Here is a 288358-nt window from a genome sequence, read left to right as displayed (position 1 = left end):
GGAAGGTGATTCCAGTACATTCATGCCAATGCTTGGAGAGCGTGAGCCTAGAACACTCAGGAGACGTATAATTTTGGAGAAACTTGATAAAGTGTAATGATGGTTCTGCATTGAGATTAGATATTCCAAATGAAAGCTCGCATTAACGCTTGTATAATATTTTAGGTTGCCAGAAATGGTGCGTACCTTGGCTGGAGGCGAGTTTGCTGTTGATGGATGTATCAGCACTAACGGGTGTGGAAAAACGGTGAAAGCTCTTGTAAACACCTTTTCGTTATCGGCTAGCAATGTTATCCCTAAGCCTGCGGAATGGAACCTTCTTGGCCTTATTTTTATAAGACTGTGAGTAGCAGATGAACTATTGAGTAATCGTATTTATCATTTCATAAGTTAAATTTGTTAGAAGACAGTGCATTTGTCTTTAAATTTATCGCAGGTTGAGCACCTCCGAGCCCAGGTTGAGGTTTCTACTGGGTACAGACCGAGCGTCAAAGTATATAACTATGATTCTAATGTCTTATAATTTGGAGCCTAGTGACTTGGACACGCTGGTAGCGGTGGCAACAGACATCCAGTTAGTTAGCAATAAGAATTTTCCAAAAAAATAACGATAATTCGATTTCTCCTGACGCTGACAGATCTTCAGAGATATAAAATGTATGATTCTGGTTTCTGTGATACCACGCAAGCGTGCATGCGAAATAAAATAATAAAAGTGAATTTTTGTCACGTGTTTCACAATACGTAAACCGTATTTCACGGAAATTCGCAACACCTTAAGTAAAAAGAGAAGAGAATGCTGTGAATGTGAGGACAAGGAGAAGCTAGTTTGGTGATGGAGATGACTGTGAAAGAGATAATGAAACCTCGTTCGATGCAGGACATCCCTTCCAGCTGTAACGTTTTGACTTTACCAAAGAATGGCTACAAGCTTCTATAGTACCCATGGTATAACTCTATGACCCATGGAGAGCGTAATCATAAATGTAAAGTCTCTCCAGCTGTTTAGCAACAGTTATTCCACTCAGTTTACATATACGGAGTTTTTTTTTTTTTTTTAGAGAGAGAGAGAGCACCATCTAATGCAGACTTGTTCCTGGTTGGTTAATGAGATTAGTCGCTACCAGTCGGTACAAAGAAGAGTTTGAGAGAAGCGAGAGAGCTCAGAGTCCTTACATCCAATGTAAAAGCCTCTTCCGATGATGCCCCTGATACGAGATAGGTTCTTGTTTGCAACTGATTTTCGATTGAAATCGAGTGTCTGCAATCGATCAATACTTACCCTATATACTGACAGTCGATAACACCACTGATGCATCAAGAAAGCTGTGGATGATACAGAACACCTTTATAGAGTTCAGTATAGAGATCGATAGTCGGAAGGGTCGGAACTGAACGAATTATCATAAAAATTCATTACCTCGCTGGTGAAGCCGTGATACTGTGAGTTTTTCGTCCTGATTGTGAGTGTGAAACAAAATTCGACGATTCAAATGAATTAAAAGCACATTTCAAGGGAACCCCTCTGTTAATTGGTTAGAAATGGTTTATGTAGTGCCTAACCAAATAACCCTGGTGAATGATCCAAAGCTTGGATCACGGACTCGGGTAGGTTCCTTTACCGTTGCCGTATTTTTACCAGGGCACATTATGCCGTGGCTGTCCATCAGACTCGGGATCCTCAAACATCGGTGGTTGGACACGGTTTGCTCAATGCCGTACACCAAATTATTTAATATGCAGTATATCTCGAGAAAATTGTAAAACACGTAAATCAAAATTGTACACCGTACTTCACGTACAAATACGCGAATGGATTAAGCTGGCTCTTTAAATAAGCTACGGTAATCTGTCTAATTGATAGAGTGCAAAGGTTACTGTAACTCAGTGCTTTTGAAGTATTCTAAGTTTTCGATTAAGTGCGATTTCTGCCTAACTTGCCTCATGCGATATGACGCTGAATTATCGAACTTTTTTTTATTTCTAGGTACAACCCTAAATCCTCAGCGGGAAAGATGTAAGCAACATAACGGATTTCGAGTGGGTTTTTTTCTCGTTTTTTTTTCCACAATAACAGCCATTGGCCGCCCGACCCTTGTGTATATAAAAGAGAGCCGCTTGAGCAGGTTTCAGATAAAATTGGCTGCGTCAATCGCACTCCTGGCCGATATTACATTAGACTCTGTGTATTGAAGGTACGCCTAGTCCCGCGGTAGTTTTACTTCTCTAGTTTTCTTGGAAATTGGGTAGTACGAAATTGAAATATGTTAGCGGGAGCGTTCGATAATTTTTCTTCTCAAAGTGCCGGTACGCGACAAGGAGGGCGGATGTATGTGACTGCGGGTGCATACGGACGCGTGGCTGGCTGTAAGCTATAACAAGTCGCAATTCTCTGCAAGAAAAGTTGGTAAATCTAAACTTCTGCAACTGTAGACAAGTCCAATAACCAATGCGTCTCTGTGTATAGGGATACCGTATACGGTATAATGTGTCACGGAGAAGGTCCAATCTGTTACCCTAAATTGAAACTTTTTCGAGTTTCTGATTCAAGAAAACCATGAATCTTAGTTTTCTGTATTTCAAATCTGGAATCCCAACCTCTCTGGTCTTGTTATTTGCTCCAAATTCATGCACAATAACTTATTAAATAATCAATCAGTTATACCGGATATTTCGTAAATGGCGAGTTGAAAGATCTATTTCACGATAGTCGAGTAGAATACACAGAATTCATCAACACCTAGTTCTACTGTAACTCAATACGGACTATTTTTGGAATCGTATTAATTTTGTAATCACTGAAAAAGATAACGATGTCGTTACGCGTAATATCACAGATCTTGTTAAGCCAGCCATTTTATTTCCGACGGTCATAATATTCACTGATTAAAACATAGGAAATACGGACTCTTAAGGTTTGTAATAGATTTTCACCCCTCATTTATGATTGTCGCAAGTAGAAGTTTTGGGTGCCGTGGACATGAAATGCTTCGTTATTTTTTCATCTATTCTGTTGCGTCTGTGATGCCAGAGATTGAAAATTTCTTCCCCAATTCCTCTGATGGTGTATAATTGAAATAAAAAATAAACTCTAGTGGCGAAGGGCCAAGGAGATAATGGTAATTCCTTAAATCTTTTAATTAAAGTTGTGTCATTTTCTCTCTTCGCGCAAAGAAGGTGAGTTTTTTCTCGAAATTTTAATCAGCAACCGAAGCTTATCGCGTGCGCATTTGCACTCTTCACGGATTAGAATACCTCGTAATTTCAATAAGTTGAGTATAATTCATCGATGCTATTCGAAAGGCATTTGGCATGAAATTCCAGAGCAGCAATCTTGCGAATCCAACCTGAAATATAGACTTGATTTTAAAGTACACGGATCATGTACGAAAAGGTTTGAAGAGATCGTAATTTCCAAATCACAGCAGTCTTCGTCTGTCGATGCCTTCCGTAAAGATTACTGCAATTTTACCAATTGAAAAGATACATTTTTACGATAGCTCGAAATAGTCGAAAAGTTTATGAATCGTTCGTAATTTCCGATAATGGGTTGGTATATATCCAAGATATATCGTTGAACTACGTGAAGGGATTTTCGAACAGTCACTTGTAAAAAGAAGAAAAAGCGTTTCGCAGGATACCTACGTACATGCGTTGAATTACACAATACGCATCGCGTGACGTGAAGAAACTTGGCGATTTTCATTACTCATCGTTAGCATACCTTTCCTCCGGAAGCAGAACGAGATGGAGCTGGTTTTGGCAGCTGACAAGAGGGTTTTAACCCTTACGGAGTCGCCAACCTTACACCGATTCGGCTTTTATCACGGCTTCCGCGAGTCGCGCTAAGTCCCGTGACACTTATCGTTAGCGTCGAACGTGCGAGAATGATAAACTGCCTATCCTTGAGCAATAATACGAACGTATATTTCGGTATTGGAAATTTCTACGTAATACTCGATCACACTGCTCAATCACTGGCGTAAAATTTGCACAGATGCCGTGATTCCCAGGGATAAGACTCGAAACGTACGTTTTGTTGCCAATTTTCAAACTTATGCACATTCATATCTATTTATTGCAATATTTATTACGGACGCTCTTCAATGATTTCCTATAGAATTTTCCGGAAATTATAGATTCTTAGAGTGGAGTACGCCCTACATATGAGTATTCCACACATCTGCAGTTTAGTATTACGATATAAAATATCGTCAAAACGTTCGTTTCATGCATTGTTATCATTCTCACCCCGATAACTAATTGTTTCAATAATATACCGCAACACGTCTGTTCTAAACTCGGTGCAGTGTGGTGGATGTAAAATTGATGACAATTATTCTTTCCACCTCCGAAGGCGCACATTCACGTGTACATATTAAGCTAGCTCGTGAAAACAATCGTGAATCAGTGACCTCGACGTTGAGGATTTTTTTTAATCTGGCGAGCCTGGCGGTGCCCTCGCGTCTGTGAACTCGAGAAACGATATTTCTGGAAATCTGGCCAGAGTAGTCGATTCAAACCACAAATTCAATATTGTTGCAAAAGGTTCGTGGAAGTCAAGCTTGTAATACATACAAAATGGGGAGGACTTAAATTTTTTTTTATTCTTAAGGCCGGTTTTTCGAACTGTTTGTGGAAATAGTAATTCAAAAAAATTTTGAAATCGGCTATTGATATACAGTATAGATATTGATAAAATTGTGTGTTTTATTTTCGTATAACCCTTCACTGAGATATCAATGCCACAACGGAGGGGAAATTTTTTTGATAGTCGTTAAGTCAAGGCCCATATCTCTGTAAATTTAAAACATTTTTCAATAAAAATTTATGCAAAACAAGTTTAACATACACTTAATAAACTTTCAATAATCCGATCGCTTGATAAATCAGTTATCCGCGTGAAAAAAATTCTTAAAAATCGGTTAGTTTTTCGACCTTAATACGGACGGGTTCGGATTTATGGAACGGCAATTGTATCGTGCATTCAGCTATCCGAAATTACTACAGTTCGAAAGTAAATGCTGCAATCGAGCACACAGCTGACGAAGAGTAGAGAAAAATTCAACCGTCCAATATTTGAAAAACTATGCTTCGCCAGTCAAAACGGCGCTGCTGCACTTTCCGTGAGGCCCGGAAGGCCGAAACTCACTTCGGTTCGGACTTTGCTCTAGAACACACGCAGCGTGAATACGTACGTCCCTGATGGTCGTGAACAGCCAGTCAGTGATCAACGGCGCGCAACACCGGGCTGCAATTCGAGTGGAAACTGACGAAGCAGTCAGCTGACAAGCATCCAGCAGAAATACCCAGTAATTATCATCGTTTCGCGTCTACCTATGTACATGTACACATATATGGGCATACCCATGTGTAAACCTGAAACTAACTGCCCTCGACGGTCGTCAAGGCGGAAGCGCTGCGGGGAGCAGAGCTATAGTTTGGTTTAGCATCCCTGAATTCAATGCTCGACATGTTGTGCCGAGGTCGGTCTGAGCGTGCGACGAATCGGTCCTTGCCTTGACCCTTTGATTCGCGCCATCTCTTCTTTGCAGCTTTTTTATTTATAAAATCACTTTTTTTTTTAGCAACAGCTGCCGAGTTCTTTGATTCCAGGTGGTCCCTGAGGCATTTCCAAGTCTAGAGAGAATATGAAATTTATTTATTAATTGAAAAATAGCACGCGCAAAGAAATGGTCGAAATTTGTACTTTTCAACGATCAAAAGCACTTTCTGTCAATCTACCATGATAATCCGAATGCCAATTTTTCACACAAACTTCATGTACGTCACAATAAACTTTCTTCTTGTTGTTTTTGTTTGTCCCCCATACTGGATCCGCCATTTTGAATATTCGATACTCATTTCTGTATAATTATTGTTATGCTCAAATTGTTATGAATATGAATGTCAAGCACAAGAGAAAAGGAAAAAAAATAAGAGATAAAGATAAAAAGGATTGAGAAGGGTGACCGCATTTACAAAAATGTTTGCGAACAAAAGTACGTAACTTTTCACGTTTTCACGTCAAGCATATTCGGTACGTGTAAATATATCCGAACCAATCGTCGAGTTTTCCTTCCAAATTTCATTGCAAACTGTCCGTCTAGTAGAATATGATGCGAATCTTTGAGAGTAGCAAGCGAAGTAGTAAGCTTGCATTCGGATAACGAATCTTTTCTCCTAATTATTGTTTAATATTATTCGATCAAAGTTTGATCCAGTAAGTCGTCAGTGCGCAAGGGTTCTTATTGTTCGTACATGAAGCTCAAGATTTAAATATGATTGTGTTTTATTTTGTAAATAATTAAGCTAGGGTACATCAACTCTAGTGTAATATGTAGATTAAAAAATATTCTTTTCCAAAAACTCTAATTTACACATTGCGTAACTGATGTTCAACAACATGGGTTTAACCGCCTTGTGCAATGTAACAGTCGATTATTTCACCAGTATAAAGTACAAGTGCTCTCTCGGCTGAGGGCAATAAAAACTTTGATTAAACTCTTCCAGCGATCGCAACTGCATGACGCGGTAAAACTGCATTGGGCAATACCGAATAGATGACGAGAAGAACCAAATGACATCAGTAATTTAGGATTTCTCGTGGTGTTTTCCACTCGCTACTATCTGTATCTCGCCTCCCTCCATCAGCCGGGTGTCCTAATTAATTATCAAAACCCAAACACCTTACTCATGCCATTATACAGTGGTTTAGATGTTATAAATACGTTGAATACACCATTTCCTTCTCGTCCCAATAAAGTTCACGTCAAAGGCAGTCGGGTTTCTAATCTTTGAACGCTGTGTCTATTAGTGATTGAAAAATTCATTGACGGTGTGTTCGAGTCACTACAACAATCCATATTTTATGTTTAATACCAAAAATGACCCGCGATAAATTTTTTGAAAATACGAAGATACAAGTAAGTATCAAATGCTAGCAGCGATGTTTGCGGGTTACTTTCGATTTCTTATTTAGAGAGTCGAAATAGTTCATTGATACAAAATTTTGTTTTTAGAATGGTGCGGGATTCAGAATTGAAAACAACATATTGAAAGGTGACGAGGTCCACTTTAACGTTAATTACAACAATGTTGGGAGGCTTGTACTGGATAAATTGGAAAGTAATCCAGATGCGCCGAGTCAGGTAAATGTGTGGGCTTGCAAAATGTGCAATGAAAAGTCTAAGTTGTGGCTGGTTTGATTGTTTAGAGTTACATTTAGTTCGAGCGTAGTAAAGATAGCGATTGTATACCCTGATTCAGATTGATACCGCCACCGGTAAAGTATACGCATGTAAAGAGGTCAGAGAACGAAGCGTTAGGTGCGCTCTGTGGATGAGGTCACAGGGCTTGCTTCCACGGGACGTCGTCGCGATCTGTAGCGAACATCATTTGGACGCTGCGTTGCCCTACTTTGCGTCATTGTACCTCGGAGCTACCTTTAGTCTTTCGAGTACTTCGCTGGAAATAGGTGATTGATTTACACATGATTATTATAATGGTGTTGATGGTTTATCATTAGATCGATTCCTTCAACCCTTTGTCGTAGTGGCAAGTATTCTTTTCACCTATTTTGTATACATTTTTTTTGAACTTAGAGAACCTTTCAACATATTTCTTGGCGATTTTTTGCTATTTCTGATAGTATACTAGTAGCTTTTCAATATTCGAGAGTAATTATTGCGATATAATTTAAATTGTAATTGTTAGAAACAAATTGATTGAAAAAAAAATTTCTAATTCAAAGAGTAATTCACATCCGAGACAATTATCCCTTTAAACGTACACATGTTTTACATCAATTTTAAGTTATTGGGCTCACTGATTACGAATCTGAAAGCGGATTGAAAAAAATCAAGGTCTCGGATCCAATCAGCGACCTCGAAGACCTCTGCATACATTTTTTTTGACCATTTTCGATCGAATTTGAAATTTTTGTCCACCATATTGGATTCACAATCTTGAACATTGAAAATTGGCTTTCAAATTTATAATTAGCGACCCTGAAACCCCCTGCATAGAGTTTCATGACCGGATTCGATCAAGTTTCAAATTTTCGTCAGTGATATTGAATGCGCCATCTTGAATTTAAAAAATCTAACATCAGGTTCGTAATCAACGATTCCAAAAACCATAATGAATATGCTGCGAGTTTTCGTGGAGCCGGGTGGGCTGATACGCATGCGCCAACACACACATGTGTTACGCAGTCAGTCTGGCTGCCTGGTTGTGTGACGTTGGTTGACAATAATTGTATTGTCAGCCTGGCTGATTGCGTGAAATATGTGAGTGTTTGGTGGTCTACCCGGCCCCACGAAAACTCAGGGTATAATTTCTATTCAAGAGATGGAACTATTATTGCAGCGGACTTTCACCACCGGTTTACCATCCTCGGACCGAAAATGATATTTGTCAGTGAGAATGCAGTCGCAGCTGTTACCGCGGCCGTTAAAGCAGCAAAAATTGATCCAAAAATAATTGTTTTTGGCCAATCTTCTGGTTTCCTCGACTTCGAGAGCGCAATTGCAGAACCAAGTGCCGACCAAGTCAGAAATTTTGAGTGTACCCCGATCGAGTCCTCGAGAGAAACTGCTTCGATAATGTTTTCCGCCGGTACAACTGGTTTGTCAAAAGCTGCCGAGATAAGCCACGCATCTCTCCTGATGCAAGCGTGCGCAACATCAGAACAGTTCGGTATGGCCGGGAAAATTTGCCTGCACTTTGGAATATTTGATTGGATCACTGCGATGCACTTTACATTCATGAGTCTATGCTTGGGAATTCCTAGACTGATAGTAAAGGCCTTCGAAGAGCAGTCAGCATGCGCCTTGATGGAAAAGTACAAAGTAAATCATGAACCTTGGTAGTTTAAGTATTTTTTGCATCTCCGACGGCGGAGTCAGCGGCATAACAACTTTTTCCAACATACGCTTGGAAAGTTAGATTTGCGAAGCCTGTCGAGTATGCGTAAAGTGCCTCGTTTCTGAACAGCAGCGCGACAGGCGAGGCTCGCGCATGAGCTCTAGGATTTTCAATTTCACACACTAGCGCTTTAAATAATGCGTGTCGCCCTCTTTACGCGCTTGGAACATAGCATATTATTATTTCCAGGTAAACTGGGTTTTCATGTCTCCGAGTATGATCAACAAATTAGTGAAATCCAACGCGTTGGAAACACACGATCTTTCATCCCTGAATCGATTCATGTATGCCGGGGCACCGTTATCCGCAACGTCCTACGAAGCCCTAGTCAAGCACTTGCCTAAGGCCCAGATCACCGGAGCTTACGGAATGACGGAGCTCGGTGGTTACTTGGCAATTCAGCCGACTAACTCAAGGCCTGACCAGGGCTCATGCGGGAAAATTCTTGAGAATGCCCAGGTGAAGGTGATCGATCCGGATTCAGGGCGCATATTAGGGACCGGAGAAAAGGGTGAATTGTTGCTGAGGACTGCCTTCATGATAAATTCTTATTACAAAAATCCTGAAGCTACAGCTAAGATCATTGACAAGGAAGGTTGGTCGGACTGCAAACCTCTTTCGCAATATTATACTTTGTACAGTCGTTTAATGTCGAAATATTGGTCTTATTCTGTAATCCAGGATGGATCCACTCCGGGGATCTCGGTTACTACGACGAAAATGGGAATATTTTTGTCATCGACAGAATGAAGGAGTTGATCAAGTATCATGATCATCACATATATCCATCCGAAATCGAGAGCTTACTGCTTACTCATCCCAGAGTCAAGGAAGTCGCCGTCGTCGGCCAGCCTCGTCCTGGTGCCGACGATCGTCTTATGGCTTTTGTGGTCACGACAGTGAACTCCTACAATATCAGCGACGAGGTGAGTGATTGTGTACCTAATTCTGAGGATTCTCGAATACACGTATCGCCGCCGTAGCTTGAACCTACCGATCGATCTATAACCGTGCATCAGGTCGAATAATTACAATTTAATTGACATATTTCAGGTCATTAAAGCGGAATTAGTTGACCTCGTGGCCGCCGAACTTTCAGATTACAAACAACTTCGTGGAGGTGTCTCGTTCCTTGAACACATGCCGAAATCGCCGGCTGGGAAGATCCGACGTGAAAAACTGCGACAATTGGCAAGATATATGCTAAGAGCTGAAGCCGCGGCTTGAAATGTGACCGCAGCTGTCGAAAATTGACTGATTATAACCATCTGAACTCACTTAAAGCTAGTGTATTACGTACCAAGGGCGGGAAATGACCCCTCGCTTTTGGTATACACCATTTTTGTGTAACACATGAACAGATTTTGCCTTTTTTCCCTTATTGAAAGTCCGTGATCAATTCGCATTGCTCAATGAAGTGATATATGTATTTTTTAATACACTTGTCTGAATAGTGGGGCTTTGCGTATAAACAATTCACCGAAACGAAAGAAATGTTTGAAAATAAAAAATAAAATTTATGGAAATAATCGTTTATTAAACGCAGTAGTATATTTCGAAATCTTAAGACCGATGTTGCAAAAAAATAATACGAGATTATACAATTCATTACGAAATAATACGAGTAGATAATGTTTCGAAAAATAATAATAGATTAGCAGGTTAAAATGAATTTACCTCGAAATACTAAAAATCGTGACATGTAAAAAGGGTATAACTAATAGTGATTTCAATCGCTGACAATAATATTACAATTAGAAAAAGTGTAATTTCTACCATTAATAACAATATGATGAAGATTACTTATTTTCTGTTCAGCTTCGGTACCTTTTCTACTTTTTTGCTGTTTTCCTCTCTTCGGCTTATAAAATTGACTCCATTTGATATAAATTGACACAACGCATGAACTATATTAATTTTCCCCTTTTTAAAGCGTGTCTACTTGTACAAAGTGCTTTCATAGCTTCTGACAATTATACAACGAAGGAGAGTAAATACGTACTAACATACCACAAGTAACAACAAGCAGTAGGTAGGTGACTTCAAATATCATCGAACTAATTTACTTCACCCAACTAACAAACGTTTTACCCAAAGACCTATGGTTAGATTTCTCCATAAAAAGAAATAACCTCCACCCCTGCCGTATTTTCGAATGATAATCGAGAAACATGTTACGGGATGGTTAACGTCATTTTTATTGATGGCCCTAGGACTTGATGGCAAGTCAATTATATTGGGTAAGACAGATCATGGAATTGGCTTACCTGGCACATCCGAGTTGGCAATTTAATGAGGCAAATTGCTTTCGAGGCGAGACAACTAACAGAGCGGGAGAAACCATCCGAAAGCCGGCCATAATGGGGATTTCCCGGGAACGGGGAATTCCGGTTCTGCGGACATGTATCTCACGAGGAATGTAGGGCTCAACGGCTTTCAGCCACTATCAAATTGTCTTTACACAGTGGGTTAATGCGGCCGGTAAAAGGAGTCACTGTTAGCTGCGGAAATGGGGATTAAAAAATAATCCATTCGGAGGTGGGACAGATCGAAATTGGAGAAAGCCCTGTTAAAATTAATCGATTATCGAATAAAACTTTGTCCAAAAGTCCATGTATACCTATTAATACGTGTTTTTCGATATTCGTAATCAAGCTTTTTCGATTGCAGCACGATTATCTGTATTTGTCGTCTGCTGTGCAGGTCAAATGGATGGCAGCAGACGACACCAGTGGCCTTGAGTCGGTCAAACTTTATCTTGGGGGATGGTCGGCAAATTATTATTCACGCGCGTGCTAATAATATTATTCCAAGCAATTGAAAAATCCGTCTCGACATTTAGTTTCTTTCTTGTTTTTGTCTGCGGTAATCAAGGGAGTGAAATGCAAAGTTAAGCCGACGAATTAAATTTGTCTGTTTACCATCCCCGTAAAATTCTTTTGCAACATTGTCTACCGCGTATCTCGGTAGGTTGGTAAAGCATTCGGAAAAAAATATCTATTGCTCTGTAATCAATTACCATTAAAAATAAAATTCACAAAAAACTTCATCGCTGCGAAAAGTGCAGGTGTGTACGTAAAACTCGTATTTAGTGTATTATCGAGCAGCAAGAAATAACAACTGGGTGAATCCTTTTAAAAAAGTAATCAAGTTATGTAACGACGAGAAATCTATCTTTACCTCGTGTCATTTATTCGACTGCGAGATAAGCATTTATCCCTTTCTCGAGATTATGTCTTATTCGAAAACATATTTCAACCGCGCCCTTTTCTACGGTATGTTGTGCCGACGTAGTGATGTTTGCAAATTTCCTACAATCATGCACCTGGTATTTTTATTTTGTATCGGCACTCGTAAAATGATTGATTAAACAGAATTTTCCAGAGAGAGAGAGAGAGAGACTGTCTTCGAGAAGACAGGTTGAATTGGGCGAAGATATTATACCTCGTGATTGACCTTATGAGTCAAATTACGTTTAGTCATTGTTTTGATTTCAAACGGGTGTAGTTGAATCGTTACAAGTATAAACAATGCAGCTACCTGTGGCGCAGCAATGGCGTGACTTCTTCGTATAAATTGTTGATCACGAGTAGGAATGTTCAGTCTTATGTTACACGCTACAATAACGAGTTGATATTTAGTGTTGAAATATATCTTCGGTAACGTAGAAGGTGAGTGGTATTAGAAAATGTCCTCACGATGTCAGAACCTGGTTGTCGGCGCTGTTTTATCGCCTCATAACCTAAGTTTTTCATTTTAATGGAGGAAATCGTAATTCTTGGGGCTGCAAATTACTTGTGTCACGTAAGTTAATGAAAAGTAATCAATAATATACCTGTTCTACCATCCGCACGCGAAAAATTACCGTCAACGGTCAGCTGTCAGCCTGCAATGGTTGCATTATTTTGATTTTTTTCCACCACATCACTCATTGCAAAGTGACAGTCCCAATACCTAATAATTTGCTGCGAAATTGTTTTTCGTCTCCTAGCAGCACTCATGATGACTGAAACTTCGCAGTTACAGATTTTTTGGAACATTATACCGAAAAAAAAAGTTTAACCCGTGTTATTTGCACAAGGAACTTCCACTATCTTAGAAGATGAGGTAAAAATCTGAAAAAATTAGGCAATTGTTTTTTAATTATTTGACGTTGATTTGGGGGATGAGGCGGAAAAAATTCATCAACACCCTAAATAAGGACCACCCTAATGTGTATACATATAGGTATATTTACCGTCATTGTTATACGTATCGCCACGATTCACTCCAAGGTCTGAATTTTTTAGCCACGTTCTTTGTTTACTCCGAACGGCGAGGAAAACCTATATAAATCATCGAGTGGGTGTTGAATAAGTGAAAAAGTATCGCTTTTGTCAGGCAAGAATGTACGGTCGTCGATCGGATTCAGCCCGACCAAATTGTTACTGAATGGCTCGTGTATTACACATTGTGTAGCCACATTATCGGTTATTCGATGGCGAAACCGCACGATTCGCATTCAGGCGAAAACGAAAGCGAGTAAGGAAAATTAAATAAAAAAAGGCATCTTGCGATTGTGTAATTCACAATTACAATCCGACATACGTACTGCACAACTTTTTCTCCTTCACAATTTGGAGAACGTCTCGTCTCACAATATTATTTTTATTCAACGAAAAAACAAATTTTTCCGATGATGATTAGGTACTTTACTTAAACCGGTTGTATCCACGCCGCATAAAACAATCATCAGAACATTGTAATACTTTAATCCCTGCCCGGGTTCTTCGGTAGGCTCTATCTTGCAGGTGCCTACGCTTACCTCGGGCAGAGCATAAATTAATTTATCAAAATTTAATAATCTTACCTTGTATCTGTACATACCGGGGATCGGGGAACCTTGCAAACGACTTTATTCTGTGCCTACGTACACCTTCATCGAAGGTTTATTCGAGATATTTTATCCTTGACTACCTAACCGTGATCAACGGTCTTAGACTTGCGGCGAAGCGAGCGATTGAACGACTCGTGTATTACACATTTTACAGCTGTATACATACTATTGGTTATTCTATGGCGATTCCTTCTGATTGTTATACTATAGGCTGAAAAGAAAGGAAAGGAAAAAAAAATTACGTGCAAATGTATAATTTACAATTAGAATCGGAAATACTGCGCACCTTTTTTTCCCCCCCACTGAATTGGCGAACATTTCGCCTCGTAGTATTATCTTCATTTAACGAGAAAATAAATTTCTTGGATATCGATTACTTTATTCAAGCCGGTTGTCCTCGCAGAATATAATGGGCGAAACATCGTAATACTTCAATTTCGGCCCGGCTTCTGTGCTAGGCTGTATCTTGTACGCGCGTGGGGCATAAATTAATCTAAGGAAATTGAATATTTTACGTTGTATCCACACGTACCGGGGATACGGGAACGTTGCAAACAACGCACAAGGTGAAAATTTCGTATTGTTGGATTACGGTTTCGACGGTTATAGGTTATATCGCATTCGTAAATATTGGGCATGTTTCACGGGTCGCCCGCGGTGGCGCTGCGGGTTGATGCTCCATTGCCAACGTAACCGCGTTGTCCGTGTCGCCAACGTAGGGGTTTTACCCGTAAATTTATTGGGAAAACAATTACGGCGGGATCTTTCTTAGGGGGGAAAAATGTTTGGAGATTTTTTTGTAAGGGATTAAAAAATTTTTCTCGGAGGGTGAAAAAAAATTATTTCTTAGTTTCACAAAATTTTTTCCCATGAATATGGACATTAGATTTGCTATTGTAATTTTTTTAATATCTTATGATAGGTATTCAGCAAACGGCCAAGTTTTCCTACAGATTGTAGGCTAATCTACAACGAATACCCAGGCATGCGGTAAATGTCTACAATTTGATTGCTGTCCGTAGAAACGCGTCGGTACGAGTCTTAAAATTTGGCTAGACTTTAGTCAAACGGATTCTACGAAAGCGTCATCAGCTGCCGTTGTAAACCATGTAAGTACAGATTCCCTATCCTCCAACTTCCTACTGAAGCGGTTTAACGGTTACGGTTTACGGTCACGGACATTGTAAACCGTCCTATAGTTCGCCGTTGTGGTTATCGGTGATAGATGGAGATTGATACGTTTTTCGCGCCGTTAGGATATCAATATTCTATCACGATGTAGGCGTATAAAATTCCTCCCGAATTCCTCAACTATTAATTCAGCTGGTATCAATACGGAGATAGCTAAGAGTCTCAGGATCTTATTGTTTGTTCGAAATTTTTCACAGATATTTCTTATCAAATTCCGAAATTACAGTTAGGGTTTTGATGAAATTTTTGGTCCTTGTGAAAAACATTTTTTATCGCAGAAAATCGGAGTTTTTACTAAATAAGGTGTATTTAAAAGTAACGGTCCTCCATATTTTTGTTTATAACGTATAGAAAAATGAGCTTAAAATAATTATAAAATGAGGAAAAACTTTTTTTGTCTTGTCATTTTTTCGCTATACATTTGTTAAAAATTAAAAAAACATGCTATATAAGATGAAGAAAAACAATGAGGCAGTCCAAACGACAATTTCATACAAAGTTATTAAGATATAATATTGCATAAATCATTCCCTCATACAATCGTTACCATGTTGACATATTAGGAGTGTTGCCAGGTTTTAAAAATTTAAGGTTGCGTTCAAAAATGTCATTCGATGCGATCATAAATCGAATACTCGTAACTCGTATATTAGCAATATTTGATCCATAAGAATGTTGTTACATTTACGATGAAAAACTTTTTTCCATTATTCTTCTCGGACTGAGGGACAAGGTGAGAGACTGATGTTTAGAGCATTAAATTCACCAAGTTTTTTTCTCCTCGACTGCATCTAGGTTTTTGCTTTTATCAATCTTAGCGTCAATGGCTTGGACGTAAATAAAAATGTTACATCGATAACAAATGCACGCGACTCAGCACTGCAATAACTCGGTAGTTAAATTTCGGAATTTGATGAGAAATCGCCTCGTAGTCGCGGTGGTATAGGTATGCACGAGTGTACAAGGGGGTAGTACAACTATCGCGCCGTTCGGGGAACGCATGCGTCCCCCGTGGAGAATCAAGTTCAACCTGGAGGATTGAACCACGGTGGCTCAGTTAGCGCCGCGACGCGACGCGACGCAACGTCCTCGACAGGCGTACTCCGTCGTCTTGATCCCCGTTCACGATAAGGCGAATTTGTAAAAAGCAGGAGGGTCGTTGGTCGACCTCTAACGATAAATATAAATTAAATCGCATCGCGCTATGACGAGCTTTTCAGCCCTCGCTGTTGCAAATAACGAAAAACAGCTTGCCTCCACCAGACTAGAGAAACTTTCGGCATTTCTGTACGACGGCAAGAAAGCGGAATCCAGCTGGCGCTCCTGAGACTATAATATTGCTCGTTAAATTTTAGAGCCTCTGTTGTATAAAGCTTATTGCGGTTAAAACTGGAGGAGAGGTAACCGACCAACTCGGATAAAGGCTCGCCTAGATTTTTTTTTTACCTTTTTACCCTTTCGTCAACGAATATTCGCGCTTCGTTGCATCAATTGTGAAATTTCCACGCGCCGTCCCAGTCGTACTATAAAATAGCCAGATTCGCGGTAACGAATATTCAACCGTCTCGCTCAACCCCATTTTACAAGTCAACTCTTGCACACCGTGTCCAAACTTTTTTCCTCTCACATACGAGAGCGCCGATATCTAATGGAATCGTGTGAGCCGTTCTAAAAAGTGTGAATTTTAAATCGAGACTAGCTTTCGCCGTTCGCGCTCACGATTTGAATTATTAAATCGCTGGAATCACTTGAAGAATAATTGCGGAGGGTTTTCCTGCGGAGATAAGGTAACGATAGTCAACAAATTCGATTATTATACTGCTCTTGTGTGTTTTCATAAAAATTCTTTACACTTTTTACGGAGCTCGTTACAATTGTCGAGTATCTCGTGTCGTGTAATACTGACAATCAGATACAGTTGTCGTATGCATATATACATATGATAATTAGGAACGTATAATTTCTGCTGAGGAAGGTTTACCGCAAGGGTGATTTAATTTTGTGCAAATAATGTACCGTGGCGGGGCAAGAAGAAGGCCTAACGACTTTGTATTTTTATTTTCGAAAGTACTATCGAGAACAAGGTTTTGCGTATGTTATACGTTTGCGTACAGTAAGGAATTTATCCCGTGATCCGTCAGCTTTTACAACCAATCTCATATCGGTCGATTGCAGATTCAAACTTTCGAACGGAAGTGATTTATACGTAAAAACAGTTCGAAACTTAATTATAGTTTCGCACCCTGTATTTTAGGCCTGAAACTTACCGAACTTTGCGAAAAATCAATAGTCTAATCAATTTACCTGCAGTCTACGATGATAGCTTTCTTGCAATTGCTAACCAATTGCAAGCTCTGTTCAATATCAACAAGACGATCGATTCGAAACTGGGAAAATTTCATGCATTCATTCGCACGAGATGGTACGAGGAATAAAAATGTGTACGATGTATCCGTGTAAGTATGACCTGGATGAAGGATAATCCTACACCGGGAGCAGCGAGTGTTATAAATATGTGTCAGCGTGGCTGTAGGTTTCCACGTGCGTATCATTTGGGCCAATTGTGAAACTGGAAACAGCTGGACTTCCCGGAGGAAATCAAGTTGATATGGGTGTAATTATACGCGTTATTACACACCGTTCGATGAGTTCGATCATGAATCGTTTCAATTCCATCTCAATTGCTAATTCCAAGACTAATTGTTATTGGGCTCTTATTCTAATTTTGCATATTACAATCGTAATCGCGATGGCACTTGATCAATCTCAGACTCGTGAAGTTAATTTTAACCGTGATTTGGATGTTAATTTTGCTACTCGACAGAACAGCGTGTAATCTGTACGCGTAACTGTTAGACGACTTCAGGGAGTCTCGCAGCTTGGGTATTCTAAGTAGGTATTGCAATCGCTATATTTAGGTATATGGTACAAGGAAAGTAAGGTAACACTTTGTCCTCAATATTTGCTAAATTGGAACAGTGAAAAAATTCAATTATCGATTATTATCCGTTTAGGGGGGTACAGTGTAAAATCATACCTATTTGTAGGTGCTATTTTTAAAGAAAATGAAAACACTTGGAGCAATTTGATTTCAGGACTTTATTATTCATAGTTTCAAGAACATTTCAGAATTTATTCATTGAAGTTAAGAAGAAAATGGCGGCATGGCGCATATAAGTAGCAAATTACCACGTTTTCAATCCGTTGGCGCGGATTCCTCGGTCAATTTTTATCCAATCGAATTGAAATTTTAACACAATCAGTAAAATTTGTTTATCGATTCGACCTTGGGGCTAGATTTTTGAATTTGAATCCCAAAATTTTTTTTATACATTTTTTTTTCACCAATTGTATGGTAGGAAAATAATTTTTTTTGTCCATAATCGTATGTATTTGGAACAAAACTTTACGAACAAACGGGCCACGAACTCGAACCCAAAAAGGTGTTTTCAACTAAAAAATTTTTTCCATCTGTTACAAGTTGGACAGTAATGTCAGGAGATGCATCACGGAAAACACCCTCGAGTTCGAGGTCGTTTGTTACTTTTACGCGCCACGTCGTCATTTTGTTATTAATTTAACTGAAAAAATTCTAAAACATTCTTGAAACCATAAATAATAATGCCCTGAAACTGAACTTGCTCCAAGTATCTTCATTTTGTTTAAATAAAAGAAATGCTAAAAATAGGTACGATTTTCGACCGTCCTAGCTGTACCCCCACTCCCTTGAAAGAAGAACGTGGCCATAAACTAACGCCATAGAGCAACGACGACTGCGGGCAACTAAATGAAAGTAAAATTTTAATTTCCGCTGACAATTCAAGGTTTGTGGAAATTTGGCGTGTACGATTTCTGGAAGAATAACAAAACGGATATCTTGGAGTGTAGATTTGTAATTCGAAGGAAAATTGAGCGCCGAGTTTGTGTTTTCGTAAATTTTATAACTATGTATAAGGGTCGTCATCAGATATACGTTTCACGGATCTGAAGGCAATGCCCAGGATATAAATTCTGCCTCGTTATCGCTTCCTGGTTGTAATATTTATGGAAGCCTGATTTTCCTTTTCCTTTTCTCTCCGACTTGCTTTTTCCATTTTTCCTTATTTGCCTATACTGCTTCTTCCCCCCAGCCACTTTCCACTGCAACAACTTTTCTCTCCGCTGTACAAGCTAGAGAAAGGCGACTGTCTCGTTTCACCTCATATTTATGTTGATTTATGCTTAAATCCTGGATCAGGGAAAACTCGCTAGCGATATCGCAAAATCCTGCATCGTACCGACGATGTACCCGGCACTAATAAATTATTAGAAAGGTGGAAGGATATGACGATTTATAAATCTTCCACGTCGTCTCTCGCTTGCGAGGAGAAAATGAAAATCGAATAAGTTAGAAATAGAAAAAATTCGACAATTTTTCTACGCACCGATTTTCCATCCCGTTCGTGAAAATAAAATTGCCTCGACGCATGGGCCATTTTCGGCCGAGCTTTTAGGCTGTAACATGGACCACCAGTATACCTACTCTGCAACGACGACAGGCCGGAGTATTTCTTTCTCATACGAATACTCCTAAAGGGACGTGTCATGTTTCCAGTGTCGGCTGGTTCAAAATAAAACAACTTTTCACATACTTCGGACGTCTGAAACGGAAAGCACACCCAACTTTTGACCTGTAATATATATGCGCCGACACGGCGCACGGTCGTGAAAAATCTTTCCTTTAACGATAATCAACTTTTTACGTGTAATTCAACCAAGTCAATTTGAAGAATTTGACCAATTGCAATGATTGTTTTTTTTCTTGAAAAATTCTACTCTCGCAGAAGCAACGAGACGTTGTTTCAATCGTCAAAATTGCCATTTTCAAGATATCAAATAGAATGTTGAAAATTGGTCAATTCGATTGAAATTTTTACTTGTTCATATCACTCGAATAAACAGTATAAGCAATCGAAAACGATAATCAATTCGGTAATTTCCATTTTGCTTTTCAATTTTAATAGTCCGCAATTTATGAAAAGCAAACAAAAAACACTCGCCTGTAAAATGATTCGTCTGTTACGATTTTTCGAAGACTGTAGTTATACCAATTCGCAGGCAGTAACCTTTTTCACTCCAACGGCACTGCCGCATCACGAGGATTAAAATTTGGGTGTGCCCGGCACCATTATGGGGCGAAACGAATCACCCCGCAAGTAGTCCGTATCCGCGTTGCGTCAGCCACCGTAACGGGCGGCGAAACTCGCGCCTAGAGCAACGAGTTAGTGCTTGACCCGATTGGGTGGCCCGTAGTATCAGAGCTGGATTACCGCGTCGTGCATATCTCGGTTCTTTTAAGGTAACACGGACCACAGTTCACGGGGCAGTCATTTCGGAAATGTTTCATTCACGTCGATATGAATTTCATAATTTTTTTGGCTAATTTTAAACGATGCTCTAACGTTTGAAAATTATTTACCGTTTAGTTACTGAATTTTTTCATTTCAAAGTTGACCTATTTTATATTGTGTAGATACGGAGTGGGACAAAAATTGTTAGTTTCGAGTTGGTTGTTTTAATATTGAAATGAATAAACGTATGGAACGGAATAGAAATATTGAATAAAATAGATATTTCGGAATAATGTATCGAATTTTTGTGAATGATGTCCGTCATTTTATAATTAAAGACATAATCAAAAAAAAAACAAATCTGATTTTAATTTTGGTTAGGTTGTACATTTGGCAACGTCGCAAATATGGCCCATTACGCGTGATACATAAATTATCTATTTTCTGCTGCTTAAATATGGTACTGCTAAAACACTTTACTTGTATTAAAATTTTTTTGCGAATCTCCCCTTAAATCGTAACTGATCCGTCATTTTGATTCACGAAAATAAAGGTTTTAGCGAGGTAAACACCGAAGGCTCACGCAGACTACAACGCAACATTATCACATTATCAACACTGTGTTTATTTATAGCGCTCACTATATTCGCGGAATGGCTCATAGAACGTCAATCGATACATATTAGAAATCCAATTATATAAAAAAAAATGACGTCTAAAAAAATTGAATGTAAATTTGATTAACCGATTCAACAAAGATGTCTTATAATAGATGCAAAGAATCAATCGCACTCACACTCGCTAATTGTAAGAATACTGGGTTATACTTGTAACACGCGTGCGATCCCAGTCACGGTCGAGCACCTCCTCCTCATCCAATCGCCGACCGATAACACGTATCTATAACGTCTAGCTTCAACTATTGTCTATTATTTTGGCTCTATACCCGTGGGCACGGCTGATTGGACCACTTGTTGTTTCAATACCCCAATCATATAGATATACGAGACTTTTATTAAATGCCTGGAATGCTTCGGATCAGAATTGTAGAGTCATCGTCGTGCAGTATAAATGGAGTTTATTTAGCAACACTTCAGGGGGTCGAGGGGTATACCTTGGACGGTCTCAAATAATATCTATTTTTAGGAGTTTTTCTTTTTTTTCAAAGAAAATGCAAACACTTGGAGCAATTCGTTATTAATAGTTTCAAGAACGTTTTGGAATTTTTTCATTAAAATTGATAAGAAAATGATGGTGGGAAAATGGAAGATTTGATAGCCCCACCTAAGTAAAATCTCCTCCGCTGTACCTGCACTGCACATTCGTGCAGGCATACAATATAATATATCGAGACGGCTGCGAGTAGAATTACTTGCCGAAGGGGTGACAGGTTCCAATGGCACGTGTTATACTTGACATTGTTATAGCTACACGTGACAGATTGATGATAGCGACTGCATGACCATGTCAGCGTTCCAGCTTCAAAGTGGGTCGCATACCTCGCCCCGTTATTCTAGTTCTCAGCGGTCATGCAGCTCATACAATTTCGGTTGAGCGTAAACTTTGTTGCTTATTGTTCTAAAATGTTATCGTACCGCATTCAAGGCTGCGCTCGATTTTTTCAACGCCTAAAGGCCAGTCAGCCATGGTCATTCTCCTCTCCGGTATCGCGTGTGGAAATGAGAATCGTTTCCCGCTCAAACTCTACGGTAAAGACCGCGGAGATTGGTCCCTCTACTTCCAGCGGGAAAAACAGCTCACTCTTCATGATATTCAGTGGTTCGGTGAAATTCTGACGGAATAAATTCGGGAATGATATATTCCATGCTTTTGTACATCGCTGCAAGGAAAAAGAGAACGCAAGAACAAGGCACAAAGAAAATAGAAAGGGGTGATAGGGGGATGTACATCCATAATTTTTTGAGTTTAACCATTCATGTCTGAGAACATGATATCCGAGATTATTTATTTATTGTATTGCGGCACTCGCCCGCAAGGCTGACGTCTGCCGAATAGCAAAACGGTATTGTATCTCTGTTGTCGAATAAATTGCGAAATTATTATCATTTCTTAAAGGAATTTTCCTAACATGAACGGAATACTTTTATTGTTACTGGTCAGTTGAAAATTTCTTTCATTTGCCGTGTCAGTTTAATTAGTGTAGACGGAGAGAACTGTTCCAGTCAAGGCATACGGACGGAAGGGGAACGGTTCAAAAGAGTAGACCGAAATGGGTCCCGGACAAAGTACATATTAAGCTTCACGATTTAGGTAAAGTGGAATCAAAGTGCGTCGTTATACAATGTTGATCAATCCGGTTCCGTTCTCATTGTTCTTCGTTTTTACATCGGCAGTAATTTTGTTGGCGAAAGCAATTTTCCATTCCCATATCCGAATCCCACCGGCTATACCCTGATATAACGCGGTTGTTTTTACACTGCTTTGTAGGGTGTATCGTTAGTGAAATACGTCGCAGTCAAGTCTAGAGAATCAAGGCTCGAAATTCTCGAAATTCGTACATTGCTATGATTTGTTGTGTCAATCCGTTGCGCTTGTCGTTCACATGCATTTAAAAATGATTGCGGACACAGCGAAAATGTGGAGGGTTCGAGATGGAGGAATAATCTTCTTATAAGTAGGCAGGTTTTATTTTGGATTTTAAAACATCGTCGATTCCTGACTCAATAAATCAATCCTCGAAAATGGCTGGCAGGAGGAAACACCACCGTGTGTATGCACGTTGGGTGACAGATTTCAACGTTGAGGTATAAACCGCGTAAAATTACCATCTGGTCACGTTCGATATTATACGTGCAAAAAAAGTGGGAAGGCAAGGTAAAAACTTGTCAAGGTAAAAACTCTTCTGTTCTCTTCAATTATAGCTACATATACATAGATATGTATTCTATTTCGCGTACTTCGCATATGAATATATTGGCATGGGTGTAGTTCGCCCTGTTTTTCGGCACTTTCATCCCAGCCGTGTACATTAATTGGAGATTGAAGTATTTTGGATATTTTCAACAAATAACCGCCGTGAGAACGATTAATCTTCAGCTTCGCTTCCGAGGCTCAAATGTATGAGAGCAGGATTCTTAGGACACCTGGAGATAATAAAGCAGCATCACTGAATACCAGAGAGACTCCGCGTGCTGGAAAATTGTACGGCATGCAACGCTCTTTCCGCTGTAAGGCTGCTGGCAGGATAGAGAGTAATATCACCAGATGACGAATGCACGTACGCCATACGTGATCGGGATGTATTTCTCTCTCCGTACACCTACGTACGTAATATTATATGTAGTTCATATAGCTATGGAATATTACGGGTGGTCGTCTCTACAGTTGTAAACATGTGAGAATACGCGAACGTTCCAGTGCCGGTGTCTCTATGCCTCTGGTATGTTATACTCACCTATACGCGGGAAAACTTGGCGAATGACAAACTTTACCGTATAAAGGTATAATTATACAACGTAGGAGATCAGGGCGGGGATCGCGATGGGAATATCTTTCAACCGCGTCTCCCGTCAATTACCGGGTGTCGGCCCGTCCGTGCAATTAGTAGAGTAGGAAAGCCGGTTCTGGCCACAGATTCCTATCCCGAGATCTTACCGACACTTAGCCAAGACAGAAACCCTTTTATACATTGTTCGGCGGGGGGTATCTATTTTAGTGATGAAACATCCTATTCTACTGCAATTCAATTCTTTTTCTTATCATCGGTCGAACAAGCAAGACTTATAGCTACCCGATGAATTGCATTGTGGCGGTCTGCTTGTGCTGTCCTGTATAATATATTTGCTTTCTTTCGAGATAAAATACCGGTGACAAATAGTTGCGTACGCGACCTGGATCCAGCGTGTTCCACCCGGTGACTCGTCCCGGTCACAGGAAGTCGAGCTGGTGCGTCGGGATGTTGCGCGGGAACTGGGATCGAACTAGATGGTATAAGTATTCGGTAAATAGGTCACGCGCTAGCCGAGCACACTGAGAAATGTCCGATACGTAACAAACGGAAGTGTGTCGAAGGAAAGGAGAAGCCAGGTCCAGTAAGATCGTAGTGTATTGATGGAAGTGCATAAAGAGCGCAGGCAATAGGGGGATGAACCGATGGATGAAAGAGGCTAAGATCGCAAAGCAGGAAAAATATGGATAGGGACGACAAGCGATGGATAGAAGAAACTTTTTGCGGAGGATGGTATGCTCATGACCTGGTCGGATTGATCGTATTCCGGTGTATAGGTATACCTACGGCTTACCTATGCAGGATGAACTTTGATTGCATAGAATCATGAATTTCGTTGGTGCCCTCACGGTTTACATAACCTGCACGCTTGAGGAAATCTGCTTGCAGAGGTATATGGACTTACACTTTGGATATAGCCATTCTACCCACGTGTCGACACTGGAAACGAGGAGGAGATAGACGCGGATGGACAGAGAGGGTCGTCGAGAGCGGTATCCATAGATGGATAGAGAGATCGAGGTAAGGGAGAGAGAGAGAGAGAGAGATAGAGCGGTCCGTTGGCGGCATTAGCATCGCGCTATATTCCCAGACTCCGTATCTGGCTGGTAAGGTTTCTCCGCGGATCTAGTGTAAATTGAGATATTCAATGGTCACATGATATTTCAAGTCTCTCTAGAAAGTGGAGGGAAATTGTAAAATGCGAATAAACGGAAGATTCGACGTGATGTGGTCGATTGGAACCCTATAGGTACTTAAACTCCTCCATCATACGTCAATCTGATGTGCCTCTTCGCTGATAACCCTAAAAGGGTTTTACCTCGCAGGCATACTTATCGGTGGCTTCTAATTTTTTGTTGATACATCCATTAATCTGTATTATATAAACCAGCCGAGTCACGGGCGCTCACCCAACAAAGCATCCCAGATTTTTAGGTTCAATTTGTCATCGCCGAAGTGGAACCATAACACACGTTTAAATACTGAATTAATCGAGTTTATTCTGTAAATGCACATTGTAGCAATCTTTGAACGGCAAGGAAGGCACCGAATGCGTGAGCTTGATTGATTACTCGAAGGATCTCGATGGAAAACGTCACTCATTCTTTTCAGATGCATCCCATCGTTTTATTAAGGATTGAATTCCCGTCGAAGCTCGCGGATCGGTCTCATAATCAATATTTGGCAAGTTTTTTTTTTTTTTTTCACAAAGTTAGTGGTTCGGTGTGCTCGATGCTTACATATAAATTACACACATGCCCACGCAATACGCGCAACATACGTTTGCCACCTACACCGTGCTTTCTTCCCGTATCAGAAGTTTATTTTCTACCGTATTTGCCTTGCTTTTGTTGATATTCAGCATCCGAGAATTGAATGCGTATATATTACCCAGGTTTCATTATCGTATATAATATACGCCTATATACTACTTTACAAATATATATATAATATATATTGTGCATGTTCGGGAAGTACAGGGGTTTCGTTTAATAAACGGTAATTGAAGCTTGGATTTTGTATAATATGAGCGAAGCAGTTCAAGTATTTGAAAAACACGAGAGCTGAAACCGATCGGTACATATACTTGAACTTGGAGGGAGGGGTCGAAGTGTCGACAACGTGAGCTGATCGTATTTCAAGGTCTTTTTTTTCTCTAGAGTAACAAAATCCTCATTTGTTGTATAAATTTTTTGAACCCTTCACAATTATCTTACATGAAAGCAGCATAGCAAAAGCATTATCGTTTTTCGTAATTTGAAACGTTTTCATCACTCTGGTAAGAAAAAAGTATGAAATACTGGGATCAGTTCTCTTCATCGGCACTCTGACAACGCCTCCACAATGAAAGAAAACTCTAGTGTTGGTAAACATTCGGTAGTAATTTCGAATATATCTGAAGTTGAGGACATACATTTCGAAATAAATTTGATGCATAAGGAAATTGTAAATCAATTTCAACCTGATTGAAGCAACTGATTGCGATCTCTCGCGCTTCGAGATCCTTGCCGTGGGAATTTTTGGTTTTTTTTTTAGCATAAAAACGTACCTGGTACATAAGCCTGTATCTCTGCTGATTCAAATGAATGTTCAAAACTTCGGGCATATAATTTCCAACTCGAAAGTATTGGAAGTTGAGTTTCAATTAGTGAATTGTGTGCTGCATTATTAATAACAAAGAGGGCTTTCTTGCTTCAGGTAATCCAGACGGGACTCAGGAGGCACAACGCCGAGGTGTAAACACTTGCAGCTGAGAAAACAAAACTTCATTTGATAAAGAAATTAATCCATATCGGGTGACATTTACAGTTGTGTATGGCTGTGTATCGATTACATAAATTGAGTGACGAACTTTGGAGAAACGATATTACGAAAGGATCGTAGAAACGATTAAAGGATACCGTGCAGTCCGAGGCAAATAGTTTCAAACGATATTCACTAAATTTCTTTCTAAAAATGTTGCAAACGTAATCTCAACAAAATGACCGATGACGTCAACGCGACTGAATCGGTTACACGGTTGTGCTCACTGGCGGCGAACGGATCGATGCAAGAAGATCCACGAACCGCATCCCTGAGGCGCATCAGTTATGGTATCATCCTACCAGCAATTTGCTGTTTGGGGATCATCGGGAATATCCTCAACTTGGTGGTTCTCACGAGGAGAAACATGCGAGGAACTGCCTACATCTACATGAGGGGTAAGCATTCTCGTTTTGAGTTTAATATTCACCCTTGACCCCCTTGAGGGGTGCACTTTCTATCAAACAAATTTATAAAACCATCGGCGATCCATAAGTTTTCGGAGTCGCTGATTACGATTCTAAAATGAGAATTACGAAATTCAAAATTGCGGGAATTTTCTGAAATTACCATTGTTGTTTTCAACCAACGTACGGAAAATTTTGAAACAAGATATAATATAATTCTGTGCGCGGAGAATACGTAAAAATTATTTCAGACTCTCAGCTGTCTCCGTTACGAAAAAAAACGTTCACGCTCATTGTTTGTAGCGAACATATAAATAAGGAAATTGTTGTAATTTTACATGAAATTTTATTGAATTAAGCACCCAAGAGTCTGAAAAGTGTTCACGCGAATATGAAGAGTGCAAAAATATATTGGAAATGTGAAAAAAAAACTGAGACCCTCAAAGGCTTAAACGATTGTATAATTGTGACTGTAGGTGATGCGGCATTTGAAAGGAATGCAAATGAACATCGTTTTCATTCCTGATTATTCTTTCATTGCCGTTCGAATGTTTTACGCATAAACCATTGCGATGAAAATTTTTGCTCGATTGAAAAGAAACCATCGTCGTGCCTGTTGCAAATTTAACGACATAATCGAAGATGATACACGGAGAATTAACGGTACGGCGAACTTGAGCGTAATACATCTTGATCGCGTTGCACACGGTATGCCGAGCCCCCAACATATCGTCCGCTGCCTGGGGTATACGTGTCGAAAACCGATTGCTGCTGTACTACCACGTGAAACTTTTACGAGGGAAGTTTTCCCTGCGGGGCATCATGCTTTACCAGCTTTGGTAATTGCAGAAAGCCGGAGGAGCAAGTGACTCGCTATACATACACGCATACATGTATACACGTGTAATATACACACACGTACACACACCACGATAGCGGATAGATCGTCTTGGGTGCCTAGGAATTACCACGGATAATGATAGAGACGTGCAGAGAGAGAGAGAAAGAAGAAGAAAAAAAAAAGAAATAAATAAATGGTCACAGTAACGAGATTTCGTAATAGCGGCAGTAAAATCCCCTAGGAAATGCAATCTGAAATCCCACCTAATTGGTAGCCGTTTGCGCAACGACTCCATCGGTACGCGTTTCAAGTCGGAGAATAGCGAATATCAGAGGAGACTCGAGTAGCGTTGGTGGTGGAAGCTTATAATTGTCACTACGAAGTTGTATATGGCCAACAGGTGGACTTGGATCGTGGAGGTTGCCGCCCCCGCGAGTCCTCGCCGAAAGGTCCTTGCGCGAAAGAGCTGCGGGAGAAAAACGGCAATAAAGTGGAAGCCGCGAGAGATAACCAGAATATCTTTCATCCTCTTTGCTTTCATTCGCGTAGGTACCTACGCACATCTCATTATACTTTGGCTTACGCTCACCCTTATTCTTATACCCGCAACCCGTCACCCGAGGGATCGAGGTCGGATATATGTGTAGAAATTTTGGAATCTTGTTTCGTACAAATAGTTACGTGAACAGTGTAACAAGGTGTTACCTTTTCGTCTCGCAACTATTTTTCCCCAGGCAACGGAATAGGATGGAAAAATTCAATTTTCGCGATTTGAATAAATTCGAGGGAAGAGCGCCGTTATGCATTTCACGTTAGCTATCCACCCAGCATATGAGGCTGCCTCCTAGCTCCGAACTTGATAAGGGAGCAGGTGCAAAGTTAAGACGAGATCATGCTGTGACTACGGCCTTCATTCCTCCACTATTGATAGAGGGCTGATCGCGAGTATGTAGTTGATGGATGTTCAAGGTTTCGACCAGTGGACGGTAGTCTCGATGTCCTACCGAGGATCTCGAGACGAAATGAATCGAAAATGACACAGGTCTGCAACCAAAAAACTGCACATTTTCACTGACTGAAACCGGGAAAAATACTCAAAGAAGTCCGTCGTAAGTGTATGTTTTTGTAGTTCTTTGAACGCCCAGTAAGTGGATTCCACGCCAGTGTCGAGAACCAACAGAGGCCTGCATTAGAAGGAAATGGCTCGTTGACTCGATTCTGTCTTCGCGTTCACTTCGGACTAATATAATCTAACCCTGTCACGTCTGCCTTTTTGCTGACGTAAGTAAACGGAATCCGTATATTCGAGTCTACCATTCGACAATTTCAAAGAGACGCGTCCATGCCGGGTAATTTCTAATACCGTAACCGTGTGTCCACCAACAGCAGATAAATGACTACTTTGGCCGATAAATCAGCAGCTGACACTGGTATTTGCAGCGGAATCGGAAGACCCAAATTTCATAAAACTCTAATATGCGGATGCTGAGATTGTGAAACAATTACCGTATTAATGTAGAAACGGTCAATTTGTACAAACAAACTTGTAGAGCAGTCGGAGATATAGAGACGAATCCGTAAATTAAGTTGTGGAATTTTTCACTCGTAGAACCGATGCCCCCTCAAGGGAACGGGTGCAATTTAGTCCAGGGTCCCAGCTATTGTCCCTGCTCGGGAGGTTATTTGATGTTAAGCGAGGTTGAACCGTGCTTGTCCCCAGCGTAGCTTAAGTTCCAGCCCTAGGCGTTTCCGGATGAAGTTTAAACGGTCGCGTATCCGGCATACGTTATTGCGGACCGGCGATAAATACCGGCAACCCCAAATTGCAATCACCTGTGATTTAAATTCGATGTGAAACTACTTTGAAACAGGATTAAGCAAGCAATGTCAACTCTATTTTATTCTGCTCCGCGATACTGTTTGAAACAAATTGTAAACAGAGTTTTCGCTCAAAATTGACGTAACAGGATTACAGAAAATTCATCTGGCCTGTTTTTCGCTAAATTTATATGCTTTCGTGCCATTGAGCCCTGCATATGCGACAGTGAAGATCCAATGCTGGCATATTGGTAATATCTGCGGTGCAGCGCAGCACAATTTTCCAGACGAAAAGACAGATAAATAATAAGTTAAACTTCAGTCGAGGACTGTTTTGGTCGTTTTGCGATTGATTACCACCAATACGCCAGTTCGCCTTGCCATAGATGGTACGAGTGAGCCTCAACTCACATTACGTGCATTGTATGTACTACGTTAGGGTGGTCTATTGAATATTTTTCTATTTTTTAAATTAAAAGCGGATGATCGTTACCTAAATGTCTCTTTGATGACTTCGTTAGAACCTAGAATTCTTCACATTATATTTCCAGATATCCTGAATACGTAATAAACGTGAGATACGACTGATATCTTGCATTCATTCCATCATTTTCAATTAAAACAAAGATAAATATTCAAACAAGCAGTGTAAAAATGTCTTAGAATGGTGAAAATATATTTTTTTTTTCCTTTTAAAAGTACTATAGATCCCCGTCAATTCCATTTATCGTGAATTTTCTTTCGTCAAAGATTAGATGTTTCAGTAAAATAACAACATCAGAAGATAAAAATCACGTGTATTTTAAATGGAAAACTTCACGTCATTACAGCGGATGGTAAAAATCAAGTTAGGACATTAATGTTGTGCTCAAAATTTTTGTTTTTTTATTTAAAGACAAATGAGGGGGTCGCGCAGCTGAAATTCGAACATCGGACTAATAAGAACCACCCTAATATACGCGTCGTCGGGTTTTTCAATAACAAGTGTGCAAGTATAGGTAAAATAATATACAGAATCAGTATATTGCTGAGATTTTAGAGTGACATATTTTTAAGATGCTAATTGGGAACAAACGATACGAAACTCGACACACGACCAATATTTCCAAAATATTTTTCCTTCAACATTTAGTGCCTATTTTCATTATTATATCGCTCTTAACGCGAGAATTATCGAATAAGTCAGTTATTATATCGCATTGATCCTAGGTTCGTTGATTCCTTACAGAATTGAATAAATATATTATAGTTTGACATTGAAAAATCTTACTAAAAAGTATATAATCATGAATAATCCGGTAGCCCGGGGCCGTTTGTACGGTCGTATAATGGACACACCGGATATTGTACAGACAAAGTAATTCCATCGAAAGACAGGAAACTCTCACACCATATTTGAATCCCAAGTTTCCTGGTAGTATAGATTGGTATAATTTTTTATCCAAGGGAATTCCGACAGGGTTTGGTTCTTTCGGGCTTATTTATAAAATTATGTACAATCCTGCTAGAACTCGTTAACAATCTTCCATGATAATTTTGCTCATGGCTTACATCACAGTAGGTTAAATTACTCTAAGTTGAGAAACAATCATCATACAGGTTCACACGAAATAAATAAGTCGCATGACACGATGAGCCTTTGCAACAAATTAGAAATAATGAGTTTTTGATCCAGACGTATAATTCTCAATTAAAATTAGGGCCACGTTCTTAAATCCTGTGGCTAAAAGTCATTCTCGTTGGGTCCAGACTTCCAGCAATCCAAGTGATAGAACAACGTGCAAAATCGAAAATGCAAAATTTTTTCTCTGCAGAGCTTGATAAATACCGAGAAACAATTGTATCGTATTTTTTGGGTAATGTGGACTTCAGAAGGCATAGGACATATTATTAGCTTTATATATATATATATATTGATTGCGAGTGTATTTTTCTTCTTGTAAACGGAGAACTAGAAACTTTTCCTTGAGTTTATCGATCACTACCAACGACCAAAGAAATCACGACAATACCGCGGATCTGTCTTCACCGAAACCTTGTGTTGTTTGCGACTTTAGTAACCTGGAGTTTTTTCGCTCATAGAACTTTTTTCAAGTTGGGGAAGTGAGCTGACAGAACTTGGGGAAAAACTATCGACGAATTGGTAGAAAAAAATGTAAAATTTATCACCGTCAGCAAGCAGCTGTACACATATAAATATATATAAGAGGGTGGCTTACGCGAAAATTTTTTTTTATAGTTCAGTGCTGTTTCCTCGTAAAACTGCTGCTTATGACGAAAGACAAATCCCCTGCTTTGAGCTCTATCGGATAAGATTCAGAGGTCCCGCTTTCGAGTTTTCGTTTTTACATTGAAATAACACCTCAAAAAAATGCTCACCTTAACTTACCGTCGATTTCACGTGAAAACATAGCCGAAAATAAAAATTACAAAAACTTATAATTTTTCTGAATTTAATAAAATCATTTCTGATTTTCCAATTTTTGCAGTTTCGAGTCCCCGGTCCGACAAACTTTTGCAGTAATGTCGGTGTTCACTTTTTCTGCACGAGAAGAAAATTAACTGAAACACCGGGGAATCTTCTGAGATTCCTTTAAATGCCCCCTGAATCAGGCTCTAGGGTTAACGATTACAATTATCGTCCCGCGAGTGTCGGGTATTTAGGCTCTTTTCAAGGTGAATCGAATCGAACAAACTTTAAGATCGTCAGACGTAATAAAATCAATCTCAGCTTATCAAGAATCGGCACATATATATATATATATATATAATACATGCAGTAGAGATGTGCTGATATCGATTGCGGACCTCGTTTTCTCAAACTTCGTTACTTTCTAACTACATATACGTAATACTTTTGATTTGGATTTCTTCGACTCTACCCATAGATACCAGAGCACGCGAGATAATAACGGTTAGTCAATCATCATTTGTGACACTTGAAAATTAAAGATAGGCGCTGAATAGGGACAGCAATTCGAAACTCATACCTGTTCAAATACCTACAGATTAGCGAATGAATTCCAAGAATGCTGATGTATTGAATTTCCCGCGCGATAAAGGATTAAGGCGCAGGAAATTTCCTCTGATATTCGAGACTGCAAGACGACTTGAGTCGTTTCAAAGATAAAAGATCAGTTTTGTGCCAGGGTTATATTCCGCTTGTTCATTAGGTTTGTAATGATTTTCCACGATGTTTGTTTTTCGCAACTTTTCCGTCGCTTTGCTTCTGACACTCTGTGCAAGATCGATATACTTTGATCTGTAACTTGCACCGCTGGTGCAGATTCTTTGATCTCGCTTATCGGTTTACGTTCCATAAGTTTACTGATTTCGGACAGTGCGCCATTCTTCGTTACAGTCTGCATTACATCTCGGACCCACGTATATCAAATATCATCCCTGATTTTGACCATCACTCGGATACAACTTTCAAGAGACCATCTCCACATTTGACGTTCGATGGTTTTAGCTTTGTGGATATTTACCTACCGAGTGAGACTCGGAGCTCTTCAAAGCCTTGATGCAAGAATCTCTTCACTTGTTGCTAGCCTTCAGTGCTCTACGTTCGGAATCGCTATTCGGATGATTCTTGGTTAATTATAATTAAAAAATATTATAATTGTGCAGCTGTAACAGTTAGGAGTTATAATTGCTATCACTATCCTAAACTGAACCAGCTCAAGCATTCACGGTAGTTTATGCAGTGTATCCGATCGTCTTTATACTTAGGTTAAAGGCTTTATTACTTTTAGTTTCAAGAACATTTTAGAATTCTTTCATTGGTTTTCACGACAAAACGGCGTCATGGCGCATATAAGTAGCGAACGAATGTGGTGGTTGAATTTTACATGGAAGATACCGCGTAATGATGTATGTACGTGAAACTTGAAGGTGCCGCCAATGGCGGTTCTGGGAAGAAGAAAAAGCGAATTTCAGTAGAGAGCCTTATTACGTCTCGAGTATTTGTTCGGACATTTGATACAAGGCACTGAAGTGTGTCTTGTTTTCGTACGGGTTCCATATTGCCTATTCTTACCTCGCTTTTCTATTTTCATCGCTTGACAACAAGAAGAAATTCAATTCACAAACCGTAGCTCATGTGAAATTGAGCTGAAATATATTCGAGAATCCTCGTGGCTGCACAAACATCATGTATTTTGGTGCTCAATGTTATTTTACCGACTTCTTAATGCGAACAAACAAGAATGGTGAAATAAATTATTATTAGCTACCCTAATTACTGGCTAATTTATCGTCTGAATAGACAGTTAAATGTTCATGGATATGTAAACGTAAAAAATGTTTATTGTAAAAGTTTATAATCTGTTGCGGCATTTATTTTTTAGCCACGTGGAAACCATTAATTTTACTGCTTCCTTTTGTCATTCAATCTTTCGTGCTGTTCACGCTTGATGAAAACTTTTCACCGACCAGATCTGAGTTTGAAGAAAAGTTTTCATAATCGAGGAAGCAAACAATTTACTTTCAACGATTGCAATTTCGTCGATAAGCGTATAATCGTACGTACAAAGTTTCTCGAAATGCGTTCATAACACTCAGCGTAATCCATGGAAGGTCTACCGGTTGCAATTTGAGATAAACCCTCCCGGATTACACATGTCACGGAATCTTATAGGTATAAATTATATACTGTACGTTGGCGAATCTCATTTTTAGTCTCTGCTATTTCCCTTTATCTTCCGCGTGCAGCTCGCAGACGGAATTCAGCACGACCGTTCTTTCCTCCTAACGGTAGCAAAAAATAGCGTAGAAGAAGATTACCTCCGAAAGCCAGTCTTTTTAGAAATTTTTCATGCCCTTGCAATTAAGCGACGTATAATAAACGTAAGTTGGGAGGTATATCCAATAATATAGTAAATTTTTATTATTTTATCGTTCTCTCCCCCATGATATTTTGTTCAAAATTTCACGACCAAAATTTGTGCGAGAGACAAAATGTACTTTGTTTTAATAATCCGATTGACGAGTAGCCTCGTATTACATGCCATTGTTCTCAGCAGGATTAATCGCATTTCGTTACGAAAACAAATAAAATAAATAAAAACAACACTCCTTTCGTTACTGGCCAGCCGAATAATCCCTAACTGTTTCTAATTTGTTATAAGTTGTTGCGTGGAAAGAGGAAAAATCCTGTAGTAACAAAAAATAAATAAATGTGAAACGAAAAAGAAAAAACAACTATACATCAAACTCACACATGATATTACAGATATACCTGTATCCAGACAACGGTTTGTATGTATCAATGGAAAAGAATTAGCGCTAAAAGTTAGTCGGGCGAAAGTCTGGCCCTCGGGCAGTTGAAAAAACTCAACAGGGTAACAGCTGTTGTCGAATTTCTGTTCCGAACGAGGTCGTAGGTTATAGGTTGGTACACTGCCGTGCTTGAGTAAAAAGCAGTAAAGTGTAAAAATTGAAAACAGAGAAAACTGGAATCCAAGTTTTTCACATTTTTAAACCGAATTAATAATATTATTTTTTCGTGATAATTATCGAGCGAGTAACAATATGTCACATGACTTCATGAAAAGTCATTTAGGTGTAACTTTAGATTACAATTAGTCGAAGTGCCTGAAACAAGTGACGTACTGCCTTTTATTTTTGTAAATCGAAAACCAGTAACATTCGATTCACCGCCTTTCTACTCTGTGAAACAGAATTACCGCTCTTTTCAAATTCGAAGTAATTCATTTCAATTACTCGAGCAAACATACACTCACCTCTGATATAATTTTCTGGACGAACGTGAAAAAAATGCACCACGGTCACGACAACCGTTTTAATATGATATATCAACGATCCAAAATGAGAAAGAGGTGAATTACCACTGGTGCTTTTTTCCTCTCGTCAATGCAGATAAAAATATAATCGTAACGAATAATGGTAATGAATATTAAAAAAGCAGTACAGTTTGAAAGCTGCTGCTTTTTTGATTTGGAAAATGAATTTTCTGCTTTTATATTTAGGAAATGTAACCGATTTGAAATATTTGACAAATTTAAAAAATTATTATCTTGTTGAAATAAAATTCTTGATGTTTAAATTTATAATTCATCTGTTGAATATCATCGGAAAAATCTATTAGCATCAAAATTAATACAAGGCAGTAAGTGAAGGTTATTGCGTATTACCTTTTCGCTAGAATCAATCGCTGGTGGTATTTTTCACCTTGTTATTTTTCACCTGATTTCTATTCCTTGTCGTGTGTGCATGAGTAGGAAATGCGATACCGTATTTGGATTCTGATGATACGATCCCTGATAAGATCGATAGCGAACTATAAGCGTCGTTTTTTCCGACGGATCCGACGAAAGGATGAGTAGAGCTGAGACGGATTGATCGTAGCTGTATTTTTAACCTCGAGTTTCTCTGGTTTCACAATCAGGGGAAAAAGGAAGTCTTCGCAATCACCCCGAAAATAAAAAGTTGAGTTTTCACTAGACTTCGACGTTTCAATGTCTCGAGAATCACCCCCAACCATTTTTGGACGGACATCTGTGTGTATGTGTGTACGAATGAGGTAATTATTTAAATAACAAAATACCAAAAGTTCACATAAAAATTTTGATATCTGGAGTATGGATGAATTGATTCCAATGAAAATTGGCACCGTGAGGTTTTGTCGGTTCGCTTATCACGAACCTAAGTTCCGATTTGCGAAATTTAAATTTGGCGTATTCACTAAGCTGAAGAAAAAAAAACTAAAAACATTTGAATTTTGATGGAATTGGTACTCGTCGATTTTTCGGGTGGCTGATCACCAATCTGAAGTCAGATCGCGAAATCCAAAATGGCGATCCAATACGTACCGATTTTGGTATAAATTGGTAGGCGGAGGTTTTTCGGTTTATCGGCAACGAACCCAAGGTTCGACTTCCAAAATTTGTAATGGTGTATTCATTACAGTGGTTCAAAATAAAAATAAAATCGTCATATTTTGCATGCAATACGGTATCCAAGAGCTTTCAAATCGCTAATCACAAATCTGAATTTGTGATTAACGATGTAGAACTTACCGTTTTCCCTTGAATTTCGGGTATCAAATATGAGCGAAATGCAGAAAACAATGGTCTAATTTCCTCGGTATCGTGTGGTAATTAGCGCAATTAATGTCGAGGCGCTAATGTAAATAAACTTATCACTTTATAAACTCCTTTTGTCGGTCCTATATCATGGAATCACTATCGTAGGGTCTGAAAACGCAGACTTATAGTAGGTATGAGTAATCGCCATAGGCTCGTCTGGAACGGACGTCGCTTAACAAGATTTCCTCGAAACTCCCTCAAATAATATTACTATATTATCACCATTATATTATGGTAGAAAGGTAGATTGAAAGTACAATTAGTATCGCGTCAGTCGGATATTGAAAGGTTTGGGTGTCGGAAGTGGAAGCTGAATGAAAAGCAGCAATCCAATTAGTGTGAAAACTTCTAATAATGGAAGGCGCAAATGTTTGCCTTCGACGTCTAAGCTATAGTCGGAGGAAATAACAAATCGGTACATGTACTGTTAATGCGCGTTTCCTTATTTTATGATTCCGTATGGGATGTTTTTGGCAAATATCACGTTTTCAAGTACGCTGAATCCAAAAATGACTTTCATTTCCCTCCATGACGCAGAGTGATTTTGAAAAATACAAGGTGTTTGCATAAAAAACGGATAACAATATTGATAAACACCACCATTTCATTACAATGAACTAAAAAATATATCTTATAAAGTTGAGCAAACAATTTCTTCATAAAATGCACTCAACATTCCATGCTCGTTCCTTTCGCTTATGAAACCTTATCTTCTTCTCTTTGATACGCCTCCGAAGAAGCTTTCACTTTCCATTCTCCGTTTCCCTGTTTGTATTTATTCTCGCGTCTCGCTCTAATAAGTATTAAATGTAAGTAAGAGATCACTTGTGCATAGGATTCTTAGTATCAAGAATAGGATACCAGATTTTGAATTAATCGGGAGTTTAACTCTCAACGAAACTACAAAACACGAGTTGAAGAAAAAATCCGACGTGATGGAACATTTTGAGTATTTTTCCGGGCTTCAGGGAGTGAAAATCTGTAAACAAGAGTATAAAAAACCTGTGCGGTTTTTGTGCTGCAGACCTGAGTTGTTCAATTCACCAATTGCAGCTAATCGTAAGGTCAATTAAAATGACACGATTATGGCCTCGGTATAGGTAACGAAGAGTTTCTCTGACATATATATTTTTGGCCAAGTGTATCGGTACTTGTTGTGACCTGTTCTCAGACCACGAGTGCTCCTCGAAACTTTTGAATTTATCGAGGTCTATTTGAATCTCGTTTCTGGCGTGCCTGAAACTTCGGAAAACGGGGATTTTAGTCGGATCGTGACGAGTATAACACGTAATATAATAATGGTATCGCATATTCATTGTGGTGCACCTTTCCTGGCCTTACACGATGGTGTTGGTAGAGCTGCTGAATAATTCGTGGCACAACTTGACGCCGTAAAGCGGTGTTACACACGTGACTTGGTTTTCTAGCGATTTGCAAGCAATTTGCACTCACTTTGTCGTCCGATGGTATATGCCTGAATAAATCCAGAGCTACGGATAGGCAGGGTGTAGTAGGTGTAGGTAGTAGGTAGAGTGTAAGAAAAGATTTCGGGACGAGCCGACGTTGGATTATATAAGCCGCAGAAGGATTGTCGAGATGTTTCATTAACGAGTACATTAGAACCTCGATAATCCGAACGTCGGCTCAAAAAATACATTTTTTGTGCGAAATATACATCGTTGCCCGATGAAAAATGTCGTGTACGAAGCCAAAGTAATAAAATAATCGTTCGGTGTTTGAAAGATGTTCAATGTTTATTTGGACGTTTAATACCGACTGTTTGCAGACTTAAATTTGTGTAATTTTGACTATCCGAACTGGACTCGGTACCAATTAGTTCGGATAATATTGAGGCTCTGCTGTACACAGTTGCGATATCGATGCGACGTTACTTACAATGATGACGCTAATGATATTAGCGTCGGGGAGTGAAACCCATGACTCGTAAACCTTTCGAAGCAAAAACTGGCAGATCCGGACTCGAAACTTGGTATACAGCGAGAGTCTGACGACCTTTTGATTCTTCGAACTCGTTTGTCGACCCTCCCCAGGGATCACGATTTTTTTCCATTCCTTTCATTCGCTGTATAACTTTATTTTTCATTTCCATGAAATCTTGCTTGCTTTTCTTCTTTGCCCTACTAATTTCATTCTTTCCTCCGCCTCTCTCCTCAAGCCTATGGGGCATTCCATACCAGTCCGATCTGGTCTGACCCTTCACCTCTCGGATTGGACCGGCGATTTTTTACATGATTGTTCTCGCTTGGAAAGACACTCTTTTTTTCAGATTTATTTTTGACTCGATTTGAATTTTCTACAATTTTTTAAAACGATCTCATTGATCGACATCATTTAAAAATCTGAAAAAATTCTAAAAAAATCGTGCGTCAGATATAAAAATTATTAAGCTCAGAGCCAGAGTGGGGAGATTTTTCCTTCTTACTGTTTTCAGGCTTTTTCCAAAAAAAAAAAAAAAAAACGTATAAAAAATTAGACGCGGGAACATTTTCATATGTCGCATCGAATTTTTGCAACTTTTTCCAGATTTTTAAACCGTGTCGATCAATAGAATCGTTTTAAAAAATTGAAGAAATTTCGAATCGAGTCAAAAAAATTTGTAACAAAACCCGAGCGCCTTTCAAAGTGAGAGCAATCATATAAAAAATCGCGGGCCCGATCCGAGAGGTCAAGGGTCAGACCCCGGTCGAAATGGTATGGAATGACCCCTATGTATGTCGCGTAGGCGAGCCCTCGAAGCTCGTCTTGCGACACTTTGAACTTACCGCTTAGTCTTCCGCTTTTTAGCAAAAGTCGGACGGCTCTGCATTATTTCCGGTGATGCAGACAATTGTTCGAATTAAGAGTGTGCCCACCGTTAGAGGCTGACGATGAAATGCATCGCTTTGAACTACCAAGTCATAGCTTGTCGCGACTGTTTGGTCTGTTTCTTCGTCACTTCCATCCTACATTCTTCATTAGTCCTTCCTCTCAAATATCTATGTACAAGTTACCTACAGATTAAAGACGATTTGATTTTTTGTAACGACGCTCACGCGAATGAAAACTTGTGTCAAATTGTTTTCTTCGATAACAGTCAACTTTCCGCGGTTTATCGTTACCGATTTGACCGTGCATGAAGTTAGGTGAAAGATCAACCGCGTTCACTTTGTGAAATATTGGAAAATATTTCTCCTGTTTTGACGTGAAAAACATAAAAGCGATAGCCATATCTGAGTAAAAAGAGAACAATTTGGCGATATTTCCTCACAATTTATCGCTGTATCATTTTTTACAGAAACTTTGCAATGCCTTATTCACAGACTAGCTCAAGTCGAGACTCATCCCTCTTCAAGGGAATCATATTACAACGATGCTTATCGTCGTCTGAATATCTACACCGAAAATCACTATACACACAATACATGTACACTCTAGGTTGAGGAAATTCAGTTATAAGTGAAAATGACTTGAACGTGTCTGATAAGAGCTGTTCGAGCGGAATATTCCAAGGATATATGTGCCCGTGACCGATTAGCTTGGAAATGAAAGCTTCACGTTGAGAGGCGGGGAGTGTCGGTGTTTGTATTTTCTTGAAAAAAAAAAAAAAAAACACCTACAAATAGGTACGATTTTAGACCGGCCAAACCGTTCACCCCTCCCTTAATCAAAGACAGCCTAACGAATGGCGGAGGTGACACGAGTCATCTTAAAAGCCACAAATCATGCTACATCTGCAGCGTGCTAGAGAGATTCATTGAAACCGGAGGGCCGATTTTTTAAGGAGGTCGAACTTCGCGCTGCTGACGCGGCGATGGACTTTTGGGTAAAGTTGTTCTATTGTAAAACTTTAGAATTGTTTGAAATTCAGTAAACCATAACAAAGGGCGATACACCCACTGACACTTTATTTTCGACAAAGGATATTTTCATTCAACCATTTTTTCCTGCCATTTTTTTCTTCTCAGTTCAATATGTGACGGCGAATGGAGCGAAATCAGTATCGCCCAAAAGACTAGATCAATGCTAATTTATTTCATCGCTGATTGTGAATCTCAATCACGGCTGCAGAGCAAAATAAGTCTTCCCGTACGTTTTAACGGTAAGGAAGGATGCAGCTGCGTCGGTAAGGCTATAAACCGGCATGAAATCCCAGAAAACGATGCAGAGCACTGATTGGAAAGTTAATGGAAACATTTCCGAGTTAATGAAACTTTATCGCAAACTTTGTACAATCTACGGAAAAGATTGCGGCCATCGTTCAGTTGCCTCAAACCGTCGAGCGCCTTTACTATGTATGGGGGGTGCTCTCGATACGGCCAAACACCACCTATCCAAAAGTTTAGTAGGTACAGGAGGATGTTAAGAGTGTGCAACTACGCGTTGAGAAACTCGAATTACTCCGAATGCCTTCCACGACTACCAATCACAGCCGATGGAAGTAACTTTTATCCTGACAAAACCCAATTGGCCCCGGCTATCGTATAGTCGGCGTGTCAAAGCATTGGGTTCGTTATACTGTCAATAGGTCCAAGGTACCGATGAAACTTTCAAAAGAGTTCCAACTTTATAATGCATCACCACTTCCAACCAACTTTTACATTCGCCAATCGCCCGTAAAACTGTCAATGAGTAGTCATTTCAGTAGGTATCAGGTACGAATCTATGAAATCATTATTTAAAAAATTCTATCACGTATTTTGAGAATTTTTTTTCTGTTTACTTAGTACTACTAGAGTTAACTTCCGATTTTTGAATCAAATGTATGTACTAACGGCAATGTTGATATTTAAATATTCATCTACCCTCACTAGTTGTTGTTTGAAGGATTGAACATCAGTTTTGAAGAAAGTAGAAGAAGATGTGACAATTCTTTTTGATTTAAAACCTAATGCTGTTCATTTTATATCCAAACATTCAGTTTTATATTCATTATATATTTTTTGTTTTCACAATATTTGTTCAAAAATCTGTAAATATGCGTAAATCTGTAAACTAGCGCTATATTTCAATTCAACATACCTGAATACGTAAAAAAAAAGTATTACCATAAGTTAAGGGGGAAATTAAAAGTTATATTTCGCAGGGGCTGTGTAATAATTGAGAGAACTTCTGCACGCGGCATTTGTAGAGAGAAAAAAAGTGACGGAATTAGGTTGCTATTGTGGCACGTCGCTTGGCGTGCGATCATGAGCAGAGGATTCAGGGGTTGCCGTGGTAATTAGTTATTTAGCTCGTATAATTACATAGAAGATGGGTGGTAACTAGGACGACACGATCGTGCTTGGAAGAAAGGCTGGCTTACGGTTAGGTTCGAGGCTGCGGATGATCAGTTTTGCTGACGGTTCACCGAGCGGACGTATGGAACCACATCCGCGGTCAATAAAAATGCTAATGCATTGACTTTCGCTTCTTATGTACACATGAATCGTAAATTCGCCTCCCCCGCTACCACCATCTCGTAAATTAAATCTGGTAAGATCGTCGATACCTACAATTGACGAGATGGCTACGGCTGAATTTAGGTATGACCATGGAATCTGCTTGTGGTAAAATTTTCTCATCTTGCCTATATTTTATCACGACATATTTCGTGTGAAAAGTACGTGAGAAATTTACGAGAGTACGATCTACCTACATTAGGGCAATCCGTAACAACTGTTGACTAGAATAAATTTTTTTTTTTTTTCGAGCTCGTTTTATTAACGGTATTTTATTGATTTTTCAGTTTAGAAAGAGGCAAAAGAGAGCCCACACTTCACTTAACCCTTTCGGCCACAGAATCCACTATAGCGGCACTCTTTTTCTTTGTCATTTCTTTTATATATTCCACGCAAAATCCCGACTTTTTTCCATTGCTCAGGTAAAAAAAATATTTGAACTCTGAAATGATTAGGATTTTCTGTGAATCCGTAATTGTTTCTAATTGTCATAAGTGAACAAATGCAAAAAAAAAGGTATTTTCGTGAATGTAATTCGTTAGCGAAGAAATTTGATGATAACGTATACTAGAAACGCTTGAAATTCATTGGTTTACAAACAGAGATCTCAGAACGGCCGTAAGATTTATAAAATTCAATGCATAGGGGTAGTTTTCACCCGCTTTAGGTGCGTGTAGATAGTATTGGGGGTGGCATATATTCTCGACCTAAAATCGCGCTGTCTCGAAATAAATATTCATATAAATCTCATTCAAGAACACTGTCTAAAACAGTATTGATTATTCACCCCGTTCTTACCACATTTTAGAGGTAGTTTTCAGTTTGAATACATTTTTTGCATCAGATTCGCATTCAGCGTCGAAAAATATCTAGAAATCGTATAATTTCACTTCCGTGTCGAAAAAAAAAAAACTGAATTGCGTGACTAAAAGGATTAAATTTGTTTATCAATACGGTATCGTCTCGTCAATGCACAAGACAGACCTGGAAAGTTAAGTTGACACATTTTTATACCTACACCTGACACTTTAGTCGCATGAAGTTGAAGATTACATCACGTGCAATAAATAGGAAAAGTATAAATTAAATCATTTAAAGATATTGGCACATAAGCCGGTGATGTAGAGCTAAGCGTAGCTATTGCAAAAAAATGTACAGATCTACTACCCGAATCTAGAAATCAAAAATCTCGATTTCGAAAATCAGCAAACAAGAAGTACGGCTACCTACAAGTGGTCAACTACGAAAAGGAGAATTGAAATACCGCAAAACACGAAACGAATCGTCTGTTCACCGAGGAATTAACTGAATCGACAACTTTTCCACTCTGGTCACCTGCTCGAAATTTCTCGACATGATCTAGATCCATAAGCCGGTAGCTTCTAGTAAACCGTCGAATTTTGAATTTCCTTTTTTGTTTATTTCCATAAATTCAATTTACAACAGTTTGACGCTTGTGGTAAATGGACACGATATTCTTCTACTTTTGCTACTTGAAGCCGATGGTAATAATCAAAATTTCAGCAATAAGGTCATAGAAGTTCCGGCGCCACCGTCAAATACGGAGATATTAAGTTGATCGGTAAATGGGGGAAATTCTGGTCACGTTTAACCAACCCTTTGAAATTTCATTCGATGGCGATGTGTTCTCATATACATTCGCCTCGGATGGCGAATTTCTTTATTCCTTAGAGATTAATGTAGTCGTTTTACGGCTAGTTGGTGAGAATTTGCCACCTATTACCTTTGCTGAATTTACTCATACACCTTACCAGGTAGCTTACTCAATGTTTTTTCCAAACTCGTTGTTCTTCTACTGACAGGGCTTGAGCATCAAGATTAATTAGAATGAATCTACCGAAATGTGACTGAGGATTGCTGACTTTATAAACGGGGCGGTTTCTTATGTGGAATGCGGTAGAATTACACGCGTTCGGTATATTAGATATTCAAAATAGGCGACATGGGATGAGTGAGGGAAGCGTGACTCGTTGCGTAAACGTACCCTACCTTTCCTCGTCCCCAAATTGGAGACTCACGCGACTTGATCGAAAATATTCTGGTGGTACATCAAGTTCAATTATCTCCAAAGGGTAGTGATTTATTTTTCATTTCACACGATTTGGTTGAGGTTGCAGCGTGACACGCGATCTAGTCACGGAACGACTGGCCCTCTTTTTGACGTTCGTAAATTCCTTACTGACCTGGAATTCAGAGAGAAGGTCCCTCCCCCCTAAAGATTTTCCGAGTCATAGGAAGAAAAAGCTGCGGTGAGAGGACTTGGAATTCATGTCAGGATGTAAACGAATTTCACATCTGTGAGGTAACACCATTTATCTTGGGAACGAATCTTTCACATTCCTCAATCGTGAATCACTCGCTTCAAAACGCGCCATTTCGTGGACCGGAGTCTTTGCATAAATTTTTACGGGTACTCTGGTAATCGAATAATTTGACAATTCACTAATTCGCCGTCTCTTTCATTTATATCTTATGTACCTGGTTTCCAAACAAGTGGAAAAGCGTTTCGGTCGTAAGCGTTAAATGTATACAACGCACCACGGTCGTTAACGAATGTGACGAAAGCGGACTTACGATTAATCACGATAAGAGGCCCTAAGAAGGAGGAAATAAACGGTACAATTACTTCGGACTTGAAACATTGAATACTTCAAATATTGTATCAAGGAATTCTAGAATTTTGCATCTTTTACTTAGACTTAATTGGTGAATTGTAGTTTACTAAAAATAGATTCAATTAAGACCGATAAAAAATTGCATTTTCTTATATTCACTGCAACTAACAATACTTCGGTCAATTTTTTTCCTTCATATACCTCCAGCAGTGTACGCCTGAGGAAAGTAGAACCCGATCCGTCCCATTTAAGTGGGTCAGAAATAAGGTTGGCACCGTCTGCTTTTCACCCATGCCATTGGGCGTGTGTTATTCAATGGGCGTACTGCATTAGGCGCCAGCGCTGCCAACCTTGTTTTAGACCCGGGAAATCTAGGGTTGTCGGATTTGACAGGTCAGTTTACTTTTGATAATTTTCACGCGTAACTCACATTAACGGCAATTTGGAAAGAATCCAAGTAAGCCGAAGATGCACACGCAACAGTTTTGAAACAGCGGCTATATACTTGTGAGTGGTGATGGAATCTCATTTCAGAGATGAAAACCAGAGATCATATTGTTGTCCTTCCTCCACCATTGCGCAGTTCTCAAAATTTCAAATAACAGCTGCTTTCGCCAGTATCGGATTCGAGTTGTTGTGCTCGTTGTTCCCTCTTCAACCCCCTCCTCCCACCTCTCGTTGGGGCTAGTAGGAGTAGGTGTATGGCTTCTTCCGGGTGTTCATCTCCTCGATCAAAACCAGAGATCATGTTCTTCAGTCGCCAAAATATCAAATAACAGCTACTTCTGGCTGTATCGGATTCGAGTTGTTTGACCCCGACCTCATTTTCCGTACGTATTCCTGTATCTGATCGTTATACTTGAGTTAATTTTTAAATTTCAGTTGCTCTATTCTTCAGTACGATTCTTAATACCTTTGGCCTTAACGTCCTGGTATCATAAAAAATTGTTTTATTCTATTCTATCCAGTGGGCACCGCAACGAAAATTATGAAACTTGTCACAGGATACGTATGTTACATACCTACATACCTACTACACGCCTACAAAAAAGACCAAAAAATAAAAGAATACAGGTTAGTTATATTTCAAAGTGACGTTCGCACCCCGTCTCCGGAAAACATAAAGCAAACACCTTGGAATAGGTTGGCGCCTACGCGTTGTCGCTGCTTTATTACCTTTCATTTGTACAATTAATGTAGCTTTTAACAGTTCCCGACGGTAGGTACTTGAAACGCAAGAAGAAGTACGACGTAATAATTGGGTACGAATTTACCAGTCAGACGATGAGTTTCGTCTCTTTCCATCACTTTTTTACAATAATGCATTAGGATTGAACGCGAATTTTCATGCCGTGAACGTTCTCGCTCATATACTTCTACTGATTGCGTGATCGCTCCATTGACCTCGACTGTTCAATTGCAGTTATCGGGAATGGAAAAACGAACAAGGAGAATACTGCCTACGTCTATTTACGCACCAGCGATAAAACTTTCACCGCTTACAATAGGCAAGCGACAATCTATTATTCGGTCTTTACCGTTGTTCGGCACCAAGAGAAAATTGCTATTGGATTTACAAAAGTTACAGTTACGAAAATCGTATTATCATCGACACCAAAAGTTTGGCGAATCTAAGTCTAGTATATAAAACCGTTACAAAGTCTTCTGCTCAGTTTCTTCAAGACTAACTCATTTCTTAAACCTCACACGTTTTCGCTTTCCTTCGTTTCTTTCACGTTTTTCACCTGCACGGGGTCCTCGCCTACTAGTCGAAGAACCGGGTACTTTTTTCTGTAGAAGTTCGCATTACGAACCTAATTTTTTTTCTCCAACTCCTCGACTACACCCTGCGACGGTTTGATTCCGACATAAGCTTGCCTTAAGGCTGCTTGAAATTGTTTTTATCATTCAAGTCTGGCGTAGGGGAAGACGGAAAAATCCACATTAGCGAGGGTGAATGGACGCTTCGATACCCCGGCATTAGAAGCTACCAACATGTTCGCCGCACGTACCGTAATCCACACGGAGACGACCAAGTGGAAAGCATTGGTAATCTCCTGGTGAGACGAGATCTTAACGAGCTGTATCATCTTGCGAATCGATAGTTCGTCGAGTGTTGGGGTATAGTAGAGCACGACTAGTGCCTAATGTGGAAGATGCGATTGAGAAGTTACATGGGTTTGGAACTTTCGGAAAATTCACTCTTATAAATTTTTTTCAACCCTCGCAACGCAATGTCACCTCTCAATGCCTTCCTATCAATTTTCGCTCGAAACTTAAAACGATATTCTGTTAGTGAAAGAATTTTATACCTACATAGGTACACGGTGAGCTTTCGTTTTGTCTGACTGTCAACCTGCCGTCAAAACCATATCGGGTCTGGTATGAAGGAATGGCATAAAGTTTATTAGTATTAAAGGAGTAGTAGAGGTAGCTGCAACGATCTCTCGGCCAAGGCATTCGGTTTTCGCTGATTTTAACGACCGACATGGCAATCGTATAAGTTTCGTAATCACCAGCTGTATCAGCTCTTGGATATTGATCTTGAATATAGATGATATGGGGTCACTTCTGACTTACCCACGTGATACAGCTATACTTCATAATTCACTGTTGTCAATTTTTATTTGCGCATTACCGGTGTCGCCATTTTTCGGACATTAGACATGGTCTTCCATCACAGTAGACCGGATCGACAGAAGTTAACTCAGCAACTCAATTGGCGGATATGATTAACAACGGCGCCACAAAGTTCCTGGGTTTACTCATCTGCACCACAGAATGCCTGTAATACGAGTAAAAAACTGCACACATGATTCGAAAATGATTATTTTTTGCCCATACATAATTTGAACATTAACACCTTGTTTTATAACCGTCGGCAATGTATTATTCTGTCATGCAATTAGGTTATTACACTGTTCCTAGATTTTCAGGTTCGTAATATTTCAAATTGCGCGCTCCAAAGCTGAGAATACTATTCCAAAACATGGTGGCTATACTTTTTCAAGGTCTGACAAAATGGCGGTAAAGAGACGGAAGAAACTGACTCGATCCTCCTCTCTAGTTTAGGTACGCAGTGTCTGTAGGCATGCTGTGATTTAATCAAATTTCGCACCTCTCGGAACGATATGGATTCATTACATTTGAAATTATGTGGTCTAGCAATTTCCGTGAATCGCCGGTAGCGCCTTGACAAATGTAGAGGAGACACTCGGAGGAATAAGATACGACAGGGGTGACAGCGGATTGCGCTGAATCTAGAGCGAAAATTAGACGTGGAGAGCCACGCCCACAGATTCATTGCGTGGCTCAGGACGACCAGATTCTATCTCAAAATATCGGTTGATCAGATCCTTCGCAACACACATACTTGAAGCTCGATAGATCGCCACTCCTTTCTTGGAATTCTCCGAAAGTTCCTGGAACATACAAGAAGTTGACAAATAGCTGTAGGAATTGGTTCCGCTTTCGTTACGACGACGTCTGCAAATGCGGGACCAGAATTGAAAATATACGGTAGAAAGTTATCAATGTTCTACTGTCCGCATAAAAGGCGATGTAAATTTCGCATCTAGGGGGAAGAGGCAGAGCGTTTATAGAATTCTACGATTTTCGTAAGTATCCAGCTGCACGTTTATTCCGGGATTTCAGACAAGGTAAACCTTTATAGACATTCAGATGAGAATTTTTGAGTTAAAAGAAATTCCGCGTCCCGCTTATTGCTGCCACTTACTATCGTCTACCTGCTTATTGAAATTTGATCGAATTTCAGATACATATAATGTATAATTTTAATGCCCGATGCATTCACACGAAATTCAGCATAAATCCGGTATTTATAGGTAGCTACGCCAAAACTGTTCCATCCCAAAGAGGAATAGTCTCACTTTGACTCTACTACCCACGGTTAAGATTTAAAGCTTGAAATATGTACTATTCAATTTATGTGTCATAATGAGCAATTCAATGTCTACACATGATTTAGCAGAACGATATTTTTTTATTTTCATTAGATAATGGTTGACGACTCATCATTGCGTTGCAGCTTTGGTGTGATCTGCAACAAAGCTTGGGACAGTAACAATATATTCATGAAAGTCGACTACTGTCGATTATATTTTCCGGGTTACGTGGAAAGATGCGTTTTTAGTAGTCACGTTTTCCTCCCGGTTCATGTGAAGGTACAATTATCTGTTGATTGCGAAAGCATACGACGTCTTCGGTGGAACTGATGAGAAGAATTTTATGTCAATCTTAAGGGGGTGCTCTGGTCGGTTTCGAGGTTAACGTATACGTGTATATCTCCAAGCTTCGAAGCCCGCGTATCTCAAATGCGATAAAGGGCTTAACAATCGCATTCTATCGCAAGTTACTATTGCGATGTCGCAGAATCCGTGCCTTTTCTTAATTTCTGCGTCAAGTGAAAATGTGTTTTAGTGTTTTTGTTCATAATTGTGTATAGAATGGGTCTGTTAAGCCCTTTATCACGTTTGAAGTACGTGGAATTTGATATTTCGAGATATATACGACAACGTCGAAATTGACTAGGGCACCCCCTTAAAATTTCGTCAAGGGATGGGTGCCTTTGACACGAGGCCGTAAAAATTTTTATTTCCATTTCAAAGCGGTAAACATCAAAGAAGCTGTAGCGAATCAACCAAAACTCGTGTTTCTGTTTCTATAATACAGGGGTATTCACAAGCCTAGTTGTAAAATTGAGTCTGCGTCGGCATACAGTTTCGAATTAATCTCCTCTCTGACCACATTCATCTTCAAGTATAAATTAACAATGATTCATTTCTCATTGTCTTGTTTTTCTACACTAGATCAAACAAGCAAAACTCCGGCGACTACCATTCAAAGATAGGTACTATCTACTCATTCGAAGGAGAAACGGTGATGTCGATACTAACTGTTCTCAATCAGAGCCACAACCTCCCGGTACAATGATAATACAGTTTGAGGAAGCTATCCATTAGTTTTGTATGCATTCGCTCATTTTTACATTACGTTGGATGCAGCCGTGATATCACAGCTACTACAAATCAAATTTATGGTGACTACAATCCAGTTACAGAATTTGAAGCGTATTACAAGCACAAGTAATGTAGTTTTCCTATTACGTACCGATTTAATCAACTAGTCAGTATACCCACCAGCGGTTAGATGACAGAGATTCGCCTAGGAAGCATACCTATATCTAGGTTCATAATGTAGGATACTCTCTACCGTGACGCTTGTTTCGTTCTATCTACGCTCGTATACCATACCATACCTACGATGGTTGCTCCCGGCTCGAATCTCTTGGGCAAAACTTAAGATCTAGGCTCTTGAATTATTTATACACGGCAGTCACCTGGTTGCACCTCATCCAAATACAAATACAACCGCAAACTCAAACGTGATACGATACGATTCAAGACTCCACGCGTAGCTTATGTCGCCTGTGGGGGTGCATAACTAATCGATTTCTCCACCACACCCTTAGCGAATTTCTTTCAAGTTCTAATAATGCAGGGGCGTGAAATATCATTGAGTGAAGCTTTAGTTATTTGAGTGTATAAGGACATCCCAGGTAGTACACTTATCCAGAGGCCGATTATTATTCGACTACGAAAAATGTGACGCCGTTGTCAAATTAAAAAAACCTTGGTTATTTTTGAATGGCTATAGATCGTGAAAAAAACTGGACGTAAAGTTGACATGCGGTATAATTTATGTTTACGAATGTCCTCTGAAATGCCAAGTATGAGGTGATTCGAATAGAAAACTCGTTGTCACCTTATTCCACTTACCACTGAAAAGTCAAGTGAAAGTTTTTGATGTTTTTCAGACAAATAATTGTTTGTGTGAGCGCATTCATGTGCCGAATGAACGTCAACGTCTGGCGGCAGTTAGACTGACTAATCGCTATCTCATACTTGACGCCAGCCGACTATTAGTCCACGTAATTAACCAACTTGCAAATCATCGCCTTTCTAGCTTGACTGTTCACAATCAACTGAAAACCTAGTAATAGTTGACGTCGGGTGCTGCCTTTACCACGACATTTCAAAGGACATTCGCGCACTTTTAGTCAGTGTACGGTCAACGATAGGCTCATAATATGCCTATTCCCAGTTGAGTTGAAATAGTTGACTGAGAATTTCTGTCGCTATTAAGTCAACTAACAGCCAACAGTGTGCTATCTGGGCTTGCGTTATTTTACACTCTTTCTTCGTTTTCTTATCGAGCGTCGACCAATCATCGTTACGTAACCCATCCAATTCTCTTCAGTTGATTGCATTTCGAAATGTATCTATTGCAAAAATTTTAGAGCTTTTCCCAATTTACGAAATCGATAAATATTATCGAATACGAAAACCGTTAAGTGTCACGAGACCGTTTGGATTAAATTCAGTCCTTGAGAATTCTCATTTTGTTTGGGTGTGGTGTTGTTTTTCGGTCAGTTCTTTCCATCAATGAGACAGATAAGAGCTTCAGCTCCCTGTGCTTGAGCGCTAATGTATATTTTGACCATAAATACACACATATACGCGTATACGTATACATAGGGACGGAAAGTTGACGATATTTTTACGACTTTCCTGAAGCCATTTCCCCGATGTTTCTAATAACGACGTCCTCCTACGCTTCCGATGTCGCGCAACCACCGTTTTTGGCGTTCTTATGGTTTGTCTTACCTATAACGCTATTCGTGTTTTACGATCCGGGTGTGAAAATATAGATTGCCTATTCAAAACAAGGATAGCAAATTTTTTTTCTAGGTGACGACTTGTACCGAATAATTACGATCAATAAAATGTCGGTAAAGGCGCAATAATACAAGGTCTACAAAATCTTAGCGGCGCAATCGTGACAATTGGAAGTCCGTAAAATTTGACGAAGCTGACACGATGTGCCTGTGTAACACGGCGTCTAATATAAAATTCACACGCGGTGGTTATTCCCATTTTCCGTTCGACTGAATAAATATCGTGCGAGTTAATATGCGTCTCTTCGATTATCGAATATAACGATTATAATTGTATTTGAATTGGGCAAATATTGTGCTTTCGTCTGGAACGTGGACAGCCATATGTATAACTGACCGTGAGCTGATAAACCTTGAGATTAAAACAGAGAGGCAGCAATCGGCAGCCATGATATCAGCTAGAGTAAATATTATCACTTTCGCATAAAAACCCGTAGAAATGAAAAAACAATTGAGAAATAAAGAAAGTTCGATGTCTCTGGACTTGTATGCAGCCGGAAATGAATTTGACGCTACGCTGCGTCGGACTGGCTTTAATTGGACCGGGATAACTTTTAGCTCGTTAATCTTGAGGGAAAATTTGCAGTTGTCCAAGTCGGATTAATTCTAAGGCTTGTTAACAAGCTTCTTAATTAACGATTATATTATACCTGGGCACACACGCGAGATGCCGTACTACCGAGTTAACACGTGAATGAAATAACAAGAAAACTGTTACGGAATTATCTCACTTTGTCGACGGGAGAAGGAAAGATAAATTAATGAGATTATACGTAGCCTGTGAAGGGAGAAAAATAGGGTTGTTTCATTTGGACTTTACATAAGGCGACTGCTGAGACAAAAAATATTCTAGTTTTTTCTTGAATTACAAACGTGATGTATGTTAGGTGCCAACAACCGTTCCCGTGCCCGTGGGAAATGTGTATGACATCTCACATCCAATTTGCTGGAACACGTGCGACAAAGATTAATAAAGGCCATAAAGGCCCATCAACTGCGAGTTTCACTTGTTTCATACATGTCCTCCGTGGATTTGCCTACAGTATTTTTAAAATCCCGTTCCAGCATTCGGCGTATAATGGATTTGATTTAAATTTGTTTTCTGATCCTGTCACGTGACGCGGAATGAACATTTTTTTGAGTGGCTTTAACCCATTCAGTCAGAATAATTGAAAGCTTTGCGTACATTCGACCTTAATGCGTGATGTTAACGGCCGAGGCCCGTTTTTCTAAGACTTGTCCAGCGGTTTGCCAAACGACGGTAGGATTTAAATAAATTGTGGTATCAAGGGCGGTAAGTGGAAGCGAGGGTGGTAATCACAGATGTAATCACTTTCCGCCCGTCATGAACATAATTTTTTTGCTCCTAGTTCATTTCGAAGTTTGCCTTACGCGAAGGCTTGAAAAGTGGTTCTTTTAAGGGGGGTCGGTAAAGAATTGTTTAGTCTCTACTGTCAAGCGCTATTTACTCTGAAAACCTTTACTCGGTCGGACTTTCTTCATACTTGATTTTGTCAAGTTCGAAAGCTCTCTACGGTGGTAACGCAGCTTGCAACGTATATTTTCCGCTTATCTTCAGCGTCTAAGCTTCTCACGTTACCGACCCTGAAGCGAAGTTTCGACCCCTTGCCGAGAATGTAGCGACACACTCTGATTATCGACGTATGGTAAATATTTTCGTTCTTATCCATTGCTGACGAGGCACTCCGGATTTCGTGTTTAGCATATGAATCAACAGTTTTATTGAACGGAACCCGCGTCACAGTTAGGATAGACTAACCGAACCCAACAACCCATCCAATGGAATTCATTCAAACCTCGACCATTGCGTATTCAAATTTATCCGAGTTCCAATAGTTACGTTGACTAGGACTAGGTTACTTACGTAAAATAAATAGTGGCAAATGTGGAACTGGTCTATCCTGAGTGCGAAACTTACGCGAAAATTCAATTTCATTAAATTTTATACTGCAGCTGAAATAACGATAAGACTTCCTAGCTCCCATTAGGTGTTAATATTCATAGACTTTGGCTAAATCCGTAGACTTTTTCGAACAAGTTTGTTTCATAGATTTGTAGCGACGCGACGGATCAGTGGTAGAACGTTATTTGATGAATTTTTTTTTATCGTAGTCGATGAATTTAATGTTAAGTTTGCCGAGTTTGCAGATTTGTGGATGATTCCGTCCGAGATTTCGCCCCGATGTTTTTGAATACGGAATTCGGATGGATATAATATATAGGTAATCCGGTGGAATGTATCTTCGCTCCGGAGACTATAAATCTTACCGTCCACCGTGCCGCAAACCTCTTGCGTTAGAGAAGAGACAAATGACCACGATACCTCGGAAAATTGACACACATTTACCGGTAGCTCCGTATACACCCATGGACATCCATCTCGAACAAATTGAAATTGTAGACAGTAGCTTTAATATGCTTACCCGGCAAGTCGGCGCAGTCGTATGTCTCTACGATAACACAAGCCTGCCAAATGTAAACTTGTAATTTCCCCCTTAACTAATAATGCTTTTTTTTAGGTATTTAGATATGTTGAATTGAAATATAGCGCTAGTTTTTTTATAGCACATTGAGATTTATTTTTATGCAAGATACGCATATTTACAGATTTTTTAACAAATATTGTGGAAAAAAATAAACATATACTCAATATAAAACTGAATGTTCGGGTATAAAATCAACAGCATTAGTTTTGAACAAGGCTCAAGAGACTAGATAAATCGAACAGACTTATGAGATCGTTTTCTACTTTCTTCAAAACTGGCGTTCAATTATTTTCTCTTGTACTTACGTAGCACCAAATATGCTTAAAATCGCCATAAACAACAACTAGCGAGGGTAGATGAATATTTGAATATCAACACTGCCATTAATATATACTTATATTTAACAAAGAAATTGGAAGTTAACTCCAGTAGTACTGAGAAAACAGAAAAAAATGTCTCAGAAAATTTACGCGATAGAATTTTTTAATATTTTTTTCATAGATTCTTACCCAACACCTACCGAAATTACTATTCAGTCTTGTATGGGGGAAACCATCGCAAGCCTGTGTAACGAATGTACGGTGGTGAGGTACTATACCACATCGGTGGGCACACCGATGGTGTGAAATCAGCGAGTGTATAAATCAACCCTTGACACGGTTTTTTTCATTCGCCTTTCAGGATATTCCGCCGCTGCTCTGCTGGCCATAGTATTCTGCATCCCGTTCGCTCTGAGGGTTCTGATCCACAAGGAAAACGGTCGATGGAGTAACTGGCATCAAGCGTTCTACCACGTTCATCTCGAACTGTTCTTGGGAAACGCATGCCTCGGTCAGTATTCTTTGAAAACTGTATAACAATGGTTACCCACCACCGCGTTCGCCCGGCGGTAATGCTCATTTATTATTTAATTACACCACCACGTCCCTTTACAGGGGTTGGAGTTATGATGCTGTTGGCGTTGACGGTCGAAAGATACGTGAGCGTTTGTCATCCCGGGCAGCACACAAGGCCCCTCTGCGGTCCGCCTCATCTGACGGTTGTTTTAATACCGCTAGTCACATTCGTCGTATACCTGCCGAGTGTCTTCCGCGGGGAAATATTAAAGTGTCAGGTGGCACCTGCTGGTCCGCTGATTTACCAAAAACGAGACAATTTGCTCTTCCTCAATCCCGTTTTTTATCAGGTGAGATATCGACGCCGGATTTTTACCACCCCGATACCACTGCTCGGTAGGTATCCTCAAATTGATCCCCCTATGTCCTAGATTTACAAGGTGGTTCTTGAGGTGGTATTCAAAGTCGCCCCGACAATTCTACTCGCTGGGCTCAATCTCCGGATCATGATAGTATACAGAAAATCGTGCGAGCGGCGTAGACGAATGACGTTGTCCAGAACCGTCAGCAGCGACGAAGACCCGAGAACTTTCGCCGAGGAGAGACGGCTCGTCTTACTTTTGGGAAGCACAAGTATACTTTTCCTCGTATGCGTCACTCCCATGGTTATACTAAACGTAACGCTGAGTGAGAGCAACTTGATCCTCTACCCTTACCAGGTGAGTACAACGTCTGGAAAAGATTACAAGTACCTACACCCGTCCTGTCATGGGTTATACCCATTCGTTAACAGCAATTAGTGCTGGAGGTGACGATGAGACGAGAAACAATTTCTGTCAAATATGATTTACCGCAGTTCCCATCCAAGTCCGTATCCAAGGCGCATGATCAATCATATATTTTGATATATGTTGTCTCAGGTTTTTCGAGCACTGGCCAATCTCCTCGAGGTGATAAATTATTCCATCACCTTTTACATCTACTGCCTGTTTTCCGAGGACTTTCGAAACACACTGATACGAACTCTGCAATGGCCTTGGGGCCCTGCGGGAAGACACGCACGGGGTGTCCCGATGAAGCATTCCCCCCTGCCAAGGCCCACGACCACAACGACGCCACCGACGACAGCGGTCGCAACCCCGGGTCACGTGGCACGGGCCAGTGTCTAAAGTTCTGAAACCTGAACACGTAAGATTTATCCTTTCACCGTATTTCATTTCTTTGGGCATTATGCAGTGGTCGTCGGAATTTTTTTTCCCCTACCGGAGCAGAGGTACGTATTCAGGTCTTTGGGCTGCCTGAATATAAATTCTTCGGCTGACGTGTACTGAGGAAAATTTTTTAAAAAATTTCACTTGAACTACACGCAATAGACGTTAGACTGATTAAAAGTCGTGACCGAGTAATGGCTAATTGACGGGAAATCGGAGTCGCAATTTAAATCTACTCAAAATGCCACTCGAAGTAGAGTTTGAATCGAACAAATATATACCTAAATTATGAGAGTGTTTAAATGAAAATTACGTGCAGCAAAGTACAGATTTTATCGCAAGTTATTACATTACGCTGATTACGGCAAAGAAATTCCATTGCCTCGGATATCAGACTGACTGACATGAACAATATGTAAGTATTCGTCTAAGTAAAGCTTTTATGGCAATGCATGACGAAGGAAAATGAAGCCACGTGGAAAGAAAAAAAAAAAAGAAAATAAAACTAGAGAAATGCTTATTTTGAAAGGTATCTGTGATCATATGTACGATGTAGATTTTTTATTGAAATTTTACCTATATTTATGAACGATACTTACAATTAATGATTTTAGGTGAAAAACGTTAATTTTCTATTCACGCCGTATACAATAATATACATATATATATAATGTATATATGCCAATCAAATACATCTGTATTGTAAACATGATACAGCGTACAGTCGTACGTATCTTTAACACGTTTTTCCGTGCGCGAAACTCCGACAAGCATCTGTATACGTGATACATGTACCAAAAGTGTGCGAGGATGTTAACAAAATTTTAAATAAAAGAATGCTAAATAACAATTAACCCCACCTACTTCATGCTTCGGAAAAAAAAGAACGAATGAAAATAAAAAGACGAATAAAACGGTATCAAATTAACGATCGCGTGAAGTTTCGTCGTACGCGAATTACTAATTATTCAATGGTTTCAAATCTCCGTATTGAATTATTACTGCCACATGTTTTCAATTACGATAAGCTATCCGTAAATTGTGACCTTTGTATTTTAATCTGGATTAATCGTACAATTACCTGGAGTACCTAACTATAAAACAATACATTGCTGTATGAGGCAAACAATTTTGTGACTTTCACACACAGCTGGAAAGCACAAATAAACCGCGTTTGTCCTCCATATACCAATTACCGAAATCACCCGAAGTTTGTTAGAACGTCGTTTGAACATGTAAATGTGGCAACTGATAATCCGTGATGATTAATTATACTCTTAATTATACTCCAAGCTCCACCCACAAACAACAAATGACTCTGTATGTATAATGTAATTAGTTGTAGTAAGACGATGCTTCTCCAAACTCAAAAATATGCTCGTATTAATATGGATATTTATTATATGTAACATATTCTTCGGCTGACAATGAGTTCTTACTAAGTGTCGAAAAACATCGTTGGAAACAGTGACTTGATTTATATAAGCCTATCGTTATCAGTACGTGTATCTATACTGCTTTGTTACCGTTGGTACGTACCATTGAGGCTACGGCATTATCATTATTTTCCGACTCCACCGCTGTTACTCATCCCATGCGACACACGCTATTTTTTGCGACACCTGTGAAGGAAAGTTTAATTTGAGAAGTAACGAAGGTGCCACTGATTACGCGTAAAATTGGGGTCAAGTAACTTACGCTCAACGACACAGTCCGTAAAATTTAGTTACATATTCAAAAGTGCGCTTAATTGAAAGAAAACCCGCCAGTGTGTGAAATATAGGATTTCAATTGTGCGCATACGCCAACGTTATTTTACCGCACTGTTCAGAAATGGGATAATTTACACACCCTTCACAGACTTTGGAAATCGAACTTTCAAATCGAGGTGTTGTAAAAAAAAAAAAAATTTTCTCAAATGCAATACGTATTCTCGATTAAATTGCAATTCCACTGTAATTAATTGTTTCTTGTTAAACGGTATATTTTTGTTTGTAAATGTATCTAAATTATAACTACACTATACCTATAACTATATTTGATTGAAACGCATTGAATAAATTATATTGACGGTCCTTCGGTAAGTGGTACCTATACGTATAACGGATAATGTGTTTACCTATACTCCATCGGCGTTAAGCGAGGCAAAATGATTGTACTCTCGCACATTAATTGTCGAGTGGATGGATGGACATGAGCCTCGCTGTAATACCAAATCGGAACATGGGTGCAGGTTAAATGCAAATTTTAATTACAGGCATGCCTGCATCACCGTTGTGCGGTCTTCGTCAAGTTGCAAATTTGCAACTAGTTCACGTGGTTACGATTCGGCTGAATCAATATACATTTGATCAGAGAGCAAGGTAGTACGACATCTGGAGGAGCTGTATCGGGTGTCATAATAATAAATACTGCTTAATCTTTCAATGCACGAGCAATTACCGGTACGTAAGACGCGTGTAGTGCCGAATTCCCGAACTGCGGAGAGTATCGATTAACTTATTTTAAAATATTCCACAGATAAGGGTTGCGTGCGGAAGGAGCCGTATACGTAATATGTATAGGTATAATGTATACGGTAAGTGGTTCAGCATACGCGAAACCAATCCACGCGTAGAGCCGTTCGCGACAGTTCGAATATCCTCATCAGGTCAACCCAAGAGTTAAGCAGACCAACGTCGTTTTCCGTACCCAGAATGCGAGCAAAATCACCCATCAATGGGTAAGTTTATGGTATCGAGTATCCAAGTAGTTAGTTTGCTATTTCCTGGAACGCGCGCACGAGCCGAGGCATGATAACGCAATCCAAACGAGCATTCGATAAAGTTTCAGAGCAATCAGATATGGAATGCTTTCGCTGAGCGAGAGTGCAACAGCTGAGCGTGTCCGCGAACGAGTGCAACTGTACCTGAGCTGTTTGAATATAATGTGAGAGTAATGATCAAATTGGCCTGCAACGATCACCCTACGTACTTGCGGTATGCCTATTTGTACAATACGTATAATAGAGAGCGGTTGGTGGTGATGGAATGAAAAAGGATCGGCACCTTCGGAGAGTGGATTAAACACTCGGCCACGCTTCCAGCGTTCATCAGTTTGATCTCAAGTGTGTATTAAGCTGAGCGATGATATTCTTACAATTAGATGAAGATGAAGTTCCTGGTTGGCTCCCCTCGGGCTTTGCCACCCTGATCACCGCACGGCGGTATATAGTGGCCGCAGCGAAGGGTTCGGGGTGGGTCGATACAGGGTAGCTTTGGCGTTGGCGTTGGCGTTGGCGTTGGCGTTTGCGTTCAAGGGTAGGACAGCCTGTCTGGGACTTTCCCCAATTACACCGAAGCGCAAGGCGGTCGAGTGCAACAAACAGATCGATGCCTACGCCCTCGGTGTGTCAACCGAGCATTTCCCTCATTCTGAGAGAACCTCGTTCCTCCCTCGCTCTATCTATTCTACGTCTACTCTGGTGTTAATTAAAAATAACAAGATGGGGTAACGTAACGTGGGCGAACGCCAACGAGAAATCGCTTTAGTTTACAAACGGAAGAAGCCTTTGAGAGAAAATTCGAAATATACATTTTCGGGCAACGATTCTCCTTGCCTAGGTAGGTGCAAGGTCGTCTAGTTAATTGATATAGTATTTCAGGGCCGTATCGATCAAGTTATATCCGAACGATAATTTCGTTCCAGCGTATCCTTTATACGTGATTAGGTTTTCCGGATACGAATGTCATCTGAGTTTTGACGGCTGTTTGTGATATACTACACACCATCTCTAAACTGGTTGAATGACAGAAAAACAAAACAAAAATCACTCGGACAGCCGAATGTTTTTTCAGTACAGCAAAAATATCTTCCTCCGGAAGCTGATTCGCCACTTTCCCGTAAGACCATCGAACTTTTTTAATAATCGTAAGGATCAGACTTCCCGCGTCAGGTTTCAGAAACGGTCCGGGAGCTGCAAGTCTATGCGTTAACACCCATGTCGAGCGGTAGCGTGTACCTACTCCTCATGTGGTTACCTGAATGAAGGACCGCCGGAAATGGGATTCTTTATCGTTTGCAGAGCGTCGTAAAGTGCCTCGTTGTTCCAAGTTCAATTTAAATTGCTGGAAAAAATCCAGACGCCCCAATGTTTACAGTTCTTCGTGGAGAAATTTGAAGGGTTCGTAACTTCGTACCTTGATGCTTCTTTCCCGCCCGTCCTCTCGCCGCCTCTTTCACTTTTCTCTCTCGTCGTCTCACTCTATCACGCCGAAGCAACAGCCCAAGTACCCTGTATAGGTACGTACTGTGCCTTCAATACCTACCTATACTATGCGCGTTTAAAAGAGTAGGTACATCAAGTTTCCCGTCGCGTATAACTTGGTCAGCGATAAAAGCTGCTGGTTATAAACTCAGAAACGTTTTAAGAAAAGTGATCATCAATCGTCGAGGCTCTACAGCTTCGGCATGCGTTGTAAAAAGACGAAGCGCCTTATACTTTTGAGTAATTTATAATTTAGCGCAGGTATCCGCACGGCGCGTAAACTCGGGTAACTTTTTTAACTGTAGCCACCGCCGTTCGAACAAGTATAACAAGTATAATGAAAATTTGGAGGATGGTAATCACGTGCTACTTTTTTTTACGTCAGATAGCATGTTGCTATACCTACATTTGACTATTCGACATTCAGGATCAGATTAGTTGTTTCTATTGCAGTTCCGAACCGGGTTGTGGGGATTTACTTGCGGACTATCTATAAACGGGATGAAATCAGGAAAAGAAATGAAATTTCTATTCCAGTACGCTACGCCTGCGCGTAGGCACGCCTACGCTTCTCATATCACGTTGTTTTTCTCGGGGAAAAAAACTTTCATTTCGGCTGGCGGGATTTGTATGAGGATGAAATTGGGAAATTCTATGTATTCTTATACATACGTATTCATCAAAACAGACAGATTTCAAGCTGCACAGGGCGAACGAGATATGGAAACGCGGATCCCCCATAATAATTAATCACTACTGCAAACGGAGCGGCAATAATATATCGCAATTCTTAATAACATTCCTTAGCTCGCATAATACTCTTCTGGTTCGTGATCGGGTTTCGTGGGAGGAAGTGGCAGACTTGCAGAGATAATACGTATCAGAGAAATTTATCAAGACTAATAAGTACCTACAAGTTCCACGGCTCTCCCGGATTCGCTAAGATTCTTTACCCCTTTGTTGTTCGATCTGCGGGTTGCCGGATGACAAATGTTCGGCATGGGCGAACAGGCAGCCGTATAACACTTCTATCGCATTATGTAAGGAAAGATGAATAGACGAATATAACTTAGAGATTGGCCTATATTTTACGGCAGAAAAAGTATCGCCCACCGTGAGAGCAGAATTTTTTTCCAACACCTGCACGGAAACCTTACAGGTTTCTGACGCATGTTAAGCGTGCGTAAAGTGATCAATTTTTGAGCCTTGCGGATACGTACATTTTCCGCACTGTCGCGTATGCGCACTTGCGAGCACCTCAATTTTAGCCATTTTTCGCAGGATTTACAGAAAAGATCGATATTGCGAGCACTCGACACCAAATTTACTATTATAACGCGTCAAAAATACAATGCCGACCTATGTAGTACATAAAAACGTTCGATAAGTGCATATCCTTACGGAATATGGGTATACTAATGCACACGCGTGATGAGGCTTTTCATAAATTATCAGAGCGCAAAATATACGCTCGTATATATGAAAATTTAATTACGAAAGCTTGTAGCTGTTTATTACTCTTGAAACTTCTTGGTACAATTGTGTACACGGGGAGAATTAAAGAGCAGATTTTACTCAAAACTGTAGGGAAAGTGAGATACATCGGGTTTTTTTTTTCGTAAAATGTACTTCGTAGAATGCGGAAATTTACTCCAGAAATAGTGAGAAAACCACTGTGTGCAAAGGAAAATCTGCAATGGAGGTATAAATTTGATAAACTGGTGAATTCGAAAAATTAACGACGGAGCCAGGAATCGAACCTGATATCTAGAGATGCTTGACCGGAGCCTTGCTCCACTAGACCACCTAGCCGCCCTGACTCTATTGTCGTTAATTCCTCTCATCACCGGTGAGTTCAAATTTGTTTTCTTGTGCCTGGTATGTGTGAAAGAAAGGAAAGTTTTCGTCTCTTGAGCACCCGATGTAAGAATGTATGTAGATGAATGTTTACATGTTGGAATCTTACGCTTCTGATGGGAAGCCACGCAAGACGGTCAAATCCGTCTAATAAGTGATATGCGGATGTGCATTATCATCAGTTACGAGAAAATCTGCAATATTTGTAGTAAAGAAATATAGCTGAGCAGGGTATTTAAAAAAAAAAAAACCTCGTAGTGTCCCTCTTTTCGTGCAGTTTTCAGTAAAATCTGCTATTTTTCTTCTCTCCGTGCGGTGATAAAAGATTTTAACGCAGACATAACATAAACAAATTGTAAAAATGGTTGCAAAACTTATGATTTGCACATGTGGCAGATTCTAAAACGGTACTGAAAAAACGAAGCTGAAAATTACCAAACCCAGCCGATGTAATAATATAACTTTGGACTAGAAATGAGATACGCCAGGAAGATAATATAAAGTTGCCTACGGAGGTACAGAGGAAGGAGGGGGATGGACGGATGCCGGGGAAAAACGATCGCAGAGATATAAAGGGTAGGTCTAAAAATAAATGGACCGGATTGGCGTCGCGACGCTGATTTTGTTTTCGCGAACGAGGCTGCACGGACTAGTTCCGCGAATATAGGGGAGGCTGAGAACCCCCGCCCCCAAGTCAACCCTCCTCCGAAAGAATAACTCACCAATGGCGCCGAGGGGTTCGGGAAGTGGCTAAGTCGTTCGTCCAAGGTCAACGGAATTTCCAAAATTCTCGCTCGTTTTATGTAAAAACTGCTCGCCGAGACTGTAAGGCTCGTCATGTATTCGATCCTGTGGAGTGGCGATGGCCACTAAGTTAAAAATAATCGATGCAGCGATTGATCGGGTATAAAAAAATAATCGAACATGACTCGATTAAATCGGTAAAAATTAATCGATTCATTCGGGAAAAAATGTTCGATTGTTTTCGGTCATTCTTACTGTAAAGGCGGTCGTATGTATTGCCAGGTTTAAAAAAGGTATATTGGTCGCAAATTTGTTTCCCAGTGTTACGCAGGTCTGCAACCAAAAAACTGCATAGATTTTTTATACTGTTTCTTTACTCACTGAAATCGGGAAAAATACTCAAAGAATTCCACAACATCAAGATTTCTTCGACTCGTATTTGTAGTTTCATTAAGAGTGAAACTCCCGTTCAATTCGAAATCTGGTATTTCACTCGTGATTTCAAAAATCTTATGCAAAAGTGATTTCTTACTTCCATTTAATATGTATTAGAGTGAGACTCAAGAATGAATAAAAACAGGAAAACAGAAAATGGAAAGCGGAAGCGGCTTCGGAGAAATATAAAACAGAACAAGAAGAAGTTTCGTAGGCAAAAAGAATGAACGCGTAATGTTCATTCCGTGAAGATATTGTTTATTTAATTTTACAAGAAATACCGTGTAGTTCATTGTGATAAAATGGTGGTTTTTTCATTATTGTAACGTTTTTTTTTTTTCATGTAAACACCTTGTATTTTTCAAGGATACCGTACGTGATTGAGAGAAATGAAAGTCATTTTTGGATTCAGTTCACTCGAAAACGTAATATTTACAAAAAACATCCCATGCGGTTGAGATAAAATATTTTTTTGCAGAACTGTGTTATTGTTCAGTACGCGTTGTAGAATACCAAGCTTTCTCCACATTTGCGGCCTCATCTCGTTCTGGCATGCTTCCGCACGAATGCGTGGTCGTCTGATTTCCTGCATCTTCGGAGGGTTGCGACTTCCTGCCATTAATCGAGCGAACGGCCGCCGAGTTAATTGGCGATCCCGGGAACGATCCCGGGTCGAATATTCGGGGAAGCAATATAATCTGCATCGTTTAGCCTCGCATGACAGCTTATACCACCCTCGGTATTCGCGAATCTCTTACTTCACGGCCGTTTGCCAGGTCTCGGGCATATTAAGGAGAGTGTTTTTCGGCTGGGCTGAAGCCTACTATCGGTTGATTCCTGCTCGCCAATAGTTCTGATACCGAGTCAATTATCGGCAATTCACTCTCGATTGGTGGATGGGAGAGCCGTCCGCTTCGAACAATGGTCATATCACTCGCATATAAGCGAGAGAAGGACACAAGCGCGAAACAACGACCCTTCGCGCCATCGTCCTCTACAGGGGAAAAAAAAGTACGAGTCAGGCTGCTGTAGATTTTGTCTAAGCTCGCAATATTTATGCGAACGAAGAAAATGCGAACCTTAAGCTTGACGCGTGTTTTCCAACTATATGTTGAAACTGGTAAAATTAAATCGAGATTCAGATATAAAATACGCACACCCAAGCCAGCTTATGTTATATACTCGCGGTGAAATTTTTCAACGCGTTATTCTTAAAACATGAGTCAGATAGTCTAGTTTTTCTGGAATATTGCCGAATCAAGATAATTTCAGCGATGCTGCGGCCGAAGAAATCAAATGTTGGACAAATCAATACAGGTAAGTACGCAAGGGGCAAAAGATAGTAGTAGAACCGTTCTACAAGTATTTGCGTTTAGCGAGAGTCAATACTTGGGATTCGGGCAGCGGGCCTTTACAAAGCAAGTTCTTCAATGAGCCTCAGTTAGAAATTGAGCCTTTCAATTTTCAAGCTATAAATGTCCGACGCGACTTCAACTCCGGCAACACGTCGAAGAAATCGAACACGGACGATGGAAGCCAATCCTAAATGGCAAAAAAAGTTTCTAGTACTAATATAATCGTGGTAAGTGTAGCAGTGAAAAAGAATGTTGTATTGTACAATTGTGTTACCGGCAGCAACAACATTGACATGACGTGAGATGCGAATTCTCAAAGATTTCAGATATCGCAGGACCAATGCGTCGAATTTCGGCCTCGCCTGTCTTCCGACTAAACCGACGATGCAAAAACCGTTAAAACAGCGACCCTCCCATCCAGCCATTGATTAGGGTCGAAGCAGGTCCTGCCGATGGCAGTCATCGGTCTCTTCGAAGGAGATCCGAGACTCTGTAATACGTAAAATATGTGTACACATAACGCGTACATATTTACCTAAATCCCTATGAGGTACACCACGGTTAGCCACCGAGGATAGTCGCGCATGCGCGGGGTTGAAAAAGGGGTTGAACGGCGCTTCAACGCTCCAACAATGTTAGCCACAAAGCAGTCAGACGTCGAGCGTGGCGACGCGTTGACGTTAATTGTTCGCGTTTACGTGCAGTTTGTGTCGTAACGACGAACGGCAAAGTGCCTGACTGCTCTCAGAACCGATTAATTTATTTGCAATGAAATTCAGCCGAATAATTTTGTGATAGAAGTGTGATTCATTTCTTACGAATTTCAGCCACTCGTCCGGTTCCATTGCTTATCTTGTTTCGAGCTAATACCTGTTAAGTTTCATACGTCAATCTCATCGTCATAAGTACACTACGAAATACGTTTGAGGAAAAGTCTTCACGCAGCAGTTTGTATCAATTCCATTTCGTAAAGCAGTCTGAGACGATCTAAGATGATCTGAGTAATTCTAAGAAGATAATTTAATTTCCCCGAGCATACTCTAGTGATGTAAAGTTTTTTAAACGAAAGCGCAGGACGATTGAATACCAAGCTACAATCAATTCTTTTACAACAGTCTAACGGTCACGAAGAGAATCAATTTAATCTCTCCGAGTTGACATTTCTGACCGTTCACTTGATTGAAAATTTATGAGACTAAACTCCACTTCGGACAAATGCAACTCATTCTCGGTCAAGTAGATTTTGTGCGATATTGTGTATCTAGAAAAAGAAAAAGAAAAACTGCTCTGTCGCTAAAGCCCCTCGTGACATCTTAGACGGGCACTAACGTTTGTGCTTCTGACCCTACGTCATGCCAAAGGGGTAGGCAGCGTGTCAGTAAAGAATGTCAGGTAGCTTACGATTAGATCCAGCTTTAAAACAGTAAATAGCCTGTCGGGGCGATAAACCATACCTTACGTTAGGCTAAGGCTTCAAACCTTTTCATTTTATCGACTGGCAGAAGAGTATAATATCCACTCATCTATCTATCTATCTGTGTATCTATCCATCTATCTGTATATCTAGTTACCTGTCTGTCCATCTATTCGTCAGGGTAATTTTTTGCCGTACAACCAATGTGATTAACGAAGAGCTTGCCGGTGAGCACTCTAAAATTGTTCGTACGAACGTTTACCAGTACGAATAATATCTTGCAATGCAAAATTATTAAGCGTTGTGATTAATAATCATTTGTTCATTCATCTCTTGCCAATTCTTATAGTGCTTTGTCACAATATCTTGAATCTGGTCGGGTCAACTCATCTCATTGAAATACAAGTACCTTACAGTTACAAATTTTATTGGATATTTCCAAATTTCTTACTTCATATCTTTAACAACTTACTTGCATTTTAATAGTGCGTAATTTTATTTCCCTCCATTTTGTCTACAATTGCTTCAGCCTCGTCAAATTTACCATACGGAATTTTTAATCTGACGCCTTTTGCAGCCGTGTCAAGTTAGCGGAAACGAAAGAAATATGTATCGTATCATAAAATGAGATCCTTTTTAGACTCTGACATACCTCACCTGGATAGCTCCGTTCTCTCGACAGAATGCAGCGGCAAATAGATCAATAAACGTATACAATAGATGCGTAAAGTGACAGGGGAAAAAGTCTCGCGAGTCAGAAAGTGTAAGCAGAGGAGGATAAATAAATAAGTTATTATTTACAGAATTGACAGTACAGACTACGGTAGGGATAAAATTCTGACGTCAAACTCGAAATATTTCCCCTCTAACTGTGGTCAGTGAATATATACGTTCGTACAACCGAAGAGAATTGGAGTTGTGGAAGAACGCACTTTGATAAATTACTAGAAAAACGTACGAAGCTGAAACCGAGGAGAGAAGAATTGTATTAAAACCGTAAACAACGAAGAAACAAGGAGAGAAAAATGGGGAAGAAGAATAGTAAGCTGAAACAGGACACCATCGACCGGCTGACAACGGACACATATTGTGAGTCAATGTAACTAAATTCTTGCAAACTAATCTTGACTCGGTCTTCGTGCCATAAAAATATTTTACTCTGAAAAGAAAATCTCAACTTGACGTAATCTTACCATTGTTCCTTCTTTTCTTTCGATGTACGAGTATGCACCCACGATACTACGCACATGTACACCACCATGCGATTACCGTCACTGGCCGTGTTAACCATTTGGGAAATCTATCTGCGATGCAAGTTTTACTGAACCGTTGTCATTTCAATCGATTTATGGCTACTTGTCATCGCAGTCACATGTTGTCGCAATAAGAAAGTAGAACGTTAAGAGAGTGGTCGGTGAGCTGATTTTGACGAGTACATGGCATAGGGGTTGAGAAACTGTTTCAACATTGAGAACTGCGGGCAGGCTGAGGTGGTGAGGTTGTTATCTAGGAAAACAATAGAGTCACACATAACACGGAGGCAAGGAGAAAACGATTCACACTTACGGAAGATACCGTGTTCAAGTTAGTAACGTTAACGTAACGAAACATCATGGAATGAATCGTTGTTGTACAATTTTAGAGCGATCATCAACGAGTTGGCTTTTCAATATGTGCACATTTTTCCGTTCTCATGATTAACTAGCTGAATTTCAGACAATCCTGAGGCTGCGAAGTAGCGATTTCCCTAAACGTGCATCGTTAAAGTAACGTCACCAACTTCAACATCGTAGGAAGGTGGAGTTGCGGATACTGTGCGACACGCGGACTCACGCCGTCTAAAGTCTACCCTTATACTTCTCAGTCTATAATGCCAGCCTAGGGGTGCCGTTAGAACGATTCGTTCCTTATAAATATATCGAGCCGTCGATGTAGGTATCGTATTCACGAGCGACTACCGTGTGGCGCCGTGTCTCTAGCCAGTAGGTGATTGCCATTCCGCGATATCCGGAAGGATATAACTATTAAAGTGTCAGTTTCTGGTGATGTATTGGTAGGCGTGTCGCCTCGATTGCTCGTCCGTAGAACAACTAGGAGAAGAAAAGTTCAGAGGTGATACATTATGTGTCAAGGGATGGCTTGCATTTTACAAGGATGGGGCTTGATTGCGATGTTGGGTTGAACAGTTTTTTTTTTCATCGAGCTAACCATACTCGCTCATTTAGTGTAGCCTGCAAAGCAGTAGCTGGTAGTGAGCCTAAGAGGGAAGATCTGGTAATGTTTTATCGCTTTTCGTTTTCCCCCCATCTTTTTCTTATTTTCTCACAATTGGTTTATTTGGTTTTTCGATTTTCTTTTCCTTCATCAATCCCACATAGTTGTCTTCACAGAAAAAACGAAATCCCACCAAATTTTCAGGATACGTGGTGTTCCTTGGCCTATATGAAATAGAAAGAAGAAACACGGAGTAGCCGAAGAACGAAAAAGTAGCGTCTTGGTAGTAATTCAATGGCTGAATAACATCGTCAAGTACGTTTGTAGTCAGCGTTATAAGAGAAAAAGCTCATCCTGGTCGATGAACGCTGAAGAGATAGTAGGTATTGAGTAGCAGGATAGCAAGGAGAGTTTTGCGTACAGACCCCGATACTGACATTTTACCGACATCTTAGCCGCTTCAAAGCTCAGACACAAACCCTTTTTTCGGGGGGTGGGGGGGTTTAGCTTAATTAAGCAACCAAGATCTTGAAAGCCTCCCAACCCTACTTGGCATCGGCTTGGCTATACCTGAATGCTCGCAAGTTTCTGCCAGAAGGTGTTCCGAGGTTCGGAAGGGCCTACTCGTTTCTCAATCGGCGATTTGCACAAAGTACTGTGCACCGACAGCAAATGGATTATATATTTCTGTAAAACTGTGTAAAGTTGAAACTGTATTGGGTGTGAACGCGTAATGGCAATTAGAAACAAAAAAGTCTAGTAGAAGTTAGCACCGTGTGAGAAGTAAGAGCATACGTCGCGATGTGTTACTTCCTTAGCGTAATACGATATTTCAGTTTGCCACAGCAGATATTGCCATTTGAAAGTTTAATGAAACATACTGGGAGGTCGTGATGATAAATGCGCAAACTTTTCATTCCGGCAGACAGGTATAGAGAAAGTTTAATCAGCCTGAGACCGATGTAACGCGATGTTCTCAAGTCGACAATTGGTCTACAAGTTGAAACACAGAACTCGACCAATTCTGGGACGTATTTCCACCGTATGAACATCTTCACGGAGGTTCTTCTGTTATTTTTCTGTTACACAATATTCCCGAATGCAAAAGTGCTTTGTAAAACAAGTTAATTTATCGTACGCGGATTTCGTGACGATCTTCTCATTTATTTTAGTACCAATCTCAACTCTCAACGGTAACGTTTGATTAGCAAATCTGCACGTGTAGAGGTCAAAGGTACTTTGAACACCAGAAGTTTTCACATTCAGGGTTGAAACAGTTATAAATATTGTACACATCATAAGGGCAGGATCGAGTTACCTACGCTTATACAAGAGTCACATGCTTTGTCATTATAACCACTTTTCTGCATTTCTTCCGTAACAATATTATAATATTACCGTAACCTCTGAATCCTTACGAGTATCGCGATCAGTTTTCATTCGCAACCTGATCGCGAGCGGGGTGTCACAGATTCTGTCGAAAGTTCATTCACAAGTATGCCGTATCACAATCCAGATTACCGGCAAATTACGATTTGTCGCGTGTGATAGACTTCCCTCCGTTCCGATGACCCAGCTACACGTAGGCAGGCACGAATACTCGTCATGGGAATAATATGATTGCGCGGTATAAGATAAGCACGTAATCAATCGTTGATTCGCAAATATCATCGAAAAATATCGAGCAGAGGTAAAGACGGACGTGTTATACAATTTGAACGTTTATTACGATTTAGATCGGATGCGGAAAAAATACATTTATTTATTTTTCTTTTATTCCTGAAAAGCATCGAAAATAGAAATTACTTTACAATCGTTTAGTTGATCCGAACGATCAAGGGTACACAAGTCCTGTGTAATTTGTACCAGTGCATTACACGTACGTACGCATCGTTATTCTCAGTTGTAAAAGATATCCTCAAGTACGGAAAATTGTAGGCTGACATGCGCGTATCAGAGAACTGAGACACAAAAAAGTGATAAATTATGCAGAAAGTGTATACGTAGGCCATCGTTGAATATTCTGGAAACTTGATTCCTGTCGGTAAACGACACGTATTGTTTCTTTGTTCCCCTTGTGCTATTCACGACATAAGGAAAACCAAGACCGGAGTAGCACAGGGTGACTCATTTTTTAACTTTTTTAAAACCTGGAGAAGGTAGAAAATTATTCAGAAGTCGCCACCTGTTGTTGTAATATTTTTTATTTATATTTATGTGTAAACTTTACGCTCTTGTTAGAAAGAGTACAGTTTCGAAAATTTTCAGGTGAGTTGAAAAATTAACGACTAATTTACGCTCTTATGTATACACATTATTTTATTTTTTTCGTATCGTGGTCCAATTAATCATTGTTCATAAAGATCAGTTACTGAAAACGAAATAGGGACATCAAGGTGGTGCGATACTCCTCTTCCGGTAGCAAAAACTGTTAACCAAATTTGTGCGAGACGATTAATCCATCGGATAAAAGACGAGAACAGCCAACTACCGACTAGTTAGGCGCAGTTTTCTGTTCATTGATGAACGATTAATTGGACCACGATAGAAAAGAAATAAACTAACATGTAAATATGTATATATATATATATATATGCATATATATATGTATAAGTCCGTAAAGTGTACACATAAATGAAAAATATTACAATAATTGGTAGCGACCTCTAAATATTTTCCTACTTCCTCCAGGTTTTACGAAAATTTCTTTCAGTACGTCGCGTAATTTTTCAAAGTGGCAATTTAGAAAAAAAGACGAAGTTAAAAAATGAGCCACCCTCGAGTAGCCGTAGGGTAAAACTAAGCGCCAGGGTAATATAAAATACGGGTAAAATCGTAAAGTTTGTCGTGAGCAGAGCTTATAGCCCACAGAGTGAAGGGAGTTGTAGGGAGGTGGGACTAGGACTCTGCGGTTTTCGACGGTATCGCGACGGCCGAGAGGATTTTTGGGGGTTGGCAGAGGTTGCAGGGGCGCGGCGTCAGGCGCCGTGAGGTCGGGCGTCCAAAAACTTTCAGGTTCACCTCGGCTAGAGCTGTTATTACTTCGATGCTTGAACCTCTGGCTGCAGAGCCTAGCTCAAGTCCTAAGCTCCTCTCGCGCGAATCTCAACACCGCTGACCTCACGGTCGTCTCGGTTCATTTCCCTGGCTACATCATCCCAGTTTCGTCCGTAATACCCACGCTTCGCACGGAATCCAATCCAAGATTGATAATCGATATCCCCCCCCTCCCTCCGATCCCTCTCAACGCTGCCTACCCTAAGCGACACCAATTTTCTGTTCAATAATACGCTTTCAAGCATTTTCGTTGAAGGGTCCCGTTATGTAGAGGCGATGGATCCCACCTTCGGTGTGCAGATCACTTGCCTGTGCCTAAGTTATTCTAGGTCGGCCGCTCACGACCAAGATTTTTGACTCGTAGCATCCCGGCCAAAGTCGTAGCATCCCGTATAAAATCGATGGATTATACGACCCTGAACTCAAAATACGAATTTCAGATATTTTGCGCGCAGCGTATGACCTGAGAGCATTCTCAAAATGTCAACAAATTTAGCCAACCTGTTCCATAGCATCTCTTCTGAAAACGGTTGGTCATGATGAAATAAGTTGCTCAGATGTAGTAAACATTGATATCAGACATATTTGAGTCCAGCACGTGATTTTATTGGAGTGTATAGGCGGTATTGAAAATGTCCGAAGGCAGTATTTTCGTAATGTTGGCAGCTGTTACCAACTAATTAAAGTAAATTCTTATTTAAGACAGTAAAAAAAAAGTATGTTCACGTTAACGTTAATACAGGGGAAGAAATGTTTGGTTATAAAAAAATAGTTCCGTTGCGGTACCTGTAGATAGAGATTTGAGTTGAATTACGTGGGAGATGTGTAAAAGTAACGGACCCTTTATTGTCAAGTCGAAAGTTTCTTGGATTAGCCGCAGGAATCGGGCGCCACAATCGGGCAGAAATAAGGCGAGCTGGGGTAGCGCGCTGGTTTTCAGGATTTTCAGTCGAGCTCTAGACACGGTGACGACCAGAAATGCTCGAGACAGTTAAGTAGATATCGGTTTACAAGCAACAGCGGTACGAGGTGGGAGTCCGTCAATTTGAAGTTGAATACGAGTATGTGCTGGCGGCGGCGTGGACTTAAAAATGTCCATGCGACCGCGTTGGGACTCCAGCGTGAGGCGCAGTACGCATGTACATGCGCTACATTTCGTATTTTTGGCTCCTTGATCAAGAATCAAAGCATTGCGATGCATTTCGGTGTATTATGACGATTGTGCGTTACACGTGACGTACGCTGGATTGTAAATAATTACAAACTTCCGAATAAAAGAGTATTTGGATAAGATTGAAAGGTATCTGTGAATGTAACCACGGTTCTCTGTACTACGAACCCTGAGTTGGTTCGTAGTCATTGGCCGTCGTGTCCCGGTAGTGTCCGGGACAGCAGCCATAGAAATGATTAAAAAAAAAACTCAACCGGGACGCTATGGAACAGGTCGGCTAAATTTTTCGGCATTTTTGAAGATTCGTCCAGGCCAAACGCTGCGCGTAAAATGTCTGACGAAAAAAAATTTTAGTCAATAATAAAATAATAAAATCTATTCAAATTTTGTACATCGGACGAGATGACGTTATACATCCCGTCTACCTATTTTTTTTTTTTTTTTATTTCAACATAGCAGAAGTGGACCCCCCGCGAAGCTGCTGTGTTTCCGACCGTTACTAACCGCCTAGTCGGGTCAAGGGTCGTCTAATCTTTCGATTTTATACCGTTTTAGCCGGGATGCTACGGATCATGGTTTTGGTCGTGGGATCCCCTACGATTCGGTTCAATCATGTTCTTTCATAGCTGTGGAACCTACTATTTTCCAGCTCGCGATCAACGTTATAGAGATTTTAACTCGCTGAACCGATATATGAGTATGCTGTACGCACAAAATGCATTTACCGTAGAATTTCGTTTTTTTTGTTCATTGGAAAATGAAGAAATCACACCGAGCGCGCTCCAATTGCAGCCAGCTTATAACGGTATTAAATTCTGTAAGAGGATTCAGCTCAGTCGATTGATACGAGCCATCGGCGACGGACGAACTTGGGACTTGAACGGAACTTCCAAACTTGGCTCGTAAGCAATCGGAAATTGAGTAAGCGTGTAGATTTGAAGGTGCAGCGTTAATCGCTACCTGTCTGCAATTTAGTTTACGTTAGTTAAATGAACTTGTGTCGCCGTAAATTTCAATATAACAGACATAACTTTATCGTTATTTAAACATTATACCTATCTACGGAACGTAGATTTGAGGAGACATAAATTAATTCGGGAGTTGCGTAGAAAAAAAAAAAAAAAAAAAGCAGCAGTCAACACGCCGATAAGCGTTTCCAATTTAAAACTTACTCAAGAACGTTAATATTTCGCTAACGTTTCATCTCGACAAATAAATTTAAAAGGCAAAGAGGCTTGTGTTACACGGAAATTGGACGTAGGTAATTATTGCTGTTGACAAGAGGAGAACGTACGCAGATTGAAAAAAGATGAGATCCAGCCGTGGTGAAAAGATGCGCGTCGAATTTTTCCGTTCCATCTCCGAGGGTTATGTCATGGACATGTAAAGTCGAAACCAGAATCAATTTTTCGGTATATCAGTTCCCTTGGCCATCGATCGAAACGATCGTTTCACTACTGATCAGCTGACATCTTTCACGCCCCCAAAACGTTTTGAGATATTGACGTTTTTAAACCACCGGTGAGACGAAACTGAATTTTATTTTACTAACCCGGTCAGCAAGGATACAAAATTCTCGTCACACATCAAAAGATGAATAAACAGCTGTAATAAGACTCCTCATGAGCGAAATCTTTCCCTAACACACCCGTTCGTCAAAGATGCTTACATTTTCCTTTGAGGTGTAATCACACGGATTTTCAGTGGTTTGTAGTTGCAGTTCCAGCCGTAGGCAAACAAAGGGAAGTAGATACCGCAGTGAGGGACAGAATAATAACTCATTAGATAATTTGTGCAAACCTCTGGGGCTATCGTACTGAGCATACATGTACGTTAATGTACGTTTCAACGTTCATTTCATATAAAAATATAAATCGTGACGCTTAATTCTTTCAGTCACGCATTTCAATTTTTGTAGGCACGCAGCGCAATTATACGTTTCCTATGTATTTTTCGACACTGAATGCGAAACTGATGTGAAAAATTTAATAAAACTAAAAGCAACCCCTAAAATGGGGTGAAAACAGGATGAATTATCAAGCCTGTTTTAGACAGTGTTCTTGAATGAGATTTACATGAATATTTATTTTGAGACAGTACAATTTCAGGCCGAGAATACGTGCAATCCCCATTACTATCTGTGCGCACCCCTAAGGAGTGTGAAAACTACCCCTATGCATTGAATTTTGTAAATCTCGTGGTCATTCTGAGATCTCTGTTTGTCAACGAATGAATTCCAAGTGTTTTTAGTGTAAATTTATCATCAAATTTCTGCGCTAACGACTTATATTCACGTAAACACGTTTTATCTTTTTTGCATTCGTTTACTTATAACAATTATAAAAAATTATGGATTCACAGAAAATCCTAATCATTCCAGAGTTGAAGTATTTCATTACCTGTATAATGCAAAAAAGTCAGGATTTTTCATGGATTATAAAAGAAATGACAAAGAAAAGAAAAAGAAAAAGAAAAAGGATGCGACTATAGTGGGTTCTGTGGCTAAAAGGGTTAAGACGTGTCCCTCGCATATTTCAGCACCAAGCATAATATCCATTCAGGATTTTCACCCTTCTAGATTGGCTAGATTGGGATACTGCTAATCAGAATATCGAGAACGTGGGAAAAACTAACGCTGGGAGCTTATGGTAGGTTTCCTCGACAATTGAACTTTCATTTCATTTCATTTCTTTCTCTTCGGTACGCTTTTCTACAGATGCGTTTTCTTAACGAACAAAAAAGAAAAAGACGAGAGAAAAAGATTTCCGTGAACGAAGTAACGCAAAGCTGATTATAAATGATAAAGATTGTGAAAGTTATGGTAGGTCCATTTCACAAGGCAGGGGGAATAATTTCCACTTTACAGCGAACGGGAGAAGAAATCGTGGAATTTATCCGACTTCTTCCTCTCTCGGCTAAACGAGACAATGGTACGGAATGTTGAGGCGATGGATAAAATCTAGTCGTGCACCCACCTAACGAAATTCTAACCAAGTAGGCGGATAAGTACAGATTTTCTCGTCTTTGATTAACTTTTATTTCGAACGAGTCAGGAAATAGAGACAAAACGGGACAAGGTGGCCAACTTCAGTCCTAGGGTGCGAATTGTCTCGGGGCGTGACATTTGCTTGTACACGTATATACGTTGTTTGTAAATGCGGCCTGTTTTATACCGCGGCGAGCTGAGATTGAAGGTGAGGAGTTCCATTCTCTGGCTAGCTATACTTTCGTTTTCTATCAGATTTTGCTGTCGGTAGATATACAATATATACATACAAGTATATAAGTACCCTGTACGTTGTCGCCCGCCTGCGATCGCATGTCCTCGGCCTACTTTACTTACAGTTCCACTTGCCGCAGCCGTAAAAAGGTTATACCTATGTGTATGCAAATTCGTGACTTGCTTCCGTCGAATCGGATGGTAAAACTGCTTGGAAAACGAACAGCTTTTGCCACGCCTCGATACTCGAGCCTTCGACGTGTTACACGTGTAGCCGTGAAGCGTTTGCAGGCTCTTTCGCTCCGGTAGAAGCGATTATGTACTTGATTACTAGGGTGTTTCGTCAACTGTGAGAAAAAGGTGATCTACCCACTCCGCCGCCTTGTCTTACAAGAGCGCAAGAGCTTTCCGCGAGACTTGGGGTTATAACCAATCGGGCGGCCGAAAACAAACGATTTTTCAAGGATTTTTCATAAAGAGACATTTCAGTGTTAACATAAAAATTTATACGCATATTGCTGCAGCATTGAACTTCGTTCTCATATTTTTTAGTTGCAGAAATAATGATTTTTAAAGCTGTTGAGGCCGATCTCCGGGTGCACCTCTAAAAAAACGACGTCTTGCGGTGAGGGATATATCTCTGGACTGGATCAGCCGGAATGAAAAAACAAAAAAGATTTAGTTAATGTAAGATATTATCTGGTTTACGATGGAAGGAATAAGCAAAATATTAATTTTTAACAAAACGGAGGCTGCAGAAAACAGTATTGCGATTTTCCATAAAAAATTTCGCCTTAATTTGATTACAAAATGGAAAATATTTACCGGCGAGAAAAAACCTTCGATCAAGGACTGAACAATATATTCATAAAGCTCGTGTAAAAATTTGAGACTTATCGGCTCAGCCGTTTCCGAGAAATCTTCCCCGCCGACTTTGTAAACACAGTTTTGAGAAAAATACGTTCAAAGTTTCACAAGCACTTTCAAACGATCCGGGGCATCTTCGCAAACGTGCGCGTAACTTCGGCAACATTTGTCGAATCGACATGAAATCTTCTGTGCTTATACTTGAATGTACGTACGTTACGAAAATAAAATGATTTAAAGGAAAATCGATCTTTGAAAAATCCCGACTAGGTATACCCCATTAAGAAATTTGCGAGGACGTGCGGAGAATGTGACCGGGTCACGGACGACGACGCTGCGATAACATGAGAAGCTGGTATACGTTGCACGATCCGGCACGCAGATAAACCTACGTGGAACGGCTCGCAATGTAAGATTTTAGCGCGAACTACGATATAAACCGTGCAGGGATGGATCGCGCGATGCCCTTGGCGCAATTCCCTCTCATGGTTCTCCTCGAATCCCGAAACGAAGATTCGCTTTACTCCGGAAATGAGATAAATTGTGTCACCTCGTTTTCACCCGTCTCAATATCACCGACACCGGGCCCCGTAATTCACGCCGTGCCATGGCGTGACCCCGGCCCCGTATTCGGCGTTATTATTATACGCAGCCTCAAGTTATAGATCCGGACTGCGTCACGATGAGGTCGAATCGAGCTACCGACAATGAGAGATAATTTCGTTCGACACTTTCGCCCAATTCTTCCTCGGAATCGAGTGAATCGAGTTTCCATCTCGCTTTCATCTCGTTTTCATCCGACTTCGCCGCTGCAAGGCATCGTATACATATACCCATAAACTGAGGTACGCGATTCTCCGAGGGAATTACCATACGAATATAATACACAAGGAGGGTATAACGTTACAGCTCTATTTACGTACAGGCATCGAGGAATGTAGCTGGGGAAAAACACGATTGTCCGTCTCGCGAAAGGTTTTGCTGGATATTGGAAAATATATTTGATTCTGCTTGCGTTTGCCGCGGAATATTATGTAGAAAAAAACAACTAAAAAGGAAGATAAACGACGAAAATATCAGTACAGGCGATGCGAGAGAACTGCAGAGTGGGAGATAAATATTACAGGCAAAGAGGCAGGAATGATCTTCGAGTGCGAAGTGAACGCTGGATGAAACGACGAAGGCTGTCGGCGTATTTTTGACAAGAACAAACTGTTTCTTCTGCCGGAACGGATGGTGTAATTATATTTTCCACCCCGTTGTAGCTATTAATTATGCAGCCGATAATTTGCGCGAGTAATTATGGACTTTGTATTTAAGTAACCGCAAGCTCACGGTTCGTAATAATTCAAATTGAGAAGTGGTGCAGGTAATTTCTTTGCATAAAACTCCCTGCAAAGGTTGCTAATTGTGGAAATAAGTTAAATTAATTTAGGAAATAAGATCGGGACATCTCGAATTGATGTACAAGTCGTGCTAGCTTTTACGTACAGATGGGGCATTCCGTCACATCCCGATCAAGATTATACGTCGATGTCTCGTTGTTAGATTGGCTCTATAATTTTTCGTACGAAAGTACATGACGAAAAACGCAATCGAAATTTTTTTGAGAACTTTTGGACCCAGCTTATCTGAAGTATGATTTGGAAACTCGACAAAGACACTCACTTTTCTAAAATCTGAATAAATTCAGGAAAATCTTCTAGAATGTAATAAAATTTTTGATACCTATTAGAACATCGATATTTCATAACTTCAAGCGAACCTCAAAAATTGCTCGGGCTGTGAAATAACTTTTTCAAGTCACCCTCCGCAGCTGCGGTAGCAATCGGAGAACGTCGACACTTTTCCACTCCGTAAGCTTCTTTTGTTAATGCCTGAGATTTTCTTCCCGAGCCCAAAAGCGTTCCTGCTCTATACGGCATAAAATTTTTGGCGTTCATGAGCTCAATTTTGAGATCTTTTTACGTTGGACTTACGCCATAGTGTTTGTAAAAGTTTGTAGAAACAGAATATCTAAGAAATGAAAAATCGGATTTCTTGAAATTTCGATTCTTTCTGGTCCAGACATGGCCATGCTTACCTTCCCTGGCCGTATCCATACGGTGGATTCTTTGCTCTGCTTATTGCATTACAAGTTCCCATGATTGATGATGATTGTGATAATACCAAGCGCGATACATTGTTTTTATTAACTACAGGTTAAATAAAGTATCTGTAGTGAACAAAATTGTATGAGAATCGATGCGAATTGAAACAAATAATTTTTATTATTCTCCCGATCGGTTTACTTCTTCGTACACAAACTACGTTTTTTGGGTATTCAACTGTTTATTTTACTGTTTGTTATTTTTGTCTGTTTTAGTTACGGAAAAGGAGATCAGGCAGTGGTAAGTACACAAAATTAATTACAGCACAAGTTCGTTTCGCACGAGTTTCAATGAGTTGTGGAGATTTGTGCAATTCCACTCGTCTGCAAGCGGTGATCGCAAACTCGTAACTCTTATGAAATTGACATCATCATTCTCCCGTTTACCTTTCAGGCACAAAGGATTCCTCAAAGATTGCCCAAACGGTCTCCTTACAGAGCAGGTGAATACAGATTCCAAGTTTAATGTATTGTACAGGTTGTTTAAATATCGTTCAAGTTCAAGGCTATAGCATTGTCTGAGCAATCGTTCGAATACACAGGTCTTCGGAAAAAAAAATTTCAGCCGCATCGGATGTTTTTAGTAAACTTTATGTTTTTTACTGTGCTGAATCCAGAAATGACTTCCATTTCTCTCCATCATGTACAGTATTCTTGCAAAATACAAGGTGTTTGCATAAAAAAAATCAAACAATAATGAAAAACACCACGATTTCATTACAATGTACTGAACAATATTTCTTAGAAAATTAAACAAACTATTTCTTCATGAAATATACTTAATTTCTTGTTAATTTTTTTTTTTTTTTTTTTGCCTACGAAACATTTTTTTCCTTTTTTGATACTTCTCCGAAGACGCTTCAGCTTTCCATTTTCTGTTTTCCTGTTTTTATTTATTCTTGAGTCTCGCTGTAATGCTTATTAAATGGAAGTAAGAAATCAATTTTGCAAGGGATTTTTATAATCAAGATTAGGATACCAGATTTCGAATTAAACGGGAGTTTCGCTCTAAATTAAACTACAAACACGAGTTGAAGAAAAAATCCGACGTGATGGAACTTTTTAAGTATTTTTCCAGTTTCAATGAATAAAAATCTATTAGTAACACCTGGGAAGTCCTTTGATTGCAGACCTGTGATACGAATGTGTGCACCTTCTGCTATGACGCTACACAATCAGTCAGTCAGTCATATCACTCTACTTGAAAAAAAAAAAAAAAACAAAAACGATGCGTCAGAAACACGTTGAAGTACCAACGTGTTAAACGGTGCAAGCTAAAAAAAACAATCCATCGTTTAACACATCTTTATTCGACATTCCAGGGTTTCATCAAAATCTACAAACAATTTTTTCCGCAAGGCGATCCGTCCAAATTTGCTTCTCTCGTCTTCAGAGTCTTCGACGAAAACAGTGTAAGTACATCCGCATCAGATCAAATCATTATTCTGATAAGGCGCCACGCTGACCTCTGTGAATATCGTGATAATAGGTACATCTCCAATATTTTCAGTAAACTTTTTCTTGTCAGTGTCGAAGGGAAAATCGCACCGAATTTGATAAATTCTAATAGAGACTCGACTACCCGACAGAATTTCACCGTTAAAAAAGGGCCGAGTTACCAATATTATTTCAACCTATAGAAAGAGAGAGATGGATTAAAATGGAAGAAGTTTACAAATGGGTGTTCAGCTCGTATCCGTTACAGATCGTTGTTTCGATCTGCGATCAGTGATGAATAATTAGCTTCTCGGTGATCGTTGTTCAAAACACGTAAATAGAAATTCTCTGCTCGCGGTAATCTTATCTCGATTGGGTCACGTCAGTATTATTTACACCATGCTATGTTATAATTCTGGATATTGAAATGAACCAAATCCGTCTTGATGCGTGAATCGGTGATACAAAAAGCTGTTACATCTGACGGGGTGGAGGTAAAAAACTAAAAATGTCGATTAATAGAAGGACCAGAATATCGAATTTTTATATATGCGTAAAATCTGATTAATGAAATTTGAAAATGTGGCAAGTCCGAGTATAGAAGATTGTAAATAGAGAAAATCGAAATACATGATGAAAAAATATTGAAGGATCAAAACGTAGAACGGCAAAATCGAGAATTTGTATGCGATTCTATATTACCAAGAAGAATTCTGAAGATTCAACAGTTCGGCATTCTACGTTCTGACCTTTCTATTATTTTACTTCTCCATACATCTACTTTCGATACTTGTATTTTCTACGAATAAAGTATTCGCTTCTTTAAAAATTCGATATTGTGGTCCCGCAATTTTTCCATCCCTCCACATCTTTACGCCCGCCATCAAGACGTAATGAGACTCGCAACGTGCCTGACGGCTACGCTCCACTCACTACTGGCTATTCCGACACTAATTTTAAGTAGTAATCCAGCCAAGTTGCGGAGACTAGACGCGACGATCCGTGAAGTGAGATATACGTGTAGATGGTCGGACGAACGCGGCTTTCCCTTCCTAACATTGCTATTGTAGTTGAAGTTAGTTGGGCGGTGATTTCGAGAATTTTTAATTCACATTGTGATTCACATGTGTTTGGATTATATAATTTTTTGAGTGATTTCAAACAATCCTGTCAAGTTTGAAAATGATTTACCGTTTAGTTACCGAGTTTTTGGATTTGAAAAGCGGAGCTATTTTGTATTGTGTAGACAGAGACTGGGATAAAAACCGTTGCTTTCGAATTGGTCGTTTAAATATTGAAGAAGAATGATATGTATCGGATGGAAGAAAATATTGACTAAGGCGAAACGTATATTTATATCGGAATATTGTATCAAATTTTTGTCAATTTTGTCCGTCATTTAATAATGTATAACATGATCTAAAAAAAAAAAATCCGACTTTAATTTTGGTTGGGTTGTACGTCTGGCAACGTCGCAAGTATGCACATTACGCGCGATATTCGAATTGTTTGTTTTCTGCCGTTTAGATATGGCATTGTTAAAACGCTTTATTTTTATTTTTTGCGATTTTCCCCTTAAATCGTAACTGATCTGACGTTTTTATTCAAAAAAATAAAGGTTATAGCGAGGTAAAGACCGAAGGTTCGAGCAGGCTGCAACGCAAGCATATCGCGCGGCGTTGCCAGATTCATTTTCCGATTATTTGAGAAATACAGTGCTCACGATTGTCCGTCGGATGGCGCTATTGTCGCTACCGAACTACCTTGAATTTGAATCGTTTGGTAGTTCGAAACATCGCCTCCAACGTTTCTCTGTTACAGGATGGCACCATCGAGTTCGAAGAGTTTATAAGAGCGCTTTCCGTGACGTCTAGAGGAAATCTTGATGAAAAATTACACTGTGAGTTGAAACCTTTACACCTGTAAAGTCATACTACATATTTTATACCCAATCATTTCCCATCGTCCGTGTACAGTTCTTCTACAACCTTATTTCACTTGCTGTCGTGCACTATTTTCTTGTTTCAACTAGCAAGCAAAAATATTAAAAATTCTAGGGGCATTCCGTCTGTACGACGTCGACAACGACGGGTTCATCACGAGGGACGAAATGTACAACATTGTCGATGCGATATATCAGATGGTGGTAAGTAGACTCACAATTAGTCGCAACACGCTATTCAATACATAGAATACCTATAACTATTTAATTCGACGAGCCAGAAGCGAGTAATCGAACGTTATACTTGAAACAGAAATAGTTTATCTACGAATATGTTATACGTATACCGCGTTGCATAATATACGAAAACATCGTTACGCCATTCGACGATCGGCGATGGAAATCATTAACATTTATTTGAAATCGTACGTGATACTCTTGATTGCATTTAAAGTAGAAAGGCTCGTAGAGCGAAACGTGACGGATGTATTAGCGGCATCTATATTTATATGCCGTGTCCCAGACAAAAGTAGATGCGGTTATACAGCGAGCCGTGCCGAATACTATGCTTGAAACACAGGCAGGTTCGATTTTCAATATCCGTCTGGGAATGATAAAATTAGGCATTCTTTAAAGTAGAGTATAATCACTCACCGAGTTTCATAGAGAGATTCCGTCAGATTTCTCGACGCATCGTACATAACGATGATTGATAGCTATGCGTATAAGTGTTTGTTATGGCATGAACGTGTGGCAGAAATTACGTTTCTCTGCATCACCTTTGTGTTCTGGCGGTGTGATTTAAAAATGACTGTGAATTTAACAAGGTCCGTAATTTTATTGAATTCGAAGACAATACAGTATATTAAGGAGGCAAGGTTTGAGTTACCGTGGTTTGATTATAATTATAGAAATGACGATCGTCCAGCCATCTTCCATTTCAAACTCTTCAATTTGAAAACTGCTGTAATTCGCAAGCGACAATTTTCCCATGAGAAATAAAAAACGTTTCAGTCACAGACTTTCACGAAGAATGCATTACAGCTTGTCGATGGCATACTCGAGGGAAACTCATGACAGACATAACAAAATGCACGATATGCATAAATGATATGCATACGCAGGTCAAAAGAGTTCAATGGTCTCGGTATCGACTAACAATAAGTTTAAACAACTCCGACCGCGTTTATAAAATAGAGCGTGCAAGTATTAAATTATTGAACAACACCGTTTTGCACTTCCCACAGTCTGTGGCTTGAAAATTTAACTACACACGGTACCTATGAATCACTCAACACCTGACACGGGGACGTGGCTTGGTGCCATAATATGCCATAGTACGTCGATTGCTGTAGTTAAGGGACCATGCCAGTGTAACGGGTCGAAAAATAGCTGGTTTGCGCTATTTTTTTTTCGATGATTCAAATACGCTAATCAGTCTGATTTTTTTATATCAAATCAAAGTCAATTTTTGAACACTTATTTTTATTTTTTTACAGTTTTTTTTTTCAACGGTTTTCTGGAAACTCGATCTTTCAAAACAGTACACACTCTCAAAGGAGGAGCTTTCAAGCTATCTATCCATTCTTCATCTTACTACGGAACTTTAATTTTTTAATTTATTCGCCGAAATCTTCATATATTTTTCAACGAAAAACTAGGCTAAATTCGATACCTTTTTTTTAAGCCGCTGCCAAAACTTTACAGCAAGATAGCGGCCTTCACACTGATTGATAATCTTTTTACAAATATTGTTTTAGGTAATATTTACAGCCACAATCGCGTGTACACCGTGAGGATTCCTTTTTTTCGAAGTCATTTTCACCTTATAAGATAAATGTTGAAAAATGTATTGTCTATTCTTCGCGAGTGGTTTAATTTGACGTATAAAAAATCGCGAAAATCAGTAGTTACTTCTCGACCCGTTACACTGGCATAGCCCCTTAAGGCGAGGTGTACATTAGTAGACTTTTTACCACCTTGTAGAGGGAAAAGCGAAGGCTGAAATATTTATCTGGCAGTTACCGTAATTGTCAAGTAAATTGTCGGAATAACGAGTAGCGTTTGAGGGTGAGACTGAATCCGTATCCCATAATATCCCTGTGCCGTTATCGTACGCAATTTAAATTGCATCAACTTCATTTGCGTCGAAGTTCCGTCGATGAGTGAAGTTCGAATTTTGTTTATTTCAGGGGCAACAACCTCAGGCCGAGGATGAAAATACACCTCAGAAAAGAGTGGACAAGATTTTCGATCAAATGGATAAAAATCACGACGACAAACTGACACTCGAAGAATTCCGAGAAGGAAGCAAAGCCGACCCAAGAATCGTCCAGGCCTTGTCCTTGGGCGGCGAATCCCTAGGCCCTTAGAGGAAGGTGTTCAAGATTTCACAAGCCTGCCGAATCTTCCGAACCTCTACACTTCGGTATTCTCAGGTATTCGTTATCAATCGATGGCCCGAGTCAAATAGAAATATTCAACGAGACGATTCCCGTATCTTTGATAACATTTGGCCGTCGTCACTCAGCCCCTCGCGTACACCCAACGAAGTTACAAGTTGGAGAAAAAAGAAAAGACAAGAAGAAGAGTAAGAACAAAATTGGACAGTTATTCGCATCGACGAGATTCGGAGAGTGGACGAATAATTACCGGAGGATTATACCAGCCACCTTGCAACTCTTATAAGGCCAGAGAAGCGAATCGAAGGGATATCGTTCTCTTCGAGTCCTCGTAGATAATTTTTTGTTTATCCTCTCGATCGACGTTCATATTATCGCGATCGTGCATAAATTGATTAACAGTCACGAGTGGCCAACTAACTCCTCGAAACTGCTTGACATCAAAAAACGAAATCCGTTGAAAGACCGCTGGCTTAAGCACCAGATGAATCAACCTCGAACCCAACGTTCAGGATATCACTGTGACCTTTAAGGGATCGATGAACCTCGTGAGGATCGTTGAAGAGGCAGAGAATTTTTCAACACCCACTCCGAAGGTTCGCCTCAGGCTCCACCCAGACTAGAAATCCCATTTTACAAATTAGGCGCAGAGTTTCCAAACCTGTAAACAGGACTGTGTCTGCGATTGAGAGCGGTGACAGCCACAGTCATGACAACGGTCAAACCTTCAACCGCGCCCGTTAACACACGACAAGCGATGTAAGCCCTGTCAGAAACGTCGATGGCAACCAACGTGACGCGATTTTCACGGATTAGTAATAAGCGATGGAAAACTTGTCCTCCGGAGTGTTGGGCAGACGGAGAGAGGATATTGGCCATTAGCTTTTTCGCGATGTCGGAAATCGCAGATGAAGATATAAACGCTGCGACATAGGTGCATAGGGCATGGAGTGATAAATTTTCGTCGGGTAATTGAAAAATCGTTTTTCGATGCGTTTGAGTAGATTTATTTTCATCGCGAGAGGTTCGCCGGTGAAGGGATGATATCGATATCGTATTATGCTGCGTCCATGACTTGGATCACACGCCCACGTACCAGGGAGCTCCCCTTTCGATTGTAGGTAACCTCGGGCAGATAAATTTCGAGGGGTTTCTCCGCCCCGGTTTTTCCGTCTTTGACTCTTTGAGCTGACACGGAGCCACGGTTGGCAGTACAGTATCGTTGGGGCGTGGGCTTTTTTCACTCCTAAGTGCACGTTCGTACCCGCTAATGCTCAAGTGCGTTGTGCTTACGCATTTCAGCGTGGTTGGGAGCGTGAATAACGATAAATTGGAAGGAGATCCCGAGTATCGATAAGCCTGCAGTGAGAAAATATTTCATCCGGCAACCTCGATTTGAATGCGGAAACTTTTACCTTTCACTCCTTAGTCAATTATATTGCAAAAACTGGTGTTACTTCATTATTTATTTCGGTTAAATCGATATCAAATAACCCATGTATTCATTCACCTACGCGCACGATTCGAAGCTTTCGGAACGGAGTTACGGCCATCAAATACGAAGGTCACAAGCGGGCAGGTTAGGAACTCCTCTTCGTAGAGATCGGTCTTCAAGTATCCTTCTTTCCCGCTTTGTCGACGAACAATGAGGAACTAACCGGTACATCGACAATGAGAAAAGTACGAATTTCTGCAGCAAAGAGCAAACTGGGGGGAGAACAAAGGCAGGTCGGAGCAGGAGAAGAGATGGGACTCCGGAGTATAACCGTCGTTTCGCATATTACACAGGCTATAAAAGATACTTAAAAATGATATAACCTTTTTTCTACCTACGCACGTTGTTCCTAAATTACGGCTTACCTGGCTATTTGAAGAAAGTACAGTATAATTAATGCCGGGAATGCCGGTCGCAAACAATGTTTAACTGAATGAAACCATTGAGTCTTCAAGTATTCGTCAGAAAAATTGTTTCGCCACGACCTCAAGTTATACCTGTGCCTAATACGTATTGAGTGGGAGACGCGGAGCAAAATTGTTATTTTGAATAAAATTTTCCACTTCCTTTTCGCGTGTGATGAAATTCTTCCACCCAAATTCTTCATTCTTTTTTAATCTCCAGTTCAGAACGAACAAAATGTGGATAAATTCTTGCTATTGAAATACTCTTGAAAATTAAGAAGAAATCAAAAAGAAGAGCCCTCGTATGTACTATCATCCAACCTTGCGCCAACTAATGGTCTACAGTAGCCTTACGATAAGCCATGCCTGAGCTAACATCGGCAAAGTCGACGGCGGTATAAAGTATGCTCGGAAGAATAGTTTCCCAAATGGTGAAAGTAATTCGAGGGAGAAGCCGGTAACATTCACCTCACCCCTGAACCAGAGTGGCACATCGCAGCCGTGGCACTGCTACGCCATCCAAGTTCCCCTCGGGACTGGAAGTTAAGGCCGAGTTGCCAGTGTTACTCGAATTACGCGAATCAACGGAGTTTGAAGGGGGCGCAGCGCTGTTTAACTTCAACTACGCAGGAAAAGACTTTCGCAGTCTGTACATATCGGTATTCGCTGTCGGATTATGTTCACCTAACCGTCGCTCTGATTGTCACTGGTCAACAGTGGTTTTCTTGCCCTTGATATTTTTTAGTGGTCTGTGAAAGAATTGATGTCGACGACCCTAGAAGTATGCGTACTTTTTAGATATTGCCTCTAGTTTTTCATTTTATCAACAATTTCGTACATGACTATTGAGGGCATTTTTTTTTTTTTTACCTTTCAATACCTAAAGTTTATCAAAAAATACCATTAATAGCTTTAGTTATACTTACTTTGTTCGGACAACAGTGAAAAAAATATAGAAAACATGATACTTTGTTGTTACCCCGATGAAAAAGAGGGAGAGGGTACCACGGGTTTAGCCAACAGGGGAGTTATTAGGGTGTTGAATTTTTTTTTCACACGCGCATCAAAATTTCGGTACAGCATCACAAACAGAATATCTCAGTCAAATATGATTTCTTGATTTAGATTTTTTCCATTTTCGATTTAAATAACTCGCAAAAAAAAAAATTAAAAAACTTTCCAATATTTTTCTCTCGTAAACGGTTTGACTTATAAACTATCTGAATACAGATTCTGATGGAAAATTTCACGCTCCATAAAAAAGTACCGAGATAGAATTTCTCCAACTTTAACCGACGAGTGTCTGAATTTTAACCTCTGAAGCAAGTCTCTAAACGTGTTTTATCGGTATTTGTATATCTCCGCAGGTTTGGGATTCCTTGTAGTATGAGACAGAAGACCCGTGAGTGGAAATGTAAGCAAGCACGGTTAGAAAAAACATGTTCTAGCAAGTCGACTAAAATTCTTGGGTTGACTTGACCATTTTTTAGTGTATGGCTAAATGAAGAAAAAATTAAAAATTACAGCTTGAACGTTGATACGATAGTTTAAACGTAAAATTTACAAAAATGTGTATTGTATTCATTAACAGAAATGTGAAAAATTACACAAATATAAAGTAGACCTGCTGGGACATTACGTCTAATTAAATTTTTCCAACAGTGTATACACATTAAATACATGCAATATGCAAATTGTTATTTGTTAGAAATATCACCCCGCAGAAATTGGACGAGACAGATTTTCGAATGAATTCCCTCTTGTTCGTATAATAATTTTACCAACTGCTGAGGCGAAAAACGACATTTGGCAAAGAACTCTGACAATTATTGCAATATACCATAGGTAAAATATTCCGTTAGTTTATTGTCGGTAGCAATGGGGCTATGAATTTTTGAGGATTGTTGCCGCAAGGAATCCGGCTGGTCAATTCATCGGTCCATCAGGTCAACATAGCGTACGGCCTAATCCTGTCGCTTAAAAAAAAACTTTCGAAGACATTAAAAATTGGCCTACCGAGCATCGCGACGTTACCGGGTTAAAGCCTTCAGCGCACCTTTCCCGATGTGCGTGATTTTTCTATATCAAGTCCTGGTTGTTACGATATTTTACCTATTTGAAATATAACTTTTAACCTAACAATAATAACAATAATAACAACAACAACAACAACAATAATAATAATAATAATAATAATAATGTCGGTAGCAATAATTGAATTAAAATTGATAAGCTAAGAATAAGAAACAATCTAACGCCACACGCAAGAATCAAGCTGGCACTGCAACTTAATTAAGTATTTGCAAAGTCTACGTAATAATATGCTATTGGTACAATTGTTGAATAGTTGCATGTCTAAGACTTACGATGTGTGATTTCATAAATGATAAAATGATCCGGAGTAAAAGTAAAGTGAATGAAAAAAAAGTCTAGTAGTATATAGTGAGTAAGTTTTCACTTTTTAATAGGTACGTAAGATGTTTCGGACAAACCGTCGTGATCAAACCCCCGCCTGCAACACCTTTTTGACGTTAGTTAACATTAGGAGTGGAAAAATTGTTATTCAAGTAGAGAATTGAGCGTAAAATTTATCTGAAAGTAGATTAGTTAGGCTAACGTTGAGCGTAGATTGTTGGTCGGAAGCTGAATTCGATACGAAGTAGTATGTCTCGTTCCTTAGATTGAAATAGAAGTCGTCGGTCAGATCCAGTGGACCTGGATCAATATAACACGTCATTGAGGATTGATATTCAAGATGCAGACTCTACGCGGAACGGTAATTTCTAAACTGGCTTGCCAAATAATTCTAGACAACAATTATTATTTTCCATATTAAGGTATTATTGGATGTATATTACCAACCAAAACTGAGTCTCGGTGAGAATATTGAACACTTTGCGGTGAGATGGAAATCTGGAAAAAATCAACAACCAAGTTGATAAGACAATTCGCTTAGAATAATGATAATTTCAAAAAGTTGTTGATGAATTGCTGCAATAAAAATTTGTCTCGCAAATCTCTAGTGAAATTTTTTATATTTTACATAAAATGATTTCATTGATTTTTCTGAATACCTATGAATTTTTTTGAAATTTTCGAGGATTTCGAATAATTCAACTTGCAACTTATCAACTCGATTATGATCGATTTTGTTGAGATTTTTATCTTATCGCAAAGTAATCAATATTCTCACCGAGACTCACTTTTGTTTGAGAATATCCGCCCAATGATACCTTAAAGCTACGACGTGGTTAAAATTGAAAATCTACATTTCGCTGTAAGAACGAGGTTGATACTGACAAAGGTTTTGAAGTTGTTTAAATTCACCATATTTTTCTGGACAATTCTCATCAGTCCAATCAATCTATAAATTCATGGCTGGTTAAATTATTGTTCAAACTGCATCTACACTTGTGACTTATAGGCGATTGATTGACCCTTTTTGATCAGAAAAGAGCTATGAGATGAGAAATCCCCTAGAAATAGCGCACGATATATTCTCTGTGGCAAAAACTTTGGCTGTATTATCGGCGAGTGAATTAAGAGGCATACGAGTACATACAACGGTGACACGTAATTATTACTCCTTACGTAAATATTGTATTACTACTCGTAGCTACCTATATTTATTGTAGATATGATACTAGCTTATACCTCCTATGAAGAGCTAGTACGATAAGTTGAAACAGGCGGGAAGGAATGACATAACTTGGACTATTTTCTATAAAACTAACTAATATACCGCGTAACAAGATTTATAGCTGCTTAATTAATTCTTGTGGCATAGTGTGGCCGGCTGGTTCTTCGCGGTTAATAAATTAGGGGGAGTTTAATTCGATAGTACTTACTGAATAATTATTGGAAAAAAAAAAAAAATGCCTCTATGCATAATATAGTGTTAAGAACTTTCGTAGAAATTAATTCAATTTTATCGAGTTTTACATTAAGATTATCATGAAGCACTTCTAAATCTTCTAACGTTTATCACACGCGCGGTATTCACTTATATAACAATCACTGATTGTCAGTCTGGCTGTAAAATTTTTGACGGCAAGAAAATTTTTGTTTTTTGTATGCAATTGTCTTCGCATACCATACAAAATGAGCATGTTACGACAGGCCTTTTCTTGAATAGCTCCACCTACATTAATTTACACATATCTCCAAAAACTGCCGCCTCCAAATCCGTGCAAGCCTCCGAGATCTACCGTGTACGTAAAAATAGTCGACGCGTTTTTCAACTTTCTCCAACGGTCGAATATTTCCCGAATTTAAAATTCAGAAGGTTTAATTACCCTGCGAGATTCTAATCGTAGTCCGATTAGTCTCGCACGAATCGATCGCAACTCGCAATCTCAATGGTTAATTTTACGTTTCGGGTAGCAGCAGCAGCAACGGCATCTGTGGTAAGCAGTAGTGATTCATTCCTCGGTGATTCTCTGGTAATCAGCTTTTACGTGAGGTCTGACTGTAATTTACGAGACAATTTTGGGAAATATAACGCCGCTGTTTCATTGTACTTACGCCGCGTCGCCTATTGGGTATATTTTCACGGAGCGCTATATACGCAGTAGGGGAATGTAATTCATGTCTATTAAACGTAGAAAACAGTTATAAATACTATACTTGTACACCTACTATAGTGATAATAATAATGATAATGATAACGATATAACAACAACAACAACAGCAACAACAACAACGACAATGATTGTTTTGCAAATGAAATTAATTCTTAATCACCGTATTTAATAGCAATAATAAGAATAAACACGTTGATACCGTCAGCACCTCACCGCAGAATGTTAAACGATGTCGAAAAACCGCGTCTGTGACAATAATCCTAATTTTAATAAGACGTATTCAAATACATGTATTTGATGATCACAGTGTTATATTATTGATGATAATGATAACGATAATGATAATTATAATGATAATTATAATGAATAACGATTGACGATTACGCAATAATATAGGAAGTAAATAATTGAGGACATATAGTATATTATGTTGTATGCGTATAACTGATATAAAATATTATAATTACAATTAGTATAAGATGCAATTCATACGATAGTACGACGTATTCGATAACGAACGAAATTTGACGTGAACGTCTGTGCTTTGCTCGATCCGTTGCTCCTTTTTCAATCGTGGCTTTATGCAAACGCACCTCAGAATCAGACACAATTCCACCCTCGTGATCTTAGAGCGGCTTCTTTCGACGCGTCGTCCCTCGATTCATTGTGTTTATCGAACGGAATAAAGGAATGAATAAACGATTCCGACTAGCATGTCGATAAAGTAAAGCTCGGCCAACCTTTCCGTACATATCCATACGTATGTACGGCGCCGATCTCGCTTATCTTATAGTTTTCCTGTTTTTCTCTTACTTCTCTCCTCTCCTTCCGTCATCGAGTAAGATCCTTCCAGTTTTTTTCACCTCCTTCCTCGCGTCCACGACACGTGTACTGTCTTTTACGTATATACCTATTTTATCACATGTAAACGAGTGAGCGATGGTATCGGACTCGCAGGAACGGCGAAATGGCGGCGCTTCCTAAGAAAAATTCGAGGAACAGCCGCGTGACAGCTTCGGGTGCTTTCAAATGCAAATAAAATGTTACGTAGTTCCTATCAAGAATTTTACGATCCCTTTTTTTCTCATCGTTTTTATCACCGCTCTCCTACTCACTTTCCGCTTCTCCAGACCCCCGTGCTTTCGACCTATGCTATATATATACCTATCCGCTTTAAAAGGCGATCCAGTGACGCTCTCAAGGAGAAATTTGAGAACTCTCTACTTTCCTGCCGTTACTTGAGTAACGTTTCATGACTAAATTACATTTCGTTGCCGATATTCGTTGGCACGGACATCATTTTTTTTTTCACGCTTGCACACGCACCACGGAACATTTTACAGGGAAGAATCGATCGATCCGTGTAGATATTTTTCGCAATCCCAATTTATGATTCTAAACAATTGTCCGCTATTCAGGAAAGTAGAAGTTGTCGGGAGTTTTCGAAACTCATTTTTTCTCTTGCAAGGACGACTTCGTTTACTCAACGAGAAATCAATGCAGGCGTGGCGGGTTCTCGATTCGCTACGTGATGTAAATGGAAAGTAGAGTTTCTCCGATGAATTACTCGCCGAAAATGAAATCACTTCGAAAATAAATCGGTTTCCATTTTTCCAATAATCGATATTTATAGCTTAAAGGTCTGCCAAATTTCACCTATACACCGTACCATCGGGATCGGAGTCGTAAAAATATCACAGAATAATCGCTTGCGTGAGATGTTGAACAAAACCGATATTATATCCTTACCCCGCTGAATCTTTATACGTATAAGTATATACATTAATGCAGCGCGCCTACATATATACCGTACTCGTCGGATTTTCAAGACTTGGAAAACTGTCTTGCGAGCCTGATGCCTTATTGTCATACGGAAGCAGCAACGGGTATTATTATTATATCGTCGAAAACTCGGCAGCATTCAAAATATTTACCACTCGGTTGCATTTCGGATACATTTATCTGTCATCGGTATTGTTGATAATACAAATCCTTACTTATTCAGAAAACTGTCGCCGCCATCACCCTCCGCCACGCCGCGCCCCAATACCGCGGGAATTTAATTGCCTCTAACACGTCGCGCAAACCGCAAACCGCAAAGTGGATTTGGCGGGGCTCGACGGCGATGGTTAAGCAACTAAAATACTTAAGCGGGGTTTCCAGTTGGCTATGTTAACTCGTTAATAGCTAAGAATGGGATGAGTAAGGTTTCGCAGTTATGCCCAAAAATACAAGCGTAATCGCATATGCTTTTGAAAGTGTTATTATACGTAATTCTTACTGTTCGTTGCTGAGCCGTAAGCGGTGTTCGAAATTGTAATGCCCAGTGCTGGTAACACTTGAGAGTGTCACCGAGTTCTCCCGACACACTTCTAGGCTGCGGTTCAAAGCAGAATCAGAGTCGACAAGGACTCGAGTACTTGACATTTTCAATTTTGGGTATGATCCTCACGCGTACTTCCACCTTACACATGCTTACGAGATAGGTGGAGCACATTCATAATTATACACTATGCGTACATGACGGTTATAATAATTAACGGTCCAGCGTGAAATAGTTTGATTTATCGTACTGTGTATTTTTATCTGTATCGAAAGATCGTTGTTGTTGTCGTTGTTGTTTTTATTATTATTCCTAAGTATAACATTAATTTTTCTTTTATCATCATCCACGTCGTTTTATTAACAACGTTTTGTTTCATGAACTTTCTGTGATAATTATTAACAATCAATATTACAAGAAAAATGAGTGAAACGCAATAAGAAATCATGAAGTAAATTAAATAATAATAATATAATTGGAAAATATAATATAAAAAGAACTTAAGAAAAAAAAAAAAAAAACGGAAACTAAAATATGAAAAGAAAGAAGAGAAAAATTTTGCCGTGTCTTGCTAGAATTAATAATAATTATTATAGTTTGTATCGTAATAAAAGCTGATCTGTTGAATGTTACGCCTTATAATGTATACCTATGTTGACGTTGTCCGTTCTCAAAGAAATTAATAAACGCATAATATATTGTTATTTTGTATGATCGGTAATCTGTTTTTTAAAGGATACGATATCGAGATTATATGCCCAATTGAACATTAAATAAATGAAAAAGAACCTTTCTCAAACGTGTCGAGGCTGTTTAAACCTTTTTCAACCTTTCCAGGCTTACACACGGCCGGCACAAACCAATTTATCATGGGATACCATAAAGGTAAGCGCTCAGGTTTGTCTACATCCTTAATTATAATTAGCAATAGTAAGTGCAATGTACGTGGAAAATGACTATCCGTTTCAAAAGATTGAGCAAAAAATATTGTCGTCGGCTGATAGAAATGTATGGATACACAAAACTTGGTACATTGCTCCCAAACAGATACCGAAGGTCTAAATGTCATTCTACGCAGTTGAGAATAATTGACAATGCAATTTTCATTATTTTCACTCGGGGTCAGAAAAATGCATACGTGTATCGCCGTTGGTGTCTTGCAATGAAGAAACTGCTCTCTACTGATGCTGATGCTGTTTGTACCTGACGCCGTTGCAGTTACTTTTACAAAGATGTCTGGAACACTTCCGATCCCCTAAGTCGCTGCCGTTAGAAGCCGGATCCTGTGACGTGGTGGCACCCAGGGCGGCGAGTCGGGCTACGTGTTCCACCTCTGACCGAGTCTGAAAATAGATCAACACTTGCAAACGTGCTCTTAACTTCTGAATAATAGCGGGTATAGATAATTTTCGAATCATTCAAACAAGTAGGCGAGTCGAGAACCAGCCGTTGACATTGTCATTGGTTAAACTAGAGTACATCCTGGTTGTGTTTCTCTTATCAGTTTTTATCTACGATTCCGCGAGTCACTCGAACAAAGTAAGTAAACTCAACCACCGGACTATCGCGATTCATTCTGAATCGACAAATTTCAATGTCAATTGTTCCAATCATTTCGGACGGTAAAGTACGTACAGCTTATGCAATCACAGAGTAACCGGAGAGTCAAAGATTTCATCTTGCGTCGGCCAATCATTGTCACCGCTATTCCGCGGCTATGGCTAATCTATCACATCGTCGGGATGTTACCTGGCCATTGACCTATATCGTTGCCTGAATTAGAATTGATCAGACACTGAGCAGTTTAAATATTCGAGCGTTCGTTAAGCGAGAAATTATTAATACCCCAGACAAGACTCGATTAAGAATGGAAATAATATTATAGGTATTTCTGGGGCAACTTATACGTAACCGCACACCCGTAATGGCCTGGAAAAAACGGACCGATATGAGTTTTCAACAGAATGTCGAATCTGAAGAAATTTCACAAATATTCGAACAGTTTTCCCACACGATCATCCTCGTATACGTGAACATATAACATACTCACTTTTTCGGCATTCATCTGAGCCAGGCGTAATTCGTCAAGTTCTCTACCACGGAGCCTTTCCTCGATCAGAGCTTGGATTCGTAGTTTAGTTTCGTGAACCGTCATCTCGGCTATTTTCACCTTCAACGCCTTCTCCTCCATCTTTTTCCCAAACACAATACGTTTCATAACGATAAATATTTTTGTTTCGTGAAAATAACAACTCCTTCGAGATGATGATTTAATCATACCTCCAACTCTTGTAGTTTCAGCTGATGATCCAATTCCAATTTTGCACACTGCAGCTTCGCTTTCACCAGATAACTGATGGAATTTACGACTCGACTGTCCTCGGCGTTGTTGGCTTGAAGTTGAAGAAATAGGTAAAATGACCAAAATTTCATACGTGCGATATTCAATCCGTTTGATTATACCTATAATTTGAAATTAAATGCTTTTATGGCTACCGTTAAGTAAACTGGAAGTGACGGGTGGTGTTTCCTGTTCCTCCTCCGATGATTCCACTTTAATCTCACGTTGGACTTCATTATCATCGACAGCTCCGAGCGTCATGGACGACACCCTTCTAACTCTCAAATTGCCCGCTATGTTTGGGGCGTCCAATTTTCTTCCCCGATCGCCATCGTTGTTTTGGTCCTTGTCCGTGTTGCGCTTATCAATTGTACCATTCGCGGTAGAAAGAAGGGGCTGGAACTTTCGCAGCATGTCGAGATACCACCTACTTCCAGGTTGACCAACATTGCGAAGTAGCCTCAGATACAGTTTCAATCGTAAGAAATCCCGCGCCGCTAGATCCTTACAATTCGGCATATTCTTCGTCTCGTCCGGTTCGCTTTTTTCACTAATGAACGGGATTAAAGCCTCGCGTGAATCTCCTCCGGAATGAACACTTCCCTCTAATCCGAACGACTCCGTCATCTCTGTAACATCGTCGAGAATCTCCGTACGCTTGAAGCTCCGGACGTCGGCAAGCTGTTTCAGTATTTCGTTCAACTCCGAGTAATCAATGTCTTCCGTGTCGTTGTTAATGTTTCTAACAGCTTGTCTGCCTGGTGATTTTTTAACACCACTTCCAGACGACACAGTATCGGCATTTCCGGCCATTTGAACCATCCTCGTTTCATTTCCTCCATTTATCGCAGAAGGCGTACAAAATTTATCCACTGAACGACAACCCTTTGAAAGATCACCCTTCGCGGTTCGCGTATCGTCAACGATCTCGCAATCGGTCGGCAAATTTCTAACAAAATCATATTTACTTTCTCCATTCGTTGTCGCCTCTATTGTATTTGTGAGCATTTGTTTTTCACCCGCTATTTGACAAGATACGGCCGCGTATCGATCTAACGGTTCACCCGCTGCCGGTGGCTGATCGTATCCTCCGCACCTCCTTTCGAAATAATCCGACCTGTTCACCGCCAAGCGTTCAGGTTTACTTGCTTCAAACATTCCAATGATACCGTGTCGATGCCCCTCGTTAACAACAACGGAATCGTTTCCATTACTCGGTCGTGTAGGCCTACCGACATGACGAAAGTCCTCGGGTGAATTTCTACCCTCTGTTACGCGTTCCTTTTCATTGGCGTAAATCGATCCGAAATTCGAGCCGTCGTTATCCAGAGGTATGTTCCTTTTTCTAAAAATCGATCGAATTTGCGATGGAATTTCCGGACATATTACCGAGACCGTAACACTGCTACCCTGGTCCTGACCGTCGGTCGTCGAGACAATCAAATCGCTGTCAGAAATTTCATTTTTATCCTTAACGCAAACACCTTCGCTTCTGGACATTACCGTTGGTTCATGTGTGGACGGAAATGCTGGAACAATTGCAGAGAAATTTACACACGTGATATAATGATGCCAGGCGTCGGGTGTAGTGTGAAAGTGCAATCGTGCTCACGTTCAGCAGCGAATGACTTGAAATGTCTCTGAGGTGGAACATTAGGTTTTCTGACAATCGGCGAATAGTCTTCTTCTCGCCGTTCGGATACCCCTGTATTTAAGCCGCTATAAAACAGCGGCGAAGAATAGTTTGCCAATGGAGGAGACGGCTTTGGTGAGTCAGCTGGTTGTTTTCTCGATGCCACGTTAATTTTAACGTCGTATTGTGCCCACTCTTCAGGGTTCACCTTTGCCAACATTTTAACCATTTGCCGAGTCGTCGGACTCATAGTCTTTGGGATTTCCTATCGTTTGCAAGAAACAATAAACTCGTGAGGACATTCTGATAATGATAAAACATCTAGAGGACCGTACGTGTCTAAGATACTCGGATAACAATCTGTGCTATATATGTGTGATTTGAAGATCTAGATTCGCTCCGTAAATTTTCCATCCCCGAGTTCAAGAATATAATAATCGGAGTGAAATGTGAAAATAAGCCTCGATAAAGTTGTAATAAAAAGTTTCAGCAAAGTGCTTGACTGACCAAAATTACCGCTAACGAAGATATAAAAACTTTGATACTCGACATGCGTAAATGGTCCTTTAGAAATGAAATATTTTTCAATAAAATAAAATCACACCGCTACCACGCTAGCACGAACGTTTTTAAAAGGATCGATCAGATAAAGACTATGAGGTAGGTATGTACTTAATATTTCAATTATTACTGCGTTTCTGGAAACATTCAAATTGAGTTATCTCCCTTTTAATCCCTGTCATCGCGACGAAATTGATTGTAAGCAAACGTGGATTGTGCAGTAAGAGTTACATGTACAGATTATCTAGATTACCTTATGAATAATCTTGGCACGTTTGCTGTGGTATTTGTAATTCTGCCAATACTTCTTGAGCTGTGCCGAAGTACGACCAGAATGGCCATTCTCATTGAACTTGTTCTCAATGATCTCCCAAATCTCTTTACGGCTGAGGATTGATATATTTTTATCGTCAAGCAGAGGTCCGTATTCCCCCATAATGGCCAAAAGCCGTGTTCGCTCGTCTTTGGTAAATTGATTTCGCAATCTTTTCTTATCATTTTCCATCGCGTTCGACGGTGGCATTTTCAAACCTGTTCGATTCTTGAAAGCCGTTTAACTTCCAGTTAGCAGCCCTGAAATACCATGTAATTTTCATTGTCTAATATTATACGTCAGAAGCTCGATTTGTTCGCCTTCTTTTACCGCGCAGCAAAATCAAACTCCCATTATTTGAATGAAATCGATAAAAAAAACGATAGCATGATAATACATTTGGATAAAAATGACTCCACATTGAACCGCAAGAACACACTGGGATTTCTTTCGTCGCGACATTCAGAAATGTTGCTTGAACAGTTCCATCGAGGACATGAAGATTAAGGCCTTACATGCCGACATAGTTATATGCACATCGAAGTAAAGAGACAAATATTCTTAAAACTATAAATAATAAAGCCCTCGATCTCAAATTGCTCCGAGTGTTGTCATTTTCTTGAAAAAAAAAAAAATCAATAGGTCTGTGTGATTTTAGACCGTCCAAACGATCTTGACAAAACTCTCAATGCACACACACATACCTACAATGCATACAACCTATAGCTTTCATTTCGCTAATATACAGATTGAATTCCTACGGATTGTACGTTCCGTTGTCTGCTGAAATTTAATGCGCACGCGCTATAATCGGAGCGTGGCGGGCGACCAAGCGTCATAAATTTAAACGCTAGTTGGTCGCAATGTGTGTAACCCCAAATTTTTGACAGTTGTCAGTGACAATTACTCACAGTTCACAACGGTAAAAATTTGTGAGGTTACATACATCGTGGCAACCAGTCATCTATGACGGTTGTTCGCCCTGACAAACAGTCGTGTCGCTCTCGCATTGTAGCGCGCGTGCATTAAATCTTATAATTAGCAGACGACAGAACGTGCAATGTAGTCGTTGGGAATTCACTCTGTATATTTGTCTTTATAATACTGTTACTTATTTTAAAATTCTATGCTATTGTATTGTCGCATATTTACCAGTGCGCTTGTAATAGGATAATGATCGTAAATTAAGCACGCGGTTGTATAATGGGATCGGGATTAGATAAGATCCTTACGATTAGCAAACAGTTGTGAATTCGGATGCATTTGGGTTTAGAACTCGCTTAAGATAACCACCGTCCAATAATATTCGAGATTAATGTAATTAATACAGCCACACGTATAACGATTATCTATTTGTCAACTATGTAATTGCAAAGCATACACTCGGTGAAGTTTATATTATCTTCCTGAGTATACCACGAGGGGGAAATAACTCGAGATTTGAGTGATGCGATAATTTTTCGAGTTGAATTCATTACAATTAATTCATGCAATTCAACTTAATTTTTTTACTGCAAAATAATTTTTCTTAACTCAGACAGATTTCTTCGATTCGACTTACTTCATTTTAATTCATGAATTAAAATTTTTTTCTCGATTACTTACTCGAATTCTCACTCGAAAAAAATATCAATGAATTTTTTTGTATCTCCTGTTAGTTGAAACGATTTTTATTTAATTAAACTTGACTTCTTATTTCACTTTGATTTTTTTTCTCCGTAAACAGATAATTCTGGCACGAATCCAAACTGATTCAAAAAATTGAATTAATTTTCCATAATTCAGTTACATCTCAGTTAATTTTCAATATTTCAATTCATTTTTAGTAATTCTCATTAATTCAGTTACTTTTCATTATTTCAGTTGATTGTAATTAATTCATAAGCCTACTGACGCGTCTATTCGGTGAGTTATTTCCCCCTTTGTATACTATCATATGTATGCGTACATACAATGCACGTATACGTAGAGTCGTGAAACTGATAGTAATTCAATTTTTAACAGTATTTCCGAGGAAATGTTCGATATTAACAGATAATCGAATCGATCTGTCGGGAGGAAGATAGCAGCGATTGACATACGTTACCTAAAATGTCGGTACTCAAACCCAAAACCGTGAAAACCTTTCTGTTGTCGAACCTACTTGATGAAAGAGCACTGCAAGCTTTCCTGCGTAATTTATTCGATCTTGAAGACCTGGATCACAGCGGGATGCTATCTAGTCTAACGAATAAATGATCGTTCGGAGTTCGATGAGTTCGGTGATGAATTATTCGCGTAATAAGATTATTACTCTTTAGAGGAGCTGTGGTATTAGTGACGCGCTACAAAAGATAGATGACTGACTGGCTTTACTGTTTGCAAACAAAAATGAAACAAATGACGATCTAGGGATGAGATTGTCTTCGGACAATTGACAGTCTCGATGACTTTCTTCGTCTTCTTCTCTGGGATGAAAGATTACAAGTGGGCGATTCTGGTACCGACGAATATTTTTTCTCTTTCCTTAGCAGTGTTAGTCAAATGTTTGAAAAGAAAACTTAGGCTTATAAGGTGACAAATAAACAATACTTTTCATTAATTCTATCGCCTGTCACAGACCGTAAACTGAAGACTGTTGTAGACGGTTACACTAATGGGGTTTTGGATTGCTTATGGGATTGCGTGTTAAACCGCTCCCACCGATAAAGAAGCTACCGGTCGGTAAGGCGTCTTCTTACGACCTCGACCCACCCAGCCCCCCCCCACTTACGCTCAGAGTTCTGGAGGTCGATTATGTAATTTCACTTTTCACATTTCCCACCATCCAAGCATTCTAATTGGTTGACTGAACTTTGCAAGCCAATCAGAATGCTGGGATGGTGGGAAATGTGAAAAGTAAAAAACTGTAATGAGTCCCCTGTCGCAGAAGTTTGCCCAGGGGTAACCTACTTTAAATTCATCCGTCAACGCGCAGTCGTACATACACCGAGAACTCATCGAATTATCATATTTGTAAGCTACGAAGATCTCTTGAAATACACAAAAATAAAAAATGCTGGAATTGTGAACGAAATCTTACAATTAGATATCGATGCTTCGTTTCAAATCTCTGTAAAATTATTAAAATATGGTAAATTTGTTCGATTTCAATCTACAACGGCTCCCTCTATGCCGAAGAATATTTTATACAAAGTTACTGAAACTGATTTTGTTTCATTCGGTAGTCGATTAATGAACGCCCATTTATTAATCGTCGTTAATTTCGGTGCAACGTTATGACGTTGAGTATTTAACCATTCCAACACAATACAAGAATTTTTTTAGTGGAATTTTAGAAAATGGCTATCTGAATAAAACGAATAATTGAAATTGAATGAATCTGATAGACTTCTAACAATTTTGAAGCAATCTAAAATAAAGCATCGACATCTAAGCATCTGTCGATAATTCCAGTATCGTCTATGTTCGTATTTATAAGGAGATTCTCGTAGCTTACGAATATAACAATTCAATGAATGCAATATGTACAAGTATTCTGTAATAAAATTATTGAAAATTTTTATTTTTGGCCAACCAACTTCCTTATCTACCATTTGTTTGTTGACTAACGGATTAGTCAAAAATACGAGATTTTTATTTGTCCGTCAGAAGGACATTGGTTCACAGAACTGCTAGGTGACTTACTTGCAGGTCATTTATTCTACTTGTAATGACAATACAGGTGTAAAATTGTAAATCACAAATGCCATTTAATTTGCAAATACTCTTACACATACGCGTATTTATTCACATTAGATAAAGTGATGTTCGAAAAGTAAGATAGACACAGAGTGCACAATATGCCATGTACAAAGTTCAGTAGGTACTACAGGATTTCTGGCTTCTGGTGAATATAAAAAACCCTGTTGCAATTGGAAATTCCAAATGAAAGTATGTATGCTCGAGACGTTGACATTGCAGAAGTGGCAGTAGTGACCTGCTAACTGTCTTCCATCAAGTTTATACGCCGTGTCCACGTGCCTTGGCAGCCTTGAACATCGCCACGAGTGAGTCCAGAGTTTCTTCCCCAGTGGGAATAATTTGCGCGGCGGGCAAAAGGAATCCCCATTGGCCAAGATCCCTCAATTCGTAAATGTAGGTAATGGGCGTATTGTACGTGGCCTTAACCCAGTCTACGGATGCTCCGGTGGCAACATCTGTTTGGATCAAGTTGAACGTAAAAATTTACTTACACATTTTCCGTAGATTGACTGTTTGCAAATTAAGTGACTTTGTCATTACATTGTGCAGTACATACGAATTTTCGAAAATTCTATATTTAAACTGATTTTCGTACTTACAGATAGTTTCGGCAATATTTCCGACCGTGTACGTTGTTCCGTATCTCTGTTGGAGAGCCTCAGCAGTTATGATTCCAATTTCGTACTGCACGAAACAAATAAATACCCGCCTTACATTCCTCGCCTGGTTCTAAATTGTCATATTGATAAGCACGGTATGCATGTATACTTGCCAATTCGTCATAGTTGTCTAGATGATCCGTGGTGTGTCCGTACGGTATGAGTAACAACTGGGTATAGCTGTGAAATGATATGTACGCGTAGAATTTATCGCTGATAGAGTCTATGTACTCCGATGCGGATTTGGTTTCAATTTCGGAAAAAGGTCCCGAACCGGCGTACGTGTCCACGCAGGGTAAGCTGCTCGCGCCACCGGCTGAAAATTTCAGGATATATCGGGAAGCCTTTGTTCTTTTACTCGAATTCACGATTTCCGTCATTAGTTTCAATTTAAAATGTCTTACTGTTCCACTGGAATCCCCAGTTTCTGTTTGGATCAGCTCCACGGCACAAGGCGCTCACTCGGGACCGCGTCTTTCGCCACAAACGGCTCTGTCAAATGAAAAGTAGAGTGCAATCAGTTCGAGGATTTAATCGAGGCATTCGTCAATACTTTGTTGTTTTTTTTCCGAACAAACGGGCAAACAAAAAGAAAACTTGGAGCAATACTATGCTGAAGGTAATCATTCGGAAAAACAAACTTCCTTCAAGTTCTCGTTGATGTAATACGCGACTGTGACATAATGCCGCACAACTGCACATTATAGAAAGGACTGAGACTTACGCTGGAATGTGTGTGCGCGTAACCGTCCGGATTGAAAACGGGAAAAATGTACCAGTCGTGTCTATCGGCCAATTCTCTAACGTCGGGATCCGTGCTGGTCAAAAGTTCGTTGGTGATGTAAGTCACGGTTGCTGGTGAAATCCATTCCCGAGCGTGGATACCACCTTCGATGAAGATCCCAGGATTGTCGGACCCGAATGAAATTTTAATGCCCTTTATTTCACGATCTTCGTAGGTCGAGCCAGCTACCACCACTTCGACGTTTTCCGGATACTTAACGGCCAAAGATTCCAGCCATTCGTAGATTTCATTCAAAGTGTGATAGCTCGTCCACCCGAAGCTACCGTCCCGTGATTGGAGCGGGCCATTCTCAGCGTCTATCAATTTCTGCACATCTTCGATGTAGGTAGTGTAATGCGCGCCCACTACGTTCATGTATTCTTCGAACTCATAAAGCCGATGCGGTGGCACCATAATGTGAACCGGCGCGTCGAGGCGAGCTGGATTGTTCCATAGATCAAACTGCGTGTCAAGTAAATAACATCGTTGCACATGTTAGTGCTGCGTAAAAATTGGTTTTCGCCTACACGCGTTTCTTCTCGAAGCGAGCCAATCTTACAAGTTATTTCAGTATAAAGGTAGTGGAGGGGTGACTTACGCCGTTTTCAGTTTCACCGAGTTCCCTGAGTAAATTCAAATGAGCCGTAGTGTTGGGAGTTACGGCGAATACCTTGTAGTTGTCGAATCTGTCTACTCCGGCGAATACGGCTGTGGCCGCACAGGCTGCGATTATCCAAAGACGCAGCATAGCGGTCCTGTAAAGATACGGAAACAAACAAAATTGTGGATACTGCGAGACTTGAGAGTGGTTAGATTTTATAGAGCGTTCATCGTTGAACTTACGTCGGTTTACTTGGCGACCGTGAAAATGCTCAATCTCATCTTCTTCGTATTCCATATTTATAGCCGAGATTTGCCAATACACGCGTCATCACAATAAAAACACGTATTGATAAGTAAAGACGACAGTCAGATTTTTTGATTAGGAAATGAAAATTTGTATCAATCTAGTCTGGTAATCTTTGCGATTACATACATGATGGACATTATCGTTGAAGATTTTTATCTGCCGCGTGCAAGCCATCAAATCAATGTTACTGATTGTACTGGATTTATACCATTTGAGGTCGTCATGTGACAGCTGAACAATATTGTTTTAAAATTCTCTTCAAGGAACCCTATTTAGAGCGAGCCACACAACCTTACCTTTGTGTGGTCCGCTTGCAGTATAATCCCTTTCATTCCTGTGTTTATACTGCAAACAGTTGTTGACCACATTATGAAACACCATGCTTGCCGCACTTCGGAAGATATAACAGATATTACAGCTGATCTGATTATTGCTTATAAAGTGACCAATACGTATGCCTACAAATTTGAAAACTCACTTTTCCATTGACAGTTCCGATTACGATCAGCTCATCGTCGGCTATGGCATTGGTACAACTGTCGCATTTTCCTACACAGTTAATTCTGAAGAACAAACTGCCCGCTGTACCCAAATACGGAAAACTTTTGTACCTTTTTACGTGTGCAGACGTAACCATCGGTATTATAGACGGTGAAGATGCACCAGTCTCCGCTGCTTGTCTGGTATTTACATCGTTGTTGGCGATCAGTTGGATCTGAAAACGATCAGTGACCACTGCCAGGGAGCTCCGTCGCGTGCGTGAATTCCTCTTGCCGGAAACACTTTCGGATTTTTCAATCCGAAGGACGGTCTCACCCGGTGGATAGTTCAACCCCAGTCAGTTTCATCTCCAACCAGCGGAGAAATCAGCTTTAAATACTCACTACTCATAGTGCTTATTTATCTATCAATTGACCTGAAAAAAGTTTATATGTATGACATATATCTAATAACAGTTTTTTTTTTTCATAAGAAACTAATAAGGTACCAACTTCGATTTGAAGTGTGGATTTAAGAGTATCAGAGTGTGGATTCTCTTGATCTATAACACTCTGCAAGTCATTCATCAACTCGTGGACATCCCTGTGCTGTTCATTCACGAGTCCCTGAAACTCGGCGAGCTTCCTCGAGGAAACCACCACACTCGCATGATTATCGACAGTCTCCACTTTACTCCAGAAACTAAAATCTTCCTCTTTTTCCATTCTCATAAAAATGTGACGGTGTTCCGCTCTTATTAGGCGGTTGCGATACAGATGTTGATTATCATAGCCGACTTGTTCGTTATTAGACTGTAAGCTACGATCAACCATGACCGTACAAAGAGTTGCATTAATAATATCATATAACGTGGCTTAGTCAAATAAATTATTGCAAAACGTGATGGCAGCCGAATCTTGATGCTTTTAATTGTCTGTCAATGTGTTCGGTGAACGAAGGAATTTGCAAAATCAAGTAAAATATATCACGATTATATGAAACAAAGTCTAAGCCACTTAAGTAAACGGCTTGACCAAGGCTATTTAAACGGTGAGGGATTATGAAGGGTGATTAGTTTCAAGTGCCTACGTCGTCTTCGTTGCAGGAAGTTGCAAACCTTTTATCTAGACCGGACTGTCACGTCGTTAAAACGAACACGTTCGCCCCTCCGCTATATTGATACGTACGTAACTGGAATCTCTTACTTTACTGACACGAGCAAACTAACCATATAATGTTTATTTTCACGGGGGTGCTGTTGCCAAGTTATTACTTGATTCAATTGTGTTGCACTAACTCCAAAGTGAATATATTGTAATTGAATACGTACTGTTGAAGTTATCATCTTCATGTCACCCATCCCTCCGTAGGATTATCAGTTGGAACATTATTCCGAGTTCGTCATGCAGATACGGAAACGCTCAATTAATAGAATACGAGCGTCGATTGTGCAGACAAAATTGCCTGCAATTTATTGAGCTAAAACAAAAGCGTTTAAGGTAAGTGTACCAGTTATTGACACGTTTAGACCCAATTATTGACCCTTTCATTCGCCAAAATTATAAATTTACGGAACAAGTTGTGAATTTTTCGATGACTAAATCCAATTGCTAGAGGGTTGGACACTAAAAATAAATTTTTTGGTAATTTCAGAACTGAGGATCAAACAGGTAGAACCAAAAAAGGTCTATAATCGGGACTCGATTTTTCAAATGTCTACACAAACTGCTGTTATATCAGCTATCGCAATCCTCGACGTGTAAAATTGAAATTCTAACGAATACCGTAGCGAAACCTTATCCACATCTAAACCACTAAATGTTAAAGTCGGTAATGACGGAATGTCCCTAGACACACGATCGACCGAAGCAAACTTGTCGACAGAAACGGTATTTAAGTTGGCTTTGTCGTTCTTTTACCAACAACATAATTAATCGTACCTTATCAATCAATGATAAGGGATAAGACGGTCGAATTGGCATGGGGATAGGTGTATTCTATTCGGGCGAAAGGCCTAGAAAAAATACCATGCCTGAGCATCGGATCATGCTACTTTTATTATTTTGCATTGACGGGTCCGTGATGAATGCTACGCAATAACAGATCGCAAGAACCATTCACTTTTCCTTATAATAGACCTTGTCCTTGCATATAGCCATGGAATGATAATAATTGCCAACCGAAACGCTTCACACTTGAATGGCAGTGGCGAGACTATCGGATTATAGATAGACTCTTAGCATTCAACGCAACCGCAAGACGTTTTAGAATGTTCATGCGCGTGTTTTCTTCTGCTAATAAATTATACGCGCTGTGTCTGTAGGTAATGCGTCTCCATTTTCGTCCAACAACTATATACGCCACGGCATTCGTTCAGCATGCTTATATTTGACACACCAACGCTAATACTTGTTCTAGGCTGGCAATGAAGGTGAGAATGACCAATCCAGAATTGGTAAAAAAAAAAAGATAGAAAATTGGCAAGCAAATGTTATTGTTCGGGAAAATTCTCTGTAGAGTAGTACAGAAGATGGAACAAAACGTGGTTTACAGACGATTAATGCGTAATAGAATAAAATAGGCTCAGCCCAAAATTGAATTAACGCACCCGATATACCTTATACCGTATCCTCACGAATACGATACTGGCAGAGATGTGTGACAGAACTTGGTGTTCCACACCGCAGCTTTACCTGTACAATTTCTGAATAATGTCACAACTGTTCGTTATGCAATTAAGCGTCTCCAAACTTGCAGTTTTTAATTCGTCTCATTTTCCCAGGTTTATCGGCTGCAACATTTCGTTATTTTCACAATTTTACTATGCTTTCGTAATCTCGCAAGGCAAGCGGTATGAAGGACGTGAGAATTGCGCGTACCAAGTTCCGCTATGAATATTATACCTTCGCTGTTTGTCCTACAACTAACCGGATAATTCACTTCCCAATACAACTCCATCCGGTAGGCACATGAACCAGGGGTCAGAAACAACAACCAATTCTGACGGCCACCATTTCCTCAGTCAACTGCGTTCGCTTGTCGGTGCATCACCTCCGACAAGTATATCATGAGAAGATCGGTATCAGTATTCGGCAGCAGCAAAAATTACTCGTACTTTCTTTCTTGTCTTCTTAAAAGAGTTGTCCGGCGATTTTTGCTAAGAATATGGGTATAACTGCACCGGCGAATAAACAGCCTGCATCGATAAATGAACAAACCAGAGAAAAGTTTACACGTATATATAGTGAATTATTCACCATGGTTGTTCGTTCGCTGGGTGAATTTCTCGAAGCGTTTATTCACTGGTGCATTTACTTCACTCAACCGGAACTGGCAAATATGATATTCTCCGTAATGATCCGCTGCATTATTCTACACAGATACATCCCGCCTAGGGGTAGTTCATTTTTGAACTTTTTTTTCTTTAAGTGCCACTCGAAAAATTTTTGTGACAAGTGTACGGAAAAAAAAAATGCCGTACATCCTCCAGGTTTAACGAGGGTTTCTTTTTTCATCATTTGTCACAAATCGTTCGACCGGCACTTTAGAAAAAAAAATTACTTTAACAAACGAACCACCCTAATATATGTATACGTACAGCAGGTGAATTACATATCGTGTCATTCGACGCAATCGAACTGACAACGAGGCGAGGTCGTGCGTAGTCGATGACGATCGAGTAAGCGTCGCAGCTCGTATGGCCATCGGCTCTACGGCCTCTTGACACCGTCGCGGCGTCGTCGCTCCGCTCGAGGTACGAACGGCGTTTGAGTCCCAGTTCCTTCCGTTGCACCGGCGGCCTGGTCCCACCGCGAAAAGGAAAGCACGTGTATCGATCGCGGTACCGCCGGCTATAGCAGTGCCCCTGCCCCTCATCGCCCAGATCCCCGACGACCTGCGCCCTGGAGAACTAACTGCCAGCCGAAAGACAAGTGCGGGTTGCGCACCAGCATTTCGTTAACCAACGTTCGAGGAGGAAGTCAGTACTCCAACCGCCTCTGTCACGTATCGACACGGTCGATTTCTCTTCGGTACATGCGTGACTTCTACTGACACAAGTGTTCCGAGGGTCCGTGTCAGTTGCAGATCCTACCCTCGCTGGTCCAACGAGAGTACAGGGGTGTCAGGGTGAACGACTAAACATTCAAAAAATAAGTATGGCTGACAGAATTTACCATCCGAACGCGGCGGTTGCTGCGAATTCGCACTGCAGCAGCTTCAAACAGTATCAAGAATTTTACGAACAGTGAGTTTGAACTAATACAGCCTGCGTCAATTTACACACGTATGTAATAAGATTATACAGGCATAGGTTGTTGTCCCATACAGTCATATGAAAATTAACCAAATCGCATTCGGCATTGCTATACGTAATTCATGCATCTTTACTAGCTCCGCCAAATTTACTGACCGTGTTTCTCTTGATCGATATTCACGATGACGTATTAGGACCGTCAATCGATTCAATTGGTAGTCCGAAAACGACGAAAAACTATACATTTCGAGGGTGTTGTAAATACGCGAATATGTACAAACTTACATATTATATATGTATATGCATATGAGCAAGGAATCATGTTCCCGGATTGCAATCTGACCTACACAGAGATCGACAACCTTGGCGTAGATTCATCTCGTACCCGTCATCCTGCTGGAACATGCAACGTCAAAAATGACGGTGTGTTTTTTATTTCCAAGCCAAACTCGGATATTTTCTGGAAAAGTAAGCCCGTAATAAAGCGACCCCAAAACATCGTCGAATAGCTTGAATTGCCTTCTCTTTTCACTATATAAAATTAATGTTTGTAATAATTTCATTCAATCCAACTTAAACAAGAAAACAACTGACGATACAATCACACTTTATATTACTCATCCCAAACGAAACTATGGACAGACGAGTTTCACATGTCCGTAAAATGAGTACCATTTAGTGCATGTGCATGAAATTCGTATTCAGCCGACGTAATTAAATAGCTGCACGTGACCGCGATTAACCGCATGTACGTGCTGCACTTGTATGGTTATTAAAATAGGTGGTAAAACCTACGCGTGTGTAATACGTATGAATCGCGCGGTGTGCATTTTTAATTTTCTTATCATGTTTTATTTGATAAATGAATTCAAACTTGAGATGCTAGTTTACTTCGTAAATGTTATTGGAAACAATCGTTCGATGATGATGGTGAATGGCATTAATCCGCGTATCGAATTCCTTGCACTGCATCGCCACTTTATTAATCAATTCGCGTTAATCAGCTGCAAAGATAATATGTAGTTTTGTATGTAACAATAAAGATAACCTCTGAACCCTTGCGGCGCTCCTGCACCCATATCGCTACGAAGTGCTATTTACCATTTATTATACATTGCCTCGCTTAACCGCAATGTGTCACTCTGCCTAGCTTCGCAAAATTTATAGGAATGCACCTATCCAATACGTAAACAAGGTTTTTCAGCGACTTAACGATACGACCATCTTTCATGTACGTAACGAGTAAGAGTAAGAAAATTATCAAGTATCTGATGTATTTCACGTTTCGCAGATCGATTGAAAGTCCCGAAAAGTTTTGGGGTCAGGTGGCCAAACAGTTTCACTGGGAGACACCGGTAAAAGAGGGAAAATTTTGCTCGTACAATTTCGATGTGAGTAAAGGAGACGTATTCATCGAATGGATGGAAGGTGCCTCCACCAATATTAGTTTCAACCTTCTCGACAGAAACGTAAAGAATGGAAACGGCGACAAGGTTGCCTTTTATTGGTGAGTTGTTACCTTTTCATTAATCCAATCAGGAAGCACCCCTCGAACAGGCTGGTGAAATAGTTTTAAAATTAACTTTCCTAGTAACGAATTTATCTCAATAGTTGAAGACTTTCAACTTTGTCATTTTTCACATTTTGACTTTGATATAATACTGTAACAACTGAAAACTTGGGAGAAAGGTATCGTCCGATCACATGTGTACCGTAAATACGTGTAGACAAGGTGACCAACTTATTGTCCCAAGGTTTGCACGTTAATAAAGAATATAAATGGCTCGAATGGTTATTAGCTTATAGGTATGTATATTTCTAATAAAGGTATTATATCATATTATAGCCTATGGCGTGATGCGAGAGTGATTCTCTTTTTATTTTTATTCTTATCGCTATAAATTTATGCGAATCGGTAGCTTCTATGCATGCAAGATACGTGACGGATTTTTTTGAAACTTGTATTACGTAACGCCGAATATCTACAAAAATGTTTATTGATTTCTTGTTACGTTTACGAGTAAAAAAGTTGAACTTTACCCACATGATAAACATGTGAAATGTAGTTACAGTCTGCATATAATCTTTACAACGATGAACGTTGGGCCAAATTGCTGATGATGAATATCATGAATATCAATAACATGCATTTAAGATTACAAACATGATCTTGAAATTTCGTATTCATGCTGAAACTTGTCATTTATTACTCTACGTCGATTCGCCAATTTGTGCAATGTACATATTTAACCAAACTCGCGCAACTAGTTGTCTCGTTTTGCTGTCGAACGGTTAAAATTCGCTAGTTCGATTGGCCAACGTCCACGTGTCCATCACCACCAAATTAAACTGATTATATTATTGGTCATTCCCTAACGACACGGTATCCATCTGTCGAATTACATCATCCTGCATCTACTCGTACACTAATTTTGAGCGACTTTATTATTTACTATTTATTAGACTCAAAGAGAGAGAACGTGGTCTAAGACACTTTAAATCCGGGAAACAGTCCCCGGGCTAACCCGTCGCAAATTGTGCCGATGCACCTGTTTACTTTACAGTTTTTCGGAGTCACTTTGGCGAGGATACGGTCAGTTGCGTTTAAAACACCATCCAGAACGTTGGCTTTACATTGAACTAGAACCCTTGCATATTCATTAGTTAACTGACCGTCAAACACAGGTCTTGACTGTTAGTAATAAATTACGTGGAAACAGATGTTTATCAGTACTGAAAACATACAATTTCTCATAGAGGATGCCTAGTCACCTATACTGTAGAGACTCATTGTCAGCGATTCAATTCAATTTTTGTAATTATTATACAGCATTAACGGTGATTGAATTATACTATTTATACATTTATTAATAACTGGATTCGAATCGTTTATAATTAATATGTGCTACAACTAATACGTAAGAAACAGACCGACAAACCGTGGTTCGAAAAAAATTAAGGTGTCATCCTGAAGTTAAAATAACTCACGTACATACTTGTAAGTAAACACCTGTTTAAAGAAAATTTTACATACTAATTAATGCAATCGAGGAATCTCTTACGTCAAGAGTGACAGTCTTCACGGTTGCATATACATACAACGTACACGTATGTATATATATATAGGTATTTCCAGGAATTTATTTACGTTGATATTCACGTTTTTCGCCAATTATCCCCCTTCTCAACCGCAATGACAAGGCGTTACTTAATCTTCACCCGCGTGTAATGAACACACGATATGACATATCGCGCATCGTGTCAAATGTCAAATTGCACGTGTTTAAATCGTTCCTTGGCAAATATTTGGAGCAGCACGTATCTGTGCGATAGCTGAAGTATAAACGATCTGAATTTCTCGTCCAATGCCGTTTATTCTATGAAATTATAGCAGGTATCGGCACGTTAAGCAATCGCAATCGGAAGAAGCCTCGAATACGGTAATGATAATTCGCGTAATACGACGATAGTTAAATCTGGTGTGAATTACAGAAGAACCTCTGCATACGGCATGGCCAGATTTCTCGTTGCACGCTTGTTACATCTGACTCTAAGATAACACTGGTCGTAGGGTCTCAATCGAAGAGTCGACTTTTCGTTAAATACTCGAGGGCGGAACGTTACTAACGAAGAATAATGTGTCCGGTTTATCTGTACAGGGAAGGTAATCATCCAGATGACTACTCTCGGCTTACGTACAGAAAACTGCTTGAAGAGGTCTGCAGATTTGCCAATGTCTTGAAATCGAAAGGTGTAGCCAAAGGCGACTGCGTAGCAATTTATATGCCAATGATTCTCGAATTACCCATAGCCATGCTTGCGTGCACGAGAATAGGCGCCACTCACAACATTGTGGTAAGTTTTTGCAATTTTATCGGGTGTAATTTTTGACCTTGCAAATGTATGCGTATGACGCGGTTAGTACCAAAAATGTTTGGTGACTTGATAGCCAAGTTAACGTCGCAACTACAAGTTGTGGTTTATCGTTAGCCTGCAGCACGCCGTGTGCTATCGACTTGTATAAAAAGTATGATGTAATACACTAAGCAGTGAACTGATAAATATGTCGTATATGCTCTGTCTAATTTTTCCTTGCGAATAGTTTGCAGGATACTCGTCGGATTCACTGGCAGAACGAATTCTCGATTCAAAATCAAAAGTCCTCATAACTGCGGACGGCGTATGGCGTGGTGAAAAGCTCCTGAATCTGAAACGTATATGCGACGACTCTTTGGAAAAGGCAAAAAATAACGGACACCAGGTAGAAAGCTGTATAGTGGTATCTCATCTTCGAAGGCTCAGCAACACTATGACTAAATCAGAATCCAGGGGTAAGATTATAACACTCTCCGAGTGAAAATGACGTGATGGGGATATACAGGTTTTTCTCCTTGTTTCTTTCATTGGCAATAGAAGGTGTCAGCGTAAATGGTACAAATGGATCTACGAATGGTACGCAAAAAAATAACCCGCGATCCGACGATTTTGAGGTTGCTTGGGTAGAGGATCGAGATTTTTGGTGGCATGAAGAGATGGAAGACGTTGACTCTCGCTGTTACCCAGTATGGATGGCTGCTGAAGATCCTTTGTTTATATTATACACTAGGTACGAATGATTTTATCGTATCGCATGTCTCATCTATGGTAACCGTCATTAAAATGCGTTAAATGCGCGGATAAATTTCTTGGACGTATGTACCCGATGTCCGGTAATTCCCGGGTATTATTGTCTTCAACAACGTCTCTTTTACCGCAGCGGCTCGACGGGGAAACCAAAAGGCGTTCTCCACACTACAGCCGGATATCTCATTTATGCCGCCACGTCGTTCAAATATGTTTTCGATTATCATCCGGGCGACGTGTATTGGTGTACAGCTGACATCGGATGGATCACAGGTCATACTTACGTTGTCTACGGTCCATTAGCGAATGGCGCCACCTCTGTCCTGGTAAGATATAACAAACATAAAAACTTGTGCTTTACATGTAATCCGAATCTCAACAATCGATCCGAAGTCAATCGTTTTACGGTTCACTCGGCAAAAAAACTCCTGCCCTAAACGTACCGGGACGTGGAAAACCTTGTTGCAGGGTTTGATACCTTCTGCACCCAAGTACAGCGATAGTGTTTTATTCGGTCCCTGAAATCAAAACACCCACTGGAAGTAAAATAATCTAGAGTCTACAATAGCCTCATCTTGCCAGGCGTTTGCCAGGTCACAGTTGCTTGGATGCAAAATGTGTCACATAAAAGTACCGTAATTCGAGCTATTAGAAATCCCGATAATGTACTTTTATAATCATTGTACGCTCGCTATTACTGTCAAAAAGTGAGAATAGTTTATTGCGCATCTAATTACAGTTTGAAGGGACACCGTTTTATCCGGACAATGACAGATACTGGTCAATAGTGGATAAATATAAGGTCACGCAATTCTACACAGCACCGACCGTCGTGAGATCACTCATGAAGTTTGGAGATGATTTGCCAAAGAGACATGATCTTACGACTTTAAAGGTAATGTATAATTGCTTTTCGGATAAAACATTTTTTTATGAGTACCATGGACTGTAGATTCTTCATACCTATCGATAGAGGGAAAATCTCGAGACTAGGAATAATCCCAAAAAGTTAATGTTTTGTTGGAATCTAAGTTATTAACAATTCAGGTCCTCGGATCGGTAGGAGAGCCCATTAACTCCGAAGCATGGCTGTGGTATTACAACGTCGTCGGTCGTGGCAAATGCAGTATCGCCGACACATTCTTCCAGACCGAAACTGGCGGTCACGTAATCACGCCACTCCCAGGGGCGACACCCATGAAACCCGGATCCGCGGTAAGCCAACTCAACCACCCTTACCCATTACCGCGATGGAAGGGGAAGAGATGTGCAAATTGGTGTCTATTGCAATTATGCCCATATTGACTTAGTTCAGGGATTTGACGTGTCAATTGGTATGTAAGCAAACGTAACGCAAATAGAAAAAGCTGTACCTTATCCGGACGAGTGATAGTGCGCGTACGTAACGGACGTGAAATTGAGTAAGTAAGACGTCAATTTGAATACTTTTTCGCCCATCGAGACGCCTAATAAATCGCGAAAAGTTGCTTAAACGTAATCGCAAACATTTGCTCATACATTGTCGGATGAGATAATTAGCGCACCACATGTTCCTGCACCATCACCATTGCTATGTTATGCGCACTACAATCATTGTCAACGCGTGGAAATGACAGCATTTTAAACTTGCGCAGGGATTTTAGACGAGCACCTGCTTGTGAGTCAAGTCCCAGTAGAGAAGTAAAGCGGTTCTAGATGCAGATCCCGGTACCGACATTTTATCGACATTTTTAACCGCTTCACATTTCAGACACAAACCCTTTTTCCGGGTGGGGGTTATCTCTACTCTGATTAACCTCACCAACTTGGAAAAAAATGTTGTGGATTTTTTCCAATAATCAAGAAAGTTAACCAGAGTGGAGATAACCCCGACCCGACAAAAAGGGTTTGTTTCTGAGCTGTGATGCGTTTAAAAATGTCGATAAGATGTCGCTATCTATATCTGTATCTAGAACGAACCTCACCTCTCTACCGGTGCCAATGGACGTACCACAATAACGATGAACACCATCTGTTGACAAGTTTTCGTTTACATACTGCCTGTTCTTCTAAATAAAATGCCCCAAGTAATTACTAGAAATAAATTTTCCTTCCATCGATTATCTGTACTGTAGGAGTGGCAAAAGGAAACATTATGCAGAATTGGATTCTTCCAATACGTGCATCTAAAAAAATTTGTCCTCTTATGTGTCTTCCGTGTGTGAAATTATTTACGGATAAAATATACATTTTTCCAGACGTTTCCATTCTTTGGCGTTTCACCAGAACTTCTAGACGAAGATGGTACCGTGATCAACGGCGAAGGTGAAGGTTTTCTGGTCTTCAGCAAGCCGTGGCCGGGTATGATGAGGACATTGTTTGGAAATCACGAAAGATTTCAGTCAACGTATTTCTCCAAATTTCATGGCTATTACTGTACAGGAGACGGTAAGAGGGAAAAATTTGTACTACTTGACATATTATGATTACTCGTGCATTGATATCTTTGGTGATGAAAATACATACAAAAACGGAGAATGATTGGTGACTTGGCTACCGGTCGTTTCACCACAGTTCAACAGCATTCAGCTGTTGGATTAGAAGTCAATACAACCATCGCTTATGATCATAAATTCAATGTTTATTCGTTGCGTACAATTTTGATTCATCTCCATCTATAGCTATTTGTATTTGCTGAACGGATACCTGAAATTGTTACCGGCATATTTGGCATCTTTCCCCAACTCTTCTTCAATCCTCAAAATTTGATTGTATTTCGCTATTCTGTCACTCCGACACGGAGCCCCGGCCTTAAACTGACCCGCGGAAATACCGACGGCCATATCCGCTACAAAAGTATCTTCAGTTTCTCCGTAACCTCCCGACATCAAACAACTCCAGCCACTGGTCCTCGCCAATCGATTACAATTTATTGCCTCCGTAACAGTTCCAATCTGAGGTAACCTGATCAGTAGACAGTTCGCGGTTTGTTTCTCAATCGCTTCCTCTATACGTTCGATGTTCATTGCCGTTAAATCGTCGGCGACAATTTGAATTGACTGATCGCTCAGCATCGGCCACCCGTCCCAATCCTCCAAATCAAATGGATCCTCTATCGATACGATCGCTGGAAACTCATTCATGTATTCCAAATACTGATCGCGGAGCTCTTCCGCCGCAATATAATCGTTCGGGTCGGAATCTTCGCTTTTGAAGGATAAATCGTACTGCCCTGATGCATATAATGTGCATATGTGCATATGTTATTTACAGCAATGTGAAAGTAACTCAGCGAGAAGTTATATGATTCTCATCATCCTGACTGCGATTCCCGTTTAATAAGTTGTGAAAATCCAAAAATCGAAGTATACAAATATCGAAGACATGGTAACGAATCACACTACTCGCCTTCCGGCAGGCAACGGAAAAAACAAGCCGTTAGTTTCTGGAGAAGCCTTTTTTTGCCACGCTCAATCCTACACAGAATTGTCATTACACAGGGAACGTCCTACACTGTTCAATTAAGGCAGTTCATACGCTTGAATCAGAACTTTTCTAATTAATCCCATACGCAATAATCGCACATTGGATATCAATAACATTTGTCTACTCGTCAGCATGAATTCTATGAATTACCTTAAGGTATTTTGAGTGTGGTTTCGTCGTTGGCCTCACAAGGAAGGTATCCCAGGTCGACATCTCCTACTTGATTTCTATTGTAATATGTTATAGTAGACTAAAGACAAAGCGACACGTAATTTTTTTTTTTTTTTTTATCAGCCGTTAAACACTTTAACAGGGCGCAACCACTCTCCAAAGTAAGGCATGTCAAGGGGCGATTTGGCAGTTTCACCCACAGGAACACAATATTTTTCAACGAATCCAGCTGGAAAAGTTTTCTAATAACAGGATATAAAAAATGCAATTTTCTCAATAAAAAAACTACGAATAAATTTAAAAAAAACAACCCCAATCGACACCTGACATGCCTTACTTTGAAGAGTGGTTTCACCTCCTTCAAAGTGTTTAATGGCAGTTGAAAAAAAATTCACGTCGCTTAGTTTTTATTCTACTATAAGATTATACAAAAGAAATCAAATCGGAGAGAGCGACCTGGGATACCTTCCTTGTCAGTAGACAGTGTTACTAACAGTAGTAAAAAATTTTCCATGTGCTACCTACCATCCTTGCAAAATGTTGAGGCTGACATATCTAGAGCAATTTTAATCTTTCCATCGTAGCCCGCCGTTTTGATCGCCTCGTCTATTACAGACAAGGCTTCCTTGTCGTCTTCTAATTCGGGCGTAAAGCTACCTTCGTCGCCTACCGGTAACGGTAGTTTCGCATCTTGTTGTTCGGCAAGTTTTCGCTCCATGACGCGGAATACTTCGGTGCCCATTTTCATCGCATCGGCAAAACTCTCCGCACCTTGCGAAACGAAGGATAAATGAAATACTGTGCCGATTCGATTCCTCGTGCAACGTAAAGATCAAATTTAGGTTCTACCCGATTCATATCTGCACGTGAACACACACATTATACGTAGGTACTCTATACGCGGTGTGTTTATTCGTTAGCTGCGTCGTCGTGGTCATCATCATCATCATCGTTACGATTATTATTATTCTTATTACTAATGTCGCTGCTCTTAATGTATCATGCGACGTATAATTGTATATGTATACCTGTAGGTAGGATCATGAATTCTTGACAGGCAAGAGAATTTCCAGCATATTTTCCGCCGCTGATTACATTGAATGCTGGTACGGGAATAATTATTTCCGTGTTTTCTGACAATTCGGCAATATATCTGTAAAGCGGGAGACCCCTTTTTGCCGCGCCGCCTTTGCAGCAGGCGACAGAGACGGCCAGAATTGCATTTGCTCCGAGCCTTGACTTGTTATCAGTTCCGTCGAGGCTTGTCATAAGATTATCAATTTCGCGCTGCTGACAGACTTCAAGCTTCGACCGAAGAAGCTCCGGAGCTATGACGTTGTTGACGATTTCAACCGCTTTGAACACCGATCGCCCATTGTACGAGGCTTCGTTGTTGTCCCGTAGTTCGGTAGCTTCGTTTGGGTTAGGAAAGAAAACACAGGGGACGGAGGATCGCAGAAGTCCAATATCGGTCACGAGATCAACTTCGAGTGTCGGGTCGCCGCGAGAGTCGAATATTTGTCGGGCTTTCAATTTCTGGATAGGCATCGCTCTCTCGCGGATTAACCTCGTATACCGACCATGCGTAAGCTACAATAATTCATTGAGTATGTCTGCTTGTCCCTCAAACTGTCTAAATCTTTAAATGGTGGAAAGAAGTTACCCAAAGGTTGAAACGATGAAATTTTGAACGTGTCACGCGGACATATTTTTTTACAATCACCCCATGCTCTTCATGGCATATTAGATACAGCTTCGTGAAGAAGCTGGACTGTTTTGTTTCGCATTGCGTCGCGTCTCGTATACACTGATCTACTTATACATACATATACCTAACAGAGATCAATGGTCTCGCATGATTACGCAGGTAGGCAAAAAACAATTGTCTTTTTCTGAATTTCTTTTGAAATAAATAGATTTCGATTCTATCCGGCGAATAATAACCACAACCTTTAGTTATTACGCATAAAGTTTATTTGGTCTTTTTCACGTTGACAAACAAGTGTCGAAGTTTTTGGTTGATAGCTAATATGGGTGCCTACTCAGAAAAGAAAGGAAAACGTTTTCACCAAGACGTGATGAACTCTATCCTTATTAACGTTATCAGGGGCGGCATAACGAGAGCATGATGGGAAATTAAGTTTCAGGTTTGATACAAGAAAGTCCATACGAAAATAGAAAAAGTAAGAAAAATAATCATTTTTAAACATTGTTTATCAATTCTTTTACATTTCTAGTTTATTATTAATTATTATTATTGAATAAAAGTGATTTAAATGCAAAACTGAAGTTTGTTTAATTTTTATTTAGAATAAATGTTTGAGAACGTAGGTAATTTTTCTTAAAATCCGAAATATCGTTCTGATTTCTGCAAAAGCAAACTTTATCTGTTGAAATTATTTTTTCACAGATTAGTTACATGGAAGTGATCAAAATTTGACATCTAGAAACCACACTCAAAATCCGTGTTAACCGGTGTTATTTCCGTGTAAAAGAAATTTTATTGACAAATCAGGAAGTTTGGAATCTTAGAGTTTTCGGCCTTCAACAAAGGTTACTTATCAGACGGTCGTGGCCCTTCCCCCAACATTACTCCATATCGATAAAAGCGTATGCTGAAAATGACGATCCCTGAAATATGCCCACAGGTGCGAAGCGAGACGCCGATGGTTACTTGTGGGTGACAGGCCGCGTAGACGACATGTTGAATGTTTCCGGGCACTTGATGTCCACTGCCGAAGTTGAGAGTGTCTTGAGCGAGCACGAAGCAGTCGCTGAAGCAGCTGTGGTGAGCAGACCACACCCGGTCAAGGGCCAATGTCTTTACTGCTTCATTACGCCGAACCAGGACGCGCCGTTTGACCGAAAGCTGCAGGATGAATTGAAGATCAAAGGTACGTACCATTCTCACTCGTCACTCTACGGATATCAAAAATAATTCGATATTCGATCATTATGATTCTTCGTCTAACGCAAGTATAGTTTACGTGTGTTTTTTGCCTTCGTGTTCCGTAGTAAAAGTAATCGTTTCTGCGACAGTACGAAAAGAAGAAAAACTTTAAAGCAAAGTCTCCTTAAGCCTCGTGTATTTTCGATATCACAGGTGTGCAACCACAAAACTGCACAGGTATTTTATATTGTTTCTTATAGATTTTTACTCACTGAAGCCGCGATAGATACTCAAAGAATTCCATCACGTCAAGATTTTTCTTCGACTCGTGTTTGTAGTTTCATTTAGTGCGAAACTCACGTTTAATTCGAAATCTGGTATCCCGTTCTTAATTTTAAAAATCCTGTGTAAACCTGACTTCTTACTTGCATTCAATATGCATTAGAGCGAAACTCAAGAATAAATAGAAGCAGGAAAACAGGAAATGGAAAGCGGTAGCGAGTTCGGGGATATATCAAAGAGAAGAAGAAAAGGTTTATTGGCCGAAAAAAAAAAAAAATGAACGTGGAACGTTGAGTACAATTCATGAAGAAACTGTTTGTTCAATTTTATAAGAAACAATGTTTAGTTCATTGTAATGAAGTGGTGGGTTTTTCGTTATTGTTATGCTTTTTTTGTCCAAACACCTTGCATTTTACAAGAACGCTGTACGTGATGAAGGGAAATAAAAGTAATTTTTGGAAAACATACGATTACCCAAAAAAATTCCATACAGCCGAAATGAAATATTTTTCAACAGACTGGTGTATTCGCCTTCGGCCCGGTTGTCGTAAAAAGACCTAATTCGCCTCCTTGATCCATGATCTACGTTTTTCAGATTTTTTCTTGTAGCCCGAGCATCCAACTGGTTTTTAATTTTGTCTCTTTCTACGTTTCAGTACGAGAAAGGATAGGCCCCTTCGCTCAACCGGATGTTATTCAGCATGCCCCTGGCCTGCCGAAAACGCGATCGGGAAAAATAATGCGGCGTATATTACGAAAAATAGCTGTCGGTGACAAAAACGTTGGCGACACATCAACTTTGGCCGACGAAGCTGTGGTGGATCTGCTTTTCCAGCTACGACCACAGATTTAGAAATTGAACCCGCTACAGCGTATAAATGGCACTCTTGCGTTCGTTCACATCTGGTATATTAAATATAGTGAAAATGAAAAAAGTGTAAGAAACTTGGTTGCGTTTCGCTATCGTCCGTTACTCAAAATCAACACCTTGATTGGCTATATTCCCGCGTCAGTTGACAAAATTCACCTGTCCCGAAACAGTCGTGTCGACCAAAAATGGGTATCATCGTATACATATGTACACCTTTTCATTAGTATTATACCACATTATTTATACGGGTCTCGTTTCCATATTTTCCATATTATATATAAGTAATATTATTATATATATTTATTAGAGTGTTTCAAGGAAAAAAATTTCGGAGTTTTCTTAACGCTAACCGATAAAATGCCTGTTTGGGACCTAAAAAAAGCCTCTTAAAATGTGAGCCACGTAGTTTATGCGTGAGAACCGCCGCAATTGATTTTTCCCAAACAGGCATTTTATCGGGTAGCGTTAAGAAAAATCCAGCATTTTTTAATTTTTTTTGAAACACTCTAATATATATATATACCTATGTATACCTGCAGACAGTCGCACGCCATCGTACACATATGCGTATAAGCCACTCTGCGTATTGTGTGATTTATTTTTATGCGACAACCATACAGTTAGTGTTCAGCTTTAATTTAAATGCTTTGCGAAGCTCCGTACAACATACAGATGCATAATGAATAATTCTGATATGTTACTGCGGTACCACACAAGCATAAACATGCCATGTACACAGACGCGCATTTGAAAAAAGTACGTGGCTATGCATCTCAATATAGCTAGCAGTTGCAAATAACTCATTGTCGGTTGATTTATATATTTTTTTCTTTCGTCTTAATTCTTAACATAGTAATCTACGCAGAGGATGAGTGTTATTTTTATAGTCCATTATACTTACATTTGACAGGCGGTATTGAATATACACCAAAATCCTACCGTTCATTTTGCAAAACGCCAACTACTGTTAGGTCAAATTATATTTAGCTGTCACATACTCAATTGTTTTACAATTAAACGACTCAGTGTGGAAATCTGATCTCCAAGCCATCGTCGGTAAGAAGATTCACGACTAATCATTCCAACGAAGGATGTTTACAACGTATATTGCACTGATCGTATAACTTCACTATACTTTCTCAAACGAAACGCAAATTAAATGAATTAAAAACGAATTATTCGTGCTACATCTTATCGTTAGAATAATATGTGCACTAACGTTTCAACGCAACAGCAGTATTTAAACTAAGAAAAAACACATGTACCGCATGTCATATACGTCCACGTCACCGACTGGGCTGCGTTAAGAATGAATACCGAGGTGTATCTTGTTCTCAATGCACACTAGTGAATAACAAAAGAAAGAAAGAAACCACGACATTTCGAACGAACCCTTCGGAACTCTTAACACAACCCAACAGGAGCGATATAAGTTAGAAGAAATAAGCACAAGTACCTACCCGCTTCTAAACGTTATTGCGACTAATAAGCATTATGTTCTAACGAAACAAAATGTTGAAAGTAAATAAAACACTGCAGTGCAGTGATGCATTGGTAATGTACCGGGTTATTTCGTAGAAGTGTTCCGTGGACATGTTTAACATACGGTGAATCCGCTTGCATTATGCAATACAGGGTACATATTACCGATAGACGCTTTTCAAATCGTTCAAGATTGTAGAGCGTGAGGAGTCGGCCAATTTTATCAACAACGACACAAAAGTTTATCAGTAAAATGTTCTCTCAGTTGCCGAAATTTGCAGGCAGATTTCGGTAGGATGCATCCTGAAATTGCATAAATTTGGGGGGATTTACTCTGCAGCAAATTGCCCGTGTGCAATGAGATTTCTGCGAAATAATCAGGTATAATAAATGTAAGTGATGTATAATACACTACTGGTGTGGAAAAATTGGACTGAACGAGACCGGAAAATGTATGATAGTTGCAGGAGAAAAGCTCGTGTAGAGATATAATATATGTAATACCTATATATAAATATATATTTATTGAAGACCATGTTCCAATGCCTCGACATATCCGAGACTAAATACCGTACATATCATTCCTCGCAGGAAACATAACGTATAGTATACGTAATATATACATACCTCCGAATATATTATGTGAATAAATATCACTCTATGGTAATATTAATATTTTTATAATATACCTCCATTACAAGTTCGACTCCTTGTACAGTACTCTCTAAATTTGAATCAGTGAAAACGCAGTGATTCCCAGTTATAAGTATACCACTGGAAAAAAACAGTGCGTAGACACTGACGTTGCAGTGACTTATCACTGATACCTCACTGTTTTCCACTGCATGTATATACACTTATTTTCTCCAGTGGTGTACTTGTAATTGATTCGCGTTTAGAGAGTAGAGAGTGCGCGAAGTGGCCGATTCCCGAACGGAACGAAAGCCTTGCGGGAATGTATGAGAGCATGTGGAAATACCAAAATCTGTTGCCGCCGATCTCGCTAAGTTCGTTAAAGGAAAAAAAAAAAAAAAAAAACAAGAACGCGCGCGAGCCGACGCACTATCGTGTGCCGCGAAGAGATGCTCGCTAAACTCCATGGCGAAAATATTACCCCAAGTTTTATACATTTATAGATTTTAGGAGCCACCACCTTAAAGAAACCACCAAAATGACAATGTACATTAAAACAAGTACCAGCAACGATAGACTTCATATAAAAAAAAAAAAAAATAGTCAAATCAAAATCCTTACATAACTTAAACAACCAAGTACATAACTTTTTCGCAAAAATAAGAAATCAATACTAAAACTACAGAATTAAGTACGAATGAAAAATTTGAGGTTAGTTGTACTTGGCGGGCCTTTTTAGGAAAATACCTCGAAAACTTTAACGTTATTGTTTCTTGTATCCACCATACAACGACCATCTATCGCTGTACAGCATTTTTGTGCAACTCTCCATGATATGTAGACCACATCTATCAGTTCTGTAACGGTACAATCGATTTACAGTGTTACAGATTAGCAGTTCAACCGATATGAATGCAATCATCCGCACATATAGATATGGAAGAAACACATAGAGGTGATTTTTTTTTGCTAGATTTTAGAGAATCATCATATCATATCATCATATTATATCGTACGTCATACATCATATCATTATCATACATCATGCATCGTCGTATCACACATCTGATCTTATCATCATATCAAATTTCGACGTCACCAACATTTTTTTCTCTCTTGACGTCACCGATCGTAATCGTCGACGAGGAAAATCATTCGGCCGAATTCCACAGACCGGAAATGAACGCGCAGTAGAAAGAACATACGAGCATCGCGCTCCGCAGATTTCGAGCATTAGGTTCTCGCCGACCGTAGTAACTCAGGTGCCATCAGGTGCTAGCACTCGTGACTGCGGAGCGGGAGGACTCGCGTTCAAATCCCCTGCCTGTCAATTCGGTCCTGAACGGCAACTTGCAAAAATGTAAGAAGACGGATCACGCCGTTCAGACGCCGAGTTGCTGGTCGGTGCTTTGGACTCGGGTCCGGCTACACCTGGACAAGGTTTTCGGCAGTTTCCCTTGTCCCTCGTGCGAATGCGGGTGTTTCTACTACTACTGCCAAAAACCCCCCTGCTTGCTCCTTACTTCCTCAAATTTTCAAACATATTTGTAATAAATAAAGAATTATTATTATTGTTGTTATTATTATTACCTCCTGGATACTGCGCCCTAGGTCTTCTGCCTGCTGGATTTCGACGTTCAGAATTAGCGCTCCGTAGTTCCTGCGCTCTAGGTCCTCTACCTGGTGGATCTCAACCTCCAGGACTAGCGCTCCGTAGTTCTAGCTATTCATTGAGCAGAATCAGGTAAGATCCGAGTAAATGAAAGGTAGAACAAACCACCACAAGTCAGAAACTTAATTTCCAACTTAATCTACCGCAGTTGGAATGAGCATTCGCTCGACTAAGTCAGCAAATTGTAAGAGAGCTCTCTTATAACCTATTGGAGGGTACAACATGGGTGCGCTGTGATGCCAGGACCGCTCTCTCTCTCTCTCTGCTGGGTCAGGTCGCCGGGCAATGGAGGATTTCCGGATGGCAAAAGCCCAGCTTGTTACAGGGCCCCAATGTTCCGAGAACGGGGATAGACCCTGCCCCGTAGACGACTTCGGCAGCTGATACCTGCGAAATACCGTTTTACGGGCGGCAGGAGTCCCTGCACGACGCCAAACTTGCTCCTGGAATAAATCACCGCCAAGTTTCCGCCCTCCTTGATGCACCTATCAACAGCCATTCGAAACGTCACGAGTTCTCTGTCCAACTTGAAGGCTGCTCCGACTTTGGGGAAGCTTCGGTAACCGTCCGGGAGAGTCTTTACGTTGATCTTCGGCAATGATACAGCACCGGCTAGATATGAAGTTGTACCGGCACATACGGATAGATACGTTTTGACTTTTCAAATTGAAATTATTGCTCGTGAGGCCGGGGGCTAGCTGAACGACTAAATTACACACGAACTGCATCGCAGGCAGCGTATAAACGATCATCGGCGCCATCTTTGTTTTTAACGATAGCTTTCCAGATTCACCGATGAAGTCATCAACTTTTAACGCCATTTATGTTGAGTAGCCTTGCGAACTGATATTTCGCGTGAGGCACGCGGGGAAAAGTAAGACAGGATTGGTCTAACGCGGAACGTTTGATAGATTCGATTTCTGAATTACCCCGCCCCGCCCAATTTACCAGCTGATATTAAAATCGTCTTCCATTACTTAATTACCGAAGGAATAACTTTCCTGAAGTTTTGAATATTCGATTCTATTTTTATTTCCGCGCGAAGGAATGTCGAATAAAGAAATCCTTTCAATAAATGATTTGAAATTCGTCCTTAAAAAAAGTTCTTTCAAACACTTTTGCGTTGCACACTTTGATTGCACGACGCTGACATGTTTTCAGAGACGCACACTATCGTGACGAGAAAAATTTGAGAAAGGTACTTTTAATCAGAGGTCCTTTTATATGTAAGTAAATATCCTAGCGAAATGTACAAAATTTCACCGAAACCTCTTCCTGGGACGAAACTGAACACTTCCACGAAACTGTCGAAAAATATTTTGCATCTTCTCATAATTCCGTATGTAATAGTTATTTTCGTGAAGCAAAGTCTTTTGTGAAATTCCAAATATACAAGTTTATCAGCTCTTATCTCATAATTTATTACGAAAACTTTACATGTTAATACGTGTTCTTGGACATATTATGCAAAACAATCTTAGCTAATTCTAGTTAACTTTGTAATTGAATAAAAAACTGATATAACGGAGGTGAATATGGAATGAGGAGAGTCTTACGCAAGCTACGTGGCCATACTCCTTTACTCCCTGCAGATCAGTGTTTTACATTCTATCATTTTGTTGTTAGTCATACTCGTAAAATAAAAAGCTATTTTACTTTCTATACCTTTGATAAAATATTTTTGTATTTGGCATCGTATTAGGAGCGTATAAAAAAATTGGCATCGTGGAACTCGACATTCCTGCCGTGTAGAAAAAATACTTCACCGAAAAAGGTGAATTAAGATACATCTTAAGTTCCTCTTTTCCATCAACTATTTAATGCGATATAGGTATGTGACATTTTCGATGCCATTCTGAGTTGAACATCCTTTTTCTCTGCCCCTTCAAATTTTTTCAATCTACTTTCGGCAGTTCTTACGCCTCCAACATAAACAGCTGTACGATGTAATCGGAAAGGAATCTTACAACCGGCAATATGATCAACAATTGATCGTGATATTCACGATCAGTGCACTTTCTACACAAGTTGTTGCGCTTACAAAGACGCAGCACCTGCACTCATACATGGATATACATGGACAGGTCTGCTTACACCGAAGCAGTAGTACGTGACCCAACATCCGCGCGTATTTTTAAAGTGAATGCTCCGCAGGTGGGGCGACAAAAATTCAGTCAGTCGCTGCAACGTCTCTTATTGTCATTGATTCTTAAGCTCAAGTCGACCACGCGACCAACTACGATTCTCAAGTCAGTATCTCTCGCTGTGGTTCAACGGAAATGTAGCATTTCGATAAATCTTGGCAGCAATTTTTTGTCCCTCGAAGCTTTCTTTTAAAAAGTTCGTCATACGTCGTATCGTACCGACACAATTCGGTGTATAAATTCAAGAATGTGCGGTTAATGAAAGTGCCAGGCAGACGCTGAGACACGTATAGGAACGATACCTGGTATATTAATAATTAGTATTGTGCCTGTAGGCGACAGTACAGCGTGTACATGTATGACTGGCGTGCGACTTCTATTGTACGTATAGATAACGACTAGGGCATAATCATTTTAGGAACGTTTTGGTTCTGGCTGCGGTCAGTGTGGTGCTGAAGCGCGATATGTCGGATTTATTGCTCAGCCAATCTGGGTCCACGGTCTTGGAGAGTGATTTAAAAATAAACGTCTGCAGTTGTGCAAACAGTGCGTTCTGAATGATTCACCGTCCATTCCGGTCAATTTCAAAGCATAATAAATCAACAGTCGGGCTAATAAAATACCTGTAAAACCAGTGTTATCTAATACGCGAGGTAAAGCGCAAATATAATTTTTCTTTCAAACGTAAGTTTAGCGAAGACTAGAATGTTTTCCGAGCGGCTGATCGCGGCTGGTATTCGTATAATTTATAAGTGAAAACTAATCTTTTCTGTTAAACAGCTCAAAGATTTGTTACAAGAATGTGCAGAATCTGAGCCGTGCGAGTATATGTACGTCCTTCATTAAGACTTTCGAATTCCTTGTTCTTGTCGCTCACTGACTGGTATTCGTTAAATTGAAAGCACACGCATACCTGACTACAAGTCTTGCCCATTCGCTCTTGGCCTGTCGCGGCATAAAGGTAATAAATAACGTAATGTATGCTTTCGGCGCACCGTTATCAAACGTACAATGGTAATTCTTGTTCGATGAAATATTCTTACTTTCGTAATTGTAAGTTTGCAAGGCGAAGAGCATTCCAAGTCACACCTTACGGACACACGAAGAACGTGCCTCGATAATATTATACGAGGTAGGTGTACGTATAACTTAGCCTCTTGAACCAAACTAGGTGAAAACGTAATTTTTCATCGAAAATAACAATTACCTTGATATACCTACGTACTATATAGATATTATGTATGTGTGTATACGTATACAATACGCATATACGTGTAGCCTCAACTTTCATCCGAAACCTGCGGGATCGTCGTAAAACTGGTTTTACCTGAATGTCGGGCTTCGCCGTTCTTAATACTTTTATCTTTAATAGTATCGTTGCAATTCCGACGATATTGCAGAGATTCGTAAGATAGCCGTCCGCTCGTATTACCCCTGACAGCGGATATACCTTTGGCTGCGCACGCGGATACGTGCTATTGAACAATACGGTAAGAAGAAACTTATTCGCCTAGAAACATAATTTTACACGTAGGTATACCTATTTGTCTGGCGAAATGGCGATAAGTCTGGATCATTGACGTAGGATCCGCGAATCAGCGACAACGGACAGGCTAGTGAGTAAAGCGGGATGATCATCGAGGCAGAGATGATGTTTGTTAAACAATAAACGATACGCTTCGTTTGTTTAGATGCACGATAAGAACCGTATCGCAAGAGATCAGTGAGACAACTGAGGTTTTACAAAGGCGAGGGAATGCGTAGATAGATGACAGACGGGATACGATTTCGAGACGGTAGACAACACGTGAAGTACAGAGCTGAACTGTTTCGAGTCGCGACACGGGCAAGTAGCTTGATTTCATGTAAATACGAACAGGTAAACATTGCACGCGAGTGTGACTAGATACTTAATATTATATCTGAAGATGATTTTGAACAGCGAGTGAAATGAGACGGCAGTGAGCGCGAGATGATACTTTCGTTTGAACTGTTACACAGGTACTTTTTCGAAACACTTTTCATGTATTGAATTTTGCGATTTTCAACCACTATTATAGCGCTTATATACGAACGCGATCCGCACGCGCGGTGCAAATGTCTCCTGGCGTGATACGAGCTTAATTTAGACCAGACAACGCAGTGTGCACGAAAGTATAAAAGCATTCTAAATGACAAGCGTCATTGAAAATCTTCATCAGTCGCGGGCTTGTCAATCACTTGGGCCATTAATATCGTTCTTAGCGGTAGCGATTGTAGTACCTACTGTTTTCTAAACACGCCATAAAAAAGTACGTATAATTTATAAGCGTCCAAACACATGCCTACGCACGTCGTTCACTTTTAAGTTATTTTGTGGTGTTTGCCCTGTATACATATACATACATACATATATATATATATATATATATATATATATATATATATATATATATATATATATATATATATACAACATTATCAGTTGTGAAATTGAAAAGTAGATCTACAGCTTAATAATTTCATTTCGGAGTAAACAGTATTTTTTTAAATGACAACGATAGAAAACAAACATTACGGGAATGATAATAACTTGCGCAAACTCGTGTCGTGCGACAGAGAAGTTCGAAGGGAAGCTAATTGTAAGTACCGGTCACGCAGACGTTCCGATTAACTTTCAATCATCTGGCATACAGTACCACTTGCATTGCTCGTAAACGCATTGCTTCCTTCAGCATCTGACGAATCGTCATTCAGATCGATCCGATTTCAAAAATAATTTGCTATCGAACTTCGTTGTTGATCCCACGAGCAATTTCTCCCATCAAACGTGAATTTTCGTGCCTACAAGTTCCCGTACTTTGCGACAATCAGTCTGGAGGGTAACGGAATTTAAGTTTTTCAACTGGTTCTTAAGTCTTTTACTGCGTACATAGCTCTGACACTGCGGTACTCCGATTGGCGTGAAATAGATAAGCATAGAGAATAGTGGTATTGTGGGCTATTATACATATCATATCTTTATGTATATTACTATAGAAACGTGAAGTCTGTTATAGATAAACATATGTGATATGCTATCTCTGGATGAGGAAAAATTGTGCTCATTTATTTGAGTTGGTAATCTCAAATTTTCAACACCGACATGCGTTGTTTATTTCAACTCGTATATGGGTTAAGTCGCATGAACCGCTTAACGCTGCAGGATAAATACTCGGGTCAGAATAATGTGTAAGACATCTTGTACAATTTGTATCTTCGTCGTAGCGATTGCGCAATAATCGTAATTTTTTTTTTTTTTCTATAACCAACCGTAGCTTACGTCAGCACAGAAAACACGTAGTATCGTACCACGAACAATGAATGATTATCCCATTGTAATTGTAGTTATACATAAAATGTTACAATTGTCAGATACCCTGATTGAAATATATATCGATACATTCGTGATATAGATCCTGCGTAATATTCGTTTGAAAGATATAGCGTGTAATTGGAATCATCAACGATACATGTTGTGTAACATGTGTGACATGACAAACTTGTCACCTCAAAATTCCAGATAATGGAATTGCGCAGCAGTCAGAGGAGTATGCCACCTGTGAAAAGCTCAACAGCCACCAACCATGGATACGAAACTACCTTCGAAGAAACCACCAAACCAGTCAGGTACAACTAGCGACTATCCCACGCTTGATTGTGAGCTAAAAATCTGCGCGTCTCCATCCGTAACGGTCGTTCTGATTGGTTAAATCGGTTATTTTCTCATCGTCATTGTACTTAATTAACGACCCACTCGAGATTCATTAATTCAATTCTGACCAAGTATCTTTCATTATCCTACTTATACAGAGATCCTTCGACGTATGAGTATACCTAATGCATGCGTAGAATCGAGCTCACACATCATCCCGCAGTTAGTTATAATTCTCGTACGCTGTCGTTGATAAAATGTTAAAAATTGACTGTAAAAATTTTTAAACAAATTATGAGTGAATTTTAGAACCAGAGAAGCAATAAAAAAATATCAGTAATCAAATCGCCGATGCGGTATATAATGTGGTAGATTTTTAACATATATGAATATAGAAGAATCGATTAAAAACATGGAAGAAATTTTTTTTTCGAAATATGAAAAAACGTAGGACCCACTCCGAACCTTGCGTGAAAATGTTTAATTTCGGAAATTGAATGTTTTTTTTTCTTGTTCCATAAAAATCAATTTGAGTGATTTTGATATTGGTCTTCAAAAATCATAGGATAAATACGAGCGATTGTAAAAAGATTGAACATTTTCTTCGGAAGCGTTTCAGGAGTCGTACTAACGTCGGAAAAATCCTTGGTTAAATTTAAAAATGTCATGGTCAACCGTTTACCGAGTCGGCGTGTAATGCCCCATATACAAAAGGTATATCTCATATTCTCATCCAACTATGTGTGTACTGTATAATAGTAACGATGAGTACGGACAGTTTCAATCGAAGGATCCGATTATGGTCGTTTCCACGCACAAAGGGAATAATGCTTCAGGCGGCGGAGCGATTCCTCAGAGCGTCAAGGTCGACCATCCAACCTCGTGAGTACCTATTCAACGTGAATTATGTCATAAATTGCCATATTAAGGGGGTGCACTTCTCGGGCGGACTACAACTTGGAGGGTCTAAAATCATGCCTAGTTATAGGAGTTTTTTTTTTTTTTTTTTTTTTTTTTCAAGAAATCGAAAGCACCTAAAGCTACCAGAGTTTCGGGGCGTTATTGTTCATAGTTCCAAGAACATTGTCGAACTTTGTTATTGAAATTAATAAGAAAATGGCGGCATGGCGCATGTTCGTAGCGAACGACTCCGAATTCGAGGGCTTTTGCGGTGGCGCATCTCCTGACATCGCTGCAGTCCAACTTGTAACAGATAGAAAACATTCTTTCGATTTAAAAACAACTTTTCGAATTCGATCTCGTAACCCAAATATACAGAAATTTTTTCTCTTCAAATACATACGATTATGAACGAAAAATTTCATTTTTCGACAGAAAAATCGTTGAAAAAATTTGTGTAAAAAAATTTTGGGATTGAAATACAAAAATTTTGCCGTTAGTTCAAATCGTTGAATAAGTTTTACAGATTGTATCAAAATTTCAAGTCAATCGGATAAAAATTGACCGAGGAATCTGCGCCACCGGAATAAAAGCGAGGTCGTTCGCTACTTACATGCGCAATGCCGCCATGTTGTTATCATTCCAATGAAAAAATTCCAAAATCTTCTTGAAACTGTAAATAATAAAGCTCTCGAACTCAATTTTCTCCGAGTGTACTCATTTAAAAAAAAAAAAAAAAACTTCTAAAAATAGTTATGATTTTAGACCGACCACGTTGTGCCCCGCGCCCCTTAAAAAAGAAGTTGAAATCGAAAAGGACGCATAACGGCGTGTACATACATTTGGCTTCAGTTACGTAGGGACGCTGATGCATCTATTCAAAGGCAACGTCGGTGCTGGAATGTTCGCCCTTGGAGATGCCTATAAAAATGCCGGTCTGATACTGGCACCACCGTTGACCATAATCCTTGGCGTTATATGTGTCCATGCTCAACACATCTTGGTGAGTGGATGACAAGCTACTCGATCAGGTAGTCGTACAAACCTATGTTATACATATGTCTACGACACCAATAATCTTTGATCTGATTGAAATTTACTTCCGTGCTGCGCGATTATATTATTTTTTACAAATGTCGTGCAAAGCTTCGTTGCAGCGAAGAAATGTCTAGGCGGCTCGGGAACGATGCTGTGCAAAATCCGGGCTTTGCCGGAACCGTGGAACTATGTTTCGCTACAGGGCCGCTCAAGTTGCGGAAATATTCCACCACAATGAGGTAATTGATATACCAACGCTGCACATTGCATAGCTAGCAGGTATTCTCTGAACTATAAATCGTCGGTACCAATTCAGAAGTACGTTACAGGTATTATGCAAGCTTTAGTAATATAGTTGATCATCATTCTATAAATACATGTATGTAATAGGGCCTGCGTGCGCGCCAATTATCGGTAATCGATCAGCAGGTGCCAAAATTTTGGTTTGGCTGCAATACCGATATGTCGTTGAGTAAATGTATCGTATAACCGACAGCTCGTTTGCCGATAATTGGCGAAATGGGCCATAGGTAGTATACCCGGTCTACGAGAATAACAAACGCGTGGTACCATCTGCCTTATGTCTGCACGTATATTCGTTCGAATTTATAACATAGCTCGTACATTTATTATTATTATTTGTTCCAGAAAGTTGGTCAACTTATTCCTGTGTACGACGCAACTAGGATTTTGTTGCGTTTACTTTGTATTCATTTCTTCAAACGTGAAACAGGCGAGTATAACGACTATGGTCTAATTACCGTGTATTCATTACATACGGGGCTTACGACTGGAACTGGACCACCTTCAGACCTCGTCATCTTCGATTTTGTTTTCTTTTAGGGATTAGTTACACCAGCCGAGAAGTAACTATATTCTTAGTCTTTGTCAGAATTGTTCGTATCTCCGTTCCGGAGGTCTTAGGAGACAAAATTTGGCGGTTCATGAAATTCGAGAATATTTTATTACTGTTTCGTCTTGAATACAACGTTTTGAGAAATAATGCATCGTAATTTGATGAATTATCGTTGTATTTTCAAAGGAAAAGCCAAAATTTGCTCAGTATTGTTATTTGGAAAAATTTTGAAATGCTTTTTTGGAATTACACAAATTTTTTGTCTCCCTCCAAATGGAGAAATTTGATTCCCATTTACCAAGAAATGTCATTACACTTTTTATCGTTTTATCACAAATCACGTTATTTATGAAAGTGTCGAATTTTTTTCCCGATTCTACGCATTTTTCTCATATTCGATAAAGTCTTCCCGGAGACTAAAAAGTTCGACTTCCACTTACCACAAAATAATTTGAAATATTTATATTTTTTCTCTGCGGTACACGGGAATGCACGTGAAATCGGATTCTTTCATCTATGGGAAGAGTTTATTCAAAGTCAAATATAATGTTTAAAAGCCGGTTCATCAATCAAAATCTTGTTTTCGTTCACACGATATTTCAGCTCGAAATAAATCCACGGATCGAAAATTCTCGAATTTGGTACACCGCTAAATTTCGACTCTTAAGAACTTCCGTACAGGAAACCGAAAGGTTTTGACAAAAATCGAGGACGGTTCTCTCACTTACAAACAATGTAACAAAATCGAAGGTTTCGAAGTCTAGAGGTGGCCGAATCAGTTCACGTGAAAAGCCCCACTGTATACAAGTATGGGAGTTGCAATATATCCTCATTGTATCTGTGTAACACAGTTCGCAAATAGAACAGATTTGTTGGAACAACCCAATACTTATTTTTATCTGAGCGAAATTTAGGAATATTCTACTTTCGAAGAATAGATTGCGTTCGAATTGCAAATAAGTACGGCGACAGTAAATGCTTATATTCAAATCGAAAGAAAGGTGATTGTGGAATATCTTGAATATCGTTGAGTAAGCTGTAGCCCGTACACGAGAATTAAAAACACTAGTTTCTATGCCTCGTTTACAAGTTCGACATATCTGAGTGCATGGCATCCGTTCGATAGGTGATGGACGTACACGGACTAGAATGGGACGTGCATGTGCACATGGCTGTGGTGCTTATTCCAATACTTCTCACTACTTGGGTGCGGAATCTAGAATACATGATCCCGATATCCTCGGTTGCGAATTTCCTTATGGTGGGAGGATACGCTTGCACGATCTACCTTTTATCGTACGACTTGCCATCGATTACACGGGAACGTAAATACATCGCATCTTGGAATACACTTCCGTTGTTCTTTAGCACGGTTATCTACTCTTTCGAAGGTATCAGTCTGGTGAGTAATTATCAGTGTACCAATGGCGCATGATGAATAACGTGAGGCATATTACCTACTACGATATGTTCGTAAAGACGAAAGGCGATACGAATTTACGTACCCGATTGCAGAGCAACCCGTGCACAGTAAGAAGCTTCCAGCGCGAATCTTATGTAGATAATGTACTGCATATATGATATACTGCGGCGAAAATTTAATTGAAGTTTATAGTTTATACAATATCGGGCCTTGTGACTAAAATTTTTAACGACTTGTCCGCCGAATTTGACAGTCGAACCATCAAATTGCAAAGTACTCTCGTTTACCAGAGTTCTACACGAAGACACATATGCGATTAACACCGCGTGTCTGAAAGTAGTGTTTCATTCAATACCGTGTTTAATTTTAATGCGTCGCGCAGGTATTGCCTTTGAAGAATGAGATGAAGAAGCCTCGCAACTTTGACAAACCCCTGGGTGTATTGAACGTAGGGATGGTTCTAGTGTCAGTCATGTTTGTTTCGACAGGTTTTCTAGCTTATCTCAAGTATGGTGATCTCGTTGAAGGATCCGTGACCCTAAATCTTGACAAAAAGCAAATGTGAGTTCAAAATTAGATGCAAAATTATTTCTATCGTTGTACGTAATACCAGGCCACGTGTAAGGTTTTCTTTATTTTCCGCAGATTATCCCAGTGCATTAAAATAGCCATCTGCTTGGGAATACTGTTCTCATATGCCCTACAATTTTACGTGCCTGTTGAAATTATGTGGCCGTTGATAATTAATAAATTTGGGCCTTTTCGAAGTCCTGCTGTTGCTGAGATTGCCTTTCGGTCAGCTCTCTGCATTTTTACGTGTAAGTATGCCTCCAGGTACGGAGAATTATTCGTGTGCGTGTTCGGTAGTCCGTAGAGTGATGGATAGCGGTAACTGTCGCTAATCTTTCAAGTATATTCCTTATGTAGCCAGAGGATTTGTTGAAGCGGGACTTCTACACTTACGGTTCAAGCCAACTAGCAGATGAGAACTACTCGGTTAACATACACACGGCACGAAGTCACCTCAAGCGGCTTAAAAAGCCCGCTTCGAGAAATCCTCGTATGATATATGTATGCATATTATATTATGACAAAAATTCCCGCATGCGATATATTGTACGTGTACACGCATGATTATACATGTATAATATACGAAGAGGTATACCGTGAGGATTCGGTAAATCAGGCCACTTTTCGCACTGAAGATGGATGTAAATCCACAGGAGAGGCACAGTCGTGTCGACTCAAGGTGAGTTAGCGTCCCCGTTCACCGAATCCTCGCCGTCGCGGCGTCGGTAATACCTACAGACGAATTTTTAAAATATAGATAATACAGATTAACTAAAAAAGACCGCATCATGCAATAATCAACACATAATGTAAAAATATTATTGGCAGTTGAATCTGCAATTATAATAATTTATAACAACCATTGTTTCTCTCGGCCGCAGTCGCCCTGGCAGCGGCTATCCCCCGACTCGACCTAGTCATATCTTTGGTGGGTGCTGTAAGTAGTACCGCGTTGGCGTTACTATTTCCTCCGATCATCGAGATGGTAGTAGGCTGGCAGGACTCGACCCTTAGCATCTGTACCTTTGCCAAGGATATCCTGATTATAGTAATAGGTATTTTGGGATTTTTCATGGGAACCTATGAGAGTATAAACTCTATTATTCAGGCCTTCCACAATTCTAACATTTAGGTCGCATTACATAATTGGTACATAAACGCTATACATTTCTCTATGAAGGACATGTGCGTATAAGAGTTTAGGTTAATAAAAAAGGAATGTTTCAGCATTTTTTGATATAATGTTATGAATAAAATTAGTTTTTACAATAGTATTCCACGTTTTTCTTTTTCCCATCATCATCCCTGAGTTGAAGTTTTGTTCAGAATTCAATGAACTTTGTGTTCTTAGTATCTATACAATCAATCAATCATAATGTGCCAGATTTAAATATTTGTGGCAGGGGGTGCTTTACGGCATGTAGCTGGGCCAGGCAAATTAGCAGATTATCTTGTCAAAATCTGTATTTCGTTCCGTGATGTGCGTAGTTGATTTTCTCAACCTCGGCTACACTGTTGCTCAATGAAACCGATGGCGGTGACATGACTAGTTACTCAAGTTCCTCGAAAGCTTCTCTGAAAAATGTTATGAAAGTCCAGATCAAAGTATATACTCACTGTACATATTATAACATACTCAGGGATTATCAACAAACTGCCACGAGATAAACACACGTTACGACTGCACTTTTTTACTGGACTAATTTTTGTTCGACTGATTGCGAGAAAAGAATTTTTTCAGCTGTATTAACATCATTGAGTTAAAACAACCAATAAACCAGAAGTCCCTTTATCGAATCTATGATAATTTATTCTTTCAACACCCCATGACCTTATGAATTATAGCACGTTAAAATCGCGATAAGCATGCACCAATACTACACCGACTGGGCCTATATCAAATTATTCTACACAAAATTCATATAACAGACAGTTAAAAAGTTTCATGAGAAAAAAGCACTACTTTTACACGTGCATAGAGTAGTGTATATCAAAATAATTCGTTCGTACTTTTTCAATTTGTAGAGTTATGTAATAGAGGCTCTGAAACTGCCCTCCCCCTCTCCTGTAACAAGACATACATAACACTGCCCTGAGATTATGTAGTTTACGGACGGCCCCTCTGCACAGTACAATGTGTACTTTAGATTCAGAATGTCTAAGTGGGGACAATTGTAGAGCTTTAGAACCACGAGAAATAATTATATACACAAAGTAAGGTAACTTTATACGGTGAATCTGTTTTGAAATGTGTCTTTCGAAGCCACACGGTCACTGCCTGTACACGCATGCACATTTACCCAAGAGCATTTGTCTGCTATACTTGGCTCAGGAAAAATTTGTGGATTTATTCGCGCAGCTGATGACAGTATGGCTTGGAAAGACACATTTCAAGAAAAATGATGCGTATATATATAACACTAAACAAGCAAAGGTCGTATACAGTGTGCTCCAGAACTAACAAAACAAATGCAGAAATTTAAAAGATTAATAGTAGATGTCCAGATGACTAAATCAACCTAGAGAACATGTTATCTACAGAGCAACGTTTGCAAAATATGAACGGTTAAAAAGTCGCGCTAGGCGCTCTCAATTTCAAACAAAAGTATTTTCAGTGTCAAATTTTATTAAAAAAACCTCTCGTTAGAAGAAGATCTCGAAGTTACGTCGTCTAACTTGGATACACAGTTGAGCTCGATGAAGTAGAAACTGAAGCATTGACTCGAAGATGTTCATCTACCAGGCGCGACTGTTTAATCAGTCGTATCTCGCCAATGCTGTTTCAGAGACCACATGTTCTACAGGTAAATTTCTCAGTGAATTCACGCAGCTTGGCACTCTCTATTATTCTCTGCATTCAGTTCTAGGACATCCTGTATGTTTGGTCCGACTGCATTATCCCTTAAACAGTAGATTAAGTTTAGGGTTCCTGCTTCGTGCGAAGTTAGCTAACCTTCTGCTTATATTTTAGGGTTGTCGATAATCATTTGAGAAACTGTGAACTCGGAAGTACCTTTCGTCTCATCTATTTGTGTGGAAACCTGCAAGTTACCGTCTCCCTGCCATTGGTTTAAAGCAAGTCGCTTCTGAATACGAGAACATTTTGAACAATGATGATTGCGCTTTGCCCAACAAGCACGGTGATAGACCGTCGAACACTCAGGACATGAAAACGAACCAGCATCCCAAGGATATATCACCTCATCATTACCGCATAACTCGCACAAATGCCCCCTGTGGTGTAAAATAAATAATGAAAGATGACAGCATAGTGCAATAAATTGATGTTAAATATTATCGGAAAGATACGTTTTGAGAATTGGATACGTATTGAGTAAATATGGTAAATACTCTGGCAAATGCATTTTTACTAACCTTGCTCTACACAAATCACAGTTTTCTGCGACATGTTTACGCATAGCATCATGCGCAGCTCGAATTTCCTCTATAAGCGTTCCATTCTGAAGATCGATCAAATCTTTGATTGCGTAGCTGCCGGAATTTTCTACCATGTGTGACCGCAAGCCAGCACGCCATGGCAATCCTTCGTTATCTGCATTTGGGCAAAATACCAAGTACCGTTTAATCATCTGCAATTCTTCACGTAGCTTCTAAAATAAAAGTATAAATTAAAATGAGGAAACCTTATACGTACAGGGCATTCCACGTCAAGTCGACCAATTGTTTACTATCGTGGGTCTTAATGTGCCAAAGTGATCGATATAAAATGTGCTATTCCTGGTATTTTTTTCAGATTGTTCCTTAAGACGTTTTTTGACGACTTTCAAAAATTAATGCCAAAGACGGATTTTTCAGAAAAATTGAAAAAAAATCTATTCAAGTATTTTTGAGGTTAACCTACACCCGGAAAAAATTTCGGGAAAAATAAAAATATGAGAATCAGGACTTTGTCGAGTTGACATGGATCGCCTACAATTGTGTGATATTTATCACACAATCACAATTTCAAGTATTTTCATTTCATGCTACACAAAACGTCAATTATACCTTGACCAGTGACAAATCTGGAACCAATGTGAACAATTTTGGATTTAGCTGCTCTAGATTCAAGACTGGACGCTGTTCTAGAATTTCCAACAGCTGAGCAGCTGCTCGAGACACCTTTCGAGGTTCCATATCCCAATTTCGAATTATGCGGGCAGGTATGGGAGCAGTAGTATTCCAATGGCAGCGTTGACAATAATACAACCCAGTATAGTCGCAAAGGCGTGGTTCTATCCAGGCAGCCTCTAACAAAAGAATACCAAACTATTATATCAACAGTCAAATTCTGTGTGAAATCAACTGAAACAAGTATATCGGATTAACAAGATACAAGCATACATCATTTCAAATTTGACATGTTAAATGCAACAGTTATGCAACCCTTAGCGTATACCTGTGTATTTGAAGGGACTTCCAAAACACGACAGAAATAATCCTTTGGTGAAAGCTTGCAGGAAAAAACAATGTATCAATTTATCTACGGAAGTAATTTATTGCACTATAATGTCTGAACGGAGTCAATCCGATTCTTTTGAGTTCATCATTGCAATCTGATGTATTAATCAATAATTTACTATTAAGTCAAACCATCATCTTAGATGTGCATGCATTAGATTTTACTTGCTTACTAAACGTTATGCTGGCATTGCATTCGGCGCATCTGTACAACTGTGCTGAGAGACCACGCTCGGGGCATATATCCTTCGTAAATGTATATCCACCAGCTTCACTGGCAACAATATGCGCACAGACTCGGCAGGTGGCGGTTAGACACTTCGCATGACAGCAAAATCCACAATCTTAAACGTAACACTATTGGTTTGATATCAACATTTACAAAAATTTATATACAGTATTGTAGAAGGCAAAATAATACTTTGACATCGAGTTTGATCATTGAAAAATGATGACTAATTATAAACAACTGAAATAAACAAATATATCGCTTCAAGCCCCAATGCTCGAATGATTAATTATAATTCATAACTGCGATCTTACCATTACACATATACCAGGATTGAAGCATTGTCCACACAGCAGCACTGCAATTATCGCAATAAATTGGCCCATATGTGACTGCATGATTTTTTTGCGGTGCCAAATGATGTCCTAGAATAACGCAGGTTTCTAGTAGATTCTCAACGGATACTTCTCTTAGTTCTTGAGCCCGCAGACGTAATTCAATGAGACGTCTGACGAGCCACTTGCGTTCTTCACTGCATTCTGCACTTTCCATCACCATTTCTTTACAACGTTTGACCATTTCCCGCAGATCCGTTGGCGTGGCATCCTGTCACATATTGATTGTATCGATCACATCATAAAATGGTAAATGATTCTAAGCATTTTCTATTGCATTGATAAATTTGAGCATTCATAATACCAAAGACTTACCCTTGTCAAAACGAGTTGCGTTTCAATGGATCTCAATGTAAATGGTGCGGCACATCTACCGTCAGAACTGTCATCGGCGTCACTAGTGATATAATCAGACAGAGAGGATGGAGTGGAAGCACCAGTTCCACACCTATGACCCGGGTCTTGCTCGAATTTCTTGTCATGCTCAGCATCATTCTGACTTCTAATGTCAACCATATTGGAACTTGGCTTCACATGTACTGACATAAGTACGTATGCGCTAAAGTGCAACGTATACGTATACAATGGGGCTTATTCCAAACTTCTATCAGCCTATGCTTGTCATACAACAAAGTCCAATGAAACGGTGATGCAAGTGACAGAGCTCAATGTTTTTGGATTCGGTAGTATCTATACAGTACATGCTTACCACGGGCCGTGTGCTTACGGCATCGTTACGGGTAGGATGACGTAACCTCAACATCGATTGTTAGTTGTTGTAATGGCTGAAATTTGAACACAAAATAGTTTTCAAATACGAACGGTGAAATTTCGATATGATCACTGTGAAATATTGTGTAGTTGCCATTTTCAACTTTCCTGTTTTGGTCTCATGAATGTTTTATTACGTCACGTTTGAGCTATCACTTTATCCTGGCAAATATACAGATAGTGCTCTGCCGGTAGAGTCCATAACACGGTAGTCCATAGACTTATTTCGCGCACAGTCTCTTATAATTGTTTTTCAACAGGATGTTATGTTGTATGTAATGAGATGGACACCAGTGGACACTTTGTACCTCCCACCCCTGCCCATCCGCCGACTCCCCCCTCCCCCCCGACCCACTGACTGATTCTTTAATACACCGTATCGACGTAATTTTGCAAGAGGAATCGATTGCGCGCAAATCGAATACGCTGTGAGCAATGGATCAAGTGTTACTGCCAAAAAATATCCAAATCGTGCCGGATCTTTAGAACGAAGGGGAAGGAAAATGAGAAGGACATAACTACAAAGTTTTCGTTCCAATTCAGAAATAGTTTATTCAATATGCCGTAATTCTAGTACAAGTGTTCCGGGTGTCGTGTCAGTGTCAGTGCACAGTACTTACAAGTGGTCGAATGGTATTAATTAATGTGAAAGACAAAGAGAATGTGAGAATACAGAAGTACAAAATACATTACTTTAGGCAGATTACGAGAAATGTCATATGAGATGGATATTTGTATAGTTTCAGAGTATATTTTAAGGTCTGTCCTACACACAGGTGCAATGTATATCTGAAGTGTTCAATATACATATTATAATGTTGCTATTCACAAAACCCGTATTAAAACCAATAACACATGAATTTCCCCGAATACTCAGCGCATTTTGTCAGCTGTTGGTCGAACGCCACTTTGAATGTCGTTCTTGGAATGCTTGGTAATTTCATTGCTGATAATCCTTTGCTATCTTCGATGTCTTTCTTACGATCCTGAGGCTCGGATAAGCCTACAAAGGGTCATACGAATCGAATCTGAAACCAAAAATTTTCGGCTCCAAAAATGAAGAAAAAGTAAGGCTAACCCTTTGCATTTTTGGCAAATATTTTCGCGATTTTGAAAAATGCCGGAATAAATTCTTTCACGTACTATTCCGACGTAATTTTGAGAGAGAAATCGATTGGGCGCAGTTCCAATACGCTGCGATCAACGGATCAAATGTTACAGCCAAAAAACAAGAACCTGTGTTTTCGACATTTTTCAGCAGGTGCTTTTTCATTCGTAATTTCTCTCCTGTTGATCCGACGCTGTTTACGCTGCGATTTCTGAGTTTCTGGTGGTCCAATTAGTCAGGAAAGCGTCATACGAATCGAATCTGAGACCAAACATTTTTCGATCAAAAAATGAAGAAAAAGTAAGGCTAACCCCTTTGCATTTTAGGTGAAAATTTTCGCGATTTTGAAAAGTGCCGGAATGAATTCTTTCACACACTATTCCGACGTAATTTTGCGAGAGAATTCGATTGGGTGCAGTTCCAATACGCTGCGATCAACGGATCAAATGTTACAGCCAAAAAACAAGAACCTGTGTTTCGAACATTTTTCAGCAGGTGCTTTTTCATTCGTAATTTCTCTCCTGTTGATCCGACGCTGTTTTCACTGTGATTTCTGAGTTTCTGGTGGTCCAATTAGTCAGGAAAGCGTCATACGAATCGAATCTGCGACCAAAAATTTTCGACTCGAAAAATGAAGAAAAAGTAAGGCTAACCCCTTTGCATTTTTGGTGAAAATTTGCACGATTTTGAAAAGTGCCAGAATGAATTCTTTCACGCACTATTCCGACGTAATTTTGCGAGAGAAATCGATTGGGTGCAGTTCCAATACGCTGCGATCAACGGATCAAATGTTACAGCCAAAAAACAAAGAACCTGTGTTTTCGACATTTTTCAGCAGGTGCTTTTTCATTCGTAATTTCTCTCCTGTTGATCCGACGCTGTTTTCGCTGCGTTTTCTGAGTTTCTGGTGGTCCAATTAGTCAGGAAAGAATCATAAGAATCGAATCTGAGACCAAACATTTTTCGATCAAAAAATGAAGAAAGATTCAAGGAAGCCTTCATTAAGGGGTCCTTCGTCCTTGAGATAAGGAGAGACTTACGAATACGGGCGGTACACAGTCACAACTTGGCTCTCCCTTCCAGACGAAGACATATTTAGGGATATATGATTGCTTATGGTGGTGAAACTGCTGATCGAAGCGCCACTCGGCTATATTTAAATTTAACTTAAACCGCTTGGCTCTCATTATCAAGTTGCGTCGGTTGATGAGAGTATATAACATCAAAGAAGTTAAGCTAAGACTCCATGTATGCGTTGAGCTCCGACAAATGCTGCGGTGACCAATCAGGAGCCCGGCGCAAGTCCGGCAGCGGCAACCTCCAGCATGCCGCACCACACTGCGTTGCGATCAGAATATTTTAATTTTTCCGCAGTACCGCACGTCATTCGGCTAAAGTCGAGAACCTTCGGGGCCATTCGGAATCTGGCAAAACTCAAATCATGGCTCAAATAATAGCCAACGCGATGTAGATTATGTCATGTAAAACAGTTTATGAAAACAAACCATCAATAACATCAACAAAAGATTCCACTGTGGAATATAATTGTGATGACGTCAATGAACTTGTAATTCATTACGTGAGAAACCGCCCGGAATTATGCGATAGAGTATTCCTTTCTTTTAGGTTATGTAGCTATCGTTTGTATACAATTTTACGACGCATCTTCGATTTCTGTACGTGGCGTGGCGCTAAAGTCTGCGGTGTGCTTGGAGTCGCCTTCCGCATGCGTTTGCCGGAGCTCAACGCATACATGGAGTTGCATGGAGTCTTAGCTTTTACCTGTAGACTGGCTGTGATCGCGTCATACGGGTCATAACTGCACAGACGCCAAGCGTAAGCGCAAACGTTGGCTACATGAAACGAAACAACCAATCGCGGTGCCGAAGGTTTCCTCAAGGAAGCTCGAGACCTGCCTTGAAAGAAGGAGGCCAATAAGGCTCCTTATTCCTCGAGGAAGGACTATGAATACGGGTGTTAGAGAGCTTTTGCTGATCTAGGGACCTTGTATCAGCACACTGCTTGTCGCGCACTCCAGTGGCGGCCCCCCAAACTATGTTTCGTAGCCACACATTTCCGCAACAAAATGCAGTCTATACTGGGGTAAGCTGCTGGTCCTCCATGCCTCCATATACCTACTTATATTGCTTCATGTATAGTTGAGATTGGATGAACAATGAATGTAAAGAAAGTGATTAGTTTCGGGAAAATTAAAACTGACTTGACTAAGTATGCTTCAACAAGTTCAAGTAGTACAGTCGAGGGCTTTGGAACATTCAGCAAGCAAATTTCGCAGAACAACTTCACGGATATAAATGAGATTAATCCTGAGGATGAGGAGGAAACTCGAAGCCTACAAGAGGTTATGGGAATGACAAGTTTCGGGAAAAAAGCCAAATGTTTTGATGTACAGGAAATGCTCGACAATATCACTAAGACAGTTCGGTCGAGTAAGCCTGTTCATTCGGTACCCATATTAGGTGAACAAATTCATAAATCAGACAATGCCTCAAGTGCAATCGATGAAAAGAAAAAGACAGATAGGACTAATATTGACATTGAACCTTCAAGTGTAGTACCCCCTAACGCAAAGCATCAAAATCCTAGCATATGCGACCAAGCTAACAATAGTGATGATGATGATGATGATGAAGACGAGGATGGCAATAATAGCGATGACTCAGAAGATCGGCAAAACACAAGCTCGAATAAGATTCCCTGTAGTCACGAAGTAGAAATGCATCATGGATTAAAAGCTGTTATTGCTATAGCGGCAGATCCATCAGGAGCTCGTTTGGCATCTGGTTCGGTTGACTATGACGTTTGCTTCTGGGATTTTGCTGGCATGGATACGTCTTTGAAAAGTTTCCGAACACTGCAGCCTTGTGAAAATCATCCTATAAAGTGTCTACAATATTCAATGACCGGGGATGTTATTTTAGTTGTTTCTGGTGCGGCACAGGCCAAGGTATTGGATCGGGATGGTTTCGAAAAATGTGAAACTGTAAAAGGTGATCAATATATCACTGATATGGCTAGAACCAAAGGTCACACGGCTGCTTTGAACAGTGGATGTTGGCATCCTTACACAAAAGAAGAATACATGACCTGCTCTCAAGACAGTACCTGTCGTATATGGATTTTGTACAAACCCCGTGCTCACAAGAACCTCATCAAATGTCGGGCTCAAAATGGTGTTAAAACTATACCAACGACTTGCTCATATAGCAGAGACGGAAGTGTAGTGGCCTGTGGCTGTGCAGATGGGTCCATACAAATGTGGGATCACAGAAAGAATTTTGTCAACACATCATTGCTTCTTCGAGGTGCCCATAAGCCATGTTCTGAAATATCCAGTTTGAGCTTCTCCTACCTCGGTAACTTGCTCGCTTCAAGAGGCTGTGACGACACTCTGAAACTTTGGGACTTACGCTCTTTTAAAAGCCCTATATTCACTGCCAATGATCTGTTCTCTCGATATGACACGACCGATTGTATGTTTAGCCCCGACGACGGTATGGTCATAACGGGTGAATCCCTGCGAAAGGGACAAACATCTGGAAGGGTATTATTTTTTAATACCAAAACATTTGATCTAGTGAATCAAATTTGCGTCACAAATTCGCATGTTATCAAAACTCTCTGGCACCCAAAACTAAATCAAATATTTGTTAGCTGTGGTAACGGTGTAGTCAAAACTTATTACGATCCCAAGAAAAGTTTAAGAGGAGCCAAGTTGTGCGTGGTCAAGTCTCATCATAAGCAGAAGCACATAGAGATAATGTCGACACAACAAATTATTACGCCACATGCCCTGCCTTTATTTAGGCAAGATAGACCAAAATCAGTCAGAAAACAAATGGAAAAGGATAGGCTGGATCCGGTAAAGTCTCATCGCCCTGACCTGCCCATTACGTCTGGACAAGGCGGTAGAGTTGCCTCATCAGGGGGTACGCTCAGTTCATATGTAATCAGAAACCTTGGGCTAAGTAAACGTATAGAGGATGATCAAGATCCACGAGAAGCCATTCTCAAGTATGCAAAGGATGCTGCTGAAAATCCATATTGGATATCTCCTGCCTACCAAAAAACCCAGCCTAACACTATATTTCAATCTGAAAATGAGGACGACGGACCATCTTCCAGCAAAAAACAAAAAACTTGATTGGAGTACATTCCTGTTATTTGAATTAATGTAAAGTTTGTCTAATATAATGATAACATTAAGGAAGTTATTGTGTTGTGAAATTACTTGATAAATAGTCATAGCTGAACAATTCTACATACCTATATACTAATTGTCCAAATCATTTCAACGACTCATTTTGAATCTCAACAAACATACAGAAAAAGTATATGTGGATCATGTTGGAGGTATTGATTGTACAATTGGTTTTTAATTAGGAATTTTGTTTCGCTACGGACATATTGACATGTACGTGCCTCATTACTCGTTCTTTGGCCCATTCTTTGGGAACAACGTCCATTCTACGTTCAATCTTCTGAGATCACAATGAATACCTTAACTGCAGGATCATGAGCTCCTAGAAGCTGTGTAGTAGCAAAGCGTGCAGAGAGAAAAAGGGAGAGAATATCTTTTCGAATATAACAAAACTGGTACCAAGAGAGGTTTCTATACTCGGAGCTGTCTCTCTTGACTATCAGCGATGGAGCGTTTATGCGCGACCATTATTGTTATAAGATTATTAAAATTAAAGTAAAGCAAGACGGAGCACTCCTCCTGCTTTTTCTCTCTTCTTACTCGCATTACTCCCTACTCTCATGCGTTGCCTACTCTGTAATATTGGTAATATCTCTATGCAGAAGATTGTGAAGTAGCTAGCCATGGGTATTCTTTTAAATGAAGCAAAATGACACTACGGTCGCGGGGGTAATGACAGTAACCTACATTTACCGGATCGGTTATGGGACTTTTGAAACGTTAATTGAGTCGGTAACTGTAGGAAATTTCAGTGCCGAAACTCCCCACATCATAATTCGCCTAGTTGCACCGAGATGATGGGAGGTAATGACCGAGCTCCAGAATACCCCATTTAGTTAACTGTCTTTAGCAATCCTTAGTCAATGCCAATGACATAAACTTACAATTAACAACTGTGATTCCGAACTATGTTCGGACCATGTTCGGACGCTCCAGACGGATGCCGTTATCCGTATAAAAAAACGCAGAAGCAGAAGACAACTGTAATCTTAGAGCATAAAAGACTATAACCTACGTATTGGGAAATCTGCCGGGGGCGTGGCTTCTCCTTGCGGCAGAAGCAGTAACTATTCTAAAACGCATTTTTAAATCAGCTTTCGTGTTCTTATGTGAAAGCGTGTATTTATCTACAGTTATTAAACTCGAATTTTCAAAAAAAATTCAATAAAATATGAAATTTTCAATACAAGGAATTTGTGAGTTTGCAAATACTCAGCCTAGTCATAAAAATTTTATTGGTGGTGAAGATATACTTGATGCGGGACATCTAATGAAATGTGGCCTACAGCAATCAGATACTAGTTGTGATAATGAGTATAAAATAATTGCATTCTGTCTCCAAACTTCTCGTTTAAAAGATCCACCGCATGAAATTGTGGGTGCAATATCGCAATTTTGGCTGCAATGAAAAATAAAATTTAATGTTTATTGTTTTTTATTTTTTCTGACAAATATTACACGACAAAAAATTTCGTTTGATATTGATGATAAACAAATAATTATGAAATGAAATTCTATAGGTAATTACTTACATGTTGGTATGAAGTCATTTTTGGTGAAATGTAATGAAAACACTTTTTTTGACTGTGTAACCTCATTCCCAATTTTCAATGCTTTTATCCAAGCTAATCGACGATCAATTACTTCATCTTCACCAAATTTATTTTTGATCACTGCAAAACTAGAATTTGCCGAAGGAAAAGTGTAAAATCGAACTGTATTGTTCTTACTAGACTTGCTATTACACCCATACACGCAGCAGAAAGTTTTATTTTTATTTTCTCGTGGTGGAAACTCCATGATTAAATTTTTTGATCAAATATTGAAATTTAAGATGTTTTTAAGTAATAACTAAGCTCATAGATAATAATTGATTACTTAATATTTAAAAAAAAGTTTAACACTTTTAAACTACATTTCTCACATATTATATTTGATATCAGCAGTTTAAGCTTGACCTGCATAGAGTAGTTTATATTTGATCCGTCAGGTAGCGTATCTGAGTGGATGATTTCCCAATGCTGTAATCGAAAGTCGTGGAACGCCCATAGACTTATAAAGCCAACCAACTCAAAACATAGCCTCTCGCAAGCGTAGCGCATGCTGCTGCTTTTTCATTAAAATGACCAACAGAGTGCGAACTTAAGTTCAACCATCTCCCGTCGGTGGTAGTTCTGATCACGGTTCTGACGGTTCTGCGTGTTCTTTGGTGTGCAATGGTATTGTGTGGGCATTGTGAGGGTCAAAATAGTGGTGACACGCCATGTTTACAAGGTTATATTTCAATAAATTCCATAAATATCGGTTACGGCGTTACGTCAAAAAAACTTGTCACCCCATATTATCATCCGTGATTGTTTCATGGAATTTACAATAATTGTATAATACTATCGCTTTCTCATAGAAATGTTGTGACAGTTAAGTGTGGAATTAGACATTAAAGTACAATTTTTATTAGAATATCATTTTTTATTATCCTTTAACGAAAATACTTAACGAATAGAAACCAAACGCTCACGAAACTGGGCAAAGCTATCACAGAACAACTTGAAAAGTTAAATCAGCAATCCACGTCCTATTGCATGCAGTGGCTATTTATTACAATTGTGATAGACATCCCTCTAGAACTGTATGGCACAACAGTTCAACAGGTGTGGTAAAGACATGGGTACTCAAATTGATGTACCGTTCTTGCAAGAGAAAGAAAATGATTTATCTTACTACACATCAATTGATGATGCCACGAAGACATGGCTGAATACTTTGCATTGTACCTGGGGGTTATGTACGTGATATTTTTACATCCAGCATATTGGTATTCACGTTAAATTAGAATTCCAAATGACATTAATCATTATCTTTGTGTGTTAAGGGAAAAAAAGTGACGGCGTTACCAAAATGCTCACTGATTATTTCAGCACGGCACCAAATCCATATCTGAGCGTCCTACGCATTTTGGTAAATGTCTCGGACAAGTCCATCAAGTCTAAGATGTCTCTCAGCTTTACAGGTTATCATTATTTAAATGTGTAAAGTAATTCACAGAATTTTATACACTTGTCTATATATTGTATAATATTTACATACTCTGGCTGAAGAGTAGTTGATCTTGAGAGACGTGGAACAAGTAAGAATTTGTGACTGCTGTGTTCATACATCACTGTGGGATAGTGTTTTATCGGGTCCTACCTCCTACCAGGGGATGTTCATTGCCAGTTGGGCAGGCGTCAGGGTAAACTGATTGACGGGTGGGGGTGTAGCATTGACTATATCGGGGTAGCTCAGGTGCTGCTTACAGTATGGCACATTCTGTAGTCTTCTGTGTGCGATATACCCTGCTGACTAGAGGGCAACTTATAGCCACTGCGCTGCTGGCTGGTAAATCACCATAGTTTCCACCAGGGACACTAGTTCTGACAAAAGAAAGCAACAGTGTAGAGAATTCTGACCATATCCATGTAAACACCAATGAGGTTCTATTGTGTATCCTCAATATGGATCCTTTATTTCAATCATCTTGCTCTGCCATCAGTTGCAGAGGATTTTTCAAAATGGATTTCATCGAGAAAGGATGTTTACAAGGACTTTTTGCAAGCTGATATAAAATCTGCCACTTTCGACTTGCTGACTATGCAAAAAAACCTGCAACTGACCAAAATTGTGTTCGACACATACAAGCTTGCAGAACACAAAGAATTATTCTTACCTGCATTACAGGTATAACACAAGTATTTGTGTATAAAACTGTATACATTTACCTCACAGTTAAATCTGGTCTTCGCCAGGTGTATTATTGCAACTGATCAATATTTGGTTATATCAAGAGCTTAAATGTAAATTTCCTGCATGACTTCTCAATAATGTACAGAAGAAGCCTACTACATTACATACATATATTTTCATTATTCAAAAAGGTTGCAGTACCACCATTAAAATATAATAATGCTGAAACATATATGCGCAGTAATAGAGAAGTTACGTGCTGAGAAAAACAATCACAAGTCTGATTTTTGTTCTTTTGTACTAGGGCGATGTGTGCGCAAGAAAAGCATTGTACACTTGTTACAAAATGCTACTCGTCATCATATGACATATTCACACATGTGCTCACAGTTTTGCAGAATTACTTCTTGAATTTTTGGATAGTAAAACAATCTGTGTAATATTCTTCAAAAAAATAGTGTTTTGTTGCATGAAATTATGTACAGTACCTTGTGTGTGAATAAGTTACGTGACGTAAAGTAACATTTTGCAGCGACAGTACGATGCTTTCATTACACACGTCACCTTAGTAGACAAGGACTGATATACCACTCGTGAGGGCCTCTCACAGCATGTGCTTCCCTACTGATCTTCCTGGTGGGTATTACTTAAGAAAGCGGATACAAGGCAAACACCACAATATGTGGCCCAAAAAATAGCCGCCCCTTTATTTAATAATACTTCTCGATTTCTTGGTTACAGAATATGATAACAGAAAAGAGGTACAAGGATGCTGCTCAATACGCATGTATTTTGCATTTGCAATCATATTTTCTAAACCCTGAGGTGTTGCTGCTGCCCCTAATTTTACAGAATAAACTGACTTTAGTCGATGATCTTCTAGTGAATTGTATGGAAGCTCAAAAAGCTCTAATAACATACTTGGATGATCTCTTGGCCTCAGGCAAAAATATAGAAGCTGCATTAGAAGCTTTTGTGGAGTAAGTTTTGTATCTTCAATCGTCACATTTTTCTTATCCTTACACAAGACCATCCCATTTCAATTTTGAACCTTTCATTATTATTTCAGTCGCAATCAAATACCAGAGGTAAAGATATCGACAATGCAACTGCGCCCGATGAATAAGTTGGTCGGACGTTTGGCAAAACAGTACAACTTGCCACCAGAATATTGTCCCAATTTGAATCAGAGACGAGGCGAAGGGGCACTGAAATTTTTAATTTACAAACGCTACGTCGACTGTAAAATTCGTAAGTTTTATGAGACTAGAAAATCTCATTATTAGCAAATGCCAAGCGGTGATTATGCTTTTCAAACTTTATCAACCATATGACATAAACACTTGCCAATCACTTTAGGTGGAGAAAGTTGGAATGAAATGGTTCGTGAAACAGTCGGAACAGACTCTCGGCTGCAGTTTGAGTTGGTCAAATCGTTGGCGCAAGCAAATGACACCAAAGAAGCTCTGCGGTGGGCAAAGGATTATAAAATGCCTAAAGATCAGTGGCCATGGGCTCTGGTAGACTGTGCAGAGGTAGAGCTCAAAGGTAGGTTGCGATTTCAACTGATCTATTTGCATTCTCACATGCGGGTTGTGTGAGAAATACACCAGTTGTCTGATGAATATTTTGAAGATTGGGTTTTGAATTAATCGATAATATTTGTGTTTTCTAATCAAAGATTTGAATACTAACCCTGAAGTTGCTGCGGAAGAAAACTGGGACGTAGAAGAAGATCCGATACGATATCATACTCTACATTTACCTAGAGGAAGCATCAAAATAGTAAATGATACACGAACATTTGAGGAGTTTCTAACCAAAGGTTTGAAAGAAGTGAAGATTGTCGGAATAGATTCGGAATGGAAGCCTAGTTTTGGTAATTGAATCCATTGGAATTCAAATTCTAAGACATGTAGATGCGATATGTAGGAGTTGATCACAATTGTGGATTCTTGCACAGTTTTTTGCAAATCCGCGTTAAAAGTACAAATTTGGTATTTGCCAACTTATCATATCACCTTTCTGAAAATTACTTTGAATGGAGCTTGCTTGGACTTGAGAAATAATATGTCGCCGGTTTTTAGGTACAAAGCAGAGCGATTTGGCTCTCATACAAATAGCCACCAAGACCACCGTATATATACTCGATGTTATCAGTACGGGAAAAGAGCTGACCGATTTATGGGCCAAGATTGGAATAATGTTGTTTGACAATAAAAATATTTTGAAGCTTGGTAAGGTTCAGAAATTCATATAAATCATTCTACAGTTCTCAGAGTTCAAGGTGGAATATCATGGATCCTTGATTTGCAAATTATACATTTATCCAACAGCAGTAAATTTGTAAATATAGAATTGTACCAGAAAAACTACACAAGCCAAGGTGGATTTTAACCAATCCAAGGCCATCGGTCTCATCCGTTACCATCTATGTAACCTACATCACAGACAACAGGCACAGCCTCAAATCAGTTAAAATCCAACTTGGTTTGTAGACGATTGATATCGTATTCGTGCCATCAGAATTATAACTTTCATCTCAATCAGCTCTAATTCGCACTGATGTCTACTCACGTAACTCACTGAAACTAGTTCAGATAGATAATCGTATTGAAATTGCTTTCTAACTAGTACATTTTGAGAAATATAACAGTACGTAGGTATACCCAGCCTCGAATTCATAGTGAATAATAACAAGACATACAACACGTCCCGAGTTTTTCCTAACTCATTGTCTTTTTTCTTAACCCTTAAAGAACGGTTGTCCACTCGAGTGGACATATCTATACTTTGAAATTGCATTAAAAAAAAACGTTACACTTGTCAAATCGGTATTTTAAGAGATGGATTTTGTCAACATTTCCACTAATTATCTAACTAAATATATTGGAGACTGTCCCTTCATTTAAGTATGTTGTCTAGTCGAGAAAGTGCAGCCAAAGTAGTAGAAAACCGATGCATGTAATTTTCGGTTCCAATATAGGCTATTTAAAATTAATTTTTTGTTTGGAAAAAAACATTTATGTTTCCAGAATAGTTTCAAATGTGATGAAACAAAATATCTAAGATCGGTACCTATAAATGCAGGTTGTAAATTAAAAAAATATTTCGTGTCCACTAAGTTGTACCAAGAAAAAAAACAAAAAATTTTCAAGTGCGCATCAAAATTTCGGCAGAGCATCTCAAATAGTATATCTCATCCAAATATGAGCTCATGATATCGATATTTAGATGTGCCTATTTTGTTTTTCCCATTTTCCATTTAAATAACACGTAAAGAAAATGGAATAGACTTAGAACTTTTTTTTATCGTAAACGACTTGACTTATAAACTATCTAAATAGAGATTGTTATCGGAAATTTCACGCTCTATAAGGAAGTATTTACATAAAATTTTTTTAACTCTAACGGATTACGAGATATTCGCATAGGACTCAATGTTTACAGGCGAATATCTCGTAATCTCGTCTCGTAATTATTTTTTTTTTTTTGACACACCCTAGTGCCCACTGTAATGGACGTGCGTATAACATATGATATAGGTTTAGGAAAATTCTGAAAACAATCGGACATCCTGTTTGAAAGATACAGAATCAAAACACGTTAAGAGAATTTTTTTTTCCATAGGGTTAACTAAATAACGTACATGGTCAAAATCCGACTGCAATAAATTTGCAAGGTCTTCTGATTTATACGCTTATAATCAGATTTATATGTATAAACAACAGTTATCCCCCATGCTTACATTTATTTGTATTTCTGAATACAAATTTTCAATCCCAGGATTCGGTCTAGCCCATGATATCGGCATGATTAGAGAGAGTCTTCCGGCATTGGCAAGTATTAAAGCCACAGGCCAGGGATATATGGACCTACTGCATCTTTGGAGAAAACTGACAAAAGAGCATTGCTTTCAGTTTCCCTACAAGGGTGATTCAGCTTTTACGAACGAAAGCTTGAGCAAGTTAGTTGAGCTCTGTATGGGTCATAGACTAAATAAATCGGATCAATTTTCCAACTGGGAACGAAGGCCATTACGGGAGAGTCAACTGACTTACGCTGGTAAGCAAATTAAATCTGTTACATGTATACTACTGCAATGATAAAATCTTTCTAACCATAGCAATTATAATATTCTTTTTGTAATATTAGGCTTCACAGTGGTTCACCTATTGCCCTAAAACTCCGTATTTTTTGTTATTTGCAATATTGTATAAGCACTAGGAAGCTGAAACTTTTCCCTCGATGCATCCCGAAGTACACTAATGCCTCCTAAATCACACCTAATTTTATCAATTTTATCATTTATCAATTAGTTTTCTAGTATAAACAAGGAAGCTAGCACAGTGAATAAAGCCTTTGCTAAAAGTAGGCTTAACTGTACTCGTAAGATTAAGCGTATGTAAACTCACTTTATAATTTAAGCTTTGGACGCATACTGTTTGTTGGAAATATTCGAGGTGCTCAGAGTTCAGTGTGCACGTCTGGATGTTGCATTTGACGAACTTTGCGCAGAGACCCAACATATTCCGCCCAAACTGCCGAAAAAAAACCTTAAAAAACAAGCTGCAAAGGTAAAACTCACTGGTGAAGTGGAATATCCTTTTTTGACATTAATAAATATAACAAAGAAGCAAATGCATCTTCATTGACGAAATATGAAATTTTTTAATAGGCTGGCTCAGGAACTTCGAGCATTTCGATCCACACAGCAGAGAGCAGTGTTCAGAAATTTGATCAGAAGAATACAGAAAATATCAAGATGGAACCATGGACAGGTATGCAAGCAGCACATGAATGGCGTGTTGTATGTGATTCTATGCTCGGTGGTTTAGCAAGACAGTTACGTATGTGCGGATGTGATTGCATTTATGTTGAGTTTGACCGAAGAGGAGACCAGTCGGCTAAGATAGCTATGCAACAAAAACGTGTGTTCCTAACGCGAGGTAGCGCATACAACAGGGTGAGTATAATATTTGTATGTGATACAGTTCAGTTTCTTAGCTAAACGTGTTGGCATACGCATATACATTAGGGTGTTTCGGAAAAAAAAAAAAAATTTCGAATTAATTATTAAATTAATAAATTCAAAATCTGTAAATGTAAATAAAAATGTTAAAAAAAGTAAAAAATCAAATGAGGCTAATTTTCCGCATAGCGTAGAATGCTTGTCTTTTTACCGAATCTTTCTTTTAACCCGAACAAACTTTTTAGAGGATGCCACTTTGGAAAATTGCAAACTATTTCCTTCTCAGAAACACCCTAATATAACGTGTACACCAGGTTGGTTCTTCCTAATTGGTCAGTCAATACAGTTCAATTGATATGGACTACAAAAACTTTCACCGCTGTATTGTAACGTACGCTAAACTATTATTATATAAAAATTTTCAGTTTGCTCCCTCCATCGGGCAAGGCTATTGCTACAGAGTACTGGAGGATAAACCGGAAGATCAACTGAAAGAAGTTTTAAATAACTTTAGAGTCTTGGTTATGCCAAAGGACATTTTTAGCAGATGCCAGATTTGCAACTATGATGAATTCGTACAAGTGTCTAGGAATACTATTTTTGAGTTGGAAAAAAGGTAAATTCGCATTGTAGTATCAGAAGAAATTTTTCACGCCTGTTTGTTCAACTATCTGTTACGTAGTACATTCATCTGTAAGTGATGTATTGTACATATGTATAAATATGGAGACGAATGGAGTCTCGCAGATCGGCATCACAGAATATAATTAAGCAAATGTCTGGATCATGTTTGCGAAGCGATTATAATCTGTCGAAATTCTGTGTTACAGTTTCACAAAAATTAGGCACCGAAATGACCATAAGTTTCACCAAGGTATATTTAGAGATGTCGATAATGTAACCGCTGCTTCTACTGCCACAGACAGCGATACAAATTTAATATCAAATCAGGATTCAAAGTTAATTCACGAAAAACGGGGAACGTTTTACAATTGCAACCGTACATGGCGTCTCACTACAGAGACACTAGATATTGCCAGCTGTGCCACCAGGCATAGGGTTACAGTGCAATTGGATAAAGTACCACCAAACGTGTTGAAAAACGTTGAACAGTTTTATATTTGCGAATGCTGCGGAAAGGTATATTGGGACGGATCACACATGGAGCGAACTCTGAATGGTACTTTGAGAGATATAATTGTGTGGCAATGAATATAGCTATATTAATATGCAACAGAACAGTATACATATATGATCACTGATAGAAATATGACAATATTTAAGTGTAAAAATCCGAAAATCTTCGACCTGCGGAAAGGTCAAGTACCAGTGAGCAGGTACTTTTGACACACTATTAATGTAGCGTGTTATACAGGAAATAAGTATTCAATGAAAGTGACCATTCGAGCCAGTCAAGGTGAATCTGTGTCCTGCACTACTACCACTCTGATTGCCCACTTTCGCCCGATATGTAGGCATACAAACGTTTGACTTATTCTTTGTATTGTCTAAGTAATTCCACAACCACAGCATCAGTACCAGCATAAAATATCACGTTGTGAATATGTATCAAATTGAATGTCATTGATGTAGAAAGCATGATGATATTCAATAAGTACCTACATATCGCATACATGCGGGCAGTAATTTTCCGGAAATTGCGTGAGATATCTAGATCTGTTTTTGTGATATGTCGTGATGTTTTTTGGTAATGATTTTGTAATCGCACTTGCGCTAGTGGCGAAAATACAACCTGGCCAATCGACACGTGTATATTGTGTTCCTCGATTATTCAACAAATATTGTGTTATTAATAAATAAACTTATGCACCAACATTTCTTCAATCGTTGGCAATAATTTATCAATTTCCTTGTATTTATATTTGTAATGAATTGCCGCATTGTTGTCTACTGTTTGAGATTCGTGGAGCGGCAACTATTAACTTATGCTCAGGAATCCATCTTGCACACTTTAAAAAAATGTATTCTTCCGCCTGGATAATTCTTTGCGAAAAATTCACGATTTTTTTATGCTTTTGTTTCATGTTATGACTGACCATGCTGACTAATGTTTCGAACGGGGATTGCTTTGGCATCGGGTGTCAATAATCAGATCGTTTCTGGCACAAAGTTTATCTCAAACAAATAAATACATGTATTCCAAATTATTTATCAATTTATCACTAACCTAAATCCAATTCGGGTCAGGCAGTTACGTAACATCTGATGTATCGGTATTATTTGAATGTGAAATCAGTTCGGCAGGTACGTGCGAAATGAGCATAAACCGAGAACAGTCCATCTATAAATTATATCAAACATTGGTGAAATGCTGTCTATCTCGCTTCTCAACCCTTTTAGTTGGTTGCTGATGTAAATATTAGGCGAATGTCCTGTTTCGACATTGTTCGTATATTTTTGTTTTTCAAATCTTGTTCTTGTACTTGAATAATATTACAAGTTATACATGCAATGACATATTATCGAAGCAACGCTAATAGTATCGGTTTCGCTACAGAAACTGGTTCTATATGTAACTGAGAGATGAAATGGGCATATCAATGAGTATTTGACACCGTTTTAATACCTTCAATACAGGGAAACGGAATTCGTAAAAAATTAGTGAAACTATTTCTTGAAAAACTCTATCACTCCCGTAACATCAGAACCAACAAACCTTGAAATATTTACTACAGTATTTAAAACATGGCACTGATCAAAAGTTTCATTCTGCGATTTTATATTTCCACATGTTTTTCAACAGTTCTATACGTAGTGTGAAAAAATTATATGTAATTTTTTTCGATAACTAAACTATTTTAAGTTGTTTGTAATTGATCAATAATATTTCACCCTTTGATTTTTCTACTCAATTAACGAATATTCAGAATATTAAAAATAGGCTGAGTATCCCTTACGGAAATCAAGTGATTTCTTCGTTGTTTTTTTAATTCTCATAGCACCCTAACAACTCGTCAACATCATTTCTCAATTCCGACAACTCGGCAAGAAATTAGAAGGGAAAAACGCCATTACAAACATTTCCTTTCATCTCAGGCGTAAATATCTCTCTTGATGTAAAACAAGTGTCACTCAACACTTTGCGTCAACCAAGTGCTCGTGGGTATTGATTGGATATAAGTGACTCAGTATTATTGACTACTTAATACTTAAACTCGTGTAAATACAAAATGTATAAGATAATGAATCAGACGGTCATTTTAGAACATTTTTCATCAATACATTCATTTATTTGCTTTCTTTCATCTCGCCCTAAAGATATGGTGCGTAGTCAATGCAACTGCCCTCTAGTAAGAACTGCAAACCCATATTCAACATCTGCTGTTGGAATAGGTGCACTGTTTTTCTTGCGCTCTATTTACATGTTCTTGTAATTGATTACAGTGACAACAGCTATATAGGTGAACCGAGTTCTGTAAGTGTTGTTTAAACCTTAGAGAAGACGTCCAACCATAATGCAACGAAGTCATAGTCAATACCATAGTCAATAAACATTGCCACTCTGTCCGTCACCAACACACGATGAGAAGATATGCCGGTAAATCTTTCTTCTGCAGATTACTAGCTGGAACTTGGTTCGGAATCGTTTGTTTCTATAGGTTTGGTCGACGAGGGCTGCGTGGTGTCCTGGAGTGAACCGACGGATGCTTCAAAGTCAGCTGGTTCAATTAAATTTTTTCGCCCATGTGGAGGTGGGCCAATCAATGCTACGACATCGTTGTAGTTTAATGTTTCCTTATCCAACAGTGTTTCGGCTAACTGTAAGAATAAACTGTATGTGTATTTTGAAGAGCCATACTTTCGTATGCTAGCATGTCAGTTGATATTTTGTACAAGTCAACTCACCCTAACTTCAATAGACCCACATCACCTCTAAATTGACTGACGATTTTCTATATTTTAAACTATACAAAACTACAGAAAAAATTCTGTAAATTATCTTACTTTTTTTCTGGTCTCTGTTTCAAAGATAGTGAATCTTGACTTTCCAGTCTAAAATTTTTCAGCAAACGTGGCTTAAAAGTCAGGTGACTTTAGTTCAAAAATAGTTCTGATAAAAGCCTTACTTTTCGCTTGATCTTTTCTAACAAATATTTATAATCTATTATTTTGTCAAAAGAGACGGCATGTAGCAACGATAATTACCAGCACAAGTTTGTCTCTTTCAGCAATAAGTACTTGTTCGGTTCTTTTATAGGCCTGGCTAATCAATCGCCTTGCTTCTACATCCATCATATTAGCGAGCTTCTTGCTGTAGGGTTTTTTGGATTTCTGAAACAGGGATGTCGTACCTTACAGTAAATATAATGCAAGGAGTTTTCTTTGAGAATGACACTACAACGGACGCACAAGAGTGATTTTAAATCAAGCATGATCGAATCATTGTTTAAAAACAATATTTACCTGACCGGTTACTTCTTTATCAAACGATAGCAAACCCACTGTAGAATTCATGCCAAATTGTTGCACCTGGGCATAAGCCATTTCGGTAACCTTTGTCAGATCATTTTGAGCTCCGGTTGTGACTCGATTAAATGTGACACTTTCGGCCACTCGACCGCCAAGAGCCATGCACATTCGGTCGAACAGCTGCAGATTGTATTCATATGAATAATCAATCGAACTGAGATACATTCAGTTCTTAAATTACAAGCATCTCAGTAATTTCAGAATCGTAATTCAGTAATTATCTTTATTCACGACTCAACCATAATGTTCTTGTTGACCACAAAAGCGGAACGAAAGTGGCATATTATTTCTTCTTTACTGTTTTTCCCCCATCTGTGCGTAAAAAATAGCACTTTTAGTTTTTCAGTTTTTCAGTTTTTCTGGTTTTCCTTTTTTTTTTTTTTTCATTTTGACCTACATCTCTCTGTATTATATTTTAATACTTGCAATAATATTATAGTTTTCTGACTGATAGATCGTACTTACACATAAAAGAAAAACACTTTCAAGTCAATAATGCGATCAGAGTTGAGTCGGAAATAAAGTCCTGTATGTAACAGAAGAATAAAACCCCATTATTCCCTCGTTACACAGTGTACTACTTTAAAATCAAGAGACACCGTCAATTACTGACCTAAGCTCTGAAATATACTTTTTACGAGGTACCATTACTATAGAACTGATCCAGATCATTCAACTCGCATTGTACGATCTTTCACCTTATACAGACACAAATATGTAATTATTTAACCTGAATATAGCTGGAGATTTATACTCATTAAATACACCAAAATTTGGTTGTATCTGACATTCCGAATTTCAATCAGATTATGTTTAGTCATATATGTATCGCACAATTCCAAACACCAAGTGATGTAAAATACCTGCTCTGTAGTATATAGCTTTTGATCAGTAGGTGTATACTGTGCAAATCCCAGGGCAAGATTAGTTCTTGGAATGATAGAGACCTTCAATAGGGCATCGGTATGCTCTAGCATCCATCCAACAAGAGCATGCCCAGCTTCATGATACGCTACTGTACGTTTTTCTGTAGGTGACATCGCATGTTGTCTCTTTTCTGTTCCTCCTACCATACGTTCGACTGCGTATTCAAGATCTACAGAGCCTACGATTTTTTTTTTGAATCTGGCTGCGTGCAACGCTGCTTCATTGCAAACGTTTGCAATATCCGCTCCTGTGAAATAGTTATGTTGGGAAATGTTCAACACTCGTTAGTCATATGACCTAAGTGTCACATGATTTCATTATAAAAAAAAAGAAGAAAAAAAAAATGCTTAATCACCGCTGAATCCAGGAGTGAGGTAAGCCAACCTCTTGGAATACACCTCGGGTCCTTGTTCCAGCTTTATTCCCTTGAGATGATGCTTGAATATTTGCTCTCGCTCATCAACTGTTGGTAAATCGATCAATATATGCCTGTCGAATCTGCCAGGTCTAAGTAGAGCCTTATCTAACACATCTGCTCGATTTGTCGATGCTAGCATAATGACACCTTCTTTAGAAGCCATTCCATCCATTTCTACCAGCAGTTGATTCAACGTCTGATCAGACTCGCTAGATGACGAACCACTATCTGACATTCCTGAGGACCGTTTTTTCCCGATTGCATCGATCTCATCGATATATATTATGCAAGGCGCCCTGAATGTGAAATAGTTTGTGTATAAAAGCATGTTATGTATGTATATTTACAAAAAACATAACAAGAAGTTTCCACAATACTAATGTATGAAGATAATTTTTATTTCTCCTTTCAACTAATGTAGCCAAATGAATTTTATTATGATTTGGTTTCCTTTTTACCGTGATTTTGCTTCCTTAAATAAGTCTCTAACCCTAGCTGCACCCAACCCACCAATCATTTCAATGAACTCCGAGCCATTCATAGACAAAAACGGTACATTTGCCTCTGTTGCTACAGCCTTGGCCAAGAGTGTTTTTCCGCAACCAGGAGGACCCAAAAGTATAGCACCTGCAAACAGTGTTGACGTAGGACTATTATGTCTACATGCAATGTGATCAAATGAATACTTAATAGTGCGTATTCCTATTTATAAACTTGTTAATAGCGAATAATCACACAGTCGATACAAAGTACCCAATTATTTGTATACTGATGAAAAATTACAAGCACCTTTCGGTACCTTCGCCCCTAGAGTTTTGTAATGCTCTGGATGTTTCAAGTAATCAACAAATTCCATCACTTCGGTCTTTGCCTCCTTCAGGCCAGCGACATCGTCAAAGCGTACACCCTTGCCCCTACCAGTTAATGGATCAACAAGAGTGAATTTCGCACGAGTCATTTGGCGAAAGCCTTCCATATTGATAGACGGTTTTACAGAACGAAGGCGACTGATAAGAAATGCAAGTAGAGCACCTGCAAGAAGAACCATCATCGTTTGGCCTGTAGTAATATGACCGCGATCATAGGAAATTGGCACTCGATCCTCTGAAACATGAAAGTGTGATATCATTATTCAAGAGATAAATAGAACAAGACAGAAGACTAAGACCATAGCTCAGTTCAAAAATATGTGGACTATTTTAAACTGATCATTATTGATTACAACACAATCTGATTTCATGAGACGATCTACAATAATATGTGATGATGGTGGTTTATCTTGTGTTGGAACCTGTGCATTCATTGTAGGTTATTAAGGATTGCAAAAAGAAACTTTATTTGGATATTCTGGTTTCTAAAAATGTCTTCGCTAAGTTGAATAAATTTCTTTGTTTGCTTGTAAATGTACATGTATGAATAATACATCACTCATGAAACGAACGTGTTCAATTGTAGTAAATCGAAATGATGAAACTTGGAAAACGTCTTAAAATCAAGATGAGTGAGAACAAAAAATCAAGATATACGACATCCACTCGGTAGAAGTTGATAATGATAAGTAATTATAAACCGGCAGGAATCTTTCAAGAATCAGAGTGCACGACAATCCTAATAAGCAAATCCCATAGCATTTCGAGTGTTATGGTACGAAATAAAAAAAGTGATTCGATTAGCACTTAAAATTATTCCAAAATTCGAAATGTTGCTGCAAAATTCAGAGAATTTTGCATCCATTGTGTTGGTAAATGGTAATTAAGCTTGACTTTTGATACACGCGAGAAAGCAACAAACCCAATATTTTTAGGTGCAAATTTATATTCTATGTAATGTTAGGGTGTGACTGAACCGAATAGAAAAACTGTTCATAGTTTCAACATCAACTGATCGCTACAGCATTTAATCACCACGATTCATATTTGGATACAAACAATAATTCAATCTAGTCTCCAAGCAGTCAAACCCTGTTATGATCCTGACACAATATATTTCCTAAACGATCAAGTAACCAATGCTCTACCTGTCGCAATACAAGTACACATTTTTGATAAACTGGTTGTAAATTCCTAAGGGGATGTGAAAACTCGAGTTTGTAGATCAGGTGTCACATTCTTGACAGTACCTTGTCTTATGTTGAGTTTGTCTTCAGCAGCTCTCAATTTTTCTTCGAAACGATCTAAGTCGCCTACCGTCATTAGGTGTGTAACGTTTCCAATCTTACGGCCTTTAATTACAGCGTCTGGGTGTAAGATTATAATTACCATGTCTATTTGAGGTCGAAGTATCAACTCTTTCACTTCACCTTTGGAGAGCATGTGATGGAGAAAATCATTCCAGGACACGTACACAATCTGCTAGACAAGTTATTCAAGTTATGTGCTTCAGGTTTTACATATTTAGCATTTTCATATACATTACATATCTCGTATAATGACAAGGTTCAGACTGGTAACATTAACATAATAAAACATTCTGAACAAAATAGCTGTTTTCCAACTTCAGATTGACTTTGAAGGACATGAGTTTTCAAAATATGTATTTTTTCCTTTACTATGCTTCACGAAATTCCAGACAAATGTAAAATCGTAAATTTATATTTTTGTAATAAGAGTGCATTGTTACATTAATGCTACAAACCTTGTCATTGTATATACAGGGTCGTTCGTGACTATTGTCCCATAGGCTGCCAAGCAACAATGTATTCCTTGTTAAAATCGATAACTAAAAATTGGGTTGCACACGCTAGGAAATTCTTCGGTTTCGAATAAAAGCCATTCGATTAACCAACTTGGTAGCATCAGAATTGATTACCACACACAGGGATGATAAACCGGGATACTACGCAGCGTAGTGATGAAATAACGATCCGCCAGTCCTGTTCTAGGTCATTAAAAGCTTCCAGATTGGTCAATTTCAAACAGCTGTAATTCGCGTATATAAAATTTTTTATAGAAATGCAATAGACGTTTCAGTTGCAGATTGCTACGAGAAATAAGTTGGTAGTTTATAGGACTGTACTCCAGGATCACCCTGTAGTTTCGGCAAGAATTGAACCATGGGATCTGCATATACACTCACCTCCCGTTGACTATTATTCGGTGTTAGCATGGTCACGAAGCTGACAATCAGCCAGAAAAATGTAAGCCACATTAAATACTTGGAAATAAGACCAGAAACTTTTTCATTGTCATTTTTATTCGGATTATCTCCTGAGCTTTGAGATGAGGGCTCTCCAGAACCACCGCCACTCGCCGCCTTATTGCTATTGTTCGTACCTGTGGTACAGAAGCATCTGGCATTATAAAAGCAGCGTAGTTTTGAATCACTATCGAATCCGCTGCGTCGTAAAACGGTATAAATGGCGCATACCTCCTTATGCATTCGCATACGCATTTGACCCTAAAAAATAATTACAGTCATTTCATCGTTCTCCCACATCCTCAAATATTGCATCTTAAAAGAATTACTGAATACTGAATTTGATCTATTTATTTCTCATAACTATCGATATGAGACTAGGAAAATACAAGTCGGGCATATTATATGATTTTCTTACCTGAAACGACAGGCATTGTGAGATTCGAAGGGCGCGATTCAGGACTAGTCTGAAATTAGGTCTACTCAGTACCGACTCGTATTTTCCCGCAACAGTTGACGCCAACTTAAAAATGTCGTTCACCGAAGGTAAATATCGTTTCGGACATTTAATAACGCGCTGCATATTCTTCAATTTAGTTTTACAATCACTGTGACCACGAGTATGCTATGCAATGCATGAGAATAGGTTAGGGCCCGGATTGTAATCGAACACGGGCATACATATATTTATGTTACATAAAGGACAAAACTACAACAGACACTTGATCACGTGCGACGAATCTTTTAATATTTCACAAATGAGAAAGTGATTGATAATCCGCTTATACGACTCCTTACGTAAATCTCAAGATAAACTTTATTTTAAGAAACATTCTCATATTTGTGGCTATGCTGAAGCCCGAATAATCCGCAGACGACAAACCATTTGTAGGATATCAGTCTGGGGTGTATTCCGAAATCACGGTCTTAAATACAGATCTTGCAACGAAGGTAGTGGGGGTGGCTCATTTCACGGGCGCTGATTTATCTCACTTTGCGGTCGCCAGGTCGGCGTTGTGATCGAGGGATGGATAATCAACGCGTGCGCAATGCAGCGCCAACCTAATAATAATATTATTATTGTTGTTATTACAAGTAATGAATTGTTATGAATGAAAGTAGTTAATATAAATATTAGTGTGATATAATTATTATGAATGATATATGTATGGAGACTAGAGGCAAAGAGTATCATTACAGTATGACGCATGGGCTGATTTTAGGTTATATGCTTCATTTCAAATATAATTTCCGTGGCACATTTTCATCCCTACCCCACGTACATCCCTAGATAACAGCGCCGCGACATGGTTATTTCGAACACTTAAAACACGGACTACAAGAGAACCACGCCGCTCTGTAGAAAATTGGCTTCGTTGCAAGACCTGTATGTAAGACCGTGCCCAGACCACAGTAGTCGCAGTCAACAACGTCACAAATTTCATGACGTCACTGACTGGCGGCAGTAAGCTGTCGCGCGATTTCAGAACGGAGTTGCCAGTACTTGCAGTACTACGGGTATATTTCGGAATACACCCATAGTGCTCCTTACCTCTGCTTACCTCTACCCTCCATAAAGTCAACCTATTAGATAGTTCACAGCTTCGAATTAAGGGCATAAGCTGCACGAAGTTTTGCGACGGTTTCAGCATTCATCAAGAATAGTTGAGCAATATGAGGACTTTTATAACGAAAGAGTTTCCATCTACCCTATGAGGTCGGCCATCTTCTACAATATCTAGTCAATGCTGGGTCATTTCGTTGACGGTTTGTGGCTCTACTCATCTCTTTCTGCCGTTCGGCCAGGGCGTGTGTGAGACGTTCAGCTGGTGCACTAGTCGATTTTGTGGCAATTTTGGAGCGCTGATGCTATATTAGTTTAGATAAAATGGTAAGTTTCTGTTCTTAAAATAAATCTGTTCTATCATTATGCCAGATCATACCTCTCCTACGCGTGCACACACATAAACACGTGTGAAAATTTGCCTTCCCGTGCCTAACCTCAAGTTGACACTGCAAGATGTCGATTCAAGTACCTATATATCTTCGGTCAACGTTAGAGGAGGCTTCTTGTGAAATGATGTGTGTTTCATATCAGACGTGGTTATATTGAATGTGTCTTTTCGAATTTTCGGATTCCATTGTTTACGATTGCATTGTGTTTTAGAAACCTCTCATGCTTCATGGGCATGAACGTGCCATTACCAAGATCAAGTACAACAGGGAGGGTGACCTCTTGTTCTCTGCAAGTAAGGACAAGAAGCCTAATGTCTGGTACTCCCTCAATGGAGAACGCCTTGGAACTTTCAACGGTCATAATGGTTCCGTATGGTGCATCGACGTTAATTGGGATACTACTAGATTCTTATCTGGAAGTGGTGACAATACTTTATGTGTATGGGATTGTCAGACTGGTTAGTTACCTCTTATCGTTCTATTCCAACAGACTCGTACCATATCTATATGATGAAGGTGATGTGAAACTGGTCATTGCTGGATTTGTAGTATTCTAAACAGTGAAAGTATTTGAATTTTATCCTAGAGGAGCTGCGATAATTTTGTCGGTCTCTGTCTGTTGGAAAACTAATACACTTGCAAATTTAAGATGTTACTGAACCTAGGTGATAACTGTGAGCATCATGAACAAATCAATAATATATAATCAAATATCCTTTATAATCCGTGGAATTGATACAATGATTTGGGACATGAATGTGAAATTTTTCCAATTTCTTTGTCTGACTTAGTTTTACCTACTTAATCCGGCAACATGAAGTCGAGCAAATTGGTTTAATTAATCTAAAACATGTAAACTTATGCTATTTTGAGATGGGTTGAATTTCACGCAACAATGATTCTCCGTATTTTTCTCGATTCAGGAAAAGTTGTTGGTCAATTGGAAACAAATAGTTCGGTGAGGACATGTAGCTTTAGTTATTCCGGGAATCTTGCTGTCTATTCAACTGATAAAGCTTTGGGATACCAATGTGAAATGTTCATTATCGATGCACGAGATGTCGTTTCCAAATCATCACAAGAGAATGCCATACGACGAATACCTATCAACGGCCCCCGAATCTCTGCTATTCTTTGGGGTGCTCTTGATGAAACCATCATCACTGGGCATGAAGATGGTGAGATTAATCTCTGGGATATGAGGGTGAGTTGTGATTCATATGACACAAATATTAATCTTGAATTAAATTACAATTCCTCAGTTTACTTTATTTGTAATACATTCACAGACTGGGAAAAAACTTAATTCTATGAAAAGTCACAAGAGTCAGATCAACGATATGCAAACCAATAAGGATGGGACCATGTTTGTGACAGCATGTAAAGATCATACAGCGAAATTGTTTGATAGCGAATCTCTGGTGTGCTTGAAAACTTATAAAACCGAGAGACCGGTCAATTCCGCAACAATATCCCCAATTTTGGATCATGTGAGTACGCAATTTTACATAATGTCTTGAGCAGGTGCAGCAGCATTTTAATACTTTCCTGAATATTGTACAAGATTAAACATTTTTTATAATACCTGAAAAGTAACGATATTACCATTCTGACACTTGAGAGAAGGTCGGAGCACTCCCTTTTTTTCTGCTAACTTTAGGGGAATAGTTTACCGTTGTTGACAAGTGTATCGACAACATAGGTGACATTAAATAAGGTGGTGCAAGCCACTTACAAATGAGATTGTGATAATACCTCGATTCCTTCTGCATCGATGCAGTACTTTTGCTTCAGTTACGGGCATACTTAGCAAAGTGTTGTCCCGATCGTAGCTACTTAGAAATTGCATACCTTATGTCTAAGTAGCACTAACTGGTGATCTTATTTTTTTGGCCCTACTAAAACTTGACACTGACTACAGAACGTTCTGCCTTTTAGTACACTTCTATGTGTGGACTAAGGTATGCACAGTATTCCTATGTTATATTACAAAAAAATGCAAAAATGTACATATTATGTACACCCAGTGAAGTCGATTTGGAATCCCCCTAATTTTAGCAGCTCAAATATAAGGTTGGCAGCTCTAGTGCCCAACTTACGCCTATTAAATAACATGCGGTATCTGTTGGATGAACCGTAGCAATTAGTTAGAAGCTGCCAGAGCCAACCTTATTTCTGACCCGCTTAAACCAGGAGGTTCAGAATCGACTTCACTAGTGTGTAAGATACAAATTTTAAATGTCGTTCAATTGAATATACTCCTGATTTGTCGTTTGACTTGTCAGCGATTTGGGGAATGAAATTAAATTTTTATGAAAATTAAACGATTGGAAATTTGATGCCATGCAGCTTGGACAATTTTCTACTCAAAATGCAACTCTTTGGTTACAAACTGAAAAAAAAATCGTTCACGTAATATCCAAATTTAGGAGTCGTGGTTAATTTTTTTATTATATACTACTCATTAAACATCCATTACAAATGACTTGATCAAGTTATAACAATTCGTATTTAGTGAGTTGGCAGAAAAAGCAAACTCCCTGTAAATATGCAAATTTGTAGAAAAATGACTGATTCTTTTTATGTGAAATTGTCGGCAAGACATGTAAAATTACATCCGTACGTAACGTGGTTGTGTAAAATGCGAATGTAACAGATCGTACCTATATCCATTTTCAGGTGGTACTGGGTGGTGGCCAGGATGCCATGGACGTGACCACGACATCGGCTCGTCATGGAAAATTTGATTCACGATTTTTCCATTTGGTATTTGAGGAAGAATTTGCTCGACTCAAAGGCCATTTTGGCCCTATCAATTCTTTGGCCTTTCATCCTAATGGACGGAGTTATTCTACAGGCGGAGAAGATGGATATATTCGTATCAATACGTTCGACCAATCTTACTTCGATTTTCATTTTGAATATTAATCAATAATTGTACTACCATTGTACTAATATATATCGAATCTAAAAATTTTACACAACACGTGCTCTTCATTTATTCCGCGTAATGTTTCCTCAATATTTCGAATCATTTTTCGGAAACATAAAAACCATGAAGGAGGATGTGAGACGTTTCCAAGGAAATGCCTGTATCAAGTTATCGGTGTCAGATATGTTGCTTAATTTTTCTGTACGTACCAAATTGTCATATTGCATGAATTTTTTTTTTTCGTTTGCTTGCATCTGATACACTGACAGATTAAAATTCGTTAATTTTGCATGTCACATATCTGTATACTTACGTGAAATTTCAAGGAATAAGGATACAATGGAAAAGTGGAAAATGAAATTGGCAACAATTGCAACATAAAATACGGTTTTAATATCTATGTTAGTATGATTTATTATTGAAAGTAAAAATCGTCTCGTAGAAAATATGGCTGATGATTATTGTATAAAAAATATTGGACAGAAGGTAACTTCGGAATTTATCACTATTCTCAAATAAGGATACATACCTATGAGAAGTAGAAACCATCATATATACCAAGTATAACTATATGCCAAAAGTAAAAAGATGAAGGAAATATAGCGCAAGAATCAAATATGAATTTTCATATCACTGGTTTGGTCTGAAGTCCTAATTTATTTTGCTCTCAATAACATTTCAATATCGTTCCTGATTTGAATGCCGACAATGGATTCCCTTCACTTATTTATCATAGCAAACTAAAAACTTGGTAATATTTTTCAAGGTTGAATGTCCCATGATAATAGCACTTCTATGTATACGTAGATGTATTTGAAATTTAATTTATTGTAGCCCAGTCTTTTGGTTGAAGCTTGGGCCTAAACTTGACTGATACTCGGTAGCGTAATCAATGAGAAAAACATTTGCATCAGGATTGGACTGATGTACTCAGCTTATACCTATGCTCAAAGTATAAAAAACAAAAACGAGTAGACTTGACAAACACAATACAACTTATTATTACGCATAATTCATTATCAAATCGGTAGGCCTTATTTGGAAGTTTGGCGACCTCAAATGGTCTGTGTGGTATGCAAATATCAAACTACTTGTTTGAGGTAGGGCAGCTGGCAAGTAACATTGAAAGTATTTCAGCTTATAGTTTGTACCGGAAATTAGTTTTGACCAAATATTGTACTTGAACTTGGGCCACATCATATACAATATATTCGTTGTACAAAAGAGAAGTTGACTTTGAAAGCTTAGCTGGTACTGGCTTTCCGTATGGCACCTGAACTCCATCACTTGTAATGTGAAAATCGTCTGGGTCTGGTTGAGTCTGACCCAGACCCATTGTAGAATGTTTACCTTTTGGTAATTTTTCAACGTAATCCGCTGCGTGTCGCTCATAGGTATTGCCCAGAGCTACCTCGCACAGTAGCAACAATCCAGTCGGATTTTGTCGGTTAGTGCAGCAATAGTTGGCTGATTTTGACACCATATCAGCAAAGTATATACCTTTACCAAACATGTAACCGGTGACAGGTGCTTCAGGTGGCGCAATTCTCAAACCCTGGGACAGTATACCGACGAAATTTGTAGTTCTCGATCCATGCCATAAGAGCTTTTTATTTGGTAGCTTCTTAAATGGCTTGTAACGCTTGTCCTCGCCTTTACGTTTTACCACGAATACTTGATCTATCTCCAGCTCGTAATGAGAATGAGTTGATGCGTGGGTATTCTTTACATATCGTTCAATTAATTTGTATTCATTTGTTTCTACATCAAGAACGTCAATGTCTGTATTCAACTGTTCATAATGGGCATCAAGAGGATTCTTAGATTCATCTGTTTTTGCATTTAATAAGTTGTAGGCAATTTCTAGCTCCAGTAACGAATCCAACATCTCCGACTTGGATTTGATTTGCTCCTCGTTTTTCAAAATTATCGGATCTGATACTCCAAAATCATGTGGTATAAGCGTGTAAAACCTATTTGAAGCATCCACAAATTTACAATAGTCGACCCCGCCAGATTTGATGAATTCTTGCAATTCGCTTAGCACTTTGTAAGCCTTATCGATTTGTTTCTTTGACAATTTACCCAGTGGCATTTTAGCCAAATCTATTTCGAATTCCAACATTACTTTTCTCATTGTGTCAACGTCGAAAATAAGTTTAATCAAATCTTGTAGCGGTTTTTTCAGGTTACTCTTTATCTCCGATTCCATCAATTTTTTCGTTGTATCATCATCTCCGCCATAGTCTACATCAATTGGGTACATCTTAGATGGGATTTTAATAAAGTTGTCACGACGACTCCATTTGTTACCCGATTTCTCCTCATATAAAAATTCAAATTGCTCTATACACTTTTCCAGTGGAAGGTTTTCTATCTTTGTGCCTCCAATGGATGTGCCGATTCTTCCCCAACTCCGAAATAACCAGTATTTTTTCTGCTTATCATCTTTCAGTACTTGTAACTTGTAATAACTGTTCTTCTTTGATTGTATGTCAGTTATTCCGAGAGTTACCGTATACTTATCTCGACCATTTTCGTAAATGTGGGCCCTATCTTCTAGCCCGCTATCGGGATCAACCGCTCCTCCACCTTTCACACGCATCTTGATCTTTCCAGACACAGACTTTTCAAACTGACTTTTACCCCTGGACTTTGATTTTTCCATCACTGCTGTAATTCGTAAACTTGGATCTCCGCCCCATGTGCATATGTTTTTTTTATTAATAAGCATAATGGCTGGTTTATCAAATTCTTTGGCTTCGTCAATGAAGTCTTCTGAAACTACTTGTATGTCGGCCTCTTTAATTTCTTGCATTCTTTTGTTCATTTTTTCAACCTCCGTTGGATTAGAAATGCAGGCAGCCAGATTTTTGTGAATTTTTGTACCAAGTTTGCCCCCCAAGAGCAATATCTCTTTTTTCAGCTCTTCCTTGTCTCTCTGAATTTTGCCGATTACAAAAAACTCCATATTTTTCAATGGTTTTGGTTTCGCTTGTATTTTTGGACCGCTGTCTATTTCATCTTCTTTTTTAACAGAAGAAGATGTGGTAGGTGCTGTGATACGAATCAACCTTCTCATCACTCTAGATTTGTATTCTTTACTGAAATTATGAGATAATAAATCAGGAAATAACTTTTCGTGTTTTCTTTCTGGATATTGTGACTTGAACATCACGGTCAAAATATGGAGCGTAGAGGTAAGGAGAAGTATCTCATATGGGTTTTCAACTGTAAAGGTGTCCACCAAAAGCAGCGAATAGTGGTTCAACAAGTCACTAGAATGGCGCTCATAAGCAATAACAGTACCAATCTGATTGGTGCTTAGCAATCAGGGTTCAATTGGGATGAATCCGATTGGGGTTTTGCGGAATTTTTGCTGCAGCATCACCATTTTAACTTGCCTCTACTTTACAGACACTTTATATACATGGAGACAGTCATCCTTACCTCTACCCTCCATAGGTCAAAGCCAAATTTAGGGGAATCAGTATTTAATTTTTCCATATTTGGCATAATTCGTCCAGTACTTTGACATATTTAGTGTTAATCAGAAAAAATTGACTGTGAGTAAAAAAATGTGGGAGATTTAATAGGTAATTCCAATGAAAATCATTGGCGTACTCACAGAAAAAGATGCGCCTCTTTAAGGTTAGCAGGCACTACGAATTTTGATCGTTTTGGATCTTGTGTCACATGTTCACATTTTGTCCACTCTGTTATATCACCAGTGCATATGTAACCAAGCCCAGAGTTGTAAACCAATTGCCCTTGGCATTTTGTGCATGGGTTTAAAACTCCGAAAATCATTGCATCTGAGATTCTATCTAACATCTGTAACAAAGGAAATAGAATATATCACACGAATATTTCAACAGTTTTTACAAATCTATTCAACGTAGATATCGATCGATTAACAAGCTGTGAGCAATTTTAATTATATAAATTCTATTATATACAAGGTGACCCGGGACTGTCGTTCCATAGGATACCAATATTTGCCTGTAAAAATCTGAGACTCAAACGTTCTTTACTTTTTATAGGAAATTCATCATTTGCGAATTACAGCTGTTTGAAATTGGTTAATTCAGTGGCATTTGATGTCTTAGGGCAGCTGGTGAGCACATGATGGTCAAATGATGTATAGCTGGCCCTGTTCTCAATTTGTTTTGAATCATCACATGCTACTGGATTGGAAAATTTTAAACAGCAGTAATTAGCAAACGGCAATTTTTCTATGAGAAATAAAAACCGTTTCAGTCACAGATTTTCACATGGTATACATTAGTAGCCTATGGGGTGATGGTCCTGGGTCTCTGTATACGTATTATACAGATATGTACATGGAAAGACACTTTTCAACAAAACTGTGAATTTCATTCCATTTTTTAATTTATTTTTTTTTACCAACAAATTACCTTTAATCATTAGTGAAGCCTGAAAGTGCAAATATTGCGTTACAATATAGTGATACTTACATCGGAGATTCCTTCGGGAACTTTTTGTTTGTTAGCTTCTAACAAGGAAATAAGAGCACGTTTGTGAAGTGCCGATAACTTGTCTCTCATACTGAAAACCATCTGATTTTGTAGCTTCAGCTGTAATTCTTCCTCGGGATCAGAAGGCTCAGACTTAAGTTTCTTTGTTGGTGGTGCATCTTCTTTAATCTTCATTAAAGTTTTTTTCAGGGTCTCTTGATCCTCCTTATTCAGTCCATCAAAACCAGGAAGCTTTTTTCCAGTTTCAAAGAATTCCAACTCTTTTCTGAGCTTTGAAAAGCATTGGATATGATACCATCTATCTTGACCTCCGTAGGCTCTGGCATTTTCACTCTCGTAATCCTTTTTTGATATTCTGACCTCATTTTTAATAATAGTTTCTTCACAGCCTCGACACATGGCTCGGCTAGACTTAGCATACTCAACTTTAAAGTCTTTCAAAGCTCCTGATAATGGGGCGTCAGATCGCTTCTTTCCTCTAGTAGGTGCCGTATTTGAAACATTTTCTAAAATAATATCGACAAGATTTGGTGCTACAATTATTGAGCCTATATCGGCTCATTGTGTGCAATAAACAAAACTTCTTTGAATTACAGTTAATGAGAACAACAAATTACACAAACCAAGCGCCTTTGAAACAATTTCTTGATCCTCCCATCGGATTCCATCAAAATTAGCAATATCATCTGTTGTTTTTGGGCGCTGCTTCAGAAAAAAACAATCAGAGTGATACCAATGAGGTATTTTACCATCGTGGAACGGACTCTGGAAATAAATTTATTCAACAATTTTAGCAATAATTTGATAAATAATAAATATCTTTTACAATTCAATCTTTGCAATCATAAACTTTGGAGCAGTAATTTACAAAGTATCAATACTCTGAAAGTGTCGTCCAAGAGGCTCAAAATGATGACGTCTTGCACTTGCTGCATTTGGCATGCACTAAGTGGTATTTTACTGATCTTAAAACTATGGGAATATAGGGTCATTCATTGAATACTCGGCTACGGGTGTCAATAGGGTAGCAGATTTTATCCGAGGCCCGCATAGGCGTTAGGTGACCGGTATTCAACCGGTATTAATAACCCTGTGGTTATATGCTGGGGAAAGTGTGTGCAAGTGTGAAGTCTTTTATCAACGAATAACCCACCTGCACCATTGCGGCGATTCTCAAACTTCCTTGCGCGATGCTATTTTTGCACGTCTTGCATCCAGCACGCCCACTTTTAGAATATTCTACATAATACGGCAATTCGCAATTCTTAACACTCATCGTTGCCAATCAATAGTGATACAATGAATATGATATGCGTCGTTCAGCGTTGTGCGGAGAAGAGGAAATAAAATGGCGGGAACAAGAATGTACTCTTCGAATTTCTACTTCTTCCCTTCTCCCACCTGTTTGGGTTCCGAAACTTCATGATTTTGTGACTGCGGAATCTATCGACATATAGATGGCGGAATCTCAGGCTGTCGCTTTGGTACCCATGTTGTTGACCTCGCGAAAACTGTGGCCGTGGTTATGAGAGAGCGAGATATACCCGTATCCCCCCCGCTGCACCGGAAACTCTGTCTCACTCACTCTGCAATTGATAAGCTGAAAGAGAACGTATTGGCCAACCAGGTTGTAGAGCGAGCGAGACAGGTACATGGCATGAGTGCTCTATCTCACTCCTCCGCCATACTTTCCGTATACCCGAGGCTACCTCCAGTAGTAAGTATATGCTCCAAGCTTTGGCGTTCTTGAGTTATCCTCACTTTTCGTCTATACTCACCCAAAAATATGAATCCTCGGCTCGATTTGATTTCACAATGACATCTGACTGAGCACCAGAAACTTCTGCTGCGTAGTAGCAATATGTCAACAAGTTATGTGTTTTACCATAGCTTGTTGCTCTGAGACATCTTTTGTTGTAGGTATAAAGAAAAATCGACAGTAAAAACATTGCCGACAGTGTTTGACACGTGGTTTGACCAATTTACCCAGGGTTTGAGGTTATACTCTCATTGTAATAAATTGCGCATGTGCCAGTTTCGCGCAGCAGGGAGTACGTTCTGCGCGTGCGCTCCTATCATTTTAAAGGAATTCGTGCAAAATGAAGAGCCGTCGAACACGGCCAGTATTTCACATACGTATATTACATATATGGTATTTCACCGAGTTACATACTGGTTTGGAAACCCGTAAGGTGGAGAGTGATTCAAATAGTGTGCCAAAAGCGTAGTGCTCATTTCTGCCACTTGGAGCAGTGCAACCTTGGGGTAAGCCAATCAAGTTAGAATGGGAGAGGTAGCTTTGGGTGTATTCCGAAATATACTTCCAGTCAGCCCCCTGCAACTAGATCGAGCGAATAAGTAAAAAGAGTAACCTAGTATGTCACATAATTTTAGTTCTTATTGAAGGCGCTAGTAGTGCAGTTGCACGGGTTGCACCACTGTATCAGTGGGTTGCACTCTGTAAAGGCCGTAAAGGTAATCGCGCAAACCGTGCAACTGTACTACTAACGCTCTCTACCGAGTGTGACAACATAGACTCGTTTTCTGAAACACGGAGTGACAGGGGGCTGCTTCCAGTACTGCAGACCGTGACGTCACCCAGTCAACTGCGAACTGCGTTCCGTTTTTACTTCGAGTTGCCAGTCGCAGTAAAATCGGAATGCTACACCGAGGATGCGGCCATCTCTCAAGTACTGCAACTCCCTCACGTCCCAGACCGCAGTAGTCAGAGTCAACAACGTCACAAATTTCATGACGTCACTGACTGGCTGTAGTAAGCTGTTGCGCGATTTCGGAACGCGGTTGCCAGTACTCGCAGTACTGCGAGTATATTTCGGAATACACCCTTTGAACAGCCATGCAATCGGAATACATCCTTTGAACAGCCATGCAATGGGTGTATTCCGAAATATACTCGCAGTACTGCAAGTACTGGCAACCGCGTTCCGAAATCGCGCGACAGCTTACTGCCGCCAGTCAGTGGCGTCGTGAAATTTGTGACGTTGTTGACTGCGACTACTGCGGTCTGAGACGTGATGCAGTTGCAGTACTTGAGAGATGGCCGCGTCCTCGGTGTAACGTTCCGATTTTACTGCGACTGGCAACTCGAAGTAAAAGCGGAACGCAGTTCGCAGTTGACTGCGTGACGTCACGATTGGCAGTACTGGAAGTATATTTCGGAATACACCCAATAATAGAACATAAACAATATTTTCATATAATCAAAAATTAGTGCAATGCTCATTAAAATCAAATATTTCTCTGTACGGACGAAATACGCGTAGGACGTACTTTCGACGCGATTCTTCGTCTTGAGGAACTTCGAAAACTGAACTTTTTTTATCTTTCTTAAGCTTTGTTACAGCAACGCCAACTCATTTATACCCTACTTTACTGATACTTTTCATACACGAACATAGTCCTCCTTACACTTATCCCCCATAGTCGCTAGTCATTGACATATGAGATTTGTTAAGAAAGGAAACTTATTCCAGTTTTGATTCCAATAAATAGTGAGCCGCTGGGAACCCACCAATGAACATTACTGTACTAAGAAATTAGTTTATCAATTCAAAGGGATAAGATTCAAACATTGTCGAAATCGGTATGAAAATCCCTTGATATCCACGACATGAATTATTTAGTAGCCATATTCCATTAAAGAGGTCTAGCCCTCATGGGATTCGTCTGTCACACAAATTAAGTGGTAACTTACCGACTTAAACGATTACAGCAAACAGGCATGAAAACTGTAATGCCGGTACGGTTGACTGACATGCCAATAAAGATGTTTCACCCTTTTTTATTTCAATGTGTTACAAAGAGACATTAAATCTACTACTACCACCTGAACGACGCAATAACTTCTTCACTTACCGTGGAAACACTACGAATTATACAAATTAGCGACGACACTCAGCCCACTTGACCCGCTGAAGTAGCAGAAAATATTGTCCAAGATTAGCTCCTTTGTTACTCGATGGTTTATCTTATTGTTAGATATGGTCACTAGAGAGAGATGAAAAAGAAATGACGATAGAGAAAATTCACAGCAGATACCATCAGGTACACACATTGACATATAGTATGGACTACGCTTAGGCCGGTAGAACACGGCCAGCTGGTAGAAAGAGGTAGCCACTGGTGGCGGTCATCCTCCGTCTCTTTCTATTCAGGTGCGTAGCAATATGATAGAGAGAGAAAGCAGTTGACCTCCACCTCGTTCCCTCTGTCTAAATCTAGCGGACACTTTTCGAACGCCTTCATGTTGGGATTGCATATTCCATACTGTACCTGTGTCGATGGCGTGGTCGATGGGTACACATTATCCGATGGGAATTTTGGAGGACGATTTGAGGAACCCTGTAGCCTATATACACTCAGGGGTCACAAACAACTCGAGAGGTTGCACAATTTCGCAATAATTTCGGAACAAAAACCACCTTCAGAAACCCTCCCAAGTACACGGTAATAATTCCGTCACCAGTCCAATGCCCTTCCACGAGTGGAGTTAAGTGGTCATCGTAGTAGCCTCGCGACCCTCGCGTCCCCCACTCGCTCATATTACCGTCTTTTCAAAGCATATGAGGTAGAACCAGCGAAAATCACGTGAGAAGGTAGGTTGACACCACCCCGAAGCAGGAACTATAATTTTCACGATTAGCCAATTGAAACCTGGGATGCACAGCCAGGAAGGTGCGTAGCTTTTCATTTCTTATTGTGTTTTAGCTCCAATTTACCGGATTTCTGCCTCATATTCAGCTATTACACTTTGTGATTTATGCATCATTTCTCGGTCCTCCACATGACACCAGCGAAGGGGATTTGTGTGCGCGTGTGTGTGTGATATCGAGGTATCACCACCGTGAGTTTCTAATTTTAGCTACCTCCTGTCGTTCTGATCGCTTCTATCGCGATATTTTCAATTTGTTATGAGTTACGTATGCGTAAGATTCGATTTTACGCATTAATAACATCACTTAGAATCAAACCCAATTGATGAAACAAATATATATATACAATATATATATATATCGTCGACCTCAGATTCTCTTCTCCCTGTGAGAACCGTGGAACATTTAACCGCGACATTAGGTATTGATCGTTTAGGCTGGAGTCTCGATTATTTTACTTCGGAATTTATATTCCTGATACCTTGTCACTAAGCTGCCTCGTTCCAATTTAATGTTTGATCTCTCTTCCGAGAATGCTTTACGTCTGTTTTATTGATTTTGAGATTCCCAATCTTAAAACTGATTCAGAAAAGAGGAGTGCTCGAAACGTGTGCAGCCGAGAAAATCCTGACACTATTCTGGCGCGTTGATGATTTTCATGATATTTACAGGAATCGTACACGTGATGTAGGTTTTTAATCATACCTTAACGATGGATTACAACAATAACAGTGGCATGGTCTTACAAAAATCACCCATGTAGAACAATTTGACGGTATAGAAACCATTTTGCAGCTTAACAATTACATGCTATGTACACACACACACACACATACATATATATATGCATATATGGCAATGTTACACAGATGCTGGCATATAAAATAAATTTATATCACGCCATTTTGATTATTCAAGTGCTATAATTAAAATACAACGGACTTGTGCGTCTCCATACACACAATTATATGGTGTATCGATTTGTTAGTACATATGATTCTTAAAATTCGTTAACAACTAGGTACTTGCAACGATTATTACGAGGCATTGTATGTGTGACGAACGAAGATTTTGTACAAATTGTATTTCTCGTCGACTATTATACATATACACATATATTATAAAGATATGTTGCCGCCGTCGCCGTGTCAGGAATCCAGGAAGTCCGCCCTCCCCGCACCAATATAGAATATATATATGCAAAGTTTTTTCCAGCGATCCACTGAGAGAAGAAATTGCTTCAATCAAGAAAAACTTACTTGGATCAAATAAATTTCGTTAAATGGTGCTATTAACATATTTACTTAGATCAAAAAAACATATTTTAATTTGATAATATATTTGATTGAATCAAATAAATATTTCTACTTAATTATAATGACCATTTGATAGAGTTCAAACAGTAATTGTATGGAATAAATTTGCCAATTCTTGTATCTAGTTGATGATTATAGTGAAGCATGAATGCATTGTTTCGCTCCTGAAACAAATGCTTGAATGGAAATAATTGTCTTTTTGTAGTCACGAATTATTTTCATTAACTAGAAAAACTATTCCTTGATATAAAATAATATTTTTTCGATCCAATATTTTTTTATTTTGAGGAAACCGTTTATTGTTTGTTTTTTTTTGTTTTTTTGTACTGCATAAATATCTGAGGTCATTAATCAGTGTGAAGTGTATGAATTTCAAAATTTTTGCATCAGTGAACACCACTGTCGACGGCCCCATCGAATAAAGTACAAATCGATGACGGAGAACAAAACCTCATCTCGACATTTCGTTCAAAAACATCGTACGTTTTCGGAGATCACTTTGGGCAAACGATGTTATTGGATAAAATTCTGAGATGGAGTTTTGTTGCTTTCATTGTCAGCCGTCGAACTCTGTCACATCAATCGAGAATTATAACGCTAAACCGGTGATATAAACGATTGAAGCCATACTTCGAAGATGAGAGAACCTGCCACGTATCGGTCATTTGTCGAACTATCATAATTATATTAAACTATTGCATCGAATAAGAATTTACTTGTCACAATCGCAATGGCACTACTGTGTATAAAAATTAATATTTACTTTTAAATATTGATCTATATTATCCCGCTTACTTGGATTGGTAAAATTGTTCTCTCGTCAAATAAGCAATTTATGTGAAAATATTTTTTTAATTCACATAAACGGATGATCCACTTACGCGAAATATGGAGTCTTACAATAAAGTACTAATTTCTGGAACGAAGTAACTATCTTCATGGGGTTACATTGCACGATTTTGAAAATCTCTCTCACCAGATTCCAGTAAATATTTTTGAAATCAACTGTTTTTAAAAATATAATCTGTTTCTCGAAATAAATATTTGTTCCTGAACTATCGGTTAATTCAATTTGTTGTCTGAATATTCATTTCTTTCCAACACGTATAGACATGATCGTTATACGTTTTTGAATTAAAATAGGTTTCACTCATTTACCAAACTTTTGTAGTCTTTATCCAAGTAAGTGTTTCCTATATAGAACAGTTTGTAGTAATTCAATTGCTGCAAGCTAATACGCATTGTCTATGAACTCGAAAATCATTGTTCAAATAAAAAATATACCGCGCTGTATAAAAGTATTTTTTTCCTTCAACGTTCACATTCATTTAAATGAATATAATCCATTTCAGTCAAGTACATATGAATTTGTTATAAGAAAATTCATTATAAATGAATAGATTTACTGAAATCAACGAATTTTTTCTCTCAGTTGACTCGTGGATATATCCGGAGGGCTGTTTAAATGCGAAAATACACGCCGATCGGTTTCTTCATCTGATGCACAAATTAGCGCCGTCCGGACAGTGAGAAATACATAACCGTATGTTATAAAAGAAGTTTTAAATATCCAAAGTTGTATTATTAAAACCGCCAAATCGAAAGCATTTAATCTCAATGACAATGATCGAGACACCGACTCGTCTCGTCATATACATATAGCACAAGGATATCGCCGATAAATCAGTATACCTCACCCTGCCTGTATAAAATGTAGGATTAAAACTAAGCTGAAAAAACATTATCGCTCGAATTCGGTATGCGTGGCCAAAACTCTTATACTTGTACCCAATTGTTAGTGATCCGTCAACGGAACGTCAATGGTATTGGAACATTAACGAGTGTTAGACTAGACGCAGACATCTGCAGATTTCCGTTGCATTTTGAATTAGATTCGACTGCATGCACCGTAATAAAAATACGGCGCTGACTTCTATAGACGAAAATTTACTGTCAATCTAACACCATCCTATGTCGATCTGACGCTGTCCGATGTTGAATTACCAAATTGACCGTAAAAATTTCTCTATAGTAGTCCACATCGGCCCATTTTAGTCAATTTCAACGTCACCATTTTTGCAGTGTGGTATAAACGTGGCGGATTGAATAACAAATGTTTGACGAAATTATATGTATACCTATCGTCATTAAGTAACTACAGTCTACGGAAGGATGCCAGCTTTAACATGGAAGTTGGCGTATCAGAAAAATTGAATCGTAAGTTCAACCGACCATTCAAAGAATCGATAATAAGTATGCATTTCATAATGCTGGTCAACATGGCCAACCAACGGATTAACATTAATGTCTTATATTTCTCCATCTCACGCTTTAGGCGAAGATAGAAAACCCAGCGCTGCCGATGAAACACTTATCAACGTATGCCTTTACCTGCGATCGTTATCAAATTGCTAAGAATACCAACTCGCATTTCGGCTAGTTTGCTCTCCACACTATCGCGAAAAATAGTTTCGGGCTGGTTCTTTTTATTAAGATATGGTTACTCAATACCATTAATTATAGTGTAAGTATCAGCTTGTAAGTAGGGGAGAGCCGGGCAAAATGTGCCCCTTAACGAAAACATGATGAATTTGTTTTGTTTTGGCCTAAAAATAATATTTAACGTATAGGGCCCATTTTGCCCAGCTCTCCTCTGTCTATTATAGTCACAGCTTCTATGTACGTGAATGTGTCTGCAGTACATTAAAAAATAATAACACACGACGCGAAGACTACATAAGATATAATTTCATGTTATACATGAGCATAAATTAATGTACATATCGAATTAATTTTTGTGCACAAGTCTCGACGTACTGTATATATATATATATATACAGTATATACATATATATACAGTACAGTATATATATATACTATATATATATATATATATACGTATCGATATATAATACATACGTTACATTGTTAAGTTATACGTGCTATGATACATACATATTTCTGGTTGTGGAAAGCTACTTCCCATCGGTCTCACCTGAATTTTTCAGTAATACGCAGCCGGATAAACTATTCATTTGAGTAGGAGCTGATAAAAAATGCAAAGAGCACAGATAAATTTTTGTCTGCCCCGGACACAGAAATATTTGGATAAGGCAACATGATATGTTGGACTTGTAAGGGTAAGTTACGTTTTTTTCTCGTGTATCTCTAATGCATCAATTGAACTTACGTTGAATTAACATTTTTTGACACAAGTGGTTAATACTTTTTGATTGTTAACTCTTGAAGATTTATGAATTCGTTCGAATCAATTGTCCACGAGAGCTCCACGATCAAGTGAATAATTTCACCGAGTACTTTAGGACGGTATAGGGCTAGTTACGAGTACTGCGTACTCGCTTGTCCTCAACTTAACTTTTCCTACACTGAGAAAAAAAAGTTATTAGATTTAATAAATATTAATTGATGCAAATAATCCATGCGTTTGTATAGTCCTGAGAGCACATTTATTCCCAGCGACAAATTATGTAGTTTTCAATTTAAAAAAATCATATTTAGGACCAATGAACCATAATTTAACTGAATTAAATAAAAACTGAGCGGCAAAACTCACTGAGTTGCTCTTCTGGTTTGATATTTTTATTTAAACGCTGCATACTTGATGCCAAACAAACTGTACCTCCACTCAAATAATGTTTACAAGGACCAATCACAACGACTAACCTCGTATTTGGATTGAAAATGTATTTAAATAATTCAACGATTTCTTTAGTATTTGATTATTATGGATATATAAATTTAGATATACCATAAATATAGTGTAAGTATCGCTCGGTTACATATTTTTTTCAATTTCTTTCACTACGATATGCTATTGTTATTGACTGCCACCAAACAAGTGTAGTAGCGTAACTTCAAAATAGTTTTTAGAAAACGTAGATGGATCAAAACCATAACCCAATATATCGCATCGCATATAGTTGGCTGATTAAGCGTAATGTGAAGGATTCGAGTATATAAACATCTTTGATACTACTTTTCAAGCAGGAAAGCTTGCCGTCTAGTGACCGGAATTTTTACTACTACGAATGAAATATCATTTCGGTTGAAAATAGTGAAACATGCACGTCAAAAAATCAGAAGATTACCGAATCAACAAAAATTTTGTTTCAGTGAAATTATGTCCAGTTCTTACAAACAATGATTCATTTATACCAAGCGCGTATGCAATTGTGTCGAGAGTTCTTGAAATCAATTTCAAGTGTATATTTGCAATTTTCAACTACACATGATTGTTTAAAACTCAGAAAACTTATATTTCATTGTATTATTTAATAACTTGAATTAAATGTGGTACACATAACAACTCAACAACTCTTACTTGGTTCCACTCAAACATATCCTCATTTACTTGTATGGAATTTTTTTTTTGTTTGAAGTAGCTATAGGTATAATCTGATGAACAAAATAATTTTCTTAAATGAATATCAAAACCTGTCTTGTGAAACAAATTCTTGTTTCAACATATTACACATTTCTTTGATCATAGTTATCATTGATTATATCGGACATACATCACATTGAGCCAAATATGTTTACTATCTGGCAATAACGTTCATATTTCAGCAAGCGTGGGATTGTTATTTCCAATCTCTCGGTACTTCTGAACCGATGTGTTCACCGGTTAAAGTACTATTTTTCCACGAATTAAATGAGGTATTGTTGATTGAAGCGAAGTATTCGTTACGAAATTTCCAGTTTAATACTATGAAATAAATATGTACTTGTTTGAAATACACTAAACTCGAAAGCATATAGCATTTAAATCAATGCATCGATATTTTTCGTTCAACTAAAAAGTGGTTATTCTGAGTGAGAAATTGTTGGAACCAAATAAACTGGAAGTGAGAAAAATTCGTTGTTCGGTTCGATAACTTTTTTTTCTCAGTGTACCTACGATTTTTCAGCTTTGACTGAAAGTGATCATTCTAACCGTTAAAAAATTCGTACCATCAGCTACGAATGCGAACACATACTCTTGAATTTATTTCTTATAACAACATAACGTACGGCACTCTGCTTGAACTCCTGATTGACTTGTACATCAGGGCGCGACAAACTTGGTCACCTCGGGATAATCTGCACATTATACCTTCATTCTTCATGTGAATACAATAATACAGTTGTTACGTTTAACGTGAAAGTTAATTTTTCTGCTTCAGAAATTGATGAAAAAAATCACGGGATCACTGAGATATCCGAGACATTGGTGGTATAGTATCGGTAGGTCGTTGTTGTTTAAAGAATTCGCGAGTATATGTATACCTATATATTTACATATTTCGCACATTTTTGTGTAGGTGTGTATAATATAAACCCATGTACACTTGTCACTTTGACCAGCAAGAATTCGTCGTAAAGACAGTTATTTTGATTTTCGGCCTGTCTTGCCGCGGGCTTGGAAATTTTGACAGAATTACGGTCGACGGGGCTTGGTAAACTTTGGTAACTTGACTAGCGTAGTACATCATATAATAAACAGGACCGGTGTAACAACTACTCTCATGTGGATTTTTATTGATCAAAAACAGCTAAATGCTCTTCTATAAGGAAAAAAAAAATATATGAATCTTAAAAATAAGGAATCCTTTATCAGATTATCACGAGATGAAAAATGACTTATCGATAATAATTGGGAAGTGATCTAATAACATTATACACCTAATTTACAATCTGTTTCTTGATCTATCCATTTTTGATTATCGAAATAGGTATCACCCGATAAAATATCATATCCAATAGGTACATCATTATAAGATATACGAATCTCTCCACTTGGTTTTGATCGATCATCAAATTCCCAAGCCCTCCGAAGGGAATTCTGCGCGCGGCGTCAAACGTGATATTATTGTGCCGGCGATTCAGTTTCTAACTGTGGCACCCTAACATTAAAGCGACTACTGTAATGCATATATATATATGTGTGTAGTTGGTGTCACTAACAACGAGAAAACGCGTGAAAGTGGAGTCACTCGCAGATTGAAACCGAAAATCGGAGTGTATACGTGTTACGTACATGTACACATAATGAGTTTCGAAGCTTGTGTAATTATACTGGCACCCAACGGTCTCCATACGAGGAGTGATACCCCAACCACATGGGCCGGCGATAGTGGCCGTTGTATAAGGCACAATGCGTATAATATTACAGGTGTGTACGATGTACTATGTAGTACTGGATAAGGTTCTTGGGTACGAAGAATTTGCTACTCGACGGCTGCGCTGCAGCCCAAACCCACGTCCGTGGTTGTACAGCCTAATCGCTGCTGTCCGATGCAACGGGAGGCACTTTATTCCAAGTTCCTTATACTTCTGTAATGCGACATATGAATGATACCGTTCCGTTTCTTGTACCACGGTTATCACTTGGCATGCTGTTTTGGGAGATGGCGTTTCATGTGAAGAGCAAGGTGATCGCTGCGCGCAAACGAACGTTCGCAAACGGCACATTTGAATGGCTTGGCTCCGGTGTGCTTTCGGTAGTGACGCGTCAATTCGTCGCTACGGGCGAATCTCCACTCGCATTCTGGCCACTGGCATTGATACGGCTTTTCACCTGCAACCAAAGTAACAATATCTTTATATTTCTATACATTTTTACTGCATTACACGAGTACGTTGAGCTTGGACACCGGGGCATTCCGACACCGAAATTCTTTGGCTCTGGAAACAATGAGAAGCATCCCACACGAGAAAACCACTCGTATTTCTAGCTATCTCATAGTCCTTTTTACCTTGTGTAATTTTCCGTAAGGCGTACGAGGATTCGAAATCCTTCAGTCGCAGCTATATATCACATTTCTACCTTCCAAACTTTTTGGATTCATATTCAATTTCCGATTTCACTCATTATCAACTCTAAAGATATCATTATCACAATACGAAATGAGACCGCGTTTGAAGAACTCTTGACGTTCGAAAGTGATGACCGTCTTTTAGGAGGATCGCGTTACTCCAAGTTTTAGAATATTTATTTTCGTTTCCTTTCTCCGAAACTGGTGAGATAATAAATCGATGGTAAATATAACGATGTATAATCCGGACGATGAAAGGCATTCACGCGACGGCTGATATTATAGGTACTTCAAAAATTCGTTCTTCAGTTACGGTCTATGATCAACTTATTTTGCTCAACGTGTCGACCAGGCTTGGCCGGTCATCTTCAGGCTACAGGAAACACATTCTCCATATATCATTACTAATTGATTAACTATTCAAAACTGAATGTATAAAGTACGCCGTAGGCACAAGCTTTGACGTTACGTTGCTAGGTAGCAAGGATATTTACCATCGCAACTACAAGATCTTATCCCAATAGTATAAGAATTGCGAGATTGCGAAATATGTTCAACAGGTTGAAAAAGAAACAAGCTTCTAGTTCTATAGCAATAACTTACCTACGTATTTATGAAAACTCCATATCGCACATGGTGTGTTATAATAGGAATATACATGGTGATGGAGTGAACGCAATATTGTTACAGGAAAAACGACATTCCGTTGTAACGTGCAGTGGTATTGATACGTGACAACTGATTGGAGTACAGATACTCAGTCAGCGGTGATTTTTAAACGTATTCGGCAAATTCAGAATATAAATGGCTAAGATTTTGAATGCCATTCAGTTTATTATCAGTCTGTCAATGTGAATCATTATATTTTTTTTTTTTTTTATTAACCTTTACTTACTTAACCCGGTACTCGTATTCCGTAACATCATGGAAATAACCCGGAGATAATGAATAAAATTTTATTGGAAGGTGTGCTTTCAACATTTCCTCTATATTTGCTAAGACACATGACGTTTCCTAATCTCATGGTTTGCTTACGATGAACCTACCGATAGAGATACGTGCAATGGAATTCGGGAATTGGACCTTGCAACGCCGAGCCGCGAAGAACGATGAGGGGGTATCTAGAATAAGTATTGGGCAACCGACTACGGATTGAGCTTGTAAAGCGGAAAATGGGGAAAAATCTGTGATGGCCAAGTACATATGAAGTATGTACCATACACCGAGACCTGCATCCGCGTTTAAGCTTCGATTCTCCGTTATACCCGTGCTAAAGCTATGTGAGCTATCGTTTGCCGCACGATATCAGTCGACTTCGTTAAACGAAGCCATTAGCGAACAATGCCGCTGCTCTCGGCGATTGTCATAGTGGTGAGCACAGGTATGCGTAGTTACATAGCGCGGCATACCCACATGGTAAAAGTAAATTGTATATGTGTGTATACTCTATACACATAAAGTTGAATGCGGTATATTAATGTACCCGTGTGCTGCAAGCTGTTCACTTCGGGACTACAGCGCGGTGACCTTTAACTGTACATGCATGCTTTGATGCTTTCCACTCGCGTTCGAACGGTGGTTCATGATGTATTTTACTCTACGATATACCTGGTGAGAAGACATTACCAATGGATTGGAGGCTTAGAAATGCCACTTCACGGCCCGTATATACGACACGTTCACCACCTTTGCCACTTTATGCTCAGAAATATTTCAACGATGAGATCGCAAGAATATTATTTGAGAACCTCGGATATACCCTATATACCTATTGCCTATCCAACGATGACGAAAGGGAAAGGACGGATGTGCACTTTCGCAAATCGATGATATACAGTTGGAAGTGGATTATGTAAAGTCAAGAAAACCAACAACATTCTGTACTGTCTGAGTATCTGCAATAAATATTACGGACGTCACCTGACTCAACGTCACCTGACACTGGTCTAATTTTAGGTTTAATTATAAGCCACGAAATAAATTGTAACGATCGATGAGCACGTACTTGTCGTCCCCGATATGGATTGAACGATGAATGCGACCCAGAGACTCTCGAGTATCGTATGAGAGTTTGGCATCAGACTCGAGTAGGCAAGGGCTTCCTACGATTGGACTGACCGATGAATGACACAAGGCATTTCATTATTGAAAATGGCAAGACCAATCACTACCATTCAACTCGCTACTAAAAGTTCTTAGTCGAGTGCCCGGTAATGTGACCCAGGTATACGAATGACAGCTTAAGGGCCACGGGAAAGTATGCTACTGTAGTCGGAATCATACCATACGTCATGGTAGGCGTTGGTTTCTCGAGAAGACGATCTCAACCGAATCGAGTGCCTATCCCTAACATTTTGGCTTTTCATATTTTCACTAGGCATGTACCGGATAGAGAATTTGCGGCATATTTGGATACCGGATATACGTTGATAGATTATTGCCGGATACTGGATATCCCGAATTTCAATAACGAAAACTTTGGTGGGGGTGAAAAGGTAGAATGTCCGCGTAATATAAAAAATAGCGAATTTTCAGAGTTGAAAAATCACTTCGTAGAATTTTTGACACAGGGAAAGACATGGTATACTTAAAGGTCAGAATGTATGAAGATCAACGTATAGAAAGTTAGACTATAGAGTCGTCAGAACGAATGAGTACATATCGAGCTAAGATACATATAATCGCAGGATCCTGACGATTCTCTATTTAGGCTTTCTAAACTTTGACCTTTCTACGTTTTAACTTTTCTGGATTTCGATTAGCTGCATTCTGAATTCGATGATTCTAACGGCGTTAGTGTTTTAGTGTTTATAACATTTTTTTTGTCGCTGCGGTACGAAGCACCCCAGTCTGGCAAGCACGTGATTCTACAAAAGTGTGGCATGTAAGGGTTAAAATTGTTAACTCGAAGAAAAAAAAGAATATGGTTTTAGAAATCCCCTAATCTGACCTCAAATTGCATTGAACAAATAATTTTCCACAAATCTGGGTTGGAAAGGTATGAACCTTTTCAAGTAAGTGGACAAGAAACAACGTATTTCAATTTCTTGTTGTGCTGCTCAATTTCATGTTTGTTCGCTACTCTGACCTCTACCGATATGATTGTTTTACCGAATATTATTGTTATCCAGCTATCCGTCCGGATGGTAAAAATCAAAGGTGATAAACCAGATACCGGATAGACATAGGATATCCGGTGCGTCTGAAAATTTTCATTCATTAAAACTTCGTCAAAATTCATTTTCTTTCTGACTCCAGTATGAAAGCCTGTAATTTGTACTTTATCTGCCTTCACCAACCAATAATTGCTTACCATGTCGTGATATTAGAATACCCGTCATCACTCACGACGTTCAATATTCTCGCGTACTTCATATGCTGTGTAGAATGCTTGTTCGGGGCGTTCTAGGAAATAGCGATCAATATGAGAAGTTGACATTTCAGATTTGCCCTAGATTTTTCTGTGCGATCGTGCTGGTCGAAAAACGAAGCCTACTTGTTGGAAACAATAGTTATTTTTGTGAAGAATGCGTATAAAATTTGGATTTGTTGACGAGTGTGAAGTGCCGCACGAACCGAAGGCGAGTTTTCTTTAGAGTAAAAGTTTGATAATTTTCATCAAAGGTATGCATTTGGGGGTTACATGTATGTTTTGACTTGAAATCATCATTGATGCGAGATCATGCATCCAATTAACGCTATCAGGTTCTTCATCAAGCAGTCATATATTTTGTGTGATGGTTAATTGGACGATAAATCGATGCCAACGGTTTCAACAATGCGATATGTTTCTTCTCCTTTGCAGGAATATAGGTATTTCCATCTTTGCGTCGTGAATTAAACACTCACTGTGATGATACGTTCTCCCGGTTAAAGGGCGGAAAGAGCGCAATCGGGGGGAATATTCGGTGTCCGTTGTTTGCAGGCAACATATAGGTACCTACACGCACGCACACACACCTATGATAGCTATATATCGCATATAGAGCGCGTGAAGACCGCATGCCCGTGAGTTGGGTGAGCTGTGTCGTCGGCCGGGCGCCTCGCTGAACGAACGGTACGCCCACGTTCTCTATGGTCATTCCCCCCGAGCCACCTCGCCCTGCGCAACCGAAGTGAAAAGAGAGAAGCCGAGAGGAGATGAGAGACTTCGCCAACCGGTCTCCTTTCTATGCACCCGTACAACTCGACGTAGCACTACACCACAGGCTTCTCGCTGTACAACTACAAGGCATACCTAGCATCCAGCTACGGCACACAATGCGCCGCGCAATTCCGATCATTGATATTATCCGTGAAGTATGAATCCTCGCCTTCCATCCTTTGCGCATTTCCCTCTCCTCCCTTCATCCACGGCCAGCTCGTTCAGCCAAATTTTTCGTTTCACTCTTTCTTGGGAACCAAAGCGGACCTCGGATCGCCTCTATGATAAGGCCATATGTACGATGTACCAAAGTCAATTTTTCACCTTTAAATAATCCATTTCACCGATACGCGCTCGTGTAACTTGTGATTTCGTGACAGGTGTATTCGTATATGTAACCTACTTGTAATAATTGCAACAGGTTTAGGGATTGGAATTTTTTGATTTTCGCATATTGTAATGTATTTTCTGCACCGTGTCTATCGACGTAAAACATCGATCCAGGGCCATATAAAGGGCACACAGAGCCTGGAACAAATTCTTTCCAACAGTATAATTTTCAATTGACTCTGACTTTTGAACTGAAACAACTTGGCTGACCGAAATGCCAAGGGATATTCTTGATGTCATCTGAAGGAAGGTGACAATGAAACCGTTTTTATATTTCTGTGTGCCAAATGTACAAAATTTATACACTGACCTGCATGGCGGCTCACTTGACGATGAGGCGTAATCAATGCATTTTTTCACGTTATCCTTACGATACGATTATAACGCGGTAGCTGTACCTGTGACGTACGGAATTGCCACACATGGACGGAGCTTCGTTTTCGATCTACTGTGGATCGAAAAAAGTAACGGGAACGAAGATAAGGATGAGACGACTGTTTGAGCCGAACCTTGCAAATGAATAGCCGAATGAAATGATGAATGAGTGAACGAATGAATGAACGAACGAATAAGCGGACGAATGAATGAACGGATGGATGATTAATGAATGAACGTGGCGTATCACCGAGACGGGTATATAAGGTGTATATGGAATTTAGGTATGAGTTATATAGAGATATCTACAGGTCCAGGCCTGTAACAGAGTGTAGCAGGTAAGAGTGAGTATAACGGGCAACGAGTCATCGCAGTCTAGGGATACCACCTACCCATACCTGCGGCGGCTGTGCATGGGTGGGTAGGTAGGTAGGTATACGTGCGGACGACGTAAGCCGCATGGTGCACGGGTAGATGATACGACTCCGCGAGCGGCGAGAGCGGATCCTCCGCGATGCGACGAAAAGAACGGAGTGTGGGTCAAAGAGGAATGTGGCTAGCCTCGCGCCCGCGCGCGCCTCGCGTTATAAACACGTTGCGCGGTGTTCGACTGTTCGCGCAACCGAGTGTTGGTGCAAGAGCGCGTGCACAGGGACACGTGTGGGTATCATTCGTATGTACGAGTCCGCGACAACGGTCCAACTGCCGGTCTTCGGTCTCGAGTCTCTGATCACTGGTCCCTGGTCCCTGGTCCCTGGTCCCTCGTCCCCCTGGTCGCCGGTGTACGCCACGACTCACGTGCGTGGCCGAGGTAGCGGTATGTACCTACCTATACGTATATGTATACATACGTGAGCGTACTGTATAATGTAAGGGCGTTGCGACCGTGTAGACCTCGAGCGGGTCGAGTGTTCATTCAGGAGGCCACCGTGCCGCAGTCATGTGCCCGAGGCTCTCAACTCGCTAATCTCCCGTTGCTTCTGCACATCCACGACATTCCATCTGCGCCTGTACGTATACGATCTGTTATCCCGCATTGGGAACGACAGTCCAATGCGTATGATTACGTAGTACCTACCTACGACAGTTCGGCTATTATTCAAATATATCGAGACACCCTGGGTATATCTATGATGCGCAAATTCCATTCGACACGTTGCGACTGAGAACGACCTAACGCACGAAAGGACGTGGAAAAAAAGGACATACTATATCCGTATAGTACAACGACGGTGTAAGCAAAAAATAAGAGTCACCTGTCAGCCTGTAACTCTTCGCGATCGCTAATTATTAGACATTTTACCTTTCGCCTTTTACCTCCGATAATCGCCGATTTCAAAGCCTCCAACGCATATTATGTATATATTATGGATTTCCTGTGCTTGTAGCATTGAAAGTTCTAACGGTGATGAGCGAACACAATACGTACACAACGAATTGCACAGGTCACGAAACGAATGCTGAAAGTAATACACGCTATGCGTATGTATTTTACTTAATCTATAATGCGATATAAATGCCCGAATTGCTGTAAATTTTACCGTCACAAAGCACGCTAATCACATACCTATACAATCGTCAGATTATAATCCCACCGGCAATATAGTAGAAGGGGGGACCTGACGGATGTGATAACTTATTTTATCGTCATCCCGTTTTCACGCAGGATTTACCTACGTGCATAGAATTCGTACATCTGTCTGCCTACTTGCACCGTTCCAGACGTTGATATGGAAACCGTTTATGCGGGGAAAATAAGATAACGAATACCGCGACCAATTCGAAAGTGGTTCACGACGTTTGGAACGACGCTGCGGATGTTGGGCCGCATATTATTCCGGGAAAGGCTGTACCATTGATCTCATCGCCAGGCACACGCGTGATCCCGCCCGGATGCAGAATCCGTTTGGTCGCGGCGTTTCAGTACTACGTACATACGTACATACATACGTATACCTACCTATACTATATCTATATAGCCTAAGATGTGGGTCACCGTGGTCTGCGCAACTCATCGCCCGCTCATGCTCACCTACGAGGTGATCGCCGAGGCGGGTTCCCGGCTACGGGTCAGCAGCTACAACGCTTATATTGTACGCTGTCTGCCTGCGTTACGTTATACGTAGCTAATCGTGAGTACCCGCGTACCTATAGATGCGCGCAGGTCAATACGTACGACATACATTTGGTACGGTGCGGTACGTCGCGACGTAGCGCGGTGCAGATTGGGACGAACCACGCCCTGACGCAAACCTTGGCACCTGTGTGTGTGTGTGTATATATATATATATACAGGGCATTCCACGTGTCGTCGTACAGACCAAAACGCTCACTCTCTCAGGACAGAATAAAACTTTGTGGAATGTTTTCGTTAGTTGATGAGAGGTAATATGTGGGGTTATTTTAGATCTTTATTCGAAGAAGTTTAGACGATAGCAGTCGACAAAATATGTTCGAAAATCGACACAGTCCAAGTTCTAATCCGGCATAGTTCGAAAATTGTTGATCATGCAAATAAAATGTTGGAAATAAAGATTTATTTCTTTAGAATGAATTTTGAAATTATACGCAACACAATATAGCGGCCTCTGGAAGTTGGTGAAATATGAAAAATCCTTTAATTTTTCAGGTTTTTCTAAAAAACTCTACGTTTTTTGTCATTAAAGTTTTAAAAAATACCCCCCAGTCGGCGTAGAGAAACGTGTATTAATTTTATTACGCGGCTGAATTTGGTCTAGAAGCTAATTGTTTTATTAAATTAATTTGTAATTTGAGATGAAAAAAATCACTTTTCAAAACATAAAAAGTACGCTGTGGACTCGAATGAAACACAGTACACGATTCAAACTTTTGTTTATTCAATGGTTTCTGGGCATTTTATGGGTCAATAGAGAGTCTGAATCCGAAATGAGACAATTTGCTCAAACTTGTATTTCTCGGATAGACTTTGCATCGTCACACGAAATCTTCAGATATTATACTATTCAATAAGCAAAATTTTTGATTGCTTACGTCGTTTCGTGTGAGTTTGCAAGGTGCTCTTCACTTACTGTCAAATGATTATTATTATTATTATTACTATAACTTTTGCAAAATGATACAAGTAAAAAATTCACATCTTCTAAACTAATTTCGACTATTCGTAAAATTTATACACATTTTTCCGCAATAACAGAATAGTAGTCTCTAAAATTTTCAGCCCAAAAAGAAGTGTGTTTTTCGACAAGCCTTCAAAAGCGGCGTTATTTTTCATTTATTACCGACTTCCAGGGCACACCGTATTGTTTAGCATATTATGACTTTAAAATTCTCTCAAAACTGAAACTTTTTTGTTTTCACAATCGATAGTTATGTTGCAGGATTGAAACTCGGACTGTGCCAATTTTCGAATATATATATGTTCTTGGCTGCTAATGTCGAAATGTTAATCTGCGATAAATCACACACACCTTTGGCAACTAACGAAAATATTTCACAACGTTTGAGTAGGTTCTGAAAGGGTGATAGTTTTGGTCAGGTCATATACAGATCGAATGAGCCATATACATTTCGATACTCTCGACGCTTCCCTGTACAATCCTTCGCCTGCGCCATTTCTAACTGCCTCGCGGTCCGACACTTTACTCCCACCTGCATTACTTTAACCTCATCCTCGATAACAAATTACAGTTACCTATAACAACGCCTATTAGTTCAATCATTTAAACTCGTGGTCGAAACACCCTTCACCTTCCAAAGCCGCCACCATATCAGTATAGATGTGTCGATAAGTTCTTCCGCGACATACCCGTATCTAACACACCTACCGTACCTACATCTATGTATATAATCTCATGGCAGAAAACTTGTAACATGACTCAATTGGACAATAGTTGTCTATGAATGTTATAGCGAAGTTTCATTGTCGCCGAACCTATCGACATCGTCCGTTGTCTATAGAAGTTGTAGGGCTTTTATTCGTAGCGTGCAGAGCATTAGGAAAACGGTTGAAAATAAGCAGTGAATTTAATTTTCAAACACGAATTTTAGTTTCTCCGTTTGTGTACTTGGCAAGAATTAGTTTCGCCGCTTCATCGAAGGAGCATGGCGTTCAGATCTTTTTCGTATTCCCTCCCTCCTTTTCCGCAACAAGTACTTGTCAAAGATTTGTTGTTACAGGCATTTTCACGACACAGTGCGATCCAAGGGTCAGATTCTACATCAATACGCGATTTATATCCAGTGTCGTTCAAAAATTACAAATTATGTCGTTTCACCTGTCGTTAACAATTGCAAATTAGGAACTAATCACGGTAAACGAACCACGACAATAAGTAGCAAGTATACGACTAGGTACAAGTGAGTAAACAGAGTCAGGTGTCGCTACGATTTTACTCACCAGTATGTATTCTCTGATGCGCTTTAAGGTGGGAACTTTTAGTGTAGACCTTTGTACACCCTGTGAACAGAACAAATAACGAATCACATAACTGTGCAGGTATGTACATACTGTCTAGCATGTTCAATCGCAGTTGCAACACTGTCACCGTTGACAAGTATCTATATATACAAGCGTCAAGCTGCACCATACAGCGGACTCTCGGTAATTTCTTACGTGGTAATCTTATCACGTCATTGACCGCCGTCTCGTCGAACGCATGACAAAACGCAAAAATGTATCTCACCACCAAAAAGCTGTAGCAAGGTAGCAGGGGTAAGGGGCGATTAACGACCCGCCGCTCGGCGGTGCTCTAAGATTTATCAGTTCAGCCGATAAAAAAAGCTCTGCTTTTGTAATCTGGACGGTAAGAAATTGCGAGGAGTCCACTAGGTATTAAACTTTTCGTAGTAGTCGACGTGAAACTTGAAATTGACAGTTTTTAGAATCACCAGTAAGCGCGCACATACCATATGTCATTAGGGAATAATAAATGGAAAAATGTAATCGTACATCGATTCTAAGATGAGACAACATCGAATGGGAATATAACAATTTGCAACGTATTATTCCAGCACTTACCCATGAAATCACAATGATGAACTCGCCGCTTCTCAAGTTCAGGATTATTCCGCCGATTAAATTTCGTAATGTGCTGCGGCTGGATCCTTGGATTGAGTATTGCTGGCTGGGGGTACGGGGGAGGCGGTGTCCTTCGTGGAGGTCCTCCGAGGGGTGAGCCAGGATCCGAAATTGGTGGCGTCAAAGGCGACACGTACATCAGTCTAGTCATTGGCCCGTACAAAGTTGAACTAACCGAGTTTCCGGTCGCTGGATTGCCGTGGCTTCCGCGATTCCCGTGATGGTGATGCTGATGATGACTGTGATGATGATGATGGTGATGATTACGGTGAAAACCCGTCGGAGAGCCGTTATTGTCAGCGCCATTGCTATGTCCGTTGGTGTTATCATTTGTACCGTTGCTGTTATTGTTATTGTTGATGTTATTGTTACCACTGCTGTTATTGTGGTGGTTGTTATTATTCACGGTGGCGTTGTTATTGTTGTTCGCGTTGTTGTTGGTGTTGTTGTTGTTGTGGTTGTTGTTGTTGTTGTTGTTGTTGCTATTGCTGTTGTTGTTGTTGTTGCCGCTGCTGTTACTGCTACTGCTGGTGCTGTCGTTGTTGTTGTTGTTGATAGCACTGTTCATCGTGTTAGTGCCGCTACTAATATTGTTGTTATTGTTTGATGCGGTATTATTGTTAGTCGAGTGGTATGTTTTGTATGCCGTTGACCGGTTGTGCGATAGCGTCTGGGCCACTCCTCCACCGGCAATACCGCTTGGCGTGGTGGAATTCGTCGGCCTTGTGGTGAAGCTCTGCAAAGAATTCGAGACGGGCCCTTCGAGCAGATGCAACGTTGGCGGAGGTGGTGCCAATGGTTCGGTCTTAATTTCAACCGAGGACAATGCAGGCAAAGCTGCATCCTCTGACTCAATCTTTACGTGGGACTGCGACGCCAGCATGTCAGCGTTTTCAGGGTCCAGCTTCTGTATACTCGAGGTTATATCCTCCCATAATGGAGGCCTCAGGAATACATCGTCGTCATTACTAGACGGCTGGTTTCGCGACGATACGAAACTTGCCTGGGGTCTACAGCTCCCGCCAACGCCAACTTCGAAGAAGTCATCCATCTGCCCCGAGTGGTCCCTCGGATCTCTGCACTCGGTGTCGTCCGCATCGTCGAGTCTTGGCAATCGCTCCAACTCCTGTCTGCAGAGCAGCGTGTCCAAATCCGATGTCTGCTGGAACACAGAAAAGAACAACAACTCGTTGACCCCTTTTACACTGCTACAGGTGGCAAATTGTGGCTAACTATTCTTTAAAATATGACAATCTACTTGTATTAGATGAAAGGTGGATAATATGAATATAATATAATAAACGTATATATAGTGCGTATATAATATGTTACGTATGTACGTGTAATATAAGATGTTCAGAATGCATTACATTGCTTTTGAACAAGTCCGATACGTTGTTCTATGTATGAACAGTAAAAAAAAAAAAATCACGGTTGGTATCAACGATAACCGTATTTTCGTAGTATTAAATAATAGTGTCAAATAAGCCGGTTCACCGTGTTGAATTCAAGTAGGTACAACGTGTAAGTCGCATGGTTGTCAAAATTTCCGGTGTAAGGCCCGTTTTATTTTCATGCATGTTTTCGAACTACATACATTTTACGGATTGTGGAATACCATAACGTCATAATCGGGGGTTTTCTCCGGCTGATTGACATTTAGTCAACTGTTGGCTGACAGTGAAGAGTACGCCCTTCTCATCAGTCTCCGATTAGGTGATTTTATTCCCTGCTGGCAATACGTAAAATATGAGTCGGCTGTATGTTATTTGCGAGCCGTACCGAGTCCTTATCACGAAACTTCCCCGTTCTGGAAATCTTTAGTGAACCACCAAAAATAGTAATAATATACAACTAATTTTCACGCAACGTATCAAGTTTAGTGCTGATAAATCTTTTTTCGGACGTATTGACCTTTTGTTTTCGTATCTGGTTGAATCGGTGAGATTCTCGGGTGACTCAATTGATTTTTCATTCCCTGTGCAGGGTGTCCGAGGCGGGTTAGGCGAATACGTGACTTGCCGTATGCTGATGATGTGAAGAGCGCGCTTGTCCATAATATATGTAACGTGCAACAACGGCCCAAATGTATAGAACTTTACGCCTACGGGCAAGTCCCACCACCCTTCAAGCAATACTTGCCGCAGCGGCCGACGTACAGGGTGTCCTGCGGTATATCACTTTTCTACAATATGACATAAGTAAACACATTCTGTACATATGATTCATGAGTTTGCATCCGAATATCCGAGCAGAAGTGAATTCGCAAACTCAATTGCAGGGACAAAGCGTTGCTGTCCCTCTACACGCGATTACACTTCTGTTCAACGCGAAAGAGCATCGTTTCCATACAAATTGTTTCTAAAGATTTCGTTTCGAGAGGAAGCAAAGCCTAACTCATCCCAGTTTTCGGGTTGATCAGTTACCTTCTGCGTGCTTAACGGGAGATTGTGTTTTGTGATTGCAGGGATATGCTCTAACTTCTTTCAATCCCTAAGGTGTTACAAATCACTTGAACACAGTTTCCGGACGAATAATTCTGAACTTATTTAAATATTTTTTCTGTAAAAACAAAGTATATAAAAATGATCTCTGTAGAAACGAACTTGGAGGTATGATTTCTGTAGAAACAGTCCTCTCCCTTCGACGCAATGGGATCAAGATCGATTTAGAAATTCCGTCGCGTTCAACTACAATCTACAATGACTGCGGTTCTATTCCTATACCTAATTGCGCGTTTGCAATACAGAGTCGTTTGTTATTCGTTAAATACATATAGATAGCCTGTATATACATATACCTTACAGAGTAGCAATCCTTCCACCTCGATGCGCAGTGTTGTATAATATTATACATGTATGTAAGTTTGGATTGAAATTCTCATCACTATGCATACATCCTTAGGTTAAGAATAAATCAAAAAAGCCTGCGTCGTGCTCAAACGATGCAGCGTCACTCTTGGCGCAATTCTGAAACGGGTATAGGCATATACCGCAGCTAGGCGGTACCTACGCATCAAGTCGTTGGTGAATGCTCGCGGCACACGCTCGTGGTAGTGCAAGCTGCGCAGCTTCGGTAAAAGTATACATATAGGTATAATGTATATTATAGACATAACCGGCATGCAGCTAGATACGAGTGAGGCTCCTAGCAGCCAACGTTATACGCATAATATTTCGAATATTATAATGGCCCAGGCCAGACCCGCTTGCCGTCGAGATGCGAGGACGGAGGAAAAGACAGAACAGAGACACGGAACATAACGCCCCTTCGACGCTCGACTATTGATGGATGATGCTTCCCTTAACGTCTACGCGAAACAATAATATTATTCATGCGCAGTCGTGGTTACATGGAAATCGTTTATAGCAAGGCTCTACACCGTCGATGGGACGCCACTCGAATAATCCAGCCGCATATAAGGCGTGCACCGCTGTCTCCACTGCTGCGCACTCCACCCTTGCATCAAATGAGGCAACAATTAGGTGCAAACGTTGAGCGCTGCAGGTGTATTCGCCGGAATTGGATTTTCGGGGATTTCGCAATATCATATATTGCAACATCGTACATCGAGTGTCTCGCAAAAGCCACGGCACCTATCGCTACAGTGGTAATAAGAGATCTACGAAATACGGTTTCTTATTTTTTATAAGCGTATTCTGGAACGAGTACGTATTCTCTAGATTGTATAAGGTAACGAGATTGCGTCATGAAACAATAAGAGATAGAAAAATTTGTTCGGACTTGTTAAATTTGAAAAACACTCTCCCCGATTCGCTTCGATATAAAAACAGCTTTTTGCATTATACTATACATAGGTATGGCCGATCTGAGACACTAATAATCACGAGAAATTGAACGATCAACTTCTTAAGTCAACTCAACTTGTAAACCCAGCACTGTGTACTTCATAGAACAACAATCGTGTACCTACCTATGATATATGCGAATTTCGTGGTTAGGATCAAGAATCCGGATCATGTACGAGTACATACCTATAATGCTCCGTTAATTAACTTACATAACACACCGTAGGCGTACGTGCATGTAACCATACAGAAGAAGGAGAATATAAATTAATGTAATACAGCTGCAGTTGTATAGGTTACATCTATGATAGTGCAGTCATACAGCCCGCGAAATCGCGAGGGGGTAGTCTGAGCAGTGTCTCTAATAAATGAGATAAAGGTGGAATATTAAAATGCGCGGCGGCGCAGTCAAGCTTTGAGCAGGGCGTGGTGGGAGACCCGTGACGCCTCCGCACTTTAGACCTCGATACCCGCGAGGCCATGCATCTCACCAAGACGAATTTTTGTTATTCGGTTACGTCGTCCATCCAGCTTCGTTTTTGGCATTGCGACACTTGCAAGCATTGAGAGATGTTCACAATCCATAGTACCTGCATCATTCATCCATCCACCTATCCACCAATCCGGTGCTGTAGGTCGGAGGCACAACACACCGCCCGATTACCAGCTCGCAGTATTGTAAGACACCTGTAATATGTATACGATATAACCGCTGCGAGAACACTATGTATTCTTGAAAGCAAACCACTATAAGCAATTATATCGAATTTGGATAGGCATGATCGTCTAGGATGCATAGGTATACCTAATCGTTACGATTACTACGACGACGCGACGTACTAGCGCAATTACAAGACTTTTCGCAGACAAGAAGCATACGTGTACGCGCAAGGTTATGCATCTGTGGACACCAGCCATTCAACCGCATGCGTATACATCATAGCTTTATGCGATAGAATTCGTTATAGGCTACTCTATGTATGGCCCGATATTCTACCCGTACGATAATCAACTACGACGGCAATTCGATGTGTCCAATGCATAACCAACTTTTATGCAAACCGGTAGATGGTTTGACGCTGCAGTCGTGTTAATTGGGGTGCATATCGTAGAGATATTACGTGGGTAGACGTTATACATGAGTTGTAGGTGGGATACACTACCAATATGTAATAGGTATGTATCTATATCCTGCAAGTTCTTACAATGAAGGGGTATACTCGTAAACACAACGTTGGATTCTGAACAAACAACGCCTTTCGAAGAAAACGACAAAGAGTCCCATCTTTCACAGAGTTTTATTTAATTGCGTGCTAGTCTACTCCGAGGACTATACGATCAAGGGTCGTTTATCCCGCGAGTGCTAATGCGTGTAATCATGATGACGATAGTCGTAGGTCGAGTATCGGTGTTAATAACGCCTTCGGAATCTTTTGGGATGCGGACACCCACGTCTTCCATACTTTTACCCTGCCTTATAATATACCGACCCTTCGGGTCGATCCCACGCCCCTTATACTAAAGCCATGCATAGCAAGAACCTGCCGGATGTATATCTGCACCGTATAATAAACCTGCCAAGAGGAAATGGTGAAAGTTAGCAGGTCGAGCGACCAGCTGCGCATGCGCAAGATAGTTGAACTCTATTGGTCGCTTAGATCGCGCCACGGCAATAATTTCGTCTGCAAGCCAGGGGAATCAACTTACTCGAAACGGGGCATCAGCTGTCAAAGTTTTCCGTGTCAAGTACCGAATTGAGGTTGTGTAGTTTTGCTCACTCGCAACACTCACTGACCCACCATCGGTCAGTTTTTCAAGCCTCCTCGAATCACTGGAACAATTATTTGAGATCGGCTTAGCTTAAAAAAATTCGCTTCACCTACTAAACATCCATTAGCCATTTTTAACAGCTGAAACTTGGGATGGCCGATCTGGTAACCTGCGTGATAAGACGCCAAAGATCCGCTCAGTCTTCTAACTTTAACGATTTTCTCTCCTTGTACCTACATACCAGTTCTGTAACCGGTACCTATACGTTCAGGTACAGTGAGTTCCAGACCATACGCGTATATTGATATTTTCGTATGAAACGTGTTCCAAACCCTCGTTCGAAATGAACAACTGAGATATTATACTGAGATATCATATACATATATGAATGTGCAGATAATTAGTCTACGGCTTACCGGAAAATTATTGTATTTGGCAAGGGACAGTTACGACTGTACAATACCACATTTCAAATATTCAGGCGAGCTCTTTTTTTCACCAAGTAAGGGCTCTCTAAATATGGTTTAATATCTTGGGCAAACAGTATTAATTATTCGCATTTTTCGGACAACCACAAGATGGGTTTCTTTTAGGGATTTTCGTGAACCACAGGCTCTATATATCGCACTTCAAGTTCAATTACGTCTATCTGTGCTCTGACTGAGATTTTTTTATTTTAGCTGAAGAACCAGATCATAGAAGTAGAAAAATAGTAAGGAATCGAAAGACAAGAGAAAGATGGTTGCAAGAATCAAATACAAGGCATAATTGAATTGAACACTTCTGATGTGTATCCAATGGGTATGTCCAGCAAATCCTAGGACGTGGTTAAGCATCTATCTTCGATTTTCTGAATTGAAATGTAAACTTTTCCGCCATCGTGGCGGCCATAGTAGTAGGAGTTTCACTTTTTGCAAGGCGCAGTCGCGAGGTAACAGAATCAATCCATGCTGCGACCACACCCTTTGACGCGAAGCTTCGCTTTTACCCTTGTCTGTATCCTACGCCAACCATTTTTTATTTAACCACGGCAAGCTTTGAGCCTCAGACCTATCTTGCAGTGTACTTTGAGCATGTTATTGATTCATAATTTTGTATGCTTAATCCTCCTCCCCCACTTCTCTATTTCCATTGACGAGAACAAAAGCATCGAGTATTACCTTGAATATTGCCCATCGGGAAATATTTTACAAATGTTCGCGCCTTTGGTACGGTTTATAAAACAAAGTATGACTGGTATAGCAAGATCCGTATATATAATACCTACTAGGTGTACGTAAAATATCAACAAAAATCAAACGTCTTCACGCAGGAGCGACATGTCTAAGATGACGATCCTGATTCCTGATCGGTTAAATAGAATTGCCAATCCAAACTTTCGACTGTTGAAAGGTCGTTACAGTGGCCGTTTGTTCGTAACTCTGTTCCCTCTTCTTTGTTCATAATCTACAAGATATGAAGTTTATAATTGTAGTAAACATTTTATTTATGATAAGCTGGCTGCCGAACTTGGCTTGTTTGCCAAAAATCATTGAAAATAATGTTCCTTCCAAATTTTTACATTTAATTATACAATATACAGGTGTACGAGTTTCAATGTGTAGTAAAATAGTCGTGGTACTGCAATATCATTATGGTGGGAAGTGACCATAATAAATTGAATTCATTCCCGTGGTCATGATAATGAGAAGTGAAGGTGAAATTCAAAAAGTTCTTAGGACGTTTGTATTTAGAATGGATATAGAAAACACGAAGCCATTAAGCGTGTTAATTTATCTTCCATTTCGGCTATTACATGCTTATTATTACCAAATGGTAGTCTGCAAAGCTTATAATAAAGCAAATATTGGGGTGTAACTTACGTATGTATTTACAAATGTAAGGAATGACCCTTTCAACGTGAAATCGAAAAGTAAAAAAATTAAGGACTGGTTTTGGGCCCTTTCGCCACCCCTACTATGCTCATTACCACATGTATAATATAACAGGTCACGTGCAAGCGGCAATCCTGCGCACAGATTGTAACAAGAAACCGGTTGTTTGTATCGAAGCACCACAACTGAAATATGGAAATTCCCTTCACAAAAGTAACTTCCACAAAAGTAGAAAGAGATCGCTTTTTTGTCAGAGGCATCCTTGATGATTAAGCATGGGGGATTAGGTATAATTGCACGGGTGCTGTGAAAACCTTGCATCGTAGGCAAAAATGTCAATATATACCTGTACGTGCGCGTTTGTGCATGCTCGGTGTGAGGCATGTGAATGTCCGCGGCTGTACATGTATGACCTTATAATCTCGTACGAAAAAGCAAAGGCTGCCTGGACGACGTTCGTGGCCGAGTCGCATGGATGGCAGGCCTGCACTCTGGGCACGGGCGGACGCATAGATTCTATCTCACCGTTCACCCGCCCTGGGTAACGAAACTCCGCATCCATTATTCACTTGCATTATCGTTATTTTACGCCCACTATAATGCCGTATTTATGGTGAAATTATTCAGAATTATTTCTCAGATATGAATAAAACGTAGTAGATTCTCGAGATAAATAGATCTTCACCGTATGTCTTCTTTCCAGCCTTTTTCATCCCTGTACTCGTTCCTCCCACTACCCGCTCACTGAACTTCGGTGCTTGTATTTCCTACTTTTTGTCCAATTTGAGTGACTGACGGTGGTTACTTTTTTACGTTTTACCAGCTAAGCATTGCTATTGATGCTCCTACAACGTTTGACCGTTATCGAAATACAATGAAAAACACACCTATACAGACCTATAATTGTGTTATTTTTAAAGATCGTTCGAAGCTTCGGTTTTGGCTTCGGCTTCGGGCACCTTTCACAAAAAAAGCATCTTCGGCCACATATTCTGCTTCGGCTAAAACCAGCCGAAGGTTTGGTCAGAGCCGAAGTTTCGTATCCAGCTCCCGAAAACGAACTAATTCCAATCGATGAGACATATTATAATCTAATTAGCACTGTGAGTATTTTATTATCTTATGATTTATTTTTTTCTTGCTGCTAAATGATACCATTCAATTCAATCACGTAAAATAATATGGCAAAAGCGCAACAATCGGTTTTGGCTTTAGCCAAAAAACTGACCTTCGTGCGGATGCTGGTTATTTCGATCGTCTCTGTCCGTATAAGTCTATCTTATGTACACGGTGGGGCATTTAAAGTGTGACAGAGCAATAGTATTCAAACTATTGATGATACTCAAAAGAGATTCAAATGAAAGTTACATTGTTCGAGAAGCCTGTCATACCGGACTACCATATTTCTTTTTCGGTGGAGGCGCTGAAGCTACGTCAAGGTCAACGCCAATTTTTTGAATGGAACAATGTACTTTCTTTTTCTACGACATTATTACCGACTTTGAGGGAAATTCAATGATCTACAAGGCAAGGTCATTATAGACACGCGAACTATGAAAATAGTCGAAAAATCGAATAAAATCAGAATAATTATTTTCAAAGGATTTACTAACCTTGGTTTGTGTCTACCTACAGAAGATGCTTAAAGTGATGACCCGCGACTTGTAAACAATTCTTAATTCGCTGATGGAAAGGCCGTATAACTTGAGCCAACATTTGTGGTGTAATTTCAGCACATGCTCGGTATAATTCTTTCTTTCATGGCGTCAGGCGTGGTAGGTGCTACCACCATTACGCGTTCTTCGACAAAACCCCATAAAAAGTAATCAGTTGAAAATAGTTATTTTGATTTGATACGATTTCGCGACTATTTTCATACTTCGCGTGCCTAGAATGACCTTGTGTTGTAGATCACTGAATTTGCCTCAAAGTCAGTAATAATGTCGTAGAAAAAAAAAAACGTTGTTCTATTTACAAAGGGGCGTTAATCTTGACGTAGCTTTAGCGCCTCTACCGAAAAAGAAATAAGATCGTCCGGTGTAACAGCCTTCTCGAACAATGTAACTTTCATCCGATACGTTCTTGAGTATCACCAATAGTTTGAGTACTATTGCTCGGTCGCACTTTAAATGCCCCACCCTGTATATCTCACCAGACATAAATTTCTAATCAGTTCATACACAATTACACAATGCCTTGTCCACCTTTTTGGGCAATTTATCTACAATATTATACATAACATCTTTATATGTAAAAAAAAAAAAAAAAAAAAATCCGGTTACGCGTCGGAAAACGCAGATTTAGTAACTAAAATGAAATATTAGCGAATGCAATTAAATCTGCGTTTTCCTACCCGTATAACCGCCGTTCTTCTTGGTTCAGCCAGGCCTTTTTTCTTTGTGGCTCGAATATTTTGTAACTTGATTTGAACTCTAAAAATATGCTTCGAAGACTACAAGGTTTTTAATAGCATTGGCATGCGGCAAATGATGTCGCAAATCTTCTTACGGAAATGGATTGTTAGATTATAGTATTTTCTCGAACGGCGCACTTTGTCAAAAACGACAATTAGCTTTGTACAATATCAGTGGCGTTGAACTGTTACGTAAAGCTACTAATTGCACCGCCCTCGATGGAACGAGATAGCAACGGCGACCGGTTACTTCTCCCATCCCGCCATCCGCGTTACATGATATGTATAAGGATGAACCCTCATCCCGTCTCGTATGCCATAGATGATTCGCGACGACGTCACTTTTGCGTGAGCACGCAAGTTATATCGATTGACCTAATTTCAAGTTACGTTTAATGAAAGTCAGACGTCCTGCCCCAGTTACGATTCTGATTGGCCACCGTATAAAAACGTAAACGAGAAACACAGGTAAAATTTTACTGTTTTTGCGGATATTCGCTTCTGATGCAGTAACGTAGGTATACTATGACGTAGTTCGTATGCGTTCACGGCATCACAGGAATCTCTACTGCAATTCTTCAGGCATAGATTAGAATTTATGTTTGCGTAAGAACATTGACCGAAAGCGTAATTAAAAAAAATAATAACATCTATCGAATTTCGAGAACCGGTATGTTTAATTCACCGTAGAATCTGTAAATTTAGCCATAGAGCGTTTGATTTTTGATGGCTAGCTGTAGCAATTGTGAACATGTGTTTTTGATGACATATATAATACCTACATGAGTTTTCTGTAAAACCCAGATCTTATGCTCCATACCCTATGCCACAGATTCAATGAACTGTTGCTTACAAAGTAACGATTAGGAACGAATGATTTTCTCCGCCACTCTCTACAACTTCCAAAAAGGGAGGTCGGAGTGCCAACGCAATTAAAAAATCGTATTTTACAGTCTTCTCCTCTTCAGACTATCAAAGTCGGTTCAAAGTTTGGGAAACGATAAAGTTAGCAATGCGGCTTGGTATATTGAATGTGATTTTACAAATGGGAACAACCTTTGGGAGTGTTGATTTGACGAATAGTGCAAGAGGAACGATAACTTATTCCACTGATGCACATACATACCGCGGTATTTCGTAAACCAATTGGCATTTGTGCAGCGATGGCAGCGGGCACGGCTGGCACGAACAGACGTAGGTAGGCACTATAGCTCACGCTGACATTTGAGACACTTTCAAGAGCGTGAGCTGCTCTCGCTGTAAACGCGTTCACTCCTGCGAGGCACGGATTGTACCCACTCAGCGATAGGTCGTAGAGGTTGCAGAAGATTCGAAGAGGAAAGATAGTAATAGAGGTGTATCATCTCTGGAGATTCGACGATGATAATTAACAAGGTTAGAATACTTATCGCGAGTGTCCAAAAATCGGTTTGTAATTTTCTGGACCTATAGACTTGTAGCACCAAATATTCTATACGAAAATATAGTGTAATTATAGGGAGCTCGCGTGTATGTATAGTGTATACGATAAGACGCGCCTTGGTTTTTCAGCTTGCGTAGGTAAGCAGGCTATTCCTTTTACATTACTTGTTCCTTGTATTGCAATATGTGCAGAGTATAAGAGTGTACTGAGAAACGTTCCAAGCTACACATACTAGAATACAGTTGGTTGATTAGAAGTGCATGAACCTCAAAAAATAATTATGCTGCCACAAGGATGTATCAGCATGAGTTTCAACTTTGCAGCTTCATAAGTATAAATTCAAACACGTGTATGCAGAAAGGCGTAAACAATAATGATTTTTTTTGCTTTGTGTAGCCAAAAGAGCGTGAATTGCATTATTTGAAAGTAAACAATGTTACGCCTTTCTCGTAATTAACAATAAGTATTTGCCATTTTTCCACTTCTTTCAACTTTACCTCAACCACAGAGGCAGTGACTGTTGTGCGACCATTCTACATTTCTCGAATGCCACCGGGCCCAGAAAAGCTTATTGTGTCTTTTTCCAATTTTTGTGTCTCGCGCTGCTCTGGGCAGTATCACAATAAAAAGCACTTCAAGTCACGCTCTATCGACAAAATACTTTTTGTTTAATGGCGCTCCAATGGTCAAAACAGACACAGGTCCTTCTGGAAGCAAGCTCGCCTATAGTCGAAAAATCGCTGATTGTGCTCTTATATTCCCTAGCCCTCGATATTGTAATTCATGTCGTAACTTCCAACGTGTATTATAAACGGGCGATATGCCAGGCGCAACTTGTAAGGGTTGGGGAAACGGCTTAATGAATATGGACACGCGAGGATATTAGGAGCGCTGTCTCTTCTGCATCTATCCCCGCTGCCTCCTACCCTCCGCCCTTTGTCACCTCCTCTCTACCCTCGACTATATTCCGGCACGTGGCGTCGTTTATCGAGTTATAGGGTCACGCTCGCCGGTGATAATCGGCCGTGGCACGGACGAGGTGTTGCGGTATTTACATTTACTCGCCTACTACGCATACAGTATATGTATAATGTACTGCATATGTATGTATGAGACTGTTTGAAATTATTAAATTTTTTGTTTTTTTACCCTGCTGGAACAAGGACTAAATATTGGTTTTCGACCTACAAAAAAAAAAAACCTCCCGAAAGGATTTTCAGCTCAAGTCTAATTGTAATAGGTATCTTGCAGTATTTGACGTTTTCCTACTTCAATAACATGTACACATGCCTGCAATGATTCTGAAAATACGAATTTTTTTGACAACTCAGTTACGTTGACCATGCAAATTCAGCCCGCAGCAGCCCCTCGACAGTGGCATTGCAGACTGATTCTGTATTGCCAACGTAAACAGCGTGACTAAAAAATTTCCCACCTCAGAATCATTACAAGCAAGCGCCCGGAATATACTGAACACAGTTTCATCCTAGACTTTCGCACAGCCATAAGCATATGTAGATGGTTGAATTGTCTTCAATAATAATACAGTATAGCTTTTTGGACTTCAGAGCCGCCCAGGAATCAGATATTATATTAATGTAAAAAGATACATTTTCCTTAAAATAGCAGTCTAAAGCTAACCCAGGAAGGCCTACGCCAACAAATATGTTGTTACATACTTCAACTTTTAAGTCGTACTAGAACGCAAAGAAAATGCATCGCGTAGACGTTCTTTTACACGTTATTCGAGTGGAAAAGGGTCACGTGCAAGTATAATGGGGCACCTATTAGACGTGGTTTCAAAATACCATACTTTGGAAAGATTCTTGATTCTGCAAAAACGAACATATAGACAAACTTTATTGTTTCGATAAAAGAAAGACATCGTCGCAATCTGAAATAGTCTAACATATCCAGTAGTTATAACGTATGCGCAATGCAATTAAACTGCACCGATAGATCATGTATTTTCAATCGGATTAAACTGCGCCCCGTGATACAGGCGCATCTGGTTTAGAAACTACGTGTAACACTGTACGATGCGTAATACCCAACTTGAATAGCTTATAGACAAGGATGGATAACAGAGAGGATACTACAGCGAGAGGATCTACTAGAGAACGACTGGCTGAATCTGATCATAGTCTATAACCACGTGTACGAATCATTGCGACTGTACGACATGGTGACGTTCAACTTGCAAGATATCATGCTACTGCTACTGCTCATGCTCATCCTTGGGATGGGAATGGAATGATGATAACATTGTAAATAGGGTCATATACTACGGGTACATTCAATTCACGAGATAATTGATAATTGATTTACAAAAATCCAGGCGTAGCTGCGCAGAGATAAGGTATACTTATGTAATGTATGTATGTTGTACGTGGGCGTCATTGGCGAATCGCAGATGCTCCGAAGAGCATGCTGCTTGAGGCGTATCTGTTCTCGTGTATCGCGTTCATTAATAAAATACAAGTAATGGAGAGTGAAAGGGAACTACTAACGAAGCATAGGTCCTGTGAGTCACTGGAAAGCTGGAAGGGCCCGCCGATCCAACATTTAAGAAGGTGACTCGTATCTCCGTGTACGTATAGATATAACGTGTACGTATATAACGTAGGTGCTTACGTGCTACCATAGACTCAGCTGTGGGTCCTGACGATTAGACACTCTTCCGGTGTTGGGTAGTACCCGTACGATCAGGGGAAGTGCATTAGCTGAGTATTATTGCTGATTACGAGGCACAGAGTCAGCTGCCATGCTCATCTTGATCCTCGTACCTACGTGGGTAATCATCAGCACCTGGTACTGTGATTAGATTGCAGCCTCGCGTTATACATTTGTGTATATTCGAAGTATACTATAAGCAGTTGACTACTGAAAACTATTTCTATCAACTATCGATTATTATATGGTCATCGATTTTCATAAAAATGCGACGCTCTCATAAGATTGTAGAATCGTGAAAAAATTACCGCCGAGTATAGCTTCGTCAACCGAAGCAGTTTCGAAAATTCAATCTCACCAGAGATTCACTCGATCTCTGAAGTTTCCCGAAAATTTTGGGTTTCTCAAGAATTTCGAGATTCTTGAAAATTGCCCGTGCCGTATGCTTCGTTATTGGACCCCCACTGCAGTACCGACAATAACGGTCGACGGGAATAATTGCGTGCGAGTACTAAGTACGTATAAGCTAAGAAGTAGCAGATTACAGAATACTTACCGAACAATTTGGTTCCACATTTTGTTTGTAAGATTCATCAATATTATTTGAGGTATACATATCGCACACTATGTACGTATAATTTATGTAGATAATGGTAGTAATATCAATACGATGAAAGATGATATAATTTTTACTTAAAATATTAATAACATTTCGATATTATACTATTTACTATTAATGTTTAGTAATTAATATTTGCCCAAAATTATAAATATCAGGTAAATTAGTTACCCCAAATTTCGAGATTCTCAAAGGTGTCCGGATTCCCGAAGATTTCGGGTTTCCTAAAAATCCCGAGTTTCCCTACTATTTCGTGATTGCCAAAAAACTTGATTCGCAAAAAACCCATCCCGAACTCAGACTTTTTTCCCGAGATTTCAGCCAGGAAATTTTCGCCTCAAAAAATCGAGCCCACTTTGGCTGAGCCAACCTTGATCGTCAATATCGGTTTTCAACAATCAAACCGTGCCGAACCTGACAGCCGGATCTGCGACAAATCATTGCATGTTTACTGCGCGAATAACGTCTAGGTCGATAGCAAAAAAAATTTTCTTCGCATAACGTATCTTGCACACATTCATTCACTGTCAATCCCAGAGCACAAATGCAGATGTACAGAGTTAAATTAACATTCGTAGTCTAGACGCGGAGAAAAAATTCTGGTGGAACCATTCAGAACGGCAGTTACGGGTATTGAAACGCAGATTTTGTTGCATTAATTACATACCAGTTGGCATAATTAAATGTGTCTTTTTCCCCTTGAATATGCAACAAAATATTCAACTCTGTCAACCGATATTCAATTGATGTGACAAAATATGCTTTTCCCCGGCAACAACCGCCGTTCCCATTGGTTCAAGCAGAATTATATTTCACCGTAATATACTGCCGCAAACGTGTCACACGTACTCCTGAACAGAAGTGCGTATACAATTCCGAAAAATTGTAACGGCGAACAATTTCACTCTTATCTTGCATCGTCTTTCATACGCCTAAAATAATTGCGCAAAGCTCACGTTATGTACTGGCGTGTGTTTCTGGCGGCATGTCCGTACATAGGCATAGGTAGCTGGTAGTATCAGTACGCCTATATATTATACACTGAATCGCGCATAATTGCAATGTTGTCCCCGAAAACATTGGATATATACGAGTATGTATAAAAGACGAAACCAAATAATAAAAACCTTCAACTCAAAGCGATACGATTGTGTATTTATATGTACATACATGGCACGCGTTTGTTTTTCCTCCAACGCGTCTCACGCCTTTCCGCTAGATAGCTGCATTCAGTTCGGCATGACGAAGAGTCACATGTGCCGAACGCATGTCCGAGGTGGTCATACAGGCGCGCTGCGTCGACATTTTACCCGTCAACTTTTCATGTTGACGAAAGTAATTGCGCAGAGCGGTAGTCACCCTCCTTCATGCAGCGATGGTAGATATAGGCGTCGGGGTATAGTTATGGCTGTGGGGCGCGTGTGTGTGTGTGTGTGTACGCTCGCGTTGGTACTATACACAGGTATAAGGTATACAATATAGGTAGTATAAGCGATACATAAGCGGTAAAGGCCAGGTACAGATATATCTAGTTCCGGTGCAGCGCACGCCGTCAATTCGACGTATGCAGGTATGCCTACGCGTATGTGTACGTGTATGCCCAAGGTATACCTGTACACCACGGCCTCGACTAATGCACTTTTAATTAATTAAATGGACTAATGGCCTCCCTCAGCGTCCAACCATTCGTGGCCTCTTCTCTCGGCCACGTACGACCTCGCGTGCCGTCCGCCTGTCTGCTTTCGTGCCTGCTTGCTTGTCTGCTCGCCCGACCATACCTACCTACGTATACACACCGCCTTCAGCCTTTGGATCCTCGCATACGCGTACAGCTGAAGTATATGGTAAATATTGTCTACGCATCGACACATTCATACATACACCCCACTGGCGTCCGCCGGAACTGTGGGACGCTCACCCTCGATCCTTATTCACTAAAAAAAATCTTCAAACTCTGCACCTATATTACATATAACCTGGCCAGACAGTACATATATATATATATATATATATATATATATCTGATGGTAGGTTAGGTTTATGAAAGACCATGTATATATGTACATGTATATAGATGTATATATAAGATCGAAATCGCCGCAAGTATTATTCTGTAATTGTGTAATTACCGCGGTATAAGTATAATGATGATGCATCGATGAGGCTGAGTCGTCATAGCTTTGGTATATATGTATAGGGTTGGGTGGCTTAGCCTTATATAAGCGCAGTGGGCAATTGCAAATATGTATCAGCACAGCGTTTGGCCGCTACGCATGCCTACTTTGAAGGTATCGAACAACGAATGTCCAAAGTATATAATATTCGGACTGGAGTTAAAAGACTTACAGTCGGACCTCCGCGGCCACCGACACTCCAGGCACTGACGTTTAGCTGCGCTAGACGTTGAAAACTCCCTAGCGTTTAGCCAGTGCTGGCTGCACAATCCTAACGTCAACGAGAATTCTCGCGTGTCCGGCGTTGGGCTCACTGCCATGTCAAATGATACGATCCTGGTGCTTGTCGATTATTAGCTGTGAGAAATGTGGGATCATTTTGTCAGTACCCGAAGCAATTCTGTCTCAAGCGCCAAGTGTAATGCTCGAGGTCCAACTGTATCGTCGAAAGCAAGGATGGCATGCACTCGGCTAAAACTTTTTAACGACCCTGTACATCAGGTTCGTTGCTGATTTTGGAGGCTCGATGGTACAAGGGCATAAATATCGCAGCGCGATCGCGGTTCGAAGAAATTTTATTACGTACCATAGCATGTAAGATATATGAATGCCGGGAAATGTAAGGAGACCTGGGACGGGCTTGATATACGGGTTTACCATTAGCAAACACGCAAGTGTCAATAGAACCCGGGCTGAGACTCGTGTATTTTCTTGCGGTTTCTTATCAATGAATAAAGATATAGGTAAGTTGTACCCATACGCTCTACAGCCGCGGCAGGTAATACTGCACTATCGAGTCTAATGTAACGTTAAATACAAGTGCATGTCGCAGACACGTGTTTTCGGAAGAAGATTAAGGTCATGCAGCAGTCCTGCCTTTACCGAGCGAGCAACTCACCCGTTTTCTTCCTATGTTAAATTAACGGATTAAAGCAAAGGGTTGAAATTTTGACGATGAATCACTCTTTTGTAGCGGAATTCAAAAAAGTTACGCGTATCCCGAAAATCGTCTTCTATTTACCAAATTACTGTCATTCCGAGTTTTCGTCTAACGAGCTCAGTATTGCATGAAACTTGTCTCGCGATGGATCATTTTACTCCTCATTCTTTCCGCAATTGCACAAAGTATCTCAACTATGCACCTTTTCGCCCCTGAAATGCCCGAATTGAGAAATTAGTAACACGTGTCAGAAACCGCACATTTTTTTGACGACTTTCGGGATATAAGTAACTTGCCTGAATTCCGATACGATAGAGCGATGCACCGTCAAGATTTGAACCTTTTACTTTCATTTGTTAACTTCACATAGAAGGAAAACGGGTAAGTTTGCTCAGTCGGTGAAGGTAGGACTGCTACATGTTCTTAAATAGGTAACTGTACGAGTTATTAATATATCCGATCAAACGGAGAAACGCAATCTGCAGTACAAAAACAGCCCGGCTATTGATGAAAGAAAAGTTTTTAATGTAAACAATCAAGAAGCTCAATGAAAGTAATGAGCAAAAGCTGCTCGCAAGTTCAGCTGTTGCGACTACAAGATGTGACAATTGGTCGGATCCGAGGGTAAAGCCGACGTCGGCCGTACGGAGTGTAATATCGGACATCGGGGAAACTGAACGTAAGATCGTTCTCGGTAGGGCGTCAAGGAAGACAGACCACCCTTCAAGGACACAGCGGGTTCCGGCGAAGTGGTGGTTATATGTTTGTATATTAAGTATCCATACTTATCTCTGTCTAGGTACTTGTAACACGCGCATGGGTACAATTCAACCTGCGGGATAGATACGCAGGTATAAGATGCCTATGGGTGTGTGCTAGCAAAAAAAAGTGACTAGGGATACAAAACTCGCCGATGACGTTGATTTACTTACTCGCGGACTGGACATGCTCCCGGAGCCTCTATAAGGCCTCATTTATTAGGGAATACGAACGTGTTCGTTGCTGCTCCGGCTCCTGAAGTTGCTAGCCTCGAGCGACGGTACCTAGTCGCCTTGATGTTTAGTGATAAGAGAATATCAGTCGCAGGACAGGACGCGACTAGATTTTGTTTACGCCGTACATCTGGTCTTGCATTTAACAAATTTATACTACACTTCGAGCGCTGAAACTGTACGCAATCATTGCATAACTGCAACAATCATCTCATCATGTTTCGCCACTGCAAGCATTGCCCTTTTTTGAATCAAATTGAAACTTACACCACCGTTCCGTACGTTCAGAGAACTGAAGAAACTTCAAGAAATTAAGATAATTCGTGGTTCCAAAATTTTCTAACTGTGCTCTATTTGAATTTATTTTTCTTTTGCACAAACTATGGTTCGTTTTCGTTCCATGGATCGATTCTACCAAAAAATACAATTCGTCACTCTGAATCGCGAAACGTGTATTAGAAGAAAAACAAATCCTATACTTGGAATATCGCAGTGCTTATACACGAAACACATACATTGCACAAGTACATGGTGTGCCATTCTAAAATATCTTAATAAACATTTTTTATCGGGAAGCTTCGCAGATTGAACATCGGTCCGCACACGCACGAACTTCGTCGTTTTTCGTGCAGACTAGCCACATCGTTAAGCTGCAGTTGTCAAACGCAGCTTTGGAAGTTGTAAATATAAGTGATGCAAATTTTTTTTCGTTGACCACATCTTAAATAGTTGATGTATGTAAAAATGTGCAAAGGCTTGGAAAATTTTTATCGTTAACTGGCCGATGACTAACGACAGCTACCAAACATTGTGACACCATATAATTTCAATTCGCGACTTGACACGGAAGAGTTTGACATTTCACGCCCTACTTCGAGTAAGTTGGCTTTCTTGTCTTGCACACTAAAATATTGTCGTGATACAGTTTCGTTGATCAATAAAGTTCAATTATTTTGCGCATGCGGATACAGTTACTGAGCCGGCTTGTAAGTCTTACCTTTTTCTCCTCCAGGTAGGTACGCATACTTGGGATGTGGATGCCGTTAAACTACAGTGCCTTGACGTGTCAGAGCCGTCGGTGATTATGAAATGCACACAGAGTACTTTGTCATCATTGAAGTTAACGGCGTCACTTTCAAACGGATCTTCTTAAGCTCGTTGACAAAACCAGCAATCGTATTGCAAATGATCGGCGATAGTCGTGGCAGCCTCGCGTTAAAGCAACGTCTGACGTGATAAGAAACGAACCGCGAAACGGATATTGGCGTCACAGCGTCGTACGTAATGAATAATGTCAAGTCCACCCACTCATCGTTGACTGTACATCGTCGTACAAATTCAGGTAATAGGCAGTTGTTCACAAATTCCACCGTTGGCAAAGAGATATAAGCATATTTTTATACATACATGCATAGAAAACCCCTCTTCCCTCACACCCCTTTATAGGTATATATATTTCTCACTCCCACCCTCTCATTCTCGTTACGCTACACCTATATATGAGCATTTATATACATATATATATATGTATATATATATATATATATATATTTCACATGTATGTGTAGTCGTGGGAAGGAGGGAAAGGCGCAGAGGAGTGGGAGGGGGTTAGTCAATTAAATAGTTTGTATGGGTTGAACCAAATCTCTGCATTTTTATATTCAATTAGCTACGGTATTAGGGCTCCGTGGAGACGAGCAAGTTGAAAAGTACAGCCGTCCGGTAGACTTGCGAGGTTGTAAGATGCTGGGCGATTAGAATGAATGGTTGCCGTAAATCAGGCTCGTTGGTAGGGCACGCCACCGTAGCTATGTATCTACCCTACGTGTATAGGAATTCATGGGAATATGAAAGGAAGACGCGATGTATCTACCACCCTCACGGGTACTCACGCGCGCTTTCATATGCCTAGGTGTATACACGCTCGAATGTAGGTAAAAATGTCGTGTATGTATTCCCTCTTGTTCTGACTGACTTTTACCCGCAATACTGTGTGTACCTGGCTCTTAATGCCTTGTTTATATCGGTTCTACTTACGCGCATAATCCGAAATAATGCAGTGATAATCCGTCAGCTAATCATTCCGAGTCATCGTTTGTAAAGAACTTGATACGGCAGGGGTGAGGGGATTCTACGATCTCCTTTCAAATTTCCGGCCTGTATCTAAACGTTCCTCCCCTCGCATCTATAATCATTGTACGCGGAGCCATTGGGACTGTGCGAGACACGCATCTAATTGACGTTCGAAGAAAGTTTATTTTGGAAACTATGTCACAAGCATATTCAACTTCGAATTGTACCATTGTACCCGGGTAACATCGATTTTGACCCCCTTGGTCTTATTGTTAGTGGGTCAGAAATGAGGTTGGCTCTGACAGCCTCTAACCAATGGTAGCTGCACATCGAGTTAACGCAGTGTGGGCAGTGTGTTATTCAATGGACGCAAGTCAGATCCCAGTACGGCCAACCTTAATCCTGATCCGTTAGAATAAGGCGGCAGGGGAGGGAGGGTCATAATCGACTTTATTAAGGTTTACCAAGCCGCATCAGTTAAAATTAGATGTCGATAGGTATAAGAGAAAATAATAGCAAATCACTTTTATTCGCGACAGACGTATGTATGTACAATTGGCCATGTCCTCTGACTGGAGGTACTCAACCAACTTGTTATGCTCTTGTTGAAAAACAATAGGTAGGAGCTATACTCGCACAAGTATGTTGAAGTTGTCTTCGGACAGGGTGTGATTTAGTGACGACCTAAACTGTAAGATTAATTTACATGATACTAGAACTAACAAGCAGTAGATCAAAGCAAGCGACAACCTGTACTGTCTTGAAAATTCAAGGTAATTCGTATTTGAGTTTCAATCCTTTAATAACGCAATGATCCAAAATTGGCAAGATAGAATGTTGACAAATTATTTCGGATACACTTTATAATCATTTACTGATTTGCTTCTGCGGCGCGTAGGCATCATCTAATGATTTATCGATAGCTGAATTTACAGTCATTTAATTTACTGTATTTGACCTTTTAGGAATAATGTGTGTACACATGTATGATGTAGCCGAAAATACCGAGCGCGGTACGGGGTTCAAGACCTCTTGCTTTCAATTCCCGCTGTAGTCTGTCAGTTTTTGAGTTGTTTTACAGCTTGAACGTGAATTGTGAAGAAGAAAAAAATAAATAAATAAAAAATATACCATACCACATATACCTATCTCTTTGTTAGACCGATTGTATTCAATTTAACAGGTGTAGTACTTGCACTTGCGAAAACACCCCAGTCTCCGTACAAGTATGAAATCAAGTATCGATACTGCAATTATGAAATATTCAGCGCGCATTGTTAGAAATGCTAGGACCGCCTATATCATTATCGTCTATGCATAATATACTATGTTTGCTCTCTCTACGACTATACGTAGCATACCTATGTTGCGTGGCGGATGTATGGCGTATCTACGTCCGTACATGTGCCTTCTATAAGCGTATAAAGTGTATAAATGATCGACGTCGAATGGACAGACGTGGTGGTTCTTTAATCTATGTTTGAACGCTCATGTTTGGAGATTTCCAATGACTTCAGAGAAACTCAGTATCCTGTTTTACGACTCGTTTAAGTCAATTCTACGCGACCGTAATGAATCGGGCGTTTACAAAGTAGAGGTGTACACATGAGTATATACATATACGAGTATACCTATTATACAGAGGTCTGTTCGTCATACTTTGCAAGTACACAATACCGTATCTTATCGAAAATAGAAGAATTTCTGGTCCCAGGCTTTTCCACCTGACGGAACTATCAGTTTATACAAGTTTCATAGTTGGGCTCTTAAATTTATTTATTTCCATCTTGATTCCATCTTGAGCAGATGAAAAGGTCAAAGTTGCGTCGATAGGTGGGGTCAGAACTTGTAGAAGGTACTTGCGATGATCAAAGTTTTTTTTTACGTAGAACTCGACCCATAGAGGAGGGTATATAAACTAAATGCACGGGTGGGTCAAAAACATTTTTTTCAATCAATTGGCACGTAACTGATGGTAACGGCTTCGCTAATATCGTTCTAGATATCCCCAATAAACACTGCAAGGCGCACGTACGAATGCTCAGCCGATTCACATTAAGAAACGTGGATGTATATTCAGGTATTTGGTATTTAGCCTTTGAATAAAAATATGCCAATAAATTATGGCGATTAATCGCGATTGGATGTTTTCGGCATACCCAAGCCACTGCGACCAGTCGAGTACCTGCCACGGTGAGTCATACTGAAATCATCGGTGTTACCACGGTGCTATGCGAGTTCTCCGTGAGTCCACCAGGTATGTTAATTCACGCTGATGGCCCCATCGGGAGACACGCTCCCACCCTCGCAACCAGGGCGCATCGGGAACGTCGGAATTTTCTATTATATCTACGTGTGATCCTGCACGCGGTTTAATGTATGATGTCTTGGTCTTGAAACGTATACTGGAATTATCAAGATGAGGGCCATGATTTTCTACGTAACTTTTTTCCTCCATGAACTTCGAGAATTTCCCTCTATCTCAACTGTATGTACAATCCGCCTCCGATATCATTTTTTTTTTTCGACGAGGCAGGGGAGGGAGAGGAGAAGGCAGCCAAACATGTTTTTACTTTCACCTGAGTATTGCCGAAGGTTGAAATTGACGCAAAAAGTAATGGTAACGAACAACGACAGCGTGGAAGAAATTTTTTTGAACTATGTCAGTCACAGGTATATACGTTTTCAAAAATAATAACACCAAATAGACGATCGTTTTAATTTTCGTAAAGACTTCCTCTTTGCTCGCCAGTATTCAACTCCGATGTTGAGCGTGCTCAGATATACTGGTATGCATTGCCTGTGTGGATACCCAATTCCCCCGAGGGCTCCACCTACGCAAAGACATCTCGATGGATATAACGTCAGCGTTTCTCTTGCCCGATGTTTGCTTTTGTTAATTCACGGACGCCACGCCGCTAGATTGCTTCAGGTCTACCTCGGCGCCAGGAATGTGCAAATCAGACGACGAGAATATGTTAATCGCTGCACGTTAATTGCCAGCGACCTCTTGAACCCATGCTATTTCTCTATTATACTTGACCCATCTCGTATACGCCTGTCCGCACATGTGCGTGTAAGCAGCTGCAGCTTGCATCTCATCTTTTGGTACCAGAGAACTAATACAGACGCAACGCGCAAACACGTAATACCTTTCTCTCCCTCCCTAATTATACCTGGTAAAGTTAGAGGGTATACGTATACACACCCACACACAAATTTATACGCATGCGCTACGTATGCATAGATGTATGTACACACGAGCTTCATGGTTTTTAAAATTCAATTATTCACCAATTAAATGTAGATACAAGAACGCGTAGTTCAAATTTTTGCACGAATGCCTAGGTACTCAAATTGACTTAAGGAAATAGTCGGTGTTGCACGAAAACGTGTGATTTTAACAGCGTACGTGTAAGATAACGTATGTTCAGATCTGTATGAAGTTACACATCAGCAGGCTCTGCGCCGTCAGTCAGCATCCTCGGCTCCGATTGGCTAACCCCGGACAGCTAAAGTCGAGAAACAGAGGAAAGAAACTCATCCACGTTTATGTTCTATGGCGTACGCGCAGGATATGACCGTCCTGTTGTAGGCGTGTATAATTATTTCTTGCGTTATTTGGTGTTTTGTGAACTGTTATAGCTAAATACTCGTGGTAAAATGAAAATTAATGAAATCATTGTTGGGCGATCGGGTTCGTTCGGTATGTGGACATTGAAGGAGGGCCGATGAAAATTATTATTTTATCTCGCGAGGTTAGGGGAGTCTTGTTTACATATTTATTGACTGCTTGTAGACAGGTAGGTATAGTGGGTTATGTGCAGCCAGACTGCCTGTCTGTAAACCCATAGTATATTATATAGACTTATCGTTGGTGGCGAATAACCCGTAATACCACGCACAGGTATACTAACTAAGGTTTTTTTAACTTGACTTAAATTTTACTTCTGGCACACCCTGACGTATACATATGTATACAATGTATATGTATACGGGACGTTACTACAATAAATTAAAAGTGACGCAGGTCTTATTTTTTATCTGCATTCTCAATTCGTAACTTTTTGTATTATATATAATATATGTAATTAGCCCCAATTGGCCTGCAGTAGAGAAACGCGCGTCTTATGTTTGAAGCTTATCTGTGGCCTGTGTCATATGCGTTAGAAATATTAAGGTTTTAAGACATGGGTAAGTTATGAGATTACGGAATGATAATTTGAGTGATGTTCATATCGAGATGTATCATTGTTCGAGCCATAGCTAGGAACAGAAAAATTAGTGAAATGGCGATCCTCTGCTTCATTAGGTAACACGGTAGCGTCACGTGCCAAGTTCAGTGAAAAATATCATAAGCTATGAAGGAATAATTCTGCTAACTCTACACACACATTACAAGATAGGTTCGAAAACAATGAAAGCTACTTTTCACGAGACCGTACGATATTCTCGAAATCATTTACACCCAATGTAACATCGTTTCGTCGAGTGACGGCATTTTATACACTGCAAAAAAAAAAAAAAATGGCTGCATTCAAGAGAATATATATTCCAATAGGTATAAGTCGCCAGCAGACACAACTCAATCATTTCTAATAATTATTTGCTTGTAGCAGTAAAAGTTTATTTGAATTGGAATTATATTTTCACTTGAACAATTGAATATTTGTTCGAATCGATGAAGTATCTGCCAATAAGTATTGAAATAAATCTAATCTTGGAACCCACTTTTTTTTTTTTTGTTTCTCAATCGTTTTCTTCAGTTCATATAATACCACGCGATTGATAGGGAATTTCATCTGTCGGTAGCATATTCAGCCAAGCTGACAATGAGCGTATAAGCGAATGCAGGTACTTATATGTATAACATTACAGGTATGTGCATCAGGTATAATACCGATACATCCAGCGCTACTACCTGCTGCGTTTTTTCGGAGATAAAGTTGACGAAGCCAAAGGGATAAGCTTGTCCAGGTATATTAGACTTTCACGGCAGTCACTACAATACAGCCATACAACATGGTTATGCAGTCAGAGAGGGATATGCGTATAGGTGTAGGTATACGTATACGTAACGTACATGCATACGTGGGTATACCTGATCTTGCAGGTATTTTGGTATAATCGGTATCCGCTTCGCATCTACGCGGTACAGGAAGGAATACAATAAGACAATCAAGAGGCCCAAGGGATATGGATGGATCGGTGGCGAGATAGGAGACGGATTACGGATTAGCTGGTAGCCACCCCGACGGGGACCAATATCTCATGATGGGACCCCGTTAAGCTCCAATCAGCCACGAGGTACTGCGCCGTGCCGGTGCGTGTGACGGTTCAGCAGTGGCTATTTGTCACGAGTCACTTGGTCCGTGTCACGACAGCGCAACGACGACAATAATAATGACGGCGGGCGGGGAACCGCCGCCGCAGCCACCACCGGCGTCGATATACGGTGCAGTTCGCGTTGCGAGTATCGTATAAGGTGAAACGTCGGCGGAGGATTAGGTAGGCATACGGTATTGTGCGATTGCAGGTTACATGCAAGCGAATCGCCATTGCGGCAGATGAAAAATTCCCCGGATCGCGCAAACGACATAACCAGAAGATTCGGATAAGATATAATACAAGTATACCTAATATAATACGAGTACACGCAGTATACGCACATGCGGGAAGTTTTCAAATTTCCGGTATCTATTACAATTATGTAATACCATAGGGTGACAAAGAACGCGACATTACGAATCATCGGGGTTTCGATTAACGGCTGCCCCGGGTATTTCAAGTTTCCGTAAGTACCGTATAGTTTCCTTCGTTTGCATGAGAGTATACGAGATGCAGATCAGTGATATACCCAGGCATTACGACTACTGCAAGAATTTCGCCGTAGCCACATTATACGATTGTATTTATTTGGACGGGCCATTGAAAGGTGAAGAAATTATATTTGAAAATGGTGGCTAAGATCGCGTCTACATAATCTGACCGCGTATCTTATATGATATATATATATATATATATATATATATATATATATATATATATATATATATATATATATATATATATGAGTTCGAACGCCCTGCAATCGGCCGGTATACATATACATACGTAATTGATACAGCGCACTTTGTAAACCGCGGTCATCGTCGTTACAGATCCCAATCTTGAGGCCTGTAGCAGTGGATTATGGCGGATATTTTTTTTCTCTTCCATCCGACTCTTTCACTCGGACATCAAGATCAAGACTACAGCGATCGGTGGTTGTATATTATGTGTATAGTATTTTTACGCATGCAGGGTTATACATTTACACCTTCGCGCTGTAAATCTTTTCAAGTGCGTAACTTTTTTTTTTATACCTACACACCTATAATATGTAGGTATATTATGTTTTATCGATGATCAACTACATCTGCCGTGCACAGCAACGTTGAGAGAAGAGAATTTTTTCATGGGTATCGCACGCCTGAGACACGATTTTTCAAAAACTTTCACCGTGAAATTCAATCGCATCTCTCAAACCCAGCATGTACCTAGAAATGTTTGTACAAGGGTTGGGTGGTATCGATTATCGATTTGCACCACCTGGCTCGCGTTATATTATGTAGAATACTCGCGATACATAAACTGGAGGATGAGATGAAGCCGCGCGCAATAGATTCATATGGCGTGAATACATTGTGCTTATTATACATAAGCTTATACGTACCTATAATGGATTTCTATACGTAAATATTTTTGGTCGCGTAACTACCGCAGGTTTCATATCTCCATGTAGTTTGAATTGGCATGGCGCTGATATTGTACGTATATGTTGTTATACCTATACGTGCAGCATATGCACACGGTATGCCCGATACGAGGTAGGTAGATAGGTGGGTTATAGCTGGTTACAGACGCACGGATCGGTGTTCACTGTGTGTTCAACTCGCGTGTAAAATGATTACAGGTATAGAAACCGCGAGACCCGTAAGCCTGTAGAGTGCATATACGACGTTGAAGCGGGAAAAGGGCACACGGGCACAATGGAGGCCATATTGTCGTTGATTTGTGGTCACTAATTTGGTGGCGTGACAGCGCCGCCTTCTCCTACATTAGCCGACCATTCTTAAAACCACAACCGGCCCGGAGGGCGCGCGCGCGCGCGCGCGCGCCTTCACTGACTGCCTGGCGAGGGCCCGTGTTCACTCTCGTGATAAATAATAATATCTTATACGCTCAAATGGCCCGGCCTGATGACCACCGGGGCTGCGAGCGAAAGTCGTCCGTCGACCGCTAGGAGTTTGGGCAATCTCGGCAATGAGCGCAAGTTCTTCGCCTCCGAACGCTCGCGTGCGAAGCTACGGACGTCGATGCGCTTCAGTTTTGAATTACAGCGCGTCGCAAATAACGGCATAATTATTTCGCGCGTGTATCCACCTATGATTCACAGCGTATTGCGAAATTAACCCTTTGCTGGTGCACGTACTTATCTATCGGAGGGGGGTGGGGTTAATCCTTGACGGTTTCCGATACTTCGCAGGCGTACAAGCAGCTAAATATACGTATAATACGTTTTGGGTCTGTGCGACCGTATCAAAAATTATGTCCGACATCCGTCTGCTTTTGCGAACATAAAGCAACCGACGTGGAGCTAGCTCAGATTACGTAATATCAAAGAAGTGCTGCTACTAAAAATCGTGATACTTATGCAGATTCGAATATATAATAGTAAAATTTAATATGACCTTTTACATTAAAATTGATGATTCGGCGTTTTATGGATCTCAACTGTATGCGTTATTTTTGCCAACAAACAGCTTCAGAACTTGAACGAGATAGAAAACTGTCTCGATGAATGTTTGATTTCTGCCCAAACACCCGCAATCAGAAACCTGACGTACTAATGAACGGATCGTTTCGATCATATCAAATATCAACTCCGTTTCTATCAGGCAGCTTAGAAAGAAATGGTAATAACGATATAATCGCATGAATCAGGCATAACCACGTGGCAAGTCGTTAGATATACATGTTGTATATGTATATTGTATATGTACGATACCTATGTAAAACCGCCAAGATTTATTCAATTATAGAATTTTGAAATACACAAAATGTGGTAAGGTCGAAGTACATAAGAAAGGCAAAATATAGTAACGTCAGAATGAGTGAGAACATGTATATAGCAAGCCGAAGCAGGATCTTTAGAATTCTGATGATTTCATGTTTCGGTTTACTGTACTTTACCTTTCGAAATTTTATAATTCTATAAAATGGATTCATGTGGTTTTGAAAATTCGGTATCACGGCCCTTTTGTTTTCTGATTTTTTTTTCTCACTTTTTCCCCCAACCCCACGTTTTCCATGGAAATACACAACGATTTCATCCTCATACGTATCTTATACTGCACGGAAAATATAGTCCCATCATGGTCAAGCGATTTTGTGTACGCCTTGATATATGATTACGTCCAAACTAAGGAAGACGGGGAAAATACTGCTACTAATTTTCGGCTAACCGCGATAACACGCAGACAAACAGAAAACGAAATGCTACCGTGAGAACCCTACATAGGCTCCGCGTATCTTTGGGGTCCCACAGAGAATAGGTATACATATGTCATGTATATACCTATAGAGGTACTCGTGCCTTTCTGACCCTAGTAACATGTACGGGTTGTATGCACATATACGTAGGTATGTGTACACAGAGTGAATTCCTAACGACTAGACACTTGGTTGCCTGTTAGACTTGAATGCGCATGCGCTAGAATCCAGAGGCGGTTACTTGTCAGGGCGACCAGCCGAAGGAAATTTGAAATTGATACATGACAGCTCGCTGCCATGTATCTAACCTTGAAATTTTTGATAGTTGGGCGAGGCTCGACCGTTGGATATTCTCTGTAATGATTTATTATAAATAAAGCCACTCGCATTCAGCACGGTGTATTAAGGAACAAATAATTTAAAGGGTGAAAACGCTTAATCTTGATTCACTTTGTGTCTCGATTCATCATAAAATTTTGGAGGCTGGATAGGTACATCGCCGCAAAACGTCATGTATAAATTTCTAATTTCTGGCAGTTGGTAGCGCTGACAGAGAGCGGCTCTCGGATTCTAGCAAATGCGCATGAAACTCTGGCAGACAACGGAGCGTATAGTTGTTAAAAATTCACTTCGAACATGATGTTTACATATTCGACACCGAAGATCTATAGGTAATACACAGTTCATCCAAACTGCCGCCAGTCCCATACTCGCCATCTTCGTATTACACTTATACAATAAGATTGAAGTTTATTACATTACGTTACATCGCATTTAAAAAAAATTCTGTATTTGGCAACTATTTATCATTTGCGGAAATCAGTAAGCCGTAATTTGTTATACAGCATTAGCGTATTTATATATTTTGCAAACTCGAATGTGGATACATAATCCGTGAATAGTATATCGAAATATTTTTTTTTGGATACGAATTCCCGATAACTTCGGCAAAACTATTCTCCAAATCATTTTTGTTGCTTGCCAATTGTTCTGTTGATATTCAGCATGTCAAGCTATGGACCCCGAGGAGTGGCTTGTCTGCTCTCAACTCCTTCAAACTTATTCTGTTTGATTTCAACATGGTGATTTTTCTATAGATATGTCGTTACTTAATGCTATCAATTTCAAACGCGTGGAAAAATTCATAGCATGAATTAGTGTTTGTTATTTTTACTCCCATTACGAGTATCCAGTGGATCAATATATACTCTATACATACCAATGGATACTCGTAATGGGAGTAAAAATGACAAACAATAATTCTCGTATATATGTATATAAGAGTATCTCTATATTATAAAGATATCTCGCCGCCGCCGCCGCGCGCCGTGTTTGGAATCCAGGCCTTCCTTCCACCACCCGTCCGTCCCTTCACTATCACCACATTTATACCTATGCAGATTCAACCCTTTACCCTAGGTTTATGCCCCTTATGGCTATGAAGATTTAACCCTTTACCATACTTGTATACCCGCATACCTATGCAGATTGAACCCTTCACCCTGAGTATATACCATTATACCTATACTGACTCAACCCTTTACCCTTACATATGTACGGTAACACCTATGAACACTTGACCCTTCACCTTCTGTATATATATCCATCTAGGAACCAGGGATTTAACACTCAACCCTTTACAAATATTCATCCCTATACCTACAAAAATCTGACCCGTCACCGCCATCCCTCCACCCTTCCATCAAAACTCGAAAATGGGGGCGGAGCCCCCCTAGTAATAAAGAAAATATTATTACATCAACCTGTCAGTAACTGATATTGAACATCCACCCTATGTGTGAGTGCTTAATATACTATATGTATAAACGAGATTCACGAATTGAAGTAAGCTGGCGCCTACCAAGCTGCTGACAGCTGAGGAATGATATCTATTTGTAAGTAATAGACGTATGTATAATGAATCAACGCGGATTTTGAGCGCACGCAAAATCTAGGCGCACAGCGAATCACTAGCAGTCGTGCGGAGAACCGCTCACATCTTGCATTCTAGGCTATTCCGCATTCTATTCTCCCACCGCTGCACATTCAACCGCAGCCACCGACTGGCTCACCTCTACACTTTACTCTGCCTTATAAGGTATACGGTATTTGCATTTCGTACACTATAAACTGCAAATACACAGACTCATATATTGTACATAGATAACTGATATACCTGTGCGCATGGATAACCAATATACTATATTGTATTATTGAATCTTGGTGAGCGGTCAATTATATGTATAACGTATTTTTTGTTAACGTTTCGGCCCGGATATGGGCCCTCCTCAGAACGATTAATTTATTTATTTAACTGTCAAGAACAAAATAAATTTTTTATAAGAAAAGTACAATCAGACATTAAATACTATAGATGTAATACTATTAAGGCTATTGTATATTATAGGTTAGTGAGTATAAATTGATTATTTGTTATGATTGAAAAAAGATAGGCTTAGAGAGTAATTTACCTTTTTATAGGAAGGGGATATTTTTTTAGTTAATAATATAGTATAAACCTTAATAGTATTACATCTATAGTATTTAATGTCTGATTGTACTTTTCTTATAAAAAATTTATTTTGGTCTTGACAGTTAAATAAATAAATTAATCGTTCTGAGGAGGGCCCATATCCGGGCCGAAACGTTAACAGAAAATACGTTATACATATAATTGACCGCTCACCAAGATTCAATAATATATTATCCACGAGGTCGAGAATTCTTACCCTTCATAACCAATATACTTGTACGTGTCACATTTGTGTAATATGAATAATCTGCGAAATATGCTGAGAGTATTCCTTGTAGGTTATTGGCCCTTCAGCAGCAGATAATCAACCGAAGATAATTAGATTTTCACTGTCACTGCCATTTGCGAAAATAATATCATTATCTGACTGGTCGAAGCCGCGTACGAATGGTGGTACAGAATGGAACTGTAACTTCGGTTGCCGATCTACTAGCGAAGCACCGCACCCTCAAAAAAAAGAAAAAAAAAAAAAAACTCCCGGTAGATAGCAATCGCGTGAAATATTTTCTATAAGCTACATTATATGTCATAGATGGCATTCAGATATATATTCACCAAAGTCATTTCTGAAAGAACATATATAATAGTGCAGGTCACATGATTTTTAACGGTAACCGAAAAGTGTAAGGAACCTGCAAAAATTACTTTCAAGCCAACGATTGTAAAGTGGCATATCGCCCGATCATATATATGTATACCTATATTGTTCATAGTCAAATAGTTTATAATCAATATAAGTGTCGCCCCTATTTTCAGTAGTAAAATTTTCAAACAAACCGGGCACTCGGTGCCAAACATTTCCTCGTCCATCGTAGCCGTCTAACATGTTCGTGATTATGGTAGTACAGTACCTATCTCGACTTTGGAGACATTGAAGAAAAAAAAAAGGAACGAGCACAAGCGTTATATCTTTCACCGGTAGGTATGCTTCGCGTTTATATCATATGCCAACTCACTTTCGTCACAAAGTGAGTGCAGGGTTAGCGCGTGTCCTTGAAATTATTTACGCCACAGCGACATTTCTTCCACGACTCCAGCTAGTATACCTTTCCGGTTCACTGCGGCAGCCTATGTATACCATATTATACCTACCACCCCGCCAATTCTTACAATTAGCGTACGAGCTGCTCGACCCACGGCTGCACAAGTTCAAGCTTTCACCTACAGCTTTGAAACTCACAATCAAAGAGGACTAAGCTTTTCGACATCATCGCAACCTAAATAAATAATATATTAATTGTGCACGATAGCGCCTTTCTTAATGAAATCAAAGCTCTAATACATGTGTATGTAAATCCAAGTTATTTTTAATTACTACAATATAAAGCGTGTTTACTCGATGACTCCAGCCACAAGCTTTAGTTTAGTTCCCTTTAGTTCCCAATCAATGGGAGTTTGACTAGCACCTTCTTCATTAAACTTTATATTCGTTTAATTAAACTTTGTATTATACTTTCATTTGACACTTTGTCCCTGTGACACTTACATCCAGAATTGACTGCGAGGCAGCCAGCCGCATTGGGGATATATTATGAGGCCTGCAAATCTGGCAGCGTCCTGAGCTCGAAGAAATATAAATCTGCCGACTTTGAACATATATAAAGTATTTAAAATACTGGCGAGTTGCCGACGAGAGAGACCGCAATATTATCGTCACAACTACGCCCGTATCCTGTCCTTGGGATTTTGTTCTGCACGATAAATCTGTGATCAACGTGATCGACCTGACCTTCTTCCTCGCCGAGCGCTAACATACATTTGATTATACATCGTATAGTTAATTCTCCAGCCAAATATTACTTATTATTACAGTGAATGTTTTTTGGAACAAGCGACTCGAGCTAGTCGAGGTGACCCTACCTCCTCCCTTTTGATCGATATTCATTATCGATGTGAGAATGTATATATATATATATATATATATGTATACTTGTGACATACATGTCGCACTTCGGATCAAGCGGGCCAATCTTTCGAATAACCATCGGCTATTTTGGCCTAGAGGGGGTATTTTGTACTACTATTGTATGTTATACGTTGTATCTACGCTTCTACGATGTACCGACGAATAGCATATAATTTTCGAAAACTCGTCGTCGGCTGTAGTGAAATCTATGAGAGTAGACCCGATCATTGCGCAAGGACACAAGTACGGTGTACCCACGTGAATACATAAATGCGGTGTATAAGTAGGTGTGTATTATATATAGGTCAGGAAACGAGATTGGTATCTGCGCATGGAGCACCGTTGCGCCGGCTGACTTTCTAACGTGGCTGCAGCAGCCACGCGCAGTCCCGTGACTCGATTACACCTTCGGGAACAAAGAGCTTCGTGCAGAAAAAATCAACGTTTTGCGCCGTAGATGTCTTGGGCGTTTCCTCGCTGGTAACGCACTCACCGTCGGTTCACAGCGTTTCGATACGCGTAATGTTTACCTCCTCTAATCCTATTGGGGACGAAATCGGGGAAAATGCGCAAGCCGACGATTCGCATGAACTTTCCGAGAATCTCACAATTATGGCAATCGCGTTCCTTCGCGTCGAATTTTTTCACGCATTTTCACATGCCGTTGTCCAGTTGCCATATGCTGCTGGGTTTTACTGATACTTGTGGTAAAAAGGCAAGGATGTAGGTATAAGGGTGAAGCTGGTGGAGACTGTAATGTTGAAAGTGAAAAAAAATTTCATTTGTTTCTTTTCAATTGCGTTAAAAAGTTTGGTAAAATGAGAAATTGTTTCACTGTCAACCTTATACCCTGCATCAAGTTAGGTACCTACATGACAGGAAGATGTAAGCCTAATTGTGCAGCATTGTAGGTACCTACATGTATAGGGAAAGCAAAAAGTGTGCACCATTTGCTGTAAATATTTTACCTAGGTAATTCAAGGATGAAATACTTGAATTTAGGTATACAAGTGGCCTAGGCTACATGAGCAGAAATTTTTCAGTACCGGAGATGCACGGTCTCTCTACTTTCTTGCAAACCAAATGGCCAGCGCTGCAAAACGCCTGTAGACCCGAAGACGCGTACCTACCGCAGCGGCAGTAAGACGAAAAATGTTTCAGGTCTACGCTGCGCGCGAAAAGAGTTATCAAACTGAAATACGTTTCGACAGGCGGGATGCTGCCTGTACGCTTGTACGCGCTAGGACTCGTGCACGGTGCATATCGGTCTACATGTACATGCATCACGCATTGGCATACAAGTGTGTTTGACAATTTCCATCGTAGGTACGTGTCCGCATCGTTATATCCACACATTATAAAAGTACATGCAATATACGTATACATATGCTTATATGCGTACATATATCATGTATAGGCGCATGTAGTATTGCATGCATTTGCAGGTGTACGAGCGCGCTTGATTATATATTAGCTCGTATAAGGTGTAGTGCCCGGCATATAACGGCGGTAAACAAGTCGCGCGTTGCCGAAGCACGAGTCCCCTGCATTCGACTTCTTAGAGATTAGAGTGTTTATTATATCCGTGTGGAGTTGATGCTGAGCGTGGTAGGGAGGAGGTTTTTCTTATTTGCACGGATTAGTCCGCATCGCATGCGTTGCGTCAGCGCAACTTTATCATACATAACGCGCGCATGTTGCATGTAGGTACTCTACGTTGGTACCAAAAACAATATATTTATATCATGTATGTTCAACATGTTTTCAAAACTTCCAAATTTAATGCCACAAGACCGTATGTCGGGCGGATACGATTTTTTTCCACTAACAAGTTTCATTTAAGGAATAAATGAAAAAGTATGGCGAGAGGTTGTGACCAGCGTTAAAAAAAAAAAAAGGAATCTCTTCTTCTCAAACAGCCATCGAAATCTATGAAACGGAAGAATAAATTGAAAATCACAGTGTTTCCGAAAATTCGAAAAGGAACATCAACGTCATGTTATTTTCAATATTTCTGAACAAATTTTCGTCCTTGCAGCCTAAATACCAGAAACGAAAAACTTATCCGACCTTTTGCCGTTACAAAAAGAAAGAGGTCATTATACAATGGTGCCTATAACCATATGCCGTTAAACACACAGGATACACAGGGATCGAGTTTTTCCAACTTTTCCTACATACCTGTAACGTAGAATTGATTCTTACTCAAAATGAGATAAGATCATAGATTCGTACCGAGGAGCAATATACAGGAGCAATATATGAGTCACTTGATGTGCTGAGGATGAGAGGAAATTACCTGACACGGAGTCACGCGCACAATTCATAGCGCCATATACGTATCAACGGTATTGGCAGTGGAGGTAATCACGTCAGAGTGGTATTGATTTCGACGGGACCCGTAACTTATCCGATTGGATAAAGGGGTACTACTAACTAGGCTCCTCCTATTCTCGACACATCAAGTGACTCACCCTGTATGTGCGGATGGGTGAGAAAACGGTTAGAAATGAGCTCTGTAATTTTAGCACTAGTATGCGAGACGACACGATTGTCACCAATTGACCAATTTTTAGAGTGATCGGTATGAAATCGGTCGCTTCGTGAAGTCCCCGAAACCAATGTGTTGTACACTTCGAACTTGGAACAGTGACAAAAAAAAAGTGCAACGAAGGAAATTTCTTTTTTTTCAAAACCCATGAGCGATCAGATCCGGGGTAATCAGGATTGAACGCCAATAGATACTAAGCTCTCACTTACTACAATTCTCCGTCGTGGGTTCACAAGTTTACATGGGGTGTTAGGGTTGCGTGCAAGGTATAGTCTCTGATATACCGAGAGTTTCTCTTGAAAGTACCAAATCCGCGCCACGCGTCACCGCCAACGCCGACACACGGCCAACTTTTACGTAGGCCGAGCGTGGCGGACAAATGCTGCGACGTGAACTTGAGCGTATGCGATGCTGACGGTGACGCGTGGCGCGGAGTTGGCACTCTCAAGTGAGACTCTCGGTATACTCTACCTGGAACATGCACCGCTTATGCTTCACCGCAGAGGCGAGCGTTCCGAGAGAGACAGCAACTGTTAGGGTCCACATGGTGATTTTGTATCTTTCTGATTCGCTGCGCAACAAAGTACAGAAGTATCAATAAATGAGTCAAATACTCGATGATTTGTCAAATATTATATACGCACGAGTTACGCCATAATCTTCGGAGAAATGATATACAGTTGGAGTTCAATCAATACTTGTATTCCATGTTATCTGTAACGCTTACCAAGCCGTACTTCGATCTAGCGTGCTTTTCATTCCATGAATTTGAGACAAGGATTTATATTTGTAGGTGACTGTAGATTGAGAGTGGGGATAACTCAAGGCCACGCCAAAACGGCACGCTCAGGATGGGCTTTTGCACGTTCCGTTTAGTGTATATATATATATATCACAGTCATAGACTTAAAGGATAGATATAGACTGAGCGCACCCATAAGAGGCACCGAAGCTAACATTCACAGGCAAAAGATATACCGGGAGTAAATCCTCTCTCTTGCCAATCGGCGTTACGGTGGGAGTCAAGGAAGCAGTGGAAGTGAAACAGCCACGGGCGCATATAGGCGCATGATTTCTCATCATTCTCCTCTACCGCCTCGATCCCCGCGACAAATATCGTCGTACAGAAAGAGGAGTACTCCCGGCACATTTCTGGCCTTTAAATGCTGGCTTCAAACGGCTTATAAGAGCGCTCACAATCAGTCTGTCTTATAAGTTTATGATTTCAGTGGGTGCAGAGGCCGACGCGCAGAGGATATCGCCACGCAAGCCTACTCGCTACTTCCGTGCACGCGTACAGTCACACGTATGGAACAATTGCACATACCGCAGGGTCTTTGAAAACAGCGTTACCAAACTGTGAACGACACTAAGGGATGTCGAGACAGAATTCTTGATAAGCAATCCATGGTCGCGAGAGACCCCTCTTCGTCCGTACAGGCCGTCAGAAGTCTGTCGCTAACAGATACCGGCAGGTATGGGCGCCGCAGCCACGCGATCCAGTACATTCTCTTCGAATTCTGCCGTGCGCGCACGTCTACTCACACCACAATTTCGTTTGTTTGATTGTTCTGCAAGCAATGACGCGCAGCTTGTATCCTCGAATTATATTATGCCCTTCATTATATCGAATAAATATCGGCGAGCTGCTCGAAATTGTAATTCACTATATTTGCGAGTATAAGACGTCACCGACCGAATAACACGTGGTCTGATGTCACGTGAGTTGCCTTACAGCATGCGACAGTTCGCAACCCCTTTGAAGGCCTGCGTCACGGAGATGGGGGCGGCGCTGCGTATCAAAAATTCATTGTCCTCGGAACCCCTCAAACTTCTCAAGGTTCGATAGCACCATTCCGAAACAACCTTTAGACGGTATACCAGCCCGCAGTGATTTTGAGATGGTTCATCCGCTGGACCCAGTTCGTTACGTTCGCAATGGCGAAACAGCCCACAGCGGCACCGTTGCCCGACCGCGAAACAGACCGCATATTCGTGAACAAAACATACCCCAACAATCCAAAATTCAAATGGGTGCCAACGTAACCAACAACGTGCCAAAAAATTACCCGCTTCAGAGTCACTGCGGGCCTGTTGAACCTCCATCAGTTTAAACATCTGCGTGACTTATATTTGTGCACCGTTAATGCATGCATACCATTGACAACGATCGTAGACGTGTTCGCGCGGCGGAGGTGTAGTGGGAATGGGATGGACGGAATTAAAGAGCGGCGGAGCGAGAGGTGAGATTCACCAAGTACAATTGCATTATAGCGTGAGGATTCTCAGCGTATCGAACCATTCGCATTAACGGTGGAGACCAACTCACAACGCCCAGGCGTGCGGTGCCTATAATCGCTGTACAATTGGGCCATCGTTGGCCCGCTGGCTCCGCCGCCTACTGACATGACGGCCGGGCGTTACAAGCGTAGGTATAGTTGCGCCAACGCTCGACTACCACACCGTCGACATTTTATGCTGGCCCATCGCTGTATCGTTGGCAGAATTGTGGCAAAGCAACGGTTGGGCCATACCGGCAATATGTACAGTTAGCCACGTTTCGAGGCTGCATTACCACCGGACTAACGTTGGACCAGCATTGTTTCGGTTTCGATTTTACTCCATACTAACTATCCTTGCGCCGACATTTGGCCGGCCTCAGATCAACGCTGTACCTACTAACAATGTCTGCAAAAAAAAAACTCGCAACAAATTCATAAAACCCGCGAGCCAGTGTATCGGGCGGGAATATCGGGTATCAAGCTTCGCGGGCGCGTTATCATTTTTACCGTTGGGTCAGAGTTGCTGATATAGGGACTCGGCGAAACCATGACGACGATAGTTGGATTAGTCTTGCACATCCGAGTCACCGGAGATTCCCAGATTTCGCCCGCTCGATCGCGAAAGATGTTTCAACTCGAGGGCTAGCTTGTCAGAAGTTGCCGCGTGCCTTTTCCCCCCACCCTCTCGCGTCACCAACACCACCGCCGCCTGCTTCTCTTCTCTTCCTCGTCGCTCTCGTTCCTCTCGTTCTATCCCTTTCACGCTCACCTATCCATCTGTCCATCTCTGTCGTCCTTACACTCTCCCTGTGTCGTCCTCCCTCTCCTCTCTCTCCTTCACCAATTCTATCTCGGAAATTACTCGGTCCCGGAGTCCCGTTAGACCGCGCGCAGCCCGGGGGCGAACCTTGAGCACGCGCCGCGCGACCTCTGCGGACCTATCCTATAAGCCTGCCCGCCCGTCGCGGACTACTGTATCATATATATATATATATATGATAGATATATATATGTATGACCACTATTAATAAGATTGTAAACTTCTCAAACTTGCCCGAGGCCACGGTTATACTGAACAATTCCAAATACGAACCGGGTGCCTGTACATTCGCGCGCCCATAATTATTTCTTACACCTGGAAATGCTTCGTTTGTTTGCTAAACGTATACAACCCGTACATTAGAAGCAAACTCCATGATCCGTGCACTTACACTTAAACTATTTTTTGTTGCCAAATTTGTCCGTACGGAGACAATGTTTTATTGGAAATATCAAAATCAGTCGTATATTGGTGTGGGGTATACAAGAAAACACGATTGAATAAGATATACTTGTACCAACGTACGAAATCTCTATACAGATTTTCTAAGCTTCGTGAAATAATACCTACTTCTTTCCTGATAACGTGATGTCGTACAACTCTCACACTAGCGCGCACGCACGCATAAACTCATTCCTAACTTTCAGTTAGTACATACTAAGTCACACGCTAATGGTTGACGCGTGACCGGCTTGCACTCATGCAATCTACAACCCTTCTGTCATCCAGTTTGACATGCTGGAAAGTAAATACCCGACATCAAGGTTTGCATCCCAACTTCAGTTTCATCTCTCTCGCGCCGGCCTCTATTCGTTTCCTACTTCATTTATTTGCAGAAGACCTGAGCACCCGTTTATTATCAAAATAATTGAGCGTCCTCCGACAGATGCAAATGTAATAATTCATACACACGCGGAGAAAAGATTTATCACAATTCAATGAATTTTCATATTTGAGGGATATTTATTCGAAAGAAAGTAATTTTTGTTTCTTCGAAATAAATGCTCTTTCCTTTCAAAGAACTATTTCACTCCGTTTAAACGCATCGGTCTATTTCTTAAAAATAGACGCGTTGAGTTTATGAAGTTCATTTCTTCTTTCTTTCGATGAATGTTTCCTTGTGAAGATTTGCAATTAGTAAACTTTTATGTTCATTTTGAATCTGAAATATTTTGTAAATAGATGCGCATACGCTTATTCTTTTTAATAACTTTTTTACTCGCAAGTACCTATAGCCAGAATGTCAATTGCCGCCGTATATTGCAAGCTGTTGACAGGCGATTCGGGACCAGGTATAAAACGCATTTATACGATTTTTCAAAAAGATTGTACAGTGATCTGAGAAAAGAAGAAAGATGGCAGATTTATGAAAATGCGTACAAAAGGACGCTTATTAGCTCCGGTAATGTGATCAGTAACACGGTATTGTATGGTGTACTGTTGAATAAATCCGGTAATTGATATTCTTAACTGCACCAAGAACAATTTGTTTACAGGTATAATTTGTACAGTAAAAACGTGGCCGTGAAGTTACAGCAGAAATTATCACGTTCAAATTTTGACTCAACGTTTATTCTGATGAAATGAATGTTTATTTATTCGATTTAAATGAAGTAATTATTAAATCATAATGCTTGAATAAGTTGTGGTATTTACAACAAATAAGTTACTTTACACATTGGAAACAAGAAACTGCTCGTCAGAGACAAATAGATTGCTTGCTGGATTTGAATAAATGCCAGGATTTATTACAGCTATTTAATCAATTCAAATTACATTCTTCATTCAAAATGAATAAATTTGCTAATTGAAACTTATATTGAGATTTCAATATAAATATGCACCGTACTATAGGTTCGTACAACGAGGAAACAAATACTTATTTGACAGTAAATAAAATATATTTAATTCAAATCAATTTTTACTCTGCGTGCAGTTAACTTCAACGCTAAGTTATTTACTAAATGAGCCTACCGTCATCAATGGCACATTTCTTTGGGGTTGTTTGATGTTGCAGTAAATCAACACACCGGAAATTGCATGTAGAATCGAGCATTTTTCAATTACAATATTTGTAAAATTATTTGCAATCATTGGAAAATGATTTTACTGGGCAAATCTTATTATTCTGCGAACGCAATAGCTTTTCTCGTATTACTGTATCAAATTTGTTCTTTAAAACGACAAATCTTTTTGCTTCACGTAGAAAATATTTTGATAACGATTAAAACTTATATCGCCATATTTTTTCCCCATAAGCTTTAACATTTCCTCTTTTAGAATCCGTGAAGAAAATAAAAATTACATATCTCTTTCGTGCATAACAAAACATATTTCGTTTCCGATAATGCTTAACTGCTTGTTACACTGCGAACTGGAATAATCACAGGTAGGTAAGGGTAAGAGATGTAAACTGATTTTTAATCACCCAACCGGCTTGTCAGCAATTGATCTCAGAGTAAATCAAAATCCGTATACGAAATACGGTGAACAATCGCATGCGCCCGGTAGGAGCGACCGGCTGCAACCACTCGTGATTAAAAATCACCCATAACCAGCCCTCTGCATTTTGCGAAACCATACCCGCACCATACATGTACACAAGTACTAAAATCTACACGTAAACATGCGGAAATTGATTCAGCGACAACTAATTTTTCTCTACTGCCAACGTAATCGACTAAGGAGAAAAACTAGCTGTCGCAGAATCAATTTCCGCATGTGTACGTTGTGAACCTTTACGCTGAATAATTCGGATCTGATCAGCTCACGTATAGGTATGTAAATAGGTATTATAGCTGCATAGGTATAAGTATAAAAAATGTGTGTGTGTGTGTGTGTGTGTGTGTGTGTGTGTGTGTGTGTGTGTGTGTGTGTTGTATATGTATACGATGTTATAACGACGTTATAAATACATTATATATACATACATATATACATATAAATACGCACACACACACGCACACACAGGCACACACGTATATAACGTCGGTTGGCTTGCTTCTCACGTAGGTGTACCGATCGTTGACAATATGGCACACGTACATGCGTATATACACGCGTATTCTCATCAACGTTGCGTACTCGGATCGTGGAGCAAAATTTAAAAACGGACCACCTTCCGTCCATATACGAAGGAAACCATTAAATCGTCTCTCATTGATATGGATGGCGCGGCTTCGCTTCACAGTTATTACAGCAGATGTACCAACGCTTTACAATTCGACAACGAAGCTGGCCGGCAATGTTAATGCGCTCGTATGTACGTATAATATCTATGGTACTGATCCCACGCGTGTACCGCAACCCCTATACGAATAATTAAAATACAAGGTATACACGAGTCATGGACGTGTATCTACGTAGGGCTGGACTAAATATAGGTATTCCATTATGCTATGCATATACACATGATGCATCGGAACACACACACACACACACACACACACACACACACACACACACACACACACACACACACACACACACACACACACACACACACACACACACACACACACACACACACACACACACACACACACACACGCACGCACACACACACGCACGCACACACACGCACGCACACACACACACGCACGCACGCACGCGCTCACACACACACACACACACACACACACATATATATGCACCGCTAGCAATGTGCGAAGGTTTATCTTATACCGCCGGCAATGTGCGAAGGTTTTTTTCTCACACCTCTAGCAGTGCGCGAAAGTTTTTCCCGCACATGTGTATAAAAGACTACTTTCGGTGCTTGTAAATGGTGCATAAAAATGGACTTTCCATGCAGGTGTTGCATGGAAAATATTTACTTCATCGTCTGTGACCGCACGTCTAGTTGATTCGACAACTTTTTTCTCTCAGTGCAGGAAAGGATTGCAATCATGATTTTTTTTCAATCGTTTCCCGTACATATAAAGAAGAGTCGAGATCTTCCGAACATTGGTATCAAAATCATAAGGATCCTATTCTTGTCCCATTCTAAGAATTTCAGGATATTCTCCCAAATGTCTACTTTTTGATGCAAAAAATTTAACCAAGTAATTTTTCCAAAATGTTTTTTGCCATTTCCTCAGGCAGTGTCTTAAGCCTACACTGGTACACATCCTCGGGGCACCCACTAATGGTGAACTGGGGTATCTCACTCATTTGTTTTTTAACTGTTGTAGAAAGTTTATCGACCCACCAATCTGTTCCATAGACATTGAGGAATAGATCGATGTGTTTATTTTTTTTTAGTTTTGATTGCTGTGAAGCGGTGGTAAGTAGAACTAAAGCCGTCAAAATGCTTGAAAAGTCGAAAAAAGCATTCTTGACGATGAAAGCGCGGAGGTAACCAGTTACCTCGAAGTACCAGTGTAGGGTTAAATTGGCTTTGAAATTCGGCAAGATCAGCGTTTTTACACAGTAAACACATCACGTGAAATTTTTCTCCCGGGAGCAGAAATTGATGAAATCTCGAAGACAATTGAAGGTTCGATGAGAAAGCGTAATAAAATTGATCCGCGTGTTTCACGGCAGCGGTAGGGCCCAGAAGCTTAAAAATTGGAGGATTTTTATATCTTACAACCGGTGTACACTGTAAAATAACTAAATTGCACAACGAAATCGGAGTTTTTACTCTGAAAAGCTGGCTGGAAGTTGGAAGATCACTAATCAGCTATATTGCATGTGCAATCTGTGGAGTATTCACATAGCTTCTGCATAGTCGTCATAAGGATAAAAAATTATTAGGAGAAATAATAATTAAACAAGTTCGATGGATGACCACGTATGTAGGTACGTAATAGGTATGATGTATACCTAATATACGCCCCTTCGTCCTTGATGCGATACATTGTTGTACGTAACAGGTACATACATGGTATATATCTAGACACCGCGCATCCATACTGTGAACACACACACTTGTATATATGTATCTATGTACAGGCGCAAAAAGTAATTTCCTGTTCGAGTAAAATGTCAACTCATTAGTCGAAAAGCGCTCAGCGTGTTTCTTTTTCATTTTTCATTATAGTGCTAGGAAGACGATAAAAGTCGAACACCAGCAGCATCATACTATAATGGCGTGTTATTCGAAAATTGAGTATACCTATGGCAGAAATGCGGAATGATGATTGAGATAAGAGGTGACATATTTTGAGGGGGGCACAGCGTAAAATGAACGAAATTTCTATGTAGTCTGACATGTGTGTAATACCTTCGGACATTTCGCCATTACTTTGTGCTCTTAAATGAAATGATATTATATTTATATATACCGTGATGAGTTTTCTATGGACCCGGACACTCCGCATATTCTAGCAGGCCCATCACTGCAGGCACACGCGACCTGCGTGAGTCTCACGATCACGCTTCGAGAGGATATATGCTGCAATGCAGTTGGAGTGCCACGGGCAGCTCGCAATCAGGTGCGCGGTATGCGCCCGTGCAGGTTGGCCTGTTGCAGGATGCAGAATTTCCAAGTTGGCCGAAAACTTGGGGTAAATACGTTCTTATACAGGGACTCCGTTCTCTAACTGACGCTCATTCCAGAAACAATGCCGATCACCTACGACACAGGAAGGTTCTTGCCATTCGGGGATTATGCCAAGGAAAGACGTCTGTTTCACTTCTTTCACAACGAGCGTTGCGGGAATACTACGGTGTCATGGAATTTTATACGAAAGTTATCCCTTACCTAGTCAATCATGACACATTATACATCATACATCATCGTACATAGTATTAAAGTTCGAAACCTCGGATGTTCGGATGTTCGGATGTTCAGAAAGTGACGTCGCACAAAAATTTTTCACTCTTGACGTCATCGATCCATAGTAATCGTCGACGACGAAAATCAGCTAGCCGTATTCCTCAGTCTGGAAACAACCGCGCAGTAGAGAGGACGTATGAGAATCGCGCTCCGCAGATTTCGAGTACCAGGTTCTTTACCTCCTGAATCCTGCGTTCCAGGTCCGCTACCTGGTGAAACTTGACTTCCAGGACAAGCGCTCCGTCTCAGCTACCTAATAAAACTCGACCTCCAGGACTCACGCTCTGCAGTTTTGGCTGTCCAGGTCCTTTACCTTATGGATTTCGACCTCCAGGACTAGCGCTCCGTAGTTACGTTTTGTTGAAATTGTTGTTGTACATTCAATATCCACTAACAACGTTATTAACTGGACGTAGAGAATCACTGTGTAAATTATTGTATATGTATATCACGATATATGTATACGAGCAGAATTATCAGGTAGTAGTTATGTTTTAACATTCTACGAATGTACGCTAAACAAATGACAGTAAGGCTTCATCCGAACGAGCAAAAAAATCAGCTGTACTAGGCATCCCAACGTTATAGCAGCTTACTCAACTGAGTTAATGATCGTACGTTGAAGTGGAAGTGAAAAAAACTGAGATAACGATTGTAGTGAGCGCATCAGCACATCTTGAATTGTGTGTTTGCACATATGTTGTGATAATGTATTGATTGAAATTTATTACCCATTAAACGATCCTCAAGCAGCGCGGGTGTGAGGTATCTGGTAGATCTTGCATCATCTGGTAAAACACTGACAACGAGTAAGCGAGCGCAGCGAGCGCACGAGCACAAAAACCAGCTACAGTAAGTAGGCATCCGACCCCGAGCGTTTAGCGAGCGAGGGTAAAGCCTAAAAGCTAGTAACCAATTACCCTTTGAAAAGTTTTGCTATTTAATTCTTGGTACATTTATTTTTATTGAACTACTTTGGCTTATAAAACATGTCATATACGCCAACGCGCTGCAATTGTGTCGTCAACTTTACAAGATGTATCACACACATTGTCCGGTTTGTGTAAAATTAATTTTTTTTTTTCCAATCTACGAATTGTTTTCTCGGCGGTGCGTGAGCTAGTCCCGTCACAAGATATATACCTATGTGCGACTTGTGCGTATACATAGGTAACCAGCTGTATCATAGGTATTACGTGTATGCATCGCATGTATAAAATTTTATTACGGCGGCAACGCGTATGACGTATTGTGTACAGATATAATAATTGGGATGGATACGCATGGATTGAAGAATGGTATACCTGTGTATAAGTGGTCATTGTGCACGCGGATGATTACGTTATTAAAGTGATTATATCGCGTAATGGCGTCCACGTTTCGGGCCACTCGACCCGCACGGGTAATTGCAGCCAGTCGCCTATAGACGGCTTATCCGTTTTAGCTCTCGTGGGTGCGCACTTTCGTTTGCCACTAACGTTTCACGCTCGGCGACCCGCGTCATATTCGTTTCCTGCCTTACGTTTGCACCGTAAATGTAGGTAGTACGCGTCCTTCTCCGCTAGCCTACCAGGGTTCTCGTTCCTCGTTCTCCTCCCCTCGGCCGCGACGACGTCGCGACGCCTTCTACATCTCCACTACCGTACAGTCACCGTGACGATACCGGCAAATAATTGTTCAAGTCCAGAATGATACGGTACACCCTCGGCTTATGTACAATACGTTCAGGTATGAATGCATACACGAGGGTATTTCGGAAAAAAAAATAATTCATCATTTTTCATTGTGGGACCCCGTTAAAAGTTTGTTTGTTTATGTTGAGAAAAAGATTTTGTCAAAAGACGAGCGCTCTAACTGACGTGAAAGATTGGGCTCATTCGATTTTTCACTGTTTTCACGTTTCTTTTTCAATCTGCGAAGAAACACGTTGTGGCACTTCAATTATTATTCCTTCTCTGACATTTATAATCAACCCAAAGATCACGATCCATAAACGCAACGACATATCAACCGGGAATCTTATACTCTTAAATTAAAAGTTCATATTGAATTATAACTATTTCATGAGATTGAACTAATAATGAAAAGGTCGTTAGATACACTTCTCAAACATATTATCAACTGGAGATTTAATATTACAAGTGTGGGTCTTCTTTGTTGCGTAAATTGATATTATGATTGATGTGAGCAATAATGTAAAAAAAATCTTATTCAGGATACTTTGCAAATTCATAAAAAAAAAAAAAAATACCTATAAAAGTGAAAAATCAACTGAGCGCGATCTTCCACATAACGTAGAACGCTCATCTTTTTGCCGCAATCTTACATTTAAACTATGCAAACTTTTTAGAGGGTGCCGTGATGAAAGATCGCAAATTATTTAATTCTGCAACACCCTGGTATACACATATACATATACGAATCATATACCAACGGGATTACTCCTGTATTTATATATTTTAAATGAACTGTGCAGCGGTAAGCTATACCTACAAGAGTTGATCGATGCCCCGAATGTATTCTGTAAATCGCCCTAGAAAGCACTGGATGTTGCGCTATAATTTCGATCAATGCTCCGTATGGCGTTGTCGACAATTATAGTAGTTGCAAAAAATTTTTCCCCTTGCAGTTTTGTGGTGGAAGAATCGCGTCAACAATGAGACATGGCCGATTACTTCCGCAATATAAACCGAATATTGACATTTTTCTTGTGACGTGATGTCGGCAAACACATTGAATGGCATATCGCGTTATCCATATTCCATACGATAACTGCGATACACATAGATCGATACAGATCAGGTTTTTAAAAAACTACATATTGTCTTGTTATTCCCCTCTCTGTCGCGCATTAATTTCGTCGTAGCTGCATTATACTCGGCAGTGCTATGCATATAGTCGACAAAGCGTGCGCTTGGATGGATAATATTGCCAACAATAAGCTCCCTGCGTAGCGGGCTACAATAACTCTTTTCCACTCTCGGCATTTAATGGTTGTCCGTCTATTTATCCTCGAGGAAGAGGAAGCGGTTGATGGGCAGATAGGTCGAGCGTTTTGTGACTAATTTAAAGATTAAATTGTCCGTAACATTGGTTTCATGTATTCGGCCCGACCATCCGAGTGGCGGAGAGGGGGCGTCGTGACGTCGCAAACGAGCTTCAGTGCTTCAGTGATATGCCTGCAAAGACCGATTATGTGAACCACACAGGTATATGACTCCGATCAGATTGAAATAGGAGCGCAGCAATTGAGCATGCGTACCGTCGTCCGCATGTATGCAAACTTTTCCGCAAATCATTCTCGATCGCAAGTTAGGCGGCGGCTGATAATCGCGTTATACGTATAAAGAATTTACCACCGCGTCGATACTTTGTTTGTGTAATTCCGTCTCCTGTAGCGATAATTTTTGATTTCGTTGTCGCGCCTATGCGTGTATAAAACTCGGTGCGGTCGTAGGTACATACCTATAACCTTCGGCGGAGAACATGAAAACGAGATTTTCAAGAAATAAAAGAAGATCGCCAGCACGATACACCTGCACACATTGTACCTTCGTGCGATCTCTCATCCGTGGTGATACCTACGTGCTGACCTTTAAGTCTTTCCGGACGCGGACACTGCCAAAGTCGTTGTGAAAAAGTGGTGGGTCTCTGGAATCTCGGAATATCGAAATCTCAACATCCTGTAAGGCGTTTGTATTCGTTCGCTGATTGGTTCATCGGTTAGGGCTCGGATATTGGCACTGCCGCGCGGACGCATCCTAGTGCATTTATAATATCAACACTAAAACTTGCTGGTCGAGTTTTTTTTTTTTTTTTCCACGCACAAATACCACTGCGGTACACGAGCTATTCTGCAGATATAATACGTTACCGTCGCCTCGATTACAGTCCTCTGATCCTTCCAGCGTACCGAGGCCGCGCTCTACACCCACGGAACCTGCTTCCAAGTGACTCACGGTGGGTTCATACCTGCATCGGTGTGCTTTGGTCATGGAGTTGCAGCTTCAAGTTGATACGGGCCACACGACCGCGCACAGAGCTTACGACACACGATATAGGTATAAAGCCTGCAGCATTATGTCCGAACTTTTGTGAACGACTAGTCTCTCAGCGCCAGAAGATAGGCAACCGAAGGTAAATGTCAGGTCTGTCTATATCGCCACTTTTTTTAAAAGGTTGTCTTTAAGTACGTACGACCGACAGAGTCCGGGTCAGCTTCACTCAGATTTGCTCTTCCGAAATGGCAGTACCAACATGAAATGTAACTTTGGCTGTCTATATGCTGACGCTGATTGTGAGCAGCGAGTTTCATGGACGACTCCGACATGAAAAGAAACTTATTGTTAAGTACACCCCTATAGTCGGATGAATATCATAGGATTGATCCAGCCGTATCGTGTGGCTGCCACAGCCGCTAGCATACCGTATCGATACTGTGGACACGTACATACGTATATAATACAGTTCGCTATGATTTAATTAAAAGTGGGACAATTTGCCGATTGTATCAAGAACTGCACGTCCAATTTTCCCCGTTATATATTACACTATATCCGAGGTGTGTTAAAAAAGTAATGGGAAATTTTGTCTGTTCGAAATAATTTCATTCATTCGTCTATAACAATATTACCCCCTTAAAAATAATTCCCATTAGGTGTTATACATTTACGCCAGCGCTTTTTTCAATCCCCGAAACACTGCTGGAACTCGTTCTTATTTTGGATAGGTTTTTAGCTCTCTCAGCGATGCGTTTTTAATCTCATCTATGCTTCCAAAACGACGGCCGTTTAAGGTTCTCTTCATTTTTGGGAACAGAAAAAACGTCTGGCAAATATGGAGGCTAAGGCATCGTTGCAGTGTTGTTTTTGGCCAAAAAATCACGAACAAGCAACGAAATTCTTGTAGAAAAATTTATTACAAATTCGCTGATCCGTTTTCACAATTGCCGATCCTACCAATATAAATGTAACCTTTTTGACAGCTGACAATAGACTGAATATACAATATGGCTAACACAGTACAGCAACTTTTCAGACAAGTTTACCAAGGCGACAACGAAAAAATCGTGCGAAGAAGAGTGAAACAAAAAAAAAAAGACAAAGAAAAAGACTGATACAACAGACAAAATTACAAAATTCCCGTCATTTTTTGAACACACCTCGTACGTAATATATTATACTATATATTCGTACGATGATACTCTCACCGTGGTCTATTTGACAACAAAGCATAGCTAAAGCCGTGCCACCGATACGCTACGAGTGGTATAATATAACAGTTTATAGGACGTATATGTACCTACACTTGTGGCAACGTTGTACAGGTATTATCAGGGTGAGCGTACAACGTGTCCGTTGTCAGTGATATTTATGTAGAATGCTGCGGCACTTTTGATTTGAAAAATAAAAAATAAAATAAACAATAATAAATAATGTACTGGATTATACAGGAAAAGATCAACTGCTTTTTTCGAAATGTTAGCAACGCAGTACTGTGAAATTTTGGTTCCTACAGAACTGCTTTAATAATTATTAGAATACGCATACGGATATGGTTATGGGGCGTATTGCTTTAATATCCATACAGTTGCAGGCTAGAACGTCGATAATGTTTCTTCCAACAAATCGTACATACATGTACAGGTACTGCCTTGATCGTACCAGGATTGGAATCAAATTGGCGGGGATGAGGCACAAAAGTGTTCCAGGGATTCGGATAATTGTTCGTACACGTACATCCATAGGTATACAGGTATGCCCTTGGATCGGACTTTACTACGCACAATCAGCTCATATTTCCATTGTACAAGCTAAACTGCGAATTAGAACGAAGCCGATATTGAACAGTACAGCCGTATCAAGGCACAATTATTGGACAAAGAAATATGTGTAGGACGTATAATCAGTAACTCCGTTTCAGAAGACTCTGGGAAATCCTGGGGTCAGCTTATAAGACAGGTCAACCGTATCAATGCTTCGTCCGGTGTTCTCCCGCACCCTCTTGCGGACCATTTCAACCCGGACATAGTAATCGTAGATTTCCGTCCAGTACCCGATGTAAAGGCTAGTGAGCATGTGAACATGATTGTAATGAGAAAAGAATATCCCTACTACGTGTGCCACCAGCGTAACCGAATGATGAACTCGTTTTTTTCTTTCTTCCCCTCTTTTCACGTATAAACGCTACTTTCTGTCATTATTCCCTTTTTGTTATTTCATATTTGGAAAGGTCGCTTCTAGATTAAATCGTTACCTATACAGCATGGGTTTCGAACTATTCAATAATGTGAAAATCAAGCGTTGCACAGTTCGTTCCGTAATAACAAAAAACAATCAGGTTTACTAATCATTACCACACAGTTAGTCGTACTGTCTTAGAAATACGCTAATCTATGCGCAACATTTGGTTCGAATAGCAGCTTCATCCAAAATTTGACAGGCTGAAGAATTTTTAAGTGTTATTCAGAAAAGTTGATATTCGGAAAACGACTATTCCCTAAAAGACCCAGTGTTCACGCGGAGGTTTAATTAATAATTTTATTCACCTTTCGTTACATGTTGCAAGGGGCTACAAGAAAATACAGGTGATTTGCAAAATCTCAAGTTTGCCAGTCCGTTACTTTTCTGATACATGTTAACGCGCGGTTAGTAGAATCACTATTAGTGACAATCAAGTCGGATGAGATTCACATAGGTAGTCTTTGGGAGAAAACAAAAATAACGAGCCGAGAGCGAAGATAGGCGTGCGTTCATAAGTTTGGAAGATCTAGCAAATAAATTTAAAATGACAAGCTCCAATAAAGCAGCAAACGGAAAAATGAAATTGACGCGCATGCGATCCTTCATCGGGATTTGAACACGAACCATAAAATTTCCACGGTTGAGATTTTTCTTATTTCGTTGACCTTTATTGCCTTTTCTAAACTTGTCCGATCGATACTTTGAAATACGAATTTACAGATTTACTTGCACATTCCAAACTAAATAAACTCCCACCTTGGCTTTAGATTCAAAATTTTTGTCATTGAAAAAAAAAGCATAGTGCAAATTGCACGAACAGTGCTGATTAATGCAGTTATTTCGCTATAATCGAGCGATTAAGTAGTAGAAGACTTGTTGTTTTGAGTATTAATAACTTGGAAAATAGCATTGTATGCGAAGAAGCCCTATACAACGCGTTAAGAATAGAATAAATTTGAAAATACTTAGGGTCACGGTCGGGTAGAAATGGAATGTCGAAGACCCCGTATATGAAGGTACAATATATGATTCTAGCGTGTATTAATCAGTGGGCTTGACCGAACAAAATCCTCAAGAATCTCGAAAACTGTCTTCTTTGGTCTGCAACGTGCCCGTATAATACACCTGCACCGCATAGAGAATTATATCCAGCATCACGAACGTGTAACTTGACATAGTTTCACGTTTTGTTTCCTTTTCCGCATTTGACCGTTGAAAATCCTCGGTGAATATACATATCGCCAAAATTTGAACCGACGACAACCGTGTACTACTGGTATACATATTTCACATCTACCCCCCGTGTGTGCCGATACACGCGCGTGTATGAATTATGCGATGGTAGAAGCACAACATCGCAATGTTTACAACGAACCCCATTAACTGTATTACCTGGGTTGTGTTCCGGTCCCCGCGGTGTCCCTCAAGCCCGATAATTATACCGCTTTTCCTTGCACCGCAACGCGGTATATAATAACTGGCATGAACCACGCTGTTTACAGGGCAAATATCCTTTGATACGTCGGCGACCGGCACACGCGCGTTCGCGTCCACGCGCTTGCCTGACTGTATATTACAGGTATGTTACACCTCCGAATATACATACTTGCCTAACTACCTACGTCTATACGCGTGTCAGCGTACGCGTGGAAAATTCAAAATTCATCTGCACATTACACGTACCCACACACCTACGTTCGTTTTCTTAGACCTATCTCACTGTCGTTTATAGTCGGACACACATTAGCGTGTCTCATTTTGGATGAGCATTTTTTTTTTTTTTTTATATTTTTTCTCTCCAATCTCACTCAAAACGGAAACTTTTGGTGACCAACTCTATTTTACACGATCAACAATTTTCTCGTGTTATACCTACTTAGGGGGGTGTAATCTCTTACAATTAGCTGAAACTCGGACGTTGTCGGTACTCGCACGTGACTTACACACTGCCAACGTCTAATCGCATATGAATAACGTTTCACAAGAGGTCGGACATGCCTGATCTAATCAACTCGCGAAAACATTTCAAAAAGTTTGCACCGGCTTAGAAAGGGTCAGTGATTTGGCTAGATTGATTGCACGTGGAATGTCCCATACGTAATGCACTTTCCGGAGTTATTCGCCTATGTCAGACAAGCAGGTTTTCGGATATTTTTTCTCGACATTGCATGTAGAACTGCGCCGTCTGCGGCATTTTGGCGTCAGTGATGCATACTCTCTAAATTTAAATCCGTGACAAATCACTGATTCCCAGTTATATAAGTATACCTACCACTGGAAAAAATCAGTGCACACACATTGACAATTCGTTGTCTCTTCACCGGTATTTCACGGATTTGCACAGTATGTACACTGATTTTTTCCAGTGGTATACTTGTAACTGATTCATATTTAGAGAGTAGGTTCTGAACACAGTGAAAAGGTGAACCTTTTTACACTAGGTTGGTCAAAACCGAATACAAAGCCCAATGCTCTTATGGAAAGGTCGTTGCGATCGTGAAGTGAGCGGATCGTATTTCACAATTCACCTCCCCCTATAAGAGTAATAAAACTATTTCAAACTTTCTGAAATGACATTTGTTGCCATTGTCTTTGCACGATATGTGGGCTCAAAGACGTACTATAAAATGACGAGAAATGCCGAAAACACCGAATGTACTTAGGCAATAGGTTCTCACAATCAGTTACGATCAGTTTGAGATTATGGTACGTTTATACTGACACCGGAATCCTGTAATGCGTTCTGTGTTTCTACATCAATTTTTCGAAATTCTCCGAGCCATACATATTTGTTAGTCAGGAATGTTGCAAGCGTACATTATATAACGCAATAGCCGTTTCGCGATCGAGTCAGTAGATGTTATAGGACCGTGACGGGGTAAACGTATACGCGTACACTCGCAATCGAAGAAGGTTTTTACTGTTTGTCATATTTGCCCCGATATTGTCGAAAGAATACATTTATCGGTTAAAATCTAGGGCAAGTTGGAATGTCGCGTTTAGTTTATGTAGCAAAAATTACATAACTGCGACGATAATTGACTGTTGAAAATTCACAGTAATTGACGAACCATTTTGCAATCTTTAGAAAATGATTTTGGTTTGCAGACCTGACGCCGTGAAATCGCGGAATCCATACGATCGCGGCTGTTGATAGTCGGTAACGTGAAGAAATTCATTCGCAGAAACTGAATTGCAGTTCATTCGTAGTCAAAACGAAATCTTTTCCATATGAAATAATGCCGATTTCATAGTTGCAACGAATTCAACCAAAATTATTCATTCGAAAGCCTGTTGCGGCAGCTTCGGTCAGTATCGCCGGAAGTACCTTCCCAGTGCCGGGTCGAATTGTTGACGTTATATCCCAGGTAAATCATCGCACCGAGTCGATAAACGTTTTAGTAAATCTGAACCAGCTACGTTTTCTTGTTTTGCTCAGAAAATATTTTTTATAAGTACACGATAAAATTTCTCATCCAAGCTTCGCAGTGGAAGACACTCCGTTCGTTGAACCTTTTACACATGTATATACCTTTTATACGTGTATATACCGTATTATAGGTAGATGCGGCAAATGTCCCGCGAGTGTTAGAAAGTGATACAACGCCGCGGTTTGGATCAGGTTAAATATGAGGTATACCTAAAGCACTGCACGTTTCCCGAAACTTGGCGACCGCCGTGTTGCAGATACTGATGCCCGCATACATGAGCAGATACAACAATATTCTGCATTAACGTACACATACTACAGATACCGTTGTAGATATAGTGTACGGTGTAAGGCGTACATATAGCGAAGAATAACCACGTTTACTACCGTCGTCAGCTGTTACCGCAGGTACAATAAGATAAGTAGATTGGTTATGTCGTCGCCACAAGTATAACGAAGATGCGGCAGCGTATACCGATGCAACCTATAATATGAATATGCGCAAGGTATAATTAATAACTGTAGCGCGGATGGAGCGAACGGTGTATGTATAACGACCCGTGATAGGTTGGTTGTGCGTAAAATGTTACAATGCGTACAAAGGTGGCGAAGAATCCTCAAAAATACCTGCATCTGTAGCCAGGAGTAATCGATGTAGGTGGTGGCTGTGGCGGTGAGGCTGGCGACCGGTGCAGGGGTCGTGATCTGGGACCACGATCCATCCGTCGCCCCGGCCTGCACCATCGCCAGACCGTCGTCGGGATGTCCCCGGTCGGGCACGATCTGGTCAGCGTGCTGGTAAAGCGACGGTCCTTCTATTATCGCCGTCTGCAGACCTCCGGAGGGATGTATGCCCACGGCTGGATGCGTTATATGCTGGGACCCCGGCCCTTGGGCGGAGGGGGCTGCTACGGCGACGGCGGCAGGCGTAATACAGCAGACGACGCTCGCGTCCATCCGGGGGGGCGGTGGCGAGTCGTAGAACCGCTGCTGTTCCGGCTCTGGATGATCCCAGGCCCCCCGTCGAACCATCCAATCCTCACCAAACAGCGGTATATTTTCAAGCGGACCGAGCGTCGAATCGCCGATATCCTACAAGTCTGTTATTCTTGTCACCTCCCCGCGGTAGTTGATGCCAGATTTTCACGATTACCCACGGAAACGGTGCCCTCCGAGTGTCGGTTCGCTCTCGCCTACCTAGTCGTCCCGCATGCGGCCGCGCTACGCTCAGCGACTACAATATCATAGGTATATACCGCGAGGCTATGGGCCCACCGCGACGAATCACCCGGCGGATTCCAGAGGAAATATGCGCGTATATTCTGCCCGCGGGGATGGAAACCCTTGACCCGGATACAGCGTGTACGTTTGTTTGGATATCGGTTGCACTGAAAACTAAGCGATCGCGACGAATTCACACCGGGCAACAAAGATCGTTTCCAACTAATATACCCGTACGTTCTTACGTCGGGTTCATTAGGTTTTACCACCGCGACACGTTTTCAGTCTCCGCGAACGTGCACGTTTATTACACTTGTACCGTCCCGACACTCGACAACCATCGTCGGCGTCCCCTAATAAACCGAGTGATATCGCGCCGTCGAATCACGGGTTGGCGGGCAATCGGTCCTGTCCGCACGGCTCGTTACTCGCGTCACGTCCCGCACGCATGAATCAGCGTGCGCGTCGACACGCGTTATACTGTGTATCAACGGTGCGGATCGACAAGACCAGAGGAAATTTTTATTCGCTTGCACGGTCAAGCGGCGACGTGTAGTCAATCGGCCGCAGGTACGCCACCGGCGGTATCTATGATACCTGTATTGGTTTCGTATGTCCGCTGCAGGGGTGTGCAGCAGCTGGGCTAGGAAGTGCGTACAAGGTAAAAGGTACGTATACCCGGCTGGACTGAATCAAAGTCTGATCGACGGCATCTCGAGCGGACCGAGCGGATCGATCCACCGGCCACACACCTATTCACTTCTCGAACTTGTTGACACTTCTATAGGGTGAGAGAACACGTGGCCAAGGCGCTGCACCCTCGGTTTACCGGTATTTGGCCACACGAGAGTTTTCGGATGGGACAGCACAGATCACGCGCGTATCATACCCTTATTTCATCCCCGTCCTATGCACAGTCGCGGCTTCTAACACCGCGCCCGCGACTTCCACTTCGGCGTTCACAGCGTGTGCACATACGTTAGTCGTTTCGCGAAATCGTGGACAACAGTTGCGCGCTACAACAACGGCGTGACATTCCGTCGAAACTCCTTTTTCCGCCAAGTAATACGTAACTATACGGACGATGCCCTGCTACTCGACCGGTCCGACCAAACGAGATCAACCGTAGCTTACGGATTACGCGATTCTCGGACAGTCGGTCGACGTAACAATATTCGTACAATAGTCGCCGGGTCTTGGGCAGCACCGCGCGACCACGAGTGCGCTATAACGTGTAGGAGGGCGTATTGTGTTGCGTGCGGTTGCGGAACCTAATGCAAGTATTGTTCACCATTCGGCACGCTACCGCCAAACCCGCCTCCCGTCGCGGGAGCTTAGGCACGCGCAGAAACGACACGCGACCACCAAGGGCTCTCACCCCCTCTCTCGTCGCGGCTGATCGTCGAGCGGTATACGATAGGAGCTCGAACTGTGTATTAACTCCGGCGCGCACGTACATACGTGGGAGCGTCGTCAAGTGTCGTCAAGGCAACGGTTCCGCGGCGACTGCCCGTCCGCCGCCGAGGTTGCCCCGCGGCCGCGGCTGCCACCCCCCCTCCCACCCCTGCCGCCCCTCCCTCGCCCCTTCGCGGCCCCCGCGCCAACCGCCGGCGGTCGGCCATCGACGAGAGGTATCTATCTGATCGCCCGCTCCGCCCCCCGAACGATCCCGGGACCTGCGTATCCGCGATACTTTCCTACAGGTATATGTATGTACATACCTACCTATCTAGTTATGTCCGTGCATCCTATAGGTATGATCTACCTTCGCTACCGCGTAACAACGACGAGGTATAAATTTATTGGGAGTTCAAAGTCGTTAAAAAAAATATTGATTGTCGGAATTCGCTACTTTGTTCGAATGAACATTGGAACGTTTGGCTGCTGATTATTGCTGCTAGTTTCATTCTCGTTGTTTTCCCTGCTACTTGTCATCATGAAGCGCAGTGTCGATTAACGAGAAGGAATCGGTCCAACAAAAAATAGCGTCTCACGGTGTAGTGTTTTTGTAACGGTCGCAAAAAGTTACTCTCGACCCGGATGTGTCGCTTGTGTATCTACTTCTGTATCGAATTTTCCGGTCAGCCATCCTTTCGTGCTTTCGTCTCACAGTTTCGTCACGGTATTGGAAAGTTACTCCCAACGTGCCGGAAGAAGTTTTACTATGAAAACATACAAATCTGCTGACCAAATTTAAGAATCAATTAGAAACCCGAAGCGCATCGAGTCATGAACGGTGAAATACAAAGCGGAGAATTTATAAAATACTGTAAAGCAGAAAATACCCGGTCACTCGCTGAAATATTATCGGCTTACAAATCATCTGTTCACCTCTTCATTCGTCGTGCAGCATGTCCGAAACCACACGTTCGCAAGAGAAAAGATGCGCCGAGGTCCAACTGTCCAAGGTATAATATATACTTATAGGTATAGTATAGAGTCCATGGAAGAGAGCCGGCTTCGATTTGAACGGTTTGTCGAAACTATTCTATACATGGCACTGCATGTGTCCAATACGCGTGGATATGGAAACGATAAAAGTTATCCATTCAGGCTGAATACACATTTTCACAGTTACATTCGGTCAACGTTATCTAAAACAAGGTGATTCAATATATTTTTCTAAATTCTAGGAGTATCAGTCTGAAACATACAGTTACATTGCGTACACGTCTTAATTATAAATGTGTATTCCACGTAATCGTTATATCGGCCGTGAGAGCATTATGTATAAATAGCTGACAGCGTCGACGGCTGGCAGAGATTCTTGCGCGAAACTTACCGGGTGAAAAAGTTCCAAAGATGATTGTTTCATTGTTCGTGACAAGGTCATCGATTGCTTCTCTATAAATATGTAACTTACATTTCATACTTACAGGTATTGTGACATTTTATTTCCTATAAATCTGATGCCGTGTATACTTGAGGATCATTCGGAAACCTGCCGCAACGCAATTGGATCACGCGAAATACCGACGCAATTTCACTTCATTTCCGCAATGAGAATAACGTCAAGGAAACTGCACAGACTGATAGCCTATGTATGCATCGCGCAAACATTTATCATAGCTGGCTCTGTGATTACAACTACTTGTATTTAAATCGTTGTATCGAACCGATACTTTTTCTGACAGTTTTTTTTCTTCTATTTTCCATGAACAGGGTCTAAATATTACGTATACCTTATATTTAAACGTTACGCTCGAGGTATCAAAATAAAAATACCTCCTTACGTTAGACGTATAGATGAGTTGAAATTCGTGAGCGTGTAGATATTACGAACATTTTATATTCGTTGGATGACGGTCAGGGTTGGAATGACGCACATTAAGCAATCAATTTTATTTTCTGTACGACGTTTCGGCAGGCCCCGCATACCATGCCATCGTCAGGTTTCTTTAATATAAATAACAACAGACTGTTATATGACTTACACTTGTTCACCAACTGCCACGCTAAGAATATTGCACAGCTAGGTAATGATTCATCTCTATTGCGTCAAATTACTTTATAGCGTTTTTAAATTTCATAATGTACATAAATGCCAACGTTTAATGATTTATATTATTGTTTAAAATAATATGGAAGATTAAATTATTTAACACTTACATAAATCGACATTCCTTAACGCTTGCGATGTTAATTGCATGGTGTTCGAGAAGGAAGCTAATACCGACCCAATTATAAGTACTAACCCATGCAACTGTTCTCTTAATAGTCAGTTTTGTCAACAATATTTGAAAGTCAAGTAGGTACCTGCAATTACATGTTTGTTTGTGTACAGGCCTAATTGTTTAGACAACATTCTGTGCCAATGAATTCTATTGACAATTTAGGTGATGTCCGAATAGAGGTGACTCAGGTTTTCTATGTCAGACTTGTATGGAATACCTTACACTCAATGCGAAGCATATTGATCACCGTCGTATCCGGTGCTTTTCAAACTTTTTCCATTAACTCGTAATTCAAACTCCGACCAATGACTGATCACTTGATCAATTTCCATTTTCTAGGTACCTACTCTTACAGTCCTACCACGCCTGACGACATGAAAGAAAGAATTACACCGAGCATGTGCTGAAATTATACCACAAATGTTGGCTCAAGTTATACGGTCTTTTCATCAGCGAATTAAGAATTGTTTACAAGTCGAGGGTCATCACTTCGAGCATCTTCTGTAGGTAGACACAAGCCAAGGTTAGTAAATCCTTTGAAAATAATTATTCCGAATCGATACGATTTTTCGACTATTTTCATACTTCGCGTGCCCAGAATGACCTTGCCTTGTAGATCACTGAATTTCCCCCAAAGTCAGTAATAATGTCGCAGAAAAAGAAAATACATTGTTTCATTTAAAAAAGTGGCGTAGGTCTTGACGTAGCTTGAGCGCCTCCACCGCAAAAGAAACAAGATGGTCCGGTATTACGGCCTTCTCGAACAATGGTAACTTTACCTAATCCGAAACTTTTTTGAGTATCGTCTATAGTTTGAGGACTATTGCTGTCTCGCACTTTAAATGCCCCATCCTGTATAGATATACGATTACAGATGCATTCAAGTACGTACTCACAATGAATAATTCAAGGACTATATCGACGTGATTTTGATAAGTTTCAATAACATTTTAAAATTAAGTATCGCATTTCAACTGTATTTAACTAACGTTGCTACAAATGCAAAAGCCCTTTTAACCGATTGAATATACAGAAGATTCGATTAAACGCATGTAGATATAAGACAATTCACATTTATTGAGAATTTAATTTAATTTCATACGTTCTGTATAATCGTATTTTTTTCACTTTAATCATAATCAATCACAATCGATGGACCTTTATCAGCGGGGTAGGATTTTGAGCGTTAACGGAGCGTTACAAACAAGCAGGTTTAATCCTACTTCCGGAGGGTTAAACGAGGTTCTAAACAAACCATACTTTTGAGCCTATAAACTTGTTAAATCGGTAAATTACGAAATTTTTTTGCGTCAAAGTAGGATTTGGTATTGTGGTAAAATAGGAGCTACTGCACTATCGTTAAACCTTGTAACATAGGAGTGCGAAGGGAAGGGTTTAAAGTAGACGACGCTAAATTTCGACTCGGGCTAAGCGCGCTGTGGTAAAGCCCCCTAGTAATAATTATGGGCGGGAATCAAGTGCTATGGGAAAGAATATTAATTGTCTTGATAGAATTTTACGTGTTAAGTAGTAGTATGTACAAACATCTCCGCAACGATCGTGTAACCCACGGTGGCGCAGGTTAAATAAAATTTGTAAATGAAATGTTCGCTGGAGGTATATCGTTGAACCCAATTCTAAGATAGGATGGGTTTTCAAATGAAATATGTACCGCAGGAAACGAAGCGCATACGCGATGTCGTTGAGTCACGTTATAAGGTATACCTATACGGGGTTGTTTTGCTAACAATAAGCCGTCGATTTGATCGCTACAGGTATATGTATATTATGACTATAATCAAGAAACGCGCGCGGACCGGTGGTATATATTCGGCAATGCAAGAAGTCCTTGTCAGCCGTGTGCGGGTAGGTACTATCCCATGGTTCGAGCGGCACCTCGAACCCCCTACCATTACCTACCCATGCCCAGCAAATTCCCTTTCTCTTTACACATTGCAAAACGGTACTCTGTATTGCGAATTGGTGTACCTACGTAGGCCATCGTGGTATCTATTTATATGTATACATATGCATTGGTGAACGCATACGGGCACTAGACGTGCACTGTTATACATACACACATGTTTGCGACAGGGTACCTGGATTACGACAAAGTGCAAATATTTCACATGACCCACTGCAGTCTGCACCTGCCGTCTATGATATTACGGATTCTGCGGCGGCTTCTGACGCGCATTCGATGCTCGGTATCAATATGCGTGTCCTACGTATGATATAGGCATACGACCCGCGCATGTATTAATCTGCAAATATGATAATCCAGTCCCGTGTATTTGCATAATTTCCTATGTATGTAACTTTTATAGGCATTGCAGCCTACGCGTATGGATCATAACGATAATATGCCTATGTTAGAATAGAGCGACTGCAATTTAAGCGGGAGAGTTTAATGCTAGCATAAGAGACGTAAATGTCGGAACAGTTGCATTGCGAATCTTCTCACCGTTGCAGCGTTGCAGGCTATAGGTATGCTCGCCGAGTATACGATAAGATTCATGCAGCTGCAAGAGTTGTGGCACTGGCAACGCGAAACAACAAAAAAAAAAAAAAAAAAATAAGCAAATAAATAAAAATAAGAAATACGTCTAGGTAATTTAGAAAGATCTTCACAGTATCAAGCTCAACCTGCAGGATCGATTGTAATATCGTTACGTGCAATACCTAATGATGCTGCGCTGTCACGGAAAAAAAACTACCGTCTCATTTACATATTACTTATACCGCTTTGGCAAAACGAGAGACTGCAGGCGCAGCTTTCCGTTCAAGTTACTTATACCTACAGAGTTTTCGGTTCGCGCTACCGCATAATAGAAATAGGTACTCTGATTTACTATAGATCGATGGTACAATTTATGACGAAGAAAAGCTGTGTTTACAAAAATTTTAGCAGGTAAAGCCGACGACAAAAGACCGCCAGATCTCCACGAAGTAGCGTAAACTCAGCCGGTAGTAATTTTTGTTTCCGTGATGATTTCCAATTGGTTATCCGATATATGCACCAGTTAATTTCCCCAACAACCCGCGAAGACCCAAGACACATAAGCGATAGTAATCCGCAGACGACGGTGAAATCTATTCTGTCCACCCGACATGAGCGCGCAATTAACTCACCGATGCGGTCATGTCTTACGGGCATTACACGCGGTACTTAGGTACGAGCTACGCGCGCATTGGATTGCGCAGAATTGCGGCGTGGAAACTGCCGTAGCGAGCCGATCGAGGTGCGGTCGGAGGTCGGCTGCTTCACCGTCCGCCCGGCCCGCCGTCGCTCCGGAAGCGCAACTGCTTATGAATGGAAGTGACCGTGGATTGGTAGACGGTCGTAGCCAATGGCGGACCAACTGCCAACCTTCGGCCGTCCCGCGCCGCATCGCCAACGCGCTACGGCAGTTGGCCACCTCGGGCACCGGCAGTCGCCGCTCGCACACGTGCAGGCTTCTATCGTGTTCACCGTCCGTGATACGCGGCCAAAAACAAGTATCGTGAATTTGACTTGAAACGGTGCGATCCAAGCCTGCAGCCGGTCACCGCCTACGCTAACGTATCCGCAACTTTTGCATACGAGAGCGTTGGCCAGCCATGCTTGGCTTGTGTCAAATTCGCGCATGTAATTGGCACAGGCGACAACCACGTGGCTGTCAATAGCCGGCACTGACGGAGCCACACTACCGCCGGTACTTTTCAGACGACCGCAAGGTGTATTCTATAAATGGTGATGATTGCCTATGCTTTGTCGTAGAGGTTTGGTACCTAAGCGTAAAGAGCCAGCTGTAAGGATCTGTGCATGATTTAAAGAAAATAATGTTGAATGCTTTACGAGTATTTCGACTTTAAACGCGCGTGAAGTGAATTTTTTCGGTGGTTATGTATATGATGCATATGAAAAGGGAATTAAAAATTAAAAATAATTATCGACAGAGGGATATGAACGATTTCAGAACAATGAGGCAAAATAACATGGCTCCGAAAGGAAAAAAAAATTCTTTTCTTACTTAAGTATGATATGATGAATCAAATTGTACTTTTTGCAGTTCCCGACAAATTTCAGACAAAATTATTGTCAATTTATCTATTTAATACTCTTTAGTTTTTTTTTTTTTTTTTTTTTTTTTTTTTTTATTCCTTTGCCTATAGGTATGTAGCGGAGGGGCGGGCAAGGTTGGCACTCCTGACAATTTTTCATATTTTTTGAAAATTGAGAAACGTTTTTTTTACGGACACCCGAGATAAGGATAACATCGCTTGGCAACCGTGAAGGTATGGTTTTCAGATTTGCACGGTAATTGAAATCGGTAATCAGATGCCTTTGAAGCAACTTTAGAAAAGTAGGTATAGCATGATTTTTAAGGGGCCCATATTTCGCCCGCCTTTTCTCCGCACGCCTCTTATAGGTATAGGTATAGCTCGATTAATGTTAAAATCATGTTAAAAATATTCTAAATTAAATGCGAAAATTAATTTAAAACATTTTTCATTATTGAAAATTTCGAAAATTTTTAGCTCATTTCGCCCGCAAATACCGGATTTTACAGCCAAGAGCGTTCAATACTCATTGTCAGCATCGGTTAGGTTATCATTTTTCGGTAAAAATTTAAAGATCCATTGATTAAAACCACTATTTGGAGCGTTAATTTCTGTGGGTGTCTACTTTGCCCGCCCCGCCCCTACATTATCTATAGATATAATATACCTATACGATAGGTGTATTCAGATACGGACAGGCCAACGAAAGATGCGGCTATGACGGAATGAAAATTTAGATTTTCCAGACCTGGCTATTAATGGGCCAGTATAATTACTTTAATTTCACACGGCCACGCGCCATTTTCGCGGAGCATGCGCTTTCAGATTAAATAGGATCCTGGAATTCGGCGAATCCGTTGAGAAGTTACGCGTTAACAGACGTATAATAATTTTTACCAAATCGGGCCACGACTCTAAAACCGACCACTTTTGGGCCTATTGATAATTTACAAATTTTTATGTACGGGACCACTGGCGGAGCAAGCTCTTTCGTGTAACATGGCAGTATGTATAATTGTGTGACAATTAGGGACGAAAGTTGGCGATTGCGACGAGTGTGAAGTTTGCGCCTGATTGTGAGCGAAGCGAGGGCGGCAATTGTACGAGTCGCAATCGCCAACATTTGGCCCGACTCACATACGATAGTTTTTCTAACAAGCGAGCGAAAGGTGGCGGGCCTTGGCGTGATATAGGTATAAGTTTTGCGAGATGCGAGTGGACAATTTCTTCTCCCCTGGAACGAGAGTGGTCTCCCAAGGAATGAAAGTGAAGTAATCGTGAAACGAGCATGCGCAAACCTATCTTTGTAACACTGAGATGAAATTGGCTATTCACGTCCCGCTGAACTGCTACGCAAAGCCCCACTTTTCATGCGCGCGTGATAAAATAAAAAAAAAATCGACAGTCATTCGGATCGGTGCATCCGTTGAGCAGTTATGCGCGACCAGACGTGAAATTATTGAAAATGATAGTAATCATAATTCCTACCAATACCCGTATCATTTTCAAATTTCTATGGGACCACCGGCGGACCAAGCGCTTTCGGATAAAAAACGATACAGCCAAATTTGTGCATCCGTTAAGGAGTTATGCGCGAACGGACGAAATGCGAAATAAAAAAAAAAAAAAATGGGTGCGTGTACTTATGTACGCGCGTGACAAGTTATACTTCTTTGGCATCATTAAAAAACAATAAAACAAATAACGTATGTCTTACATTATATTTTATTGAGTTTAATCTCTTAGCATAAGAAATGAACTCAATCCTTTAGCAGAAAAGTATTTATTGATATATATACAAAAAGTGGTACAAAGTAATAGTTTGAGTACAGAGTATGAAAATAGAAACGCGGAGCTACTCAGGGGTGAGCTGTTACTCTGCTGAGTGCTGAAACTGAACTGACTGAACTAGGAACTGCAGTTGCAGATGTCTGCAGCTCATCGCATGTTTCGACAGTAGTATACCGGAAAAAGGTTTGTTGCGATCTGGCGACATCGGTCGGCAGCACGCTCCGAGCGGTCAGAGGGCATGGGATTTTTACTAGTGCAAACACTCAAAATACAAATAGCCGTCCATGCACACTAACACATTTCTCAACATATTTAAATAATCTATTAAATTTTTGTCACGAACTTTTTATTAAATGTTCTATTAAATTTATTTCTTTATTTTGTAAATATTAAAAAACCAATAATAAATATTCAACATTGCCAATTTAATAATATTTATTATTAATTATATTAAATAATGATATTTTAATTTATATCAATAAATAATACATACGGATAACTAACCTCAATTATATTGGAGCACTTGAAAAAGTATTTTAGCACAATTTTTTCACTAATATTCACAAATTTTTCGAGACTTAATGAATTCGGTTGAGTGGGCAACTTCATCCTGTTAATTTTGTGTTACAGTGATGCGCGCGCATCTTGAAATTTCACTCTCATCAGTTTTTCATAACGCGCCTAAAGAAGTATAACTTCAAAAAAAAAAAAAAAAACGTACGCGACGAATTGATATAACCTGCCTTCTCTTGCGAAGTGATCGGGCAAAAAAGAATCTGTCGGACCTGAGCTAGACGGTTCATCTTTAGAGAGGATTGTTCTTCTATCGAACACTAACGTTTGAGGGATTAAGAGAGAGAGAAAAAATACTCATTTTTTTTCTACCCACCTAATAATCATACAGGGTCATTTATGGAATACTGGCAATGAGTGCGACTGCGTTGCATAGACCGCGCGAGCGGCTCACTCGCTGCGCTCGAGGGTCGGGTATATAACTTTATAAGAGTACTCAATACGACATGGCACCCTAGGCGGCAGATCTTATACGTTTGCTACCAAATCATTTCCTTGTTGCGGACACTCTATCTGAATTATAACAAGGTTGAAGTTCGCGGAACCAAAATTATCGCTTTTCATTTTTAAAATGACTTCGGAGAATTTCAGTTTTCCAAATATGAGTACAGATACAATATATTATGTGTATTATTCTGCATTTTAGACAATCCCAAAGTTGCACGAAGTATCGATTTTTCTTATAAATGTATCGTTACATCGCAGGAATTGTACAATAAAGTTCTCGATTATATTTCGTATTACGTCATGTTCAGGAGCATTTTGTGACGAAAGCTGTACCTGAACGCGCACCGTTACCTTATTCTCCTCCGAACTATGCACATCCATCCGTAGGATATAACAACACGCATCTTTCCTTTACTATTATACCGCCCTGTTATCAGCTTCAACGCCGTCGCATATAGCCTGTACTTAACATAATTACTTACAAGCGCAGCAATAATTACGCAAACATTTGCTGAACAATTGCAGGTAGGTATTACCATATTGAATTATATTTCGTATAATGAATATTATACATATAATATATGTATACGGATACGTCGAATACTTTTCGACCGCGGCCTGCGGCCTTGGGTCAGCGATTCGGCTGCTGATTTTTTTCAAGAAAGTAGGTTATAAAAAAAGACGATTCTCCAAATTTGAGCTTAGTATAAGAAAATCTGGTGGCTATAGAAATTTTTCAAGTTTTTAATAGTTCAATTTTTTAGTTATTTTCACGATTTTTTCACGGGAGCCCTATGGGACTTGAAGACTCGAATCAAACGTCATTCCCCTTCTCTGACCTTGTATTTTTAAGAAAAAAATAGTTTTTTACTCCAAAGCAAAATCCAGTTTAATTAGGAACCTTTTCATGAACTACTATTTTAGCAAAATTTCGCATAACTTTGAAACGCTGCCAAGTCAAGAATTTTCCAAGCAGACGTCCAATCGACGGCTCAAATTTTCCGTCTAGGTATACTTTATCACTGCCTACACGAATTATTATTAATCACCACGTTCCTTTTTATATACGGCCTTGCAAAACCAACTGATTTCTGAAAAATCGCTGTTTTCAGATAGCTGTAACTTTTTTCTATCAACTCGAAATCGCTTGAAATTTTCAGGGAATATACTTCATTCTATCCCCAAACAACGCTGAAAATTTCCAGCTCGGAGTCGAAGCTGTTAACGAGCTGTGAATTTTCAAAATGTTCAAGTTTCCCACATAATATTTCGTACTTCATGGCATTTTGCTTTGGAGTAAAAAACTATTTTTTTCTTAAAAATACAAAGTCAGAGAAGGGGAATGACGTTTGATTCGAGTCTTCAAGTCCCATAGGGCTCCCGTGAAAAAATCGTGAAAATAACTAAAAAATTGAACTATTAAAAACTTGAAAAATTTCTATAGCCACCAGATTTTCTTATACTAAGCTCAAATTTGGAGAATCGTCATTTTTTATAACCTACTTTCTTGAAAAAAATCAGCAGCCGAATCGCTGACCCAAGGCCGCAGGCCGCGGTCGAAAAGTATTGGACGTATCCGTATACATATACTCACCCGCGCCCCTAACCGATTCTCTTGTATACCCGATCTCGTCGTGTATAAAACAAAGTCCGCAGCTTCGTCCGCAGGTAGAGCAGTCGATGTCCGCGAAAGGAGAAAAAATATGTGATTTTCAAGATATATCTGGCGTAATAAGAATGACCAAAGTAATCGACTACTTTTTCCCGATTAATTAATCGAGTATAATCAATTATTTATCAAACTCGATCGTTTTCCCTGAAAACCGGTTTTTCGTTTCTTACTCCCAAGAACAACGCAATACAATACCTATTGTAATTTGCTGGGAGACTTAAAAAAAGTTAATATTAAAGAGACTTCAACTTAATTTCGATCTCAAATTACGATTCATCGACTAATTTACTTTCGTTCAATTCATTACAAAAAAATTTACGACACAGTGCTTGTCATTCATTTCGTTGATCTCTAATCTCAAAGTTTTCTAATAATTAATGTGATCAACGCGAAAAAGCAAATGTGCAGCACAATTCAGCTGTAAGGTTCAATGTGTCCACGATTTACGGTCAAGTATTACACTGCCGTAAACGAGGTTAAAATTAGTAACGTTATCGTAACGAAAAATTGGGGAAGAAGTCGCAATTTTCTTCATTTTAGGTATAATGATGCTTACCGAACTAAGATTTCTAAAATATGAGTGTGTTGTGTTTAGCAATGACCACTGAGATAAAAATAATCGATGCGGCGATTAATCGCGCGTCCAAAAAAATAATCGAACACGACTTGATTGAATCGGTAAAAATGAATCGATTATTTCGTATTTTTTTAAAGCAGCGAACTCTCCTTCGCCAGAATGCAATATCTTGTGCACCGAAGAGTAAGGACAACAGGCTATATGACTTCAACTTCCACGGTTCAGCGAATTATTCTCTCTCACGACTGAAAATGTGATGCTCTAGGTAATTCGCCAGTATCAAAAAAGCCAGCCGTAATGCCATCTCGAAAATTCGAAAATGTTCGTTATATCTGCCTGGTGGTTATAGTCGTCGGTCGTTGGTTGAATCAATTTTGGTCAAGTTCTCGACACCATTTGCCACCGATTTTTCTGATGGCGAACTTTCTTGTTGATGGCCTGAAAACCGAATTTTAACTTTGAAGCGCGCATTTTGATTCCAATTTTACAAGAAACGTTTTAAGACGTGTGAATAAAATTTCGGAGGGTTTCTGAAATGCCAGAATTAATCTTTGAATCACAATTTCTGAAGAAAATCGATTTGAACATTCTTTAATATTCATTTTTTTTCAGTGTCCTAGCAACTTCTTCAAAACCCGTTTTTCAAGAGCGTGTACCTCAACAACGAACAAAAATTTTGGAAATTTTCAAACGCGAAATGAAAAAAAATGGGTGCGTGTAGGTACTTACGTACACGCGTGAGAAGTTATACTTCTTTGGCATCATTAAAAAATACACAACGTGTCAAAATCTTCTGTCACACAATGATAAAGAAAAGAAGTATGTAATAAAAAACAATAAAACAAATAACGGATGTCTTACATTATATTTAAATAATCTATTAAATTTTTGTCACGAACTTTTTATTAAATGTTCTATTGAATTTATTTCTTTATTTTGTAAATATTAAAAAACCAATAATAAATATTCAACATTGATAATTTAATAATATTTAGTATTAATTATATTAAATAATGATATTTTAATTTATATCAATAAACAATACATACGGATAACTAACCTCAATTATATTGGAGCACTTGAAAAAGTATTTTAGCACAATTTTTTCACTAATATTCACAAATAGTAAATAATATTAATCCAAATATTCAATTTAAATCACTACTGAATATATTTTATTGCCACATATATAATTCGCACTTGTATGAAAATAAAACACGTGTTGTGACTGTAAAAACTAAAACAATGTGGATAAATATTTAGCTTTTTATCGAGACTTAATGAATTCGGTTGAGTGGGCAACTTCATCCTGTTAATTTTGTGTTACAATTTTGTGTTACAGTGATGCGCGCGCATCTTGAAATTTCATTCTCATCAGTTTTTCATAACGCGCCTAAAGAAGTATAACTTCAAAAATCATTCTTCGGTTTTCGAGGGAAATAAAATTTTTGAAAATCGGTCAACACGTCTGCACTTCATTCACGTTTCAAATCAGTCCCATTTTTTTCGGCCCACCCTGTAAATATGTAGAGATACGTTGTGTTTACATTTTATATTTTAGTGGCCAACATTCAAATGAACCGCGCTACGATCTGGTACGATCCTGAGTTGACAAAAAATAGCAGAGGGGTAGAAGCACAGTCTTATATACAGGTCTGGAAACTCCTATGCTGGGAGCCACAATTATTCGTGTCGCTTAGCGAGTGCAAATTTCAATTCTAGCGGCACCACCAGTTGTCGCTGCGGTCTAGTTACCAGACAACAATAACCTCAATAAATGATAGTAGTTACTTGACGAGCTTGCGCGCTGTCAGCGAGGGCAGCGAGCGTGTCAGAAGTCTACTAGCGCCACGTAGAGGAACTAAAAAACGAAGACAAGACGCGTACAATTTTTTAGTATACGAGCAGTGGTGAGTGTCAGGGGGCTGAGCAGGGCGTCGGTGACGAGACCATAGACTTGTAGAGATAGTGCGCGGCCGTGCACCGAGCAGAAGCCGTAATGCGAGAGAGAGATAGATAGATATTTTATTTATGCCTATGGCAATATTAGACAGTATGTGTATACACAGAGAGAGAGAGAGAGAGAGAGAGTGAGGGGGGGGGGGGGAACTTTTCCTGTAGCACCAGTTTAAGGTAGAATTGGGCATGATTATTGCACGCTGCAGCAGCAGGTCCAACAACGGACTTGTACGGGTCTATACTCACAGATATTCTTCGACTTTTCGAGAGGCGCGTCGGACGGTACGTCCTCTGATATAAGTTTGTATTAATATGAGTTACATATCGGTAGATATATCAGAATTTCATAGTATACGTCATGGAGCTTAGATATTAGGAAGACGAACGACATAGGCGTTTTGGCTTTATATACGTCCAGAAATAAGGAGAAAAATATCATTTTCGCACAATGTCCACCAGGGTAGCACGTAGCGCTGATGACGTTAACATGAAGTTGATGGCGTCCGTTTGTTATTGCTTGTATCACGGCCATGGAGACTACCTTTAGTCTCCATGATCACGGCATTCCCGTTCTAAATGTGGAGACTATATAAGAAGGAGGAGGTCAAACGGGAGAATTAACAGAATCTACCCCCTAAAATAGTACAATAGTACCCATCAGGTTTCTTTTTTCACCACTAGCGTCGCTTTTTCTACCAAAGTGCCATTGGTTGCAGGGATGCCCAATATCGATCGGTCAATGATTTTGCACTGTAATTGCTAGAAAGCCTTACACTCTATTAATTTTTTTCGGTCCATTCGAAACACCTGTGCCATCTTATTGTAGGCAGCTATTTGTATACATGGTGTTCCTCCTCCTTACATAATCTCGATACTTCTCAATATAACATCAGCAATGCCAGCGCCTCTAGTGTAGAAAGTTCGTTCTGCAAATTTTCGGCCGTTTCATATGCATTATGATAGTTTTCCTTATATCTAGTCTCCGTGGTATATTTGTATAGCGCGTCTAAACAGCGACCGTTCGTTACATACGGAGCTAGGTCTCCTTTCTCTAGCTTCCATAATATTACCATTTGGAACTAACGATACGCATTTACATTACATTTGTCATGGAAAATGTCTACAATAATCCGGTCGATGAAAATTCACGAGTAAATTCGTTACCCAAAGTAAATAAGTTTTTATGTTTTCGATTCGTCATAAAGAATGGTATTTTACTCGAATGACAGGTTAACCTGTATAACCCTCAATTATGACTGTGGAAATTCACAATATCTGTAGGCCGGCACTTGTCTTTGACACTTATAGTATTCTTATTTGATGCCACCAATTATCAGAAATTTTATAAACGTGATGCCATATGCTACTACGTATTATCATTGCAATACTTTGTAATAAAGTTTACCACAAATGCCTATCTGTGCTCTGGTCAACGGCCTAACGGTGACTACGTTGCGCAATTGAATTGTGCGGTGTAACGACGTGTTGCATTACTGCAAAATAATGTCTGTAGAAATGAAAAATCTATTTCACTACCTCTGGATTGCCTGCCACATGTAAATAATTTGTGTATACAGCCGTGTATAATCTGTGATATGTTGGGTAAAAAATGGTGATGAACGCGATGATAGCTAATGAAAATTGTTATTGCTTGAAGCACACAATTGTCAATCAGTTGTTGGACTCTGTTCATATATTTTTTATTGTTACCGCAAACTTTAATTTCTGCTCGTTTGTCTATGCGATTTGTATCACACTTGCGCTATCGAACCTGATAGTTTTCATTTACAGACTCGGCCGATGCTATTTGTGGCGTATATCATTTTAAATTTTATTTTCATTGCAGAATTATCAACCTACTCCAGATGAGTTGAAACTATTGGCTGAATGCCGTGGTAAGAGCAATGTTAATGGTACCATTGGTGCAATTACATTCGGAGGGTTGGCCTACCAAAGTATCAAATCGTTCAGGCTAAATGTTCACCCAAGGTTTGGTATCTATCCCAAGGTTGGAGTTGCGTCTGTGGTAGGTTTTTTTGTAGGAAAAATTACAGCCCTACCGTCATGCAGAGAAAAATTTAAGAATCTTCCGGACAGTCCGATTGGTGCCATTATGCGACAAAAATCAATGGGAAGGTAAGAAATAAAGCATTGCTGAATTTTGATTAATGCAAGGAATACATTTTGATGGAGCATGTCTAGAGAAAAGTAAAAATTACACATGCTCTTATTGAAATATGTAACTGTTGATTTCTCTATCCAGTCTAACAACAGAAATAATAACTGATTCAAATCTAAACTTTACTGGCGTCACTCCGATTAAACCATCAAATAATGCACAAATGAATTCTGCAATCGACATTGATGTTTACAATTCACCCAGCAATATGGACAGTTATACCGGTAATGAGTTAAATGGTAAGTTCACATTGAAACCGACAGTCGTTATCCAAACGTTCGACAGAGGAAAAATAGTTACTCGAACTTTTAGTATTTAATCTATCTACATTTTTCTGTATAATATGCACACTAGGGTGTTTCAAAAAAAGACGGATTTTTTTTTTTTCTTATGGATTCCCAAACTTGATAGTATATCTAAAAACAAAAATTTTGGTGCCAGTATGAAAAATAATATAAATATGGCATATGATATTTTTTTGTAGTTTTATTGGAAAATATTTGAAATTTTTGATTAGTGTTATTTTTGATCGCTGATATCTTAGAAACGGTTGGTTTGAGGAACTTTGATCTTCAGACGTTTTTTGTAGAGCGTAAAATCTCCTACAAATCTCTTTTTTCAGATTGTTGTTACGATGAACCGTTCCAAAGTAATAAAAATTCAAAAATGAAAAAAAAAAATTTCCCATGTTATTTAAATGGAAAATAAAGAAATGGATAGAGGCAAACCTTCCTATTGATATTAAGAGCTAATATTGTCGCCAAAATTTTTGTTTTTAGATATACTATCAATTTTTGGACACCATAAGAAAAAAAAAAAATCCGTCTTTTTTTGAAACACCCTAATGCACACATACCGAACCAAGGCGTGGTTGAAAATACAAACATATGCATGCATGTAGATATTTACTGAATTTTACAACAGCTCATTGGGGCTGCTTATTAATTGATATTTGCACACCCGTATGGGTATAATATTGTATAATAAAATAAAAAATCGAATATTCAGGTCCGAGATTAGATGCATCGAATGATAATATACTCGATGAAAATTACATACAAAAACCAGCAGTTTCGTATGCCGAGCTAAGGGGTAGGAACAGAGAAGATTATTTGAAAGCCAGTAAAGAAAAATACAATCCGTAAGTGCAATCACGTTCAACAAATTCTTGAAAATCTCAATTTAATATATTCTATTCTCATTTCTCTATAAATCGTGTATTTCATTTTTAGGATGAGCTCTATCGCCAACGACTCACGTACAGAGCCACCGACACGAAGGTCTTCACCCCCTCCTATTCCTAACAAAGAGACAAACAAATATGGAGATGTATGGGGCTAATGTGATACTAACTGCAATCCACGGCTCTCGCATCCGCGTATATATTAGTGCGTACCTACAGGGTCATTTATTCATCGTTGAACACAAGACTCGGCTATGAGAGAGCCTCTTACGCGAGTATCAGGGTGGGCTGGCTGCATCGGTTACACTCGTGTTCAGCAACGAATAAATGATCCTGTAGTATCAGGTTCATACGTTTTAAAACCTTTGACATGGTCTTTGGAGAGAATATATTATACACAGCCCAAACAATTTGTCATTGCTTATTACAATTATTTTTCCAATGCCTGTGCGCGTAATTTTAAACAATGTTCCCGGTACTTTAACGACCGCCACATCTACATAGCTATTGTATAAATGTAACATAGGCGCAGATATTTTACAGTGTAGTCTGTGATTTAAACGACGTAGAATGTATTAAATGTAAAAATAAATCGTCCTGGTTGAATAAATTGAAAATCCATCACCCCCACCTTATTGATTTTCCACGTTATGAACAAATGACCAGTTACAAGTGTGTTTGTGAATTTTACCTTAACTCTTGATGGAGAAAGCTTGATTTATAACTCATTGCATCAGATTATTGAATTTTGTTAGTAAGCTAATGTATATCAGTGAAATATTACACCATTACCACGGTCTAGTAATAGCTTAACTGGTGTCATTTACCAGGTTACAACCTATCATTAGTGCTCAGCATCATAAAGACACCATAAGTCGCCAATCAAGATGGATCGCATGGACAGTACGCATTCATCAATTGCTAATTTCTACTGGAATTGCAAGGATCTCCAGTTTTTTGCACCATAATCAACTATTCAAAGTACCATTCCTTCTGCATGAAATATCAAGTAGAAGTTAGAATATTTCTGAAATTATATTCCCATGTCCGCTCTTTCACACTCCGAATATTAAGATTCTGCCTCAAGAAAACAAAGTGGGTCTTTTCGCGTTGAGCGTAAGTTTGCAACGTCGATTGAAGATCTTTGCAATATGAGTCGTAAGTCAGCGCGACCGCGTGCCGAAGGTAAATATTGCTAATACGCTCGATTAGCCATAATTATAGCCGACCAGTACGCGATCTGGGCTGAGTTCAGAAACCTTACCCGAGTGAACTCGGATATCACATTCTCGGCCCGACACCACAGCAACTTATTCACTTACCGACAAACACTGCGATGCATGTAAATTACCGACAAAACAATTCGCCCACTTGACCCGTTGGAGCAACAGGAAATTTTTTCCAAGGTTGCCTTTCTTCAGGATCAGTGGAATATAGCATACTCAATGGAGGATATCATCCTAGGATATCATTGAGTTTCCGACAAACTGAACAGACGCAATTCTTGAAATCTGCCAGCTTGATTTTCGTTAGTGTATATCGGAAATAATTTTCTCCTACCGTAAATCATGGCATGGGTCCCGTTAGAGTCGAATCCAGAGGTATTTTCACCCCACACTGTTCGTACCACATTTATTTTTGTATATACGAAACCATTAATGCGTTTTTGTGTTTGTTTCAGGTCATGACCAAGGTGATGAATTGACCTTTAACTATCGGCTAAGTGTTGATTTTAAACTAGTTCATTAGCTATCAAACAGTTCCTTATGCACGTATATTTTTTTAACGAAAACGTTAGAGACATGTTGATCTTCTCGCCCCAGTCTACAATTGTTTATAAATCTCGTATTGCGAAAGAAGGATCACTGTTAACTGTCACACAGAGATGCTTCCAACAATATTCCGTTTCAATACGTTCATTGTGCTTTTTATTACTTTTATGCTTCAGCTGTTGAGAAATTGGGTATATGGTGCGTTAACTTTCTTGGCTCTGCTTGTATTTTAGTTTCTACATAAACTTGGAGTACCGAAGAACTGGGGCATCGTTGATGTTTATGGAGTGGATCCTGACTTGTTGGCTGTAATACCTAGGCCAGTCCTTGCTCTTATTCTCCTGTATCCGATTACAGACAAGGTAAAAATATTCTTGAGGCACACACCTATATGGTTATAGTAAATAAAGACAAGTGTCTGGGTGTATCTACATTTGCAGTCAGATAGGTTCAAAAATGATAGGGAGGCCAAGCTGAAAGAGGATGGACAAAAAATATCTGAGGACATATATTACATGAAACAATGTGTCTCTAATGCTTGTGGCACCGTTGCACTTATTCATGGAGTAGCTAATAACAGTGATAAGTAGGTATCATGATACTTAATCAACTTCCACGTCAATAAACGACCACACTAACCAGCAGATTATATATTCACAGGATTCAACTGGAAGATGGGCAGCTAAAATCATTCTTGGATAGCACCAAGGGACTTTCCCCCCTTGAGCGTGGCGAACTACTTGCTAAATCAGAGGTTATTATTGATACCCACAAAGAACTAGCTCAGGAAGGACAGACGGAGGTAATTGTATGCCTCATATATTCTGTTAATTATTTGAATAAAGCTATTGCTTATGCTGTATCTCTAGATCGCTTGAAAACAAATGCATTAAATTAAATTTAATTTTATTCTTGATATTTCAGGCTCCTGGTGACGATTCCCCAGTCAATCATCATTTCATAACATTTGTCGAGAAGGATGGATCATTGTACGAGTTAGGTTCGTATTTTCTACATAAGACATTTTATAAGATAATATAAGAAAAATTTTGGATCGATCAAAACTTCGAAAAGATAAAATTCGCTACGTAACTTCGTGATGATTTTACAGATGTTCTAGACAGTCAATACATTTCTATATAAAAATTATCTAATTAATGAATCTCACTTACCCAATCTTCGTGTTCAAAAGTGTGGCAATGTGAGTCATAACATAGATCCAGGTTTCTACGAAGGAAATTACAAAAAGAAAGTACCGAGTTGCAGAACCATCTTAAATCTTGGATACTTGCTAACTTATTTGGAAATATATTTTCTTTGTCGTACCCACTCATCGGAATTTGAGAATCTTCTTTTCATGTTTTTCTAGATGGAAGGCAGTCGATCCCGGTTAATCACGGAGCTTCGACCGCTGATACATTTTTGGATGACGCAGTCCGCGTGTGCCGTGAATACATGGCCCGCGACCCTGATGAAGTCCGTTTCAGTATGGTTGCTCTAGCTGCAAACGAATAAGAAAACGATAAGCTTCCGTGAAATGTCGACGTGTATGAAACACGTTATTCTTGTTTAGGATATTGCAACACCTTATGCGATTCTTTAAGTACTTCACCATGTTCTATAATCTGCTATTGCTATTTTCTGATATATTTTGTAACGCTATAAAATTTGTTCATGCTGTGAGACTATCCTTTCTTTTGAATTCTTCAAATTTGTATCCTAAGGACATGCTTGATGTAGACACTGTGGTAGATACATAACTAGTTGAACCATGTTCTACTTGTTCAACTGGATATCATCAAAGACTAGAGTGTAGCGATTTAAAATACAGTATCGGTATTAAAGATATCGATTCGATCCATGCCCCAATCCTCTCTGTGGCACAGCTTTGAGAAAAATTACGAACGATAATTATGATATATATCGAATAGAAAAGGAGGGTAAATGAACGCATCTTCCAAAATGATAAGAGAAACAAACATATATCTGTAATTATTCGGATTATTTAGATTACTTCGATAAAAGTGTAGTAAATAAAAATACACGTATCAATACGTGTGAATGCATGAATGTAACTTCGTAATACGCAGGCACATAACACATACGTGCATACATACGTACAATACGCTGTGTAATGTATCCCATCTCATTCTTTTGCACGTTCAATCCTGCAGATATATTTTGCGAACAAAATTCACATCTATATTAGCGTATGTGGTTCTTAGAATATAACAATTATAGCGCACAAAAAGCGTCGCGAAAGAAAATGGTATATACTTTTTTTGTAGTAAATACTTCTTATGCGACAATGGCACGTTCATTGGTAACGATAAAAAGTGTCCGTAAACCGGACAAGAGAATGGAGGAATAAAAGAAGAGAGAGAAAGTGTGATGGTCGTCCATAGCATGGCCGTGTACAAGAAGAGAGAGAAAGAGTCATGTGTGAGCGAGAGAGAGTGATAGGCCATCCATAGGCCGCGTGTACGTGTTTTATACCCGGGACAACTCTTGAAACTATTCATACAATGTGCATGCGCGAGTTTTATCGGCTGCTCGGGCAGGCTGACCACTCCTAGTTTCAGCCAGGGGGAGTTCACTCAATGCTTTTAGATGGGACCGAATTTTGGCAGGCTGCAGGACTATACTGTACCAACACAATATTGAAAAATTCGCAGTTACTATATTTCTATAGTTATTTCTTGCTAGAGTATAGTAACACACTAACTTTAGCTGCTAGGGTCAGCTTCATAAAAGTTATCAACAAAGTATGTTCGGTGGAAAATTTTACACAAAATTATGTACTTCAAAATATAATTTATTTTAAACGTGAAAATCTAATTTTATACATTTCTCTGTGTTCTTTTTTCGTTTCGCTACAACTTTTGAAATAAGTGTTGCATATTTTTGCAAATTTTAGAAAAATTATGTATTTGTGTTCTGAAAAAGTTGCCGGAAACCGGAATCCGATATTGCAAGTGATTACGTCATAACGATGTGAAACCGTCCAAATTACGATTGGCTCTCGAAGTATCGCATGGAAAGATAAATCTACTCTGTTAGTGTCATTTATAAGCTTTTTTCTTCTACTCTCATAATACAAAAAAAATTTATACTCTGAACGTTTTTGTTTGCCAAAACGGCAAAAAATTCGTTCGAGGTCTATTTCCAGCACCATTGAGAGAGTTACGTAAATGTAAACAACTGCAATGGCGGGTTCTAGGCCACCACTACCGCCAAAAAGATCAACTTCTTATTCATGAAATCTTTACTATCAAACAAAATTAACATTTCAATAATTTCTAGCAACACGTATAGTTTATATTCTGCATGTTTAGTTAAAAAATTATTCAACAGAACATGGCTCAGATCTTAAATATTCTTATGAATAATATCACGGTATCAAACAGGCGATACTGCTAATGATATATTGTGTGTACATACATATACATATACATATATATATATTGGATTGGGGATTGGGGATTGGGGATTGGGGATTGGGGATTGGGGATTGGGGATTGGGGATTGGGGATTGTTGGGGATTGTTGGGGATTGTTGGGGATTGTTGGGGATTGTTGGGGATTGTTAGGGATTGTTGGGGATTGTTGGGGATTGTTGTTGGGGATTGTTGGGGATTGTTGGGGATTGTTGGGGATTGTTGTTGGGGATTGTTGTTGGGGATTGTTGTTGGGGATTGTTGTTGGGGATTGTTGTTGGGGATTGTTGTTGGGGATTGTTGTTGGGGATTGTTGTTGGGCATTGTTGTTGGGGATTGTTGTTGGGGATTGTTGTTGGGAATTGTTGTTGGGCATTGTTGTTGGGGATTGTTGTTGGGGATTGTTGTTGGGAATTGTTGTTGGGGATCGTTGTTGGGGATCGTTGTTGGGGATTGTTGTTGGGGATTGTTGTTGGGGATTGTTGTTGGGGATTGTTGTTGGGGATTGTTGTTGGGGATCGTTGTTGGGGATCGTTGTTGGGGATTGTTGTTGGGGATTGTTGTTCGGGATTGTTGTTGGGGATTGTTGTTGGGCATTGTTGTTGGGGATTGTTGTTGGGGATTGTTGGTGGGCATTGTTGTTGGGGATTGTTGTTGGGCATTGTTGTTGGGGATTGTTGTTGGGGATTGTTGTTGGGGATTGTTGTTGGGCATTGTTGTTGGGGATTGTTGTTGGGGATTGTTGTTGGGGATTGTTGTTGGGCATTGTTGTTGGGGATTGTTGTTGGGGATCGTTGTTGGGGATTGTTGTTGGGGATTGTTGTTGGGGATTGTTGTTGGGGATTGTTGTTGGGGATTGTTGTTGGGGATAGTTGTTGGGAATTGTTGTTGGGGAATGTTGTTGGGGATTGTTGTTGGGGATTGTTGTTGGGGATTGTTGTTGGGGATTGTTGTTGGGGATTGTTGTTGGGGATTGTTGTTGGGGATTGTTGTTGGGAATTGTTGTTGGGGATTGTTGTTGGGGATTGTTGTTGGGGATTGTTGTTGGGGATTGTTGTTGTGGATTGTTGTTGGGGATTGTTGTTGGGGATTGTTGTTGGGGATCGTTGTTGGGGATCGTTGTTGGGGATTGTTGTTGGGGATTGTTGTTGGGGATTGTTGTTGGGGATTGTTGTTGGGGATTGTTGTTGGGGATTGTTGTTGGGGATTGTTGTTGGGGATTGTTGTTGGGGATTGTTGTTGGGGATTGTTGTTGGGGATTGTTGTTGGGCATTGTTGTTGGGGATTGTTGTTGGGGATTGTTGTTGGGAATTGTTGTTGGGCATTGTTGTTGGGGATTAATGTTGGGAATTGTTGTTGGGGATTGTTGTTGGGGATCGTTGTTGGGGATTGTTGTTGGGGATTGTTGTTGACGATTGTTGTCGGGCATTGTTGTCGGGGATTGTTGTTGGGGATTGTTGTTGGGGATTGTTGTTGGGCATAGTCGTTGGGGATTGTTGTTGGGGATTGTTGTTGGGGATTGTTGTTGGGGATTGTTGTTGGGGATTGTTGTTGGGGATTGTTGTTGGGCATTGTTGTTGGGGATTGTTGTTGGGCATTGTTGTTGGGCATTGTTGTTGGGCATTGTTGTTGGGGATTGTTGTTGGGGATTGTTGTTGGGGATTGTTGTCGGGGATTGTTGTTGGGGATTGTTGTTGGGGATTGTTGTTGGAGATTGTTGTTGGGGATTGTTGTTGGGGATTGTTGTTGGGGATTGTTGTTGGGGATTGTTGTTGGGGATTGTTGTTGGGGATGGTTGTTGGGCATTGTTGTTGGGCATTGTTGTTGGGGATTGTTGTTGGGGATGGTTGTTGGGCATTGTTGTTGAGCATTGTTGTTGGGGATTGTTGTTGGGGATTGTTGTTGAGGACTGTTGTTGGGCATTGTTGTTGGGCATTGTTGTTGGGGATTGTTGTTGGGGATTGTCGTCGGGGATTGTTGTTGGGGATTGTTGTTGGGCATTGTTGTTGGGGATTGTTGTTGGGGATCGTTGTTGGGCATTGTTGTTGTGGATTGTTGTTGGGGATCGTTGTTGGGGATTGTTGTTGGGGATTGTTGTTGGGGATTGTTGTTGGGGATTGTTGTTGGGGATTGTTGTTGGGGATTGTTGTTGGGGATTGTTGTTGGGGATTGTTGTTGGGGATTGTTGTTGGGGATTGTTGTTGGGGATCGTTGTTGGGGATTGTTGTTGGGGATTGTTGTTGAGGATTGTTGTTGGGGATTGTTGTTGGGGATTGTTGGGGATTGTTGGGGATTGTTGGGGATTGTTGGGGATTGTTGGGGATCGTTGGTGATTGTTGTTGGGGATTGTTGTTGGGGATTGTTGTTGGGGATTGTTGTTGGGGATTGTTGTTGGGGATTGTTGTTGGGGATCGTTGTTGGGGATCGTTGTTGGGGATTGTTGTTGGGGATTGTTAATGGGGATTGTTGTTGGGGTTTGTTGTTGGGGATTGTTGTTGGGGATTGTTGTTGGGGATTGTTGTTGGGGATTGTTGTTGGGGATTGTTGTTGGGGATTGTTGTTGGGGATTGTTGTTGGGGATTGTTGTTGGAGATTGTTGTTGGGGATTGTTGTTGGGGATTGTTGTTGGGGATTGTTGTTGGGCATTGTTGTTGGGGATTGTTGTTGGGGATCGTTGTTGGGGATTGTTGTTGGGGATTGTTGTTGGGGATTGTTGTTGGGGATTAGTGTTGGGGATTGTTGTTGGGGATTGTTGTTGGGGATTGTTGTTGGGCATTGTTGTTGGGGATTGTTGTTGGGGATTGTTGTTGGGGATTGTTGTTGGGGATCGTTGTTGGGGATCGTTGTTGGGGATCGTTGTTGGAGATTGTTGGCAATTGTTGGGGATTGTTGGGGATTGTTGTTGGGGATTGTTGTTGATGATTGTTGTTGGGGATTGTTGTTAGGGATTGTTGTTGGGGATTGTTGTTGGGGATTGTTGTTGGGAATTGTTGTTGGGGATTGTTGTTGGGGATTGTTGTTGGGGATTGTTGTTGGGGATTGTTGTTGGGCATTGTTGTTGGGGATTGTTGTTGGGGATTGTTGTTGGGGATTGTTGTCGGGGATTGTTGTTGGGGATTGTTGTTCGGGATTGTTGTTGGGGATTGTTGTTGGGGATTGTTGTTGGGGATTGTTGTTGGGGATTGTTGTTGGGCATTGTTGTTGGGGATTGTTGTTGGGGATTGTTGTTGGGAATTGTTGTTGGGCATTGTTGTTGGGGATTGTTGTTGGGGATTGTTGTTGGGAATTGTTGTTGGGGATCGTTGTTGGGGATCGTTGTTGGGGATTGTTGTTGGGGATTGTTGTTGGGGATTGTTGTTGGGGATTGTTGTTGGGGATTGTTGTTGGGGATCGTTGTTGGGGATCGTTGTTGGGGATTGTTGTTGGGGATTGTTGTTCGGGATTGTTGTTGGGGATTGTTGTTGGGGATTGTTGTTGGGGATTGTTGTTGGGGATTGTTTTTGGGGATTGTTGTTAGGGATTGTTGTTGGGGATTGTTGTTGGGGATTGTTGTTGGGGATAGTTGTTGGGGATTATTGTTGGGGATTGTTGTTGACGATTGTTGTTGGGCATTGTTGTCGGGGATTGTTGTTGGGGATTGTTGTTGGGGATTGTTGTTGGGCATAGTCGTTGGGGATTGTTGTTGGGGATTGTTGTTGGGGATTGTTGTTGGGGATTGTTGTTGGGGATTGTTGTTGGGGATTGTTGTTGGGCATTGTTGTTGGGGATTGTTGTTGGGCATTGTTGTTGGGCATTGTTGTTGGGCATTGTTGTTGGGGATTGTTGTTGGGGATTGTTGTTGGGGATTGTTGTTGGGGATTGTTGTTGGGGATTGTTGTTGGGGATTGTTGTTGGGGATTGTTGTTGAGGATTGTTGTTGGGGATTGTTGTTGGGGATTGTTGTTGGGGATTGTTGTTGGGGATTGTTGTTGGGGATTGTTGTTGGGGATGGTTGTTGGGCATTGTTGTTGGGCATTGTTGTTGGGGATTGTTGTTGGGGATGGTTGTTGGGCATTGTTGTTGAGCATTGTTGTTGAGGATTGTTGTTGGGGATTGTTGTTGAGGACTGTTGTTGGGGATTGTCGTCGGGGATTGTTGTTGGGGATTGTTGTTGGGCATTGTTGTTGGGCATTGTTGTTGGGGATTGTTGTTGGGGATTGTTGTTGGGCATTGTTGTTGGGCATTGTTGTTGGGCATTGTTGTTGGGGATTGTTGTTGGGGATTGTTGTTGGGCATTGTTGTTGGGCATTGTTGTTGGGGATTGTTGTTGGGGATTGTTGTTGGGCATTGTTGTCGGGCATTGTTGTTGGGCATTGTTGTTGGGCATTGTTGTCGGGCATTGTTGTTGGGCATTGTTGTTGGGGATTGTTGTTGGGGATTGTTGTTGGGCATTGTTGTTGGGCATTGTTGTTGGGGATTGTTGTTGGCGATTGTTGTTGGGGATTGTTGTTGGGCATTGTTGTTGGGGATTGTTGTTGGGGATCGTTGTTGGGGATTGTTGTTGGGGATTGTTGTTGGGGATTGTTGTTGGGGATTGTTGTTGGGGATTGTTGTTGGGGATTGTTGTTGGGGATTGTTGTTGGGGATTGTTGTCGGGGATTGTTGTCGGGGATTGTTGTTGGGCATTGTTTTTGGGGATTGTTGTCGGGGATTGTTGTCGGAGATTGTTGTTGGGGATTGTTGTTGGGGATTGTTGTTGGGCATTGTTGTTGGGGATTGTTGTTGCGGATTGTTGTTGGGCATTGTTGTTGGACATTGTTGTTGGGGATTGTTGTTGGGGATTGTTGTAGGGGATTGTTGTTGGGCATTGTTGTTGGGGATTGTTGTTGGGGATCGTTGTTGGGGATTGTTGTTGGGGATTGTTGTTGGGGATTGTTGTTGGGGATTAGTGTTGGGGATTGTTGTTGGGGATTGTTGTTGGGGATTGTTGTTGGGCATTGTTGTTGGGGATTGTTGTTGGGGATTGTTGTTGGGGATTGTTGTTGGGGATTGTTGTTGGGGATTGTTGGGGATTGTTGGGGATTGTTGGGGATTGTTGTTGGGGATCGTTGTTGGGGATTGTTATTGGGGATTGTTGTTGGGCATTGTTGTTGGGGATTGTTGTTGGGGATTGTTGTTGGGGATTGTTGTTGGGGATTGTTGTTGGGGATTGTTGTTGGGGATTGTTGTTGGGGATTGTTGTTGGGGATTGTTGTTGGGGATTGTTGGGGATTGTTGGGGATTGTTGGGGATTGTTGGGGATTGTTGGGGATTGTTGGGGATTGTTGGGGATTGTTAGGGATTTTCGGGGATTGTTGGGGATTGTTGGGGATTGTTGGGGATTGTTGGGAATTGTTGGGGATTGTGGGGGATTGTTGGGGATTGTTGGGGATTGTTGGGGATTGTTGGGGATTGTTGGGGATTGTTGGGGATTGTTGGGGATTGTTGGGGATTGTTGGGGATTGTTGGGGATTGTTGGGGATTGTTGGGGATTGTTGGGGATTGTTGGGGATTGTTGGGGATTGTTGGGGATTGTTGGGGATTGTTGGGGATTGTTGGGGATTGTTGGGGATTGTTGGGGATTGCGGGGGATTGCGGGGCATTGCGGGGGATTGCAAGGGATTGCGGGGGATTGCGGGGGATTGCGGGGTATTGCGGGGGATTGCGGGGGATTGCGGGGGATTGCGGGGGATTGCGGGGGATTGCGGGGGATTGCGGGGGATTGCGGGGGATTGCACGGGATTGCGGGGGATTGCGGGGGATTGCGGGGGATTGCGGGGGATTGCGGGGGTTTGCGGGGGACTGCGGGGGATTGCGGGGGATTGCGGGGGATTGCGGGGGATTGTGGGGGATTGCGGGGGATTGTGGGGGATTGCGGGGGATTGCGGGGGATTGCGGGGGATTGCGGGGGATTGCGGGGGATTGCAAGGGATTGCGGGGGATTGCGGGGGATTGCGGGGGATTGCGGGGGATTGCGGGGGATTGCGGGGGATTGCGGGGGATTGCGGGGGATTGCGGGGGATTGCGGGGGGTCGCGGCGAATCGAGGCAAATCGCGGCGGGTCGCGGCGGGTCGCGGCGGGTCGTGGCGGGTCGCGGCGGGTCGCGGCGGGTCGCGGCGAATCGAGGCAAATCGCGGCGGGTCGCGGCGGGTCGAGGCAAATCGCGGCGGGTCGCGGCGGGTCGCGGCAAATCGCGGCGGGTCGCGGCGGGTCGCGGCAAATCGCGGCGGGTCGCGGCGGGTCGCGGCGGGTCGCGGCAAATCGCGGCGGGTCGCGGCGGGTCGCGGCGGGTCGCGGCGAATCGAGGCAAATCGCGGCGGGTCGCGGCGGGTCGCGGCAAATCGCGGCGGGTCGCGGCGGGTCGCGGCGGGTCGCGGCGGGTCGCGGCGGGTCGCGGCGAATCGAGGCAAATCGCGGCGGGTCGCGGCGGGTCGCGGCAAATCGCGGCGGGTCGCGGCGGGTCGCGGCGGGTCGCGGCGAATCGAGGCAAATCGCGGCGGGTCGCGGCGGGTCGCGGCAAATCGCGGCGGGTCGCGGCGGGTCGCGGCGGGTCGCGGCGAATCGAGGCAAATCGCGGCGGGTCGCGGCGGGTCGCGGCAGATCGCGGCGGGTCGCGGCGGGTCGCGGCGAATCGAGGCAAATCGCGGCGGGTCGCGGCGGGTCGCGGCAAATCGCGGCGGGTCGCGGCGGGTCGCGGCGGGTCGCGGCGAATCGAGGCAAATCGCGGCGGGTCGCGGCGGGTCGCGGCAAATCGCGGCGGGTCGCGGCGGGTCGCGGCAAATCACGGCAAATCGCGGCGGGTCGCGGCGGGTTATGTAATGTTATGTAATGTAATGTAATGTAATGTAATGTAATGTAATGTAATGTTAGGTTAGGTTAGGTTAGGTTAGGTTAGGTTAGGTTAGGTTAGGTTAGGTTAGGTTAGGTTAGGTTAGGTTAGGTTAGGTTAGGTTAGGTTAGGTTAGGTTAGGTTCCCCCACGTCGGTTGTCACCTTGTCGTGGTGTGGGGGCTTGGCGGTCGCAATGAATCTAGAGGACCTAATGACCAGGGCCCCAAAGTTCCTGGGCAAAGGCGAGACTAGATGAGCGACTACCACTAAGCACAACCGGCCCAGCCTCTCGAGGTTGGGTGAGGGAATGGCGAGGAATGAATGGGAAGTGAACGAATGGGATGTGGTCGAGACCTCTGAGGATATTCCTCCGAGACTAGCCAAGGCCGGACTAGTAATCCGCCGACCAGGGCTGCAAAAAATGTCTGTACCTTTCCTGTGGGCTTCTAGGAACCCGCAGGTTTGAAGTGGGAAAACCGCTATTTGCAGCTGGCTGGAGCCAATCGGAGGGTTGAATCTTGGGTTTCGGGCGCATGTATGGAGGATTACCTGGTCAGTATTTCCTCATACCCGAAGCTGGTAGGGTATTTCCGGCAAGGTCTTACCCGAATGGGGGCCTACCCTGTCTCGGATTGACTGACAGGGGAATCCCCCGGACGGAAGACCCTAAAGAGGTAAGGGGGGAGGGGGGGATCGCATGGATAGGGCTGACCACCCGATAAGCTGAAAGCAGCTTCCGTGCGAGTACGGGGTTAGGGTTCTTTCCGGCGGGGATAGATGCTGCACCGCGGTGCAGCTGCCATGATGGCCGAACCGTCGTAAGACTAAATCAAAATAAATATGGATAACCTAAAAACAAACAAACAAGGAAAACAAAACGAAACGGAGTGCGAGGTATTCGAGGTGGACCCCTTCGCGAGAAGGACCAGCATCCACCGGACACCGCCCAAGCGGGTCACCAGCATGGTGGTCGAGATGAGGAAGCCGGCGCCTGTTCAGACGCCACTTGTCCTCATCGACGTGGAGGCGAGGAAGGGAGACATGCAGGTGGACGCGACCGCGTCCAATGGCGCAATCCCGAGAGTCGTGAAGGGGGTGGCAAGGACGATGAGCTGCCCCGACGCGACGCGAAACCTGCAGGAAGCTAGCGGTAGGGAGCAGTTGAAGACCCTGGTTGCCCTCATTGAGGGCATGAAGGCCTTCACTTCGGCACATAAAAACACCCATGTTGCCCTCAAAGAGGATGTGGCGAAGGCGGCCATCGTAGTAAGGCAGGTGGAGCGAGCCTGGGCCAAAATGGAGGGGGAGTTGGCCGGGGATAAGGGATCACGGACGTCCGTGAACAAGGCTACCCAGACCGTGCGGGGCCAACCGCAACACGAGAAGACCGAGACAACAGTGCCAAAGCCGGCGGGAGCGGAGGGAAAGACCTCCAAAAGAAAGGAGATCTCTCCCTCTGCGGGAACAGCGGAGAAACGGCTGTGCCCAGAGGAAAAGGGGCAGCAAGAGGGCTGGAACCTGGTGGTGAGGCGGGGCCGCCCCAAAGTGGCTACCGCCACAGCACCACCAGCAGCGCCAGCGAAGCTGGCAGCCGAGGCCCCCGCGAAAGAGGGGAAGCGGAGGCCCAGGAAGCCGGTCCGACCAGATGCGGTCCTCATCAAGACGGCGGGCGGGGCCAACTACGCGGAGGCCCTGAGGAAGGTCAAGAGCCAGGTGGACCCGGAAAAGATGGGGGTCCACATATCAGCCGTCAGGAGGACCAGAGAGGGCGACATGCTATTGGAGCTGAAGGGTCCCAATGGCGCGCAAGCCCTCAAGGCGGCGGTGATAGGGGTACTAGGGGACCAGACCAAGGTGTCTACCCTGGAACCAACCATGACCATTGAAATCAGGGATCTGGACGAGGTCACGTCTGCGGAAGAGGTGAGACTGGCCCTCAGCACCGTCCTGAAGACGCCGCTGGAGGGCGTAATCAGGATGAGGGCCGGCTTCCGGGGCACGCAGGTAGCCCTCACAAAGGTCCCGGAGAGAACCGCCCGAAAGCTCCTGGCCCTGGGCAGGGTGAAGATAGGATGGACCGCCTGCCGGATCCGAGAGAGGATCTTGGTGGATAGGTGCCACAGGTGCCAAGGGTACGGGCACCACGCGGCACAGTGCCTGGGAAAGGACAATTCCCAGGCCTGCAGAAAGTGCGGGGAGGCTGGCCACAAGGAGAAGGAGTGTCTGAAGACGGCCCCTAGGTGCATTTTATGCGCCAGTAATGGGGCAAGGGCAGACCACTTCTCCGGTAGTGGAAGATGCTCGGTCTTTAGGGACGAGCTGAACAAGGCCAAACTTCGGCACGGCAGGCGAAGCATCGCGGGGGTCGCCAGCACTGTAGCAGCGAAGAGGGGTAGTGTGGAGGCTGTGATGCTCTCCCCCACCACACTGGGAGTTTCGTTCGGGCGGAGGCTCGATTTTAGCGCTCCAACATGCCAGGAGTGAAGGGGAACACCAGCACGGGACTCGGGGACAAGCCTGGGGTAGTGATACTCCAGGTAAACCTGAACCGGAGCTATGCGGCCCAGGACCTGCTGACCCAGACCGCCGCTGCGCACGGTGCCGGGATACTGATAGTCTCGGAGCCCAGCGGCGCGGGAAAGCAGGGGAACTGGATGGTGGACCGGAGGGGGGACGCGGCGATACTAGCGACGAACAGCCTCCATGGCACCCTCACGCTCGAGGGAAGAGGGGAGGGGTTCGTCTGGGCGAGAACGAGCGGCTTAACCATCTACAGCTGCTATTTCTCGCCCAACGTTGCGCCCACCGACTTCGAGGCCCAGCTGCATAGCCTGGAGGCCAGCATCCGGACAGCGAGAGGCAAGATCATCGTGGCTGGGGACTTCAACGCGAAGTCCCCGAGCTGGGGGTCCTCGAAGCTGGACGCGAGGGGCCAAGCCGTCTCCGAATTCCTGGCAAGGCTGGACCTCCTCCCGATCAACGTTGGCACTGAGCCAACCTGGTACCGGGAGAGCACGGGGTCAAGGTCAGTAATCGACATCACGACGGGGAGCCCGGAGGTAGTAGCCGAAGTTAAGGGGTGGCGGGTCCTGGAGGACGAAACCCTCAGTGACCACCGCTACCTCTGTATGAGCTGGGTACCAGGGAGGAGAGTCGAACGAGAGGGGAAGTGGCCTGACGGGGGGTGGATGGTCAGGAAACTAAACAAAGAGGCCATGGCAAGCTCCTTCCGCAAAAGCGCCACGAGGGGGACTCCAGAGGACACCGACGCAGCCGGGTTGATGAAAAGGATCACCACAGCATGCGACGCGGCGATGCCCAAGACGAAACCACCCAGAGGCAGAACAGCGCTGCACTGGTGGTCCGAGGAGATTGCGCAATTGCGCAGGGACTGCCTCCGGAGCAGGAGGAAGGTACAGCGGGAGAGAGCAAGGGGTCAGGGAACGGACGCAAGCATTGGGATCTACCAAGCAGCCAAAAAAAGGCTGCGGGCGGAGATCAAGGCAAGCAAGGAAAGGTGCTGGGAAGAATTGCTCCGCACGATAGAGGAGGACCCGTGGGGGCTTCCCTACAAACTGATCACGAAGAAGCTCGGAGGTACGAAGCAACCGGACGATCCCGAGGTGATCGAAAGAGTCCTGAACGAGCTTTTCCCCGTGCATAGGACCATCCTAGCACCAAGAGAAGCAGGAGAAACCGAGCCGCCGGCCCCCTTCACGGAGGGGGAGCTCAAAGAGGCAGCTAAGAAATTAGCTGGTGGAAAGGCCCCAGGACCAGATGGAGTTCCAAACGAGGCTCTGGCAGTGGCGGTGGAAAGCGACCCGGAGGCGTTCCTGAAAGCCTTCAACGAATGCCTCCGGACGGGCCGCTTCCACGACGACTGGAAACGCCAGAGACTTGTCCTGCTGCCGAAGGGAGCCCCGGAGGAGGGAGGAACCCAGAAGTACAGGCCCATTAGCCTTATAGACACCACGGGGAAACTATTGGAGAGAATGGTGCACGCGAGACTGGCGGAAGCCGTAGAAGAAGCGGGCGGACTAGCCTGCCGACAGTACGGGTTCAGAAGGGGCAGGTCTACGATACAGGCCATACAAGACGTGGTGAGCATCGCCAGAGAGGCGAATGCGAGGAGAGGGCGACACGCTACCCCCTGCTTGCTGGCGCTTTTGGATGTCAAAAACGCCTTCAATGCGGTGGGGCATAGCGCAATACTCGAGGCAATGGAGAGGAAAACCAGCATGCCGAAGTACCTCCTGGGCATGGTCGCGAGCTACCTGGAAAACAGGCGGCTCATGTACCGCACCAGTGAGGGGGTGAAAACACGCCTGGTAACGGCGGGGGTCCCGCAGGGATCGGTCCTTGGACCGCTCCTGTGGAACCTAGCCTATGATGACCTGCTCCGAATGGAGATGCCAGAGGGGGTGAGCACCATCGGGTTTGCGGACGACATCGCGCTCCTGGTGACGGCGAGGTCGGCGGAGCTGCTTGAGGTAACGGCAGGCGAGGCCATCAACCGAGTGTGGGACTGGCTGCACGAGAAAGGGCTGGAGCTGGCCGAAAAAAAGACAGAAGTGGTGGTCCTGACTAGGAGGCATAAGCTCAGAGTCAACCCCATAATGGTCAAGGGGCACCAGGTGAGGCCCGCGAAGAGCGTTAAGTATTTGGGCGTGACGGTCGACGCGAAGTTGAACTTCGCGGAGCACGTGGCGACAGCCGCGGACAAGGCCATGAGGATGGCGACAGCTCTTGGCAGACTCATGCCAAACACCGGCGGCCCGGGCTACGCCAGGCGGAGGCTCTTGGCGGGAGTCGCGTACTCAGTAATGCTGTACGGGGCACCTGTTTGGGCCGAAGCCTTGAAAGTGGCCAGAAATAGGAACAGAGTTGACGCGGTCGGAAGAGTCTGCGCACTGAGAGTGACCTCAGCGTACCGCACCGCATCTACAGCAGCGGTCATGGTGTTGGCGGGGTTGATCCCACTACACCTTATGGCGGAAGAGCGCAGGCGAATCGCCACCGCAGAGACGGGGAGAGGCCTCCACAGCAAGGCAGCAAAGGCCAGGTTGCGACGAGAAGAGAGAGAGATGACCATCCGGAGATGGGACGAGGAGTGGACTAGCGGAGAGAAAGGGACTTGGACCAGGGAGGCCATACCATCCGTCGTGCCCTGGGTGGAGCGGAGGTTCGGCCAACTGAGCTTCCACCTCACCCAGGGGCTCACCGGACACGGCTGTTTCGGTGAGTACCTTTACCGTATAGGTAGGGAGGCGACGGCAGGGTGCCATCACTGTGATAGCCCCAAAGATGAC

At 40.5% G+C, this 288358-nt stretch overlaps 16 protein-coding genes and 1 long non-coding RNA gene across 67 annotated transcripts in view; 11 read left to right on the top strand and 6 right to left on the bottom strand.

The window, feature by feature from the left end:
• The window catches only part of LOC124176106 (putative RNA polymerase II subunit B1 CTD phosphatase RPAP2), a 2699-nt gene extending 1979 nt beyond the window's left edge, over positions 1-720 (top strand). For all 3 annotated transcript variants that reach the window (XM_046556957.1, XM_046556958.1, XM_046556959.1), the window contains 3 exons: positions 1-93; positions 166-342; positions 437-720. The exon at positions 1-93 is cut by the window's left edge and continues 74 nt beyond it. In XM_046556957.1, the coding sequence (XP_046412913.1) occupies positions 1-93; positions 166-342; positions 437-608 (442 nt within the window). In that variant the 3' untranslated portion in view covers positions 609-720. The remainder of the gene's footprint in view (positions 94-165; positions 343-436) is intronic.
• Positions 721-4930: 4210 nt separating this feature from the next.
• On the top strand, positions 4931-10415 carry LOC124176104 (4-coumarate--CoA ligase 1-like). Of its 2 annotated transcripts, none has more exons than XM_046556956.1 (7): positions 4931-5312; positions 7023-7151; positions 7270-7477; positions 8371-8852; positions 9118-9523; positions 9610-9854; positions 9982-10415. In XM_046556956.1, the coding sequence occupies exons 3-7, from the start codon at positions 7342-7344 to the stop codon at positions 10153-10155; spliced, it is 1443 nt and encodes a 480-aa protein (XP_046412912.1). In that variant the 5' UTR covers positions 4931-5312; positions 7023-7151; positions 7270-7341; the 3' UTR covers positions 10156-10415. The 2 variants fall into 2 exon arrangements, with proteins under 2 accessions (XP_046412912.1, XP_046412911.1); XM_046556955.1 differs by lacking the exon at positions 4931-5312 and adding an exon at positions 6801-6926.
• Positions 10416-26691: 16276 nt separating this feature from the next.
• On the top strand, positions 26692-58093 carry LOC124176111 (probable G-protein coupled receptor B0563.6). Its single transcript, XM_046556969.1, has 5 exons — positions 26692-26994; positions 54791-54940; positions 55045-55295; positions 55377-55664; positions 55866-58093. The coding sequence occupies exons 1-5, from the start codon at positions 26775-26777 to the stop codon at positions 56112-56114; spliced, it is 1158 nt and encodes a 385-aa protein (XP_046412925.1). The 5' UTR covers positions 26692-26774; the 3' UTR covers positions 56115-58093.
• A 7373-nt stretch (positions 58094-65466) lies between these two features.
• Positions 65467-94192, top strand: LOC124175332 (frequenin-1). 5 transcript variants are annotated; one of them, XM_046555453.1, is made up of 8 exons: positions 65467-65665; positions 67011-67296; positions 79102-79126; positions 79280-79328; positions 80208-80297; positions 82144-82222; positions 82380-82468; positions 84457-94192. In XM_046555453.1, exons 2-8 carry the CDS (start codon positions 67233-67235, stop codon positions 84634-84636), a joined length of 576 nt encoding a protein of 191 aa, XP_046411409.1. In that variant the 5' UTR covers positions 65467-65665; positions 67011-67232; the 3' UTR covers positions 84637-94192. The 5 variants fall into 5 exon arrangements, with proteins under 5 accessions (XP_046411409.1, XP_046411406.1, XP_046411408.1 ...); XM_046555450.1 differs by having other exon boundaries at positions 65467-65740; XM_046555452.1 differs by having other exon boundaries at positions 65467-65794.
• Positions 94193-102025: 7833 nt separating this feature from the next.
• On the bottom strand, positions 102026-104383 carry LOC124174972 (zinc carboxypeptidase-like). The gene is made up of 7 exons (XM_046554729.1): positions 104329-104383; positions 104084-104240; positions 103426-103947; positions 103106-103193; positions 102815-103017; positions 102642-102726; positions 102026-102497 (listed from the first exon to the last, which is right to left on the bottom strand). The coding sequence occupies exons 2-7, from the start codon at positions 104231-104233 to the stop codon at positions 102301-102303; spliced, it is 1245 nt and encodes a 414-aa protein (XP_046410685.1). The 5' UTR covers positions 104234-104240; positions 104329-104383; the 3' UTR covers positions 102026-102300.
• A 4157-nt stretch (positions 104384-108540) lies between these two features.
• Positions 108541-122787, top strand: LOC124174966 (acetyl-coenzyme A synthetase). 2 transcript variants are annotated; one of them, XR_006869043.1, is made up of 11 exons: positions 108541-109121; positions 110422-110637; positions 112790-112985; positions 113233-113461; positions 113544-113736; positions 113887-114079; positions 114493-114648; positions 114801-114968; positions 115991-116180; positions 119415-119572; positions 120038-120164. XR_006869043.1 is itself a non-coding variant. In XM_046554694.1 (11 exons), the coding sequence occupies exons 1-11, from the start codon at positions 109033-109035 to the stop codon at positions 121412-121414; spliced, it is 2073 nt and encodes a 690-aa protein (XP_046410650.1). In that variant the 5' UTR covers positions 108543-109032; the 3' UTR covers positions 121415-122787. The 2 variants fall into 2 exon arrangements, 1 of the variants encoding a protein (XP_046410650.1); XM_046554694.1 differs by lacking the exon at positions 119415-119572 and adding an exon at positions 121218-122787 and having other exon boundaries at positions 108543-109121; positions 120038-120283.
• On the bottom strand, positions 118357-118937 carry LOC124174976 (enolase-like). The gene has a single exon (XM_046554734.1). It carries the CDS (start codon positions 118935-118937, stop codon positions 118389-118391), a length of 549 nt encoding a protein of 182 aa, XP_046410690.1. The 3' UTR covers positions 118357-118388.
• A 4624-nt stretch (positions 122788-127411) lies between the features above and the next one.
• Positions 127412-147064, top strand: LOC124174967 (gastrulation defective protein 1 homolog). 20 transcript variants are annotated; one of them, XM_046554703.1, is made up of 13 exons: positions 127475-127668; positions 127782-128324; positions 128422-128495; positions 128596-128853; positions 130905-131011; positions 131796-131918; positions 132789-132939; positions 133083-133213; positions 133623-133707; positions 134957-135232; positions 135636-135814; positions 135899-136071; positions 136705-137097. In XM_046554703.1, exons 5-13 carry the CDS (start codon positions 130908-130910, stop codon positions 136953-136955), a joined length of 1473 nt encoding a protein of 490 aa, XP_046410659.1. In that variant the 5' UTR covers positions 127475-127668; positions 127782-128324; positions 128422-128495; positions 128596-128853; positions 130905-130907; the 3' UTR covers positions 136956-137097. The 20 variants fall into 20 exon arrangements, 19 of the variants coding, with proteins under 19 accessions (XP_046410668.1, XP_046410659.1, XP_046410669.1 ...); XM_046554709.1 differs by lacking the exon at positions 127475-127668 and having other exon boundaries at positions 127675-128016; positions 128144-128324; XM_046554704.1 differs by lacking the exon at positions 127475-127668 and having other exon boundaries at positions 127675-128047; positions 128144-128324.
• LOC124174971 (differentially expressed in FDCP 8 homolog) lies at positions 136710-141993 on the bottom strand. Of its 10 annotated transcripts, none has more exons than XM_046554717.1 (12): positions 141788-141991; positions 141618-141693; positions 141224-141467; positions 140828-141119; positions 140458-140628; positions 140223-140306; positions 139832-140073; positions 139199-139434; positions 138837-139057; positions 137834-137981; positions 137091-137398; positions 136710-136903 (listed from the first exon to the last, which is right to left on the bottom strand). In XM_046554717.1, exons 3-10 carry the CDS (start codon positions 141452-141454, stop codon positions 137851-137853), a joined length of 1608 nt encoding a protein of 535 aa, XP_046410673.1. In that variant the 5' UTR covers positions 141455-141467; positions 141618-141693; positions 141788-141991; the 3' UTR covers positions 136710-136903; positions 137091-137398; positions 137834-137850. The 10 variants fall into 10 exon arrangements, with proteins under 10 accessions (XP_046410673.1, XP_046410680.1, XP_046410674.1 ...); XM_046554724.1 differs by adding an exon at positions 138461-138724 and having other exon boundaries at positions 137834-137888; positions 141618-141990; XM_046554718.1 differs by having other exon boundaries at positions 139199-139431; positions 141618-141993.
• Positions 147065-149033: 1969 nt separating the features above from the next.
• LOC124174963 (exonuclease mut-7 homolog) lies at positions 149034-158882 on the top strand. Of its 4 annotated transcripts, XM_046554682.1 has the most exons (15): positions 149034-149283; positions 149513-149794; positions 149882-150019; positions 150542-150726; positions 151474-151712; positions 151802-151983; positions 152092-152280; positions 152414-152611; positions 152820-152969; positions 154519-154797; positions 155161-155309; positions 155411-155698; positions 156130-156320; positions 156535-156884; positions 157080-157540. In XM_046554682.1, exons 2-15 carry the CDS (start codon positions 149641-149643, stop codon positions 157193-157195), a joined length of 2808 nt encoding a protein of 935 aa, XP_046410638.1. In that variant the 5' UTR covers positions 149034-149283; positions 149513-149640; the 3' UTR covers positions 157196-157540. The 4 variants fall into 4 exon arrangements, with proteins under 4 accessions (XP_046410638.1, XP_046410639.1, XP_046410637.1 ...); XM_046554683.1 differs by lacking the exon at positions 157080-157540 and adding an exon at positions 157818-158882 and having other exon boundaries at positions 149034-149794; XM_046554681.1 differs by having other exon boundaries at positions 149034-149794.
• Positions 157822-165742, bottom strand: LOC124174964 (paraplegin). Of its 10 annotated transcripts, none has more exons than XR_006869042.1 (11): positions 165094-165717; positions 164616-164936; positions 163660-163891; positions 162330-162644; positions 161999-162167; positions 161478-161836; positions 161059-161369; positions 160130-160315; positions 159872-159997; positions 159205-159484; positions 157822-158006 (listed from the first exon to the last, which is right to left on the bottom strand). XR_006869042.1 is itself a non-coding variant. In XM_046554690.1 (11 exons), exons 3-11 carry the CDS (start codon positions 164685-164687, stop codon positions 159287-159289), a joined length of 1968 nt encoding a protein of 655 aa, XP_046410646.1. In that variant the 5' UTR covers positions 164688-164812; positions 164907-164936; positions 165094-165205; the 3' UTR covers positions 158934-159286. The 10 variants fall into 10 exon arrangements, 8 of the variants coding, with proteins under 8 accessions (XP_046410646.1, XP_046410641.1, XP_046410642.1 ...); XR_006869041.1 differs by lacking the exon at positions 157822-158006 and adding an exon at positions 158934-159118; XM_046554690.1 differs by lacking the exon at positions 157822-158006 and having other exon boundaries at positions 158934-159484; positions 164616-164812; positions 164907-164936; positions 165094-165205.
• A 418-nt stretch (positions 165743-166160) lies between these two features.
• Positions 166161-169610, top strand: LOC124174973 (eukaryotic translation initiation factor 3 subunit I). Its single transcript, XM_046554730.1, has 5 exons — positions 166161-166566; positions 166843-167089; positions 167555-167835; positions 167921-168121; positions 169311-169610. The coding sequence occupies exons 1-5, from the start codon at positions 166564-166566 to the stop codon at positions 169557-169559; spliced, it is 981 nt and encodes a 326-aa protein (XP_046410686.1). The 5' UTR covers positions 166161-166563; the 3' UTR covers positions 169560-169610.
• LOC124174962 (poly [ADP-ribose] polymerase) lies at positions 167880-175581 on the bottom strand. 2 transcript variants are annotated; one of them, XM_046554680.1, is made up of 6 exons: positions 175216-175581; positions 174686-174827; positions 174042-174568; positions 173192-173397; positions 170837-172667; positions 167880-168576 (listed from the first exon to the last, which is right to left on the bottom strand). In XM_046554680.1, the coding sequence occupies exons 1-6, from the start codon at positions 175336-175338 to the stop codon at positions 168547-168549; spliced, it is 2859 nt and encodes a 952-aa protein (XP_046410636.1). In that variant the 5' UTR covers positions 175339-175581; the 3' UTR covers positions 167880-168546. The 2 variants fall into 2 exon arrangements, with proteins under 2 accessions (XP_046410636.1, XP_046410635.1); XM_046554679.1 differs by lacking the exon at positions 167880-168576 and having other exon boundaries at positions 169401-172667; positions 175216-175573.
• A 6376-nt stretch (positions 175582-181957) lies between these two features.
• Positions 181958-182501, top strand: LOC124174977. The gene is made up of 2 exons (XR_006869045.1): positions 181958-182268; positions 182387-182501. It is a non-coding gene; the product is annotated as an uncharacterized LOC124174977 (long non-coding RNA).
• Positions 182502-182930: 429 nt separating this feature from the next.
• Positions 182931-254387, bottom strand: LOC124174969 (probable serine/threonine-protein kinase DDB_G0267686). 2 transcript variants are annotated; one of them, XM_046554715.1, is made up of 4 exons: positions 252300-254387; positions 196775-197996; positions 196154-196213; positions 182931-186628 (listed from the first exon to the last, which is right to left on the bottom strand). In XM_046554715.1, the coding sequence occupies exons 1-4, from the start codon at positions 252702-252704 to the stop codon at positions 186435-186437; spliced, it is 1881 nt and encodes a 626-aa protein (XP_046410671.1). In that variant the 5' UTR covers positions 252705-254387; the 3' UTR covers positions 182931-186434. The 2 variants fall into 2 exon arrangements, with proteins under 2 accessions (XP_046410671.1, XP_046410672.1); XM_046554716.1 differs by having other exon boundaries at positions 196775-197993.
• A 14214-nt stretch (positions 254388-268601) lies between these two features.
• LOC124174974 (OCIA domain-containing protein 1-like) lies at positions 268602-271602 on the top strand. The gene is made up of 5 exons (XM_046554732.1): positions 268602-268799; positions 269477-269766; positions 269894-270048; positions 270818-270950; positions 271042-271602. The coding sequence occupies exons 1-5, from the start codon at positions 268740-268742 to the stop codon at positions 271148-271150; spliced, it is 747 nt and encodes a 248-aa protein (XP_046410688.1). The 5' UTR covers positions 268602-268739; the 3' UTR covers positions 271151-271602.
• An 818-nt stretch (positions 271603-272420) lies between these two features.
• Positions 272421-274447, top strand: LOC124174975 (ubiquitin carboxyl-terminal hydrolase isozyme L3). The gene is made up of 7 exons (XM_046554733.1): positions 272421-272593; positions 272674-272685; positions 272998-273126; positions 273205-273350; positions 273425-273566; positions 273689-273764; positions 274134-274447. Exons 1-7 carry the CDS (start codon positions 272561-272563, stop codon positions 274277-274279), a joined length of 684 nt encoding a protein of 227 aa, XP_046410689.1. The 5' UTR covers positions 272421-272560; the 3' UTR covers positions 274280-274447.
• The last annotated feature ends 13911 nt before the right edge of the window (positions 274448-288358 follow it).

This window comes from Neodiprion fabricii, chromosome 2, assembly GCF_021155785.1.
Source record: "Neodiprion fabricii isolate iyNeoFabr1 chromosome 2, iyNeoFabr1.1, whole genome shotgun sequence".
NCBI classification, from domain to species: Eukaryota; Metazoa; Arthropoda; class Insecta; order Hymenoptera; family Diprionidae; genus Neodiprion; species Neodiprion fabricii.
Note: the sequence above shows the minus strand (reverse complement) of the source record. Positions and strands in the feature narration are given on the sequence as shown.

What these genes read in the sequence shown, in the direction of transcription:
- LOC124176104 (XM_046556955.1), top strand. Translation starts at nt 6,888, where the DNA reads ATGACCCGCGATAAATTTTTTGAAAATACGAAGATACAA. An exon ending in CCTTGATGGAAAAGTACAAA is followed by an intron (nt 8,853 to 9,117) that starts GTAAATCATGAA and finishes TATTATTTCCAG; the next exon opens with GTAAACTGGGTTTTCATGTC. An exon ending in CCTACAATATCAGCGACGAG is followed by an intron (nt 9,855 to 9,981) that starts GTGAGTGATTGT and finishes GACATATTTCAG; the next exon opens with GTCATTAAAGCGGAATTAGT.
- LOC124176111 (XM_046556969.1), top strand. Translation starts at nt 26,775, where the DNA reads ATGACCGATGACGTCAACGCGACTGAATCGGTTACACGGTTGTGCTCA. An exon ending in CTTGGGAAACGCATGCCTCG is followed by an intron (nt 54,941 to 55,044) that starts GTCAGTATTCTT and finishes GTCCCTTTACAG; the next exon opens with GGGTTGGAGTTATGATGCTG. An exon ending in TCAATCCCGTTTTTTATCAG is followed by an intron (nt 55,296 to 55,376) that starts GTGAGATATCGA and finishes CCTATGTCCTAG; the next exon opens with ATTTACAAGGTGGTTCTTGA.
- LOC124175332 (XM_046555453.1), top strand. Translation starts at nt 67,233, where the DNA reads ATGGGGAAGAAGAATAGTAAGCTGAAACAGGACACCATCGACCGGCTG. An exon ending in GAAAAGGAGATCAGGCAGTG is followed by an intron (nt 79,127 to 79,279) that starts GTAAGTACACAA and finishes TTTACCTTTCAG; the next exon opens with GCACAAAGGATTCCTCAAAG. An exon ending in GAGTCTTCGACGAAAACAGT is followed by an intron (nt 80,298 to 82,143) that starts GTAAGTACATCC and finishes TCTCTGTTACAG; the next exon opens with GATGGCACCATCGAGTTCGA.
- LOC124174972 (XM_046554729.1), bottom strand. Translation starts at nt 104,233, where the DNA reads ATGCTGCGTCTTTGGATAATCGCAGCCTGTGCGGCCACAGCCGTATTC. An exon ending in TAGACAACTATGACGAATTG is followed by an intron (nt 102,727 to 102,814) that starts GCAAGTATACAT and finishes TGTTTCGTGCAG; the next exon opens with TACGAAATTGGAATCATAAC. An exon ending in AAATATTGCCGAAACTATCT is followed by an intron (nt 102,498 to 102,641) that starts GTAAGTACGAAA and finishes TGATCCAAACAG; the next exon opens with ATGTTGCCACCGGAGCATCC.
- LOC124174966 (XM_046554694.1), top strand. Translation starts at nt 109,033, where the DNA reads ATGGCTGACAGAATTTACCATCCGAACGCGGCGGTTGCTGCGAATTCG. An exon ending in GACAAGGTTGCCTTTTATTG is followed by an intron (nt 110,638 to 112,789) that starts GTGAGTTGTTAC and finishes TTATCTGTACAG; the next exon opens with GGAAGGTAATCATCCAGATG. An exon ending in CCATGAAACCCGGATCCGCG is followed by an intron (nt 114,969 to 115,990) that starts GTAAGCCAACTC and finishes ACATTTTTCCAG; the next exon opens with ACGTTTCCATTCTTTGGCGT.
- LOC124174976 (XM_046554734.1), bottom strand. Translation starts at nt 118,937, where the DNA reads ATGCCTATCCAGAAATTGAAAGCCCGACAAATATTCGACTCTCGCGGC.
- LOC124174971 (XM_046554717.1), bottom strand. Translation starts at nt 141,454, where the DNA reads ATGTCAGTACATGTGAAGCCAAGTTCCAATATGGTTGACATTAGAAGT. An exon ending in CGCAACTCGTTTTGACAAGG is followed by an intron (nt 141,120 to 141,223) that starts GTAAGTCTTTGG and finishes AATATGTGACAG; the next exon opens with GATGCCACGCCAACGGATCT. An exon ending in CAGATTTGTCACTGGTCAAG is followed by an intron (nt 139,435 to 139,831) that starts GTATAATTGACG and finishes CTTTTATTTTAG; the next exon opens with AAGCTACGTGAAGAATTGCA.
- LOC124174967 (XM_046554695.1), top strand. Translation starts at nt 144,964, where the DNA reads ATGAATGTAAAGAAAGTGATTAGTTTCGGGAAAATTAAAACTGACTTG.
- LOC124174963 (XM_046554682.1), top strand. Translation starts at nt 149,641, where the DNA reads ATGGCACAACAGTTCAACAGGTGTGGTAAAGACATGGGTACTCAAATT. An exon ending in GAGTCAACTGACTTACGCTG is followed by an intron (nt 154,798 to 155,160) that starts GTAAGCAAATTA and finishes TTATAATTTAAG; the next exon opens with CTTTGGACGCATACTGTTTG. An exon ending in GAGGTAGCGCATACAACAGG is followed by an intron (nt 155,699 to 156,129) that starts GTGAGTATAATA and finishes AAAAATTTTCAG; the next exon opens with TTTGCTCCCTCCATCGGGCA.
- LOC124174964 (XM_046554685.1), bottom strand. Translation starts at nt 165,258, where the DNA reads ATGCAGCGCGTTATTAAATGTCCGAAACGATATTTACCTTCGGTGAAC. An exon ending in CACAATGCCTGTCGTTTCAG is followed by an intron (nt 164,937 to 165,093) that starts GTAAGAAAATCA and finishes ATTATTTTTTAG; the next exon opens with GGTCAAATGCGTATGCGAAT. An exon ending in CGAATAATAGTCAACGGGAG is followed by an intron (nt 163,892 to 164,615) that starts GTGAGTGTATAT and finishes TAACTTGTCTAG; the next exon opens with CAGATTGTGTACGTGTCCTG.
- LOC124174973 (XM_046554730.1), top strand. An exon ending in TGTATGGGATTGTCAGACTG is followed by an intron (nt 167,090 to 167,554) that starts GTTAGTTACCTC and finishes TTCTCGATTCAG; the next exon opens with GAAAAGTTGTTGGTCAATTG. An exon ending in TATCCCCAATTTTGGATCAT is followed by an intron (nt 168,122 to 169,310) that starts GTGAGTACGCAA and finishes ATCCATTTTCAG; the next exon opens with GTGGTACTGGGTGGTGGCCA.
- LOC124174962 (XM_046554679.1), bottom strand. Translation starts at nt 175,338, where the DNA reads ATGAGTGTTAAGAATTGCGAATTGCCGTATTATGTAGAATATTCTAAA. An exon ending in TTCCCGAAGGAATCTCCGAT is followed by an intron (nt 173,398 to 174,041) that starts GTAAGTATCACT and finishes CCTTTGTTACAG; the next exon opens with ATGTTAGATAGAATCTCAGA. An exon ending in AAAGAGGCGCATCTTTTTCT is followed by an intron (nt 172,668 to 173,191) that starts GTGAGTACGCCA and finishes TCATAATTTCAG; the next exon opens with TAAAGAATACAAATCTAGAG.
- LOC124174969 (XM_046554715.1), bottom strand. Translation starts at nt 252,704, where the DNA reads ATGGTTCGACGGGGGGCCTGGGATCATCCAGAGCCGGAACAGCAGCGG. An exon ending in ACTCCTGGCTACAGATGCAG is followed by an intron (nt 197,997 to 252,299) that starts GTATTTTTGAGG and finishes TCTGTGTTCCAG; the next exon opens with CAGACATCGGATTTGGACAC. An exon ending in TCATCATTGTGATTTCATGG is followed by an intron (nt 196,214 to 196,774) that starts GTAAGTGCTGGA and finishes TTCTGTTCACAG; the next exon opens with GGTGTACAAAGGTCTACACT.
- LOC124174974 (XM_046554732.1), top strand. Translation starts at nt 268,740, where the DNA reads ATGGAAAATGTCTACAATAATCCGGTCGATGAAAATTCACGAGTAAAT. An exon ending in CGACAAAAATCAATGGGAAG is followed by an intron (nt 269,767 to 269,893) that starts GTAAGAAATAAA and finishes TTCTCTATCCAG; the next exon opens with TCTAACAACAGAAATAATAA. An exon ending in TACCGGTAATGAGTTAAATG is followed by an intron (nt 270,049 to 270,817) that starts GTAAGTTCACAT and finishes TCGAATATTCAG; the next exon opens with GTCCGAGATTAGATGCATCG.
- LOC124174975 (XM_046554733.1), top strand. Translation starts at nt 272,561, where the DNA reads ATGGCATGGGTCCCGTTAGAGTCGAATCCAGAG. An exon ending in GTAGCTAATAACAGTGATAA is followed by an intron (nt 273,351 to 273,424) that starts GTAGGTATCATG and finishes ATATATTCACAG; the next exon opens with GATTCAACTGGAAGATGGGC. An exon ending in CTCAGGAAGGACAGACGGAG is followed by an intron (nt 273,567 to 273,688) that starts GTAATTGTATGC and finishes TTGATATTTCAG; the next exon opens with GCTCCTGGTGACGATTCCCC.